We start from the raw sequence: 267,261 nt of genomic DNA, 5'->3' as shown, positions 1-267,261 counted from the left end.
CCACCTGGGGGGCGGCCCGTCAGGAAATCCAGGACCCAGTTGCACAGGGCGGGGAGGGTACTATGGTATTGAATGCTAAGCTATAGTCAATAAACAGCATTCTTACATAGGTATTCCTCTTGTCCAGATGGGATATGGCAGTGTGCAGAGTGATAGCAATTGCATCGTCTGTGGATCTATTGAGGTGGTAAGCAAATTGAGTCTAGGGTGGCAGGTAAGGTAGAGGTGATATGATCCTTGACTAGTCTCTCAAAGCACTTCATGATGACAGAGGTGAGTGCTACGAGGCGATAGTCATTAAGTTCAGTTACCGTTGCCTTCTTGGGTACAGGAACAATGGTGGCCATCTTGAAGCATGTGGGGACAGTAGACTGGGATAGGGAGAGATTTAATATGCCCCTAAACACACCAGCCAGCTGGTCTGCGCATGCTCTGAGGACGCGGCTAGGGATGTGTTTTGGGGAAGGGGGGATTGGGGGGCAAGTGTTTAAATTTAGCAGTATAATAAGAGTCTGGTAGCAGCAGTTGTGATGTGTGTGTGTAGCATGAATGTATGTCAGAGGAGGCGGGTGGGATGAGCTATAGGAGGACGGGTTCATTGTAACATAAAAAATCAAAACACTAAGATTAACAAGGAATTATTTGGGGCTTGAATCTATCCTGCAATCTGTTGTACTGGAACTATTTTATTACAAGCAAGTACTGTATATTCATGACGTCATGCAAAGATGATTGAGCAAGTCGGTCCGGGTGCATCCGTCGTAAACAAGTCCAGTGAAGACAGTCTCCTGTCTTATGTTACTTAATGTTTCACCATCTGCAGCTCTGCATACTGTTGTGTCTGCTTCTTGATGACATCAAGCTTGGTTGATGAACTGCATCCTCATGGGCCTCGGTTTCATTGGTCAGCTCTGTGATCTCTCGTGTAACAGCTGCCTGGGAGTGTTTGGAAAGGGTGTTTTCTAAAACAAGCTGTTTCCACGGCACATACTTGGCTGTAGGGTTAAAATGCATTATGCGCATCAACAGTCTCTGACACCTCAAAGGCACTAAGTCAAGGTCATTACAGTTTATCAGTGGAATAAGATGTTTGTGATCACTCTGCAGTGTGAATGTATCTAGGCCATACAGATATCTGGTAAACTTCTCACATGCCCAGACTGCTGCGAGACACTCCTTTTCCATCTGTGCATAGTGCTTCTCTGCATCTGTGAGAGTCCCGGGGCAATACTATTCTGGCTTTAACTGTATCTGGAGTAGGACCTAGCCTAAGCCATAACTACTGGCATCTGCACTGACTATGGTAGGCTTTGTCATATCATAGAATGCCAGTACAGGTGACTCTGTGATGAGTTGCTTTACCTTCCTAAAGGCGTCCTCCTGCACTGCACTCCACGTCCTTGTAGCATCACTCTCGAGCAGGTTGTTGAATGGTTTGTTGACATCGGCTAGACCCGGTAGGTACATGCCTATGTAGTGAATCATACCCAGGATCCTTCTCAGATTAGACACATTAATTGGCGGCAACAGCTGGGTGATGGCCTGGATCTTGGCCTCATCAGGTAAAATGCCATTCTTATCGATGCAGTGTCCTAGGTTGTTAAGCCGTTTCTGACGCAGTAGACATTTGTCTGGGTTGAGCTTCGAACCTCATATCTCCAGTGTGTATAGGGTTTTCTGGAGTCTCACCTCATGATCCTCTGGAGTGTCTGAGAAAAGAAGTATATCATCCATGTACATATCCACACCTTCTTGGTCCTTCAGGACCTCGGTCATCTCACGCTAGAAGATTTCTGGGGCACTAGAGAGTCCAAATGGAAGTCTGTTGAAATAGTACCTTCCAAAAGGCATTATGAACGTGGTAAGCTTGGCACTCTCTCTGCATAGTGGAATCTGCCAAAAGCCACTTGCTGCATCTGAAAGAGACAACACCTTGGCACCAGCAAGCTTTGGCAGGATATTGTCTATGATGGGTAGAATGTATTTCTCCATTTTCATTGATTTGTTTAACCTTCTCAGGTACAGCGCCTAACCCTCAGCTGGTCTTTGTTCTTCTTGGTTACCAGGACCATAGGAGGACACCGCTCTGTAGCCTCCCTGAACGCTGTGATCACACCACTCGCTACCATGCGGTCAAGCTCCCTATTTCACTTTGGGGAGGATGGGCACTGACACACATCTGGCTGTGTTTACACTGTAGGTCACCGCATCATCTTTCAGGCTTATTTTGATTGGTCATCTTGTTGGGTGCAATAACCTTGTTGGGTGCAATAACCTTGTTGACCACACGGGAGCGACAAACAACCAGGAAATGCCACAGATTCCTACAGTTGCGGCATTCAGCATTCTTAGCAGCACACCTGTCCTCTTTAGCATGTGCCTTACCACATCTGAAGCATTTGCGTCCTATCATGTTCACATTGTGTCTTTTGCTTTGGCCCCTTTGTTTTGTCCATGCCCGTTTCTGTGTCTCTGTTTTCCATTGTGCTACTTGCGTTTGTATGCTACTACATACTCTTCACTGAGCTGTGCACCGTTAGCATCAGCCACTCGTTCGCTAATATCCTCCTTTACTTTCTCTGACTGCCTCACAAGCTCTACCGCTTTGTCGAGCATCAAGTCAGGCATTAATTGAAGCTCCTCTGACAACTCCTTCTCTAATATCCCTATGACCAACCTGTCATGGACATTTTTGTTCTTGACAGTGGCTAAAGCACAGGTATCAGCTAGCTTGTGTAGGCTTCTGATGTATTCCTCGGTGGGCTTTGCGGGATTTTGGGTGCACCGATGAGAACGGGCTCTTTCATGAATAGTGTTCACTTTGGGCACAAAATAATTGTCCAGTTTACCCATGACAATCTCAGAATTGTTCTGATCCTCAGAATACGTGAATGTCTTGTTCAGCTTCTTTCCCCAGCGAATAAAGCAGAGTGCAAACCTGTTACTCTCCATCCTCTTTGTTTAGCTTAGTTGCTATCCTGTAACAATGAAATCATTGGCGCCATTCTGGCAGGTGTTCTTTTTAATTTTTAAAAATTTATTTTACCTTTATTTAACTAGGCAAGTCAGTTAAGAACAAATTCTTATTTTCAATGACGGCCTAGGAACAGTGGGTTAACTGCCTGTTCAAGGGCAGAACGACAGATTTGAACTTGCAACCTTTCGGTTACTAGTCCAATGCTCTAACCACTAGGCTAAGTTTTCTGAAGATGGAAACTTCATTGATCATCTCCTGACAACATGTAGTGTTATGCGTTATATGAAGAATCCGAATGCGAATATCACTTTGGTTGACTTTAATGAAACAATAAATAACAACTCAGGAGACTGAGCGGCAGAGCTGCAGATGGTGGAACACTATGTGACAGTATGCAACCAAAGGGCCAGAAAAGGTAAACGCCTACTAGACCTCCCGACAGAACCTCCCAACCTCACAAGGACTAGTGTTGTATGGTAATAGAATAGTGGTGTCTCAAGACATGAGAACTGAGATGTTAAAGACACAATGGCCAGTGCCAGGAGCGAGCTAGAGGTAGTGTGTGGTGGCCTGGATTAACTAGTCAGTACATGCAAAGAGTGCCATGAGTCCAAACTTATTCAGAGGGTGGAACCTCTGATCACCACTCCACTCCCCAGTCGCTCATGGGAAAGCAGCTGACATACAGTACCAGTCAAAAGTTTGGACACTCGTACTCATTCAATGGTTTTTCTTAATTTTTTTACTATTTACTACATAATAGAATAATAGTGAAGACATCAAAACTATGAAATAACACATATGGAATTATGTAGTAACCAAAAAAGTGTTAAACAAATCAAAATATATTTTATATTTGAGATTCTTCAAAGTACTCACCATTTGCCTTGATGACAGCTTTGCACATGCTTGTCATTCTTTCAACCAGCTCCATTAGGTAATCACCTGGAATGCATTTCAATTAATAGGTGTGCGGTGTTAAAAGTTAATTTGTGGAATTTATTTTCTTCTTAATGCGTTTGATCAGTTGTGTTGTGACAAGGTAGGGGTGGTATACAGAAGATATCCCTATTTGGTAAAAGACCAAGTACATATTATGGCAAAAACAGCTCAGATAAGCAAAGGAAAATTTGCTTTAAGACATGAAGGTCAGTCAATCCGGAAAAGTTTCAAATATAGAAAAACCCTTGAATGAGTAGGTGTGTCCAAACTTTTGACTGTATGTGAACTCAACAAGCAATACTACTTGGTAGTTGGGGACTGTTTCTCTATATATATAGAAATAGTTTACCTCAAAGACATGTCAGGAGAAACTACAAGAGCTAAACTGAAGAACATCTTTGCCAGGTGGGGATGCCCAAATATTCTAATTACAGACAATGGTCCTCAGTTCTCAGGTAGAGACTCAGGACTATGATTTCAAACACATTACCACCAGCCTCCACTACTCCCAAGCAGATGGTGAAGCAGAGAGAACAGTGCAGACAGCCAAAGGGATCCTGAAACAGGCTGACCCATTCCTAGTTCTCATGACCTACAGAGCAATGACACCGCCAGCCACAGGTGTGAGCCCAGCACAGTTCATGCTTGGCAGACAGCTCTGCACCACAGTCGGAATCCACGCCACCTGAAACCCCACCCAGTGCTTCAGAGGGTGGAGAGAAACACCCAGAGTGTGACACGGAGTTGTACCTACCTGTTCCAGATGCCGACCCAACTTCTGTCACAGCACCACAGACTCCAGTGCACTTGACTTCTCGTGGCAGAGTTGTCAAATCACTTGACAGAGAGTATGTGCAGTAATTAACACACAGCCTGCATTATAAAGCAGACTAACCTCACTGCAGCTGTGAAGGTGACTTGCAGTCCACCCAGCTCACCTTAGGGTAGAATCTAGTTAGTGTTGAAGAAACAAGAGACTGACTGTTTTAAGGAAAGTTAAAAACAGAAAATTAGTTGATGTTTCACGAGTTGTTGAACTTTAAAGTCCAAAAAGTTTGTTTATGAAGTCATATGTTAAGGAGACAAAAGTTTATTACAGAGCGAAACAGTGTAAACATTTTAGAAACACGTCTTAAAAGACTAAAAGAAAGGGTGATGTGTTAGACTGGAGCAATTTTATTAAAGCACATGGCGCAAGGATATTCATGAGGTCATCTAAAAGGTGATTGGGCAAGTCGGTCCTGGTGCAGCCGTCGTAACAAGTCCAGTGAAGACAGTCTCCTGTGTTATGTTAATGATTGTTTCATTAAAGTCAACCAAAGTGATATTCGCCTCTGGATTCATCATATAGTGCATAACAGTACCTGCCTGGTTTGCAATTTCAACAAAAGGCCTACATTTGTCTGTGTTCTGTCTGGATTTTATCACAGGTATGTCCTTTAATTTCTGTCTTGGACTATTTATCCAGTCCCTCAAGGGGACTAGGAACTTAGTGCCCTTAAATGTAGCTGCACACCCTGAGGTGCTAGTCTCTCTATACAGACGGGTTGGCTCCCACTATGTACCATTGATCCTAGGTCTGGGTTTCTGAGACTATAGAAGTGCCTATATTAAAGTAAGTGAATTGAAACGGTGAACTTATTGGTCCGTTTGAATTCATTGTTTTGTGTGCTCTGATTGGTTGCAGGTGTGACTTGGCGAATGCACCTCCACCTGTTTCCTACAAAAAGGTGGTGCAGTTTGTTCTCTGTAATGAAACTATCTAGTGGTGTTTTATTTACTTCTTAAATTATTTTAAATTATTGGGTTGTTTGCCGCTCTAGGTAAACCAAAATACTTTAAAGTACTACTTAAGGATTTTTTTTTTTGGGGGGGGGTATATGTAGGCTACTTTTCTTTACTATTTATATATTTTTAAACTTTTACTTTTACTCCACTACATTCCTAAGGAAAATAAATACTTTTTACTCAAATACATTTTCCCTGAAATCCAAATGTACCAACCTGCATCCAGGGGTAGTTAATGTAAATCCGGGAGACTGTAAGGACAGACGGTGGGAGACGAGAAGCAAGTACAGGGAGTGAATATTTAATAAATAACCGACATGAAACAAAACAAGAACATCATCTGGACAGGGGGAACAAAATGAAAATAATGCTGACACGGGGATGAAACTGAGGAATAGACAGATATAGGGGAGGCAATCAATAAGTGATGGAGTCCAGGTGAATCCAATGAAGTGCTGATGCACGTAACAATGGTGACAAGCGCCCTTCGAGAACCAGAGAGGGGGAGCGGGAGCAGGCGTGACAGAGACTCCAATTAGTATGATATGTTATGTTTCATATGGTATGTATTCATTTGTAGATTTCCATCATCCATTTTGTATGATATGTTCTGAATTACAATTTGTACAATATGTTAATAATTTGCAAAACGTATGATATATTACAAATTCCAATTTGTTGTGGCTAACGTTAGCTAGGTGGCTAACACTAATGTTAGTGAAGTGCCAAACATTAACTAGGCAAGGGGTTAAGGTTAGGGTTATGAGTTAGGTTTTTTTTTTTTTTTTTTTTTTCACCTTTATTTAACCAGGTAGGCCATTTGAGAACAAGTTCTTATTTACGACTGCGACCTGGCCAAGATAAAGCAAAGCAGTGCGACGAAAACAACAACACTGAGTTACACATAAACAAACGTACAGTCAATAACACAATAGAAAAATCTGTATACAGTGTGTGTAAATGAAGTAAGGAGGTAAAGCAATAAATAGGCCATAGAGGCGTAATTAGTAGTAAGTGATTGCAATTTAGTGATATATGTGCAGATGAGGATGTGCAAGTATAAATACTGGTGTGCAAAAGAGCAGAAAAACAAAAACAAATATGGGGATGAGGTAGGTAGTTGGTTGGATGGGCTATTTACAGATGGGCTGTGTACAGCTGCAGCGATCGGTAAGCTGCTCTGACAGCTGACGCTTAAAGTTAGTGAGGGAGATATAAGTCTCCAACTTCAGTGATTTTTGCAATTCGTTCTAGTCATTGGCAGCCGAGATCTGGAAGGAAAGGCAGCGGAAAAAGGATGGTGTTGGCTTTGGGGATGACCAGTGAAATATACCTGCTGGAGCGTGTGCTACGAGTGGGTGTTGCTATGGTGACCAGTGAAATATACCTGCTGGAGCGTGTGCTACGAGTGGGTGTTGCTATGGTGACCAGTGAAATATACCTGCTGGAGCGCGTGCTACGAGTGGGTGTTGCTATGGTGACCAGTGAAATATACCTGCTGGAGCACGTGCTACGAGTGGGTGTTGCTATGGTGACCAGTGAAATATACCTGCTGGAGCGCGTGCTACGAGTGGGTGTTGCTATGGTGACAAGTGAAATATACCTGCTGGAGCGCGTGCTACGAGTGGGTGTTGCTATGGTGACCAGTGAAATATACCTGCTGGAGCGCGTGCTACGAGTGGGTGTTGCTATGGTGACCAGTGAAATATACCTGCTGGAGCGCGTGCTACGAGTGGGTGTTGCTATGGTGACCAGTGAGCTGAGATAAGGCGGAACTTTACCTAGCAAAGACTTATAGACGACCTGGAGCCAGTGGGTTTGGCGACGAATATGTAGCGAGGACCAGCCAACGAGAGCATACAGGTCGCAGTGGTGGGTAGTATATGGGGCTTTGGTGACAAAATGGTTGGCACTGTGATAGACTGCATCCAATTTGCTGAGTAGAGTGTTGAAGGCCATTTTGTAAATGACATTGCCAAAGTCAAGGATTGGTAGGATAGTCAGTTTTACGAGGGTATGTTTGGCAGCATGAGTGAAGGAGGCTTTGTTGCGATATAGGAAGCCGATTCTAGATTTAATTTTGGATTGGAGATGCTTAGTCTGGAGTCTGGAAGGAGAGTTTACAGTCTAGCCAGACACCTAGGTATTTATAGTTGTCCACATATTCTAAGTCAGAACCGTCCAGAGTAGTTATGCTAGTTGGGCGGGCGGGTATAGGCAGTGATCGGTTGAAGAGCATGCATTTTGTTTTATTAGCATTTAAGAGCAATTGAAGGCCACGGAAGGAGTGTTGTATGGCGTTGAAGCTCGTTTGGAGGTTTGTTAACACAGTGTCCAAAGAAGGGCCAGAAGTATACAAAATGGTGTTGTCTGCGTAGAGGTGGATCAAAGAATCACCCGCAGCAACAGGGACATCATTGATATATACAGAGGAAAGAGTCCGCCCGAGAATTGAACCCTGTGACACCCCCATAGAGACTGCCAGAGGTCCGGACAACAGGACCTCCGATTTGACACACTGGCAGTCATTACAAACCAAGTCTGTTGAGTCTGCCGATAAGAATATGGTGATTGACAGAGTCGAAAGCCTTGGCCAGGTCGATGAAGACGGCTGCACAGTACTGTCTTTTATCAATGGCGGTTATGATATCGTTTAGGACCTTGAGCATGGCTGAGGTGCACTCGTGACCTGCTCAGAAACCGGAATGCATAGCGGAGAAGGAACGTGGGATTCGAAATGGTCGGTGATCTGTTTGTTCACTTGGCTTTAAAATACGTTAGAAAGGCAGGGCAGGATGGATATAGGATGGATATAGGTCTATAACAGTTTAGGTCTAGAGGCAGGGCAGGGCAGGGCAGGATGGATATAGGTCTGTAACAGTTTGGGTCTAGAGGCAGGGCAGGGCAGGATGGATATAGGTCTGTAACAGTTTGGGTCTAGAGGCAGGGCAGGGCAGGGCAGGATGGATATAGGTCTGTAACAGTTTGGGTCTAGAGGCAGGACAGGGCAGGGCAGGGCAGGGCAGGGCAGGATGGATATAGGTCTGTAACAGTTTGGGTCTAGAGGCAGGGCAGGGCAGGATGGATATAGGTCTGTAACAGTTTAGGTCTAGAGGCAGGGCAGGGCAGGGCAGGATGGATATAGGTCTGTAACAGTTTAGGTCTAGAGGCAGGGCAGGGCAGGGCAGGATGGAGGTCTGTAACAGGGTCAGGGCAGGGCAGGGCAGGATGGATATAGGTCTGTAACAGTTTGGGTCTAGAGGCAGGGCAGGGCAGGATGGATATAGGTCTGTAACAGTTTGGGTCTAGAGGCAGGGCAGGGCAGGATGGATATAGGTCTGTAACAGTTTGGGTCTAGAGGCAGGGCAGGGCAGGGCAGGATGGATATATGTCTGTAACAGTTTGGGTCTAGAGGCAGGGCAGGGCAGGATGGATATAGGTCTGTAACAGTCTGGGTCTAGAGGCAGGGCAGGATGGATATAGGTCTGTAACAGTTTGGGTCTAGAGGCAGGGCAGGGCAGGATGGATATAGGTCTGTAACAGTTTAGGTCTAGAGGCAGGGCAGGGCAGGATGGATATAGGTCTGTAACAGTTTGGGTCTAGAGGCAGGGCAGGGCAGGGCAGGATGGATATAGGTCTGTAACAGTTTGGGTCTAGAGGCAGGGCAGGGCAGGGCAGGATGGATATAGGTCTGTAACAGTTTGGGACTAGAGGCAGGGCAGGGCAGGATGGATATAGGTCTGTAACAGTTTGGGTCTAGAGGCAGGTCAGGGCAGGGCAGGGCAGGGCAGGGCAGGGCAGGGCAGGGCAGGGCAGGATGGATATAGGTCTGTAACAGTTTGGGTCTAGAGTGTCACCACCTTTGAAGAGGGGGATGACCGCGGCAGCTTTCCAATCTTTAGGGATCTCGGACAATACGAAGAGAGGTTGAACAGACTGGTAATAGGGGTTGCAACAATTGCGGGAGATACATTTAGAAAGAGAGGGTCCAGATCTGCTAGCCCAGCTGATTTGTACGGGTCCAGGTTTTGCAGCTATTTCAGAACATCTGCTATCTGGATTTGGGTGAAGGAGGAGCTGGGGAGGCTTGGGCAAGTAGCTGTGGGGGTGCGGAGCTGTTGGTTGGAGTTGGTGTAGTCAGGAGGAAAGCATGGCCAGCGGTAGAGAAATGCTTATTGAAATTATTTATCAAGTTGATTAATAATGACTTCCATGTGATATAGGCTAAGTATCTCTGTTTTGCAGATGGCTCGCCAGCCTCTTAGGACCAGGGTAGCAGTGATGCTGACTCGTAGGCCTACTGTAATGTAAACTTGTCAGTGCAATTTACAACAGGCTGTTCTTACTCTTTACCAGCAGAGGGGGTAATGAACTCAGGTTTGGAATACATTTCAATGCGTTGATTCACTAGGGCTGCGTTTAGACAGTCAGCCCAATTCTGATCTTTTTTTCCTCACTAATTGGTCTTTTAACCAATCACATTTGATCTTTTCACTTAAGATATTTTTCAAAGCTGATCTGATTGGTCAAAAGACCAATTAGTGAAGCAAAATATCAGAATTGGGATGCCTGTATAAACGCAGGCCACAAGGCATCGACACACATAGCAGGGCTCTCCAACCCCGTTCCCAGGGAGCTACCCTCCTCTACGTTTTATCTCCAACCCCAGTTGTAACTAACCTGATTAATCTTATCAACCAGATAATTAGTAGAATCAGGTGCGCTAGATTGGGGTTGGAGTGAAAACCTATAGGATGGTAGCTCTCCAGGAACAGGGTTGGAGAGCCCTGCATTATAGGCTACCCACAGGGGTGGTCGAATTTATAGAATATTATATTATTGACTCATGTTGTTCTAACCATTAAGGATCAACTATAGCACTACGTTAAATCAACCCAGGATTAAAAAACATTTTTTGTTCCCATGAAAACGTCATAATCCTGATTGGCCTCATAATCCGCGAGTCTAGTTTTTCAAAACAACATTGGACCTAATGTTAACTTCCTGAAAAAAGGTCAAGCTAGCCAATTATATCGGGAATTCCACAAGTCACTATACAGTCTCCATCAAGATGAGGCAAACACTCACTAATAGTTGAGTTAATAATAATATTCAAGATCAATCAAATGGCATAACCCTTTAATCCTATAGGGCTAGGCCTATATTTCAACTGTCGGCTATTTAAAAGCGCAATGTGCTTTTTGTGACACGTCTAAAGCTAGGAGGATTACAGACTCATCATAAGGAGTCTTTAATAAAACTGTTTCATTATCCAGACTTTCTTGCTCATCCTCATTCCGTCTCTACATTATTTAAACTTAGTAACCTATTATTGCATGCTCCGCTATAACTTTATTAGCCTTGTGCCCTCCTGAAGAACACAGCCGATGATGTGATGTACTGTCCGCACAGCACAGACAAATTGGAGTAGGCGTTACCTCTGAACGTCTGACTTCCTCACTTCGCGGCTCAAGGGCAATCAAAGGGTCCGGACTCGTTTTCCGAGACAGGTTACAGAATCTCACCGACGCTTCTTGCGGTAAACCGTCGCGCGTAAAGTTGTTATAGACTACTTGGACTAAATCAACAGCTTTGTGGACAACGACTTTCTGCACGGAGCATATTAAATCATTTATTTGGAGTCTATTTATTGGAAAGTGCAATAAAATATAAATGGTCAACTCAGAACCGTTAAAAATATGCCCAATAATGAGTTGGGTTAACAACTGGTAGAATACGCGCGTTTTTTTCGAATCATTGGGTGCACCTTGCATTAACAAAACAAATGATATATTCGAAATAATTATAACACTTTTCAAATAAGGTATTCGGATTGTTTGGAATTGTGTAAAGAGTGTTCGACATGGCCTTATCTCTTCCAGTGGATGGAAATGCCAAAATGTGTTGAAGTAGACTGGGGGACGCAATGCTGCAAATGAAGGAGTTTCACATGTAAGTCGCCTATTTTCATCTACTTTTGCTGTCCAGTGCCAGTTCCTAACCTCAACAAAATATGTCATTAGATTCCTACTGGCCCTACGCTTTTTCTTTAACTAAACATAGCCCATTTAACCTGTACAATTCAGCTAAATGGTAGGCTATGGTTCACAAAATAGGCGTCTATTGATTTACGTTGACTGTTAGACTAATTTGAACCTTTCGAGGGGCCAATAGGGTATTTCATATTTTCAAATAGACTAATGAATATCATATATGGGATATAATTCATGGAAATTATACTTAGGGTACGATAATTTAGCTTTTTCATTACAGTTTAAGAGTTAAATACATATGTTGCGTTGTTAAATTATTATTTTTTTTACACAGTTGACTTGGCATATGAAGTGGTGAAACAACTTGTGCTTTCATTTACGATTTAAAGATTATAGGCTTGGCTACTAATTGTTTAAGTTGTAATAATGTTAATTTGGGAAAGGGTTTTCGAAAATGCGCAACCCTTAATGCTTTGAATATGTTGTTAGGAAATCACCGTGGCGCGCGCACGGGGGATTAGTTTCCCCACTTGGTAATCATGTTTAGAAGCACTCTTTGGTTGATTACATGGGTTGAAATGATAAGGGCACGGCAGTAGAACAAAAGGTTCAAGTCTTCAAAGCGATGACGGTGTCGTGGTTTTTCTGTTCAAATTTGGCACAAAAAAATTGGTTGGGATTTGTGTTGGTTAGTGTTACACTTGTCCTTTGTCTTTATGTGATCCAAAGAGTGATTCCAATTTATGTATAGCTTACAGTATTAAAAAACGTTTTAACATCAGATAACATCAACTAAGAGCGGCATTGGATACACCGCCAAGACAACTTATAATAAAGGACAACAGGTGTCTGCAGGCTATGCCTCGCATGCCAGGGTAGCCTAGATCTGAGAGTGCCATCGCAGTTCAAAAGCCGTGAAACTGAGATGTTTGTTCAATGTACCAGCGAGCTGTTCTCCCGAATAACTGACCTTTCGAGGTGTATGTAGTTGGCTATGTAGACGCGGAAGCTGTCGCGCGGTGGTTTTCCTGGCGACGCGAACCGCTGTGCTCTTGTCCAAGGTCCTGAAAGTCAAGACAATTAACGGGGGATTCGGTTAAAGTCTAATCTCGTGCTAGGTTAAAACCCTTTAAAGCTTAAATGTTGTTTTACCTACTGTACTAAATCATTTGCTTCAACAGCTGCAAAATAACAGAGTTTAATCAGGACAAAAATAATAGAAATACAATAACTGATTAATGTTAAAAACATAATTATATATAGATATGAATATATATTTAAAAACATGAATAAGATATAGGCTAGTATATATATATATATATCTTATTCATGTTTTTAAATATATATTATATATATATATATATATATATATATATATATATATAAATACACAAAAGTATGTGGACACCCCTTCAAATGAGTGTATTCCTCATAGACAAATATTGGCAGTAGAATTGCCTTACTGAAGAGCTCAGTGACTTTCAAAGTGGCACCCTCATAGGATGCCAGTTTTCCAACAAGTCAAATATCTGCCCTGCTAGAACTGTCCCTGTCAACTGTAAGTGCTGTTATTGTAAAGTGGAAATGTCTAGGAGCAACAACGGCTCAGCCACGAAATGCTAGGCCACACAAGCTCACAGAATGGGACCGCTGAAGTGCGTAGCGCATAAAAATTGTGTGTCCTCGGTTGCAACATTCACTACTGAGTTCCAAACTGCCTCTGGAAGCAACATCAGCACAAGAACTGTTCGTCAGGAGCTTCTTGAAATGGGTTTCCATGGATGACCAGCCGCACATAAGCCTAAAATCACCATGCACAATGCCAAGCATTGGCTGGAGTGGTGTGAAGCTCACCACCATTGGACTCTGGAGCAGTGGAAACGCATTCTCTGAAGAGATGAATCACGCTTCACCATATGGCAGTTCGAAGGATGAATCTGGGTTTGGCGGATGCCAGGAGAACGCTACCTGCCCCAAAGCATCGTGCCAACTGAAGTTTGGTAGGGGAGGAATAATGATCTGGGGCTGTTTTTCATGGTTCGGGCCCTTTAGTTCCAGTGAAGGGAAATCTTAACGCTACAGCATACAATGACATTCTAGACAATTCTGTGCTTCCAACTTTGTGGCAACAGTTTGGGGAAGGCCCTTTCATATTTCAGCATGACAATGCCCTCGTGCACAAAGCAAGGTCCATACAGAAATTGTTTGTCAAGATCAGTGTGGAAGAACTTGTTTGGCTTGCACAGAGCCCTGACTTTAACCACATCGAACACCTTTGGGATGAATTGGAACACCGACTGTGAGCCAGGGAAAATCGCCCAACATCAGTGCCCGACCTCACTAAGGTTATTGTAGCTGAATGGAAGAAAGTCCCCGCAGCAATTTTCCAACATCTAGTGGAAAGCCTTCCCAGAAGAGTGGAGGCTATTAAAGCAGCAAAGGGGCGACCATATTCACCATATTTATTTGGTGAAAATAGCACATAATGACACAGCACTTAATGACACAGAAATGTGCAACATGTTTGGATTTGCTATGTCCAGAGAATTCTCCACTAAGGTGACATCATACCACACATCAGATCGATGTTATGGCTGAAGCTTTTGCTTGTATTCCTCCAAACCCACACCATGTTCCCCTATGTCAGGTATCCAGAAGTGGAGCCTCTGACTGTGCTATGAGGAGGTTTGTTGGTTATATAAAATACCAGGCTCATGCATGCTTGCTATGGGGTTGCGCATGATTAACAGCCTTTGTATTTGCATAAAACTGTCAAAACATCATCAACGCCTTTGGCAAGACATCCACAACTCACGCTGCCTCACTTGCCTGTTTGTGTGTATATATAGAGAGATAGTTATGAATTCATAGTTATGAGTCTAAGCAAAAGCTTTTCTCAGTTGAAGTCTTGTTATTATCAGCAATAGGCGCATCTGGAATGTTCTCTCAACTTGTGTGTTCTTATCGACCCCCAGCATTGTAAGAGGGAAATAAATGAGGGCAAATGCATTCTCATACTCCAATTTCATTGTTATTTAACACTACAAATGGAAAGGATGTCACTTATAAGTTTTGCCTCTTGTTTGTCTAAAGCCTACACAAGGGCTATAGCCTATGGGGAGGATTCATCGGAGGTTTCATCAGGGTCCCTATTGTTGTTTTTCCAAGTGTGCCATGCTATAAATGTGGCGACGCAAAGGAGTCCAGTCAATCACAGAATGAGCATATCCACGTTACATCTCCCAGTCATAGCATCTCTGAAAATGTATGTAAATATAACCTGCACAGAGGTCTTTTACCAAGCTTGATACCTTGAGGTATCCCCAATTTCCCTTTTTTGGGGTAATGTAATTTTTGAAGAGAGTGTCATTACAATTATAATCAAATATTGTATAATTACAGAAAATGAAAAGGACTGTGTTGGTACAGTAGGCCTACATTCCAAGATTTGTGTCTGTATCAAATCCAACCACATGTCAAGCTCAGATGAACTGATTTCTGGGTAAAATATCAAGACTTCTGGATGGAGCAGACCAGGCCTGGTTGAAACATTGTATCCCACATGTATTTGTTTGTTTGTTTCAATGGTAGAAACACATAATTCTGACATGACCAGCATCTGTTTTGCTAAAGCAAAGCAAGCCATGACTCTCCACTAGCAGATACCACCATGACTACTAGCAGACACCACTGAGGACCATGGGTTCATTATTTGTTTTGCAGCTCATGGTATTCTCTGTGTGAATACAGACATTTCTGTGATTTATCGGACTGCTTGTTTTTTATTATCCCTTTCTTGTATTTCCTCTAAACAGGAAGAAAGGAATCTTTCCTCTTGTTAGGAATATTTTTTATTCTGGGGAAGTGCATAAATATTTTTCTTGGTATTTCACAGATGCCCAGATGTATGCCTCAAACTATAGGTCTGACTTTACTTTAGGTACACTGTGCCCTTCGTTGGCTGCTATCGCCATACAGATGTAGGATCTTAATTTGAGCCAGTCTCCTACAGCAGGAAAAAAATCTTGCAGTGACAGGAAATGTGAATTATAATTAATGGACAGTTTTGTTGCGGTTGATATTGTCACGGCAGATTTCCTCCTCTTCCTCTGAAGAGGTGAAACAAGGATCGGATCAATACGCAGCGTGGTAGGTGTCCATGGTTTTTAATAAGAAAAACTCAACCTGAACACAAATAAACAATAACCATGAACTAACCGAAACAGTCCCGTGTGACACAAACACTGACACAGGAAACAATCACCCACAAAATACCCAAAGAATATGGCTGCCAAAATATGGTCCCCAATCAGAGACAACGATAGACAGCTGCCTCTAATTGAGAACCAATCTAGGCAACCATAGACATACAATTACCTAGAACCATAAACTTACAAAACCCCTAGAAAGGAAACAGCCCCATAAACATACAAAACTACCTAGAAAGGAAAGAGCCCCCATAAATATACAAAACTACCTAGAAAGGAAACAGCCCCATAAACATACAAAACCCCTAGATTAGATAAAACACATAAATCCCCCATGTCACACCCTGACCTAACCAAAATAAAGAAAACAAAGATAAAATAGTCTGACATTTCAAAGTGGAAATTACAAACTTTAGAAAAGCTATTTCAAACCTCAAATACACTTCAGGTTTTACATTTTACTGCATTGCAGGAAAATTCTCCTTCAACAAGGCTATCAAATTAAGATCCTACATCTGTATGATGTACTGACTTCAGCTGCTCTGGGTCATGTAGGTTAAACAAGCTGTCAGCAGATCTTTCTTCACAACTCTCATTGCTAGAATTAGCAGTGTGCCATACCAAGAACTACATTTGCATTTATAGATTTATTTGAAATGGATTTGAGCATTTTCCCCTCTGTTGCAACTTTGCCTTCAGGCTACACAATCGCGTTGGTGTGTGGTGTAACCCACACCAATCGTGGTGGTGCCGTTGCACTGTTGACCTGTCACTAATCACCAGGGAAACAATTGTAAAAAACACCTTGTCTTTCAACCCCCTCTATCTTTGTTGCTCTGCTGTAATAACCCCTTTGGGCAGCCAATAAACTAGCTCTTAAAGAGACCCATTTAAAGCCCAAAGAGTGTGTCAGTGTTTTGACATGTGCCTTCTGGAGGAGCCTCAGGGGGTTGATATGAGGAATGGTTTGATACCCATCTCGTTTGTCTGAAATGACCCCTATGTCAAGGGATTTGTCTGCAGCCTAAGTTTAGTTATGGGTCCCGTTTGATCCAAGCTCTCTCAGTGGCTAAGAACACTGATTAGCCAATGGCCACGCAGTAATCTCTACCTTTAATGGTTCCCCCTGGGAACATGGCAGACCGCTCAATTTGGATGAATATGTAACGATGACGCTGGGAGTCAGATGCAGGTGGTGAGTTTAATAATAATGAACACAGAGCGATACAAAACAAGAGAAGCGTCTGGAAATGAACACAGAACCAACACTGCCTGAAGAATGATGCTAGATAAATGGGAGTAATCAGGATAGTGATAGAGTCCAGGTGTGCCTCACGATGGGGAGCAGGTGTGCATAATATGGATTGCCAGGTGTATGTGTGATGATGGGTTGGCAGGACCGGTGGTTAGTAAACAGGCGATGTTGAGCACCGGGGCGGGAGTAGACGTGACAGTACCCCCCCGTTGTAGGGGACGGCCATGGGACCAGGAACCACTGGCCTGAGGGAAACATGAAAAGAGGGAGAGATTCGGTAATTAGTGGGGAGCTATAATCTATACGTTACCTCATTGACCCGCCGGAAGACCTTGAACGGCCCTACAAACCGGGGGCTCAGCTTCTTACAGGACAGGCGGAGTGGGAGGTTTCTGGTGTAGAGCCAGACGCAATCACCAGGATGGAACATGAGAGCCTCACTACAGTGGTGATCTGCCTGCTCTTTCTGGTGGCAGAGCATCATGTGGGCGTCGTTCCAAACCTCGTCTGCACGCCTGAACCACTCGTCCACCGCAGAGGTTGCGGTCTGGCTCGGGGTTGAGAGGCTGCGGTCTGGCTCGGGGTTCAGAGCCAGGGCCGACTGATAAGGGAGTCAGCCCGGTGGAGGAGTGACACAATGAAGTCTGAGCGTACTCCGCCCAGGGAAGGAATCAGGCCCACTCCCCCTGCCGGTCCTGGCAGTGACTCCTCAAAAACCTCCCCAGCTTCTGCTTTATGCGCTCCACCTACCGGTTAGACTGAGGTTGGTACCCAAAAGTGAGGCTGACCGTGACCCCCAGCTTCTCCATGAAGGCTTTCCATCCCCGTGACGGAAATTGGGGGCCACGTTCAGAGACGATGTCCTCTGGAAAGCCATTGTGCCGGATGGCCTGGTGGAACAGTCCCACCAAAATAGTGGTGAAACCATCAGAGGGGAGATCAGTGACAGAATCAATGGACAGATGAGACCAGGGAAGCTAGGCACGGGAAGGAGTTTCTCAGCTGGAACATGCAGGGGAGATTTAGTTTGGGCACAAACGGAACAGGAGTTGACGTAGCAAGTGGCGTCCTGCGAACCACCACTACTTTTTGGAGAAGGATTGATAGTGCGGGTGATACCTGAATGTCCAATGACGACAGCTGTGTGCACCCAGGTCAGCAGCCAATCCCTTATCCCGTGGGAATGTAGATGCACCCAGGTCAGCAGCCAATCTCTTATCCCCGTGGGAATGTAGATGCACCCAGGTCAGCAGCCAATCCCTTATCCCCGTGGGAATGTAGATGCACCCAGGTCAGCAGCCAATCTCTTATCCCCGTGGGAATGTAGATGCGCCCAGGTCAGCAGCCAATCCCTTGTCCCCGTGGGAATGTAGATGCACCCAGGTCAGCAGCAGATCCCTTATCCCCGTGGGAATGTAGATGCACCCAGGTCAGCAGCCGATCCCTTATCCCCGTGGGAATGTAGATGCACCCAGGTCAGCAGCCGATCCCTTATCCCCGTGGGAATGTAGATGCACCCAGGTCAGCAGCCGATCCCTTATCCCCGTGGGAATGTAGATGCACCCAGGTCAGCAGCCGATCCCTTATCCCCGTGGGAATGTAGATGCACCCAGGTCAGCAGCCGATCCCTTATCCCCGTGGGAATGTAGATGCACCCAGGTCAGCAGCCGATCCCTTATCCCCGTGGGAATGTAGATGCACCCAGGTCAGCAGCTGATCCCTTATCCCCGTGGGAATGTAGATGCACCCAGGTCAGCAGCCGATCCCTTATCCCCGTGGGAATGTAGATGCACCCAGGTCAGCAGCCGATCCCTTATCCCCGTGGGAATGTAGATGCACCCAGGTCAACAGCCGATCCTTTATCCCCGTGGGAATGTAGATGCACCCAGGTCAGCAGCCGATCCCTTATCCCCGTGGGAATGTAGATGCACCCAGGTCAACAGCCAATCCCTTATCCCCGTGGGAATGTAGATGCACCCAGGTCAGCAGCCAATCCCTTATCCCCGTGGGAATGTAGATGCACCCAGGTCAGCAGCCGATCCCTTATCCCCGTGGGAATGTAGATGCGCCCAGGTCAGCAGCTGATCCCTTATCCCCGTGGGAATGTAGATGCACCCAGGTCAACAGCCGATCCCTTATCCCCGTGGGAATGTAGATGCACCCAGGTCAGCAGCCGATCCCTTATCCCCGTGGGAATGTAGATGCACCCAGGTCAACAGCCGATCCCTTATCCCCGTGGGAATGTAGATGCGCTCAGTTGGACAGGTAGTGGGTGCAGGTTCCCTCGTCAAGGCCTGGAGAATGTCCACATGTACATCTCAGACCACGGTGGCTACGACTCGAGGGTGAGATTATGGGTGCACTCAGGGAAGGAACCTCTCCCGAATCATAGAGACGGGACATCGGCTTTGGTGTTCTTTGAATCTGGGCGATATGTCAGATTGAAGTCAAATCTAGTGAAAAAAAGGGAGCACCTTGCATGGAGTGGGCTCAGCAGTATGTACTCCAGGTTCCGATGGTCGGTGAGGATGAGAAATGGGTCCTAGGCACCCTCCAGCCAGTGTCTCCACACCTCTAATGCCAACTTCACCGCCAGGAGCTCCTGATCGCCGAAGTCATAGTTCCTCTCTGCAGGAGACAGTTTCTCTGAGTCATATGCACATGGATAACATTTGTGGATTACCTTGTCGTTGGACACCGTGCTGAAAGATGTCAACCATTCTTACCCTTCCCGGATAGGATTGTAGGCACTACACACGTACAATTGGGTAAAAGAAAAAGAAGTGGGCCCATGGAGCTGTTTGATCGCTGCCGGGACCCAACGGGAGAGGGTAACGGTATTTAGTGGTGATGGCATTCAAACATCTGTAATCAATGCATGGGTGTAACCCTCCATCCTTCTTTGCCACAAAGAAAAAGCCTGCCGACACAGGGGAGGTGAACATGTGGATGAAACCTTGTTGGAGTGCCTCACGGATGTACTCCTTCGTAGCCTTCGTTTCAGTCATTAACAGAGGGTAGATGCGGCTGCACGGGGGTGCAGAGCCTGCAAGTAGGTCGATGACACAGTCCCAGGGGAGATGAGGAGGGAGACAGTTGCCACTGGTTTTGGAAAGAACCTTCCGCATGTGTTGGTATACCTCCGGGATGTTGGGCTGATGGGCAACTACAGGACTCTCAGCCGATGTGGAACCACAGGGGAAGGGAAAGCAGGTCCTCTGGCATTTGGGTGTCCAGTCCATGATTGTCATCCTCAACCATGAGATGGTGGGGTTATGGCGTTGCAGGCATGGGAGGTCTATCTTTTGTATGGGTGCACTGATGATGGATATATGGACTCCACAGTGAGGGTGCATGGTGTTGTGATGTGTGTGATAATCCCAGATCACTGTGGTTGATTATCTAGCGCTTGAACCGTAGAGGAGAGCAGGTATAAGATGATGTTCAGGCAGGCGACAAGGGCCTGGTCAATAACATTCCCGTGGCACCAGAATCCACTAGAGCTGTAGAAATAGTAGATGAGGGACAGCCAGCTAGTGAAATCGATACTAAAAAGGGTTTGGTGGAAAGTGATGATGGAATACTCACGCTCTCGTGGAACCCGGGTTGGAACGTACCGGACACCATTGAAGCTGGTGCCCCTCTTGACCACAATAAATCAAATCAAATCAAATCAAATCAAATTTTATTTGTCACATACACATGGTTAGCAGATGTTAATGCGAGTGTAGCGAAATGCTTGTGCTTCTAGTTCCGACAATGCAGTGATAACCAACAAGTAATCTAACTAACAATTCCAAAACTACGGTCTTATACACAGTGTAAGGGGATAAGGAATATGTACATAAGGATATATGAATGAGTGATGGTACAGAGCAGCATACAGTAGATGGTATCGAGTACAGTATATACATATGAGATGAGTATGTAGACAAAGTAAATAAAGTGGCATAGTTAAAGTGGCTAGTGACATAAGGATGCAGTCGATGATCTAGAGTACAGTATATACGTATGCATATGAGATGAATAATGTAGGGTAAGTAATATAATATTATATAAGGTAGCATTGTTTAAAGTGGCTAGTGATATATTTACATAATTTCCCATCAATTCCCATTATTAAAGTGGCTGGAGTTGGGTCAGTGTCAATGACAGTGTGTTGGCAGCAGCCAGTCAATGTTAGTGGTGGCTGTTTAACAGTCTGATGGCCTTGAGATAGAAGCTGTTTTTCAGTCTCTCGGTCCCAGCTTTGATGCACCTGTACTGACCTCGCCTTCTGGATGATAGCGGGGTGAACAGGCAGTGGTTCGGGTGGTTGATGTCCTTGATGATCTTTATGGCCTTCCTGTAACATCGGGTGGTGTAGGTGTCCTGGAGGGCAGGTAGTTTGCCCCCGGTGATGCGTTGTGCAGACCTCACTACCCTCTGGAGAGCCTTACGGTTGAGGGCGGAGCAGTTGCCGTACCAGGCGGTGATACAGCCCGCCAGGATGCTCTCGATTGTGCATCTGTAGAAGTTTGTGAGTGCTTTTGGTGACAAGCCAAATTTCTTCAGCCTCCTGAGGTTGAAGAGGCGCTGCTGCGCCTTCTTCACGACGCTGTCAGTGTGAGTGGACCAATTCAGTTTGTCTGTGATGTGTATGCCGAGGAACTTAAAACTTGCTACCCTCTCCACTACTGATCCATCGATGTGGATAGGGGGTGTTCCCTCTGCTGTTTCCTGAAGTCCACAATCATCTCCTTAGTTTTGTTGACGTTGAGTGTGAGGTTATTTTCCTGACACCACACTCCGAGGGCCCTCACCTCCTCCCTGTAGGCCGTCTCGTCGTTGTTGGTAATCAAGCCTACCACTGTTGTGTCGTCCGCAAACTTGATGATTGAGTTGGAGGCGTGCGTGGCCACGCAGTCGTGGGTGAACAGGGAGTACAGGAGAGGGCTCAGAACGCACCCTTGTGGGGCCCCAGTGTTGAGGATCAGCGGGGAGGAGATGTTGTTGCCTACCCTCACCACCTGGGGGCGGCCCGTCAGGAAGTCCAGTACCCAGTTGCACAGGGCGGGGTCGAGACCCAGGGTCTCGAGCTTGATGACGAGCTTGGAGGGTACTATGGTGTTGAATGCCGAGCTGTAGTCGATGAACAGCATTCTCACATAGGTATTCCTCTTGTCCAGGTGGGTTAGGGCAGTGTGCAGTGTGGTTGAGATTGCATCGTCTGTGGACCTATTTGGGCGGTAAGCAAATTGGAGTGGGTCTAGGGTGTCAGGTAGGGTGGAGGTGATATGGTCCTTGACTAGTCTCTCAAAGCACTTCATGATGACGGAAGTGAGTGCTACGGGGCGGTAGTCCCTTTCCTGTAGGTTCATGCTCTACAACATCCGCAGAGTACGACCCTGCCTCACACAGGAAGCGGCGCAGGTCCTAATCCAGGCACTCGTCATCTCCCGTCTGGATTACTGCAACTCGCTGTTGGCTGGGCTCCCTGCCTGTGCCATTAAACCCCTACAACTCATCCAGAACGCCGCAGCCCGTCTGGTGTTCAACCTTCCCAAGTTCTCTCACGTCACCCCGCTCCTCCGCTCTCTCCACTGGCTTCCAGTTGAAGCTCGCATCCGCTACAAGACCATGGTGCTTGCCTACGGAGCTGTGAGGGGAACGGCACCTCAGTACCTCCAGGCTCTGATCAGGCCCTACACCCAAACAAGGGCACTGCGTTCATCCACCTCTGGCCTGCTCGCCTCCCTACCACTGAGGAAGTACAGTTCCCGCTCAGCCCAGTCAAAACTGTTCGCTGCTCTGGCCCCCCCAATGGTGGAACAAACTCCCTCACGACGCCAGGACAGCGGAGTCAATCACCACCTTCCGGAGACACCTGAAATCCCACCTCTTTAAGGAATACCTAGGATAGGATAAAGTAATCCCTCTCACCCCCCCCCCCCCCCCCCCCTTAAAAGACTTAGATGCACTACTGTTCCACTGGATGTCATAAGGTGAATGCACCAATTTGTAAGTCGCTCTGGATAAGAGCGTCTGCTAAATGACTTAAATGTAAATGTAAATGTAGTCGTTTAGCTCAGTTACCTTAGCTTTCTTGGGAACAGGAACAATGGTGGCCCTCTTGAAGCATGTGGGAACAGCAGACTGGTATAGGGATTGATTGAATATGTCCGTAAACACACCGGCCAGCTGGTCTGCGCATGCTCTGAGGGCGCGGCTGGGGATGCCGTCTGGGCCTGCAGCCTTGCGAGGGTTAACACGTTTAAATGTCTTACTCACCTCGGCTGCAGTGAAGGAGAGACCGCATGTTTTCGTTGCAGGCCGTGTCAGTGGCACTGTATTGTCCTCAAAGCGGGCAAAAAAGTTATTTAGTCTGCCTGGGAGCAAGACATCCTGGTCCGTGACTGGGCTGGGTTTCTTCTTGTAGTCCGTGATTGACTGTAGACCCTGCCACATGCCTCTTGTGTCTGAGCCATTGAATTGAGATTCCACTTTGTCTCTGTACTGACGCTTAGCTTGTTTAATAGCCTTGCGGAGGGAATAGCTGCATTGTTTATATTCGGACATGTTACCAGACACCTTGCCCTGATTAAAAGCAGTGCTTCGCGCTTTCAGTTTCACCGAATGCTGCCATCAATCCACGGTTTCTGGTTTGGGAATGTTTTTATCGTTGCTATGGGAACGACATCTTCGACGCACGTTCTAATGAACTCGCACACCGAATCAGCGTATTCGTCAATATTTCCATCTGACGCAATACGAAACATGTCCCAGTCCACGTGATGGAAGCAGTCTTGGAGTGTGGAGTCAGCTTGGTCTGACCAGCGTTGGACAGACCTCAGCGTGGGAGCCTCTTGTTTTAGTTTCTGCCTGTAGGCAGGGATCAGCAAAATGGAGTCGTGGTCAGCTTTTCCGAAAGGGGGGCGGGGCAGGGCCTTATATGCGTCGCGGAAGTTAGAGTAACAATGATCCAAGGTTTTACCACCCCTGGTTGCGCAATCGATATGCTGATAAAATTTAGGGAGTCTTGTTTTCAGATTAGCTTTGTTAAAATCCCCAGCTACAATGAATGCAGCCTCCGGATAAATGGTTTCCAGTTTGCAAAGAGTTAAATAAAGTTTGTTCAGAGCCATCGATGTGTCTGCTTGGGGGGGATATATACGGCTGTGATTATAATCGAGGAGAATTCTCTTGGAAGATAATGCGGTCTACATTTGATTGTGAGGAATTCTAAATCAGGTGAACAGAAGGATTTGAGTTCCTGTTTCCTTCATCACACCATGTCTCGTTAGTCATGAGGCATACGCCCCCGCCACTCTTCTTACCAGAAAGATGTTTGTTTCTGTCGGCGCGATGCGTGGAGAAACCCGTTGGCTGCACCGCATCGGATAGCGTCTTCCCAGTAAGCCATGTTTCCGTGAAGCAGAGAACGTTGCAGTCTCTGATGTCCCTCTGGAATGCTACCCTTGCTCGGATTTCTTCAACCTTGTTGTCAAGAGACTGGACATTGGCAAGAAGAATGCTGGGGAGTGGTGCGCGATGTGCCCTTTTTCGGAGTCTGACCAGAACACCGCCTCGTTTCCCTCTTTTTCGGAGTCGTTTCCTTGGGTCGCTGCATGCGATCCATTCCGTTGTCCTGTTTGTAAGGCAGAACACCGGATCCGCGTCGCGGAAAACATATTCTTGGTCGTACTGATGGTGAGTTGACGCTGATCTTATATTCAGTAGTTCTTCTCGACTGTATGTAATGAAACCTAAGATGACCTGGGGTACTAATGTAAGAAATAACACGTAAAAAAACTAAAAACTGCATAGTTTCTTAGGAACGCGAAGCGAGGCGGCCATCTCAGTCGGCGCCGGAAGTAATAGGGACAGAGCCCCAGCTGTCTCCTATGGCATCGCTCAGCCACGGGGAGGCATGTGGCCCCTACCTCCATGGAGTCAGGCTCTGATACAGAATGGTCAATGAAGGAGGGAGAGAGGCGATGGGGGTGCCGACGCTCCTGAAATAGGTTATCCAGAAGGATGGCCATGGCGATGAGAGCGTTAAAGGAGATGATGTAGTATCGACATGCCAATTCGGTCTGGACCTCTTTGCGCAATCCTCTTCCGAATAGGGTGTTGAGTGCCGGTTCATTCCATCAGCTGGAGAGTGCCACGGTCCGGAAGGTGAGGACATACTCCGTATCGGTCTGGCCATCCTACCGTAGTTGGAGAAGGAGCTCACCTCCCCTCTCTGCCCTCCGGTGGATGATCGAAGACTCCTCTGAATAGAACCATGAATCCTGCATAGGAAGCCAGCTCCTCCTCTCCCAGACAGCCGTAGCTCACTCCTACGCCTGTCCGGTCAGCAGAGAAATAACCGTGGCAACGTTGGACCTCTCAGTGGTGGGGGTTCCAGTCTGATGAGCGAAATAGAGGGAGTACTGGAATAGAAAGCCACGTCATATTTGTCCGGGAGGGACAAATGGGCATCGCTGACCTGGGCAGACTGCTGGATAGGCTGGGGTGCTGGTTCGACTTGTGGTAGAAAATCCTTCGCTAGTTGGAAGTGACGCCCCTCGGGTAATGTTGAGACATTGAAGAACGCAGAAAACCTCCTCCATAGCCATCCCCAGTTGCTCCAGCTGGTAGTGGTGTTGGTGAAATAGGTGTCCCTGTTCACCGATCATCTGGGAATGTCCTAATTCCCTGCTGCTTTCATTTGTAAAGGCAGAATTCTGTAACGATGACACAGGGAGTCAGGAAGCAGGTGGCAAGTTTAATAACAATAAACATAGAGCGATACAAAACAAGAGCAGCGTCTTGACATGAACACAGAACTAATACTGCCAGAATAGTGATGCTAGGGAGTGCTAGATAAAGGGGGAGAAATCAGGGTATTGATGAAGTCCAGGTGTGCCCTAATGATGGGGCGCAGGTGTGTGTATCTGCCAACAGCTCTGGTGGACATTCCTGCAGTCAGCATGCCAATTGCATGCTCCCTCAAAACTTGAAACATCTGTGGCATTGTGTTGTGTGACAAAATTGCACATTTTAGAGTGGCCTTTTATTGTCCCCAGCACAAGGTACACCTGTGTAATGATGACGCGGTTTAATCAGCTTCTTGGTATGCCACACCTGGCAGGTGGATGGATTTACTTGGCAAAGGAGAAATGCTCACTAACATGGATGTAAACAAATGTGTGCCCAACATTTGAGAGAAATACTGTTTTGTGCATATGGAACATTTCTAAGATCTATTATTTCAGATCATGAAACATGGGACCAACACTTTACATGTTGCGTATATATTTGTGTTTAGTGCATATTGATCACGCAGCTTCCCAAGTCCTTTTGAGGAGACAAGCCTTTGTCAAGGGACAAAGAAAAGTGATTCATACCTTGTTATGGAATGACCCCTTTTGACCAGAGTAGCAGTGTTTAAATGCTGTATTCAGAGTAAGGTTAGACATATAGCACAAGATTACATTTCGCTTCGTCCCATGAGACAATATGAGTCTAATACGGTCTCATGAGATGATATCAGTAGGCCTTTATGATTGTGTGTACAAGTGGAATTAATATTTGAGAGTTTTGATTAACTCGGTCATGACATAAGAGCCCAGGACTGAATAAATACTGGTTGTCAGACAGAGATATGTGCTACCACTGTTCTAACCGGTTTAGGAATGTAAAGGTTTTGGGAGATGACCAAATCTCACCTGCAGTAACAGCAATCTAAGTCCCCTGCCTTTTCCTTTGAGATTTGCAGGCCGAACGGCATTCAGTCAGAAGGGTTCAAGCGCGGTATGAACTTACAAGAATCAGTTGGAGATTTGCGGCATTGATAACGCTCAAAGGCACTATAATTAAGCAATAAGGCCCGAGGGGGTGTGGTATGTGACCAATATACCACGGCTAAGGGCTGTTCTTATGTACGACGCGACGCGGAGTGCATGGATGCAGCCCTTAGCAGTGGTATATTGGCCATATACCACAAACCCCAGAGGTGCCTTATTGCTATTATAAACTGGTTATCAACATAATTAGAGCACTAAAAATAAATGTTTTGTCTTACCTGTTGTATACGGTCTGATATACCACGGCTGTCAGCCAATCAGCATTCAAGGCTCGAACCACCCAGTCTATAAAAGAATGTTGATGACACATAAACATAAGACGCAGGAATAAATTCAATTCCACAGAGGAAGTCCATTGTCTGAAACCCTGTGTGGTTTTACCTTACAGAATGCCAACTAAACAAGAAGAAGAAAAGTGGAGGTTTTTATTCGCCACTGACAAATATCTTGTTGGAGTGAATCAAAAAGCTGTCATTGAGGTTTCAACAGTTTCTCTTGTCAGTAGATCATTCCTAGGTACCCATCTTGATGTTTAAACCAAGTTAAAGTGCGGAGTAGAGGTGACACTTAGCTTTGAGGCTATACATCAGTGGTTTACAGACAGGATGCCATTGTGACTTTAGTGTTCTGCTATCTGATATCCTCAGCTCCATTACTAGTTGTGGTTCAGTTGAGCTAGTTTCGCAGAGTTTCCCTTCAGATAGGTCCTTTTCAAAAGGATATTTATTTTGGAATGGAGTATTTAATTCATTGGATATTTCCCCACACGTATCTCTATCGGTTTATCTTTTCAGAAATGAAAGGAGATTTGAGGGTTAAGAAGAGCAAAGGAGGGATGTTTTGTCCGTGTTAGCCATCAAACATACGTGTACATATGAGTCACTTTACCCCTACCTACATATTACCTCAATTACCTTGGCTAACCTGTACCCGGTACCTGTACTCGGTACTGGTACCCCCTGTATATAGCTTTGTTATTGTTATTTTATTATTACTTTTTATTTTTTTAACTTTAGTTTATCTAGTAAATATTTTCATAACTCTTTTCTTAAAACTGCATTGTTGGTTACGAGCTTTTAAATAAGCATTTCACTGTAAGGTTGTATTCGGCGCACCTGTTGTATTCGGCGCACCTGTTGTATTCGGCGCACCTGTTGTATTCGGCGCACCTGTTGTATTCGGCGCATGTGACAAATACAAATTGATTTGATCATTCAGTACATACTTTGAACAAAGTCAAATGTGTCAGACACGGAAGGGGGAAACACTGTACATATCTCTCCATAGATTGTGACATTGCCTCCATTGTACAGGAGAGGAGACCCAGCTATTTTTGGAAGCCAGTTTGGATACATTATGAATTATACACACACTGATTCTGGCATCCACCCTGGTCTATGTCGGCAGTAGCCTCAGGGGAAATATGGCCATCACACTCGTAGTAGCTAGATGCACTGCGCTCCAACAGTGTTTTGTCAAGCTCTTTCCCATGTCTGACAAGCACAGGCCGTGCTGAGGTTGGCAGACTTCAATGCTAGAATAGACAGATCCTGTAGAAAAGCGCAACAGTTATTTTTTAAATATTTTTTTTAAAACTCTATTTGTCTAGGTAAGTCAGTTAAGAACAAATTCTTATTGACAGTTTTTGCCCAGTTGGGTATGATGTCCTGAGTGTATGTGAGATTTAGTGGGTATGTGTGTTTGTTTGTTTGTTTGTGTGTGTGTGCACAGGCGCGCGCGTGTGTGTGTAACAACAAAGTGTATGTTTGACCATAAAGTATTTTTAACACAAGGCGGATCCGGTACAAATGTATTGAAAGTACAGATGAAAACGATAAGTCAAGACAAATCAAATCAAATCCAATTTTATTTGTCACATACACATGGTTAGCAGATGCGAAATGCTTGTGCTTCTAGTTCCGACAATGCAGTAATAACCAACAAGTAATCTAGCTAACAATTCCAAAACTACTACCTTATAGACACAAGTGTAAGGGGATAAGAATATGTACATAAAGATATATGAGTGAGTGATGGTACAGAGCGGCATAGGCAAGATACAGTAGATGGTATTGAGTACAGTATATACATATGAGATGAGTATGTAAACAAAGTGGCATAGTTAAAGTGGCTAGTGATACATGTATTACATAAAGATGCAGTAGTAGATGATATAGAGTACAGTATATACATATACATATGAGATGAATAATGTAGGGTATGTAAACATTATATTAGGTAGCATTGTTTAAAGTGGCTAGTGATATATTTTACATCATTTCCCATCAATTCCCATTATTAAAGTGGCTGGAGTTGAGTCAGTGTGTTGGCAGCAGCCACTCAATGTTAGTGGTGGCTGTTTAACAGTCTGATGGCCTTGAGATAGAAGCTGTTTTTCAGTCTCTCGGTCCCAGCTTTGATGCACCTATACTGACCTCGCCTTCTGGATGATAGTGGGGTGAACAGGCAGTGGCTCGGGTGGTTGTTGTCCTTGATGATCTTTATGGCCTTCCTGTGACATCGGGTGGTGTAGGTGTCCTGGAGGGCAGGTAGTTTGCCCCCGGTGATGCGTTGTGCAGACCTCACTACCCTCTGGAGAGCCTTACGGTTGTGGGCGGAGCAGTTGCCGTACCAGGCGGTGATACAGCCCGACAGGATGCTCTCGATTGTGCATCTGTAGAAGTTTGTGAGTGCTTTTGGTGACAAGCCGAATTTCTTCAGCCTCCTGAGGTTGAAGAGGCGCTGCCGCGCCTTCTTCACGATGCTGTCTGTGTGGGTGGACCAATTCAGTTTGTCTGTGATGTGTATGCCGAGGAACTTAAAACTTACTACCCTCTCCACTACTGTCCCATCAATGTGGATAGGGGGGTGTTCCCTCTGCTGTTTCCTGAAGACATACATAAAACCAGATTGGAGTAGATTGAACAACCCAAAAAAGACAGTAATGCGGAGAAAAACAGAAAGAAAAGCATGAGACCGAGCCTCATGACAGTGCATGAGCTTTATCAAGCCCTGAGTTCTATTAAAGAGGCTACACTGCTCTTTTAGCAGGAAACTACTGTGACAAGGTGGGGAGGAGAGGATTCAAACAAGATGAATCTAAGTGGGTCGCGAGAGCGTGAGGCAATTCTGCATCCATAAAACAGACGGAAAGGGAGCGAATCAATGTAAAGGCTATTAAGATGATCAAGATCATGTCATTTTAGGACCAGAACAGGGCCAAAACAGAGTTTGTTGAATTTAGGTAAAGGCAAAGCTTCCTGTGCTGTTGCTTTGTCTCAAATATGCACATATTAGGTCAAATTTAGTGTTTGGGTTTGAAATTCCTGTATTTTTCGGCTATTACCAACTCTAAATATGTCAGTAGTAGTAGTTTTTGTATTTTATCTGTATGTAGTGGCTATGTGTTTGACTATGTGTAACGATGTTATGCATAGGAAATGAACAGAACTAACTAGCATTGAGCTTTCTTTTGATTCGACATTGACTCAGTAGGCCTCAATTTAGCCTCGGGAATTATTACTAAAACATTATTACTAAGATGGACAATTTAATCATTTCTAATGAAGGGGATTATGAATTTCCTTAAAAGTGGAAGTGGGTGGTTTGTTATGACATACACATTATATCAAGAGAATGCCTTAAGGATATCCAAGGGGACAACATCAAAGGGGGGGGGGATGCTGTGCCGCTTCACTTACAATACATAGTGCTCTGTCAAAGTGTATGGGGTCGAGAGTTTCAAGTTCCTTGGTGTCCACATCACCAACAAACTATCATGGTCCAAACACACCAAGACAGTTGTGAAGAGGGCAGGACAACACCTTTTCCCCCTCAGGAGACTGAAAAGATTTGGCATGGGTCCCTGGATTCTCAAAAAGTTCTACAGCTGCACCATCGAGAGCCTCCTGACCGGTTGCATCACCACCTGGTATGGCAACTGCTCAGCATCTGACCGTAAGGCACTACAGAGAGTAGTGCGTACGGCCCAGTACATCACTGGGGCCAAGGTTCCTGACATCCAGGACCAATATACTAGGCGGTGACAGAGGAAGGCCCAAAGAATTGTCAAAGACTCCATCCACCCAAGTCATAGACTGTTCTCTCTGATACACTACTGCACGGCAAGTGGTACCGGATCACCAAAAGGCTCCTTAACAGCTTCTACCCCCAAGCCATAAGCCATTTTCCCCCTCCCCATCTGTCTACTGTAGAGTCTGAACTTTGCTCACGTTGGCAGAGAATTTGATCTCAATGTGTCCCCCCCGTAGCTCAGTAAACACTGTGATGGGGAGTGGAGACTCACCCTGAACTAGAGCAGAGGGGTGACAGGGTTTCTGCCCATTACACTATCACTCTGCTGCCTATTTGACGTTCAAGGCTGCACAAGTAATTGGCAAAGACAGGGAGCGCTGAACAATGATTCATATAGCTCTAATGGTATCCATATCTGTGGAATTAGAACTGATTGACTGTGGAGTATGGACGCCACACACTGACAATTAAGACAAACTATCAAAAACCACCAATCCTTTCTGACCTCTTTTCAAGCTAATTTAAAATCAACCTGAACATTGATGTCTAATTAAGCAATAAGGCCCGAGGGAGTGTGGTATACTGCCAATATACCACGGCTAAAGGCTGTTCTTATGCACGACACAACACGGAGTGGCTGGACACAGTCTTTAGTTGTGGTATATGGGGGCGGCAGGGTAGCCTAGTGGTTAGAGCGTTGGACTAGTAACCAGAAGGTTGCAAGTTCAAACCCCCGAGCTGACAAGGTACAAATCTGTCGTTCTACCCCTGAACAGGCAGTTAACCCACTGTTCCTAGGCCGTCATTGAAAATAAGAATTTGTTCTTAACTGACTTGCCAAGGTAAAATAAAATAAATATATCACAAACCCCTGAGGTACCTTATTGCTATTATAAAATGGTTAACAACATAATTAGAGCAGTATAATTAAATGTTTTGTCATACCTGTGGTATACGGTCTGATATATCATGGCTGTCAGCCAATCAGCATTCAAGGCTCAAATCAGCCAGTTTATTATGAAGAACACATACTGTGCAGTGAAGGCTTAAGCGGAGCACTCTGCTAAATGACTGAGCTACAGGTAGTCTATGTGTGCGATTCTGTGAGCCATTTCTCCTCATTAATTAGTACAGCATTCTGCGATGCAGGGAAGGCCTCATAAAAACACAATATGTGACCAATTGTTTTAAAAAGGACTCAATATCTAATTTGTTGATTTTCTGTTGCTTTTTTGCAGTTCATTAAGAGCTTCGGAATTGTGTATTATACACTATATTGTCACAAACGTAAAGCTGTTTTTGGGATGTTTTGGTGCAGGTATTGCAAACTGCAACCTAGGCCTAAGTCTGAAGCAGCACCATAGACATAGATTTTTTCTAACCAAATGTGGCATGCCAAGGGAAAACATTTAAACTGCTGTAAACTACCATCTGTGGACAAGAAGGAGATTATGGATTTGAAATAATTCTATCAGCGTTTCCTAACTGACAGTCTGATTAGATGTATCACTGTAGCTGCCTGGACGATGAGAGAGAAAGAGAGAGAGAGAGAGATGCCAAGAAGAGTGAAGAAAATGGAGGGAATATATACACTAAACTACCAAAAGTATGTGGACACCTGCTCGTCGAACATCTCATTCAAAAGTCATGGGCATTGATATGGAGTTGGTCCCCCCTTTGATGCTATAACAGCCTCCACTCTTCTGTGAAGGCTTTCAACTAGATTTTGGAACATTGCTGTGGGGACTTGTGAGGTAGGACATTAGGAGGTTGGGTGATTAGGCCTGGCTCGCAGTCAGCGTTCCATTTTCATCTCAAAGGTGTTCGATGGGTTTGAGGTCAGGGCCCTGTGCAGTCCAGTCAAGTTTTTCCACACCGATCTCGACAAACCATTTCTGTACGGACCTCGCTTTGTGCACGGGGGCATTGTCATGCTGAAACAGGAAAGGACCTTCCCCAAACTGTTGCCATAAAGTTGGAAGCACAGAATCGTCTAGAATGTCATTGTATGCTGTAGCGTTAATATTTCCCTTCACTGGAACTAACGGGCCTAGGCCGAACCATGAAAAACAGCCCCAGACCATTATTCCTCCTCCACCAAACTTTACAGTTGCCACTATGCATTGGAACAGGTAGTGTTCTCCAAACCCAGATTCGTCCGTCGGACTGCCAGATGGTGAAGCGTGATTCATCACTCCAACGTGTTTCCACTGCTCCAGAGTCCAATGGCTGAGAGCTTTACACCACTTCAGCCAACACTTGTAATTGTGCATGGTGATCTTAGGCTTGTGTGCGGCTGCTCGTCCATGGAAACCCATTTCATGAAGCTTCCGACGAACAGTTCTTGTGCTGATGTTGCTTCCAGAGGCAGTTTGGAAATCGGTAGTGACTGTTGCAACAGAGGCAGGTGATTTTTACGCGCCAAGTGCTTCAGCACTCGGCGGTCACATTCTTTGAGCTTGTGTGGCCTAGAATTTTGCGGCTGAGCCGTTGTTACTTCTAGACGTTTCCACTTCATAATAACATAACTTACAGTTGACTGGCGCAGCTCTAGCAGGGCAGAAATTTGAGGAACTGAATTGTTGGAAAGGTGGCATTCCTATGCCGGTGCCACGTTGAAAGTCACTGAGCTCTTCAGTACGGGACATTCTACTGACAATGTTTTTGTATGGAGATTGCATGGCTGTGTGCTCGATTTTATACACCTGTCAGCAACGGGTGTGGCTGAAATAGTTGAATCCACTAATTTGGCTTTTGTGTATATAGTGTATATAGTGTATATAGTGTATATAGTGTATATAGCCAAACTGAAATTTGGACCAAGACAGTTAAATCTCTCACTTTTACAGTCTTAACTGGACAGTTTTGTTGGAGCCCATCATTTTATTCTTATTTTTAACCAATGGGTAGGCTTTTACCTCACTGCCAAATAGTGTAGAATTTAAAAGAGACTCCCAAGGCATGTGGATAAGAACCAATGAGACAATGGCCATTGTCCATACTAACATACCATGTACACTTGGAATAAGCAATGTATTGAGTATGCATTTCTAAATACTATGCTAGTGCTGCTATTGGAACAGACCACGTTGTGTTCCATTGCGAAAAGTCTGCTGTTGTATTGGAACAGAGCCTATGACACTGGACAATGAGAGTATGCACAATGCATGACTCCTCCAACCTGAATGACACCTGTCACCGTACTCCAACTGACACCAGCAACTGTGTGTGTATGTGTGTGTGTGTGTGTTATTTAGCTAGCAGGGGCGTCTAACAGGGAGTCTAATAATATCAGAGTTGACTCGTCCACCACGGGGGCCCTGGGATAACTCATGGTTGGCTTTGGCCCGGCATGGTGCGAGAGTGGCTGAAACAACACCGTCCTGAAAGGCACAGGACACAAGTGGTGACGAGCTGCTGGTTTATAATCTTTAGGCGGGGGAATCAAAGAAAAGTGATTGCTGAGCAGCAAAGCAGCGAAGCAGCGAAGCACTTCCACAGGCGAGGTGGAAGTCCAGGTTATAAGGCTGAGGATATAAGGCTGGAGCTAGGGCCAAACCCAGGAAAGACTGACCCAATGACTTTCAAAAAACAGGCATGCAGGCAGGCAGGCAACAAGGTACACACACATACTACATGTTAATGTTTTTAGATTTTAAAGTATTTTGTCTGTAAAGTCTTTTTCGTTGTGTCGGACCCCAGTAAGACTAGCTGTTGCCATTGGTGTTGGCTAATGGGGATCTTAAGTAATCACATCAAAATCAAGGCAGCCAGGCAGCCAAGCATTTAGGCATTTAGGCAGGCATCTAGATAGACAGGCAGGCAGGCAGGCATCTAGATAGGCAGGCAGAACTTTCAAATCAGGCACCACTACAGACAGAACATCCATATGGACAGGCCCACCTGCTGACACCTCACAACCTGCTGACACGAGAGATATTCTCTCTCTCTCTCTCTCTCTCTCTCTCTTTGTCTCTGTCTCTCTCTCTTCCCCCCTCTCTCTCTCTTTGTCTCTCTCTCTCTCTTTGTCTCTCTCTCTCTCTCTTCTCTCTCTCTCTCTCTCTCTCTCTCTCTGTCTTTGTCTCTTCACCTCCACACACTGACTGGGGATTGACTGAGACGATGTGTTTTCTAATGTTGCGATTCACCTCATTTTTCATTCTAGTGTTTTCACCTCTTAGCACAGTCACCCTCTCGAAATTTGTCAATAACCGTCAAATTAACCAGAGCACAATTATGTGGCAGCATTCATATCACCATAAAATGGTGTGAAACAGCATTTTATAGGACCCCCAGAGTGGAATGTAATCTGAACAACACCACACAAGGGACTGGTTTCCCAGACAGAGAATAAACTTAGTCTCGCACTAAAAGTTATGTCAATGGATTTTCCATTGGATTCTTTTGTCAAGGACTAGGCTTAATCTAGTCAACACTTAGTGTAATTTTAATTATTCTCTCTTGGTTATCGAGACCTCCCATTCTATTGTTTCCAGTCCTGACATGTGGAGTCATCCTTGATGAGTGTTGCTTTGATGTTCTTTTAAATGTTGCCTCCATGTTGCCACCCGAGTAGATCTGGCCATACAGAGTATAGATTTCAGATGGAAATCAACCCAACCAGGTGTTCTTCATTATTTACTGTACTTGTTTCCCACTCTGACAGCGGTCATTACTTTAGAGCGAGATGGATGTCTCACATGTTTAACCAAACTAAGCTGCAGCGAAGCCCAAGCCGCCCCCCTGAGCTGTGAATGTCCCTGTCAGTCAGAAGGCAGGCGACCTTAATGACTCAGTTAACACACACACGGACACACTCACACATTTCCATGAACGAACACACACACACACACACACACACACACACACACACACACACACACACACACACACACACACACACACACACACACACACACAGCTAATACACCTATTAATCCTCCCATTCCATGATCACTGGCCAACTCCCAGGCCACTGCCTCTGGATGAGATATTAATAACAGGATTGCTGGAGTATTCCACTGCTTGCTCATCCCAACGTCTAGCATTTGGCATTTGGTCATTTTTGGGTTGTTTAAACGGTTTGTTTGTATGGTTGTATAGATGTCGGATAACAACCATATTACAACCTGTGGTTTTTTTTTCATGACGGCAATCAAGTCAGGGAATTTTTGGTGTGTTTTTTTTTTTACAATGAAATATTTTAGAGGGTGTCGTCATCTGATAGTTGTGCAGAAAATAATATTAATATTAAATAGGGAAATTTGATTTCCAATTTGATTAATTTGCAACAAAATACAACAAAATACAAAAATACATGACAAGACAAAGGCAAGACTGTAAGTAGGTGGCAGTACCTACAGTATACAGTCCTTGTTTGTGTACCAAATGACACCCTCCCCAATGTGCTGTTAGACAATGAGTTGACCTACTCCTGTGTGTGAAATGGTGAAACAGAGGCTTTACTTCTGATTAGGAGGGAAGAATTTCTGAACCTACCTGGGAGGTGTGTCTTTCACCTCTGCTAGGCAATTAGTGCTAGTACTTCAGTAGCTCCTGTTTTTTTCATAAGCATCTGTAAGCGGCAGAGTTGTCAAGTGGCACTGCCGAGTTGCTTGGAGGAAGGAAAGTAGGAAGGCTCCACTCTCTCACTTGTGTATCTTACCTAGTTACTTTCAGATGATCTCATTTTGCTCTTCTGTAGCTTTGGCAAGTATGTGTGTTTTTTTATCCTAGTTCGCTCCTCTGCCTGAAGGTTTTACAGACGCTCTCCACCTCGTGGCTGCAACCCTTCTAATTTAGTGTACCCTGCGTGCACTACGTGGAATTCCTATTCTCCGGCAACATTTGGAACTGACGAATTGCGGTCATTAAAACTGAGTTAATCTCAGCCTACAGTATATTGTCCTTCAGTCTCTACACTTTTTTGTCCCTGACAGAGACATGGATTTCCCCAGAGAACACTGCTACTCCAGCTGCTCTCTCATCATTTGACTGTGTTCTCTCATAGTCCGAGAGCATCTGGTCGTTGCAGTGGTGGCACAGGTCTACTCATTTCTGGAGATTTTCCATGCAGCCACTGTCACATGTCCACTCAAGCTTAACATTGTTGTCATTTATCGTCCACTAGGTGCCCTTGAACAATTCCCCAATGAGCTTGACATCTCGATAAGCTCATTTCCCGACACTGGCTGACCACTCATCGTACTGGGCGACTTTGACCTCCCGACACCTGACTTCAATTAATTTCTTTCCACCTTTTTCTACTCCTTTTCCACTTTTGACCTCACCCTTTCTGTCACCTCACAAGACAGGCAATACGCTTGACTTCATCTTCACTAGAGGCTGTTCACTTACTAATCTCACTGCAACCCATCTCCATGTCTCTAATCAGTACGTGGTTTACTTTTCTCTCCATCTCTCCTCCAACCCTACCCACTCAGCTCCTACCCAGATGGTCATGCGTCACAGCAATATTCACTCTCCATCTCCCACGACTCTCTCCTCTTCTATCCTATCCCCTTTCCTTTCTGCTAAATCCTTTTTTCTCCTTTTTTTGGCTTTTGACTCCTTTTCGACCCTACTCTCCTCCCTTTCCGCATCAATTGACTCTCACTGTCCCCTTTCCTTCTAGCTGGCTCAACCTTCCCCTCCCACTCCGTGTCTGACTGTGTGCTAACAGAATGGGGCTGTGGGCAGCTGAATGGAAACGGAGGAAAACTAAACTTCCAGAGGACATATCATCCTTCCACTCCCTTCTCTCTGCCTTCTCTTCCTCTGTATCTGCTGCTACAGCCGCTTTCTATCACTCTAAATTTCAAGCTTCCCCCTCCAAACTCTATTCCACTTTCTCCTCCAGCCTTAAAAACTTCTTATGGCTAGGGGTTCCACTAGCGGCTCCCCTCGACAACATTCCACTGAAAAGGCAGCACGCGAAATTTCACACGTTAACAAGTGCAATACAGCAAATGAAAGATAAACTTCTTGTTATTCTACCCATCGTGTCCGATTTCAAAAAGGCTTTACAGCGAAAGCACAACATATGATTATGTTAGGTCAGAGCCAAGTCACGAAAACACACACGGCCATTTTTCCAGCCAAAGAGAGGAGTCACAAAATTAAGAAATAAAATAGATCAAATTAACTTCTTATGGCTGGGGGCAGTATTGAGTAGCTTGGATGAATAAGGTGCCCAGAGTAAACTGCCTGCTCCTCAGTCCCAGTTGCTAATATATGCATATTATTAGTATATTTGGATAGAAAACACAGTTTCTAAAACTGTTTGAATGATGTCATTTTGCACTTCCTGAGGCTTCCACTAGATGTCAACCGTCTGTAGAAACTTGTTTGAGGCTTCTACTGTAAAAGGGGTGCTGAATGAGAGGGGAATGAGTTAGAGGTCTGCCAGCAGTCACGAGCTCAGTCACGCGCATTCACATGAGAGGTAGCTCCCGTTCCTTTGCTTTTCTGAAGACAAAGGAATTCTCCGGTTGGAATATTATTGAAGTTTTATGTTAAAAACATCCTAAAGATTGATTCTATACATCGTTTGACATGTTTCTATGGACTGTAACGGAATTTTTTGACATTTTGAACTATCCCTTTAAGTATTAGAGTGCGAGCTCATTTTGTAAAAAATAAATAAAAATAAACAATCAACAATGAAGCAACATGTTGGCAAGAACACCAAGGACACATTTGAATAATCAAACAGTGCCACTGATTATAAACGCACACACAAGCTGCGTCTGAGGCCAATTCTGAGAGACTATGACTTATCAAATCAATGACCCCTACGTGACCCCGTACCCCCCCTCCTTTCAAGCCTCTTTATTTCTTAATTTACTCTCATTTCTCATCTTTTTCACTCTTCCCCTCTTGTCTCCTCTTACCCTGTGGTCGGAGCGAGGGAGTTGATTACACAGAGGGTTCAGTTCGGGTACAGTTGTCTTGCCCAGATGAATAATCTGTCACGAGGTGGAAATAGGGGGGTCACCAGTCATCGATGATAGCTTTTTCTCCTCAGCCCCTTGTTATTAAGCATGTAACCGTTTCAGCGAGGCTCAGGGTGTGTGTGAACGCGCGCGCGCGCGCGTGTGTGTGTGTGTGTGTGTGGGTGTGTGTGTGTGCACATTTTAAGTGAAGGGAGCTAGATTAAAGACATGCTGTAACCCTATAAAATCAAATACAATTTGATCTGTCACATGCTTCATAAACAACAGGTGTAGACTAACAGTGAAATGCTTACGGGTCCTTCCCAACAACGCAGAGAGAGAGAAAACCCCATTAATAATAGAAAAATAATAACACAAGGAATAAATACACAATGAGTAAAGATAACTTGGCAATATACACATGGAACAATTGCAGAGTTATGAGGCAATTGAGGTAGATATGTATAGTTCGGAAGTTTAGATCACTTAGGTTGGAGTCATTAAAACTTGTTTTTAAAACACTCCACACATTTCTTGTTAACAAACTATAGTTTTGGCAAGTTGGTTAGGACATCTACTTTGTGCATGACACAAGTAGCTTTTCCAACAATTGTTTACAGACAGATTATTTCACTTATAATTCACTGGATCACAATTCCAATGGGTCAGACGTTTACATACACTAAGTTGACTGTGCCTTTAAACAGCTTGGAAAATTCCAGAAAATGATGTCATGGCTTTAGAAGCTTCTGATAGGCTTATTGACATCATTTGAGTCAGTGGGAGGTGTATCTCAGGATGCATTTCAAGGCCTACCTTCAAACCCAGTGCCTCTTTGCTTGACATCATGGCAAAAGCAAACAAAATCAGACAAAACCTCAGAAAACAAATTGTTGGGAGCAATTTCCAAATGCCTGAAGGTACCACGTTTATCTGTACAAACAATAGTACACAAGTATAAACACCATGGGACCACGCAGCCGTCATACCACTCAGGAAGGACTAGTTTTGTCTCCTAGAGAGGAACGTACTTTGGTGTGAGAAGTGCAAATCAATCCTAGAACAACAGCAAAGGACCTTGTGAAGATGCTGGAGGAAACAGGTACAAAAGTATCTATATCCACAGTAAAACGAGTCCTATGTCGACATAACCTGAAAGGCCACTCAGCAAGGAAGAAGCCACTGCTCCAAAACCGCCATAAAAAATAGCCAGACTACAGTTTGCAACTGCACATGGGGACAAAGATCGTCCTCTTTGGAGAAATGTCCTCTGGTCTGATGAAACAAAAATATAACTGTTTGGCCATAATGACCATTGTTATGTTTGGAGGAAAAAGGGGGAGGCTTGCAAGCCGAAGAACACCATCCCAACCGTGAAGCACGGGGGTGGCAGCATCATGTTGTGGGGGTGCTTTGCTGCAGGAGGAACTGGTGCACTTCACAAAATAGATGGCATCATGAGGCAGGCAAATTATGTGGATATATTGAAGCAACATCTCAAGACATCAGTCAGGATGTTAAAGCTTGGTGGCAAATGGATCTTCCAAATGGACAATGACCTCAAGCATACTTCCAAAGTTGTGGCAAAATGGCTTAAGGACATCAAAGTCAAGGTATTTGAGTGGCCATCACAAAGCCCTGACCTCAACCCTGTAGAACAAATGTGTCTGAACAAGGAGGCCTACAAACCTGACTCAGTTACACCAGCTCTGTCAGGAGGAATGGGTCAAAATTCACCCGACTTATTGTGGGAAGCTTGTGGAAGGCTACCCGAAACGTTTAACCCAAGTTAAACAATTTATAGGCAATGCTACCAAATACTAATTGAGTGTATGTAAACTTCTGACCCACTGAGAATGTGATGAAAGAAATAAAAGCTGAAATAAATAATTCTCTCTACTATTATTCTGACATTTCACATTCTTAAAATAAAGTGGTGATCCTAACACCTAAGGCAGGTGATTTTTACTTGGATTAAATGTCAGGAAATGTAAAATACTGAGTTTAAATGTATTTGGCTAAGGTGTATGTAAACTTCCGACTTCAACTGTACGTATAGGTAGGGGTAAAGTGACTTGGCAACAGAATAGATAATAAACAGTAACTGCTGCGTATGTGATGATTCAAAATAATTTGTGCAAAAAGGGTCAATGCTGATAGTCCTGGTAGCTATTGGTTAACTGAACAAAAATATGAATGAACATGTGAAGTGTTGGTCCCATGTTTCATGAGCTGAAATTAAATATCCCAAAAATGTTCCATACTCACAAAAATATTATTTGTCTGAAATTCTGTCCACATATTGGTTTACGTTCCTGTTAGTGAGCCAAGATCATTACACAGGTGCACCTTGTACTGGGGACAATAAAAGGCCACTCTAAAATGTGCAGTTCTGTCATAAAACACAATGCCACAGATGTTTTGAGGGATTGTGCAATTGGCATGCTGACTGCAGGAATATCCACCAGAAATGTTCCCAGAGAATTTAGTGTTAATTTCTCTACCATAAGCAGCCTCCAGAGAAGTTGGCAGTATGTCCAACCGACCTCACAACCACAGACCACGTGTAACCATGCCAGCCAAGAACCTCCACATCCGGCTTCTTCGCGTGTGGGATCGTCTGTGATCAGCCACCCGGACAACTGATGAAAATTAGGAATATTTATGTTGGCAATAAAGCCCTTTTGTGGGGAAACACTCATTCTATGCCCTTCTAGTCCCACCCATGTCTGCGCCCCTGCCCACTCTTGAAATCCATAGATTAGGAACTAATGAATTTATTTCAATTGACTGATTTCTTTATATGAACTGTAACTCAGTAAAACCATTTAAATTGTTGCATGTTGGATGAATTCTTTTGTTCAGTATATTTAACTAACTATTTAGCATTCTTATGGATTGGGGGTAGAAGCTGTTCAGGGTCCTATTGGTTCAAGCCTTGGTGCATCGGGACTGTTTGCCGTACCGTAGCAAAGATAACAGTGTATTACTTGGTTGGCTGTAGTCTTTGACCATTTTCAAGGCCTTCCTCTGACACCGCCTGGTATAGAGGTCCTGGTTGGCAGGGAGCTCGGCCCCAGTGATGTACCGGACCATACGCACTACCTTCTGTAGTTCCTTGCGGTCAGATGTCAAGCAGTTGCCATATCAAGTGGTCATGCAGCCAGTCAAGATGCTCTCAATGGTGCAGCTGTATAACAATTTGAGGATCTGGGGGCCCATGCTGAATCCTTTCAGTCTCCTGAGGGGGAAGAGGCATTGTCGTGCCTTCTTCACGACTGTGTTGATGTGTGTGGACTGTGATAATTCCTTAGTGATATGGACAGTGAGGAACTTTTGATAGGGAGTCAAAGGGATATGTGACTGCGTGCAGTATGAAGGAACTTAGCTGTAGTTTCGCGAGCCAATACTATCTAGCATTAGCACAATGACTGGAAGTCTACAGGTACGGTAGCATTGCGGTAGCATTGACCTTTAAAGTCTCAATAATAACTAACTGATGATAAAGAAGCCGTCAGCTATTACGCCGGCACAATTGATTAAGTATGATCCCCTTTCCCCCTTATCACGGTGACTATGGAATCAATTGAACAAAGCCTGTATTTTGTAGGATGACTTACAGCCACGAAAGGCTCAGTGCTTCTTACAGTGACTGGCTCCTTTGCGAACTGAGCATCAAGGTTAGAGGTGCACGACACACAATCACGATGAAGAATAACTCCGCTGTCAGCCTCGGTTGACCGTGGTACGTGAGTGTGAGAATGTCATGCTTGACACGTACATGCACCCGAAGTCTCTGTCCATTTATGTGACTCTGTTTAAATCCTAGAATGAATCGTCAATTGCATAGTAACACTTCAGAAAAACAAATAATGTTTCTTATCTACCAACATTCTTTCCTCACATCTCCCGATTAACTGTTTATATCTATTTATACAACGGGTGGGTCTAATCCTGAATGCTGATTGGTTAAAACCGCATTCCAGCCAGTGTCTATTTCACAAGTTACCACCGGCTAAATCTATGACGTTAAAATGCCACCCCCCCCAGGCTACCATACGATGGTGAGACACGGACGTGTGGGTATGAAGACGAGTCATCCCACAGCATCCAGTCGGTCCCTTCAGGGTTATGGCTTTTCTTACATCCTAGTACATGTTGGGATTTTTTTAATAGGAAACATAAACAAATCATGTTGACAGCCTGTAAAGTGAGAGATTCTTCTCCCTGCTTCGGTTGAATAGGCTGGACAGAAGCTCTGACTGAGCCCTTAGCCTCTGGCACCGCTGGTACACTGCTCCTCCATGTGTTGCTCTTTATTTCTGATTTCCCAAAGCAATACCAGGTCAATCCCCAGTCCCAGGATAGACGGGTTTAGGGTGGAATTGGGGGGCAGAGAGTGGTGGGCTTGACCCCAACACTGAAGTAAGGTGCCAGGTCTCCCTTGAAAAAGCAATATTTTAACCTCAATGAGATAGGTAAAATAATGATTAGGTTAAGTTATGATTTGTTGGGGTTTTCCTGGGTTATGGCACAATAGCTGTGGTGTGTTCAATGAGGTGAAATGTTCATAACATTTCAGACAGAAATATCGCTGACATGATTCCTAATTCTACTCAGCAGACAATTACATTTGTTCTTTACAATATATTTCTATCTGCATGTTGTGCATTACTGAATAACCTACTGTTTTCATCCCATTAGTTTCAATGCCAGGGAACCTGACCAGGACTTAGGTCTTTAGCTCACTTTTGTCAATCCTACCAGAAAAAGAAAACATCAGTGACAGTGACGTCGTTTTGATTATGATCAGAAGTATAGAAATATAAAAAATGAGAGGGTTGTAATTTCAGAGCAAAGAAATAGGCACTGGGGATCTTTACTTGAAATTATTTCTTGATAGGCTCTCTGCTTTCCCTCTTTATTTCCCTCCTGTCTCTTTATCTGCCCATCATATATAAATCATAATGCCTCATGTCTCTTTATCTGCCCCATAACGAAATCATAGTGCTGAAAGTGGCAAAGTCCTATTTTGCAATGTGTTTTACAATGCAAAGAAGCATCCTAGTGATATTCTCTGCTCTTGCCCAGTTGTTTTTTTGTGTGTGTGTGTGTGTGTGTGTGTTTGTGTGTGGTGAGCAAGCTGTTCTAAATCATCGACATCTGGCCCAGAAGTTTCGCGCTCCTATCCTCAGGTAAACCCTGTATTTCCCCCATATCCCTTTTGTTCGGACTTCACTTTAGACGCCTGCGCTCATGTGCTGCAGCTGAAGGACCCGAGCGGGGCAGGCAGCGAGCCTTTGAAATGAATCCAAGGCCCATTTAACTTGTTCAATGCCCCTGGTGACTTATATAGTGCACTCCAGTGGATCAACCCTATTTTGGGAAGGAATTGTATTTGCCTAAATGGACTCTCAGTCAAGCTGGCCGAGCTGGCCTTTACATTCAATGTACTCCAGCTATACTGACTACAGGGTGCTAGACTACAGGGTGTTAGAGTACAGTTCATTAAACTACAGGTCACTAGACTACAGGGTGTTAGACTACAGGGTGTTAGAGTACAGGGTGCTAGACTACAGGGTGTTAGACTACAGGGTGTTAGACTACAAGGTGCTAGACTACAGGGTGTTAGAGTACAGTTCATTAAACTACAGGTCACTAGACTACAGGGTGCTAGACTACAGGGTGCTAGACTACATGGTGTTAGACTACAGGGTGCTAGACTACAGGGTGCTAGACTACAGGGTGTTAGAGTACAGTTCATTAAACTACAGGTCACTAGACTACAGGGTGCTAGACTACAGGGTGCTGGACTACAGGGTGTTAGACTACAGGGTGTTAGACTACAGGGTGTTAGAGTACAGTTCATTAAACTACAGGTCACTAGACCACAGGGTGCTAGACTACAGGGTGTTAGACTACAGGGTGCTGGACTACAGGGTGTTAGACTACAGGGTGCTAGACTACAGGGTGTTAGAGTACAGGGTGTTAGAGTACAGTTCATTCAACTACAGGTCACTAGACTACAGGGTGCTAGACTACAGGGTGATAGACTACAGGGTGCTGGACTACAGGGTGCTAGACTACAGGGTGCTGGACTACAGGGTGTTAGAGTACAGGGTGTTAGAGTACAGTTCATTAAACTACAGGTCACTAGACTACAGGGTGCTAGACTACAGGGTGTTAGACTACAGGGTGTTAGACTACAGGGTGCTAGACTACAGGGTGCTAGACTACAGGGTGTTAGAGTACAGGGTGCTGGACTACAGGGTGTTAGAGTACAGTTCATTAAACTACAGGTCACTAGACTACAGGGTGCTAGACTACAGGTTGATGGACTATAGGTCACTAGACTAGTGTGTTGGACTACAGTGCGCTAGACAACAGGTCACTAGACTACAGTGTGTGACTACTGGTCACTACACTACAAGTTGGTAGACTACAGGTCACTAGACTACAGGGTGCTAGACTACAGGGTGTTAGAGTACAGTTCATTAAACTACAGGTCACTAGACTACAGGGTGCTAGACTACAGGGTGTTAGAGTACAGGGTGTTAGAGTACAGTTCATTAAACTACAGGTCACTAGACTACAGGGTGCTGGACTACAGGTTGATGGACTATAGGTCACTAGACTAGTTTGTTGGACTACAGTGCGCTAGACAACAGGTCACTAGACTACAGTGTGTGACTACTGGTCACTACACTACAAGTTGGTAGACTACAGGTCACTAGACTACAGGGTGCTAGACTACAGGGTGCTAGACTAAATAGTGTTAGACTACATGGTGTTAGACTACATGGTGCTAGACTACAGGGTGTTAGACTACAGGGTGTTACACTACAGAGTGCTAGACTACAGGTCACTACACTACAAGTTGGTAGACTACAGGTCACTAGACTACAGTGAGTTACACTACAGGGAGTTAGACTACATTGTGGTAGACTACAGAGAGTTAGACTACAGGGTGTTAGACTACATAGTGACAGACTACATTGTGCTAGACTACAGGGTGTTAGACTACATATTGGTAGACTACAGGGTGTTAGACTACATAGTGGTAGACAACAGGGTGGTAGACTACAAGGTGTTAGACTATAGGGTGTTGGAGTACAGGTCATTAGACGGCAGGGTGTTAAACTACAGGTTGTTAGACTACAGTGTGCTAAATTACAGTGTGCTAAACTACAGTTTGTTAGACTACAGGGTGTTAGACTACATATTGGTAGACTACAGGGTGATAGACTACAAGGTGTTAGACTACAGGGTGTTAGACTATAGGGTGTTAGACTATAGGGTGTTAGACTACAGGGTGTTAATCTACAGGTTGTTAGACTACAGGGTGCTGGACTACAAGGTGGTAGACTACAGGGTGTTAGACTATGGGTGCTAGACTACAGGGTGTTAGACTCTAGTTTGCTGCACTACTAAGTGTTAGACTACATTGTGTTAGACTACATTGTGCTAGACTACATTGTGCTAAATGACAGTGTGCTAAACTACAGTTTGTTAGACTACAAGGTGTTAGACTACAGGGTATTCGACTACAAGGTGTTAGACTACAGGGTGGTAGACTACAGTGTGTTATACTACATGGTGTTAGACTATAGGGTGTTAGACCACAGTGTGTTAGACTAAAAGGTGTTAGACTACAGGGAATTAGACTACAGGGTGCTAGACTACATTGTGCTAGACTACAGTCTGCTAAACTACAGTTTGTTAGACTACAGGGTGCTGGACTACAGGGAGTTAGACTACAGGGAGTTAGACTACAGGGTGGTCGACTACAGGGTGTTAGACTACAGGGAGTTAGACTACAGGGTGGTCGACTACAGGGTGGTCGACTACAGGGTGTTAGAACACATTGTGCTAAACTACAGGGTGTTAGACTACAGGGTGCTAGACTACAGGGTGTTAGACTATGGGTGCTAGACTACAGGGTGTTAGACTCTAGTTTGCTGCACTACTAAGTGTTAGACTACATTGTGCTAGACTACATTGTGCTAAATGACAGTGTGCTAAACTACAGTTTGTTAGACTACAAGGTATTAGACTACAGGGTATTTGACTACAGTCTGTTATACTACATGGTGTTAGACTATAGGATGTTAGACTACAGTGTGTTAGACTACAAGGTGTTAGACTACAGGGAATTAGACTACAGGGTGCTAGATTACATTGTGCTAGACTACAGTTTGTTAGACTACAGGGTGCTGGACTACAGGGTGCTGGACTACAGGGAGTTAGACTAGAGGGTGTTAGACTACAGGGTGGTCGACTACAGGGTGTTAGACTACAGGGTGCTGGACTACAGGGTGTTAGACTACAGGGTGTTAGACTACAGGGAGTTAGACTACAAGGTGGTCGACTACAGGGTGGTCGACTACAGGGTGTTAGAACACATTGTGCTAAACTACAGGGTGTTAGACTACAGGGTGCTAGACTACAGGGTGTAGACTACAGGGTGTTAGAACACATTGTGCTAAACTACAGGGTGTTAGACTACAGGGTGCTAGACTACAGGGTGCTAGACTAGAGGGTGATAGACTACAGGGTGGTCGACTACAGGGTGTTAAACTATAGGGTGTTAGACTACAGGGTGTTAAACTACAGGGTGGTCGACTACAGGGTGTTAGACTACAGGGTGTTAGACTACAGGGTGTTAGACTACAGGGTGGTCGACTACAGGGTGGTCGACTACAGGGTGTTAGACTACAGGGTGTTAGACTACAGGGTGCTAGACTACAGGGTGCTAGACTACAGGTCACTTGACTACAGGGTGTTAGCAGATGTTATTGGTCACATACACATATTTAGCAGATGTTATTGCGTGTATAGCGAAAAGAAAAAAAAATAGGAGCTAGAAGCAGAGCTGCCATGTCTGTCGGCACCATCTTACCTATTACTGTTCTCTGACCGTGTAGCGGTGCAGGGGGGTTAACAGGTCACTGATGTGTTGAGAACAGGGGACAGCTCTGACCACCAGGCCCTAGCGACAGTCAATGTAATTAATACATTATGTTATTTGGACACACAGCACCATACTATCTGGGTTGTGTTCATTAGGGGACGTTTAAAAAAAAAAATGGTCAACGGATAAAAGAAAAATCAGCGTTCGTAATTGGACGAGTCCAAGTTGTCTGTTTTCTTCCGTTTTGGTGCCCTGTTCTCCTGTCTGCTTGGCCACACGTTGTGTGTGATGTTAGAGTCAGTGATGACCGCATGCACACAATCCCACATCGCCTATACCATAGTAGGCCTATTACATAAAGACCTATAGACAAAAGACATGAGAAAATAAATAAGCTCTGCATTTGCTGCTTGTGATGCATGTACAGTGCAGCACAGTGCAGTACATTACAATGCAGTACAGTACAGTCATTCTGTTTCAGTGGGGATGTGTTACCAGGATATCCAGGTCTGCGATGTTTATTCTCTTAGCCCCATTAGGTGTCTTTTCAGACAGCATCTCTGGGCTCCATAACAACAACGCCTTATAAGCAGAGGTGTCCATTGAATTAACCACCATGCTTTCCCATGGATGTACACAGCAAATGCAAACACAACAACACGTTATTAACTCAAGCGCTCATTGAATTATCTTTATATTTCCCCAAATATCTATAATACAAGCACGGAACATGTTGATGATATTCATGTTACACATGTATCCTGGACTGGTGGTTACTACGATAATTATACAGACTATACATAAGGGGTCATGTGAGCTTGATGTGAAAACATGGACAGATGAGAGAGGCAGGATTCTGCGTTGGTTAAGATTCTGCTGTAAGGGGGTGAAAAGCAACCCAAGCGTACTGCCGTTCTGTTCCTGCACAATGTCCGTTGCGTCAGGGGTCTGTACCGGTTGCGGTGAACAACTAAAACTGTGTGGAAATAAAAGACAAGGTTTCAGATGCATGGTATACTGGCACAGGGGGCCACACAAAGGCCAAGGAGTCAAACACAGATGAATTGAACCCGTTTTATAAAGCTGCAAAACAGGACGGGAATCTTTTACCATAAGCTTTAATGCGGGTCAGGCCTGAGATGTTGTTTAACATCTTTAATATCTTATTGTGTGGTGGACTCTCATTGAAATGCTGCATTTGAGGACTATTTTGATGGGTGTATTGATTTAAGCATTTATTTAAGCACCCTGTAGCATTTATTTAAGTGATAATGCCAGAGAAGGTGGTGTTTGGAGGATACAGTTGAAGCCGGAAGTTTACACACACCGTAGCCAAATACATTTAAACTCAGTTTTTCACGATTCCTGACATTTAATCCTAGTAAAAATTCCCTGTTTTAGGTCAGTTAGGATCACCACTTTATTTTAAGAATATGAAATGTCAGAATAATAGTAGAGAGAATGATTTATTTCAGCTTTTATTTATTTCATCACATTCCCAGTGGGTCAGAAGTTTACATGCAGTATTTGGTAGCATTGCCTATAAATTGTTTAACTTGGGTCAAACGTTTCGGGTAGCCTTTCACAAGCTTCCCACAATAAATTGGGTGAATTTTGACCCATTCCTCCTGACAGAGCTGGCGCCACCATCTTTTTTGAGGACAGAGAGGCATTGCCCGTGCTGAAGAGATAATGGGGGTGAATGCGAGGCTATATCAATGACAACCCCCCCCAAGCTTTTCTTATACAGTACTATAGCAACCAAATATGACCTTAGGCTAACTCAGGTCTGATTTCAGGGTTGATAACCCTCCCATGTGTGACTGCCATGTTGATGAACCTTTTACGTCTCCCGATCTCCCCCTCCATACTCTCTCTCTTTCCCTCCCCTCCTGGTAGCTGGTGAAGTCATCCCTAGGACAGGAGACTCAGGATGAGAAGATGGCCACTGTGCTGCTACCACCGGGTCCTGACAGCTTGCACCGGTTTACCTGGGAGTCCCTGGCTGCCGTGGAGCAGCGGATCGCCGAGGAAGAGGCCCGGCGCACCAAGCACTACCAGGAGGACCTGGGAGATGTGGAGCTGCCCAGGCCCCGGGCCGACCTGGAGGCCGGCAAACAGCTGCCGCGCATCTTCGGCGACATCCCCAACGGCCTGGTGGGCGTCCCACTGGAGGACTTCGACCCGTTCTATTTCATGAACCAGAGAGTGAGAAGGGGGTGGGAGGGGTTCTCGATGGGGGGCTGTGGGTGGGTGTGTGGGTGTGTGTGTCTTGAGTGTCCTTACACTTATGTGCTTGGATGCCTGAGAATATCAAACTTGTATCCAAGTGTGTGTCACTTCTTACATCACCACTGCCATCTCTTTCCTTTGTGTTTTCGACCTCCTTGAAGGATGTCCTTTTTAGTGCGACTCCAATTACTGGAATCTTCCCGTGTTCTTTTATACATCTGAACCAATTTCCTCCTCTGATGTATTCACAATGACCATCCTTATGAATGCTCTGAAATGGTATGTGTGTGTCTGTGTTTGTGTGTATGTGTCAGTATCAGTCCTAATGGAAACTGGCTGTGGCCAGAGCCTTTGAGGAGGGGTTGAAAGGATTCCCCATGCCCATGTTTGGGCCCTGTGACTGATCCTTTGATTCAGGAAGTGTGCGTGTGTGTGCGCGTGTTTGTGTGTGCCTTTGCAGGATGTAAAGGAAAGGACAGACTGATGGATAGCAGGACACACAGACTGACAGACACAGACAGACACAGACAGACAGACAGACAGACAGACAGACAGACAGACAGACAGACAGACAGACAGACAGACAGACAAGACAGACAGACAACTCTGTCTGTTTCCCTCACACTCCTTCTTCTTCTACCACTAGCTCTGTCTGTTTCCCTCACACTCCTTCTTCTTCTTCTACCGCTAGCCCCTTTGTTTCCCTCACACTCCTTCTACCGTTAGCTCTACCTGTTTCTCTCACACTCCTTCTTCTTCTACCGCTAGCCCCTTTGTTTCCCTCACACTCCTTCTTCTACCGTTAGCTCTGCCTGTTTCCCTCACACTCCTTCTTCTTCTACCACTAGCTCTGTCTGTTTCCCTCACACTCCTTCTTCTTCTTCTTCATCTACCACTAGCCCCTTTGTTTCCCTCACACTACTTCTTCTTCTACTGCTACCTCTGTCTGTTTCCCTCACACTCCTTCATCATCTACCACTTGCTCTGTCTGTTTCCCTCACACTCCTTCTTCTTCTACCGCTAGCACTGTCTGTTTCCGTCACACTCCTTCTTCTTCTACCGCTAGCTCTGTCTGTTTCCGTCACACTCCTTCTTCTTCTTCTACCGCTAGCTCTGTCTGTTTCCGTCACACTCCTTCTTCTTCTTCTACCACTAGCACTGTCTGTTTCCCTCACACTCCTTCTTCTTCTACCGCTAGCTCTGTCTGTTTCCGTCACACTCCTTCTTCTACCGCTAGCTCTGTCTGTTTCCGTCACACTCCTTCTTCTTCTTCTACCGCTAGCACTGTCTGTTTCCCTCACACTCTTTCTTCTTCTTCTACCGCTAGCTCTGTCTGTTTCCGTCACACTCCTTCTTCTTCTTCTACCGCTAGCTCTGTCTGTTTCCGTCACACTCCTTCTTCTTCTTCTACCGCTAGCTCTGTCTGTTTCCGTCACACTCCTTCTTCTTCTTCTACCACTAGCACTGTCTGTTTCCCTCACACTCCTTCTTCTTCTGCCGCTAGCTCTGTCTGTTTCCGTCACACTCCTTCTTCTTCTTCTACCACTAGCACTGTCTGTTTCCCTCACACTCCTTCTTCTTCTGCCGCTAGCTCTGTCTGTTTCCGTCACACTCCTTCTTCTTCTTCTACCACTCCTTCTTCTTCTTCTACCACTACCACTGTCTGTTTCCCTCACACTCCTTCTTCTTCTACCGCTAGCTCTGTCTGTTTCCGTCACACTCCTTCTTCTTCTACCGCTAGCTCTGTCTGTTTCCGTCACACTCCTTCTTCTTCTTCTACCTCTAGCTCTGTCTGTTTCCGTCACACTCCTTCTTCTTCTTCTACCACTAGCACTGTCTGTTTCCCTCACACTCTTTCGTCTTCTTCTACCACTAGCTCTGTCTGTTTCCCTCATACTCCTTCTTCTACTGCTAGCTCTGTCTGTTTCCCTCACATTCCTTCTTCTTCTACTGCTAGCTCTGTCTGTTTCCCTCACACTCCTTCTTCTTCTTCTACCACTAGCCCCTTTGTTTCCCTCACACTACTTCTTCTTCTACTGCTACCTCTGTCTGTTTCCCTCACACTCCTTCATCCTCTACCACTTGCTCTGTCTGTTTCCCTCACACTCCTTCTTCCTCTTCTACTGCTACCTCTGTCTGTTTCCCTCACACTCCATCTTCTTCTCCTCCCAATAGCTCGGTCTGTTTCCTTCACACTCCTTATTCTTCTACCGCTAGTTCTGTCTGTTTCCCTCACACTAATTATTCTTCTACTGCTAGCTCTGTCTGTTTCCCTCACACTCCTTCTTCTTATTCTACCACTATTCCCTTTGCTTCCCTCACACTCCTTATTCTTCTACTACCACTAGCCCCTTTGTTTCCCTCACACTCCTTCTTCTTCTACTGCTACCTCTGTCTGTTTCCCTCACACTCCTTCATCCTCTACCACTTGCTCTGTCTGTTTCCCTCACAATCTTTTGTTTTCTTCTACCACTAGTTCTGTTGGTTTCCCTCACACTCCTTCTTCTACCGCTAGCTCTGTCTGTTTCCCTCACACTCCTTCTTCTTCTACCACTAGCCCCTTTGTTTCCCTCACACTCCTTCTTCTTCTACTGCTACCTCTGTCTGTTTCCCTCACACTCCTTCATCCTCTACCACTTGCTCTGTCTGTTTCCCTCACACTCTTTCATCTTCTTCTACCACCAGCTCTGTCTGTTTCCCTCATACTCTTTCGTCTTCTTCTACCGGTAGCTCTGTCTGTTTCCCTCACACTCCTTCTTCTTCTTCTTCTTCTGCTAGCTCTGTCTGTTTCCCTCACACTCCTTATTCTTCTACCGCTAGGTCTGTCTATTTCCCTCACACTCCTTCTTCTTCTACCACTAGCTCCCTCTGTTTCCCTCACACTCCATCTTCCTCTTCTACTGCTAGCTCTGTCTGTTTCCCTCACACTCTTTTGTCTTCTTCTCCCACTAGCCCCTATGTTTCCCTCACACCCCTTCTTCTTCTACTGCTAGTTCTGTCTGTTTCCCTCACACTCCTTCTTTTTCTACCGGTAGCTCTGTCTGTTTCCCTCACACTCCATCTTCTTCTTCTACCGCCAGCTCTGTCTGTTTCCCTCACACTCTTTCGTCTTCTTCTACCACCATCTCTGTCTGTTTCCCTCACAATCTTTTGTTTTCTTCTACCACTAGTTCTGTTGGTTTCCCTCACACTCCTTCTTCTTCTGCTAGCTCTGTCTGTTTCCTTCACACTCCTTCTTCTTCTACCCACTAGCTCTGTCTGTTTCCTTCACACTTTTTCATCTTCTTCTACCACTAGCTCTGTCTGTTTCCCTCATACTCCTTCTTCTACCGCTAGCTCTGTCTGTTTCCCTCACACTCCTTATTCTTCTTCTTATTCTACTGCTAGCTCTGTCTGTTTCCCTTACACTCCTTCTTCCTCTCCAACTAGCACTGTCTGTTTCCCTCACACTCTCTAGTCTTCTTCTACCACTAGCTCTGTCTGTTTCCCTCATACTCCTTATTCTACCGCTAGCTCTATCTGTTTCCCTCACACTCCTTCTTCTTCTTCTTCTTCTTCTTCTTCTTCTACTGCTAGCTCTGTCTGTTTCCCTCACATCCCTTCTTCTACTGCTAGTTCTGTCTGTTTCCCTCACATCCCTTCTTCTACTGCTAGTTCTGTCTGTTTCCCTCACACTCCTTCTTCTTCTACTGTTAGCTCTGTCTGTTTCCCTCACACTCCTTCTTCTTCTTCTACCACTAGCCCCTTTGTTTCCCTCACACTCCTTCTTCTTCTACTGCTACCTCTGTCTGTTTCCCTCACACTCCTTCATCCTCTACCACTTGCTCTGTCTGTTTCCCTCACACTCCTTCTTCTTCTTCTTCTGCTAGCCCTGTCTGTTTCCCTCACACCCCTTCTTCTTCTACTGCTAGTTCTGTCTGTTTCCCTCCACTCCTTCTTCTTCTTCTACCGCCAGCCCCTTTGTTTCCCTCACACTCCTTCTTCTTCTACTGCTACCTCTGTCTGTTTCCCTCACACTCCATCTTCTTCTCCTCCCAATAGCTCGGTCTGTTTCCGTCACACTCCTTATTCTTCTACCGCTAGTTCTGTCTGTTTCCCTCACACTAATTATTCTTCTACTGCTAGCTCTGTCTGTTTCACTCACACTCGTTCTTTTTCTACCGCTAGCTCTGTCTGTTTCCCTCACACTCCTTCTTCTTCTTCAACCGCTAGCTCTTTCTGTTTCCCTCACACTCTTCTTCTTCTTCTACTACTAGCTCTGTCTGTTTCCCTCACACTCCTTCTTCTTCTTCTCCCACTGCTCTGTCTGTTTCCCTCACACTCCTTCTTCTTCTACTGCTAGTTCTGTCTGTTTCTTTTTCTTCCTCAGTTCTGTTGGTTTCCTTCTTTTCTACCGCTAGCTCTGTCTGTTTCCCTCACACTCCATCTTCTTCTTCTGCTAGCTCTGTCTGTTTCCCTCACACTCTTTTCGTCTTCTTGTTTCCTACCACCATCTCTGTCTGTTTCCCTGACAATCTTTTTGTTTTCTTCTGTTTCACCACTTCTTCTGTCTGGTTTCCCTCACACTCCTCCTTCTTCTTACTTCTAGCTCTGTCTGTTTCCCTCACACTCCTTATTCTTCTTCTACCACTAGCCCCTTTGTTTCCCTCACACTCCTTCTTCTTCTACTGCTACCTCTGTCTGTTTCCCTCACACTCCTTCATCCTCTACCACTTTCTCTGTCTGTTTCCTCACACTCTTTTCGTCTTCTTCTATCACTAGCACTGTCTGTTTCTTCCTCACACTCTTTCATCTTCTTCTACCACCAGCTCTGTCTGTTTCCCTCATACTCTTCGTCTTCTTCTACCGGTAGCTCTGTCTGTTTCCCTCACACTCCTTCTTCTTCTTCAACCGCTAGCTCTTTCTGTTTCTGTTTCCTCACACTCCTTCTTCTTATTCTACCACTATCCTCTTTGCTTCCCTCCCACTCCTTATTCTTCTACCGCTATGTCTGTCTATTTCCTCACACTCCTTCTTCTTCTACCACTAGCTCTTCTGTTTCCTCACACTCCATCTTCTTCTTCTACTGCTAGCTCTGTCTGTTTCCTTCACACTCTTTGTCTTCTTCTCCCACTAGCCCCTATGTTTCCCTCACACTCCTTCTTCTACTGCTAGTTCTGTCTGTTTCCCTCACACTCCTTCTTTTTCTACCGGTAGCTCTGTCTGTTTCCCTCACACTCCATCTTCTTCTTCTACCGCTAGCTCTGTCTGTTTCCCTCACACTCTTTCGTCTTCTTCTACCACCATCTCTGTCTGTTTCCCTGACAATCTTTTGTTTTCTTCTACCACTAGTTCTGTTGGTTTCCTCACACTCTTCTTCTTCTACTTCTAGCTCTGTCTGTTTCACTTCCTTCTTCTTCTTCTACCACTAGCTCTTCTGTTTCCCTCACACTTCTTCTTCTTCTACTGCTACCTCTGTCTGTTTCCCTCACACTCCTTCATCCTCTACCACCTTCTCTGTCTGTTTCCTCACACTCTTTCTTCTTCTTCTATCACTAGCACTGTCTGTTTCCCTCACACTTCCTTCTTCTTCCAACTTCTGTCTTCTTCTATCCTCTACCAGCTCTGTCTGTTTCCCTCACACTCCTTCTTCTTCTTCTTCTGTTTCCCTAGCTCTGTCTGTTTCCCTCACAATCCTTATTCTTCTACTGCTAGGTCTGTCTGTTTCCCTCACACTCCTTCTTCTTCTACCACTAGCTCTGCTCTGTTTTCACACTCCATCTTCTTCTTATACTGCTAGCTCTGTCTGTTTCCCTCACACTCTTTTTCTTCTTCTCCCACTAGCTCCCTCTGTTTCCCTCACACTCCTTCTTCTTCTACTGCTAGTTCTGTCTGTTTCCCTCACACTCCTTCTTTTTCTACCGGTAGCTCTGTCTGTTTCCCTCACACTCCATATTCTTCTTCTACCGCTAGCTCTGTCTGTTTCCCTCACACTCTTTCGTCTTCTTCTACCGCTAGCTCTGTCTGTTTCCCTCACACTCTTTCGTCTTCTTCTACCACCATCTCTGTCTGTTTCCCTCACAATCATTTTGTTTTCTTCTACCACTAGTTCTGTTGGTTTCCCTCACACTCCTTCTTCTTCTTCTTCTGCTAGCTCTGTCTGTTTCCTTCACACTCCTTCTTCTTATACCCGCTAGCTCTGTCTGGTTCCTTCACACTCTTTCATCTTCTTCTACCACTAGCTCTGTCTGTTTCTCACACTCTTATTCTTCTTCTTCTTCTACCACTAGCACTGTCTGTTTCCCTCACACTCTTTTGTCTTCTTCTACCACTAGCTCTGTCTGTTTCCCTCATACTCCTTATTCTTCTTCTTCTTCTACCACTAGCACTGTCTGTTTCCCTCACACTCCTTCTTCTTCTTCTTCTACTGCTAGCTCTGTTTGTTTCCCTCACATCCCTTCTTCTACTGCTAGTTCTGTCTGTTTCCCTCACACTCCTTCTTCTTCTACTGCTAGCTCTGTTTGTTTCCCTCACATCCCTTCTTCTACTGCTAGTTCTGTCTGTTTCCCTTACACTCCTTCTTCTTCTACCACTAGCACTGTCTGTTTCCCTCACACTCTCTAGTCTTCTTCTACCACTAGCTCTGTCTGTTTCCCTCATACTCCTTATTCTACCGCTAGCTCTATCTGTTTCCCTCACACTCCTTCTTCTTCTTCTACCACTTCTTCTTCTACTTCTAGCTCTGTCTGTTTCCCTCACATCCCTTCTTCTACTGCTAGTTCTGTCTGTTTCCCTCACACTCCTTCTTCCTCTACCGGTAGCTCTGTCTGTTTCCCTCACACAAATTCTTCTTCTTCTGCTAGCTCTGTCTGTTTCCTTCACACTCCTTCTTCTTCTACCGCTAGCTCTGTCTGTTTCCCTCACAATCTTTCTCTTTTCTACCACTAGCTCTGTCTGTTTCCTCCACTCCTTCTTCTTCTTCTACCGCTAGCCCCTTTGTTTCCCTCACACTCCTTCTTCTTCTTCCTGCTAGTTCTGACTGTTTCCTCACACTCCTTCTTCTTCTACCGGTAGTTCTGTCTGTTTCCCTCACACTCATTATTTTTCTTCTACCTTCTAGCTCTGTCTGTTTCCCTCACACTCTTTCGTCTTCTTCTACCAGCACTGTCTGTTTCCCTCACACTCTTTTCGTCTTCTTCTACCACTAGCTATCTCTGCTTCCCTCATACTCCTTCTTCTACCACTAGCTCTGTCTGTTTCCCTCACACTCCTTCTCCTCTCTTCTTCTGTTTCCCTCACTCTTCTGTTTCTTCTTCACACTCTGTTTTAGTCTTCTTCTACCACTAGCATCTGTCTGTTTCCTCACACTCTTTAGTCTTCTTCTACCACTAGCTCTGTCTGTTTCCCTCATACTCCTTATTCTACCACTAGCTCTGTCTGTTTCCCTCACACTCTTCTTCTTCTTCTACTGCTAGCTCTGTCTGTTTGCCTCACTCCCTTCTTCTTCTTCTCCTAATTCTGTCTGTTTCCCTCACACTCCTTCTTCTTCTACTGCTAGTTCTGTCTGTTTCCCTCTTCTCACACTCCTTCTTTTTTCTACCGCTTCTTAGCTCTGTCTGTTTCCTTCACACTCCTTCTTCTTCTACCGCTAGTTCTGTCTGTTTCCCTCACACTAATTATTCTTCTACTGCTAGTTCTGTCTGTTTCCCTCACACAAATTCTTCTTCTTCTGCTAGCTCTGTCTGTTTCCTTCACACTTTTTCTTCTTCTACCACTAGTTCTGTCTGTTTCCCTCACAATCTTTCTTCTTCTTCTACCACTAGCTCTGTCTGTTTCCCTCACACTCCTTCTTCTTCTTCTACCGCTAGCTCTGTCTGTTTCCTCACACCTTCTTCTTCTCCTGCTAGTTCTGTCTGTTTCACACTCCATTCTTCTTCTTCTTCTACCACTAGCACTGTCTGTTTCCCTCACACTCTTTAGTCTTCTTCTACCACTAGCTCTGTCTGTTTCCCTCTTACTCCTTATTCTACCTCTAGCTCTATCTGTTTCTTATTCACACTCCTTCTTCTTCTTCTTCTACTGCTAGCTCTGTTTGTTTCCCTCACATCCCTTCTTCTACTGCTAGTTCTGTCTGTTTCCCTCACACTCCTTCTTCTTCTACTGCTAGCTCTGTTTGTTTCCCTCACATCCCTTCTTCTACTGCTAGTTCTGTCTGTTTCCCTTACACTCCTTCTTCTTCTACCACTAGCACTGTCTGTTTCCCTCACACTCTCTAGTCTTCTTCTACCACTAGCTCTGTCTGTTTCCCTCATACTCCTTATTCTACCGCTAGCTCTATCTGTTTCCCTCACACTCCTTCTTCTTCTTCTTCTTCTTCTTCTACTGCTAGCTCTGTCTGTTTCCCTCACATCCCTTCTTCTACTGCTAGTTCTGTCTGTTTCCCTCACACTCCTTCTTCCTCTACCGGTAGCTCTGTCTGTTTCCCTCACACAAATTCTTCTTCTTCTGCTAGCTCTGTCTGTTTCCTTCACACTCCTTCTTCTTCTACCGCTAGCTCTGTCTGTTTCCCTCACAATCTTTCGTCTTCATCTACCACTAGCTCTGTCTGTTTCCCTCCACTCCTTCTTCTTCTTCTACCGCTAGCCCCTTTGTTTCCCTCACACGCCTTCTTCTTCTCCTGCTAGTTCTGACTGTTTCCCTCACACTCCTTCTTCTTCTACCGGTAGTTCTGTCTGTTTCCCTCACACTCATTATTTTTCTTCTACCGCTAGCTCTGTCTGTTTCCCTCACACTCTTTCGTCTTCTTCTACCGCTAGCACTGTCTGTTTCCCTCACACTCTTTCGTCTTCTTATACCACTAGCTATCTCTGCTTCCCTCATACTCCTTCTTCTACCACTAGCTCTGTCTGTTTCCCTCACACTCCTTCTCCTTCTTCTTCTGTTAGCTCTCTCTGTTTCCTTCACACTCTTTAGTCTTCTTCTACCGCTAGCATTGTCTGTTTCCTCACACTCTTTAGTCTTCTTCTACCACTAGCTCTGTCTGTTTCCCTCATACTCCTTATTCTACCGCTAGCTCTGTCTGTTTCCCTCACACTCCTTCTTCTTCTTCTACTGCTAGCTCTGTCTGTTTGCCTCACATCCCTTCTTCTTCTACTGCTAATTCTGTCTGTTTCCCTCACACTCCTTCTTCTTCTACCGGTAGCGCTGTCTGTTTCCCTCACACTCCTTCTTCTTCTTCTACCGCTAGCTCTGTCTGTTTCCTTCACACTCCTTCTTCTTCTACCGCTAGTTCTGTCTGTTTCCCTCACACTAATTATTCTTCTACTGCTAGTTCTGTCTGTTTCCCTCACACAAATTCTTCTTCTTCTGCTAGCTCTGTCTGTTTCCTTCACACTCCTTCTTCTTCTACCGCTAGCTCTGTCTGTTTCCCTCACAATCTTTCGTCTTCATCTACCACTAGCTCTGTCTGTTTCCCTCCACTCCTTCTTCTTCTTCTACCGCTAGCCCCTTTGTTTCCCTCACACCCCTTCTTCTTCTCCTGCTAGTTCTGACTGTTTCCTCACACTCTTCTTCTTCTTCTACCTGGTAGCTCTGTCTGTTTCCCTCACACTCTTTTCGTCTTCTTATACCACTAGCTATGTCTGTTTCCCTCATACTCCTTCTTCTACCGCTAGCTCTGTCTGTTTCCCTCACACTCCTTCTCCTTCTTCTTCTGTTAGCTCTCTCTGTTTCCTTCACACTCTTTAGTCTTCTTCTACCGCTAGCATTGTCTGTTTCCTCACACTCTTTAGTCTTCTTCTACCACTAGCTCTGTCTGTTTCCCTCATACTCCTTATTCTACCGCTAGCTCTGTCTGTTTCCCTCACACTCCTTATTCTTCTTCTTCTTCTACTGCTAGCTCTGTCTGTTTGCCTCACACCCCTTCTTCTTCTGCTGCTAGTTCTGTCTGTTTCCCTCACACTCCTTCTTCTTCTACCGGTAGCTCTGTCTGTTTCCCTCACACTCCTTCTTCTTCTTCTACAGCTAGCTCTGTCTGTTTCCTTCACACTCCTTCTTCTTCTACCGCTAGTTCTGTCTGTTTCCCTCACACTAATTATTCTTCTACCGCTAGCTCTGTCTGTTTCCCTCACACTTTTTCTTCTTCTTCTTCTACCGCTAGTTCTGTCTGTTTCCCTCACACTAATTATTCTTCTACTGCTAGCTCTGTCTGTTTCCCTCACACTTCTTCTTCTTCTTCTACCGCTAGCACTGTCTGTTTCCTCACACTCTTTCGTCTTCTTCTACCACTAGCTCTGTCTGTTTCCCTCATACTCCTTCTTCTACTGCTAGCTCTGTCTGTTTCCCTCACACCCCTTCTTTTTTACTGCTAGTTCTGTCTGTTTCCCTCCACTCCTTCTTCTTCTTCTACCGCTAGCCCCTTTGTTTCCCTCACACTCCTTCTTCTTCTACTGCTACCTCTGTCTGTTTCCCTCACACTCCATCTTCTTCTCCTCCCAATAGCTCGGTCTGTTTCCTTCACACTCTTTATTCTTCTACCGCTAGTTCTATTTGTTTCCCTCACACTAATTATTATTCTACTGCTATCTCTGTCTGTTTCCTTCACACTCCTTCTTCTTCTACCGCTAGCTCTGTCTGTTTCCCTCACACTCTTTCATCTTCTTCTACCACTAGTTCTGTCTGTTTCCATCATACTCCTTCTTCTACTGCTAGCTCTGTCTGTTTCCCTCACACTCCTTCTTCTTCTTCTGCTAGCTCTATGTGTTTCCCTCACACTCCTTCTTCTTCTTTTACCGCTATCTCTGTCTGTTTCCCTCACACTCCTTCTTCTTTTACCGCTAGCTCTCTGTCTGTTTCCCTCACACTCTTTCATCTTCTTCAAACACTAGTTCTGTCTGTTTCCCTCACACTCCTTCTTCTTCTTTTACCGCTAGCTCTGTCTGTTTCCCTCACACTCCTTCTTCTTTTACCGCTAGCTCTGTCTGTTTCCCTCACACTCCTTCTTCTTCTTCTTCTTCTTCTACTGCTAGCTCTGTCTGTTTGCCTCACACCCTTCTTCTTCTACTGCTAGTTCTGTCTGTTTCCCTCACACTCCTTCTTCTTCTACCGGTAGCTCTGTCTGTTTCCCTCACACTCCTTCTTCTTCTTCTACAGCTAGCTCTGTCTGTTTCCTTCACACTCCTTCTTCTTCTACCGCTAGCTCTGTCTGTTTGCCTCACACTTTGTCTTCTTCTTCTTCTACCGCTAGTTCTGTCTGTTTCCCTCACACTAATTATTCTTCTACTGCTAGCTCTGTCTGTTTCCCTCACACTTCTTCTTCTACCGCTAGCACTGTCTGTTTCCCTCACACTCTTTCGTCTTCTTCTTCTACCACTAGCTCTGTCTGTTTCCCTCATACTCCTTCTTCTACTGCTAGCTCTGTCTGTTTCACTCACACTCGTTCTTTTTCTACCGCTAGCTCTGTCTGTTTCCCTCACACTCCTTCTTCTTCTTCAACCGCTAGCTCTTTCTGTTTCCCTCACACTCCTTCTTCTTCTTCTACTGCTAGCTCTGTCTGTTTCCCTCACACTCTTTTGTCTTCTTCTCCCACTAGCCCCTATGTTTCCCTCACACCCCTTCTTCTTCTACTGCTAGTTCTGTCTGTTTCCCTCACACTCCTTCTTTTTCTACCGGTAGCTCTGTCTGTTTCCCTCACACTCCATCTTCTTCTTCTACCGCTAGCTCTGTCTGTTTCCCTCACACTCTTTCGTCTTCTTCTACCACCATCTCTGTCTGTTTCCCTGACAATCTTTTGTTTTCTTCTACCACTAGTTCTGTTGGTTTCCCTCACACTCCTTCTTCTACTTCTAGCTCTGTCTGTTTCCCTCACACTCCTTCTTCTTCTTCTACCACTAGCCCCTTTGTTTCCCTCACACTCCTTCTTCTTCTACTGCTACCTCTGTCTGTTTCCCTCACACTCCTTCATCCTCTACCACTTTCTCTGTCTGTTTCCCTCACACTCTTTCGTCTTCTTCTATCACTAGCACTGTCTGTTTCCCTCACACTCTTTCATCTTCTTCTACCACCAGCTCTGTCTGTTTCCCTCATACTCTTTCGTCTTCTTCTACCGGTAGCTCTGTCTGTTTCCCTCACACTCCTTCTTCTTCTTCAACCGCTAGCTCTTTCTGTTTCCCTCACACTCCTTCTTCTTATTCTACCACTATCCCCTTTGCTTCCCTCCCACTCCTTATTCTTCTACCGCTATGTCTGTCTATTTCCCTTACACTCCTTCTTCTTCTACCACTAGCTCGCTCTGTTTCCCTCACACTCCATCTTCTTCTTCTACTGCTAGCTCTGTCTGTTTCCCTCACACTCTTTTGTCTTCTTCTCCCACTAGCCCCTATGTTTCCCTCACACCCCTTCTTCTTCTACTGCTAGTTCTGTCTGTTTCCCTCACACTCCTTCTTTTTCTACCGGTAGCTCTGTCTGTTTCCCTCACACTCCATCTTCTTCTTCTACCGCTAGCTCTGTCTGTTTCCCTCACACTCTTTCGTCTTCTTCTACCACCATCTCTGTCTGTTTCCCTGACAATCTTTTGTTTTCTTCTACCACTAGTTCTGTTGGTTTCCCTCACACTCCTTCTTCTACTTCTAGCTCTGTCTGTTTCCCTCACATTCCTTCTTCTTCTTCTACCACTAGCCCCTTTGTTTCTCCTTCACACTCTCTTCTTCTTCTTCTGTCTTCTTCTACCTCTGTCTGTTTCCGTCACACTCCTTCTTCTTCTTCTTCTACCGCTAGCTCTGTCTGTTTCCTCACACTCTTCTTCTTCTTCTACCACTAGCACTGTCTGTTTCCCCTCACACTCTTCTTCTTCTTCTACCGCTAGCTCTGTCTGTTTCCTTCACACTCCTTCTTCTTCTACCCTAGTTCTGTCTGCTCACTGCTAGTTCTGTCTGTTTCTTCTTCTTCTGCTAGCTCTGTCTGTTTCTTCTTCTTCTTCTTCTGTTTCTACCGCTATCTCTGTCTGTTTCCCTGTCTCTTCTTCTTCTCTAGCTCTTCTGTCTTTTTCTCTACTCACTTCTTCTTCTTCTACCGCTAGCTCTGTCTGTTTCCTCACTCTTCTTCTTCTTCCTTCTTCTGTTTCTTCTTTAGTCTTCTTCACTAGCTCTGTCTGTTTTCACACTCTTTAGTCTTCTTCTACCACTAGCTCTGTCTGTTTCCCTCACTCTTCTTATTCTACCGCTAGCTCTGTCTGTTTCCTCATTCTTCTTCTTCTTCTTCTACTGCTAGCTCTGTCTGTTTGCCTCACACCCCTTCTTCTTCTGCTGCTAGTTCTGTCTGTTTCCTCACACTCCTTCTTCTTCTACCGGTAGCTCTGTCTGTTTCCCTCACACTCCTTCTTCTTCTTCTACAGCTAGCTCTGTCTGTTTCCTTCACACTCCTTCTTCTTCTACCGCTAGTTCTGTCTGTTTCCCTCACACTAATTATTCTTCTACCGCTAGCTCTGTCTGTTTCCCTCACACTTTCTTCTTCTTCTTCTTCTACCGCTAGTTCTGTCTGTTTCCTCACACTAATTATTCTTCTACTGCTAGCTCTGTCTGTTTCCCTCACACTTCTTCTTCTTCTTCTACCGCTAGCACTGTCTGTTTCCCTCACACTCTTTCGTCTTCTTCTACCACTAGCTCTGTCTGTTTCCCTCATACTCCTTCTTCTACTGCTAGCTCTGTCTGTTTCCCTCACACCCCTTCTTTTTTACTGCTAGTTCTGTCTGTTTCCTCCACTCCTTCTTCTTCTTCTGCTAGCCCCTTTGTTTCCCTCACACTCCTTCTTCTTCTACTGCTACCTCTGTCTGTTTCCCTCACACTCCATCTTCTTCTCCTCCCAATAGCTCGGTCTGTTTCCTTCACACTCTTTATTCTTCTACCGCTAGTTCTATTTGTTTCCCTCACACTAATTATTATTCTACTGCTATCTCTGTCTGTTTCCTTCACACTCCTTCTTCTTCTACCGCTAGCTCTGTCTGTTTCCCTCACACTCTTTCATCTTCTTCTACCACTAGTTCTGTCTGTTTCCATCATACTCCTTCTTCTACTGCTAGCTCTGTCTGTTTCCCTCACACTCCTTCTTCTTCTTCTGCTAGCTCTATGTGTTTCCCTCACACTCCTTCTTCTTCTTTTACCGCTATCTCTGTCTGTTTCCCTCACACTCCTTCTTCTTTTACCGCTAGCTCTGTCTGTTTCCCTCACACTCTTTCATCTTCTTCAAACACTAGTTCTGTCTGTTTCCCTCACACTCCTTCTTCTTCTTTTACCGCTAGCTCTGTCTGTTTCCCTCACACTCCTTCTTCTTTTACCGCTAGCTCTGTCTGTTTCCCTCACACTCCTTCTTCTTCTTCTTCTTCTTCTACTGCTAGCTCTGTCTGTTTGCCTCACACCCCTTCTTCTTCTACTGCTAGTTCTGTCTGTTTCCCTCACACTCCTTCTTCTTCTACCGGTAGCTCTGTCTGTTTCCCTCACACTCCTTCTTCTTCTTCTACAGCTAGCTCTGTCTGTTTCCTTCACACTCCTTCTTCTTCTACCGCTAGCTCTGTCTGTTTGCCTCACACTTTGTCTTCTTCTTCTTCTACCGCTAGTTCTGTCTGTTTCCCTCACACTAATTATTCTTCTACTGCTAGCTCTGTCTGTTTCCCTCACACTTCTTCTTCTACCGCTAGCACTGTCTGTTTCCCTCACACTCTTTCGTCTTCTTCTACCACTAGCTCTGTCTGTTTCCCTCATACTCCTTCTTCTACTGCTAGCTCTGTCTGTTTCACTCACACTCGTTCTTTTTCTACCGCTAGCTCTGTCTGTTTCCCTCACACTCCTTCTTCTTCTTCAACCGCTAGCTCTTTCTGTTTCCCTCACACTCCTTCTTCTTCTTCTACTGCTAGCTCTGTCTGTTTCCCTCACACTCTTTTGTCTTCTTCTCCCACTAGCCCCTATGTTTCCCTCACACCCCTTCTTCTTCTACTGCTAGTTCTGTCTGTTTCCCTCACACTCCTTCTTTTTCTACCGGTAGCTCTGTCTGTTTCCCTCACACTCCATCTTCTTCTTCTACCGCTAGCTCTGTCTGTTTCCCTCACACTCTTTCGTCTTCTTCTACCACCATCTCTGTCTGTTTCCCTGACAATCTTTTGTTTTCTTCTACCACTAGTTCTGTTGGTTTCCCTCACACTCCTTCTTCTACTTCTAGCTCTGTCTGTTTCCCTCACACTCCTTCTTCTTCTTCTACCACTAGCCCCTTTGTTTCCCTCACACTCCTTCTTCTTCTACTGCTACCTCTGTCTGTTTCCCTCACACTCCTTCATCCTCTACCACTTTCTCTGTCTGTTTCCCTCACACTCTTTCGTCTTCTTCTATCACTAGCACTGTCTGTTTCCCTCACACTCTTTCATCTTCTTCTACCACCAGCTCTGTCTGTTTCCCTCATACTCTTTCGTCTTCTTCTACCGGTAGCTCTGTCTGTTTCCCTCACACTCCTTCTTCTTCTTCAACCGCTAGCTCTTTCTGTTTCCCTCACACTCCTTCTTCTTATTCTACCACTATCCCCTTTGCTTCCCTCCCACTCCTTATTCTTCTACCGCTATGTCTGTCTATTTCCCTTACACTCCTTCTTCTTCTACCACTAGCTCGCTCTGTTTCCCTCACACTCCATCTTCTTCTTCTACTGCTAGCTCTGTCTGTTTCCCTCACACTCTTTTGTCTTCTTCTCCCACTAGCCCCTATGTTTCCCTCACACCCCTTCTTCTTCTACTGCTAGTTCTGTCTGTTTCCCTCACACTCCTTCTTTTTCTACCGGTAGCTCTGTCTGTTTCCCTCACACTCCATCTTCTTCTTCTACCGCTAGCTCTGTCTGTTTCCCTCACACTCTTTCGTCTTCTTCTACCACCATCTCTGTCTGTTTCCCTGACAATCTTTTGTTTTCTTCTACCACTAGTTCTGTTGGTTTCCCTCACACTCCTTCTTCTACTTCTAGCTCTGTCTGTTTCCCTCACATTCCTTCTTCTTCTTCTACCACTAGCCCCTTTGTTTCCCTCACACTCCTTCTTCTTCTACTGCTACCTCTGTCTGTTTCCCTCACACTCTTCTTCATCCTCTACCACCTTCTCTGTCTGTTTCCCTCACACTCTTTCTTCTTCTTCTATCACTAGCACTGTCTGTTTCCCTCACACTCTTTCATCTTCTTCTACCACCAGCCCTGTCTGTTTCCCTCATACTCTTTTCGTCTTCTTCTACCGCTAGCTCTGTCTGTTTCCCTCACACTCCTTCTTCTTCTTCTTCTGCTAGCTCTGTCTGTTTCCCTTCTTATTCTTCTACCGCTAGGTCTGTCTATTTCCCTCACACTCCTTCTTCTTCTACCACTAGCTCGCTCTGTTTCCCTCACACTCCATCTTCTTCTTATACTGCTAGCTCTGTCTGTTTCCCTCACACTCTTTCATCTTCTTCTACCACTAGTTCTGTCTGTTTCCATCATACTCCTTCTTCTACTGCTAGCTCTGTCTGTTTCCCTCACACTCCTTCTTCTTCTTCTGCTAGCTCTATGTGTTTCCCTCACACTCCTTCTTCTTCTTTTACCTCTATCTCTGTCTGTTTCCCTCACACTCCTTCTTCTTTTACCGCTAGCTCTGTCTGTTTCCCTCACACTCTTTCATCTTTCTTCAAACACTAGTTCTGTCTGTTTCCCACACACTCCTTCTTCTTCTTTTACCGCTAGCTCTGTCTGTTTCCCTCACACTCCTTCTTCTTTTTACCGCTAGCTCTGTCTGTTTCCCTCACACTTCTTCTTCTTCTTCTTCTTCTACTGCTAGCTCTGTCTGTTTGCCTCACACCCCTTCTTCTTCTACTGCTAGTTCTGTCTGTTTCCCTCACACTCCTTCTTCTTCTACCTTCTAGCTCTGTCTGTTTCCCTCACACTCCTTCTTCTTCTTCTACAGCTAGCTCTGTCTGTTTCCTTCACACTCCTTCTTCTTCTACCGCTAGCTCTGTCTGTTTGCCTCACACTTTGTCTTCTTCTTCTTCTACCGCTAGTTCTGTCTGTTTCCCTCACACTAATTCTTCTTCTACTGCTAGCTCTGTCTGTTTCCCTCACACTTCTTCTTCTTCTACCGCTAGCACTGTCTGTTTCCCTCACACTCTTTCTTCTTCTTCTACCACTAGCTCTGTCTGTTTCCCTCATACTCCTTCTTCTACTGCTAGCTCTGTCTGTTTCACTCACACTGTTTTTTTCTACCGCTAGCTCTGTCTGTTTCCCTCACACTCCTTCTTCTTCTTCAACCGCTAGCTCTTTCTGTTTCCCTCACACTCCTTCTTCTTCTTCTACTGCTAGCTCTGTCTGTTTCCCTCACACTCTTTTGTCTTCTTCTCCCACTAGCCCCTATGTTTCCCTCACACCCCTTCTTCTTCTACTGCTAGTTCTGTCTGTTTCCCTCACACTCCTTCTTTTTCTACCGGTAGCTCTGTCTGTTTCCCTCACACTCCATCTTCTTCTTCTACCGCTAGCTCTGTCTGTTTCCCTCACACTCTTTCGTCTTCTTCTACCACCATCTCTGTCTGTTTCCCTGACAATCTTTTGTTTTCTTCTACCACTAGTTCTGTTGGTTTCCCTCACACTCCTTCTTCTACTTCTAGCTCTGTCTGTTTCCCTCACACTCCTTCTTCTTCTTCTACCACTAGCCCCTTTGTTTCCCTCACACTCCTTCTTCTTCTACTGCTACCTCTGTCTGTTTCCCCTCACACTCCTTCATCCTCTACCACTAGCTCTGTCTGTTTCCCTCACACTCTTTCGTCTTCTTCTATCACTAGCACTGTCTGTTTCCCTCACACTCTTTCATCTTCTTCTACCACCAGCTCTGTCTGTTTCCCTCATACTCTTTCGTCTTCTTCTACCGGTAGCTCTGTCTGTTTCCCTCACACTCCTTCTTCTTCTTCAACCGCTAGCTCTTTCTGTTTCCCTCACACTCCTTCTTCTTATTCTACCACTATCCCCTTTGCTTCCCTCCCACTCCTTATTCTTCTACCGCTATGTCTGTCTATTTCCCTTACACTCCTTCTTCTTCTACCACTAGCTCGCTCTGTTTCCCTCACACTCCATCTTCTTCTTCTACTGCTAGCTCTGTCTGTTTCCCTCACACTCTTTTGTCTTCTTCTCCCACTAGCCCCTATGTTTCCCTCACACCCTTCTTCTTCTACTGCTAGTTCTGTCTGTTTCCCTCACACTCCTTCTTTTTCTACCGGTAGCTCTGTCTGTTTCCCTCACACTCCATCTTCTTCTTCTACCGCTAGCTCTGTCTGTTTCCCTCACACTCTTTCGTCTTCTTCTACCACCATCTCTGTCTGTTTCCCTGACAATCTTTTGTTTTCTTCTACCACTAGTTCTGTTGGTTTCCCTCACACTCCTTCTTCTACTTCTAGCTCTGTCTGTTTCCCTCACATTCCTTCTTCTTCTTCTACCACTAGCCCCTTTGTTTCCCTCACACTCCTTCTTCTTCTACTGCTACCTCTGTCTGTTTCCCTCACACTCCTTCATCCTCTACCACCTTCTCTGTCTGTTTCCCTCACACTCTTTCGTCTTCTTCTATCACTAGCACTGTCTGTTTCCCTCACACTCTTTCATCTTCTTCTACCACCAGCCCTGTCTGTTTCCCTCATACTCTTTCGTCTTCTTCTACCGGTAGCTCTGTCTGTTTCCCTCACACTCCTTCTTCTTCTTCTTCTGCTAGCTCTGTCTGTTTCCCTCACAATCCTTATTCTTCTACCGCTAGGTCTGTCTATTTCCCTCACACTCCTTCTTCTTCTACCACTAGCTCGCTCTGTTTCCCTCACACTCCATCTTCTTCTTATACTGCTAGCTCTGTCTGTTTCCCTCACACTCTTTTGTCTTCTTCTCCCACTAGCCCCTATGTTTCCCTCACACCCCTTCTTCTTCTACTGCTAGTTCTGTCTGTTTCCCTCACACTCCTTCTTTTTCTACCGCTAGCTCTGTCTGTTTCCCTCACACTCTTTCGTCTTCTTCTACCACCATCTCTGTCTGTTTCCCTCACAATCTTTTGTTTTCTTCTACCACTAGTTCTGTTGGTTTCCCTCACACTCCTTCTTCTTCTTCTTCTGCTAGCTCTGTCTGTTTCCTTCACACTCCTTCTTCTTATACCCGCTAGCTCTGTCTGGTTCCTTCACACTCTTTCATCTTCTTCTACCACTAGCTCTGTCTGTTTCCCTCACACTCCTTATTCTTCTTCTTCTTCTACCACTAGCACTGTCTGTTTCCCTCACACTCTTTAGTCTTCTTCTACCACTAGCTCTGTCTGTTTCCCTCATACTCCTTATTCTACCTCTAGCTCTATCTGTTTCCCTCACACTCCTTCTTCTTCTTCTTCTACTGCTAGCTCTGTTTGTTTCCCTCACATCCCTTCTTCTACTGCTAGTTCTGTCTGTTTCCCTCACACTCCTTCTTCTTCTACTGCTAGCTCTGTTTGTTTCCCTCACATCCCTTCTTCTACTGCTAGTTCTGTCTGTTTCCCTCACACTCCTTCTTCTTCTACCGCTAGCTCTGTCTGTTTCCCTCACACTCCTTCTTCTTCTTCTACCACTAGCCCCTTTGTTTCCCTCACACTCCTTCTTCTTCTACTGCTACCTCTGTCTGTTTCCCTCACACTCCTTCATCCTCTACCACTTGCTCTGTCTGTTTCCCTCACACTCTTTCGTCTTCTTCTATCACTAGCACTGTCTGTTTCCCTCACACTCCTTCTTCTTCTTCTTCTTCTGCTAGCTCTGTCTGTTTCCTTCACACTCATTCTTCTTCTACCGCTAGCTCTGTCTGTTTCCCTCACACCCCTTCTTCTTCTACTGCTAGTTCTGTCTGTTTCCCTCCACTCCTTCTTCTTCTTCTACCGCTAGCCCCTTTGTTTCCCTCACACTCCTTCTTCTTCTACTGCTACCTCTGTCTGTTTCCCTCACACTCCATCTTCTTCTCCTCCCAATAGCTCGGTCTGTTTCCTTCACACTCCTTATTCTTCTACCGCTAGTTCTGTCTGTTTCCCTCACACTAATTATTCTTCTACTGCTAGCTCTGTCTGTTTCACTCACACTCCTTCTTTTTCTACCGCTAGCTCTGTCTGTTTCCCTCACACTCCTTCTTCTTCTTCAACCGCTAGCTCTTTCTGTTTCCCTCGCACTCCTTCTTCTTCTTCTTCTGCTAGCTCTGTCTGTTTCCTTCACACTCCTTCTTCTTCTACCCACTAGCTCTGTCTGTTTCCTTCACACTCTTTCATCTTCTTCTACCACTAGCTCTGTCTGTTTCCCTCATACTCCTTCTTCTACCGCTAGCTCTGTCTGTTTCCCTCACACTCCTTATTCTTCTTCTTATTCTACTGCTAGCTCTGTCTGTTTCCCTTACACTCCTTCTTCTTCTACCACTAGCACTGTCTGTTTCCCTCACACTCTCTAGTCTTCTTCTACCACTAGCTCTGTCTGTTTCCCTCATACTCCTTATTCTACCGCTAGCTCTATCTGTTTCCCTCACACTCCTTCTTCTTCTTCTTCTTCTTCTTCTACTGCTAGCTCTGTCTGTTTCCCTCACATCCCTTCTTCTACTGCTAGTTCTGTCTGTTTCCCTCACACTCCTTCTTCCTCTACCGGTAGCTCTGTCTGTTTCCCTCACACAAATTCTTCTTCTTCTGCTAGCTCTGTCTGTTTCCTTCACACTCCTTCTTCTTCTACCGCTAGCTCTGTCTGTTTCCCTCACAATCTTTCGTCTTCATCTACCACTAGCTCTGTCTGTTTCCCTCCACTCCTTCTTCTTCTTCTACCGCTAGCCCCTTTGTTTCCCTCGCCTTCTTCTTCTTCTCCTGCTAGTTCTGACTGTTTCCCTCACACTCTTCTTCTTCTACCGGTAGCTCTGTCTGTTTCCCTCACACTCATTATTATTCTTCTACTGCTAGCTCTGTCTGTTTCACTCACACTCCTTCTTTTTCTACCGCTAGCTCTGTCTGTTTCCCTCACACTCCTTCTTCTTCTTTCTAGCTCTTTCTGTTTCCCTCACACTCCTTCTTCTTCTTCTTCTGCTAGCTCTGTCTGTTTCCTTCACACTCTTCTTCTTCTTCCACTAGCTCTGTCTGTTTCCTTCACACTCTTTCATCTTCTTCTACCACTAGCTCTGTCTGTTTCCCTCATACTCCTTCTTCTACCGCTAGCTCTGTCTGTTTCCCTCACACTCCTTATTCTTCTTCTTATTCTACTGCTAGCTCTGTCTGTTTCCCTTACACTCCTTCTTCTTCTACCACTAGCACTGTCTGTTTCCCTCACACTCTCTAGTCTTCTTCTACCACTAGCTCTGTCTGTTTCCCTCATACTCCTTATTCTACCGCTAGCTCTATCTGTTTCCCTCACACTCCTTCTTCTTCTTCTTCTTCTTCTTCTACTGCTAGCTCTGTCTGTTTCCCTCACATCCCTTCTTCTACTGCTAGTTCTGTCTGTTTCCCTCACACTCCTTCTTCCTCTACCGGTAGCTCTGTCTGTTTCCCTCACACAAATTCTTCTTCTTCTGCTAGCTCTGTCTGTTTCCTTCACACTCCTTCTTCTTCTACCGCTAGCTCTGTCTGTTTCCCTCACAATCTTTCGTCTTCATCTACCACTAGCTCTGTCTGTTTCCCTCCACTCCTTCTTCTTCTTCTACCGCTAGCCCCTTTGTTTCCCTCACACGCCTTCTTCTTCTCCTGCTAGTTCTGACTGTTTCCCTCACACTCCTTCTTCTTCTACCGGTAGCTCTGTCTGTTTCCCTCACACTCATTATTTTTCTTCTACCGCTAGCTCTGTCTGTTTCCCTCACACTCTTTCGTCTTCTTCTACCGCTAGCACTGTCTGTTTCCCTCACACTCTTTCGTCTTCTTATACCACTAGCTATCTCTGCTTCCCTCATACTCCTTCTTCTACCACTAGCTCTGTCTGTTTCCCTCACACTCCTTCTCCTTCTTCTTCTGTTAGCTTTTCTCTGTTTCCTTCACACTCTTTAGTCTTCTTCTACCGCTAGCATTGTCTGTTTCCTCACACTCTTTAGTCTTCTTCTACCACTAGCTCTGTCTGTTTCCCTCATACTCCTTATTCTACCGCTAGCTCTGTCTGTTTCCCTCACACTCCTTCTTCTTCTTCTACTGCTAGCTCTGTCTGTTTGCCTCACACCCCTTCTTCTTCTACTGCTAATTCTGTCTGTTTCCCTCACACTCCTTCTTCTTCTACCGGTAGCGCTGTCTGTTTCCCTCACACTCCTTCTTCTTCTTCTACCGCTAGCTCTGTCTGTTTCCTTCACACTCCTTCTTCTTCTACCGCTAGTTCTGTCTGTTTCCCTCACACTAATTATTCTTCTACTGCTAGTTCTGTCTGTTTCCCTCACACAAATTCTTCTTCTTCTGCTAGCTCTGTCTGTTTCCTTCACACTCCTTCTTCTTCTACCGCTAGCTCTGTCTGTTTCCCTCACAATCTTTCGTCTTCATCTACCACTAGCTCTGTCTGTTTCCCTCCACTCCTTCTTCTTCTTCTACCGCTAGCCCCTTTGTTTCCCTCACACCCCTTCTTCTTCTCCTGCTAGTTCTGACTGTTTCCCTCACACTCCTTCTTCTTCTACCGGTAGCTCTGTCTGTTTCCCTCACACTCTTTCGTCTTCTTATACCACTAGCTATGTCTGTTTCCCTCATACTCCTTCTTCTACCGCTAGCTCTGTCTGTTTCCCTCACACTCCTTCTCCTACTTCTTCTGTTAGCTCTCTCTGTTTCCTTCACACTCTTTAGTCTTCTTCTACCGCTAGCATTGTCTGTTTCCTCACACTCTTTAGTCTTCTTCTACCACTAGCTCTGTCTGTTTCCCTCATACTCCTTATTCTACCGCTAGCTCTGTCTGTTTCCCTCACACTCCTTATTCTTCTTCTTCTTCTACTGCTAGCTCTGTCTGTTTGCCTCACACCCCTTCTTCTTCTGCTGCTAGTTCTGTCTGTTTCCCTCACACTCCTTCTTCTTCTACCGGTAGCTCTGTCTGTTTCCCTCACACTCCTTCTTCTTCTTCTACAGCTAGCTCTGTCTGTTTCCTTCACACTCCTTCTTCTTCTACCGCTAGTTCTGTCTGTTTTCCTCACACTAATTATTCTTCTACCGCTAGCTCTGTCTGTTTCCCTCACACTTTTTCTTCTTCTTCTTCTACCGCTAGTTCTGTCTGTTTCCCTCACACTAATTATTCTTCTACTGCTAGCTCTGTCTGTTTCCCTCACACTTCTTCTTCTTCTTCTACCGCTAGCACTGTCTGTTTCCCTCACACTCTTTCGTCTTCTTCTACCACTAGCTCTGTCTGTTTCCCTCATACTCCTTCTTCTACTGCTAGCTCTGTCTGTTTCCCTCACACCCCTTCTTTTTTACTGCTAGTTCTGTCTGTTTCCCTCCACTCCTTCTTCTTCTTCTACCGCTAGCCCCTTTGTTTCCCTCACACTCCTTCTTCTTCTACTGCTACCTCTGTCTGTTTCCCTCACACTCCATCTTCTTCTCCTCCCAATAGCTCGGTCTGTTTCCTTCACACTCTTTATTCTTCTACCGCTAGTTCTATTTGTTTCCCTCACACTAATTATTATTCTACTGCTATCTCTGTCTGTTTCCTTCACACTCCTTCTTCTTCTACCGCTAGCTCTGTCTGTTTCCCTCACACTCTTTCATCTTCTTCTACCACTAGTTCTGTCTGTTTCCATCATACTCCTTCTTCTACTGCTAGCTCTGTCTGTTTCCCTCACACTCCTTCTTCTTCTTCTGCTAGCTCTATGTGTTTCCCTCACACTCCTTCTTCTTCTTTTACCGCTATCTCTGTCTGTTTCCCTCACACTCCTTCTTCTTTTACCGCTAGCTCTGTCTGTTTCCCTCACACTCTTTCATCTTCTTCAAACACTAGTTCTGTCTGTTTCCCTCACACTCCTTCTTCTTCTTTTACCGCTAGCTCTGTCTGTTTCCCTCACACTCCTTCTTCTTTTACCGCTAGCTCTGTCTGTTTCCCTCACACTCCTTCTTCTTCTTCTTCTTCTTCTACTGCTAGCTCTGTCTGTTTGCCTCACACCCCTTCTTCTTCTACTGCTAGTTCTGTCTGTTTCCCTCACACTCCTTCTTCTTCTACCGGTAGCTCTGTCTGTTTCCCTCACACTCCTTCTTCTTCTTCTACAGCTAGCTCTGTCTGTTTCCTTCACACTCCTTCTTCTTCTACCGCTAGCTCTGTCTGTTTGCCTCACACTTTGTCTTCTTCTTCTTCTACCGCTTGTTCTGTCTGTTTCCCTCACACTAATTATTCTTCTACTGCTAGCTCTGTCTGTTTCCCTCACACTTCTTCTTCTACCGCTAGCACTGTCTGTTTCCCTCACACTCTTTCGTCTTCTTCTACCACTAGCTCTGTCTGTTTCCCTCATACTCCTTCTTCTACCGCTAGCTCTGTCTGTTTCCCTCACACCCCTTCTTTTTTACTGCTAGTTCTGTCTGTTTCCCTCCACTCCTTCTTCTTCTTCTACCTCTAGCCCCTTTGTTTCCCTCACACTCCTTCTTCTTCTACTGCTACCTCTGTCTGTTTCGCTCACACTCCATCTTCTTCTCCTCCCAATGGCTCGGTCTGTTTCCTTCACACTCTTTATTCTTCTACCGCTAGTTATATCTGTTTCCCTCACACTAATTATTATTCTACTGCTATCTCTGTCTGTTTCCTTCACACTCCCTCTTCTTCTACCCCTAGCTCTGTCTGTTTCCCTCACACTCTTTCATCTTCTTCTACCGCTAGCTCTGTCTGTTTCCCTCACACTCCTTCTTCTTCTTCTGCTAGCTCTATGTGTTTCCCTCACACTCCTTCTTCTTCTTTTACCGCTATCTCTGTCTGTTTCCCTCACACTCCTTCTTCTTTTACCGCTAGCTCTGTCTGTTTCCCTCACACTCCTTCTTCTTCTTTTACCGCTAGCTCTGTCTGTTTCCCTCACACTCTTTCATCTTCTTCTACCACTAGATCTGTCTGTTTCCCTCACACTCCTTCTTCTTTTACCGCTAGCTCTGTCTGTTTCCCTCACACTCCTTCTTATTTTACCGCTAGCTCTATCTGTTTCCCTCACACTCCTTCTTCCCTAATAAGTGTTTAAAGTTCTGCTTTGAAATGGGATCATGCCCCTCTCACCGTGTTGAGTAGGGCTGTTGAATGTCGGTACTGGTGGGCCGAAACACTTTTGTTTTTCATCCTCTCCTTCTAATCAGGGACTAATTCAGACCTGAGACACCAGGTGAGTGCAATTTACTACCAGGTAGAAACAATAATCTGAAGTGTTTCGGCACTCCAAGTGCTGCGTTGAGCAGACCTGGTGTAGAGGGTGATTCTTTAAAGGAAGTGGTGTCAAACCTGTTCCATGGAGGGCCTAGTGTTGGCTGGTTTTTGTTTTTTAATTTCAATTAAACCCTAGACAACCAGGCGAAGCAGTTCCTTACTTATTAGTGACCTTAATTCATCAATGAAGTACAAGGGAGGAGCAAAAACCCTTAGAAACTCCTCTGACACATGTGCTATTTAGTACGTATTAAAGTAAACCCCCCAGAGTGGCACATTTGTGAACTTTACTCGACTTATCGTCAAGCACCTTGATCAGTTGCATCAGGTGTGATAGTGTTGGGCTGGAACAAAAATGTGCAACCCTGGGGTTACTGTAAGACTAAACATGCATTCCAGGATGTGAATTTGAGGCTTTTAAGCTGGTGGATAAATCTAATTGAACTGACAGCTATGGCTGTAGTTGCTGTGGCATGAGTTGTGATTTCAGTGTGTAGCAGTTGAGAAAAATACTTTATGATTTGATTGAATCAGCTGCCCAGGGAGTGGAAATGATACCGTTACAGTATGTGAAAAGGACAGGGACTAGAGTAAGCTACGGTTTTCATGATGCTCAGTTTCAAATGTACTCTTTCAAAATTCATCAGTCAGTAGCTTTGGCTGGTTTGGCCAGGACCCAGAAAGAGGCTGAGGGGTGTGGTGTGAAAAGCTATTTCTCCTGAGGATAGGTTGTTGTCCTGGGGACAGTGGACTGGTCAGCTGGATACAGTTGTGGGTCCTCAATATCTCCATTTCTCTATAACGCTCTCACTTCCTCATTGTCTATGCCTCTCTCTCTCTCTCTCTCTCTCTCTCTCTCTCTCCCCCCATCTCTCATTCCCTCTCTTTTTCTCTCTTTCACTCTCTCACTCTCTCTCCCCTCCCTCCTCAAGTCCCCAAATCTGCCCAGGTGCACATCTCCAGTGTAAACAAAACCAACCTGTCATCATTTATCTTAAACGGTGTAGGGCTCCCTATCTGATGATCCAATAGGTTTACACGAGTTCAAAGTGAGAGAGTAGATAGACATTCAGACTTCTTTGTTGTGCAACCATGTGGTATAGGGTGGGTTAGCTTTATTGGTCGGTATCTCTGGATAATAGAGGAACGTTAACACTGCTTCACAGTATGTTCCACTCCAGTGATGTGACTACAGCCACTGTAATGTTCTCACACTTTCTCAACTACCCTGAACAGACATGTGAACAGACCTGCTTGAATTTGAAATGGACATTATACTTCAAAATCAGCATCTGTCAAATATGTTCATACCGAAGTGGTCTTCTGTTGAGATTAGTCCACGTTCCAGGCCTTCTGTTTCGTAGATTCAACTAGCTACATTCCAAAATGCATTGAAAAGATAAGCACCATATCATTTCAAAAGTTTGGTATTTACGTTTTACATCCATTTGTGGTTGAGGCGTATTGCTGGATCGACACAACGTATGGCTTGGGATGTGGACTCATCTTCACATTAGACTACATTTGAGGTCTGAAAACATCTGACACACTTTGAGTGTAATGTCCCTTTAAACAGAGAGCAGCGTTTGATAGAGGACATGGGAGTTCCAGCACATTCTAGTTTGGCTGTTATCATTCCCCCTCATCTCTGTGTTGTGTTGTATCTCCTATGAGGAGACTCCCTTAAGAGTTCTATAGGCCTGCTTTTTTTTAGCAGCGTCTTGGTCGTTATGCCACGTAATCAATGTTTTTGTTTGTGCCTGTGTGTGTGTGTGTGTGTGTGTGTGTGTGTGTGTGTGTGTGTGTGTGTGTGTGTGTGTGTGTGTGTGTGTGTGTGTGTGTGTGTGTGTGTGTATGCGTGAGTGTGTGTGTGTGTGTAGATGTGAGTGTGTGGTTGGTGTCACTGCAAGTTTATTGCCATGCCATGTTGTCCTTAACCATGACGCATCTCTCTGTCCCTTGTCCCTTTCTATCACCCCCCCCTCCCACTCTCTGCCTATCTCACTTTCTGTTTCTCCACAGACTTTTATAGTACTGAACAAAGGGAAGGCCATCTTCCGATTTAGTGCCACATCTGCACTCTATATTTTTAGCCCCTTTCATCCTGTTAGAAGAGCATCAATAAAGGTTTTAGTACACTCATATCCTTTCTGGTGGAACACTCAAAATTCCACCAACTCTTGTCTGTTTTAGGAGGTGGGTTTCAAAATGAAAATCAATGAGCAGAGATTTAACATTTGGGAGGGAAGAAAAAGCCTTGGGATAGCCTGTATAAGAGCCTACTCTAGTTCAGTTTGTCTAGATAGATTGTCATGTCATTCTCGTTGTAATTATGTTGACCTTGTGTACTGATCGGGGAAATAGGGACTGGGAAGGGTGTTGAGCTGCACAGATTTGAGCCATTGGTGTTGCCTGCTGTCTCACCGTCAGTAAACAGAGGGAGCATCAGTCCCACTATTAGTTTGTAGTGTACTGTTTTATTACGCAATCAATGATTGAGAGGATTCTAAACAGGACTAGACTTATACTCTGAAATCAGAATATTTGAGTATCTCTTGAAAATGTCTCAACACAGAATTGTCCCTTACCTTATGTGCAATGAACTCATTGCACGTAAGTCTGACATGTTAAAATGGAAATTACAAACTTTAGAAGCCTTTTTAAACTTCAAATACACTACAAGTTAGCATTTTCTGCAGTGCAGGAAAATTCTCAGCAACAAAAGAGTGATCAGACTCAATGGCTACTGGTAGGTTATGTAATAGACTGGATGGCTACTGGTAGGTTATGTAATAGACTGGATGGTTACTGGTAGGTTATGTAATAGACTGGATGGTTAATGGTAGGTTATGTAATAGACTGGATGGTTAATGGTAGGTTATGTAATAGACTGGATGGTTACTGGTAGGTTATGTAATAGACTGGATGGTTAATGGTAGGTTATGTAATAGACTGGATGGTTAATGGTAGGTTATGTAATAGACTGGATGGTTACTGGTAGGTTATGTAATAGACTGGATGGTTAATGGTAGGTTATGTAATAGACTGGATGGTTAATGGTAGGTTATGTAATAGACTGGATGGCTACTGGTAGGTTATGTAATAGACTGGATGGTTAATGGTAGGTTATGTAATAGACTGGATGGTTACTGGTAGGTTATGTAATAGGCTGGGTGGTTAATGGTAGGTTATGTAATAGACTGGATGGTTAATGGTAGGTTATGTAATAGACTGGATGGCTACTGGTAGGTTATGTAATAGACTGGATGGTTAATGGTAGGTTATGTAATAGACTGGATGGTTACTGGTAGGTTATGTAATAGACTGGATGGTTAATGTAAGCTAAGTCAAGTGATGCTGTTTATGACAAGCTAACAACACCAGCTTCTTTGCTCAGAGGATTGGGAAAGCCCATATGGAATTTTACTGTAGTGACAATGCTTGACATGGGCAGGAGCTCACACTGGAATTGAGTACCAGCACTTCAAATGTTCAACTGCTTGTTCCTCTTATAGAATATTAAAATTATTGTGGCGCTCCTGCACCGAAATATAAGCAGTCACGGCACCCAGAATGAGTACCGGCACCCAGTTCAGTTGAAGTCAAGCACTGTGCAGTGACAAAGGTCATAAGGTATCAGGGTACATGTTTGATTATTAACAAGAGATCAATGAAGTCGTAGCCAGAACTACTTTAAAGGGAGCACAGCACTACAAAGCTGTGAGTGAAGTCATCAAAGAGAGACGATAGAATATAGTCTGTAGATTAAGCCGTATGAGACCTTAAAGCGGGGAAAAACCTAAGTAAGCATTTCATAAAGGGATGATAATTGAGGCAAAAGCTGCCGCCAAGATATACTTTGACGACTGGCAGTTTGACAGGCCTGTTAGCGCGTAAGAAAACGCCTGTGTACATTACTCTAGCGGTTTATAAACAAACCCTGGGATTCCAGGCCTTAGCAGCTTTTTGGCAGCAGTCTGATTTGTACATAATGCTGAAATTGACTTTCTCATTAATAGTGTGGGAGCTCTGGAATCCTCTGTAGAGCCAGGGTGCTTATCGTTATGGTGACTCATTTGAGTAAAGTGCTGTCTGTGAGTGTGGGAATTGAAACGAGCCGTCGGGATGAGAGAGGTACTTCATAGTAATGCACTGCTTCCCCAGGCAAAAGGACTTATGACACGGCAGCCATTATTTTGACACTTCTGTTTTGTCAGTAGGTCATTTGATTGTGTAACTAACCAGGGGTTCTAAACCTGGGTCGCCTGTGGCTAGCCCTCTGAGCTGAAGCCTTAGCATGAGGAATCTTCAGGTCTCGGTCAAAGTTATTCATCACCTGAGGGTGTTTCTGAACCACCTGCACTCATAGAAAAAAGGTTCTATCTAGAACCTAAAGTGGTTCTTCGGCTGTCCCCATAGGATAACCCTTTGAAGAACCCTTTTTGGTTCCAGATATAACCCTTTCACATACCAAGTAGGACCCTTTCCATAGAGGGCTCTACATGGAACCCAAAAGGGTTCTCCCTGACACCAAAAAGGGTTCTCCTATGGGGACAGCCGAAGAACCCTTTTGGAACCCTTTTTTCTAAGAGTGTATGAATACAAGAAACAATAAGTTTGCAGAAAGTTCTCCCATACGAATAGCCCATTGCTTTTGGCGTAGCCTAGAACAAGCCAATTCCAACTATTAATGCAAATGAGGGACAATTTATTCTATCAAGAAAAGTTTGATAGACATATCAACCAATCAGCATCCAAAAATATAGGCTAAATAGAACATTTGGGACAGGAAATCAACTTTCAAGCCACATAGTTTCCATAAACACCTTCTCAATTCCACCTCACTGGGTGAGTTTAAGTTGCATATTTAATATGTTTTTAAATAAGCGGTTTGGGTTCCTCTTACCACTCTCCACACAGCACAGCAGATGATCTAATCGTGCCTATGAAATGAGAAGGGAGGTGGGAGTGGGATGATAATTCTATTAGCACCATGGGGGCCAGGGCTAACCAACAGCTGAGGTATAATCGTTGGCGTCAATTAGCTTTCCCCCCCCGGCAAACAGTTAGAATATTTGTTCTGCGCTTGCTCTTTGCCCAACCTGCAATTCGTAGGATTCGGTACTTAAATCTGTTCCATTGATGTACATCCATTGATGTACAGTATTACGTTACTTTAGGTTACATTATAAATGGAATAGCGGCTAAACAATATCATACGAATTAGAGGACGTATAGTATCATTCATCTTACCCAGTCTTACAATAGTATACACATTGGATGTTATAACTTAACATACATCTTGTAGAACGCATCCAGTGCATTCGGAAAGTATTCAGACCCCTTGACTTTTTCCACATTTTGTTACATTACAGCCATATTCTAAAATTGATAAAATGATCTATTTTCCTCATCACTCTACACACAATCCCCCATAACGACAAAGTGAAAACACATTTTTAGACATTTTTGCAAATGTATTCAAACATAAAAATATCTTATTTACGTAAGCTTCATCTAACCCTTTGCCATGAGACTCGAAATTGAGTTCAGGTGCATCCTGATTCCATTGATCATCCTTGAGATGTTTCTACAACTTGATTGGAGTCCACCTGTGGTAAATTCAATGAGACATGATTTGGAAAGGCACACACCTGTCTATATAATGTCCCACAATTGACAGTGCATGTCAGAGCAGAAACCAAGCCATGAGGTTGAAGGAATTGTTCGTAGAGCTCCAAGACATGAATGTGTTGAGGCACAGATCATTTTATTTATTTTGTTTATTTAACCTTTATTTAGCTAGGCAAGTCAGTTAATAACAAATTCTTATGTGCAATGACGGCCTACCCCGGCCATACCTGGTTCTAGATCTGGGGAAGGGTACCAAATATCTGCAGCATTGAAGGTCCCCAAGAACACAGTGGCCTCCATCATTATTAAATGGAAGAAGTTTGGAACCACCAAGACTCTTCCTAGAGCTGGCCACTGCCAAACTGAGCAATCGGAGGAGAAAGGCCTTGGTCAGGGAGGTGACCAAGAACCCGATAGTCACTCTGACAGAGCTCCAGAGTTCCTCTGAGGAGATGGGAGGACTTTCCAATCAGGCTTTTATGGTAGAGTGGCCAGAAGCCACTCCTCAGGAAAAGGAACATGACAGCCCGTTTGGAGTTTGCCAAAAAGCACCTAAAGGACTCTTAGACCATGAGAAACAAAATTCTCTGGTCTGATGAAACCAGGATTTAACACTTTGGCCTGAATGCCAAGTGTCACTTCTGGAGGAATACTGGCATCATTCCTACGGTGAAGCATGGTGGTGGCAGCATCATCCTGTTGGGATGTTTTTCAGTGGGAGAGACTGGGAGACTAGCCAGTATCAAGGGAAAGATGAATAGATTAAAGTACAGAGAGATCCTTGATGAAAACCTGCCCCATAGCGCTCAGGACCTCAGACTGGGGGACTGGACAAACATCTGGCAAAGCGTTACATCAGGACAACAACCCTAAGCACATTAACAAGACAATGCACGAGTGGCTTCGGGACAAGTCTCTGAATGTCCTTGAGTGGCCCAGCCAGAGCCTGGACTTGAACCCAGTTGAACATCTCTGGAGAGACCTGAAAATAGCTGTGCAACAACGCTCCCCATCCGACCTGACAGATCTTGAGAGGATCTGCAGAGAAGAATGGGAGAAACTCCCCAAATACAGGCGTGCCAAGCTTGTAGCGTCATACCCAAGGAGACTCGAGGCTGTAATCGCTGCCAAAGGTGCTTCAACAAAGTACTGAGTAAACGGTCTGAATACTTCTGTAAATGTGATATTTATTTATTTATTTTTAAATAAAAAATTCAACTACAACACTGAAATTGTATTTAACAACAATGTTGTTACTGGGGTTATTACAGCTTTAAAACACATGGTGGGTAGCAGGGTAGGCGGGTAGGAGCGTTGGGCCAGTAACCGAATGGTTGCTTTATTGAATCCCCAAACTGACAAGTTAAAAATCTGTCGCTCTGCCCCTGAGCAAGTCAGTTAACCCAACGTTCCCCAGGCACTGAAGACGTGGATGTCGATTAAGGCAGCCCTCCGCCCCTCTCTGATTCAGAGGGGTTGGGTTAAATGCAGAAGACATTTCAGTTGAAGGCATTTAGTTGTACAACTGACTAGTTACCCCCCTTTCCCTTTCCCATAACGTGTTAGCAATTTTATTTTGTTCTCTTTACTCTGCTCAATGACGGTGATAATGACAGCAGTCAAACCAAACCTAAATGGGGCACATGGGCATAATCATTAGCTCTTTATATTCAGAATAGTAGTGTTGTGATGTATGTATATGTTGTTATTGAATCACCATTTTCCTTAACCACGTGCACGTTATTCAGTCTGTTCATAATGTGCACTATTTTGACCAACTGTTGCTTCATGGCCATGTCGGAACCAGAGTATTGGGCCAAGTATGTAGAGTAAGTATGCCTTGTCCTCCCATCTTCTCTGACTCTCAGCATTGACGCTAGCTTCTTCTGTGAATTCTCTCTTGTGTTCTTTCTTTTCTGTTCCCTCAAACCTCTTTGACTGTATTGACCCTCTGTGCCCTATGTGTCCTGATGTAACGCTTTGCCAGGTGTTTGTTGCCTTGCCAACCACAATTAGCAAGTAAGTTCATGATTTTAGTGTACCCAGCTAATTTGCTAATTGCACTCTTGCTATGCTGCATCGGAATGAACAACCATGGGTGATACATACCGTTTATGCCTTCTTAAATTTTCATTAAAGGGATTCATATTCCAACCACTACGATAAACAAAGAACTGAAAGCAAAATCAATGATGAAATGGTAATTATCATTCAGATGTAGTTTTATAGAAATGGGATCAGTAGAGTTGGACTTGGGTAAAATCTATCTATCTATCTATCTATCTATCTATCTATCTATCTATCTATCTATCTATCTATCTATCTATCTATCTATCTATCTATCTATCTAGCTAGCAATATGTATGGCTGGCTGGCTGGAAGGCTGTCTGTCTATCTATTTGTAATGTCTCTCTCTCTCTTCTCTATTCTCAATCATTCAGAGTATAAGTCCATCCCACACTATGGATTTGCTGTTAGGCAGAAGCATCTGTCATATGGACAGAGTGTATTTGACCCACAGACATGTAACCAGTGTAGTGTAGTCCTGTTATGAAAAGCAACCACCCTGTTTTAAGTCAGAGTCAGCCTGCCAAGTTTACCTTTAATGAAGGCAGCCTTTCAGAAAATGGAATCTACACTGTCAACAACACACTACAAATCAGGCTGTTTATATTCTCACTCAAAAAGGGGCTCATTGGAAAAATCTGTAGCATGAAATGACTCCGAGCCAGTCACAGTCTCCCTTGTTAATCATTAACCTTACAGGAAGAACTGAGTCAGTAGCTATGACAAAAACTAAAAGGAATATGGCTGTGCACTTCCGCCGAATGCTGCATCCTTCATCCCAGTGTCCTTTGACTCTGAAGAGTGTCTCTCTCTCACGCTCTTTAATTTATTCGATGTTACAATTAAGTGACTAATGTATTGACTTGGACTGATATATACTGTCAATGTAAAGTACAGTTCAATGATTCCCGTCAGTCTGAGCCAAACCAATACATTACAGTGACATCCTGGATTTTAATGCATATTCTTGTCTTGATGACCTGCTTAACTCATCAAGGAGCACTGCTATCAAAGAGCTTGCTGTCTGTCTCATTCCCTCTGGGCTGACAAGTGCTGTACTGTCCATGCGCTTCTCATTCTTTCTGTCCTGTGTCTCTGTCTCCCTAAATCTGCTACATGTTTACCTCTCTGTCCCTTTCCTTCTTGGTTTCTTTCGTCTTTTTACATTTTATTTTATTAGAACTGCACTTGGAGTTGGGGCAACCATGTGAAGGAAGACGGGGGGAGGGTTGTCCCTCACCCTAGCTTATGCCATTGCTTGCTAATGTTTTGACCTTTTGTTCTCCCCTTCCCTTACCCCATACACCCACCCAGGTACACTTTCACTGGCATTTACACGTTTGAATCGTTGATAAAGATTCTGGCAAGGGGATTCTGTGTGGGGCCATTTACCTTCCTGCGGGACCCTTGGAACTGGCTGGATTTCAGTGTGATTGTCATGGCGTAAGTATCTCTCTTGTTACAGTAGACCTCCCTGTATGTATCCTGTTACTGTGTGACCCTAAACCTTCCTTCTAACCTGCCCTCTCTTTCCTTTTAACCTGTCCCCTCCTTCCCTTTCACCTGTCCTCTCCTTCCTTCTAACCTGTCCTCTCCTTCCCTCTAACCTGTCCCCTCCTTCCTTCTAACCTGTCCTCTCCTTCCCTCTAACCTGTCCTCTCCTTCCCTCTAACCTGTCCTCTCCTTCCTTCTAACCTGTCCTCTCCTTCCCTCTAACCTGTCCTCTCTTTCCCTCTAACCTGTCCTCTCATTCCTTCTAACCTGTCCTCTCCTTCCCTCTAACCTGTCCTCTCCTTCCCTCTAACCTGTCCTCTCATTCCTTCTAACCTGTCCTCTCCTTCCCTCTAACCTGTCCTCTCCTTCCCTCTAACCTGTCCTCTCCTTCCTTCTAACCTGTCCTCTCCTTCCCTCTAACCTGTCCTCTCCTTCCCTCTAACCTGTCCTCTCCTTCCTTCTAACCTGTCCTCTCCTTCCCTCTAACCTGTCCTCTCTTTCCCTCTAACCTGTCCTCTCATTCCTTCTAACCTGTCCTCTCCTTCCCTCTAACCTGTCCTCTCCTTCCCTCTAACCTGTCCTCTCATTCCTTCTAACCTGTCCTCTCCTTCCCTCTAACCTGTCCTCTCCTTCCCTCTAACCTGTCCTCTCATTCCTTCTAACCTGTCCTCTCCTTCCCTCTAACCTGTCCTCTCCTTCCCTCTAACCTGTCCTCTCATTCCTTCTAACCTGAACTCTCAAAGCAATAGAAGCCCTTTTATTCCTTCTCTAATACTGTTTTCACACTATTGAGCTGAGTCGAACTGAGCCGAGCCAAGCTGTACTGTGCTGGCCTGGTTATGCATCCACAATGTTGTAACAGTTGTTGGAACCGTTGTTGTAACAGTTGACGTAACCGTGCTGGAATGAAAAACGTGAAAGGAAAACATCTGAGCCAGCAGAGTACGGTTTGGGTTTGCACAATAGTGTGAAGAGTGTATTAGAGTATTGTATGATATTTATTGTCTGACATGTTATATTCTGACCTCCGTCTATCTCTCCTCTATACTCCTGTGTCAAATCCCTTTACATTCGACCGGAAAATGTCACTGGAAGTAAAAGTTTGTGGATGCTGTTCTTACTTCCTCTTGTTCTTCAATATTGGAGGAAACTACAGTTCTATGAAAACAACTTGGTTGTTTTAAGTTGATACATCTTTTTGATGCATCCATGTTACTTAATGATTAACTGAAAATCACTAACATCGGGATTAGTTACTGATCCAATTGGAGATTAATTTGAGTTGACAAAGTGCTATACGACTCAGATAAGAGGAATGATCCTCAACTCTGAAGCTTCAATTAATATTTGACCTCAATATTGAGGGCTTCTCTTTATGATTATAAAACAATTATATTTTCCTCAAAATTTTACTGTGACATTTGCATTACTGTAATAGAGGTATATTATACTTCAATCCTCTTCAATCCTTTTTTTTTGCCAACCGTAGCAGTACAAACTTTTACTTCCAAAATTGTACAATGCAATCTAAATTAAATGACCAAAATGTTATATTTTGCTTTGGTTGTGTGGGTGTAGAAAGCACCTTAAGTTGCTTTTGAATAATGTATTTTGCTCCTGACCTTCTACTGTGGATGGTCTAAACACAGCACCTTTTTCTAAGGCAACAATTTTGACCCCCATACGGTGATGAAGTGCTGATTTCTCTTTTGGCTTCTACAGTTTTATTTACCTCTCCTTCCAGAGGGCCAGTTGTCCTTGAACTGGAAACCTCTGTGGGGTCAGATGGATCTTTAGCAGGACAGGAACACATAAGTCACCGACCCTCGCAGCCCTCCTGCTAGTTTCTACGACAGGCTACCTTCCTTCCCGCTGCTGGCTTTATTAAATTCAGACTGATGGCCGGAGAAGCGGTTAACCACCCCACCACGCTGATAAATGTCCACACCCCCAACCCCGTGGGTTCCCATGGAAACGGAGGGATGTCATCCCCCTGTGGGTTGGCAGGTAGCCTTGCGGTTAAGAGCGTTGGGCCAGTAACCGTAAGGTCGCTGGTTTGAATCCCAGAGCCGGTAAGGTGGAAAGAATTTCGGTTCTGCCGTTAAGCAAGGCAGTTAACCCCCAATAACTACTGCTCCCAGGGTGCCATGGACGTAGATTAAGGCAACCTCTCTAATTCAGAGCAGTTGTGTTAAATGGGGAAGATACATTTTGCTGTTCTACAAGTAGGCTGGGCCTGGGTCCCAGAGAGAAATAACGTGCCATGTTAGCTATGAAGCTTTTGGGAAACTCACATAAGAAATGCAATAGGGAAAGGAACCACTTTGGCACAGAAGACTTGATATACTGTAACTCACATAAGCAGCACATGGACTGGCACCATACTGGTTTTTCCCAACATTTTCTGTGCTCTCAGCTGTCTCTTGGTTTGGAGATACACTAACAGCAGTCTTAAAGGTCAAAAGGGTCTAAATATCTGTTTCTGTCCTGTTCTCCAGGGAAACAACACACTAAGACACAGTGAGCAGTGCTGAGCCTACAGTCATCTTTCCTTTTTTGTGTTTGACCAAATAACTGTAATTTGATCCTGCAGGTTGCTAACCGAGTCTGTTAAAGTAGGCAATCTCCAAGCACTTCGAACATTCAGGGTCCTCAGAGCATTGAAAACTATTTCGGTAATCCCAGGTAAGAGGGAGTCTCCCCTGCTGCTGCAGTGTTACCCAAAAAATGGGTTGCATTTTCTATTGTCCAGTCCACGTACTGTTACTATTCTGTACAAGCCCCTCCCCCCTCTTCCTCCTCTCTCCAATCCAAAGCCACTCTCTATGACCCTTGACCTCTAGCCACATTCCCCCCTCTTTTCTCTCCTCCAATCCTGGCCCTTCACCTGTTGTGTTTTGCCTGTCGTTGGTGCTTTGTCATTGTGTCTGCTTGACTTTCGCTTATTGCAGATATGTTACTGAATTTGTGGACCTGGGCAATGTCTCAGCATTACGGACATTCAGAGTCCTACGAGCACTGAAAACTATCTCAGTCATCCCAGGTGAGAAGGGAGTTTCAAACACTAAGACACCACCCACCGCTGGAAGAACTAAACCCCCCGGCTACGTTCCAATACGTCCTTATTAGCACACTACTTAGGATGAAGCAATGCATTCAAAGTGGCCTGCTAGTGTGGGTATTGGAACAGAGTCCCTTGTCATTTCATTTTTGTTTCTGTTGATTAAAAAACCAGTGAGTGGAAATGCCAGAGGTGTAGGAAATGAGACCTTTGGGTTGGGCAACCTCTGATTCAAAATGGAGGATTCTCACATTTTTAGGTACTCTATAGAATATGTTTGCCTATAGTTTGTTTTCTATTAAGATGTTAAGTTTGTATGTCAGTCATTTATTAAAAATTAAAAATAAAATACATTTAAAAAATCTAGTGGCCATGCACCCACGCTTGCGTTCACCTGCTATATGCAAACACTATGCTATAGACATCAACAAAGTGAATGTAGTCCATGGATAAAGTTTCAGCATGACATCTGGCCTGAAGCCCAAAGATCATGTTACCTTTGGGGTGGCAGGTAACCTAGTGGTTAGAGCGTTGGGCTAGTAACCAAAAGGTTGCTGGATCAAATCCCCGAGCTGTAAAAATCTGTCGTTCTGCCCCTGAACAAGGCAGGTCCACACACTCACTCTTCCCTGGTAGGCTGTCATTGTAAATACTATTTTGTTCTTAATTAACTGACTTTCCTAGTTAAATAAAGGTTAAACTCAACAGGTCTCATTCACCCTTAGTGTTTAACATCAAACATGCATGGGTATAGGCAAATACCACTTCATATGGTAATAATATCTCAATTCACAACAGACGCTCCCCATTCAGAACGGATCTCTAATCAAGTAGGACTAAATCTTGTTTGGATGAAATAGCTGTACAGTACCCTTAGGAACATATAGTGCAGTATATTTCTGAGCAGGATCCTATATGATTTAGGATCTTAATTTGATCACCTTGTTGTTGGAGGAAATGTCATGCACAGCACGAAACGCAAACTTGTAGTGTATTCATGGTCTATAAATACTTCTAAAGTTTGTAATTTCCACTTTAAAATGTCTGAATTGATTTGATCTAATATAAAATATATCTACCCCTACAAAAAATGTAATTCATTATAATCCAAACAATAATTCACATTTTCTGTTGCTGCAGGATTATTTTCCTGCTGTGATAAACTGGCCAAATTAAGATCCTACATCTGTAATCCTAAAGTACATAACATGTCCACTTGACCTGACCAGGGAAAAACCCTCAACCCTACTTTTTACTTTAGCCTAACTAGGGCCTGGAGTTTTTCCTGGTTAGGTCACATAGGGATTGCCAGTACCATAGGTACCCAGTATCTACTCTGAAAGGGCTAACTTACATCAGTCATGGCCCAGGTATTCCACCACTACTTCCTGTTGTCTGGTGCTCTTCAGAGACATGGTGCGTCAGGCTCTTCACGGCTGACCTCCTTTGGCCCACGCCGTCTGCTGTAAATGCCAGAGTGGAAGTGATGGCTTAGAGTCTGTCAATTCTTCTTTGTGTTCATACTGTACTGTGCAGCATTCTGACCCTGCTCCAGCTAATCCAGTAGGAATCAGGATAGTGAGATAATAGCATAGGCTCCGATGATATATAGTTAGCTAGCAAACAAAATGCTAGGAAAGCTTGAAAATGCTTTGGGCACACTCTGAGACAGGGTTAAAGTCTAAATATGTCAGTCAGCCAGCCAGCCAGTCAGTAAATTAGTCAGCCGACCAACCAGCCAGCCAGCTAGTCAGTTAGTTTGTCAGCCAACCAGCCAGCCAGCTAGCCAGTTAGTTTGTCAGCCAGTCAGCCGCCATAGTCAGCCAGTCAGTTAGTTTGTCAGCCAACCAACCAGCCAGCCAGCCAGCCAGCCAGCTAGCCAGTTAGTTTGTCAGCCAGTCAGCCGCCATAGTCAGCCAGCCAGTTAGTTTGTCAGCTAGTCAACCAGTCAGTTAGTTTGTCAGCCAACCAGCCAGCCAGCCAGCCAGCTAGTCAGTTAGTTTGTCAGCCAACCAGCCAGCCAGCCAGCCAGCTAGTCAGTTAGTTTGTCAGCCAACCAGCCAACCAGCCAGCCAGCCAGCCAGCCAGCTAGCCAGTTAGTTTGTCAGCCAGTCAGCCGCCATAGTCAGCCAGTCAGTTAGTTTGTCAGCCAGCCAGCCAGTCAGATAGTTTGTCAGCCAGTCAGCCGCCATAGTCAGCCAGTCAGTTAGTTTGTCAGCTAGTCAGCCAGTCAGATAGTTTGTCAGCCAGCCAGCCAGTTAGTTTTTCAGTCAGTCAGTTGGTTTGTCAGTCAGTCAGTCAGTTATTTAGTTTGTTAGCCAGTCAGCCAGCCAGCCAGCCAAAACTAGTTCAATTAGATGGTTTCACTCATTATTTTGGGAAGTGTCTGTTGTCAATGAGCATACATTGTGAATTTGCGGTGCATTTTTGAAATCTCGAAAAGAAACGCAAGACAATTTTTCTTCCTGCTGTGGTTAGTTTGTTTGCGTTAGATTTCTTTTTGTCTTCACTGTGGTGTTGGTGTCTTAAAGTTGTGTTTGGCTTTGTTGCTTTGATGTTCTGAATTTGTTACTGTACAGTATATTTAATCCATGTCATGTTTATGGATAGTGAGTCGTTGTATTGTTTCTAATACAATAGTTGTAATTTGTATAATGTATTATACATAGTAATACACTGTACTTAAGTTACTGTTACTACTATACTGTATGTGATTGTAAAAAGTAACCAGACAAGTAGCTTCCAGAATTTTAAATATTTTTTTCAAAATGTTTTGTTAATAAATGACATATTCACAATAAATATAACTTCAGATTCGAGATCTAAACCAACTCCTTATGATTACACGGAGCTAGCTAGCCAAAGATAATTACCGTGTCCATTTCCATGTCCATGTGTGTGTATGCTGACCTATTGACCTCTGCCCCTGTTTTCCTGGGAAGGCCTGAAGACCATCGTGGGTGCGCTGATCCAGTCAGTGAAGAAGCTGGCGGACGTGATGATCCTAACCGTTTTCTGCCTCAGTGTGTTCGCCCTCATCGGCCTTCAGCTCTTCATGGGTAACCTACGACAGAAGTGCGTACGCAGCACGGCGCACTGCGTCAACAACACCCTCAACACCAACACAACCTTTTTCTGCAACAACCGGACGTGGTCCTCACTCAAAGACTTTATTGCAGACGAAGGTGAGCACTGTGTGTCAGTTAAATGCCTTTTTTATTGATTCATGAATGTATCACTTATTTAAAATGTTGACCCTATTGAGAGCAGATATTTGTTATGTTTGAGGAGACTGAAAATAGTCAGCCAGTCAGTTAGTTTGTCAGCCAGTCAGCCAGCCAGCCATTGTTAATTTTCCAGCCAGCCAGTCAGTTAGTTTGTCAGCCAGCCAGCCATTGTTAATTTGCCAGCCAGCCAGTCAGTTACTTTGTCAGCCAGTCAGTTCATTTGTCTGTCAGTCAGCCAGCCAGTCAGTTAGTTTGTCAGCAAGCCAGTCAGCCAGTCAGTCTGTTTGTCAGCCAGTCAGTTCCTTTGTCACTATTAGAAGACCTCTCTTCTATTGGAGTTTTCCTGTACTGCATAGTTGAGCTTTGTGCCAAAATGAGAACCCCAACGAATACTCTGCAGTGGGCAGTTATATTTGATATTTGAATATACAGTATATTATATATACAGTTGAAGTCAGAAGTTTACATACACTTTAGCCAAATATATTTAAACTCAGTTTTTCACAATTCCTGACATTTAATCCTAGTAAAAATTCCCTGTCTTAGGTCAGTTAGGATCACCACTTTATTTTAAGAATGTGAAATGTCAGAATAATAGTGTAGGAGTAGACCAAGGCACAGCATGAGTAGAGTTCCACATATTTTTAATAAACCGAAACTCAGCAAAACAAAACAAAATAAAACAAACAAGCACAAACGAACCGTGCCGCTACTGGTGCACACTGGCAACTATCCGTAGACAAGATCCCACGAATACCAATGGGGAAATGGCTACCTAAATATGATCCCCAATCAGAGACAACGATAAACAGCTGCCTCTGATTGGGAAACATAGCAGGCCACCATAGGAATACAAAAAATCCTAGATGACCCACCCTAGTCACTATCACGCCCCAACCAACATAGAGAATAAACAGCTTTCTATGGTCAAGGCGTGACAAGAGAATGATTTCTTTCAGCTTTTATTCTTTCCTCACATTCCCAGTGGGTCAGAAGTTTACATACACTCAATTAGTATTTGTTAGCATTGCCTTCAAATTGTTTAACTTGGGTCAAACATTTGTGTAGCCTTCCACAAGCTTCCCACAATAAGTTGGGTGAATTTTGGCCCATTCCTCCTGACAGAGCTGGTGTAACTGAGTCAGGTTGTCGGCCTCCTTGCTTGCACACACTTTTTCTGTTCTGCCCACACATTTTCTATAGGATTGAGGTCATGGCTTTGTGATGACCACTCCAATACCTTGACTTTGTTGTCCTTAAGTCATTTTGCCACAACTTTGGAAGTATGCTTGGGGTCATTGTCCATTTGGAAGACCCATTTGCGACCAAGCTTAACTTCCTGACTGATGTCTTGAGATGTTGCTTCAATATATCAACATAATTTTCCATCTCATGCCATCTATTTTGTGAAGTGCACCAGTCCCTCCTGCAGCAAAGCACCCCCACAACATGATGCTGCCACCCCCATGCTTCACGGTTGGGATGGTGTTCTTCAGCTTGCAAGCCTCCCCCTTTTTCCTCCAAACATAGCAATGGTCATTATGGCCAAACAGTTCTATTTTTGTTTCATCAGACCAGAGGACATTTCTCCAAAAAGTACGATCTTTGTCCCCATGTGCAGTTGCAAACCGTAGTCTGGCTATTTTTATGGTGGTTTTTGAGCAGTGGCTTCATCCTTGCTGAGCGGCCTTTCAAGTTATGTCGACATAGGACTCGTGTCACTGTGGATATACTGTAGATACTTTTCTACCTGTTTTCTCCAGCGTCTTCACAAGGTCCTTTTCTGTTATTGTGGGATTGATTTTCACTTTTCACACCAAAGTACGTTCATCTCTAGGAGACAGAACGTGTCTCCTTCCTGAGTGGTATGACGGCTGCGTGGTCCCATGGTGTTTATACTTGTGTACTATTGTTTGTACAGATGAATGTGGTACCTTCAGGTGTTTGGAAATTGCTCCCAAGGATGAACCAGACTTTTGGAGGTCTACAATTGTTTTTCTGAGGTCTTGGTTGATTTCTTTTGATTTTCCAAGCAAAGAGGCATTGAGTTTGAAGGTAGGCCTTGAAATACATCCACAGGTACACCTCCAATTGACTCAAATGATGAAGAAGCTTATATAATATATCTGTATATATCTGTAAACAATTGTTGGAAATATTCCTTGTGTCATGCACAAAGTAGATGTCCTAACCAACTTGCCAAAACTGTAGTTTGTTTATGAGAAATTTGTGGAGTGGTTGAAAAACGAGTTTTAATGACTCCATCCTAAGTGATGTTAACTTCCGACTTCAACTGTACATCACATGCAACTCGTAATAAGACTAAGCAATTAGCCTATTCAAATGTTTATCTGACTACATAAAGATAATAAGCAACATGTCAGACACTATGGCTGAGTTACAGTAATAGAACACTATAGTTGAGTTACAGTAATATAACACTATAGTTCCAGTAATATAACACTATAGTTGAGTTACAGTAATATAACACTATAGTTACAGTAATAGAACACTATAGTTACAGTAATATAACACTATAGTTACCGTAATAGAACACTATAGTTGAGTTACAGTAATAGAACACTATAGTTGAGTTACAGTAATAGAACACTGTATCTGAGTTACAGTAATAGAACACTATAGTTGAGTTACACTAATAGAACACTATAGTAATAGAACACTATAGTTACAGTAATAGAACACTATAGTTACAGTAATAGAACACTATAGTTGAGTTACAGTAATAGAACACTATAGTTGAGTTACAGTAATAGAACACTGTAGCTGAGTTACAGTAATAGAACACTATAGTTGAGTTACAGTAATAGAACACTATAGTTACAGTAATAGAACACTATAGTTACAGTAATAGGACACTATTTTTTCATTTTTTTTTCATTTCACCTTTATTTAACCAGGTAGGCTAGTTGAGAACAAGTTCTCATTTGCAACTGCGACCTGGCCAAGATAAAGCATAGCAGTGTGAACAGACAACACAGAGTTACACATGGAATAAACAATTAACAAGTCAATAACACAGTAGAAAAAAATGGGCAGTCTATATACAATGTGTGCAAAAGGCATGAGGAGGTAGGCGAATAATACAATTTTGCAGATTAACACTGGGGTGATAAATGATCAGATGGTCATGTACAGGTAGAGATATTGGTGTGCAAAAGAGCAGAAAAGTAAATAAATAAATAAAAAAAACAGTATAAAAACAGTATGGGAATGAGGTAGGTGAAAATGGGTGGACTATTTACCAATAGACTATGTACAGCTGCAGCGATCGGTTAGCTGCTCGGATAGCTGATGTTTGAAGTTGGTGAGGGAGATAAAAGTCTCCAACTTCAGCGATTTTTGCAGTTCGTTCCAGTCACAGGCAGCAGAGTACTGGAACGAAAGGCGGCCAAATGAGGTGTTGGCTTTAGGGATGACCAGTGAGATACACCTGCTGGAGCGTGTGCTACGGATGGGTGTTGCCATCGTGACCAGTGAACTGAGATAAGGCGGAGCTTTACCTAGCATGGACTTGTAGATGACCTGAGCCAATGGGTCTGGCGACGAATATGTAGCGAGGGCCAGCCGACTAGAGCATACAAGTCGCAGTGGTGGGTGGTATAAGGTGCTTTGGTGACAAAACGGATGGCACTATGATAGACTGCATCCAGTTTGCTGAGTAGAGTGTTGGAAGCCATTTTGTAGATGACATCGCTGAAATCGAGGATCGGTAGGATAGTCAGTTTTACTAGGGTAAGCTTGGCGGCGTGAGTGAAGGAGGCTTTGTTGCGGAATAGAAAGCCGACTCTTGATTTGATTTTCGATTGGAGATGTTTGATGAGTCTGGAAGGAGAGTTTGCAGTCTAGCCAGACACCTAGGTACTTATAGATGTCCACATATTCAAGGTCGGAACCATCCAGGGTGGTGATGCTAGTCGGGCATGCGGGTGCAGGCAGCGATCGGTTGAAAAGCATGCATTTGGTTTTACTCGCGTTTAAGAGCAGTTGGAGGCCACGGAAGGAGTGCTGTATGGCATTGAAGCTCGTTTGGAGGTTAGATAGCACAGTGTCCAATGACGGGCCGAAAGTATATAGAATGGTGTCGTCTGCGTAGAGAGGTGGATCAGGGAATCGCCCGCAGCAAGAGCAACATCATTGATATATACAGAGAAAAGAGTCGGCCCGAGAATTGAACCCTGTGGCACCCCCACAGAGACTGCCAGAGGACCGGACAGCATGCCCTCCGATTTGACACACTGAACTCTGTCTGCAAAGTAATTGGTGAACCAGGCAAGGCAGTCATCCGAGAAACCGAGGCTATTGAGTCTGCCGATAAGAATATGGTGATTGACAGAGTCGAAAGCCTTGGCGAGGTCGATGAAGACGGCTGCACAGTACTGTTTTTTATCGATGGCGGTAATGATGTCGTTTAGTACCTTGAGCGTGGCTGACGTGCACCCGTGACCGGCTCGGAAACCAGATTGCACAGCGGAGAAGGTACGGTGGGATTCGAGATGTTTGTTGACTTGGCTTTCGAAGACCTTAGATAGGCAGGGCAGGATGGATATAGGTCTATAGCAGTTTGGGTCCAGGGTGTCTCCCCCTTTGAAGAGGGGGATGACTGCGGCAGCTTTCCAATCCTTGGGGATCTCAGACGATATGAAAGAGAGGTTGAACAGGCTGGTAATAGGGGTTGCGACAATGGCGGCAGATAGTTTCAGAAATAGAGGGTCCAGATTGTCAAGCCCAGCTGATTTGTACGGGTCTAGGTTTTGCAGCTCTTTCAGAACATCTGCTATCTGGATTTGGGTAAAGGAGAACCTGGAGAGGCTTGGGCGAGGAGCTGCGGGGGGGGGCGGAGCTGTTGGCCGAGGTTGGAGTAGCCAGGCGGAAGGCATGGCCAGCCGTTGAGAAGTGCTTATTGAAGCTTTCGATAATCGTGGATTTATCGGTGGAGACCGTGTTACCTAGCCTCAGTGCAGTGGGCAGCTGGGAGGAGGTGCTCTTGTTCTCCATGGACTTCACAGTGTCCCAGAACTTTTTGGAGTTGGAGCTACAGGATGCAAACTTCTGCCTGAAGAAGCTGGCCTTAGCTTTCCTGACTGACTGCGTGTATTGGTTCCTGACTTCCCTGAACAGTTGCATATCACGGGGGCTATTTGATGCTATTGCAGTCCGCCACAGGATGTTTTTGTGCTGGTCGAGGGCAGTCAGGTCTGGAGTGAACCAAGGGCTGTATCTGTTCTTGGTTCTGCATTTTTTGAACGGAGCATGCTTATCTAAAATGGTGAGGAAGTTACTTTTAAAGAATGACCAGGCATCCTCAACTGACGGGATGAGGTCAATGTCCTTCCAGGATACCCGGGCCAGGTCGATTAGAAAGGCCTGCTCACAGAAGTGTTTTAGGGAGCGTTTGACAGTGATGAGGGTGGTCGTTTGACTGCGGCTCCGTGGCGGATACAGGCAATGAGGCAGTGATCGCTGAGATCCTGGTTGAAGACAGCGGAGGTGTATTTGGAGGGCCAGTTGGTCAGGATGACGTCTATGAGGGTGCCCTTGTTTACAGAGTTAGGGTTGTACCTGGTGGGTTCCTTGATGATTTGAGTGAGATTGAGGGCATCTAGCTTACATTGTAGGACTGCCGGGGTGTTAAGCATATCCCAGTTTAGGTCACCTAACAGAACAAACTCTGAAGCTAGATGGGGGCGATCAATTCACAAATGGTGTCCAGGGCACAGCTGGGAGCTGAGGGTGGCCGGTAGCAGGCGGCAACAGTGAGAGACTTATTTCTGGAGAGGGTAATTTTCAAAATTAGTAGTTCGAACTGTTTGGGTATGGACCTGGAAAGTATGACATTACTTTGCAGGCTATCTCTGCAGTAGACTGCAACTCCGCCCCTTTGGTAGTTCTATCTTGACGGAAGATGTTATAGTTGGGTATGGAAATCTCTGAATTTTGGTGGCCTTCCCGAGCCAGGATTCAGACACGGCAAGGACATCAGGGTTAGCAGAGTGTGTTAAAGCAGTGAGTAAAACAAACTTAGGGAGGAGGCTTCTGATGTTGACATGCATAAAACCAAGGCTTTTTCGATCACAGAAGTCAACAAATGAGGGTACCTGGGGACATGCAGGGCCTGGGTTTACCTCCACATCACCCGCGGAACAGAGAAGGAGTAGTATGAGGGTGCGGCTAAAGGCTATCAAAACTGGTCGCCTAGAGCGTTGGGGGCAGAGGGTAAGAGGAGCAGGTTTCTGGGCATGGTAGAATATATTCAGGGCATAATGCGCAGACAGGGGTATGGTGGGGTGCGGGTACAGCGGAGGTAAGCCCAGGCACTGGGTGATGATGAGACAGGTTGCATCTCTGGACATGCTGGTTGTAATGGGTGAGGTCACCGCATGTGTGGGAGGTGGAAACAAAGGAGGTAACAGGGGTATGCAGAGTGGGTCTAGGGGCTCCATTGTGAACTAAAACAATTATAACTAACCTGAACAACAGTATACAAGGCATATTGACATCTGAGAGAGACATACAGCGAGGCATACAGTAATCACAGGTGTTGAATTTGGAAAGCTAGCTAAAAACAGTAGGCGGGGCTAATCCGCTAGCACAACAAACAGCAGGTAAAATGGCGTTGACTAGGCAACGGGGCCGACAGGTAAGACAAACAAGCAGAAAGGAGTACCGTGAATAATGGACAGTCCAGCGTGCGTCAGCTATGTAGCCAAGAGATCAGTGTCCAGGGGGCAGCGGTGGATGGGCAGGGGGGCTGGGCTGGCGAGTGTTATCCAGGTTTTTTTTATTTTTTTTTTATTTTTTTTTAAACTAACAATGACTAACTAGCTTGTAGCTAGTTAGCTGGTTAGCGTCTGGAGGTTCTTGAGTGTGTCATAAAAATAAAAGTATAGTTGAGTTAACTATAGTTGAGTTACAGTAATAGAACACTATAGTTACAGTAATAGAACACTATAGTTGAGTTACAGTAATAGAACACTATAGTTGAGTTACAGTAATAGAACACTAGAGTTGAGTTACAGTAATAGAACACTATAGTTGAGTTACAGTAATAGAACACTATAGTTACAGTAATAGAACACTATAGTTACAGTAATAGAACACTATAGTTGAGTTACAGTAATAGAACAATATAGTTACAGTAATAGAACACTATAGTTGAGTTACAGTAATAGAACACTATAGTTGAGTTACAGTAATAGAACACTATAGTTGAGTTACAGTAATAGAACACTATAGTTGAGTTAATTGCTTTGTAAAAATGAGTGGATTCACATAGAAGACATAAAGCTTATGTTACAAGGCTTTAACAACATTACAAGGCAATATTCTAAGCATGGTCAGAGAGAGAGAGAGAGAGAGAGAGAGAGAGAGAGAGAGAAACAATATCTTGTGCCTTGGCTCATAGGAGAGGGAGAGAAAGAGAGAGTGTAGGCCAGCGCAGGTCAGGAACAAACTTGTTGACCAATAGCTTTACTGTTGAGTTAACTTCCAATCAGATATCAGACCTACATGATGCAAAGACTGGCACAATCTAATTAGACTCATGAAATGGCGTGGGCGTGCCTCAAGTTTCTGTGAAGTTGAGTTTTCACTCAAGGCTATGTGTGTTGTTGACTTGTGATACGATATCCTCGGAATATGAGACAGTGAACAACACTGCAGCAGTAGTTTAATGGTATTACTGCCCTCAAAGTGACTCTTCTTATCAGCTGTATGCAACGATGCGTGTGTGTTGTCTTCGGAACACCTCAGTGTCTCTCCCACCCACATTTAGTCTCACCTCTTTGAAGCAGAGGGTCTGTTGTCTTTACATCATGTGGCTCTGATATCTGATTGGAAGTTATCTCAACAGTAAAGCTATTGGTCAACAAGTCAGATTTTGAATCCTAACAACAGATTCTTAAAAAAGGGTCTTAGATTCATTGTTATCTCTCTTCTTTGTTCCTGACCTGTGCTGGCCTACACTCTCTCTTTCTCTCCCTCTCCTATGAGCTATGGGCCAAGGCACAAGCCATGGTTTCTTTGTCTCTGTTAGTGTATAAGATGAATGTGCTGTAATATAGACCTGGTTTCAAACAGTATTTTAAATCTTTCAAATACTCTCAATGCTTGCTTTAGCCTGCCTGTAGGGCCAGATGGGCAGAGTTTGTATGTTTGGGACTATAAAATTGGCTACATCAAGCTCAATCCAGCACAGTGAAAGTATTTTACTGATTTCATCTAGTTAAACTCAGGTCTGGCTCTCATACTGTCGTAGCGATTGACGTTTCTTAACTGCACTAATATGGTCACGATGTTGGTCGTGGGTCTCTTAGCTTTAGCTTGCAGTTGTTGTGTGACAGTGGTGTCAACAAAACGCTACTTGCAGCTATAACATGACATGTTTTGTAAGGGATAATTTGTAGCCTAGAAAAAAGTCCCACACAGCAGTTCAGAAGCTTGTCATGGGCACGCATGACATGGCAAAGTTCCATTCCAGTGTCCTCTTTACTGCACTATCCAAACAGGCAGTAACAGAGACAGCCCTGCAGCGATTGCACAACTAGAGTGGGTCCTCCCTCACTGACACAGATTATGGCATGCTTACTTTTGCTGCACAACACTGATGTGGGGCAGATGTTTAAATGAACAGTCGTTCCTCTAATCATGAATGGTCACGTGGCCGGACTTCGTATTTCATATTTCAAGTTATTACATATTTCAAGTTATTACATATTTCAAGTTATTACATATTTCATGATTGACATTTTCAGATTACTTCATGCAGTTACATATGTGTAGATGAGTTAGAGGGTCACGGACATTTTTTTACATTGTTCAAAGGCTGTGCTTCTCAATCCTGGTCCCGGGGACCCAAAGAGGTACACATTGTACGACGCTTAAAGATGACTGTACCTGAGACAACCAAACCAACAAGGCATTTCCTGAGATTGCATCTACTGTTTTTTTCTTTAAAACAGCAATAATGTAAAATTAATTTTAAAAAATACACAAAACACCCTTATCAAAATGTAAGACTCATCTTTCAAAAACACATCTAGTCAATCTGCATAGTACGGTGGTGAAATGTGAAAGCTGTCGCTGAAGAGTGGCTCTGGGCTGTCACTGAAAAGTGGCTCTGGGGTCCGGCTTTTGTGTGTGTGTGTGTGTGTGTGTGTGTGTGTGCGTGTGCGTGTGTGTGCGTGTGTGTGTGCGTGCGTACATGCGTGCGTGTGTGTTGGAGAGGTCCATGGTCCATAAAGGAGGAACATTTAAGGCCATGCTGAAACCAGGAATGCCGACAACTGACGGAGGGTTCGGGCCGCCTGCCAAAGTGCCAGTCAGGCGAGCCCTTCTCCAGCCCCTCTCCTCCTGCGGCTCCTCTCCCAGCCCCATAGTGGTCTAACGGCACTCAAACCCTCTAGAGTGGGACAGTGAAGCTGAAACGCTGTGAAAAGGAGGCAAGATAAAATGGAGGAACGCTTAGCATGAAGGAGCGTTGGAGTGGACATGGAACCTTCTGGACTTGTAATCTCTTAGTGTGCTCTAGTTGGAGTCGGCAGCAACACAGTCAACGGGTTATGCTATTGCTATTTATTCTTTCATTTCCATCCCCTTCAACTTCAAGCAGTCTCTGCTATCCATCACCTTACACAAATGTAAAATGTCCAAGGCAGGCCTCGGTATTGATCCCTAAAAGCTCGGGTGAAACACGAAACAAAACAATTTTCTTAATTTGATAAATGGCTAAAATCGTACGTCCAGTGGGTTATTTAAGGGTGGACTGATGTAAGATCAATGTTGATGCCTTATGATTAATATAGTCAATAAACTTCTTTCCCCAACCAGGGCAGGAGTTCTGGTCATAAGGTCTGAGTGCCACTGACAGACCTTTGACCTTGAGATGAAAATGTTTGTAGGATCAGCAATACTAGTGCCATGTAATCAAGTTAATCCCTTTAATCAAACGAATCACTGTAATCACATTAATCAAATCCAGGTCTCATCCATTATATTCTATTTTTATTTTTGAAAACTACTACAAAGTGTATTCAAATTAATCCTTGTAATCAAATGAATCAAATCCAGGCCTCTTCTGTTATTTTCTTTGATTTCAGATAACTACTACAAAGTGGAGGGAGCGAAGGATGCCTTAATATGTGGGGACGGGAGTGATGCTGGGTAAGTGACTACTAGTTCTCGTCCTTCCTTTGCTCTTCTTGCTATCAGTGAAGAAAAGCCAGTGATTATGAATGTGGGTTAGAGTGATGATAGCTTGGTCCCATTCTGTACGTGCTGTTGCCAGCTCTCCTCTTATTAATCTTGTTTTGCATGGCTGAAGCCCAAACAGACTGGACCACCAGGCTAGTATATCGGTGGCTTGTAGATGGTACAACCATAGCCTCGTGAACCATAGCCTTGTGAACCATAGCCTCGTGAACCATAGACTCATGAACCATAGACTCATGCGGTATAGTCTAATCTAGTACATGCCGTTGAGCATTACCAAAGGACGTCACGAAGGGGCCCTGAGGTTAAGGTTTAGGTGGCTGAGGTGATGCCTGTCGCTGTGTGGCTAAGTCAACAGAGATAGCCTGGCTCTGAGGGTGTGAGTCAGCAAAACGGACTGATGGCGACCGATGGTGACTCAGCTGCCCTCAGGCTGTAGAGAGACGAGACCATGGGTTTATCATCCACCACCCAGTCTGTGAGAGCCAATAGGCTTTAACAAGAGAGTGGGCCTTGACAGTGATGTTAATTATGGTTGTGTTTATTATGTGCCTGAGGTGGTTTCTCCAAACTCTGCTTAATGAGTAACCTTGTCTTGGACGGGAACACTTGTGTTAGCTCCCAGAGCTAATGCCTTGTTTAGGCTTTATCTCAGAGGGATAATGTCTTTTTGAGTCGTGTGGATGGCACTGGTGTTCTAGGCAGTAGTCTTACAGGTCCAAGAAGGACTGAATCCCATAGTTAAAAAAACAATTTTTTGCTGTCAAAATGCGTAACCTTTAGTTATTGTAGGACAGTTGGAGGAATGTGGATAGAAGTAAACCCAGCTTATAAATTCAGTGTCATTTTGTGTAACTCATAACTTTGGTGTGTGTAACTTTGTTTTAAAGATTGGGGACAACTCCATTTTACAGTTGATAATACTTTAAAAAATTAGCACAATTGTAATAATTTTTTCTACAATTAATATTTATCTCCCACATTGACTGTACTGTAATGAAATTGACCTAAACCCAACTCTGATATATTTTGGACCGAGATTTGGAATGGCAAGGGGATGTACTCTATTTTGGACTGAGATGGGAGTGGTGATTTGGAGAACATACCTGTTGCTGCTTGACTGTGACCTCTAAAATCCCACAGAGTTTACAGTGTTTTTTATTTTACCTTTATTTTACTAGGCAAGTGAGTTAAGAACAAATTCTTAACAGTGGGTTAACTGCCTGTTCTGGGGCAGAAAGACAGATTTGTACCTTGTCAGCTCGGGGATTTGAACTTGCAACCTTCGGTTACTAGTCCAACGCTCTAACCACTAGGCTACCCTGCCGCCCTATTTTAGGAGACAAAGCGGCAGTTTTGTTGTCAACAGTAAAGAAGGAAATGAGCCTGGACATAACTACACTGAGTACGCAACGGTGAAAAACATTTGTCCTTGAAAATGTGGCATCTTTCTTAATCAAGAAATAACATCTAAGTCACTTTCACATACAGACAGCCTTGGGGACGAAGGGGCTGTTCATTGCACATGATATCTGTGTTGTCCCAAACCCTCTGATGTAGGTCTGAGACACTCTCAGTCTCAATCTCAACCCGGCTACTCATCAAATTGTCCATAGACATAGAAGTAATGAATACCCTTAACTTTAGCGCGGCCCGTTCCACCGACACTCTAATCCTGTAATGCCAAGTGCTTTTGGAGCGGCGGGCAGGAGTGGCAGGAGAGGAGTTTTTGATGTCAACGCTGCCAGGGCAAAGATCTAGGAATTTACAAATGTAAATAATACCCATCTGTGTTCTGTTGGGTGCCAAGCACGAGTGTTCCCCACTGTTTCCACGTTGATTAGAAATAAGTCTCTGTTTCTGGTCTGATATTGATATTTGAACAACTGTAATGGGTTCAAATACATGGTTTGTGTTGGTGCAGGACATTATTGGAAGGTATCAGTGGTGGAAAAAGTACTCAATTGTCATACTTGAGTAAAAGTAAAGATACCTTAATAGAAAATGACAAGTAAAAGTGCAAGTAACCCAGTAAAATACTACTTGAGGAAAAGTCTAAAAGTATTTAGTTTTAAATATACTTAAGTATCAAAAGTATAACTCATTTCACATTCCTTACCAGACGGAACAATTTTCTTGTTTTGTTTCATTTACGGATAGCCAGGGGCACACTCCAACACTCAGATATAATTCCCTACTGCCTCTGCCAGATCAGAGGCAGTAGGGATGACCAGGGATATTCTCTTGAGTGTGTAAATTGGGCCATTTTACTATCCTGCTAAGTATTCAAAATGGAATGAGTACTTTTGGTTGTTGGGGAAAATGTTTACATTATTTTCTTTAGGAATGTAGTGAAGTAAAAGTAAAAGTTGTCAAAAATATAAATAGTTAAGTACAGATACCGAAAAAAGTAAGTAGTATTTTAAAGTATTTTTTACTTAAGTACTTTACACCACTGGAAGGTATCCATTATTGGAATGCACTTGTTATCCGTATGAATACATGGATAAATGTATTAGAAACAGATCAATCAATAAGTAAGTAACTATACTGAATATAAATTTAAACGCAACATGCAACAATTTCAACAATTTTACTGAGTTATAGTTCATATAAGGAAATCCGTCAATTGAAATAAATTTGTTAGGCTCTAGTCTATGGATTTCACATGACTCGGCATGGGCGCAGGCATGAGTGGGCCTATCCATTTGTGGGCCTGGGAGGGCATAGGCAACATGGGAGTCAGGCCCACCCACTGGGGAGCCAGGCCCAGCAAATCAGAAGGAGTTTTTCCCCACAAAAGGGCTTTATTGCAGACAGAAATGCTCATCAGTTTCATCAGCAGTCCGGTGGCTGGTCTCGGACGATACCACGGGTGAAGAAGCCGGAAGTGGACGTCCTGGGCTGGCGTGGTTACACGTGGTCTGTGGTTGTGAGGCCGGTTGGACATGCTGCCAAATTCTCTCAAATGATGTTGGAGGCGGCTTATCGTAGAGAAATTAACATTAACATTATCTGGCAACAGCTCTGGTGGACATCCATGCAATCAGCCAGCCAATTGCATGCTCCCTCAAAACTTGACATCTGTGGCATTGTGTTGCGTGACAAAACTGCACATTTTAGAATGGCCTTTTGTTGTCCCCAGCACAAGGTGCACCTGTGTAATGATCATGCTGTTTAATCAGCTTCTTGACATGCCACACCTGTCAGGTGGTTGGATTATGTTGGCAAAGGAGAAATGCTCACTAACAGGGATGTAAACAAATTTCTGCACAAAATTTGAAAGAAATAAGCTTTTAGTGCATATTGGAACATTTCAGGGATCTTTTATTTCAGCTCATGAAACACTGGACCAACACTGCATTTATATATTTGTTCTGTATAGATTCAATTATTCAATAAATATTAGATGTCATTGTCTTATTATTTTGTGCGTGCCTAAAGTCACTGTTTTGCCAGATTTGAAGAGTATCATTTAAGTGGTTTTATGAGCTCTTTGAACCAGTGATCTGACATTGTTGCATCATATCAGGGTAATAGTCAGGTCGGGTCATGCTCACAGACAAAATAGTCCCCAATTTCAATTTCATCTCCTACTTTTATAGTTACAAGAGAAATAAGGAAAATGAATACCAACAACATTGCGCCCATGTCTTTTCCAGGAACTCACACAAGCAATCACACAGGCAATCTCCATCTTTTATGAGCAAAGGATGTGCTGACACATGATGCAAACCACCTCCAATGCCCTCAATGCCTGTGATGCTAGCTCTTTCAACTTTCCCCTTCCACAAATGTTTGAAACATTATCTTTAAAGCAGCTGTAATTGACAACGTGATATCATCAACATTCAAATCTATTTTTGATTATTCCTGTAAGACTGGGAATATATTGAACATATAAAGGACATTGGGGTTGTGAGTTATTGGGAGGCTGCCTAACGGGAGAGCAGTGTAACGGTCCATTGGGGTGAGTTATGATGGGCGGGGGACTCGGTGAATGTAACATCTGCCTTCAGCTACAAACAGACAAACAACAGATCTGTCTGTCTCTGAGAGATAACGGCCAATCCAAACGCACGATACAGCTTGTGTCCACGAATGATAAAACAGACAGATTCTAAGCTTTGTCTGTCTGGTGCATGGTGATTGGTCACCAAAGCTCTGATTTAGTCACCTTATTTCAGCCATTAATTAAAATGTAAATGGTACAATAAAGGATTTAAATCCGGTGGCCTTGCATGCCCTTACATTATGTCTCACCTTTATTTTTTCAATGTGTTTTTTTTTCTCCGAAATCCAAACACCCATCTAAGTGGTCAGAGGCTTGAACTTCCCCCCCAAATATTGACTAGAAAATACAGTGCATTTGGAACTTATTTAGATCTCTTGACTTTTTCCACATTTGGTTACATTACAGCCTTATTCCAAAATGGGTAAAATAAATAAAAATCTTTGTCAATCTACGTACAATACCCTATACTGATCAAGTGGATACAGTTTTTTAGACATTTTTGCAAATTATTTAAAAGAAAAAACTGATATCTTATTTACATAAGTATTCAGAACCTTTGCTTTAAGAATTGAAATTGAACTCAGGTGCATCCTGTTTCCATTCATCATCCTTCAGATGTTCTACAACTTGATTGGAGTCCACCTGTGGTAAATTCAATTGATTGGACATGATTTGGAAAGGTACACACCTGGCTTTATAATGTCCCACAGTTGACAGTGCATGTCAGAGCAAAAACTAAGACATGAGGTCGAAGGAATTGTCTGTAGAGCTCCGAGACAGGATTGTGTCGAGGCACAGATCTGGGGAAGATGTCTGCAGCACTGTGTCCCCAAGAACACAGTGGCCTCTATCATTCTTAAATGGAAGAAGTTTGGAACCACCAAGACTCTTTCTAGAGCTGGCTGCCCGGCCAAACTGAGCATCGGGGGAGAAGGGCCTTGGTCAGGGAGGTGACCAAGAATTCGAAGGTCACTCTGTCAGAGCTCCAGAGTTCCTCTGTTGAGATGGGAGAACCTCCCAGAATGACAACCATCTCTCAAGCCTTTATGGTAGAGAGGGCAGATGGAAGCCACTCCTGAGTAAAAGGCACATGACAGCCCGTTTGGAGTTAGCCAAAAGGCACCTAAAGACTCTCAGAAACAAGATTCTCTGGTCTGATGAAACCAATATTTAACTCTATGGCTTGAATGCCAAGCATTACTTCAGGAGGAAACCTGGCACCATCCCTACTCTGAAGCATGGTGGTGGCAGCATCATACTGGGGGGATGTTTTTCAGCGGCAGGGACTGGGAGACTAGTCAGGATCGAGGGGAAGATGAACAGAGCAAAACACAGAGAGATCCTTGATGAAAACCTGCTCCAGAGCACTCAGGACGTCAGACTGGGGACAAGGTTCCCCTTCCATCCTGACAATGACTCTAAGCACACACTCAAGACAGTGCAAGAGTGGCTTCGTGCCAAGTCTCTGAATGTCCTTGAGTGGCCGAGCCAGAGCCCGGACTTGAACCCGATCGAACATCTCTGGAGAGACCTGGAAATAGCGGTGCAGCGATGCTCCCCATCCAACCTGACAGAACTTCAGAGGATCTGCAGAGAAGAATGGGAGAAACTCCCCAAATACAGGTGTGCCAAGCTTATAGCGTCATACCCAAGATGACTCGAGGCTGTAATCGCTGCCAAAGGTGCTTCAACAAAGTACTGAGAAAAGGGTCTGAATACTTATGTAAATGTCATATTTCATTTTTTCGTTTTTAATCAATTTGCAAAAATGTATAACAACCAGTTTTTGCTTTGTCTTTATGGGGTATTGTGTTTAGATTGATGAAGGAAAAAAACTATTTAATCAATTGTATTATAAGGCTGTAACATAACAAAATGTGGGAAAAATACCCAACTGTCATACTTCAGCAAATGTAAAGATACCTTAATAGAAAATGACTCAGGTAAAAGTAAAAGTCACCCAGTAAAATTCTACTTCAGTAAAAGTCTAAATGTATTTGGTTTAAAATATACTTAACTGTCAAAATTAAAAGTATAAATCCTTTCAAATTCCTTATATTAAGCAAACAAGATGGCACCATTTTCTTGTTTTTTGAATTTACGGAAAGCCCCGGGCACCTTCCAACATTCAGACATCATTTACAAACGAAGCATGTGTATTTAGTGAGTCCGCCAAATCAGAGGTAGTAGATGACCAGGGATGTTCTCTGTTTAGTGAGTCCGCCATATCAGAGGCAGTAGGGATGACCAGGGATGTTCGGTTGATAAGTGCGTGAATTTGACTATTTACCTGTCCTGCTAAGCATTCAAAATGTAACAAGTACTTTTTGCTGTCAAGGAAAATGTGTGGAGTAAAAAGCTATATTGTCACGACTTCCGCCGAAGTCGATTCTTCTCCTTGTTCGGGTAGCACTCGGCAGTCTGCGTCGCCGGTCTTCTAGCCATCATCGATCCACTTTTCATTTGTCATTTGTTTTCTCTTGTCTTCCCACACACCTGGTCTCAATTCCCTCATTACATGTTGTGTATTTAACCCTCTGTTCCCCCCATGTCTTTGTGCGGAATTGTTTATTGTAAGTGCATGTGCACGTTTTCTCTGGTGCGCGACGGGTTTTGTACCCATCTGTTTATTGTTCTGGTTTCCGGTGGTTTTTTGAATAAAACTGCTCTGTTGAATACCCAGTTTTGCTCTCCTGCGCCTGACTTCCCTGCCGCCAGTTACAAACTCCCTTACATATATTTTCTTAAGGAATGTAGTGAAGTGAAAGTAAAAGTAGTCAAAAATATAAATAGTAAAGTAAAGTACAGATACCACAAATAAATAAAAAAACTACTTAAGTAGTACTTTACACCACTGGAAAAAGTAAAGGGGTCTGAATACTTTCTGAGTGCACTGTATAATATATATTGTATTTTTTGTGGAGATAAACCGAGTTGAACTGTCAAATGCCTTTTAGGAGTTTGTATTGACACAGCACCCTTTATATTAAATACATGACAGACAATGATATTTGTTTGTTTACTGGTCTGGCTGCCACTCTCTCATAGTGTAAATAAAGGTCTGAAGAAATCAATTCTACCATAGGCTAGTCCCACATTCAACTGCTCACTGGCTGTCACTCACCGGAACTTTTGGCTGTCAATCAAAATGCACATGGCTCTGGGCCCATATTTATCAAACTTTTGAGAAAAAATATCGTAAGAATCCTGTGAAATGCAGTCTAAATACAATCGACATGGGCAGTTCTATGGAGCATTCCAAATGGGGGTGTAGGGGCCCGTGGATGGAGGGGGAATTTTTTTCCCTCCATTTAAGTCACATTTAATCCATTTGAAGCTTTCTGGCTTCACTCTAATGGGGTTGTTAATGGCTACCCTGACTGCAAAGTGAAGATTATTGCCTCTCACTTACGATCCTCCCCCCCCCCCCCCCCCACTAAGCTCTCTGTATGTGTCATGTTCTATAGAACCGTTGAAGTGTTCTTAACTCCTGGTATTTCTCCTACTCCAGTTCTATCCAGTTCTACTCGAATGAGTCATCAAATTGAATGTAACAGCTCGTTAATTGCATTTATATCGAGTGCATGTTGAAGGGCCTTTATTTTTCTGGTTATTTATGCTGGCTAGCTTTGCTGTTAGAATTTTTTGGGGGATGGCATTATCACTGGTTTAGGCTATAGGCCTTTGTCGTTAGGGGTGGCCATTCAGGGGGCTACTTCACAGAATACTTTAAGATAGGCCAAGGGTATGCTAACAACTACGCCACATTTTCCCAGTTATGATACCAGCTGAAGGACTCTAAGGATCTGGTAATTTTCTTAGAACTGTAAATGTTCATAAAGACCCATCAGCAAGCTTGTATTACACTGACAATTACAGAGTGTAAATGTATTTCATTAAGGTACTTTTTTATACTAATAAACTGTAATTAGGATGTATTTTAGATGCTCGTAAGATTACATGAGTATGTCCGCCTCCTATAATTTGACCAAAAGGACGGTTCTAGATTTTGGTCAAAAGCCAGACAGGTTCACCTCAAAGTATTTGATTGGAAACAGCATAGTCGTAGTTGTATTATTGTTTGTGTGTTTCTCCAGACGTTTTACTTCATAGCTTATTTACCTAAGATAAACGTTGATCAGAGGTTTCCCTTGATCAAGTTATTATGGATTCTGGTTATGAGCAGACTGAATATACTTATATAAATTAAATTGGCATAAACTCATTCTATCAACTTATAAACAATATATTAATTAATTTTAAAGGAAACTAAACTATTTTGTGAATGAATGAATAACATATGAAATATCTAATAAATGCCAATTTTGTGAAAGTAAATCTTATGGCATTCTTACCTAATCAGTCAATCCGTCCTAATCTTCACGAGCTACACTGGAAATAAGAAAAGTCATAAAATCAAGCATAAATCATGACAAAACAATCATATTACCTGCCTCCACTGAATTCCTCCAATCCCTGAGAGGCCGATCCACATCCTCCGGAGAGGTGTCACAAAACAATCTCCATGGGCAACAACCTCCTGGATACCGTTGCTATAGAAATGTTAAGTACTTTCATTATCATAGACCTCAGTCCTAGACCTCTCTAGTAGTAGGTTGTACTGATGAGATTGTTTCTATGTGAGATGAGAGGACCTAACATTATGGGTGCCTACAGTAGCTAGACATACTGTATCTACAGTTTAATTTCCAGTGAATGTTGTAATTCTGCTAAAACACGTATTATGTAGTGACATAAATACACCCAAACTATTCATTTTCCTCTTTGACGTAACATTTTGAACATCATTATTACCCATGTAGGAATCTTAGTTCATTTCTGTATTATTTTTCTGATTTGTTCACTCTGTCTGTATCAGTACCTTGGGAGGAAGTGTGGTTTCGTGAGAACTGAGGCCTAATGCAGAGTTATTCATCGGGATCATGTTCATTAGATACCAAATGGAAAAAGCAGACTGAATCAGGGAGGGATAAACTGGACTTAAGAACACTCATTTTCAATTTCCACTGCAACATTTTTTGAAGAGTTTTCCATTGCAAGCTCTAATGAAAGACTCTAGCTATTCCCTGCCTGTGGTTGGTCAGAATCCTGGCTCATGTTCATTAGGGCACACAATGGGGGGGGGGGGGGGGGAGCATTTATTATCTTGGTAGTCCCTCTGGATATTCAGATGTTTTCTTCCATTTGGTGCCTAATGCCTAAATCTGAGCTGTGAGAACACCAGGTCAAGGCAGCCTCCTCCACCCACCAGTCTTTGAAGGCTTCCCCACTGGGCTTTGTTGTTTCACAGGGTGGAAGGGTTGGATCTGAAAGGGGTGACTCAACTCTCAGCCAAGCCAATGTTCCCTCCACCCTGCGACCCTAGGGAACCCTCAGATGCTCTCTCACTCCCCCTGCTCCCGCTTCTATTCTCTTCTATGATCGGCCAACTACAGGGGGGGTGTAATGGCCCAATCTGATGAACACACACCTGTCTGCTACATGGGCCATGTGCTCAGATATGGCGATCTGATGTTACAATAAATCCTCCACAGCTGCATTGATACTTTTAAAAGCCTACTAGTTTGTAATGCATGTAGACCACTAATACTGTTTTGCTGCTGCCAATCTGTTTGGTCTCCATCCGTGTTGTGGTCTGTATGGTTGTCAGAGGTGTACTGTTGTCAGTGGTGTACTGTTGTCAGAGGTGTACTGTTGTCAGTGGTGTACTGTTGTCAGTGGGGTACTGTTGTCAGTGGTGTACTGTTGTCAGTGGTGTACTGTTGTCAGTGGTTTACTGTTGTCAGTGGTGTACTGTTGTCAGTGGGGTACTGTTGTCAGTGGTTTACTGTTGTCAGTGGTTTACTGTTGTCAGTGGTGTACTGTTGTCAGTGGTGTACTGTTGTCAGTGGGGTACTGTTGTCAGTGGTTTACTGTTGTCAGTGGTTTACTGTTGTCAGTGGGGTACTGTTGTCAGTAGTGTACTGTTGTCAGTGGTTTACTGTTGTCAGTGGTTTACTGTTGTCAGTGGGGTACTGTTGTCAGTAGTGTACTGTTGTCAGTGGTTTACTGTTGTCAGTGGTTTACTGTTGTCAGTGGGGTACTGTTGTCAGTAGTGTACTGTTGTCAGTGGTGTACTGTTGTCAGTAGTGTACTGTTGTCAGTAGTGTACTGTTGTCAGTGGTGTACTGCTGTCAGTAGTGTACTGTTGTCAGTGGGGTACTGTTGTCAGTAGTGTACTGTTGTCAGTGGTTTACTGTTGTCAGTGGTTTACTGTTGTCAGTGGGGTACTGTTGTCAGTAGTGTACTGTTGTCAGTGGTGTACTGTTGTCAGTGGTTTACTGTTGTCAGTGGTTTACTGTTGTCAGTGGGGTACTGTTGTCAGTAGTGTACTGTTGTCAGTGGTGTACTGTTGTCAGTAGTGTACTGTTGTCAGTAGTGTACTGTTGTCAGTGGTGTACTGCTGTCAGTAGTGTACTGTTGTCAGTGGGGTACTGTTGTCAGTAGTGTACTGTTGTCAGTGGTTTACTGTTGTCAGTGGTTTACTGTTGTCAGTGGGGTACTGTTGTCAGTAGTGTACTGTTGTCAGTGGTGTACTGTTGTCAGTAGTGTACTGTTGTCAGTAGTGTACTGTTGTCAGTGGGGTACTGCTGTCAGTGCTGGAAAAATGGCCTAATTGTCATGCTTGAGTAAAAGTAAAGATACCTTAATGAAAAATTACTCAAGTAAAAGTGAAAGTCAGCCAGTAAAATACTACTTTAGTGAAAGCCTAAAAGTATTTGGTTTTAAATATACTTAAGCATCAAAGTAAGTGTAGTATATATACTTAAGTATCAAAAGTAAAAGTATAAATCATTTCAAATTCCTTATATTAATCAAACCAGAAAGCATATACGCAAATAATTTACAAACAAAGCATTTGTGTTTAGTGAGCCCACCAGCTCAGAGGCAGTAGGGATGACCAGGGATGTTCTCTTGATAAGAGTGTGAATTGGATGATTTTCTGTCCTGCTAAGCATTCAAAATGTAATGAGTACTTTTGGGTGTCAGGGAAAATGTATGGAGTAAAAGGTACATAATTTTGTTTAGGAATGTAGTGAAGTAAAAGTAAAAAATATAAATAGTAAAGTACAGATACCCCCCAAAATTACTTAAGTAGTCTTTTAAAGTATTTTTACTTCAGTACTTTACAACACTGTGTACTGTTGTCAGTGGTGTACTGTTCCTTCCTTGACAAATAGTTTCCCTGGTATTACACTCTTCAAAAAAGAAGATGCTATCAAGAACCTAAAAGGATGCTTTGGCTATCACCATAGGAGAACACTTTGAAGAACCTTTTTTGGTTACAGGTACAACCCTTTCCACAGAGGGTTCTACATGAAACCCAAAAAGTTCTACTTGGAACCACAAAGGGGTTCTACCTGGAACCAAAAAGGGTTCTACCTGGAACCAAAAGGGGTTCTCCTATGGGGACTACTGAAGAACCATTTTGCAACCCTTTTTTCTAAGAGTGAGGGTCTATAGTATATACCAGATATTCCAAAACTGGGGTATGGCATTGCGCTTACACCACGGAATGCCATCGGGGGTATGCCAAATACTTCACATTTTCAACCAGAACATTTAGATTTTCCAACTGGGCTATACATATGGGTGAGGTTTTTTTCTCGCCTGAGTAGCCTCATTTCACTACCAAAAATAAAATTAAACCATCTACTGTTCAGCAAAAATAAAAACACAATGTCAAATACAGGTAGCCTAGTCAAATAATGAACATCCAATCACATTAACCGTTACTCTCTCGCGGGAAACCTTCACTCTTGCACAGACATTTGGAAACGAAACATGACAATTTGAAAAATAAGCCACCAGAGTCTTTTGAGCGAAAATAAAGACAACTTTCGAGTAGTAAGACATGTATAAAAGCAAGAGATACCATTAATAAGAAGGGGCTAGAAGCGTTTTATATGGTGAGCTACCGAGTGGCTAGGACAGGCAAACCCCATACTATTGTGAAGGACTTAATTCTTCCTGCTGCCGCGGATATGGTTGGGACAATGCTGGGGGAAAAGGCCAATGTCTTCATCAAACAACACTGTTTTACGATGCATCAGTGACATGGCAGGAGATGTTTTGAAACAATTACTGCTTTGCATACAAGCCAGTGAATTAAATAAGTTACAGCTGGATGAGTCAACAGACCAGACGGACCTGGCACAGCTCCTGGTATTTGAGAGAGGCATGCGTAGCCAAGTGAACATATGGGTCCAGTGAGTGGTTGGGCTGACTGGGGGACACGGCGATTCAGACAGTTAGCAGGCCGATGCTAACAGGCTAACGGTTAGTAGGCCGGGGCTAAACAAGCTAGCAGTTAGCAGACCGGGTTAGCAAGCAAGCAGTTAGCAGGGGCTAGCAGTTAGCAGACTGGGGCAGGCAAGCTAGCAGTTAGTAGACCGGGGCTAGCAAGTTAGCCTTTGGGGGACATCGCTATGGGGGTAAGTCTGTTTTTGCCTCTTCGTGCGGTGAGGTTGATAGACCAGTCATCGATTAGTAGGGTTCCAAGTAGTTCTAGGTAGCTAGCAGGTTAGCAGAATGGGCCTTCAGCGGATGTCGCGTCTGAGGGGCCTGTTGGAATCCTCGGGCAGATGATGTCGGTATTCCAGTCGTAGAGGATCGGTGGGGTTCAGTGCCCCGCACCGGCAGTAGAAGGGGTCCGGATATTGTAGCCCAGGAGTGAGCCGGGAGACTTGTCTAGCATGGGCTAGCCCCGGGCTAGTTGGTGCTAGCCCCGGGACGGAAACGTTAGCCAGGAGTAGTCAACCCGGGTTGCGGTTAGCTAGCTGTGATGATCCAGATGAAAAGGTTCAGAGTTTGCGGTAGGAATTCGGGGATATGGAGAGAAAAATAGGTCTGGTATGCTCTGGTTTGAAGCACGTTGTACGAACTGGCGAGAGCTTTCCGAGCTAAAGGTTAGCTGATGACCGCTCGCAGTGGTTAGCTGATTGATAGCTGGTAGCTAGTTAGCTAGCTAGATTTGGTATTCTAGTTCAGATGAAAATATAAATACTTTAGGAAAAAAAAACAGATCCACAGCACATTGGGTGAGGCGTGTTGCAGGAGAGTATTTTGAAGTTGAGGTTTAGGAAAAATATTAAAAAGAACGTGAAGAAAAAATTATATACACATGGGACGAGACAAAGACGTCTGACTGCTACTCCATCTTGGATACACCTTATGCAGGTACTTTCCCGAAACAACTGGATTCGTTATCCTTTTCATGCCCTGCCTCCAGTTCACTTACCGATATCTGATCAAGAAAGCCTCATCGAAATTGCAACAAGCGGTTCTGTGAAAATTTTACTTAATCAGAAGCCACTGCCAAATTTCTGGAAATGGCTGCAGTCAAAGTTTCTTGCCCTTGGCAATTCACACTGTTAAGACACTAATGCCCTTTGTAACCACGTACCTATGTGAGAGTGGATTCTCGGCCCTCGCTAGCATGAAAACGAAATACAGGCACAAACTGTGTATGGAAAATGATTTAAGACTGAGACTCTCCCCAATACAACCCAACATTGCAGAGTTATGTTCATCCTTTCAAGCACACCCTTCTTATTAACCTGTGGTGAGTTATTCACAATTTTCAATGAACAAATAAGGTTTTATAAGCATGATGGCTAAATAAAGAGCAAAATTATTGAGTATTATTATGTTATTATTTGTGCCCTGATCCTATAAGAGCTCAAATAAAAGACCAAGTTGATTTGTCACGTGCGCTGAATACAACAGGCAGTACAGGAAGGGAATGAGCATGCACCCCTGAGGGACTCCAGTGTTGAGGATCAGCGTGGCAGATGTGTTGCTCCTTACCCTCACCACCTGGGGCAGCCGTCAGGAAGTCCAGGATCCAGTTGCAGAGGGAGGTGTTTAGTCCCAGGATCCGTAGCTTAGTGATGAGCTTTGAGGGTACTATGGTGTGGAATGCTGAGCTGTAGACAATGAATATCATTCTCACATAAGTGTTCCTTTTGTCCAAGTGGGAAAGGGCAGTGTGGAGTGCAATAGAGATTACATAGTCCGTGGATCTGTTTGGGCGGTATGCAAATTGGAGTGGGTCTAGGGTTTCTGGGATAATGGTGTTAATGTGAGCCATTACCAACCTTTCAAAGCACTTCATGGCTACAGACGTGAGTGCTATGGGTCTGTAGTAATTTAGGCAGGTTGCCTTTGTGTTCTTAGGCACAGGGACTATGGTGGTCTGCTTGAAACATGTTGGGATTACAGACTCAATCAGGGATATGTTGAAAATGTCAGTGAAGACACCTGCCAGTTGGTCAGCACATGCCCGGAGCACACGTCCTGGTAATCCGTCTGGCCCCGCAGCCTTGTGTATGTTGACCTGTTTAAAGGTCTTACTCACGTCGGCTACGGAGAGCGTGATCAGACAGTCGTCCGGAACAGCTGATGCTCTCATGCATGCCTCAGTGTTGCTTGCCTCGAAGCGAGCATAGAAGTGATTTAGCTCGTCTGGTAGGCTCGTGTCACTGGGCGTCTTGTACAAAATGAGTTTCAAATAATGCGAAAAAACACATAATAGCATAATTGGTTGGGCGCCTGTAAAACTGCTGCCATTTCTTCCGGTGACATTTTGACAGAGCATCTTTGTCACTTCCCACGAGCTGGGTTCTGCCAAAAACTCACACTCATTCTTATGTTTAAGAAATAGTGCGTGTGTGTGGCAGGCTTGCAATGATGGCAAAAAACACTGGCCTCTGGTGCTAGACGGGCTGAAGGTTGAATGTCTGAAGGGGTACGGGACAATGAAAAGTTTAGGAACCACTGGCATATACTATATATAGTGTACATTACTGCTCCCTTTTCAACAGCGTATTGTGATGAACTGTTAGGTAGTTACTATCTTCCCTGGGATATAGTCACCCCCCCCGATCCTCCTAACGGGACAGTGGCCAGGGCTCACTGCTGGTGCCCAAAATAACCCCATATCAGAATGCCCAGTTCCCTGGCCAGAGATAGGATAGCAGCCAATCACACCCCCAGCTGCCGGAGTGCTGAGAGACTCCTCCCTGCTCAGTGACTCCTCCCTGCTCAGTGACTCCCCCCTGCTGAGTGACTTCTCCCTGGTGAGTTATTCCTCCCTGCTCATTGACTCCTCCCTGCTCATTGACTCCTCCCTGCTCAGTGTCTCCTCCCTGCTCATTGACTCCTCCCTGCTCATTGACTCCTCCCTGCTCAGTGACTCCTCCCTGCTCATTGACTCCTCCCTGCTCAGTGTCTCCTCCCTGCTCATTGACTCCTCCCTGCTCAGTGACTCCTCCCTGCTCATTGACTCCTCCCTGCTCAGTGACTCCTCCCTGCTCATTGACTCCTCCCTGCTCAGTGACTTCTCCCTGATGAGTGACTCCTCCCTGCTGAGTGACTCCTCCCTGCTCATTGACTTCATCCCTGCTCAGTGACTCCTCCCTGCTGAGTGACTTCATCCCTGCTCAGTGACTCCTCTCTATCTATCGCTGACAAGAACACAACACGTTACACATAACAACAGGTTTGCTGAGAGACTCCTCCCTGCTCAGTGACTTCTCCCTGATGAGTGACTCCTCCCTGCTCAGTGTCTCCTCCCTGCTCAGTGTCTCCTCCCTGCTCAGTGTCTCCTCCCTGCTGAGTGACTCCTCCCTACTCAGTGTCTCCTCCCTGCTCAGTGTCTCCTCCCTGCTCAGTGTCTCCTCCCTGCTCAGTGACTCCTCCCTGCTCAGTGACTCCTCCCTGCTCATTGACTCCTCCCTGCTCAGTGTCTCCTCCCTGCTCATTGACTCCTCCCTGCTCAGTGACTCCTCCCTGCTCATTGACTCCTCCCTGCTCAGTGACTCCTCCCTGCTCATTGACTCCTCCCTGCTGAGTGACATCTCCCTGGTGAGTTATTCCTCCCTGCTCATTGACTCCTCCCTGCTCAGTGACTCCTCCCTGCTCATTGACTCCTCCCTGCTCAGTGACTCCTCCCTGCTCATTGACTCCTCCCTGCTCATTGACTCCTCCCTGCTCAGTGACTTCTCCCTGATGAGTGACTCCTCCCTGCTGAGTGACTCCTCTCTATCTATCGCTGACAAGAACACAACACGTTACACATAACAACAGGTTGCTGAGAGACTCCTCCCTGCTCAGTGACTTCTCCCTGATGAGTGACTCCTCCCTGCTCAGTGTCTCCTCCCTGCTCAGTGTCTCCTCCCTGCTCAGTGTCTCCTCCCTGCTCAGTGTCTCCTCCCTGCTGATTGACTCCTCCCTACTCAGTGTCTCCTCCCTGCTCAGTGTCTCCTCCCTGCTCAGTGTCTCCTCCCTGCTCAGTGACTCCTCCCTGCTCAGTGACTCCTCCCTGCTCATTGACTCCTCCCTGCTCAGTGTCTCCTCCCTGCTCATTGACTCCTCCCTGCTCAGTGACTCCTCCCTGCTCATTGACTCCTCCCTGCTCAGTGACTCCTCCCTGCTCATTGACTCCTCCCTGCTGAGTGACTTCTCCCTGGTGAGTTATTCCTCCCTGCTCATTGACTCCTCCCTGCTCAGTGACTCCTCCCTGCTCATTGACTCCTCCCTGCTCAGTGACTCCTCCCTGCTCATTGACTCCTCCCTGCTCAGTGACTCCTCCCTGCTCAGTGTCTCCTCCCTGCTGAGTGACTCCTCCCTGCTCATTGACTCCTCCCTGCTCAGTGTCTCCTCCCTGCTCAGTGTCTCCTCCCTGCTCAGTGTCTCCTCTCTGCTCAGTGTCTCCTCCCTGCTGAGTGACTCCTCCCTACTCAGTGTCTCCTCCCTGCTCAGTGTCTCCTCCCTGCTGAGTGACTCCTCCCTACTCAGTGTCTCCTCCCTACTCAGTGTCTCCTCCCTGCTCAGTGTCTCCTCCCTACTCAGTGTCTCCTCCCTACTCAGTGTCTCCTCCCTGCTGAGTGACTCCTCCCTACTCAGTGTCTCCTCCCTGCTCAGTGTCTGCTCCCTGCTCAGTGTCTCCTCCCTGCTGAGTGACTCCTCCCTGCTCATTGACTTCACCCTGCTCAGTGACTCCTCCCTGCTCAGTGACTCCTCCCTTCTCAGTGACTCCTCCCTGCTGAGTGTCTCCTCCCTGCTGAGTGACTCCTCCCTGCTCAATGACTCCTCCCTATCTCTCGCTAACAAGAACACAACAGGTTACACATAACAACAAGAACGGCGGGCAGGGTTTTGATTGCAGGGTAGGACCTGTATCCTATAAAAGTGATCTGATTCTGTAGCTGTTGCATGTTTGTTGGTCATCAACTGCCAAGTTTGTAGTGACACTTTCTGTGCCGTCAAATTAGAGATGAAGGGTGAAAACATTTATTTAACCAAACCGTGGTCCTTTTAATTACAGTGTGAGGCATTGTTATGTTTGAAAAGGTTTTTCCTGTTCCTCTTCATGTTGTAGTCCAGCATTTATGGCTCAAATTAGATCCATTGTATTGATGCCTCTGAGTGCCCCACTGTTAGAGATTGCAAACACAGGTGAGATTATAATCTGGGTCTCAGATTGACAGATCTAGGACAGGAACCATCACAAAATGACAGAGTTCAGAACGTTTAGAACGTTCCGTCTACATCGATGCGTGGCATTACCAATGGCAGGGAGGAGTATATCCACCCATGTAAAGATGCTCATCTTCCTCGGTGGAATCCCTGCCACTCTTTCCTGGTTTTCCTGAAAGGCCATAAGGATTTATGCCACTAGAAAATAACAAAACATTGTTCAGCTCGCGTGTTTTTGTGGCTAACTATGGACTTGCGTACATGCAGCCATGATAACAATTACAGAAAACAGGAAAAGGGTGTACTTACATGTAGATTCTGAAATTGAAAAAGTAGTAAATACATCTTAAAAACGATGATAGATTAAATTCTTCAGACGTGTTTATGTCGAGCCACTGTATGGGAATTGTGTTGGGATATGTGTGTGTGTGTGTGTGTGTTTGTGTGTGTGTGTGATATGAGGCGAAGGACAGGCAGAGCAGGGTTTAGGGCCTCCCATTAAGGGCGTCCCAGAGGCTGAAGTGGGGCCTGTCCATTAACACGTCCTCAGAGACACAAAGACGTGTCTGGTGGGTGATAGGGCCCATTGCCCCACACCCTCACACTCTCCCTCCACATGCCACAGCCGCGGCCAAAGCCGCTGAGAGATGGATGTTGCCTGCAGGGTTTGGGTTAATTCCACAAATCCAATTCTAATTCAATTCTCTCTCCCTGTAAATTCCATTTAATTCAATTCAAATTCCAGGTCAGTATTTGAATTCTGAGATGGTTCAATTTCTCTCAATTCCAGTGTTAGATCAATTATAATAATTCAATTCCCGATTCAATATTAACCCCAACACGTCCACAAATTAAAATTCCCTCATGCTTTGAGGCTGATCATGTAACTGTTCAGACAGCCTAGCTATACTGGAATTGTAGATGTACAAGTATAAATAATTTAAAACATATCCTGAAGTACATTTTTTATACTACAGTATGTGAATTAAGTCCATCAACTGGCAAATGTAAAAATATTTAATTCCAATATAATTAAAAGTTTCCAAAGATTTTGTTTTTACAAATCCAATTCAATTCCAATTCAAAAAGTCCAAACAGTCTATTTCCAATTCAATTCCAATTCCATAACTTGAACTGTTGAAATTGAAATTGAATTCAACATAAATTCTCCACTTCATGAGTGAATTCAAGAATTAACTTAGAATTTCAAATGAAATTGAAATCAATCCTATCCCTGGTTGACACGTGTTGCCTGGTAGACTTTTCAGGGATGGGTGAAGGGCTGAGGTGGTGTGAGGGGACGAGTGACTGGCGTGATGGCAGGTTGGTGGCGCCACGTCCTTTCAACTCCCCCGCCTCACTCTTCAAGACACCCACCCATTTCACATGCCCCCCTAGCTCCTCTAGCCACTCTAGCATGGTCCGTGTCTCAGAGGAAGCCGGGTGTCGGAGTCACTCACCTTTTCTGTCATGGGGGTTCGAGGGGGTGGGGGGCATATCTAACGTGGGGTGGCATGCAGTGGCATTGCTCTGGGCTGACATCACCCTCTTAGGCCCGATAAGTGTTGTCTACACGAGGGTTTAGTCATGGAAAAGCATCTAAACCTGTCCCATTATGTCAGCTACATATTTTGAACAACAATCCCATACTACTCCGATAAGCTGATGTACTATATGTGTGAAATTTCCCCTTGCTGAATTAATATTGTCTGTAATAAGTGACTGCCATGTATGGGACCTTGTCGCTTGGATAAAGCCTGTGGTAATGGCCCCCCTTCTCTAAGATAACAGGCATAGGATGAGCTCACTGTGCGGCAATGACAAGCCAATGAATGTGCATGAACTGTACACACTTAAAGCCTGTCGCATGCTTCCCAGTTGAAACAGTTTGCGTATATGTTGCGCAGAAATGTTGTGAAGTTTTTGATTGTTTTGGTGTTCGGTAGGTTTTTATGATGGCGTTTAGTTGAGGTTTTTTTTTTACTTGAGAAATACTGCACCAAAAATCTTAGTTAAATCTAAAATTGTGAGACTAAGACATCCTCGGCATAAATGTCCGAATTTATTACAGATTTATCTAAGATTATTCAGACTATTTTGAGGAAGCGTATACTGGCTATGGTGTCTCAAAAGGGACAAACAGTCAAATTACTTTTCCCCCCAGATTTTTCAAGCAAAGGTCTTTTAAGGGAGTATTTGTACTTGCATTTATTATGGATCCCCATTAGATGTTGCCAAGGCAGCAACTACTCTTCATGGAGTCCAACAACATTAAAACAGTTCAGCCAGTTGACATTACAGTACATTTCACAACAAATTTCACAACACATTAAGTGCAAAGCACAGGTCACCTAGCCTAGTTCTGCTAGGAGCAAACCGACCTTCGTATGGGGTCACCTTAAAGAGGCAGCATATTGGTACGAGATCCAATCATTTTCTACATTTCCTTTAGTATGTGTTTTTTTTTAGGATCTTAGGCCCCATCCAGAAACCCTGGCTCCTAACCCCTAAGCACAGGTAGATTTGAAAGAATCATCTAGGTACGAGCAATATGGTTGCAGCTCCATCTTGCCCTCCATCTTCATAAGCTAAGTGGATTTTTTTGCCATATTGCCTAAACATATCCAATTCCTTCAGCTTTACACAAGCGCCTAGGTGTTAAGGAGCTAGGTGTTGTTTCTGGACGAGAGCCTTACGGCGTTATCTTGATGTGTTGTTTCTGGACCAGAGCCTTACGGCGTTATCTTGATGTTTTGTTTCTGGACGAGAGCCTTACGGCGTTATCTTGATGTTTTGTTTCTGGACGAGAGCCTTACGGCGTTATCTTGATGTGTTGTTTCTGGACGAGAGCCTTACGGCGTTATCTTGATGTTTTGTTTCTGTTTTCTCCCCAGGCATTGCCCAGATGGGTTTGAATGTAGGAAGGCAGGAAGGAACCCTAACTATGGTTACACCAGCTTTGACAGCTTTGGTTGGGCGTTTCTCTCCCTCTTCCGGCTGATGACACAAGATTACTGGGAGAACCTCTATCACCAGGTCAGTAAGGACACCTGGAAATGGTCATCTTTATTTCAAACAATCTCCTAATTCAGGTCATAGTCTGAAAGATCATGTGTCCATCCATCCCTCTTCAGACTCTGCGGTCAGCAGGAAAGACCTACATGGTGTTTTTCGTGGTGGTCATCTTCCTGGGGTCATTCTACCTGGTTAACCTGATCCTGGCTGTGGTGGCTATGGCCTACGAGGAACAGAACCAGGCCACTATCCAGGAGGCCTGGCAGAAAGAGAGGGAGTTCCAGCTGGCCATGGAGTGCCTCAAGAAGGAAGCGCAGGTAAGACAGAGTTTCATGTCGTCATTGTATGGCTAATGCTTTGGGAACTTGGACTGTAGACATACAATTGCAGATTTCTTTAAATTGGTTATCAGGTACTGGTATGGGACTTCTGTTAATTTGGAATGAGACAATATCCTGAAAAAGGACTATCTATAGCTGTTGGCCCTAGGATTCTGTTCAACAGGCTAACATAGCCTTGATAGACCTAAAAGACTCAGGTTCGAAACCCAGTCAGTCATACATGAAAATGTTTTTCAATGCAAATCTAGGTAAAAATAAATGAACTGACGCTTTGCCTTCCAACGCTACTCAGAAAGCTCAAGACACAGATTCATTGATTTTCCTGGACCTGTCCCCTGGCCTGGCTCTGCCTGACAACAAGGAGTTGCAGAGCAGGAGGAGAAGTCTAGAGGGGCTGGTGGAGGAGATGGAGAACGAGGGAGACGTGGAGAAGGGAGACGTGAAAACATTAAAGGTGGATACAGTGGATGGGGGCAGGGTAAATATCATAATTATGTATTCGTAATGGATTGTTATTTAATCATGATGTTTCATCATGGATTAAACATTATGGATAAATACAAACATTCTGAATCTGAAGTAGAATTTCAGGTTTTGTAGAGAAGTATGTATTTTGGTATATAGATCTTTCACCTTTCTGAATCTATAGTGATTAAAGGCAATCCTAATTTGTGAAAGAATTATCTGATTTCCAGGGTTTGAGTCAAGTATCTTACTCTTTTCTAACAGAAGACGTCCCTACCATATAGCCCACTCAAAACTATTTCTCCACTCCCCCACCAGCCGACACACCCCCTCCTCATCCGCACCATCTCCACGCGCACTAGACGAGGAAGCAACGTCAGTATATTTAACTTCAATCGCCGGAACAAAGACTCAGAGGGTGACTTTGCCGACGATGAGCTCAGTGTCCATGGGGACAATGAGGGGACACACAGTCGTGCTGGGTCCCTGGTGGTCCCGTGGAGCACCAGACGCAGGCCCAGTACCTACAGCACGGGCAGCCGGGGTTCCCAGGTCTTCCTCAACATCAATGGGAAGCTGTTTGTGGCCATGGACCAGAACGGGGTCACCCCGCAGGGCCTCCCAGCATGCACCATTGAGAGGGTCAGGGAGGAGAGTGTGAGTACTGAGTTTGATGTTTCAAGTTTTAATGTCACGTGCACAAGTATAGTGAAATGCCTTTCTTACAAGCTCCAAACCCAACAATGCAGTATTCAATATCAATATAGCATTAAAAATAACACAAGGTAGAACAAACACACGCAAGAAATAAAAATAAGAAAAAGAACACGAGAAAGTAAGAAGCTATATACAGGGTCAGCTCCAATATTACCATATGTACAATGTGCAGGGATACTGGAGTGATAGAGGTATATATGTATAGGGGTAAGGTGACTAGGCACCAGGATATACACTGATTGTACAAAACATTATGAACACCTTCCCAATATTAAGTTGCACCCCCTTTTGCCCTCAGAACAGCCTCAATTCGTCAGAGCATAGACTCTACAAGGTGGCGAAAGCGTTCCACATGGATGCTGGCCCATGTCTACTTCAGTGCTTCCCACAGTTGTGTCAAGTTCCCTGGATGTCCTTTGGGTGGTAGACCGTTCTTGATACACACGGGAAACTGTTGAGCATGAAAAACCCAGCAGCGTTGCAGTTCTCGACACACGCGCCTGGCAGCTACTACCATACCCCGTTCAAAGGCACTTAAAAGTGTTGTCTTGCCCATTCACCCTCTGAATAGCACAATCCATGTATCAATTGTCTCAAGGCTTAGGGAAGCTGCAAATTTTCGCAGCTTTTTGTTAAAAATCGCGCAACATTTCAGCGCCCTGCTATTCATGCCAGGAATATAGTATAAGCATATGATTAGTATGTGTGGATAGAAAACACTCAGACGTTTCTAAAACTGGTTAAATCACGGCTGTGACTATAACAGAACGTGCGTTTCATCGAAAAGTGCAGGAAAATCTGATCACTGAAAATGGAAAAAAATATCCATGCGCCCCTTCCAGGAATTGTTAAAGGTGAACCGGATTAAATGAGGTCGAGCTTGCAGTACCTACAGCTTCCACACGATGTCTAGAGTCTTGTCATTTGCTTCGGCTTTGTTTCTTGGTCAAACCGAAACAAGGGAGCCGATTTCCTCCGGTCTCCGACAGGATGTTTTGGTTGAGCAATATCCGGCCATGATTTCAAGACGTGAAGTTAAAGAATTTACATCGCCTAGTGATCAATTTTATCGCTTATTAACGTGTACTAATACCTAAAGTTGCATTACAAAAGTATTTCGAAGTGTTTTGTGAAAGTTTATCGTCGACTTTTTTAATTAAAAAAAATGACGTTACGTTAGAAAACGCTATTTTTTTCCGTTGTTCACACAGTATTCATAGATCGATATCTAGGCTATATATGGACCGATTTAATCGAAAAAAAAGACCCAAAATGATGTTTATGGGACATCTAGGAGTGCCAAGAAAGAAGCTCGTCAAAGGTAATGAATGTTTTATATTTTATTTCTGCGTTTTGAGTAGCCCCCGGCTATCGCAAAATCTGTCGTTAGGTGACGTTTCTGTATTTTGGGGGATACATGCTATCAGATAATAGCTTCTCATGCTTTTGCCGAAGAGCATTTTACAAATCTGACTTGGTGGATAGATTCACAACGAGTGTAGCTTTAATTCAGTACATTATATGTGCATTTTAATGAAAGTTTGAGTTTTATCAACAACTATAGGTGGCGCACTTGAACATTTTCCGCTGATTGATGTTCCCACCACGGAACCACGGCCCTAACAAGTTAAAAATAATTATTTACCCTGTCTCCTCCCCTTAATCAACACTGATTTAAGTGGATTTAACAAGTGCCATTAATAAGGGAACATAACTTTCTCCTGGATTCACCAGGTCCGTCTATGTCATGGAAAGAGCATGTTTTGTACACTCAGTGTATGATAAACAGATTAGCAGCAGTGTAAATGATGATTGTATGTGAGTGTGTGTGCATGTGTAGAGTCAGTATACTGTACATATGTGTTTATGTTACAGTATATGTGTGTTGGAGTGTCAGTGTGTGTGTGAGTGTGTAGAGTCCTTAGAGTGTGCATAGAAACAGTGCAAACATACAAATGAAATACAAGGGTCAACTCAGATAGTCTGTGTAGCCATTCTGTTAGCTATGTCTTCTGTCTTATGGCTTCAGGATATAATCTGTTCAGGAGCCTTTTGGTGTCAGACGATGCATGAATACCACTTACCATGCAGAAGTAGTGAGAACAGTCTATGGCTTGGGTGGCTGGAGTCTTTAATGATTTTCCGGGCCTTCCTTTCAGACCGCCTGATATAGAGGTCCTGGATGGCACGGAGTTCGGCCCCATTGATATATTGGGCTGTCCGCATCACCGTCTGGTATGGCTGCTGCCTGTATAACTTGAGGATTTGATGCCAAACCGTTCCAACTTCCTGTTGCTCCTTCTTCATGACTGTGCGCGTTGACCATTTTAGTCCTTAGAGATTTGGACACCGAGGAATTTGAAGCTCTTGACCTGCTCCACTGCAGCCCTGTCAATGTACAACCATCCGGACCCGCGGCCTTGCGAGTGTTGACCTGATTAAAGACCTTACACACAATGGCCCCAGAGAGCGAGATCACCCAGTCCTCTAGGTTGGGGGGGACCTCACGCACAGTGTTGTTCATGTCGAAGTGTGCATAAAATGCATTGAGTTCATCTGGAAAATAAGCATTGTTGGGCAGATCACGGCTGGATCTTCCTTTGTAATCCTTAATGGACTCCGATGCCCTGCCACATCGGAGACTGTGTAATATGATTCCACCTTATTCCTATATTGTCCTTTTGCTCGTTTGATGATTCTGTGCAGGTCGTAGCGGGACTTCTTGTACTTGTTCATGTCCTTACCAGTAGGCTCAGAGTCGTCTGTGATAGCCCTGTGTGCGGTAGCCCTGTCCTTTATTTTAGCGCCAACCTCGGTGTTAATCCAGGGCTCTTGGTTGAGGAAGCATTGAACCTTCTGTGGGGTCAACATTGCCTATGCATTTCCATAGGAAGCCGGTGACGGAGGTGGTTAACTCATCGATGGATATCGCCGGGGTGTCGGAATAGATTCCAATCAGCGCTAGCAAAGCAGTCCTGTAGCATAATCTCTGATTCTGACTACCATTTCTTAACAAAGTGAGTCACAGGTACTTCCTGTTTAAGCTTCTGCTTGTAAACAGTACGGAGTCATGATCTGATTTGCTGAATGGCGGACAAAGGAGGGCCTTGTATGCTTGTTGTGGGTAGAGTAACAATGGTCTAGGACTTTATTGTATCTTGAGGCGAAGGAGACGTGTTAATGGAAATAGGGAATCATGTGTCTTAATGCCACTGAGTTAAAATAGCTAGCGACAAGAAAGGCAGCCTCTGGGTGTAAGTTTTCCTGCTTGTTTATAGCCTTGTACAGTTCGTTAAGTGCCAGATTGTTATATTTCTTGTCCTGAGGTGAAATGTATACAACAGTCACAATAACAGCTGAAGACTCCCTAGGGAGGTAGAAGGGTCGGCATTTGACCATCGGTTATTCCAAGACAGGTGAACAATGGGTTGAGACTACCACTGCGCTCAAGTCAGCACACCATTTGTTGTTTATGAAGAGACAAAAACCTCCCCTCATTCATTTCCCTGACTCTACTGTCCTGTCCACTCTGTGAATGGAGAATCCATTGACCTTCTCGAGTTGTCCGAAAGCCATGTTTAAAAAAAGCAGAGAATATTGCAGTTACGAGAGTCACGTTGGTAGCCAATCCGCGATCGGAGATCATGCATTTTATTATCATGTGACTGTACAGTGGCTTGTGAAAGGATTCACCCCCCTTGGCATTTTTTCTATTTTGTTGCCTTACAACCTGGAATTAAAATAGATTTTGGTTATGTATCATTTGATTTAGACAACATGCCTACCACTTTGAAGATACAAAATATTTTCTATTGTGAATTAAACAAGAAATAAGACAAGAAAAACAGAAAACTTGAGCGTGCAAAACCATTCACCCCCCCCCAAAATCAATACTTTGTAGAGCCACCATTCTCAGCAATTACAGCTGCAAGTCTCTTGGGCCATGTCTCTATAAGCTTGGCACATCAAGCCACTGGGGGTTTTTGCCCATTCTTCAAGGCAAAACTGCTCCAGCTCCTTCAAGTTGGATGGGTTCCGCTGGTGTACAGCAATCTTTAAGTCATACCACAGATTCTCAATTGGATTGAGGTCTGGGCTTTGACTAGGCCGTTCCAAGACATTTAAATGTTTCCCCTTAAACCACTCCAGTGTTGCTTTAGCAGTATGCTTAGGGTCATTGTCCTACTGGAAAGTGAAACACCATCCCAGTCTCAAATCTTTGGAAGACTGAAACAGGTTTCCCTCAAGAATTTCCCTGTATTTAGCGCCATCCATCATTCCTTCAATTCTGACCAGTTTCCCAGTCCCTGCCGATGAAAACATCCCCACAGCATGATGTTGCCACGACTATGCTTCTCTGTGGGGATGGGGTTGGGTTTGCGCCGGACATAACGTTTTCCTTGATGGACAAAAAGCTGCCGATTAAAAACATCCCACAGCATGATGCTGCAACCACCATGCTTCACTGTGGAGATGGTATTCTCAGGGCGATGAGACGTTTTGGGTTTGCGCCAGACATAGTGTTTTCCTTGATGGCCAAAAAGCTCAATTTTTGTTTCATCTGATCAGAGTACCTTCTTCCATATGTTTGGGGAATCTCCCAAATGCCTTTTGGTGAACACCAAACGTGTTTGCTTATTTTTTCTTTAAGCAATGCCTTTTTTCTAGCCACTCTTCCATAAAGCCCAGCTCCTTGGAGTGTACGGCTTAAAGTGGTGCTATAGACAGATATTCCAATCTCCGCTGTGGAGCTTTGCAGCTCCTTCCAAGTTATCTTTGGCCTCTTTGTTGCCTTTCTGATTAATGCCCTCCTTGCCTGGTCCGTGAGTTTTGTTGGGCGGCCTTCTCTTGGCAGGTTTGTTGTGGTCTCATATTCTTTCCATTTTTTAATAATGTATTTAATGGTGCTCCGTGGGATGTTCAAAGTTTTGGATATTTTTTTTATAACCCAACAATGATCTGTACTTCTCCACAACTTTGTCCCTGACCTGTTTGGAGTGCTCCTTGGTCTTCATGGTGCCGCTTGCTTGGTGGTGCCCCTTGTTTAATGGTGTTAAGACTCTGGGGCCTTTAAGAACAGGTATATATATACTGAGATCATGTGACACTTAAATAAAGTCCACCTGTATTTAATCTAACTAATTATGTGACTTCTGGAGGTAATTGGTTGCACCAGATCTTATTTAGGTTCTTCATAGCAAAGGGGGTGAATTTTTTTAATTTCACTTCACCCATTTGGACTATTTTGTGTATGTCCATGACATGAAATCCAAATAAAATCCATTTAAATTACAGGTTGTAATGCAACAAAATAGGAAAAACGCCAAGGGGGATGAATACTTTTGTAAGCCACTGTACATTGGCCAATAGAATGTCGGGAAGGGGTGGCTGGTTTTCCCTTCACCTTAATCTCGCCAGGACTCCCCCTCTCCTGCCTCTGTAATGCTGACGCTCCTCTTGCATACCCCGAAAATTGGGTCGGAATTATAAGAAAGAGCCCAGCGCAGATAAGTCGAAGTTGCAGCAGGAATTGGGGAAGTAACTGCCAATCTGATGTTCAAAGTTATTGTCGGTTATAAAAAATGTTAGCAGACATTTCATGAAAATAAAGTAAAGATAAACGTCAAAAGAATCACAACATAGCAAAGTACATGCGGAGCTCTCAATACGACGACTATCCAGCACGGCGTCATGTTCTGAGTGGAGTTACTGAGTTGCTTCGTGTGTCTGTGTGTGTTGTTGTGTATCTGCGTGCATCATGGGAATTCACCCTGTGGATAACTGGATAACTATTATATAAGCCTGTATCAAAGGAATGGCCAGGCTCGTATCCTGCAGAGTAGACTCAGGGCTTAGTAGCCTCTGGCTGTCTGGAGTCATTGACCAAGACCTCTGTGACACTGGTACAGCTAACAGCTCCCTCTTCCCCACTGGGCTCCTCAACATTAACACAACACACGGTTTGATTTGCTGTTTCAATACAGATGATTCACACTACCCCGCGGAGGTGTTAGCAACTGTGTAGGAACGGAAGAGGAAAGAGCCTTAATGCAATTGCATTTTCTCTAATACTCAATGAATCACTTTCCATGCTGTCGCTGCCTTGTGTGTGTGTGTCTGTGTGGCTGTTTGTGTGTGAGTGTCTGTGTGTGTTTGTGTTGACAGGGTTTATTACAGAGCATGTGCTTATTTTTGGTCTGGATAGCTACTGTACATATCTTACATATCCCATGATATTATGCTGCTCTGCATGACCTCAAGAAAAATATCTAGGCCTCCCGGGTAGCGCAGTGGTCTAAGGCACTGCACCGCAGTGCTAGCTGTGCCACCAGAGATTCTGGGTTTGAGCTCAGGCTCTGTTGCAGCCGGCCGCGACCGGCGCACAATTGGCCAAGTGTTGTCTGGGTTGGGGAGGGTTTGGCTGGCAGGGATATCCTAGTCTCATCGTGCACTAGCGAATCCTGTGTTAGGCTGGGTGCAGTGCACGCTGACCAGGTCGCCAGGTGTACGATGTTTCCTCCGACACATTGGTGCGGCTGGCTTCCGGGTTGGATGTGCATTGTGTCAAGTAGCGGTGCGGCTTGGTTGGGTTGTGTTTCGGAGGACACATGGCTCTCGACCTTCGCCTCTCCCGAGTCCCTACGGGAGTTGCAGCGATGAGACAAGACTGTTATTACTACCAATTGGGGAGAAAAAAGGGGTAAAATAATTAAAGAAATTAAAAAACATCTAAACTAGGGCCCTATTTGGATACTTTCAAAGGCATCCTTCCTTTTACCACAAACCTAAATCAAATGAAATACCTGAATGAAGGTGGAGGGAAATATGCATTTAGACATTTAGATGCATTACAACTTGATCGTTAATGAAAGTCTTCAACACCAACTGATGTCCAACCCCCACGGAAATGTATTTAGCATAAAGAAAAAACCAACATAATAATCCGTCAGTTTAAGCTAGAGAATCCGTTTTTTTGCATTGGATGCATCTCAATACACCTCATCCGTCGATGTAAAACTGCGGTGAAAGGTAAGAGAGCTAGAGCCATGTTTGTCAGACCATGAGACATCCAGAAAATTATCTTCTCACAAAATCTTCTGTAGCGTCTGAACGGTTTGGCCTAAAAACATGTATGACCCCTCTATGGAAAGATGATCTCAGGAACAAATATGATACTCTCAGGTTTAGCTCTACGACCTCCACAAGGATCAAGGGACTCGTCTGATGTCGATACAGCAGATCTGCCAACTTCTGTTTAGCATCCGTACAGTTTTGGCTACACACTAATATGACCCCTCTGTGTAAAGGTGAGACACTCAGGAAGGAAGCCCACAGGCCTCACAAGACCCGCCCGAAGGTCCCCCAGCACCAGTTTAAAAAATGTATGGAAGGATATAGTACCAGTCAAAAGTTTGGACACACCTACTGATTTCTTTATTTAACTATTTTCTACATTGTAAAGACATCAAAACTATGGAATAACACATATGGAATCATGTAGTAACCAAAAAAGTGTTAAACAAATCAAAATATGTTTTATATTTGAGGTTTTTCATAGTAGTCACCCTTTCCCTAGATGACTTTCCCTCTGCGTCTCACAAAGACACGGCGGTTGGAACCAAAAATCTCAGATTTGGACTCATCAGACCAAGATTTCCACCGGTCTAATGTTCATTGCTCGTGTTTCTTAGCCCAAGCAAGTCTCTTCTTATTGGTGTGTTTTATAGTGGTTTCTTTGCAGTAATTCGACCATGAAGGCCTGATTCCCGCAGTCTTCTCTGAACAGTTGATGTTGAGGTGTGTCTGTTACTTGAACTCTGTTTGGGCTTCAATTTCTGAGTCTGGTAACTCTAATGAACTTATCCTCTGCAGCAGTCCATCATTTATGTCCAAATACCTCCTTTTTGTTCACGTGTTTAGTTCACAAATCCAAATTCACGAGGGCGCAGACACTTAGTCCAGACAAAAAGTCAAAAAGTTCCATTACAGTTCGTAGAAACATGTCAAACGATGTGTAGAATTCATCTTTGGGATGTTTTTATCATAAATCTTCAATAATATTCCAACTGAACAATTCCTTTATCTTTGGAAATGAAAAGGAACGTAGCTCACTCTCACGGCCGCGTGCATAACTTGGCATTCTGCTAGACCTCTTAGTCAAACAGCTCTTATTCACTCTCCCTCCACAGTAGAAGCCTGAAACAAGGTTTTAAAGACTGTTGACATCTAGTGGAAGCCATAGGAAGTGCAATCGGACCAAATTTACACTGTTTCTTGGATAGCCAAAGACTTGAAAAACTACAAACCTCAGATTTCCCACTTCCGGGTTGGATTTTATCTCAGGTTTTTGCCTGCCATATGAGTTCTGTTATACTCACAGACATAATTCAAACAGTTTTAGAAACTTCAGAGTGTTTTCTATCCAAATCTAATGATATGCATATCTTCGCTTCTGGGCCTGAGTGGCAGGCAGTTTACTCTGGGCACACTTTTCATCCGAACATGAAAATAGCGCCCCCCAGCCATAAGAAGTTAAAGTACTGACGGGCTGTCTTTTCTCTTTGCTTATTTGAGCTGTTCTTGCCATAATATGGACTTGGTCTTTTACTAAATAGGGCTATCTTCTGTATACCACCCCTACCTTGTGACAACACAACTGATTGGCTCGAATGCATTAAGAAGGAAAGAAATTCCACAAATGAACTTTTACCAATGCACACCTGTTAGTTTAAATGCATTCCAGGTGACTACCTTGTGAAGCTGGTTGAGAGAATGCCAAGAGTGTACAAAGCTGTCATCAAGGCAAAGGGTGGCTACTTTGAAGAATCTCAATTCTATCTCAATTCTCACATATATTTCTCACATATATTTTGATTTGTTTAACACTTTTTTGTTAAACAAAACTACGTGTTATTTCATAGTCTTGATGTCTTCACTATTTTTCTTCAGTGTAGAAAATAGCAAAAATGAAGAAAAACCCTTGAATGAGTATATGTGTCCAATCTTTTGACTGGCACTGCATATCAAGACTGTATATTGACAAAAATAACAGGTTAAATACATGTAAAAAATACAAAAAATACAAAGATAAAACTATCCTTATCTTTCTCATATCTCTCAGATATAAGATAGACACTTCAGAACAAACTTCCTTTAGATTTTTTGGGGGGGACTATCTGTTCCATGTAGTGAATATGTTATTCAATTCGTTTTTATGGGCAAATAGCAGTAAGGCGGAAATACATTTTTTGATCAAGTTATTTTTGTATATATTTCAAGGGTCTTAAAATTCAAAATCAAATAGCAAAATGACCCCCGGCTTAAACATGGCTTAGACTCAAATGGTTAAGAGTTATTCATCCACAGTTATTATTCAGAGTAATCCATAACATCACACCTTCTAACTCCAGTGCACAACAATTTGTCACAATTCAACATTTTATTGATTGACGTCCTGCAATTTCTTACAATGAGGCATGTTTTTTTTAAAGGAAATAACAGTAAGTGATACAAGAAATTACAGGTTCAAATCTATTTTTCCCCTCATCTGTAGTCATTTGTGTGGTCTGGCAGTAGACTGTCAGATAGGTAGGTTACCTAACAGGGGGACCCAGGCTGGGAACAGCAAGATCACACACAGGACAGCCAGCCACAGCCAGGGGATTTGGCCAGTAAATCTCATTGACGCAGGGGACCCTCTTGTTTTATCTGGCTCTTCAGAGAGTGCGAGTGTGTGTGTGGGCACAAATAAAGAACATTATGCTCCTCTCTCCCGGGGAACAGACTGCTCTCAGGACAGACTTCTCTCAGAACAGACTGATATCAGAACAGACTGCTCTCAGAACAGACTGGTGTCAGACCAGCATGGGTGTCGATGCACTCCACTAACCCTATCACCATTACTGATCCTTTTTGATATCTCTTTTTCATTCTCTTTCTCTCACACACACACACACACACACACACACACACACACACACACACACACACACACACACACACACACACACACACACACACACACACTGCAGAGCCAGATAAAACAGGGTCTCCTGGGTCAATGAGATTTACTGGCCAAATCCCCTGGCTATGGCTGGCTGTGTTTCTTCCCTGCCTAGGTCCCCCTTAGGTGACCTACCTATCTGCCTGTCTATTGCCAGACCAGGTATCATGTACAGTGCCTTTGGAAAGTATTCTGACCCCTTGACTTTTTCTACATTTTGTTATGTTACAGCCTTATTCAATCATGTATTAAATTGTTTTTTTCCCTCATCAATCTGCACACAATACTCCATAACGACAAAGCAAAAACAAGTTTTTAGAAAATGTTTGCAAATGTATTAAAAATATAAACTGTCTGTTTACTCAGTACTTTGTTGAAACACCTTTGGCAGTGATTATAGCATAGACTCTTCTTGGGTATGAAACACAAGCTTGGCACACCTGTATTTGTGGAGTTTCTCCCATTCTTCTCTGCAGATGCTCTCAAGCTCTGTCAAGGTGGATGGGGAGCGTTGCTGCACAGCTTTTTTCAGGTCTCTCCAGAGATTTTGAACCGTGTTCAAGTCCGGGCTCTGGCTGGGCCACTCAAGAACATTCAGAGACTTGTCACCCAAACCACTCTTGCGTTGTCTAGGCTGTGTACTCAGGGTCGTTGTCCTGTTGGAAGGTAAACTGTCGCTCAAGTCTGAGGTCCTGAGTGCTCTGGAGCAGATTTTCATCAAGGATCTCTCTGTACTTTGCTCCGTTTATCTTTCCCTCGATCCTGACTCGACTCCCAGTCCCTGCTGCTGAAAAACATCCCCACAGTATGATGCTGCCACCACGTGATTCACTGTAGGGATGGTGCCAGGATTCCTCCAGACGTGACGCTTGGTATTCAGGTCAAAGAGTTCAATCTTGGTTTCATCAGACCAGAGAATCTTGTTTCTCATGGTCTGACAGACTTAAGGTGCCTTTTGGCAAACTCCAAGCGGGTTGTCATGTGCCCATTTCTGTGTAGTTGCTTCTGGCAGGCCACTCTACCATAAAGGCCTAATTGGTAGAGTGCTGCAGAGATGGTTGTCCTTCTGTAAGGTTCTACCATCTCCACAGAGGAACTCTAGAGCTCTGTCAGAGTGACCATCGGGTTCTTGGTCACCTCCCAGACCAAGGCCTTTCTCCCCCGCTTGCTCAGTTTGGCCGGGTAGCCAGCTCTTGGACGAGTCTCAGTGATTCCAAACTTCGACAAAATCCTGTTTCGGAGCTTTACGGACAATTCCTTCGACCTCATGGCTTGGTTTTTACTCTGATATTCACTGTAGACTGTGGGACATTATATAGACAGGTGTGTTTCTTTCCAAATCATGTCCAATCAATTGAATTTACCACTGGTGGACTCCAATCCCATTGTAGAAACATCTCAAGTATGATCAATGGAAACAGGATCAAACTGAGCTCATTTTCGAAAACTTGTGTACATAAGGATGTTTTCTATTTGTAATAAATCTGCAAAAATGTCTAAAAACCTGTTTTTGCTTTGTCACGATGGGGTATTGTATGTAGATTTCTGAGGACATTTAAAAACGTAACAAAATGTGGAAAATGTCAAGGGGTCTGAATACTTTCCGAATGCACTATAAACAAATGATGAAAAGAAAGATACAAATCAAATCAAAGATTCTATTTCAAAGGACTACCAATAATTTCTATTTACCCCAAACAAAAGAACAAGCACAGTGTATTGATCATTTTGAGATTGACCACCCTTTTTTTTAGCATAATCAACATTTCCCGCTTATCATGTTTGCAAACTTGCAACTCACTATTACCACATAAAACAGTCAAATCATCACAATATTATCTCATAAAACTGACCGATCACCGCACTAGAAAAGAGGGCTTGCAATTTCAACCAATCACAACACCTTTACCACATAATAGAGTTCAATCAAGCCACATGTTAACAAACTCTTTCCCTCGTCAGCAATTATTTTGGGAGAAATTGGACAAAATCATTGCATATTGCCATGCAAAATGTCAGATTTACCACAGCGAAACCATTTTTTGTTGTTGCGAATACCACAAAAAATTACACCAAAATCCTGGAGGAACTAATAACCAGAGTTATTGTCCTCTGGAGGACAATACAGTAATAATAAACCTCTTGTGTTACTTTTACACCAGGATGCTCTTAAGTCTGCTAATACAGATTTCTGTGTGTGTGTGTGTGTGTGTGTGTGTGTGTGTGTCTGTGTGTGTGTCAAATAAAGTCAAATTGTATTGATTGCGTACACATATATTTTAAAGAATGTTATCGCAGGTGAAGTGAAATGCTTATGTTTCTAGCTCAAGCAGTGCAGTAATACCTGACAATAAAAAACAAAAGACACAAATCCCCAAAAATACAAATAAAGAAATTAAGAAATAACAGAACGAGGAATGTCAGAGTCCTGAATATAAATATACTGTATATAATGGTGTGTATAGACATTATGAACAGCATATGAATGGAAGGATGTGTACGGCAGTAGTTATATAGCACGAGCCTTGAATAGAATACAGTATATCAAATCAAATCAAATCAAATTTTATTTGTCACATACACATGGTTAGCAGATGTTAATGCGAGTGTAGCGAAATGCTTGTGCTTCTAGTTCCGACAATGCAGTGATAACTGTATTGTGCGTGCTTGTGTGCTGCACAGACGCCCAGTAGTCTTGAAAATGCAACCATGGCAACCCACAGTAGAGACAAATGCTAAACGAACATTTGTGGCAGTTTTGGTGGAGGGGCCTGCTGCTCTCCTTTCACCAGGGAGAGATGGTGAATGGTCCGGTGGTGGATTCCCTACTTGCCAAACAGTGAGTGGGTGGTTTTATGTGAGCCCTGAGACTGGGGATGTGCGTCACACATGCCTGCCAGCCTGACTACCTGGGACAGCAATGAGATGCTATGTAATCATAGAGGGAGTCTGATTTGTGTCGGGAAGGCTTTGATTGGACTCAATATAACCCCTGTCATTCACACATTCAGCTGGAAGGAAATGTGTATCTTGTTATATTTGCGGTAAGAGGTGGACTGCTGTTATTCTGCAGAATAAGAAAGATGTAGGATGTTTGGAGGAAAATTACAATAGATCCTCCCTTAATCCTCCCTCAGCAAAATAAACAACTACATTTGAATCTCATTTACAATGTTTGACATTCATATTTGTTATCCCGTTGTAATAATGTATCAATCTGAAGTGTAGACTACTAATACTAGGTATAGGGATATCACATGGCACTAGGGATGATATGTGTGTGTTGTGTGTTTGTATGTTGTGACGGATGAATCTGAATTAGTTGGGTAACATAGATAAATAAGATGTTTTATTTACATAATATGCTTATGTGAGATACATGTCATTAGAATGTATCCCTTTGGACTATAGTGTTGGCAGTTGCACTTTTCCCTTTTCAGCTGGGGCTCAGTCATTTGGGGCCCAGAGTGGGGAGAGGTCAGACTTGTCTTTTACATGTCTCTGGTGCTATGCAGAATATCAGAAAGGGAAGAGGACAGGATGGAACATTGTCTTCATATGTGAATGTATCTGTTAAACCATGTGAAGGGATGCCGTGATTATGAGGGAACCAATTAATTGACTCCACAATGTCTGTGCGCAAGTCCCTCCCCTCAGTGAGCTTGCCCAGGAGTGGGGAGAAGAGGGGTTTTACTTGAGATGGGAGTAGATATAGTTGACAATTGAGTTATACCTTGGATGAGGTAATGTTTTTGGTACTATGAAGTACCAGGAACGAGATTAGAACCTCGTTTTAGAGACCAAACTGAGCGATAATTTATAGCGAATGCAATCTGGGGATACTCCTTTCTCAAGAAAAAGGCCCTTTGTGAAGAGTTCCTAAGATCTGTGGTTCGTCATGTAAGTTGAGAGGGGTGTATCTTTGCTATAAAAGATCTCAGTTGCCATTATGTTGGGACTCTCAAAAATGCATTATAGATAGTGAATTGTTGAAAGTTACAGGGCTATGGTAAAGCTCATATTATTAAAGATGAAGTTTAAGTATAACTCTGACTGGTGTGTGGTTTGTAACTCTTCTCATTTGGTAATACAGGAAATTGCCACGACAATGTGTATGTATGTTTCTGTGTGTGTGTGTGTGTCTTAGATAAATGTCACCAACCTGCCTCTGTCCTGAATCATGCCTCTGCCATTGACCCGACATAAATTGACAGTCCTGTCTATGGAATCAATGTGAGATAAAGTACATATTGAAGCTGTAACCCTGACTTATGGCCCAGTCATTTCCTAATCACTAGCAGATAATTAAATTAAATTTGACTGCATTGAATAATCCAAATATGCCTCTCCTCACCAAAATGGCCAACTTTCCTGACCAATATGGCTGCTTATATTGTCCAATATGGATTCCTCACCTCACCAATATGGCTGTCTCTCCTCACCAATATGGCCGCCTCTCCTCACCAATATATATATCAACTGTTCTTTCTCCTCCAGAGGCCTAACTCCAGCACAGAGCTGAGCAACATGCTGCTCCCTCGCCAGGTATCCAGACAAGAGCACGCACGCAGGGACCGAGCTCTGAGCGCCGCCAGCTACCTCACCGACGCCTTGGAGGGTAAGGTCCTCTGCTGTTCACCCCACTGCCTCATTGAGGGGCAAATTGTGTGAGCCCAGGAGCTCCTCTTATCTGCTGTTTACCCCTCTATGAGGATTGAGGCTGACTGTGTCCTCAAATGTGCACGGGCCGTGCCTATGGACTAGATAGAGGGTGACTGTGCGGCAGAAGCCACATTGCAAAGTTACACCGACAGATAAAAACATTAGCAGAGTCATGATCACACATTAGGCCCTACCACCTCATCCTCAGTGACTTGCTATCAATCTTCATCAAACTCCCTCATTACACATGCATGCACCCAAGCTAGGCCCCACCCACATCTGGCAAAGGCATACTGTGATAACCTCCCTGAAGAAAATGTACTCTTTTGCCCCCCCCCCCCCCCTCCTAGAACTGGAGGAGTCGCATCAGAAGTGCCACCCCTGCTGGTATGAGTTTGCCCACAAGTACCTGATCTGGGAAAGCAGTCCACGTTGGCTTCGGTTGAAGGTACTGGTCAAGGTGATGGTGATGGATCCCTTCCTGGACCTAGCCATTACCATCTGCATCGTGCTCAACACCCTGTTCATGGCCATGGAGCACTACCCCATGACTGACGAATTCAACGGCATGCTGTCCATAGGCAACCTGGTAAGTGGAGAGGAGAGGGCACAAAGGAAACTCTTGGAGAAACATTTTCGTGTACATTTTTACCCACCATTTTTGTTGGAGGACCACGGAAGTTTAGGGCCTAGAGGTTTAACTTATTCAGGTCAGTTACTCAGAGGAAAAAAAACTTTTTGCTCCACTATTGTCCGAACCAACTGTACTATTTTGTTAGTTTTTTCTCATTATTTGTAACTCATTTTGTACATAGTATTGTTGCTACCGTCTCTTATGACCAAAAAGAGCTTCTGGACATTAGAACAACGATTACTCACCTTGAACTGGACAAAGATTTTTTCTTTAATGAGTCCGACGCAATGGATATACTGCTTTGTCAAGACAAGGCCCAAATCCCCGTCATCCGAATGAAGAAAAGATGGAGAAAAAGGGGAAGGAGGGCAGGGTTCCTTGTAAGAATTTGCCGACGAGTAGGTAAACCACCACTACCCTCTGTATTACTGGTCAACGTGCAATCATTGGGGAACAAACTGGACGATCTATGATTAAGACTATCCTACCAACGGGACATTAAAAACGGTAATATCATATGTTTCACCTACATGTGGCTAAACGACAACACTGATAATATAGAGCTGGCTGGCTTCTCCGTGCATCGGCAGGACAGAGCAGCTACGTCTGGTAAAACAAGGGCGGGGGTGTCTGTCTATTGTCAAGAACTGCTGGTGCGCGATGTCTAATATTAAAGAAGTCTTGAGGTATTGCTCGCCTGAGATAGAATACCTCATGATAAGCTGTAGACCACATTATATACCAAGAGAGTTCTTATCTTTATTATTTGTAGCCGTCTGTTTACCACGACAAACAGATACTGGCACCAAGATCGCACTCAACGAGCTGTGTAAGGCCATAAGCAACCAAGAAAATGCTCATCCAAAGCAGCGCTCCTAGTGGCCGGGGACTTTAATGCAGGCAAACTTAAATTTGACCTAATTTCTACCAGCATGTCACATGTGCAACCAGAGGAAGAAAACTCTAGACCACCTTTACTCCACACACAGAGATGCATACAAGGCTCTCCCTCGTCCTCCAATTGGCAAATCTGTCCATAATTATATCCTCCTGATTCCTGCTTACAAGCAAAAAGTACCAGTGACTAACACTTAATAAAGAAGTGGTCCAATTTTTACTTTATTTAACTAGGCAAGTCAGTTAAGAACAAATTCTTATTTTCAATGACAGCCTAGGAACAGTGGGTTAACTGCCTGTTCAGGGGGAGAATGACAGATTTGTACTTTGTCAGCTCAGGGATTCGAACTTGCAACCTTTCGGTAACTAGTCCAACGCTCTAACCACTAGGCTACCCTGCCACCCCGAAAGTGGTCCGATGATGCGGATGCTAAGCTACAGGGCTGTTTTGCTAGCACAGAATGGAATATGTTCTGGGATTCATCCAATCCCATTGAGGAGTATACCACCTCAGTGACTGGCTTCAACAATAAGTGATTCGACAACGTCGTCCCCACAGTGACCATACGTACATATCCCAACCAGAAACCATGGATTACAAACAACATCCGCACTGAGAGAAAGCCCAAAGCTGCAATTTTCAAGGAGCAGGACACTAATCCCTACGCTTATAAGAAATCCCTCTATACCCTCAGACGAACCATCAAACAGGCAAAGCGCCAAAACAGAACTAAGATTTAATCCTACTATATCGGCTCTGATGCTCGTCACATGTGGCAGGGCTTGAAACTATTAAGATCTACAAATGGAGACCCAGCCGCGAGCTGCCCAGTGACACGAGCCTACCAGACAAACAAAATGCCTTTTATGCTTGCTTTGAGGCAAGCAACACTGAAGCATGCATGAGAGCACAAGCTGTTCAGGACAACTGTGTGATCACGCTCTCCATAGCTGATGTGTGCAAGACCTTTAAACAGGTCAACATTCACAAAGCCACGGCGTCAGACAGATTACCAGGACGTGCACTCAAAGCATGCGCGGACCAACTGACAAGTGTCTTCACTGACATTTTCAACCTCTCCCTGACCAAGTCTGTAATACCTACATGTTTCAAGCAGACCACCATAGTTCCCAAGAATGCCTTGGTAACCTGCCTAAATGACTACCACCCGTAGCACTCACATCTGTAGCCATGAAGTGCTTCAAAAGGCTAGTCATGACTCACATCAACACCGTCATGCCGGAAACACTAGACCCACTATAATTCGCATACCGCCCCAACAGATCCACAGATGACGCAATCTCAATCGCACTCCACGCTGCCCTTCCCCACCTGGACAAAAGGAACACCTATGAGAGAATGCTGTTCATTGATGACAGCTCAGCATTCAACACCATAGTACCCACAAAGCTCATCACAAAGATAAGGACCCTGGGACTAAACACTCCCTCTGCAACTGGATCCTGGATTTCCTGACGGACCGCCCCAAGGTGGTAAGGGTAGGCAACAACACATCTGTCAACAACACATCTGGGATAAGTGCTTATTCCCCCAGTATATCACTGGGGCCGAGCTTCCTGACATCCAGGACCTATATTAGTCGGTGTCAGAGGAAGGCCCAAAGACTCCAGTCACCCAAGTCATAGACTGTTCTCTCTGTTCTTCCGCACGGCAAGTGGTAGTGGAGCGCCAAGTCTAGAACCAAAAGGCTCCTTAACAGAGACTACTGAACAATTCATCAAATGGCCGTCCGGACTATTTGCATTGCTGCTACTCGCTGTTTATTATCTATGCATAGTCACTTTTAAAAAATGACCTTGACTAACCTGTACCCAGTACCGGTACCCCCTGTACATAGCCTCGTTATTGTTATGTAATTTTCATGTGTTACTTTTATATTAAAAAATATATATATATTTTGGAAATATTTTCTTAACTCTATATCTTATACTGCATTGTTGGTTAAGGACTTGGAAGTAAGCATTTTACGGTAAGGTCTACATCTTCAGCGCATGTGACAAATAAAATGTGATTTGACTTGATTTGATATTGTCACTGAGATTCACACCCAAACCTAAATGAACCCCAAGCCTCTACCCCTTATGCACTTGTGGAGACCTGAGAGGAATAGTTAGGTACAAGTAGTATGTTAGTAGCATCTGATTGGCTGACTAAATGGCTCACTGAATTTTCACAGTATCAAACCTCCATAGGGCGTAGGGGATAATAACCGTGAAATGACCTGTTAATCACACATCAACAGACATCATTCACAACAATGAGTTTACAATCACATTATGAAGTCAATATGGTGTTTCAATTCATTACAATTCACTGGAACCAGTTATGTGTGTTTGTATGATATATGCTGGTTCTCTATAGTGCTGGGTATGGGCCCTGGTCTGAAGTCCAGCACTATATAGGGAATAGGGTGCCATTTGGGACACAGCCATGGTATTGTTGGTGTTATGTAATTGGTTGTGTGGTACCAGGAGTAGTCCAATAAGGAAGTCATTTCAGGCCAACGGTGTCAAAATCAATAGAGTTTTCTTCCACTTGGCTGGCCACTGTGTGCTACAGTGGACAATCTGGCTGGTGTGTGTGTGTGTGTGTGTATGTATGTGCATGTGTGTCCACAGCAGATACAGTTGAAGTCGGAAGTTTACATATACCATGGCCAAATACATTTCAACTCAGTTTTTCACAATTCCTGACATTTAATCTTAGTAAAAATTCCCTGTTTTAGGTCAGTTAGGATCACCACTTTATTTTAAGAATGAGAAATGTCAGAAAAATAGTAGAGATAATTATTTATTTCAGTTTTATTTCTTTCATCACATTCCCAGTGGGTCAATTAGTATTTGGTAGCATTGCCTTAAATTGTATAGGGGTGGGTCAAACGTTTCGGGTAGCCTCCTACAATAAGTTTGGTGAATTTTGACCCATTCCTCCTTATAGAGCTGGTGTAACTGAGTCAGGTTTGTAGGCCTCTTTGGCCTCCTTGCTCTTGTTCTGCCCACAAATTTAATATGGGATTGAGGTCAGGGCTTTGTGATGGCCACTTTTTCCTCCAAACATAACGATGGTCATTATGGCCAAACAGTTATATTTTTGTTTCATCAGACCAGAGGAGATTTCTCCAAAAAGTACGATCTTTGTCCCCATATGCAGTTGCAAACCATAGTCTGGCTTTTTATGGAGGTTTTGGAGCAGTGGCTTCTTCCTTGCTGAGCGACCTTTCAGTTTATGTCGATATAGGACTTGTTTTACTGTGAATATAGATACTTTTGTATCTGTTTCCTCCAGCATCTTCAGAAGGTCCTTTGCTGTTGTTCTGGGATTGATTTGCACTTTTCACAAGTACGTTCATCTCTAGGAAACGGAACGTGTCTCCTTCCTGAGCGGCATTATGGCTGCGTGATCCCATGGGGTTTATTCTTGCGTACTATTGTTTGTACAGATAAACATGGTACCTTCAGGTGTTTGGAAATTGCTCCCAAGGATGAACCAGACTTGTGGACGTCTACAATTTTGGAGGTCTACAAATCAGGCTTGGCTGATTTCTTTTGATTTTCCCATGATGTCAAGCAAAGAGGCACTGAGTTTGAAGGTAGGCCTTGAAATACATCCACAAGTACACCTTCAATTGACTCAAATGATGTAAATTAGCCTATCAGAAGCTTCTAAAGCCATGACATCATTTACTGGAATTTTCCAAGCTGTTAAAATGCACAGTCAACTTAGTGTATGTAAACTTCTGACCCACTGGAATTGTAATACAGTGGAAATAAGTTAAATAATCTGTCTGTAAACAACTGTTGGAAAATTTACTTGTGTCATGCACAAAGTCGATGTCCTAACCGACTTGCCAAAACTATAGTTTGTTAACAAGAAATTTGTGAAGTGGTTTAACGAGTTTTAATGACTCCAACCTAAGTGTACGTAAAATTCCGACTTCACCTATATTTGTTATGACATCCCTCTCTGGTCTTTCCCATCTTTCAGCAAGTCATTATCGCCTTGGTGTCAAACGTCTGAACTTTCGTGGGGTGGTGACTGCGTTGGATACATAGAGAGTCTGAACTGTGGTGGGGTGGTGACTGTGTTGGATACATAGAGAGTCTGAACTGTGGTGGGGTGGTGACTGTGTTGGATACATAGAGAGTCTGAACTGTGGTGGGGTGGTGACTGTGTTGGATACATAGAGAGTCTGAACTGTGGTGGGGTGGTGACTGTGTTGAATACATAGAGAGTCTGAACTGTGGTGGGGTGGTGACTGTGTTGGATACATAGAGAGTCTGAACTGTCGTGGGGTGGTGACTGTGTTGGATACATAGAGAGTCTGAACTGTGGTGGGGTGGTGACTGTGTTGGATACATAGAGAGTCTGAACTGTCGTGGGGTGGTGACTGTATTGGATAACTGCCGGTTTGCTAGATGCAGCATCACACATTAAAAACTTTTTTGTCTCTGTACGTGGAGATTTGTTTGAAGAGGAATTTTTCTCTCATCCCTATTATAGTGGAGAGATATTGGCTCTCTCTCTAAGTGTTATGTGCATGCTTGTGTCGTGTTTTTGGCTATCATTAATGTGATGACAATTGCTTTATCAAATCGATTAACTACAGTATGTTTAATTATTACGATGATTAAATTACTCATGTAACAATTAACTCATCGGCAATCTTGGGACACCATGGAAAAAGTTTGTTTAATGAGTTACCGTTTCCGAATGAACTCTAAAGATATAAATATCTCTGACATTTCAGTCAACAATCAGTCATTCATTCATTTTATCTTCTATCAGTCTCATTCTGAATGTCGCAATATCCTTGCATATCTGCACGAACTCTAGCATAAATTATGAATATGCAATACACAAATTGGCCTTATTATTTATTTACTAACTAAATAATCACAGAGCATGACATAAACACACAAACAGAATAGCTTACACATTGAGTACTACATAATGAAATGAAAAGTGTACTAAACCCGATATGACGACTTGTTACACCAAATGAAAAGGGAGGGGCATGTAAGAAAGAGCAGGACAAAAGACAAAGGACTCCACTATCGTACACACTGCTGATAACTATGCTCATGGAAATGCTAATACTTTTCATTCGAAAGTATAATTTGCAAAGCACAGTGCCTTGCAAAAGTATTCACACCCCTTGGCGTTTTTCCTATTTTGTTGCATTACAACCTGTTATTTGGATTTCATGTAATGGACATACACAAAATGGTCCAAATTGGTGAAGTGAAATGAAAAAAATAACTTGTTTAAAAATTAAAAATTAAAATAAAAATGTATTCACCCCCTTTGCTATGAAGCCCCTAAATAAGATCTGGTGCAACCAATTACCTTCAGAAGTCACATAATTAGTTAAATAAAGTCCACCTGTGTGCAATCTAAGTGTCACATGATCTCAGTATATATATACCTGTTCTGAAAGGCCCCAGAGTCTGCAACACCATTAAACAAGAGGCACCACCAAGCCAGTGGCACCATGAAGACCAAGGAGCTCTCCAAACAAGTCAGGGACAAAGTTGTGGATAAGTACAAATCAGGGTTGAGTTATAAAAAAATATCCAAAACTTTGAACATCCCACGGAGCACCATTAAATCCATGATAAAAAATGGAAAGAATATGGCACCACAACAAACCTGCCAAGACAGGACCGCTCACCAAAACTCATGGACGAGGCAAAGAGAGCATTAATCAGAGAGGCAACAAAGAAGCCAAAGATAACCCGGAAGGAGATGCAAAGCTCCACAGCGGAGATTGGAATATCTATCCATAGGACCACTTTAAGCCATACACTCCACAGAGCTGGGCTTTATTGAAGAGTGGGCAGAAAAAGCTATTGCTTAAAGAAAAAATAAGCAAACAAGTTTGGTGTTCATATTGAAGAAGGTACTCTGGTCAGATGAAACAAAAATTGAGCTTTTTGGCCATCAAGGAAAACACTATGTCTGGCGCAAACCCAAAACCTCTCATCACCCCGAGAATATACCATCCCCACATGTGAAGCATGGTGGCATTATCATGCTGTGGAGATGTTTATAATCGGCAGGGACTGGGAAACTGGTCAGAATTGAAGAAATTATGGATGGCGCTAAATACAGGGAAATTCTTGAGGGAAACCTGTTTCAGTCTTCCAGAGATTTGAGACTGGGACGGAGGTTCACCTTCCAGCAGGACAATGACCCTAAGCACACTGCTAAAGCAACTTTCCAGTGGTTTAAGGCAAACCATTTAAATGTCTTGGAATGGCCTAGTCAAAGCCCAGACCTCAATCCAATTAAGAATATGTGGTATGACTTAAAGATTGCTGTACACCAGCAGAACCCATCCAACTTGAAGAAGCTGGAGCAGTTTTGCCTTGAGGAATGGGCAAAAATCCCAGTGGCTAGATGTGCCAAGCTTATAGAGACATACCCCAAGAGACTTGCGGCTGTAATTGCTGAGTAAGGTGGCTCTACAAAGTATTGATTTTGGGTGAGTTAACAGTTATGCAATCTCAAGTTTTCAGTTTTTTTTTGTCTTTTGATTTTTTGTTGTCTTGTTTCACAAGAGAAAATATTTTGCATCTTCAAAGTGGTAGGCTTGTTGTGTAAAACACATGATACAAACCCTCAAAAAATATATTTTAATTCCAGGTTGTAAGGCAACAAAATAGGAACAATGCCAAGGGGGGTGAATACTTTCACAAGCCACTCTATATTTTTATGATTGCATGCCTTTGTTGTCTCTGTTGGAATCGGTCCGTCTGGGGTGTACATTTGACAGAAAGTCTCTGGTTGTGTCTGTTAGAACGGGTCTTCCGGACGTGCCAATGGTGGTTGGATATGGGAATGTTATTTTAGAATGGATATTTTCAAAGTACCAGCCGGTTGTTCTCGTGCTCGGTTTGTTAAAATAGATCATTTAGAGGTATCTATAGTGGTGAGAGGAAATTGTTCTTCTTTCTCTTCTTCGGTCGAGTTTCCTAGACTATTTTGCCTATACAGCTGCAGACTGTGAAAGTGTAGTTTTCTTAACCATTTCAACGTGTACAGCTGGCACTGCATGTAGCTGGTCTGGTGGAGTCTAACCATTCGTGATGTATGGTTCAACACCGTCCGCCTGCTTGGTCTAATGTACATTTTTGTCAGAAGTGAGTTTTATGCACTCTGGAAAAAGGGATGTTCCATGACGCCAACATAATGTCTGTACTCACGTGGATGTAGCCACTGACTTGTTTAAGACTTCACATGAAAAACAATTCTCTCATTTAGAAGGCTAACATCACTTTATATCTTCTCACAAATAGTTTCATATTTAATCATGTCAGTTCACCAACATTTGGATGTGAATATGATCACTGGGAAAAATACACGTTCAGATATACAGTTATGTTATTATACTGTCCTTCATGGGATCACAAAACACAACTGATCTGACATAATTGTTCTATAAGTGCCCAAGGACCACTCCAACCACTTGGACTACAGAAATATTGTTTCATTATTTAACCTTTTGATGTTACCATTATGGCGGTAATTCTGCCAAACCCAAATGTGTATGTGTGTGTGTTTGTGTGTGCATACGTCTGTGTGTGTGTTCGTGCATGGTTGTGCATGCGTGTGAATGTGCGCATGGAAATGTTTCCATCTGCACACGTATGTGTGTGTTTGTATACGTTATGTGTGGACTGTTCACCCGAGGCCAGTTGGGCGTGCGTAGTCACGTGGATTGTGTTAACCGTGGGAGCGAAACCTTGTTGACGTGCTTCACAGAGAGTGCTTGTCACATGACATCTCCTCTCTGCCCCCTTCCCCGTTGAGCCCACGCCCACCGCCCTTCCGCTCGCATGAGCCTCATTCTGCTGTGTGTGGGTGTGTGTGTGTGTGTATACGAGTGTGTATACACGTGTGTGTGTGTGTCTCTGTATACACACGTGTGTGTGTGGGGGGGTGTGTACGTGTGTGTGTGGGGGGGTGTGTGTGTGTGTGTGTGTGTATACGAGTGTGTATACACGTGTGTGTGTGTCTCTGTATACGTGTGTGTGTGTGTGTGTGTGTGTGTATATGAGTGTGTATACACGTGTGTGTGTGTGTCTGTATACACGTGTGTGTGTTTATGTATGCATGCGTGTATATCTTCATATATGCTGAGCCAGGACTCTTTGCTGTTACTACCACAGCCACAGCCAGCACAGCACAGGCCCTAGTTTACACAGCAATACCCATCCAGCTGTCCTCCTGTGCCCTTCAGCTACCCCTCAGTCACACAGACACAGCTGGACAGACGTATGGACAACACCTCCGGGCTGTTAGATAGACACATGAGTGTGTTGGTCGCTGGCATGATGTTCTGTTCAGAACCGTACATCTGTATCTCTGTGAGAGGACAGTGAGTTGTTTGGGGTGGGAGAGTGACAGACAGGTTGTCTGAGGCAGCGGTTAGATGAGTAAGTACGTCTGTGTGTGATTTGTGTGTGATTTGTTTGATCGTAGCTAGCTACATAGCTAGCTACATAGCCGTCTTTGTATCAAAGATAATTGTGTAGTCTAGAGCGATTTTCTAGGTTAGCTAGCCAGCTATTGTCGTTCTTTTAACGCAACGTAACGTAATCAACACTGCTAGCTAGCCAGCTAGCCCCCGAATAGCAGCACTGTTGAAACTATCACACTCAACGGAACGACTTGATTAGTGTAGTGCCAACAACGCAGCCACTGCCAGCTAGCCTACAAAGTCAACAACGCAGCCACTGCCAGCTAGCCTACTTCAGCAGTACTGTATCATTTTAATCATTTTAGTCAATAAGATTCTTGCTACGTAAGCTTAACTTTCTGAACATTCGAGACGTGTAGTCCACTTGTCATTCCAATCTCCTTTGCATTAGCGTAGCCTCTTCTGTAGCCTGTCAACTATGTGTCTGTCTATCCCTGTTCTCTCCTCTCTGCACAGACCATACAAACGCTCCACACCGCGTGGCCGCGGCCACCCTAATCTGGTGGTCCCAGCGCACGACCCACGTGGAGTTCCAGGTCTCCGGTACCCTCTGGAACTGCCGATCTGCGGCCAACAAGGCAGAGTTCATCTCAGCCTATGCCTCCCTCCAGTCCCTCGACTTCTTGGCACTGACGGAAACATGGATCACCACAGATAACACTGCTACTCCTACTGCTCTCTCTTCGTCCGCCCACGTGTTCTCGCACACCCCGAGAGCTTCTGGTCAGCGGGGTGGTGGCACCGGGATCCTCATCTCTCCCAAGTGGTCATTCTCTCTTTCTCCCCTTACCCATCTGTCTATCGCCTCCTTTGAATTCCATGCTGTCACAGTTACCAGCCCTTTCAAGCTTAACATCCTTATCATTTATCGCCCACAGGGTCCCTCAGGGAGTTCATCAATGAGCTTGATGCCTTGATAAGCTCCTTTCCTGAGGACGGCTCACCTCTCACAGTTCTGGGCGACTTTAACCTCCCCACGTCTACCTTTGACTCATTCCTCTCTGCCTCCTTCTTTCCACTCCTCTCCTCTTTTGACCTCACCCTCTCACCTTCCCCCCCTACTCACAAGGCAGGCAATACGCTCAACCTCATCTTTACTAGATGCTGTTCTTCCACTAACCTCACTGCAACTCCCCTCCAAGTCTCCGACCACTACCTTGTATCCTTTTCCCTCTCGCTCTCATCCAACACTTCCCACACTGCCCCTACTCGGATGGTATCGCGCCGTCCCAACCTTCGCTCTCTCTCCCCCGCTACTCTCTCCTCTTCCATCCTATCATCTCTTCCCTCTGCTCAAACCTTCTCCAACCTATCTCCTGATTCTGCCTCCTCAACCCTCCTCTCCTCCCTTTCTGCATCCTTTGACTCTCTATGTCCCCTATCCTCCAGGCCGGCTCGGTCCTCCCCTCCCGCTCCGTGGCTCGACGACTCATTGCGAGCTCACAGAACAGGGCTCCGGGCAGCCGAGCGGAAATGGAGGAAAACTCGCCTCCCTGCGGACCTGGCATCCTTTCACTCCCTCCTCTCTACATTTTCCTCTTCTGTCTCTGCTGCTAAAGCCACTTTCTACCACTCTAAATTCCAAGCATCTGCCTCTAACCCTAGGAAGCTCTTTGCCACCTTCTCCTCCCTCCTGAATCCTCCTCCCCCCCCCCCCCCTCCCCTCTCTGCAGATGACTTCGTCAACCATTTTGAAAAGGTCGACGACATCCGATCCTCGTTTGCTAAGTCAAACGACACCGCTGGTTCTGCTCACACTGCCCTACCCTGTGCTCTGACCTCTTTCTCCCTCTCTCTCCAGATGAAATCTCGCGTCTTGTGACGGCCGGCCGCCCAACAACCTGCCCGCTTGACCCTATCCCCTCCTCTCTTCTCCAGACCATTTTCGGAGACCTTCTCCCTTACCTCACCTCGCTCATCAACTCATCCCTGACCGCTGGCTACGTCCCTTCCGTCTTCAAGAGAGCGAGAGTTGCACCCTTCTGAAAAAACCTACACTCGATCCCTCCGATGTCAACAACTACAGACCAGTATCCCTTCTTTCTTTTCTCTCCAAAACTCTTGAACGTGCCGTCCTTGGCCAGCTCTCCCGCTATCTCTCTCAGAATGACCTTCTTGATCCAAATCAGTCAGGTTTCAAGACTAGTCATTCAACTGAGACTGCTCTTCTCTGTATCACGGAGGCCCTCCGCACTGCTAAAGCTAACTCTCTCTCCTCTGCTCTCATCCTTCTAGACCTATCGGCTGCCTTCGATACTGTGAACCATCAGATCCTCCTCTCCACCCTCTCCGAGTTGGGCATCTCCGGCGCGGCCCACGCTTGATTGCGTCCTACCTGACAGGTCGCTCCTACCAGGTGGCGTGGCGAGAATCTGTCTCCTCACCACGCGCTCTCACCACTGGCGTCCCCCAGGGCTCTGTTCTAGGCCCTCTCCTATTCTCGCTATACACCAAGTCACTTGGCTCTGTCATAACCTCACATGGTCTCTCCTATCATTGATATGCAGACGACACACAATTAATCTTCTCCTTTCCCCCTTCTGATGACCAGGTGGCGAATCGCATCTCTGCATGTCTGGCAGACATATCAGTGTGGATGACGGATCACCACCTCAAGCTGAACCTCGGCAAGACAGAGCTGCTCTTCCTCCCGGGAAGGACTGCCCGTTCCATGATCTCGCCATCACGGTTGACAACTCCATTGTGTCCTCCTCCCAGAGCGCTAAGAACCTTGGCGTGATCCTGGACAACACCCTGTCGTTCTCAACTAACATCAAGGCGGTGGCCCGTTCCTGTAGGTTCATGCTCTACAACATCCGCAGCGTACGACCCTGCCTCACACAGGAAGCAGCGCAGGTCCTAATCCAGGCACTTGTCATCTCCCGTCTGGATTACTGCAACTCGCTGTTGGCTGGGCTCCCTGCCTGTGCCATTAAACCCCTACAACTCATCCAGAACGCCGCAGCCCGTCTGGTGTTCAACCTTCCCAAGTTCTCTCACGTCACCCCGCTCCTCCGCTCTCCACTGGCTTCCAGTTGAAGCTCGCATCCGCTACAAGACCATGGTGCTTGCCTACGGAGCTGTGAGGGGAACGGCACCTCAGTACCTCCAGGCTCTGATCAGGCCCTACACCCAAACAAGGGCACTGCGTTCATCCACCTCTGGCCTGCTCGCCTCCCTACCACTGAGGAAGTACAGTTCCCGCGCAGCCCAGTCAAAACTGTTCGCTGCTCTGGCCCCCCAATGGTGGAACAAACTCCCTCACGACGCCAGGACAGCGGAGTCAATCACCACCTTCCGTAGACACCTGAAACCCCACCTCTTTCAGGAATACCTAGGATAGGATAAAGTAATCCTTCCCCCCTTAAAAGATTTAGATGCACTATTGTAAAGTGGCTGTTCCACTGGATGTCTTAAGGTGAACGCACCAATTTGTAAGTCGCTCTGGATAAGAGCGTCTGCTAAATGACTTAAATGTAAATGTAATGTAATCTCTTACAGAAAAAACACATGATTAAAAACATGTTTTTGGAACACTTCACATGTGATCATGTGACATTAATGTGTTTTTTTTCCAGTAAGGATTCAGCAGATAGGCGTTTTCAGATAGGCAACACACAGGTGTGTCCTTTCAGTCTTTTAGTAGATTCATCTGATTGAATAATTTGGTTCAACGTTGTGGGATATTCAACACGCCCACGCGCACAACACAAAAACACTAAACATATTTTTGTATTAGGTTTTCCGCACAAAACAGAATGGTTGCATCTGAAATGGTATCCTATTCTTTCAGCTTGTATCCAGAGTGAATTGCAGGTGCATTTGGGATGAAGTGCCTTGCTCAAGGGCAAATCAACAGATTTTTCACTTCGTCAGCTTGGGGATTTGAATCAGCAACCTTTCGGTTACTGGCCCAACTCTTAGCCACTAAGCTACCTGCCGCCTCAAAGCACCCTATTCCCTATATAGTGTATGTTTCTTTTGCCAGAGTTGGTCTACAGTAGAGCACTTCTGCTCTAGGGAATAGGGTGCCATTTCAGTGCTTCACTTGACCTATTCAGTATAACGTTGCTTGTCTCAGTGTCCTTAAGAGGGTAGACTTCACACACAACCTGCACACTTTCCTAAAGATCCAATCCACATTGGAGAAAACAGTGCCTTGCTGTTTTTGTTATTGTTTTGTTGATGTTATGGAGGACAGTAATGCGTGCAAAACAAAGTGCAGTAAATGTACATCAAGGTACTGCAATATTTTTTTTTAGATGCATGCCAGCAAAGCCACTACACAACACAACACAACAAAACACTAAACAATACATTAATTGCACTTTAACGGTGCCCACAAACAGCAGTCCCAACACCTTACCACTGCTACACCTGGCTATCAGCAGAGCCTTGTCTTGCAGCAAAACAGTTCATTTAGCTTTATTTTCTGCCTTTGATAAAAACATAGCCTATATGTCTGACTAGCTTAAACAAATGTGGTTTCTACTGACAATTGAGATGTACAAACTATGGCATAAGGGGACGACGAGCGGATAAGAGGCAATCCGTCATTTTGATTAAGACAATGAGCTAGGACGTGCGTAGTCAATATAACTATTTGTTCAGCACATTTGAAATGCACAGCGACAGAATTCAGAACATGGGCCGTTCTTACAGTATTCTCCCTGTACACCAAGTCAGAACCGTAGGATAAATAAAGGGGGAATATAAGCAGACAATGAATGCTCTTACTGTATTTGATGATGACATTTCTCTAAAACAGGCCATAGGCTACATGTGTACCACCAAGTCAGAACAGTAGGTGAAATTAAGAGGGGACCAAATTATTAGGGTGAGGCATATGGGCTACTATACTAACAGCTTACTACACAACATACACTTAGTATTAGTCTTAGCTACAGTATAAATATTATCTCATTTATGCAGCAGCCTACAAGACATTTTTGGACTCACCTTGTTGTGCTCACTTGAACAGGAAGGTGGTGCGACGGTCCTTCGTGGGCAAATTGTGTCATTAAACTCTATCATCAAAGTCTGGCATTATCTGGATTTATGGTGCTTTCAAGGCAACTGGGGCCCGAGTTCCAGACTTGCAATTCTGAGTTGGATGACCAATCAAAATGTATTTTCCCAGTCAGAGTTATTTTTTTCTGAGTTCCCAGTTGTCACTGAAGTCAGATTTCCCAGTCCTGAGTTTCCAGTTGTTTTGAGCATGGCAGAAGTCATACTAGAATGACAGCAGGGCCAATGTTGATTGTTTATCTTTTTAAGCTTGGAAAAGAGACCCTCAAATCCAGACTTGGGACCACACAGACACTCCACTGAATAGCAAGCTAGTGATTGCTTTGCGATGCTTGCAGTTAGCCACTGATTCCTTCAAAACCACTGATTGTTGAATTTGCAATTTCCAACTTGTTGTGTATAGTTTATGTCCAATGGCCGATGAGCACCGATACGTTTTGTCTATAATTTCTATTCATTATTTCTATTCATATGACAAGGATTAAAAAGGATTTGCCAGTTGATTGTCGACATGGGTCATGATGATGACTGCTAGCTAAGATTTTGAAAGTATCAGTCCAATCAAAGCTACTGTAGATATAACATCATTTGACATCATTTTATTTGTGGCCAATGACCTTGAGCCTTCTTGGATGGGCACTTCTAATGTAACTCTATGGCAGCACCTAATGAGCTTACATTTTTTAGCTCTACCCTTAGATTTGGCAGTGATGTAGTGTCCCCTAGAGTGACAAAACACTGAGCCAATCACGACGCAACTAGAGAACATTACCAACCCCTCTGCCCTGAATGACGGATCACCACTGGCAATGATGTCCCAAAAAAACTGTGTTAGTTTATTTGCAGTAATTTCTTTGTTTTTGTAATGTCCCAAACGGACGTGGCAGTTCCACCAATTAACGATTCCAGCTGTACTCTTATCACAGGAGATATGAATTGTGTGGTGACGATGCCGTGACATGCTCAGACCAACACGTCAGTATTATTCAATTACCATGTCTGCCTGGGCATCCTAAACACTTACTCATTACTGCTGCTTTGGCCTGACAGAAATAATTAACCTTCATGCCTTTGGGATGTGTCCCAAATTACACTCTACTCCCAATATAGTGCACTACTTTTGACCAGAGTCCTATTGTCCCTGGTCAAAAGTAGTGCACTATGTAGGGAATAGAGTACCATTTGTAACACAACATTCACTATAAAAACATTGTAGTTGTTTAAACTAATTATTATTAAGTAACTGGTTCCACTGCTTTTTTTTTTCTTTTTTTTACTCAACTTTTCAATTAAAGCTTTTCCCAAACTTGCAAAATTTCAGTCAACTTAAAATTATGTTTTTGTTCCACTTGTCTCATATGTTCATTCAACTATAAATTATTATGTGGGCATTTTCACTAAATAAGGCTGTGTAACTAGTGACATGCAATAGTTGCAATTATTGTGATTAAGGAGTAATTTAAACAGGTTAACATTTAAACAGGTTAAACAGGTTAATATGCCCCACCAACATTAGACAACTATACAGAAAACCCCAACATTTCTGAAATAAATAAATGAAATTAATAATGAGAGAATAGTGAGATGAACTGATAATTGACACAGACATGGTGGCATACAGTAGCAGGAAGATCAGAATGCCATCAACCAAAAGGTTGTGAGTTCAAATCCCAGATGAGGACATGTTGAATAATAATTACTGTATAAATTAATATGTATAATGTAGTCATATGTATCAAATACCTGAGTTGAAAACATTGTTGTGCAGACTATTTTTGTTAATATGCCCAAATAATATTTGAATTAACATATGAGATTAGTTGAACAAACAGTGTCGTGTGCCGTGGCCTACTCTGTATACCCGTCGCAAGACCCACTGGTTGATGCTTATTTATAAAACCCTGTTAGGCCTCACTCCCCCCTATCTGAGATATCTACTGCAGCCCTCATCCTCCACGTACAACACCCGTTCTGCCAGTCACATTCTGTTAAACGTCCCCAAAGCACACACATCCCTGGGTCGCTCGTCTTTTCAGTTCACTGCAGCTTGCAACTGGAACGAGCTGCAACAAACACTCAAACTGGACAGTTTTATCTCAATCTCTTAATTCAAAGACTCAATCATGGACACTCTTATTGACAGTTGTGGCTGCTTTGCGTGATATATTGTTGTCTCTACCTTCTTGCCCTTTGTGCTGTTGTCTGTGCCCAATAATGTTTGTACCATGTTTTGTGCTGCTACCATGCTGTGCTGCTGCCATATCGTGTTGCTACCATGTTGTTGTCATGTTGTGTTGCTACCATGCTGTGTTATGTGTTGCTGCCATGCTATGTTGTTGTCTTAGGTCTCTCTTTATGCAGTGTTGTGATGTCTCTTTATATAGTGTTGTGATGTCTCTTTATATAGTGTTGTGATGTCTCTTTATATAGTGTTGTGATGTCTCTTTATATAGTGTTGTGATGTCTCTTTATATAGTGTTGTGATGTCTCTTTATATAGTGTTGTGATGTCTCTTTATGCAGTGTTGTGATGTCTCTTTATATAGTGTTGTGATGTCTCTTTATATAGTGTTGTGATGTCTCTTTATGCAGTGTTGTGATGTGTTGCTGCCATGCTATGTTGTTGTCTTAGGTCTCTCTTTATGCAGTGTTGTGATGTCTCTTTATATAGTGTTGTGATGTCTCTTTATATAGTGTTGTGATGTCTCTTTATATAGTGTTGTGATGTCTCTTTATGCAGTGTTGTGATGTGTTGCTGCCATGCTATGTTGTTGTCTTAGGTCTCTCTTTATGCAGTGTTGTGATGTCTCTTTATGCAGTGTTGTGATGTCTCTTTATATAGTGTTGTGATGTCTCTTTATATAGTGTTGTGATGTCTCTTTATGCAGTGTTGTGATGTGTTGCTGCCATGCTATGTTGTTGTCTTAGGTCTCTCTTTATGCAGTGTTGTGATGTCTCTTTATATAGTGTTGTGATGTCTCTTTATATAGTGTTGTGATGTCTCTTTATATAGTGTTGTGATGTCTCTTTATGCAGTGTTGTGATGTGTTGCTGCCATGCTATGTTGTTGTCTTAGGTCTCTCTTTATGCAGTGTTGTGATGTCTCTTTATGCAGTGTTGTGATGTCTCTTTATATAGTGTTGTGATGTCTCTTTATATAGTGTTGTGATGTCTCTTTATATAGTGTTGTGATGTCTCTTTATATAGTGTTGTGATGTCTCTTTATATAGTGTTGTGATGTCTCTTTATATAGTGTTGTGATGTCTCTTTATATAGTGTTGTGATGTCTCTTTATGCAGTGTTGTGATGTCTCTTTATATAGTGTTGTGATGTCTCTTTATATAGTGTTGTGATGTCTCTTTATGCAGTGTTGTGATGTCTCTTTATGCAGTGTTGTGATGTCTCTTTATATAGTGTTGTGATGTCTCTTTATATAGTGTTGTGATGTCTCTTTATATAGTGTTGTGATGTCTCTTTATATAGTGTTGTGATGTCTCTTTATATAGTGTTGTGATGTCTCTTTATATAGTGTTGTGATGTCTCTTTATGCAGTGTTGTGATGTGTTGCTGCCATGCTATGTTGTTGTCTTAGGTCTCTCTTTATGCAGTGTTGTGATGTCTCTTTATATAGTGTTGTGATGTCTCTTTATATAGTGTTGTGATGTCTCTTTATATAGTGTTGTGATGTCTCTTTATGCAGTGTTGTGATGTGTTGCTGCCATGCTATGTTGTTGTCTTAGGTCTCTCTTTATGCAGTGTTGTGATGTCTCTTTATGCAGTGTTGTGATGTCTCTTTATATAGTGTTGTGATGTCTCTTTATATAGTGTTGTGATGTCTCTTTATATAGTGTTGTGATGTCTCTTTATATAGTGTTGTGATGTCTCTTTATATAGTGTTGTGATGTCTCTTTATATAGTGTTGTGATGTCTCTTTATATAGTGTTGTGATGTCTCTTTATGCAGTGTTGTGATGTGTTGCTGCCATGCTATGTTGTTGTCTTAGGTCTCTCTTTATGCAGTGTTGTGATGTCTCTTTATATAGTGTTTTGTTGTCTCTCCTGTCATAATGTGTGTTGTGTTGTCTCTCCTGTCATAATGTGTGTTGTGTTGTCTCTCCTGTCATAATGTGTGTTGTGTTGTCTCTCCTGTCATAATGTGTGTTGTGATGTCTCTTTATATAGTGTTGTGTTGTCTCTCCTGTCATAATGTGTGTTGTGTTGTCTCTCCTGTCATAATGTGTGTTGTGTTGTCTCTCCTGTCATAATGTGTGTTTTGTTGTCTCTCCTGTCATAATGTGTGTTGTGATGTCTCTTTATATAGTGTTGTGTTGTCTCTCCTGTCATAATGTGTGTTTTGTTGTCTCTCCTGTCATAATGTGTGTTTTGTTGTCTCTCCTGTCATAATGTGTGTTTTGTTGTCTCTCCTGTCATAATGTGTGTTGTGTTGTCTCTCCTGTCATAATGTGTGTTTTGTTGTCTCTCCTGTCATAATGTGTGTTTTGTTGTCTCTCCTGTCATAATGTGTGTTGTGTTGTCTCTCCTGTCATAATGTGTGTTTTGTTGTCTCTCCTGTCATAATGTGTGTTGTGTTGTCTCTCCTGTCATAATGTGTGTTGTGTTGTCTCTCCTGTCATAATGTGTGTTGTGTTGTCTCTCCTGTCATAATGTGTGTTGTGTTGTCTCTCCTGTCATAATGTGTGTTGTGTTGTCTCTCCTGTCATAATGTGTGTTGTGTTGTCTCTCCTGTCATAATGTGTGTTGTGTTGTCTCTCCTGTCATAATGTGTGTTGTGTTGTCTCTCCTGTCATAATGTGTGTTTTGTTGTCTCTCCTGTCATAATGTGTGTTGTGTTGTCTCTCCTGTCATAATGTGTGTTGTGTTGTCTCTCCTGTCATAATGTGTGTTGTGTTGTCTCTCCTGTCATAATGTGTGTTGTGTTGTCTCTCCTGTCATAATGTGTGTTGTGTTGTCTCTCCTGTCATAATGTGTGTTGTGTTGTCTCTCCTGTCATAATGTGTGTTTTGTTGTCTCTCCTGTCATAATGTGTGTTGTGTTGTCTCTCCTGTCATAATGTGTGTTGTGTTGTCTCTCCTGTCATAATGTGTGTTGTGTTGTCTCTCCTGTCATAATGTGTGTTGTGTTGTCTCTCCTGTCATAATGTGTGTTGTGTTGTCTCTCCTGTCATAATGTGTGTTGTGTTGTCTCTCCTGTCATAATGTGTGTTGTGATGTCTCTTTATATAGTGTTTTGTTGTCTCTCCTGTCATAATGTGTGTTGTGATGTCTCTTTATATAGTGTTTTGTTGTCTCTCCTGTCATAATGTGTGTTGTGTTGTCTCTCCTGTCATAATGTGTGTTGTGTTGTCTCTCCTGTCATAATGTGTGTTTTGTTGTCTCTCCTGTCATAATGTGTGTTGTGTTGTCTCTCCTGTCATAATGTGTGTTTTGTTGTCTCTCCTGTCATAATGTGTGTTGTGATGTCTCTTTATATAGTGTTTTGTTGTCTCTCCTGTCATAATGTGTGTTGTGTTGTCTCTCCTGTCATAATGTGTGTTGTGTTGTCTCTCCTGTCATAATGTGTGTTTTGTTGTCTCTCCTGTCATAATGTGTGTTGTGTTGTCTCTCCTGTCATAATGTGTGTTTTGTTGTCTCTCCTGTCATAATGTGTGTTGTGATGTCTCTTTATATAGTGTTTTGTTGTCTCTCCTGTCATAATGTGTGTTGTGTTGTCTCTCCTGTCATAATGTGTGTTGTGTTGTCTCTCCTGTCATAATGTGTGTTTTGTTGTCTCTCCTGTCATAATGTGTGTTGTGATGTCTCTTTATATAGTGTTTTGTTGTCTCTCCTGTCATAATGTGTGTTGTGATGTCTCTTTATATAGTGTTTTGTTGTCTCTCCTGTCATAATGTGTGTTTTGTCCTATATCTTTATTTCATTTATTTGTATTTTAAATCCCAGCCCCTGTTCCCGCAGGAGGCCTTTTGCATTTTGGTAGACTGTTATTGCAAATAAGTTAACTCACTTGCCTAGTTAAATAAAGGTTAAATTTAAAAAATGTAAATACTCATTATCTGTTTTCGAATTACAGAGATGCTAATTTGAAGTACAGACTTGATGAAAATGCGTTTTAATAACATTGCAACAAAGTAAATTAATTTTTCAACACATTTCTGGTGTGCGCATTTCCAGTAGTGGAAAGTCATTCACCCAAGCAAACCGTTGTTATTAACTCACAGTAATTTGAGCATCACACTAGGAGACATCAACTTCATCCTAAAGACATTAAGTTATTGTCTCCTGCACCATATCTGCCCCAAACCAATACAGTACAGCACACAAACTGATAACACTTTCTTTATATGGTTTGTACATGTTCAGTAGATGTTCAATAAGTGTCAACAAAATTTCAATGAACTATCAACTAAACTTAACCCTAACCCTTCCCCTAACCATAATCCAAACCTAAACCTAACATTTATTCTAACCCTAATCCTAACCGTAACCTTAGCAAGCAGTTGTTTATCAACATATTCAGTCATTTGTTAATTATATGGCCATCTGTAGATCATCTATATGGGACTATCAGAATAAAGTGTGAGCCACAAACTCAATCAATTCATATAGTAGGCTACATGTCCATGTGTTGTCCTTTTCTGGGGCGATGCCATGTCGTGTTGGACGTCTTCCTGGCTTCATGTTGGCACTGATCTCTGTGAGATGCAGCGGCAGCATCATCGCTCGCAGGATACTCCTCCGCCCAATCATAATAAACGCCCTGTCTCATCCTCGGGTCCTGACAGCGTAATAACAGTATGATTGTGAAGTACCTTGTCATTGATAACGAGCTGTGTACCGAGCTTAATGAGCCCCATGTAAATGAGAATGGATACACACACACACACACACACACACACACACACCAAAGCAGGTAGGCAGGCGCGTGCACACACACACACACACACCCACACACACACACACACACACACAGACACATTGGGCCCCTCCAGGCGACTGAAAGTGAAAGCGACTGAAAGTGGGGTCTTCAGTGCCGGTCAATATCCCAGCTGTAATCACACCAAACTGCTCACTAAGCCACTTGTGTTTGTGTGTGGACATAACCAGCTAGTCTAAACAGACTCCAGATCAGATCCTTTCAAGGCTACCCAGACGTGCCCTATGACGATTTCCCCTTGTCCACCCCCTCCACCCTCGCCTTCCGCCCGTGTGTCACGTACTCAGTGTCACATCGAGGAGCACGTCTGCAGGGAACAACTAGCAGAGAGCTGCAAGACGAAAACACACAGAGATCACAGAAGAAATGCACAAATACACGTACACACACACACACCTATACTGCAGACCTGTCAGCTGCGTTAGCTTTTACAACACAAACACAGAGCAAGAGGCAATACCTATCTCCATAGCGGTCCAGCCAAAGGAAGAAAACACAACGATGGTGGCTAACATGAAAGAGATGAGGATGCTCCTAAAACAGCATCTGAAAACTGATATCATAAGCAGATTTCCCCTTAAGGAGATTAGGTGGACACAGGAGCCAGCTCACTGTGTGCAGTAAAGGCTGTGAGTCTTAATTCAATATACAGGAAAGCTCCCAGTCTGAGGTCTCAGTTTTATTATTGACGTTGCATTAACTGTGCAGTTTGATGTCGCAGTTCCAGATGCTCCAATGAAGAAAACAGCAAGACAGGGATTTAATCAAAGGATTAAACTACTGGTAATTTCCCTGACGTTCGCTGAGATCACATTCACACTAAACGCTGCGGATGTCGGATCAAGCGTAAATGACCTTTTGTGGAGTGCAGTGCACTTGTCAACGATGCAGGTAGAGCTGCTGTGCTTGTATGGGTAGGCATTGGCAAAAAAAACAAAAAAAAATCTAGGAGGATTGTTTTGGGCAATACTTTAGATCTTATTTAAAAACATTTCTCATCAGCTCCCATTAGTCTTCCATGTACAGCCCTGACTTCCAGATGGTTCCAGATGGATAAGATCAGTAGATTGGGAGACAATCAGGCAAAGCGACAGCCACCAGTGTTCTACTGCAGTGCTTCATGTTCAAGGGAGGCCTGATTCTGACTCTAACCTGCTCTGAAGTTTCCTACCCCCAGGCTAAGCTCTCCCTCTCTGTTTGTGTCTCTGTGTGTCTGTGTTTCCTAGGTATTCTCCGGGATCTTCACCGCTGAGATGGTTTTAAAGATCATCGCTCTGGATCCATACTACTATTTCCAACAAGGTTGGAACATATTTGACAGCATCATCGTGTGCCTCAGCCTCATGGAGCTGGGCCTGTCCGACGTGGAAGGACTGTCCGTTCTCCGGTCCTTCAGACTGGTATTTAACCATTCAACATGTCACCCCTCTGGCCTATCTGTGTCTCTGTGTGTTTGTAGGTGATGGTTGTCTGGAATGGGTGTGTTAAAGCCTGCACGGTTTGACAGTGTGACTGGTTAGGTCTCTCACCCAATGGTAATGTACATGTATGTGAACTGTAAGTCCCCCTAACTGTGAGACCATTGGCAAGTCCTTCTCAACAGTTACTAAACCAGCCTGAGTTATGTAACCCCATTTTACTACCATATCCCATTGACAGAATGATTTGAGTTGTAGTCAGTAGCCACTTCTTTATTTAGAAATGTGAAATGTGGGCCTCCCGAATGGTGCAGCGGTCTAAGGCACTGCATCACAGTGTTGTGGTGTCGCTACAGCCTGGGGTTTGGTCATTACTGGCAGTGACCGGGAGTCCCATAGGGCAGCGCATTCGGGAGGCCCACATTGGCCCAGCGTTGTCCGGGTTGGGGGAGGGTTTGGCCAGGGGGGCTTTACTTAGCTCATCGTGCTCTAGTGACTCCTTGTGGCGGGCCGGGTGCCTGCAGGCTGACTTCGGTCATCAGTTGAATTGTGTTTCCTCCGACACATTGGTGCAGCTGTCATAGGGGTTATACAAGCATGTGTTAAAAAGCGCGGTTTAGCTGGTCATGATTTGCAGCACTTGACCTTTGCCTCCAGAGCCCGTTGGGGAGTTGCAGCGAGCGATGAGACGATTGTAATCACGAAAGGGGGGGGGTTAAAATTACACAAAAAAGTGAAATGTGACTAATAAACATTTTACTGAAAGTTTAAACTCGAACATGAGAATAGGATAAAGAAAATATAATTTGTCTCTAAATCTCTTGATTCAACTTCTAGTTAACATTAATTTCTAAATTCATTTCTCAGACAACTAACAAACAGCTGGTCTCACTATCTCCCCTCCCACAGCTGAGGGTGTTCAAGTTGGCCAAGTCGTGGCCCACCCTCAACACACTCATCAAGATCATCGGCAACTCGGTGGGCGCCCTGGGAAACCTGACCCTGGTCCTAGCCATCATAGTCTTCATCTTTGCCGTAGTGGGCATGCAGCTGTTCGGCAAGAACTACCAGGACTGTGTGTGTAAGATCTCCAAGGACTGTACGCTGCCGCGCTGGCACATGAAGGACTTCTTCCACTCGTTCCTCATCGTATTCAGGGTGCTGTGCGGCGAGTGGATCGAGACCATGTGGGATTGTATGGAGGTGGCCGGGCAACCTCTCTGCATCCTGGTCTTCATGCTCGTCATGGTGATCGGGAACCTAGTGGTGAGTCAAACTAAGTCACTCAGTCTCTTTGGCTAGGGTGGGTTATAAAGTCTGTCTAAGTCAAACTAAGTCACTCCGTCTCTTTGGCTAGGGTGGGTTATAAAGTCTGTCTAAGTCAAACTAAGTCACTCAGTCTCTTTGGCTAGGGTGGGTTATAAAGTCTGTCTAAGTCAAACTAAGTCACTCAGTCTCTTTGGCTAGGTGGGTTATAAAGTCTGTCTAAGTCAACTAAGTCACTCAGTCTCTTTGGCTAGGGTGGGTATAATAAAGTCTGTCTCTTTGGCTAGGGTGGGTTATAAAGTCTGTCTAAGTCAAACTAAGTCACTCAGTCTCTTTGGCTAGGGTGGGTTATAAAGTCTGTCTAAGTCAAACTAAGTCACTCAGTCTCTTTGGCTAGGGTGGGTTATAAAGTCTGTCTAAGTCAAACTAAGTCAACTAGGGTGGGTTATAAAAGTCAAACTAACTCAGTCTCTTTGGCTAGGGTGGGTCTGTCTAAGTCAAACTAAGTCACTCAGTCTCTTTGGCTAAAGTCTGTCTAAGTCAAACTAAGTCACTCAGTCTTTGGCTTTGGCTAGTCTCTTTGGTAGGGTGGGTTATAAAGTCTGTCTAAGTCAAACTAAGTCACTCAGTCTCTTTGGCTAGGGTGGGTTATAAAGTCTGTCTAAGTCAAACTAAGTCACTCAGTCTCTTTGGTTAGGGTGGGTTATAAAGTCTGTCTAAGTCAAACTAAGTCACTCAGTCTCTTTGGCTAGGGTGGGTTATAAAGTCTGTCTAAGTCAAACTAAGTCACTCAGTCTCTTTGGCTAGGGTGGGTTATAAAGTCTGTCTAAGTCAAACTAAGTCACTCAGTCTCTTTGGCTAGGGTGGGTTATAAAGTCTGTCTAAGTCAAACTAAGTCACTCAGTCTCTTTGGCTAGGTGGGTTATAAAGTCTGTCTAAGTCAAACTAAGTCACTCGGTCTCTTTGGCTAGGTGGGTTATAAAGTCTCTTTGGCTAGTCTCTTTGGTTAGGGTGGGTTATAAAGTCTGTCTAAGTCAAACTAAGTCACTAGGGTGGGTTATAAAGTCTGTCTAAGTCAAACTAAGTCACTCGGTCTCTTTGGTTAGGGTGGGTTATAAAGTCTGTCTAAGTCAAACTAAGTCACTCAGTCTCTTTGGCTAGGGTGGGTTATAAAGTCTGTCTAAGTCAAACTAAGTCACTCAGTCTCTTTGGCTAGAGTGGGTTATAAAGTCTGTCTAAGTCAAACTAAGTCACTCAGTCTCTTTGGCTAGGGTGGGTTATAAAGTCTGTCTAAGTCAAACTAAGTCACTCAGTCTCTTTGCTAGGGTGGGTTATAAAGTCTGTCTAAGTCAAACTAAGTCACTCGGTCTCTTTGGTTAGGGTGGGTTATAAAGTCTGTCTAAGTCAAACTAAGTCACTCGGTCTCTTTGGTTAGGGTGGGTTATAAAGTCTGTCTAAGTCAAACTAAGTCACTCAATCTCTTTGTCTAGGGTGGGTTATAAAGTCTGTCTAAGTCAAACTAAGTCACTCAGTCTCTTTGGTTAGGGTGGGTTATAAAGTCTGTCTAAGTCAAACTAAGTCACTCAGTCTCTTTGGTTAGGGTGGGTTATAAAGTCTGTCTAAGTTATCTAGGGTGGGTTATAAAAAGTCTGTCTCTTTGGTTAGGGTGGGTTATAAAGTCTGTCTAAGTCAAACTAAGTCACTCAGTCTCTTTGGCTAGGGTGGGTTATAAAGTCTGTCTAAGTCAAACTTAGTCACTCAGTCTCTTTGGCTAGGGTGGGTTATAAAGTCTGTCTAAGTCAAACTAAGTCACTCAGTCTCTTTGGCTAGGGTGGGTTATAAAGTCTGTCTAAGTCAAACTAAGTCACTCAGTCTCTTTGGCTAGGGTGGGTTATAAAGTCTGTCTAAGTCAAACTAAGTCACTCAGTCTCAAACTAAGTCAAACTAAGTCACTCAGTCTCTTTGGCTAGGGTGGGTTATAAAGTCTGTCTAAGTCAAACTAAGTCACTCAATCTCTTTGTCTAGGGTGGGTTATAAAGTCTGTCTAAGTCAAACTAAGTCACTCAGTCTCTTCTAGGGTGGGTTTGTCTGTTAGTCACTCAGTCTCTTTGGGTGGGTTATAAAGTCTGTCTAAGTCAAACTAAGTCACTCAATCTCTTTGGCTAGGGTGGGTTATAAAGTCTGTCTAAGTCAAACTAAGTCACTCAATCTCTTTGTCTAGGGTGGGTTATAAAGTCTGTCTAAGTCAAACTAAGTCACTCAGTCTCTTTGGTTAGGGTGGGTTATAAAGTCTGTCTAAGTCAAACTAAGTCACTCAGTCTCTTTGGCTAGGGTGGGTTATAAAGTCTGTCTAAGTCAAACTAAGTCACTCAGTCTCTTTGGCTAGGGTGGGTTATAAAGTCTGTCTAAGTCAAACTAAGTCACTCAATCTCTTTGGCTAGGGTGGGTTATAAAGTCTGTCTAAGTCAAACTAAGTCACTCAATCTCTTTGTCTAGGGTGGGTTATAAAGTCTGTCTAAGTCAAACTAAGTCACTCAGTCTCTTTGGTTAGGGTGGGTTATAAAGTCTGTCTAAGTCAAACTAAGTCACTCAGTCTCTTTGGCTAGGGTGGGTTATAAAGTCTGTCTAAGTCAAACTAAGTCACTCAGTCTCTTTGGCTAGGGTGGGTTATAAAGACTGTCTAAGTCAAACTAAGTCACTCAGTGTCTTTGGCTAGGGTGGGTTATAACGTCTATCTAAGTCAAACTAAGTCACTCAGTCTCTTTGGCTAGGGTGGGTTATAAAGTATGTCTAAGTCAAACTAAGTCACTCAGTCTCTTTGGCTAGGGTGGGTTATAAAGTCTGTCTAAGTCAAACTAAGTCACTCAGTCTCTTTGGCTAGGGTGGGTTATAAAGTCTGTCTAAGTCAAACTAAGTCACTCAGTCCCTTTGGCTAGGGTGGGTTATAAAGTCTGTCTAAGTCAAACTAAGTCACTCAGTCTCTTTGGCTAGGGTGGGTTATAAAGTCTGTCTAAGTCAAACTAAGTCACTCAGTCTCTTTGGCTAGGGTGGGTTATAAAGACTGTCTAAGTCAAACTAAGTCACTCAGTGTCTTTGGCTAGGGTGGGTTATAAAGTCTATCTAAGTCAAACTAAGTCACTCAGTCTCTTTGGCTAGGGTGGGTTATAAAGTATGTCTAAGTCAAACTAAGTCACTCAGTCTCTTTGGCTAGGGTGGGTTATAAAGTCTGTCTAAGTCAAACTAAGTCACTCAGTCTCTTTGGCTAGGGTGGGTTATAAAGTCTGTCTAAGTCAAACTAAGTCACTCAGTCCCTTTGGCTAGGGTGGGTTATAAAGTCTGTCTAAGTCAAACTAAGTCACTCAGTCTCTTTGGCTAGGGTGGATTATAAATAGTATGTAATTTAGTAGCATGTTCAAGTTTAAAGGAAAACATTGGACACATTGTTTTTACTGATTTAGTTTTGCTGTGTTGTTTATGAAACGTCTAGAGTATGTGTAATTTCAGGGCTTATACCCAAGTTTGACATTACTCATTGACCTCAAAAAACATGGGGTGTTTGTTTGTGTGCTTGTGTGAGTGAGGGGGTGAGTGCCTCAACTAGCTTTCTGCCTATCCACTTTATCCCCCTCCTACCAATGTCTCTCTACCTGCCATGTTTGTGTGCTTGTGTGAGTGAGGGGGTGAGTGCCTCAACTAGCTTTCTGCCTATCCCCTTTATCCCCCTCCTACCAATGTCTCTCTACCTGCCATGTTTGGAGCTTTTGGCAGGGTGGGAGGGGTGTACAGGGGGTTGTGGGAAAGGAGAGAGGGTGGGGGTGAGCTAATCTCCATGAACTGTTTTGGTAGTGGTATGACAACACGACCCTGATGGTGGCCCTCGTCGAACTCCCCACCGCCCACTACTGTGTCCAGAGCTACAGGGGTCGGTGGAAGGGAGTGTTGCAATAAAATGATCCCCCTCCCTCCCCCTTCCCCACAAAGCTCACATGTTCCCGATATGGGGCCTGATTCAGTTTCACAAAGACGCATGCCTGGCAGTGGCTAGCCTTGTTAGTCTTGTTAGCCTTGTTAGCCTTGGCAAAGGAACACAGAGGGATGAAATGTTGAGATGTCACAGGGTTCTGTTTTGTGACTGCTTCGTTTTACAGTCCTGCTCCACATGTATAGTAATTAAAAGACACCCCTTTAAAGGTCAGGGGGTTCAGCTGGGGAAACTAACAGTGATAAAGGAAGTAACAGGGTCCTGGGCCTCAGTAGGTCTAGATACCATTTGTCACAGAAGCCTATGCAGTGTTACTGACTGTAGTGCTGACTTCAGCAGGTTTGTTAGTTCCTGGGGATATGTGCACACTTACAAGGCTGACTTCAGCAGGTTTGTTAGTTCCTGGGGATATCTGCACACTTACAAGGCTGACTTCAGCAGGTTTGTTAGTTCCTGGGGATATCTGCACACTTACAAGGCTGACTTCAGCAGGTTTGTTAGATCCTGGGGATATGTGCACACTTACAAGGCTGACCTCCTTGACTGTATTTCTGCTGTCTGTATCTCTCTCTCTCTGTCACTCACAAACACACACACACTTTGTCCTGGCAGACCTAATTCCATGTCCTTAAGGCTGTCATCGGTGAGGGGTTTTCCTCACTAACTGACATGTAGACAGGTGCTGAAGTTTACACTGGCATCGTTGGGCAGCCCAATGCCACACTGAGGGTTAGTGTATAAGTCTCCTACTGTATGTGTTGGGGTTGTTTAAATACAAAATGTCTCATGATTACCATGCAGGAAGTGAACCTACATCCTTGCCACTGCCCTACCCTACCCCAACCCATTGAGCCACTTAATTAGGGACTAAATGAGTCAAGGCTCTCTATTGTATGGAGTGGTACTCAGTCTTCCCAGTACCACTCTCTATTTACAGTGTCCTCTCTGTCCTCAGTGGTCGCCTCTTTCACTACATACTCCACTACTGTTTCCATCCGCGGGGCAGCCGAGCAACGAAGCCACAATTACCCAGCCAAATGTATCTGCTAATATTATCTTTCTCTGCGGGGTCGCCCCCAGTCCCTTAGTCAAGTCAGCGCCTGTCATTTGCTTACGCACTTGTGTTAGAGGACCCCTCCTCTCCTCCTCGCTTCTGCCCCCCTCCTCCGCCACCCTCATCCTCTTCTCTCTCCCCTTCTGCCCCCCTCCGCCACCCTCATCCTCTTCTCTCCCCCTCTGCCCCCCTCCTCCGCCACCCTCATCCTCTTCTCTCTCCCCTTCTGCCCCCCTCCTCTGCCACCCTCATCCTCTTCTCTCTCCCCTTCTGTCCCCCCCTCCTCCACTACCCTCATCCTCTTCTCTCTCCCCTTCTGCCCCCTCCTCCGCCACCCTCATCCTCTTCTCGGCCTCTTCCATCTCTCCTCCCCCTTCCCTCCTCCTTCCCCACCTCCTCTTCTCTTTCTCCCTCCTCCTTCTCTACCTCCTCTTTTCTCTCTTTCCTTCTCCCTCCCCTCTTCTTTCTTTCCCTCCTCCTTCCTTATCCACCTCCTCATCTCTCTCCCTCCTCCCTCCTCCTCCCCCACCTCCTCTTCTCTCTCTCCTTCCTCCTCCCTCCTTCTCTACCTCCTTTCTCTCTCTCTCTTCTCCTCCCTCCTTCTCTACCTCCTTTTCTCTCTCTCCCTCCTCCTCCCTCCCCCTGTCATATTTATTTTAGCTGAGCAGTCAAAGGAGGTCGGTGAGACTTAGTACTGCCTGGCCTGCGAGACCTTGTGTTGTGTAACATAACATGGCTGCCAGTGTCTTGTCGGGAGGCTGACAAAATGTCTGATGTGGGACGGCGTGTTAACAGATCCAGATCAACCAACGTCAACGTCAAAAGACTCGAGTCATACTGAGGTTCATTAGAAAATGAGCACTCGTCTAGGTAACCAGACCTGACCTCAAGTGATCTTCTACCTCAGGTCCCTATTGTCTCAAGTGTTGTCAAATCAAATCAAATGTTATTTGTCACATACACGTGTTTAGCAGATGTTATTGTGGGTGTAGTGAAATGCTTATGTTTCTAGCTCCAACAGTGCAGTAATATCTAACAAGTAATATCTAACCATTTCATAACAATACACACAATACACACAAATCCAATATAAAGGAATGGAATTAAGAATCTATAAATATTTGAACGAGTAATGTCAGAGCGCCATAGACTAAGATACAGTAGAATAGAATATAGTATACACTACCATTCAAAAGTTTGGGGTCACTTAGAAATGTCCTTCTTTTTTAAATAAAAGCAATTTTTTTGTTCATTAAAATAACATCCAATTGATAAGAAAAAGAGAGTATACATTGTTAATGTTGTAAATGACTACTGTAGCTGGAAACGGCAGATTTTTAATGAAATATCTACATAGGCCTTCAGAGGACCATTATCAGAAACCATTACTTCTGTGTTCCAATGGCACGTTGTGTTAGCTAATCCAAGTTTATCATTTTAAAAGGCTAATTGATTATTAGTTTATGTTAGCACAGCTGAAAACGTGCCATTGGAACACAGGCGTGATGGTTGCTGATAAAGGGCCTCTGAATGCCTATAAAAATCATCTGTTTCCAGCAACAATAGTTAATTACAACATTAACAATGTCTACACTGTATTTCTGATCAATTTGATGTTATTTTAAAGCTATCTTGTTACCTAGAATTACGTTTACATAGGTCATTCAATGGACGGAATTCATATAGAATTCAACAGTTTTGGTAATGATGAATGTCTCGCCTCTCTGATGCTAAGAGAAAACCAACCTGCATGTACAACTGGCATGGTGTTACTCAGCCAGGCTGAAAGATTGAGCGCAACCTGACCCAGTCTTGTCCCTGGTCCGGCACATATACATACACAGCCCAGGATATAATCTAGGCTTGCCCATCAGATAACGGGCCTACTTTCACCTCTCCAGTTACCAGGCTGTCCGTGCTGCTTTGAATAATGCTGATTAGCACCAGACCCCCGCAGGTGCAGGGACCCAGAGCATATCCGCTCGTATCATCTGCTCCGCTGATTGAAGCTCCAAGCCCAGCAGACACACAGACACTCATGCACAGACACACAGACAGATCACATTTTATTTGTCACATGCTTCGTAAACAACAGGTGTAGACTAACAGTGAAATGCTTAAATGCCCCAAAATGCAGAGTGAAAAATATTGAGAAAATTGTTTTTATGTAAGGAATAAATACACAATGAGTAATGATAATGGCTATATACAGTACCGGTACCTAGTCGATGGGATAGATTATAAATAGTAGCAGCAGTGTATGTGATGAGTCAATGGAGTTGGTGCAAAAAGGGTCACACACACATCTCTCTCTGTTTAGTGACCCCGCTTCCCACACACACATCTCTCTCTGTTTAGTGACCCTGCTTCCCACACACACATCTCTCTCTGTTTAGTGACCCCACTTCCCACACACACACACACATCTCTCTCTGTTTAGTGACCCCACTTCCCACACACACACACATCTCTCTCTGTTTAGTGACCCCACTTCCCACACACACACACATCTCTCTCTGTTTAGTGACCCCACTTCCCACACACACACACATCTCTCTCTGTTTAGTGACCCCGCTTCCCACACACACACACATCTCTCTCTGTTTAGTGACCCCACTTCCCACACACACACACATCTCTCTCTGTTTAGTGACCCCGCTTCCCACACACACACACACCTCTCTCTGTTTAGTGACCCCGCTTCACACACACACACAGCTCTCTCTCTGTTTAGTGACCCCGCTTCCCACACACACACACATCTTTCTGTTTAGTGACCCCGCTTCCCCCACACACATCTCTCTCTGTTTAGTGACCCCGCTTCACACACACATATCTCTCTCTGTTTAGTGACCCCGCTTCACACACACACACACACATCTCTCTCTGTTTAGTGACCCCGCTTCCCACACACACACACATCTCTCTGTTTAGTGACCCCTCTTCCCACACATCTCTCTCTGTTTAGTGACCCTGCTTCCCACACACACACATCTCTCTGTTTAATGACCCCGCTTCCCACACACACACACATCTCTCTGTTTAGTGACCCCTCTTCCCACACATCTCTCTCTGTTTAGTGACCCCGCTTCACACACACACATCTCTCTCTGTTTAGTGACCCCGCTTCACACACACACACACATCTCTCTGTTTAGTGACCCCGCTTCCCACACACACATCTCTCTCTGTTTAGTGACCCCGCTTCACACACACACATCTCTCTCTGTTTAGTGACCCCGCTTCACACACACACACACATCTCTCTGTTTAGTGACCCCGCTTCCCACACACACATCTCTCTCTGTTTAGTGACCCCGCTTCACACACACACATCTCTCTCTGTTTAGTGACCCCGCTTCCCACACACACACATCTCTCTGTTTAGTGACCCCGCTTCCCACACACACACACATCTCTCTCTGTTTAGTGACCCCGCTTCACACACACACATCTCTCTCTGTTTAGTGACCCTGCTTCCCACACATACACACATCTCTCTCTGTTTAGTGACCCCGCTTCACACACACACATCTCTCTCTGTTTAGTGACCCCGCTTCCCACACACACACATCTCTCTGTTTAGTGACCCCGCTTCCCACACACACACATCTCTCTCTGCTTAGTGACCCCGCTTCCCACACACACATCTCTCTCTGTTTAGTGACCCCGCTTCCCACACACACACACACCTCTCTCTGTTTAGTGACCCCACTTCACACACACACACATCTCTCTCTCTGTTTAGTGACCCCACTTCACACACACACACACACACACACACACACACACACACACACACACACACACGTGCACAACACCCCCTCGCTCGCTCTCTCTGTCTCTTTCTCTCTTTCTTTCTTTCTTTCTTGCCTGACGACACATTTGTTTCCACCGTGTGTGTGGTCCAAACAACCTTTCAAAGTTAGAGGCGGAGGGGAGGAGAGGTACAAGGCTGGTAAGGTAACATGACACCGAGATGAAAAGGGATAATTAAAGGAGATAACCATCCACTATCCCTGTAAAAAATGTAGGATGTTAATTTGATTACTCTTTTGTTGCAGAGAAAGGCTAACTTGTACTAGTGTATTCAATGTTTAAAAAGGCTTCTAAAGTTTGAAATTTCCACTTTAAAATGTCAGACTTGATTTGTATCTACCCCTACAAAAAAATATACATGAAATATAATCCACATAGTACTTCTAATTTACTGTTGCTGCAGGATTCTATTCCTGTTGTAGCAAACTGGCTCAAATTAAGATCCTACATCTGTATATTCACCCCCCCAAGCCAAGACCACACCGTATACTGTAACTGAACCTTACTGGCCATGGCCCACATACAGTATGTTTGAGAGCAGGGGTGTAGGGTTAGGCTGGCAAGCTGCCTGGATAGAGGACCGACTCTCTAGTCTAGACTCTCCAGTCAGATTGCTTCTGAACATTGTTCATTGGGGATGAGAGTGGCAGGCGGTGGCGGAATGACCTGTGTTTGTGCTGCACTCACCGCGTTCACAGGATTCCCAGAACAAGGGATTAGAGAATGCTGTTGCAATGGATCTCCACGATACTCACCCCCCTTCTCCCTTTTACTCTCTCTCTGTCTCTGTCTGTCTATTCCTCTCTCTCCCTCTGTCTCTCTCTCTCTCTGTTCCTCTCTCTCCCCCTTCCTCTCTCTCTCACTCTCCCTTTCCCTGAGTGAAAACAAGACATTCATGCCATGAGGATATTGTGCAGACATTTACAAGCACATTCAGGGCAGCTATTGGATTGTTCACATTGGTCCACTCGTGTCCACAGAGAGGGGAGTGTTCACAGAGTACCATGCAGGAGAAGTGTTTCACAAGACCAAGATGGCGCCGACAGATAGGGCAGCCGTGCTTCTAACTCCTAGGCAACTTTGCAGTAGTTTGTTTTTATGTGTTATTTCTTAAATTATTAGCCCAGAATTTCTTTGGTGTTATTACATCCAGCCGGGAAGAACTTCTGGATATCAGAGCGCCGGGAACTCCCCAGCATTACCAGCATTACGAACAGGAATACGACTTTCCCGAATCGGTTACTTTGTTCGTACCCCCCAGGGGAATTGGATTCCAGAGGCTGATCCAAAACGCCACCGGCAGAGAAGTGTTATTCGGAGTGGACTTCTAGTCCGACTCAGGAGGCGCACACCCCACCCACCGCTTCCGATTATACATTTTCAGTCTCTGGATAATAAAGTTAACAAGCTCAGGCCAAGGATTTCCTTCCAGAGAGACATCAGGGATTGTAACATACCCTGTTATATGGAAACATGGGGATATACTGTCTGAGTCCATACAGCCAGTTGAGTTCTCAGCACCACCCTATCCACATCGAAGGGACCGCAGTGGAGAAGGTGGAAAGCTTAAAGTTCCTCGGCGTACACATCACTGACAAATTGAAATGGTCAACCCACACAGACAGTGTAGTGAAGAAGGCACTTCAGCACCTCTTCAACCTCAGGAGGCTGAAGAAATTTAGCTTGACACCCAAAAACCTCACAAACTTTTACAGATGCACAATTGGGAACATCCTGTCGGGCTGTATCACCACCTAGTACGGCAACTGCACCGCCTGCAATCGCAGGGCTCTCCAGAGGGTGGTGCGGTCTGCACAACGCATCACCGGGGACAAACTACTTGCCCTCCAGGACACCTACAGCATCCGATGTCACAGGAAGACCAAATAGATCATCAAGGTCAACAAACACCTGAGCCACTGCTTGTTCACACCGCTATCATCCAGAAGGCGAGGTCAGTACAGGTGCATCAAAGCTGGGACAGAGAGACTGAAAAACAGCTTCTATCTCAAGGCCATCAGACTGTTAAACAGCCATCAGTAGCACCTTAGAGGCTGCTGCCCTATATAGACAGACTTAAAATCACTGGCAACTTTAATAAGGGAACACCTTAATAATGTTTACACATTTTGCATCTCATATGTATACACTACCGTTCAAAAGTTTGGGGTCACTTGTCCTTGTTTTTGAAAGAAAAGCACATTGTTTTGTAGCGACTCCCCATCTCGCATGAGGGTGCGTAATCATCGACTGACACGAATTAGCATAATGCAACGGACATAAATATTCCTAGAAAATATTCCTATTCATGAAAATCACACGTGAAATATAGCGAAACACAGCTTAGCCATTTGTTAATCCCCCTGTCGTCTCATATTTTGAAATTATGCTTTACAGCGATAGCAAGACAAGCGTTTGTGTAAGTTTATCGATAGCCTAGCATAGCATTATGTCCAGCTAGCAGCAGGAAGCTTGGTCACGAAAATCAGAAAAGCAATCAAATTAACCGTTTACCTTTGTTGATCTTTGGATGTTTTCACTGACGAGACTCCCAGTTAGACAGCAAATGTTCCTTTTGTTCCATAAAGATTATTTTTATACCCAAAATACCTCAGTTTGTTTGTCACTTTATGTTCAGAAATCCACCGGAAATAGCGGTCACGACATTGCCGAAAAAAAAATGATATCCAATTCTATCCATAAAATTATATCCATAATATCGACAGAAACATGGCAAACGTTTTTTATAATCAATCCTCGAGGTGTTTTTCAAATATCTATTCGATAATATATCAACCGGACAGTTGGCTTTTCAGTAGGACTGGGAGGAAAAATGGCTACCTCTCTCTTTTACGCAAGAATCACTCTGAGAGCCATCAGCTGGCCACTTACGCAATGCGATAGACAGCTGTCCCTGATTGAGAACCATACCCGGCCAAAACATAGAAATAAAGAAAACAAAACATAGAATGCCCACCCAAATCACACCCTGACCAAACCAAAATAGAGACGAAAAAAGGCTCTCTCAGGTCAGGGCGGGACAGTACCCCTCCCCCAAAGGTGCGGACTCTTAGCCACCTATAGGGGAGGGCATCTATCCGCGGTGGCGGCTCTGATGCGGGACGTTGACCCCGCTCCACCTCTGACTCACCCCAGTTTGCTAGGGCCTCGGGTGTGGGGACCCTCACTGCGGGCCCCGGACCTTCGCTGCGGGCCCCGGACCGGGCACTCTCGCTGTGGGCCCCGGACTAGGAACCCTCGCTGCGGGCCCCGGACCTTCGCTGCGGGCCCCGGACCGGGCACTCTCGCTGCGGGCCCCGGACTAGGGACCCTCGCTGCGGGCCCCGGACCTTCGCTGCGGGCCCCGAACCGGGCACTCTCGCTACGGGCCCCGGACCGGGAAAACAAAACATAGAATGCCCACCCAAATCACACCCTGACCAAACCAAAATAGAGACATAAAAGGCTTTCTCAGGTCAGGGTGTGACAGTATCACTGTTATTCATAGCCTAGTGGTTAGAGCGTTGGACTAGTAACCAAAAGGTTGCAAGATTGAATCCTTGAGCTGACAAGGTGAAAATCTGTCATTCTGCCCCTGGACAAGACAGTTAACCCACTGTTCCTAGGCCGTTATTGAAAAGAAGAATTTGTTCATAACTGACTTGCCTAGTTAAATAAAGGTAAAATAAAACATTCATCACCAGATCAGCTAAACTAAGGCAGAGATTGGGTCTCATGGTCTCTCATCAGTGAGTGTTAAATGCCACACACCCAATGCCCAGTGACAGTCCTACTAAATGTGTGTTTATGTGTGTGTGCCCACCTCTACTTTAAGTGTGTATGGGACTCCTAAGGTGTCTCTTTGGAAGGATCCATGTTAGGTGGTGTCCTTCCATTGGACCCTGGCCCTGTGGGACTCCTAACTATGCTAGGTGTTAATACCCAGACACAACTGGCAGCAGTTAGCACCTCACTAACTGTATGGCAACCAGGAGCCTGCTACACCTTGCTCTTTCCAAATTCCTCTTATGTTTACACACAGTCTCTGATGGCAACAGTTTCTAGGGATTTGTTGTTGTGTTTTCCTCAAAGCACATTACTACAGATTAGAAAAAGCCATCACCAAGTAATTCTAATATTACCAAATAATCACTACATTTTTAATTAAATTTAATTAATGTGAGAATTTACTGCCAGGGTAGTCTCACTATAGTCTAATCAAATAACACAGTGGTTTTGTACTTACTAATATTAAAGCATTGAAATTCATTGACGCAAGGCATTTTAATTACTTTGATCCTGAATCATGTGTCTCAAATCATACCATAGGCTAGCCATAGGCGGAGCCTGATCCTCACTGTAACAGTAGGATTCATAGTGAAAAGAGCCCTCTTTTGATGAGGTTTTTGGGAGACAATGATGCAGACCCTCAAAGGCTTTAGCAGTGAGAATATGAGCCACACTGCTCTAAGGATAATGCCTTACAGCATTCATGTGACTTATCGGCACAGAAGTGCTATAATTTTGCATGGATGGGTAAAGTAACCACGCAATGTGTGTGTGTGTGTGTGTGTGTGTGTGTTCATGCATGTGCGTGCGTGTTTGGTTGCAGTTTAATATTCAGTTGTCACAACATTCGTTGCTTGGATACAGACGACAGGGTTTCGGTCAATTTTTTACTCGAGAACAGCTTCAAATGCCAAGTCAAATGTCAAATGTCAATCGTTATCAAACACAATATTGAGATTCAGTTTGTCAAGATATCCTAAAATGTCTGCGGTTGAAGTTATTGGTTGGCTGTACTTGGTCTTGTATGACTCATGGTTATTGGCTAGACTGTGTGAGTTGGTAAAATACCAATCAACAGTGCATTAACGTCTACCTTTTTGGTATTTAGCCCTGGACATTTTGCTGTTTCTCCTCTCTGTTAAGATGTCACTGATCCTCAAGGGAGTAGAAGGCATGAAAACAATATTTGCTCCAATTCTGTTGGTGCTACTGATGCAATTCTGTTGGTGCTACTGATGAAATTCTGTTGATGCTACTGATGAAATTATGTTGGTGCTACTGAAGAAAATCTGTTGGTGCTACTGAAGAAAATCTGTTGATGCTACTGATGAAATTCTGTTGGTGCTACTGAAGAAAATCTGTTGATGCTACTGAATAAATTCTGTTGATGCTACTGATGAAATTCTGTTGGTGCTACTGAAGACAATCTGTTGATGTTAATGATGAAATTCTGTTGATGTTACTGATGAAATTCTGTTGATGTTACTGATGAAATTCTGTTGATGTTACTGATGAAATTCTGTTGATGATACTGATGAAATTCTGTTGGTGCTACTGAAGAAAATCTGTTGATGCTACTGATGAAATTCTGTTGGTTCTACTGAAGAAAATCTGTTGGTGCTACTGATGGAATTCTAAAATCTGTTCTCCAGTTGTATCCTCGTTGTACATTTGCAGTAAAACCAATCCAGACTGATCTGATGAGGTATTATACTGCTTTTTTCTAAATTGATAATGGGTAAGACCATTTGATGAATGTCATACCTGGGCTGTGTAAATCTACGTGCTTGTGTGCGTGTGTGCTAGGCCTGTAGAGACAATGGTCTATTTATGGCTCCTGTCGCTCCCCAGCTAAAGCCAGGGGAGGTATGCAGCTATTAGGCTATACAGAACAGGTGACACTATGGCACCAGAGCTACCTGCTCAGTGACCTCGTACTAATCTGACCTCATCCAAGATGGCCGACCAGGCCCACTTTTTGGTTTCCACTAGATAACACAGCCACAAAGTCCATATTGGCTATATTGTTTTAGAAAAGTCATGAAAACAAAAATGTAATTTAAGATTAGCAGTGTGGTTAAGGTGTGAGTAGGTACTAGTTGCCCTTTTATTTTATTTTTTATTTAACTAGGCAAGTCAGTTAAGAACAAATTCTTATTTACAATGACAGCTTACAACTGGCAGCAGTTAGCCACCACCATGTCTTGTATTAGTGAGGTGCTAAGACATGGTGGCGGCTAGGACATGGTGGCGGCTAGGACATGATGATGGCTAAGACATGGTGGTGGCTAGGACATGGTGGTGGCTAGGACATGGTGGTGGCTAGGACATGGTGGTGGCTAAGACATGGTGGCGGCTAGGACATGGTGAGGACATGGTGATGGCTAGGACATGGTGGTGGCTAGGACATGGTGATGGCTAAGACATGGTGGTGGCTAGGACATGGTGGTGGCTAGGACATGGTGGTGGCTAAGACATGGTGGTGGCTAGGACATGGTGGTGACTAGGACATGGTGGTGGCTAAGACATGGTGGTGGCTAGGACATGGTGGTGGCTAGGACATGGTGGTGGCTAAGACATGGTGGTGACTAGGACATGGTGGTGGCTAGGACATGGTGATGGCTAAGACATGGTGGTGGCTAGGACATGGTGGTGGCTAGGACATGGTGATGGCTAAGACATGGTGGTGGCTAGGACATGGTGGTGGCTAGGACATGGTGGTGGCTAGGACATGGTGATGGCTAGGACATGGTGGTGGCTAGGACATGGTGGTGGCTAGGACATGGTGGTGGCTAAAACATGGTGGTGGCTAAAACATGGTGGTGGCTAGGACATGGTGGTGGCTAGGACATGGTGGTGGCTAGGACATGGTGATGGCTAGGACATGGTGGTGGCTAGGACATGGTGGTGGCTAAAACATGGTGGTGGCTAGGACATGGTGGTGGCTAGGAGATGGTGGTAGCTAGGACATGGTGGTGGCTAGGACATGGTGGTGGCTAGGACATGGTGGTGGCTAAGACATGGTGGTGGCTAGGACATGGTGGTGGCTAGGACATGGTGGTGGCTAGGACATGGTGGTGGCTAAGACATGGTGGTGGCTAAGACATGGTGGTGGCTAAGACATGGTGGTGGCTTAGACATGGTGGTGGCTAGGACATGGTGGTGGCTAGGACATGGTGGTGGCTAGGACATGGTGGTGGCTAGGACATGGTGGTGGCTTAGACATGGTGGTGGCTAGGACATGGTGGTGGCTAGGACATGGTGGTGGCTAGGACATGGTGGTGGCTAAGACATGGTGGTGGCTAGGACTGGCTGGTGGGCTGGGAGAGAGAATACTGGTTTAGTTTGGTCACCCAGATGGCTCTTAATACTAATACGATATTATAATACCCATTGGGTTCTGCAGACGGAACACTAATGAGCACGGGTCAAGACACGTGTGTGTGTGTATTGGTAGGTGGTGGCAGTGGTGGGGGATTGTGTATGTGTGTAACCATTATAATCTCTTGAGATTGAATACCTATTTTCAAGAGAAAGTTTGCATTTCAGTCATATTAATGTCAAATCATCAGAATTGTATTTGGTGTAATTCATTACAAAGAACTGAAAGAAAATGTTGAGAATCACAAAAGCATTAGTTTAAAAAAAGCTTTGAAGAACGCTTTAATGAACGCTTTCAACAACGCTTTAAACAACGCTTTAAACAACGCTTTAAACAACGCTTTAAACAACGCTTTAAACAACGCTTTCAACAACGCTTTAAACAACGCTTTAAACAACGCTTTAAACAACGCTTTAAACAACGCTTTAAACAACGCTTTAAACAACGCTTTAAACAACGCTTTAAACAACGCTTTAAACAACGCTTTCAACAACGCTTTAAACAACGCTTTCAACAACGCTTTAAACAACGCTTTAAACAACGCTTTAAACAACGCTTTAAACAACGCTTTCAACAACGCTTTAAACAACGCTTTCAACAACGCTTTCAACAACGCTTTAAACAACGCTTTAAACAACGCTTTAAACAACGCTTTAAACAACGCTTTCAACAACGCTTTAAACAACGCTTTAATGAACGCTTTCAACAACGCTTTAAACAACGCTTTAAACAACGCTTTCAACAACGCTTTAAACAACGCTTTCAACAACGCTTTAAACAACGCTTTAAACAACGCTTTAAACAACGCTTTCAACAACGCTTTAAACAACACTTTAAACAACGCTTTAAGGCAAAAATGCCTTGGTTGTAATTACAATATCTAATACTGCGCCTCTCCTCTCTGTCATTAGGGCTATGTTATTAGCCGTACACATTTCTATCAATCAGAGGCGTGTGAATCAAGTTAGATGGCATCGTTAACTATCATGGGCACTTAATGTTTTCTGAAGTGCATTATTTCATTATAAAGGGACTCAAGTGGACTGGAAGAGTGGTCTTTATGCTTCATTGGGCACGTTCATTGCCCGCTGTGTGTTGGGGTGGCAGGCTAAGGCACTAGACTCTCCTCCACTGGGAGATTGTGACCTAATAAACATCATTTGCTCTCCTCAATAAACTAAGACACAGACACAAATATACCCATTTCACACTACTGAGCCTAGCTGAGCTGGTTACGCATCCAGAACAGTTCCAGCAGACAACATCAGAGGTAGTATTGTATGGTTCGGGATGGTACATTAGTGTGAAAGGCTATTAGACAACGATGAAGGAAGAAGGATATTTTCCTCAGGCCTGAAGACTTGCATTAGCTCCCCATGCCAATCCCAGGTCTTTAGCTCAGCGTGCTAACAGTCTTGTGGTATGCCTACGACCCAGGTTCGTGAGACATACAGACATACAGACAGACAGACAGACAGACAGACAGACAGACAGACAGACAGACAGAGATCCCATATCTATTGGGTAAAATACCATTGTGCCATAACAGCAGCAAGATTTGTGACCTGTTGCCACAAGAGAAGGGCAACCAGTGAATAAAAAAAAAAAAGTATTTTATTTAACCTGGCAAGTCAGTTAAGAACAAATTCTTATTTACAATGACGGCCTACACCAGGCAAACCTGGACGACGCTGGGGCAATTGTGAACCGTCCTATGGGACTCCCAATCACAGCCAGATGTTATACAGCCTGGATTTGAACCAGGGTGTCTGTAGTCACTGAGATGCAGTGCCTTAGACCGCTGTGCAACTTGGGAGCCAAAGAACAAATATCATTGTAAAAACAACCTATATTTATGTTTATTTATTTTCCCTTTTGTACTTTAACGATGTGCACATCGTTACAACACAGTATATAGACACAATATGACATTTTGAATGTCTCTATTATTTTGGAAGTGTAATATTTACTGTTGTAAACATATGTTTCCCATGCCAAAAAGCCCCTTGAATTGAATTGAGAGAGAGAGAGCTAGTGAGATTTAGCTTGGTAGCTTTTTACTCAACTGATGGCTAATTCTGGGCAACATCGATACAACTGAAAGACACAGAGTCATAACTCTTTCAACCTTAAATATTCTGCCTTCGTATCTCAGGGTTTATCTCTCTAACACAAGTCGGTGTCTGGTGTTTTGTTGTGGGAAGCATGACTGCATGCTGTGATGAGCGATTTGGTTCAGGTGACATTTGCGCTGCCCTGGGTCTCAGAGAGGGACGCAGACACGGAGTATTAGAGAGCTATGGGGCTAGACTGCTGCCTTGTCGTTCAGGCCTCAGCACCTTCAAGGCCCTTGAGGCTATCACAACATATCTCTGTATTCTCCCCTAGTCTTGAGCTAACCTCTTTCGATGCAGAAGCCTTACTTGGTTCGTTCTGTTGCTGTGCCCCAATACACTAAGTACGTGGTTTGGTTTGAGCTCCAGTTTCCTTTTAGCCAGGTTGTTATATTGTTTTTTAACATATTTATATGAGAGTATACCAGTTATCTGGAGTAAAGGCCTGACCCAATCTAAACTAATTGGTATGCTCCTGCTAAATGAGTCGGGCTCAGGTGGGATGGGACTCCTAACATTCTGTAATCCTTCACGGGGGAAATTGATGAATGCATCACGGTTTGCCGCCCCTTCCCCCAGTGAGATGTGAGGCTGCCACAGCCGGTGTGTGCATGTGCACGTTTGTGTGTATGTTGCGATTATAGCGCCTTTGTGGGTTGAGGTCTTCACTTGGCGATATTGCCTCTGGTCTCGGACAGATTCAGAGGTCCAGAGCTGCAGGCTGTGGAGGGGGAAGCAGGCTGTGGAGGGGGAAGCAGGCTGTGGAGGGGGAAGCAGGCTGTGGAGGGGGAAGAAGGCTGTGGAGGGGGAAGCAGGCTGTGGCTGTTAAATGTGATTTGTTTCGAACTCAGGGTTTAATACTTCACACAGGGCAACTGGTTTGTTGTTGTTGATGTTGTTATTGTTATGAAGAGTAAAGTACTTTGACATGATGGGTGCAGTTTCAGGTGGGATGTTGGTTCAGTGTGTGTGTTTGTGTGTGCACATACAGTATATACACCAGTGGAGGCTGCTGAGGTGAGGACGGCTCATAATAATGGCTGGAGCAGAATGAGTGGAATGGAATGAAACACCATGTATTTGATACCATTCCACTCATTCCGCTCCAGCCATTACCACAAGCCCGTCTTCCCCAATTAAGGTACCACTAACAAACACACACACGCACAAATATACACAACACCTCCCCCAACCCCGACACACACATAGAGCTTTATTTTTGTGAAATGTCAGGACTTTTTGAGGAGTAAAAATGCTTGACCATTAAAAATCATATATTCCCTATATTCCCTACCCCATAACCCTAAACCTAACACTAACCTTAACCTGAATCCTACAGTAATTGGAGTAAACTAATGGACAACAACACTAAGGCTTCTAATTCCAGCTTAAACATATTATATACATTTTACGGACACAGTATATTTTACATTAGTTATCTATTGTTTGTTTTTAGTCCCATCCTTCAGCTACCCTCAACCCCACCCATCTATCTCTGAACACCATCCAGTGTTGATTTCTATTTGCCATATATTTTTCAACTGTGCTGTGATGTTTCACAAAAGTTCTGAACCGTTCTATTCTCATAGTTTGTACAGATTTTAAATGAAAGATAAACATTTTAGATGAGTATTATTATATTATTGATAGATTGGACCAAAAACAAGCCACATATGGACATTACCAAAACATATGATGTAATGATTCTGTCTCTTTGCAGCAAAATCTGTAGAGCTGGGAAGGTTGTATCCCCCATATATATACAGTGGGGCAAAAAAGTATTTAGTCAGCCACCAATTGTGCAAGTTCTCCCACTTAAAAAGATGAGAGAGGTCTGTAATTTTCATCATAGGTACACTTCAACTATGACAGACAAAATGAGAAGAAAACAAATCCAGAAAATCACGTTGTAGGATTTTTAATGAATTTATTTGCAAATTATGGTGGTTATTTGCTGCTTATAATCAAGTCAAGGTGACCGGGGACAATAGTTTGGTTAAACAGTACAAGTAGGATTTATGTAGATTTAGGAAGATGGTGAAACACAAGCATAGAGACAAATATAAAGTGGAGGAGCAATTCAGTGGGTCGGACACAAGGCAAATGTGGCAGGGGCTCCTAATGATCAACGATTACAAAAAGAAAGGCAGGCACATCATGGTCACCAACGCCACCCTACCAGACGTGATAAACACCTTTTTTTCAAGATTCGAGTACAATGACCCTGAGCTGCCGAGGAGAGCCCCCGATGACAACATGGGCTACACACTCAGTCTCCACTGAGGACATATGTAATGTAATTCAAATCTCTCCCTAGTTTAGGCCTCTATACCCACTATAATCCCTGTGGCCAAGAAAGGGAAAGTAACTGAACTGAATGACTACCGAGCAGTAGCACTCACTTCCGTCATCATGAACTGCTTCGAGAGGGCTAGTCAAAGACCATATCACCTCCTCCCTCCCCGACACTCTTGACCCTCTCCAAATCGCTTACCGCCCTGACAGATCCACGGACGACGCAATCGCCATTGTACTGCACACTGCACTTACCCACCTGGACAAAAGGAATACATACATTCATCGACTACAGTTCAATATCATAGTGCCCTATAAGCTCCTAACAAAGCTCACAGCCCTGGGTCTGAACTTCTCCATATTAAACTTGGTCCTGGACTTCCTGATAGGCCGTTCACAGGTGTTGAAGATAGGCAACATTACCTCCTTTACACTGATCCTCAACACGGAGCCCCACAAGGGTGCATCCTCAGTCCCCTCCTTTATTCTCTGTATATCCATGACTGCGTGGCCTTCCATCATCAAGTTCGCTGACGACACGAAAGTAGTAGGCCTGACCACCAAAAACGACAAGACAGCCTATAGGGAGTCGGTAGGCACTCTGATGGCGTGGTGCCAGGTAAACAACCTCTCCCTCAACTTTACGAAAACAAAGAAGATTATTGTGGACTTAAGGAGGAACCAGGCTGGACACGCCCCCATTCTCATCAACATGGCCGCCGTGTAACGGTCAATAACTTCAAATTCCTCTGCGTTTACATCTCAGAGAAGCTGAAATGGTTTAACCACATGGACACCGTAGTGAAGAAGGCACGACAGTGACTCTTCAATCTCAGGATGCTGAAGAAATGTGGGCTGTCCCCGAGGGCCCTCACAGTGTACAACAGCAGCACCATCGAGAGCGTACTGTTGGGATGCATCACAGCCTGGTATGGCAACTCCACCTCCTTGGACCGCACGGCTCTTCGGAGGGTGATACATGCAGCCGAACGCACCATTGGGTGCACACTGCTTGCCCTACAGAACACCTACAATACCAGGTGTCGCAGGAAGGCCAAGAAGATCATCAGGGACCCCAGCCACCCAAGCCATGCCATGTTCTCCCGCTTCAATCACTCACACATGGACAGTACATGGCAAAAACTGAAAGACTGTCCAATAGTTTCTACCCTCACTTGGTAGTGAGAGGAAGCTCAGTGGCTGGCAGTGGGAGAAGATGGAACGAGATGGATTTTGGCTGACATTCTGCAATGTTCTCGTCAATGAAATATTTGATCTCAATACAGTTTTCTGTTCCCAAAACTAAAATCTGTTACGAACAGAGTGGACTAAGTTTTGTAGACGTTACCCTTTGCCAAATAACAAAAAAAACTGGGTTGTTTAGATAAATGCAACGACGAATTGAGAAATTGCACACGCACGCTTCAGAGGAGGCATTCCCTAACAGAAATATGCATGCTAGAGCGCACAAATAGAATCTCGCTAGCTCATGCTTGACTCCTCCTTGCTTGTTCTGCCCACTCTGACTAATGTGTTCCCTTTGATTTAATACTTGTTGAGAAGTAACCATTATTTACTATTTTACATCTAGGGTTACTATACATAACTTTAACCCATTGTTTAAGAGATTCTCCAAAATGTTTAAATATTCCTGGTATTTATATATAAATTCCAGTCGTAGTTTATCAAAAGCCTTCTCAAAGTCAGCTATGAATGCCAGGCCTGATTTCCCAGATTGTTCATAGTTTTTGTAACGGTTTTCCTTATGTGAAGGAGAGTCGGACCAAAATGCGGCGTGTTGATTGCGATCCATGTTTATTGAAACAAAGTAAACACGAATCAAATACAAAACACGAAAACCGAACCAGCCTAATACTGGTGCAAAGTAACACAGAGACAGTAACAAGAACAATCACCCACAAAACCCAACACCAAACAGGCTACCTAAATATGGTTCCCAATCAGAGACAATGACGAACACCTGCCTCTGATTGAGAACCATATCAGGCCAAACATAGAACTAGACAAACTAGACATGTAACATAGAATGCCCACTCAGCTTACACCCTGACCAACCAAAACATAGAAACATACAAAGCAAACTATGGTCAGGGTGTGACAGTTTTCTATTGTTTCCAGTACTGGTCTTATATTATCCCCAATGTATCACCAATGTAAAAAATCTGAATAGGATGAATAATATCCGACAATAGCTTTTTAATTTTATGAGCTATACATTTTGCTTGAATTTTTGCATCACAACACTGGTTGTGTAAGTGTGTAAGTGTAAGGGGCCTCCAATTTTTTTTATGGACTGGATCTTTATTTTTGGGTCCTGTTTCAGTAATATTGAAATCAGACCTTGTTGTGTATCTAATAATATACCATTTTTATAGGAGTGGTTAAAATATGCTAATAACGGTCCTCTGAGTACATAAAAAAGGTTTGGTATTCCTCAACTGGTATGCCATCCAGCCCTGGAGGTTTTCGGGACTTAAAGGCTTTAATTGCATCAGGAAGTTCCTCCTCTGTAATTTAGCCTTTTACATTTACATTTAAGTCATTTAGCAGACGCTCTTACTTGAGTCTTTCTGTACAGCTGTTCGTTTTACATTATTAATAGGAAAATCCTTACAATTAACTTTGGTTAGTGAAGATCGAATGCTGAATGTACTTTGCTTCCTCTTTCTAAATATTGTTTTGTGAATCATGGGTGACTCCGTCATTTAAAAAAAGTTTCAGTAAATTATTTTTGGTAGCATTTCTATAATTTGGTGCGTTTTCCCCCATATTCCATCCAGTTTGCTTTATTTTTATAATATACAATATTACACTTGATCTTTCTTGAATAAGTTACTTCATTTCCTTCCTCTAACGTATTCTGTACCTCTATGGTACAGTTTGTATTGCTATCTAACTGTACTGTTAGTCCCTCCATTTATTTTGTTAATATGAATTATTTTGACCTAAATGGCTTTTGTTTTAAAGATCAGTATTGAATTGCATAAAAGTATCCTATACAATAAGGCGATATGCTGTACCTATATTACGTTGGAAAAAGTCAGTTATTAATTATTCTGTAATTATTCTGTCCTGTGTAAAAACAAGTTGTCAGCTTTGAATACATTTCCAATATCCTCGCCCACGTTGAAATTATAACGTAATTATAGGATGGTCCGGCCGCATTCTGTCCCCTATCAACTCTTTTTAAACGTTTGGTGCCAGCGAGAATGACATAAGAAAGTAGTCAATATTTGTAAGTCGCTCTGGATAAGAGCGTCTGCTAAATGACTTAAATGTAAATGTAATACGAAGTTCTTGTTTTGCTACCCTGTCAGGACATTGAGGTGAATTGGATAGAATTATTAGGACATTGGGGTCCTGATAAGGTAGGAAAACAAGTACAACAACAGACACACACACACACATATTTCTCTGTCATTCACTGTGGCCCTGAATTACTGCAGCTGACATTACTGCACCCTCCCCTTCCACTTCAGCGTTTATCATCAAAATCGTGCTGCTCTTCCCTGGCAGACACATACCCCTCACGTCAAAACATCTTCTCTGCCTCGGATAGATCCACCAAATTGACTTGAAACGTTGACATTTAGCAAATGTTTTATTCATTTTTTCATCCTATCGCAGGATGTGGGTGGGAGGGTCCGTGTCCCCCTATTGGACAGCTGTTCCTTTGTGTTAAGATCAATCCCAGGTTGAACCAGGGGTTCAAATTCCAAGATAAATTAAGTGCCTAGTATTTGTATATACTATATATCTGACAAAGATGGAGGATATATTATATATTAATTATTATATATAAATGATTATATATGATATATTATGATATTCCTGTACAGTAGGTATAGAGCATGGTTGACTGTAAAAAAATATGTAATTTATATTTATAGATTTATATAATTTATATAAATCTAGAAATCTATGAGTGTAGTCGTCCACCCAGCACTGTCAGCTCATGCCATGACTAGTTGATCCGTTACTGGTTGAACATGTGCGACAGCCAATCAGATCCCAGGATAGTGGGAACAGGAAGGGGTCATGTGGATGGTGACTGACACCCATCCCAGATCTTTACCGCTGATCACACACTATAATCAATTTATAGATGCACACGCACGCTCGCACACACACACACACACACACACACACACACACACACACACACACACACACCGTTTGTATTGCTATCCTTGTGGGGAACAAATAATTGATTCCCATCCAAAATCCTATTTTCCCTAACCCCTAACCCTAACCTTAACCCTTAACCTACCCATAACCCTCAACTTAACCCTAAGCCTTAGCCCTAACCACCCAACCATAAAACTATAACGTTACCTAACTCCTAACTCCTAACCTAACCGTAGCCCCTAATCCTAACTCCAACCTTAATTCTAATCCTAATTGTAACCCTAACCCTAAACCCAACCCCTAAGCCCAACATAATTTTTCCTCATGGGGACCTGCAAAAATGTTCCCACTTGTCCAACTGTTCCTTGTTTTACTATCCTTGTGAGGACTTCTGGTACCGGGAGCACAATTTATTTTGTTCCCTCTATTATTATTACGTAATGAGGTGATGTACATACACCATCAGTGGGTGCAGTTAATGGCACACAAATGCATGTGATGTGTTGGCATTGTCCTGTCATTGTCCTGAGTTAAGAAAAGCAACCTGGTCTCACAGTATTTCATATTATTTTGTACATAAATCCGAGACACTGCACTTAGTTGTTAGGTTTCGTATGGTATGTATTAATTTGTAGATGTCCAGCATCCATTTTGTATCATATGTTACAAATTGCAATTCTGACAATTTTTTTTAAATTTGCGAAAGGAACAATGTTACGATTTTGAAAAAATGTACGATATGTTATGAATTCTAATTTGTTGTTGCTAACGTTAGCCAGGTGGTTAACGCTAACGTTAGCTAGGCTAAGGGTTAGGGTTAGGGGAAGGGTTATCTAAAAGGATTAAGGATAGGGTTAAAGTTAGGGGACAGGTTAGCTAACATGCTAAGTAGTTGCAAAGTAGCTAATTAGCTAAAATTGTATGTGATGAGATTCGAACACGCAACATTTGAGTTACTAGACATTTGCGTTATAAGCCTACACATCCACCGCGACCAACCAACCTCCTTTCATATTTGCCTTAAGTAACCTTCTGTCTTATGTAACCATGCCAAATTTAACATATCATACTAATTTGAGTGCCGAATTTACATTTACTATGTTACCTCTAGTCTATGAGACGAGGCTGTGAGTTCACATGTCAAAGGACTCTAGAATACTGTTCAGATGGGTTGAATGGAAACTGAAATCTGGACACTGACTGTACGTCTATAACCTCCCACATATGCTTAATATTAACTCCTGTAGAATTAAGGATTTCTTGCAGTAAAATCATACATCAAATGTAGACATAAAAAATTATCAGGAACAGGAGAAATCCAATTTCTTTCAGCATCTTTAGAAAATGTGAATGCTCATTTAGATACAATCTGTAGAGATGCTATCTTTATCAGCATAATAAAAGCTTTTAGTATTTCAACCACATAAAATATACATCCAAGCCAAATTTAAATCTTGCGATAAACATGTTGGGTCGTTTTTGCAACTTTCTATTTAGCTTACAACTGGACAAGTAATCTAGTTAACACCGGTAAAGTTTTCTCTGTCATCTCTACCTCTTTCATGGAGCAAAGAAAATACTTTACTGCAAGAAATGCTTAATTCTGTAGGAGTTAATATTAAGGCTCTGTCAGAGATTATAGACCTCAGTATCCAGATTTGAGTTTCCATTTAACCCAGATGAACAGTATTCTAGAGTCCCTTGATGTGCCATAGGCCTTTGACTGTCTAATTTGTATACAGTTGAAATTGGAAGTTTACATACACTTAGGTTTTAGTCATTAAAACTCATTTTTCAACCATTCCACAAATTTCTTGTTAACAAACTATAGTTTTGGCAAGTCGGGTAGGACATCTACTTTGTGCATGACACAAGTCATTTTCCCAACAATTGTTTACAGACAGATTATTTCACTTATAATTCACTGTATCATAATTCCAGTGGGTCAGATGTTTACATACTGTGCCTTTAAACAGTTTAGAAATTCCAGAAAATTATGTCATGGCTTTAGAAGCTTCTGATAGGCTAATTGACATCATATGAGTCAGTTGGAGGTGTACCTGTGGATGTATTTCAAGGCCAACCTTCAAACTCAGTGCCTCTTTGCTTGACATCATGGGAAAATCAAAAGGAATCAGCCAAGACCTCAGAAAACCAATTGTAGACCTCCACAAGTTTGGAGGATAAAAGGGGGAGGCTTGCAAGCCGAAGAACATTATTCCAACCGTGAAGCACGGGGGTGGCAGCATCATGTTGTGGGGGTGCTTTGCTGCAGGAGGGACTGGTGCACTTCACAAAATAGATGGAATCATGTGGAAGGAAAATTACGTGGATATACTGAAGCAACATCTCAAGACATCAGTCAGGAAGTTAAAGCTTGATCGCAAATAGGTCTTCCAAATGGACAATTACCCCAATAATACTTCCAAAGTTGTGGCAAAATGGCTTAAGGACAACAAAGTCAAGGTATTGGAGTGGCCATCACAAAGCCCTGATCTCAATCCCATAGAAAATTTGTGGGTAGAACTGAAAAAGCGTGTGCGAGCAAGTAGGCCAAACCGGACCCAGTTACACCAGCTCTGTCAGGAGGAATGGGCCAAAATTTACCCAACTTATTGAGGGAAGCTTGTGGAAAGCAACCCAAAACATTTGAACCAAGTTAAACAATTTAAAGGCAATGCTACCAAATACTAATTGAGTGTATGTAAACTTCTGACCCATTGAGAATGTGATGAAAGAAATAAAAGCTGAAATAAACATTCTTCCTACTTTTATTCTGACATTTCACATTCTTAAAATGAAGTGGTGATCCTAACTGACCTAAAACAGGGAATTTTTACTAGGATTAAACGTCAGGAATTGTGAAAAACTGTGTTTAAATGTATTTGGCTAAGGTGTATGTAAACTTCGGACTTCAACTGTAGCGCCTCACCATAATCACAAATAGGCATTGCTATCGTTATCTTTTACCACTAATCTCTCCAAAAACATTACTTTTCTGGCCCTGCCTTCTATTGATTTTCAACTCTCCACAGCTTTTCTCTTATTGAATTAAACTCAGACTTTGTCCTTTTTGCCTCGATGGACTGACATTCACTTTTTATGCCTGTTCCCAATAGCATTTGGCTATTGGTATGTAGGCTATTTGGCGCCTGTAGAGTTCATCCCTAACGCTTAGGCTAACGCACTAATGCCAGATTAAATAATCAAAGAAAAACCTGAATGTAACCTATAAATTGACATTTTTTAAGCTATTGTTTTCTCTTTATTCAACCCACACAATATTTCATGACCCTAAACCCGCCCTGTGTCTTTGTGTGTGCCAATGCTCAAATCTGTGTGTTTGACTGACTGGCTGAATGACTGACTTCACCACTATTAATCCCATTGGGAATTGAGAATTCCCCTTTACATTATATCTGCTAATCAAGTTGGATGTACAGTCGTTCTTTTCCCCTATAGGCTATAGGCTACTTTTCACCTGCAGCCGACTACGCCATATATATTTATAATCATGGTAAAGCAGCCGACTACGCCATATATATTTATAGTCATGGTAAAGCAGCCGACTACGCCATATATATTTATAATCATGGTAAAGCAGCCGACTACGCCATATATATTTATAGTCATGGTAAAGCAGCCGACTACGCCATATATATTTATAGTCATGGTAAAGCAGCCGACTACGCCATATATATTTATAATCATGGTAAAGCAGCCGACTACGCCATATATATTTATAGTCATGGTAAAGCAGACGACTGCGCCATATATATGTATAATCACGGTAAAGCAACAGACTACGCCATATATATGTATAATCACGGTAAAGCAACAGACTACGTCATATATACATCAGTCATGATAAAGCAGCTTATTGCTGATTCTATCCTGGCTAGGTGTGTCAGGGATCCCCTGGCGACAAACATAACATATCAGCACGCGAGACGAGTGTGGCGATTTGACACGCACTCATCTGCCCAGCGCAGCACAGTGGGTTCCTTGGGCTATATGGGATGAGATATGAGGTGTTCATGGAGGAGCTGCTATGATGTGTCTCCTGTGGATTCTCAATGGGGGAGTGTTGGTGGTAGATCTGAATGTCCATCATTTCTAAGGTCGACCACATCCTGTCAACCTAAAAAGCCCCGTCCCAAAATCAGCCTACATCCTAGGACTCCTTTTCTTGATCTGAAAAATGGAATGGTTGGAAGCAAGATGAGGTGGCGATTCAGTGGACAACATGGTGTTTTGCTGTATCACTCTCTGAGATGGCAGGATGTCATGGACGGTGTGTTTTAAAGGACAAGTGTAGCAGGGCAGAAAATGGAAAAACCAGACACCCAATTACACCTGTCACAGTGGGCACCAGGCGTGGCGAGATGGGTATGGGGCACAGGGGGTGGGAGGGGCCGGCACAGGGGGTCCAGGGCTATGTTGCTTCCAACTCCCATCCTCTAACACACACACACATACACACATACACATATGGATAAATATATGCACAACGCACGCACTGTGATAGTTCGCTCCCTTTGGTAATTTGGGGACACGCTAGACACTCACGGGCAATTTTGGTTTTCACTTGACCAAATTTCAGAATTTCAGAACCAATGAACATTGTCAACTTTGATTGATGCTGGCTGCAGAGATATAATAAATGGATGTTTATCAAGAAACAGATGAATGACATGACAATTAATTGATTTGGATTGATTTGATCGATGTGTTGCTACAACAGCTATGAGTCTTTGGAGAAACCGAGAGAGAACCGTCTCAGGTAAACGTAAACAATGCATTTTAGGTCTTAGGACAGGGGTGTCAAACAGAAGACGTAGAGGAACTAGAACGAACTTTCAGTGCGGTCCTCCAGACCTCTTTGAAGACCAAATGCGGCCCCCGGGAAAAAAATTGTAATGTTACTTTGATAGGCTCTATCAAATCACAGACAGGATTTCATTAGTGAAGCTCATGTTAGGACATGGAGAAAAATCTAAATTTGACTACAAAATGGTGTTTGTAATCATTACACGATGGTAATGAAACTCCATCATAAAACTGCATGCACGGTTGACATTTACTAAACCGAGGAAAAGTGGCCCTGTGTCTAAGGGACCATGGTTGCCTCGTGCACTTTAATCAAACAAGCACACACACATGCACACACACACACGCGCATCCGCAAATGCAGGCAGGCACACACACAAGCACGGATGACACACACTAAAACCACACAGCCCTACAACCCAGAGGAGTAGGTTCTCTTGTTTAACATGGACAAGGAGATCTCCGGTTCCAGTTGGAGGCTGACATTTATACCGGGCTCAAATCACATTTCTAGTGTTACACATCTGGGCCCTCTCCATCCACACCGACTCAGGAATCAAACCCGCAGGCTAGCTTTATCTAGTCTTTTTATCCAGCTGTATGGTTAACTATAAGATGTTGTTTGTGACTAACTTTTCAATCAACGTGAAAGTAATAACATCTTAAGGACTCCAGTTGGGCATATATTCATCATTGACTTTCCCTAGTTATACTAAACAGAAGGACAAGGCTTTATTCAAACTCATCTCCCTCTCTACTCCTCCCAGGTACTCAACCTCTTCCTAGCCTTGCTGCTCAGCTCATTCAGCTCAGACAACCTCTCGGCACCTGATGACGACGGCGAGATGAACAACCTGCAAATCGCTCTTGGTCGCATCAAAAGCGGCATGGGCTGGCTCCGAAGCCAGGTCGGACACTTTTTTCATATGTTTTTATTTCATAATTATGATATACTTTTTTTACTATATAGTGTGGACAATTACATAGATTCTAGGTAAGATATGACACAAAATGTATGACGGGGCAAAATAAAACAACCAATAACTACCAAACAAACAAATGAATCACCGGAAAAAAAATTAAGTACATACAAAAATACAAGTTCATCACATCTTGTAAACATAGTTCATTACTTCATTGTAGATCTGCGACTTCTTCAACGGCAACTTCAAGAGGCGACGGCAGAAGAGAAAAGAAACAAAGGCCATGGTGAAGCTCAAGAGGCTGAGCCACGGTGCTCCGCTTGGCGAGGTGGGCAACGGGACAGTGGTGACGGTGGGGGGAGGGATCGGGGTGATCGGGCGCCACGGAGAGAAGATAATGGTCCCGGAGGTCGATGACAGCTACATGACAAACCCCAATCTGACCATCAGCGTGCCCATCGCTCCTGGCGAATCAGACGTGGAGTTCCCTGAGGAGGATGATGATGATGAGGATGAGAGCGAGAGCTCTGAGGAGGAGGAGGAGGAAGTGGAGGAGAGCAAGCAGGTAGGATGGGTTGGTGGTAGTGTTGGGTACAGGTAGGATGGGTTGGTGGTAGTGTTGGGTACAGGTAGGATGGGTTGGTTGGTGGTAGTGTTGGGTACAGGTAGGATGGGTTGGTGGTAGTGTTGGGTACAGGTAGGATGGGTTGGTGGTAGTGTTGGGTACAGGTAGGATGGGTTGGTGGTAGTGTTAGGTACAGGTAGGATGGGTTGGTGGTAGTGTTGGGTACAGGTAGGATGGGTTGGTGGTAGTGTTGGGTACAGGTAGGATGGGTACAGGTAGGATGGGTTGGTGGTAGTGTTGGGTACAGGTAGGATGGGTTGGTGGTAGTGTTGGGTACAGGTAGGATGGGTTGGTGGTAGTGTTGGGTACAGGTAGGATGGGTTGGTGGTAGTGTTAGGTACCGATATTGGAAAGTCTATAACAATATCAGCTGCATCTTTGCGATACGAGCTATTCAGATATTGTTATCTCCTCATAGACTAGGTTTCCATCGAATTGGCGAAAGATTTTTATGCAAATATTTTAAAATCTGCATTAAAACAATTGACTTGCTGCGGATAAGAGGCTGTGCGTGATGACGTAGTAACTTTTGGGGTTAAATTCCCGTGTACTGAATACAAAATACACGTTAAATATGTTTCCATGTGTTTTCAACTCTACTGATGGTTTTGTCACCCCAAAAAGTTGCGTTTTATAGCAAATGTACCCCCCCTCGAACCCTACACAGCTGACTCAAATAACCAACTCATCATCAAACTTTGGTTATTTGAATCAGGTGTGTAGTGCAATTTATTGGACAGGAGCATCAAGCTCATCACCTTGCACTTTCACCACCCTGTGATGTTCATCATAACTGATTTGATCAGTAGCCTAATAAACTGCATGTCCTCCCCAGTTGTTGTAGGAGGACCACACAACATGGCTCCAAGTTTACTTTGATATGATGGTTATCATATCACTATTTGTGAATAAAATGCTTCCATCGCCATTTCTTGCATAATTAATTTTACAGACACAAAAAGATCCCACCTTGTCTAGCGGATTTTGTTTTGTTGACATTTGCAAAGTTTACTAACCAAATTTGCTGTTTCAATCAGGCCCGTCGTATCCAACATGTACTTTACGCGCATAAAAAGGTTGGATGGATACCTGGTTAGTTAAGCTAATATTTTCTACTTTTCAAGTGATGCTTCAGAGCTTTTGTATAATTTCAGCCAATAGTTTTGAAAGTATTGCTCACGAGCCAAAATGGGTCCCCGAAAATTGTTCTACGTCATCCATTTCGTATGATATGTTACGTCCTGCAAAGAAAAAGTGTAATTCGTATGATATGTTACGAATTCTAATTGGTACAATATGTTCTGAATTTGTAAGTACTTAAGATCCTGGACTGCATCTTTAATTAGTAATTGACTCCAGAGTGCAGACTACTGGTAGGAATGGAATCGTGACAGAGTTGGTCTTGTTTCACTCTACAGCATGGATGGGCAACTTTGATGGGGTGGGGGCCACACAAAATCCGCAGTTGCTCACAGGTCTGCGTACCCAAATGTGCATAGCCACTACCACATTGCGAGCAAAACATTTTAGCATTTTTAACATTTTAACCCTTCTTGACAGCAGAGAGACATTTTGAGTTATTTTTACTCATTTTACCATTGCGCGTAGTGAAAACATTGCAGTATTAAAGCTAGTTTTCTGCAATTCTACACATTTTGCTATGGGGCGGAGACAATATTTTGCAATTGTATAATTAATTTCATGCAATTCTACACATTTTGCTATGGGGCGGAGACAATATTTTGCAATTGTATAATTAATTTCATGCAATTCTACACATTTCTACAAATGTTTGTAGTTTTTAATATGATATCTGATTGAGACTGACTAACAAAATCTATTCCCCCCCTGACAGTAACATGGCTAATTGAATGACTATCACTGACATAACAAGATAAAAACTTCTGATGCAAAACCATATTTTGAAATGGCATCTTGCGGATTCTACTGTTCTAACTTGTAACAGTAAGTTTTTCCCCGACTAAGATGTAAAAAATATAGCATTTAAAAAAATATATTAAAAAAATCTGAGGGCCTGTTGCCCGCTGGCCACCATTTGCCCCTCCCTGTTGTACAGGTATTATCATGTGTGCTTCTCTGACATCGGCTCGCTCATGAAATGGTAGAGCTGTGTTGTTTGTTTGTGTCTACTAATTGAGGATCAGATAGATTAATTAATTATTGTAGCTCTCTCTCTCTCTCTCTCTCACTCGCTCTCTCACTCGCTCTCTCTCACTCGCTCTCTGGCCCGAGAGGTTGCTTAGCTAGGCTAATAACTGGAGAGAGAGCCTTAGAGGGAGAGAGAAAGCCTTCTCTTTTTCTTGCTTGCTCTATCTCTCATGCTCTCCCTCCCCCCTTTCTCTCGCTCCATCCCTATCCCTCTCTCTCCCTCTCTCCAAGTGAGCCACTCCAAGCCCACGCACAAAGGCTATTTTCATGCCTTGTTTTGTTTTCTCGTTTCCTCCAGAGCAATTTGGCCCCAAGCGGACTCTTCCCAAAATGGATGCCCTGTCCAATTTTACCCCTTTCTAAAGATTTATACTACTATTTTGGCAATTGGGTCCTTCTTCCATTTGGTAACAATGGCCCTCTATATTTCCGCCCAATCAGGAATATGGAATTAGATCCTTAAGGGCAAAGTGCATTTGTTTGCCTGCATTTGTCTTTAACGTTACTGTCTCTGTGTCTGTATCCACTATAAGAAGCTAGATCGTGTGCCGTTACTTTGTTGTCTGGGGGTTATGGTCAATTTCAAAGATGAATTTATGTTGATAAGGAGGCATGTGAAATGAGCAAGGCTCCATGAATAAATGTAAAACTGTAATTGAACTTGTTAAAATAGTTGAGGCAAGGAGAGAGGGAGAGAGGGAGAGAGGGCTCGGCATACCACCGGTGTGTACTACAAGGTTGAAGTATATAGAGCAATGACTGTTTATGGGAACATGATGCAGAATTACCAACATGTAGAACAGGTTGTTGAGGGAGAGAGAGTGAGAGACAAAAAGCATCTGTGTTCTCTTTCTTTCTCTCTCTCACTCTAAACCGAGATGACTGGTTTGTTTCTTTGCACACCTGTGCTCCAATCAGTTTTAAGAGAGCGGTTACGTCTTGCCCACCTGCTTTAATCACACGACGCACCTGTCTTCTCACCTTCCCTTGTTCTCTTTTTCCCTCTTTTATCTCTTCACTCACTCCATCTCGGTACACCTGCCCGTCCACCCACTCACTCTGTTTTATCTTTCTCTACACCTGTCCTCTCTCAACAACCTGTTCTGTACATGTCTCCCATGGAGGCTTTATCAGGTTTCCCACGTTTGTGAAATGTTCCCTAAACGTTTGCTGTGGCTCAACGTGTAGATGATCATGGTGGTGTGCCGTTCCCTCTGTTTCCCTAGCCAGTTTCCCATGCAGACAGGGATGTGGCCCACAAGGGAAAACATGGCATGAAAATCAACTGTCTGCATCTATTCATGTAACCGTGGCCTCGGATGCGTGCCTGTCGCTATCCCTTGTCAGGAAAAGGGCAGCGAGAGAGAATATTGCCCTGAAACATTAGTTAGCACCTACAAGTGAATTAGACACATTCAAACCAGGGCAGGGGTGATGTTGTGGATATTTCTGTATGTTGTCGTTTGTATGTGTATGTGTTCTATTGTAAAAAATAAATAAAAATAGAAACATCCAAAACATTGGAAATGAAGAGTTTCATATAGGTTAGCAGCAGGAAACAAAGTGTCTCTGCTTTAGTTTTTGCTGTGAAGAGTGTGCAGCGGAGGCAGACGCGGCTCGTCCCTTTCACATCTCCTTAACGTCAAAGTGTGGCTGGGGGGAGCAGTGCTAGCACACATGCAGACAAACCTCCCATATGAGCTGTTATGTCACTGCCGGCTGAAAGACTGGGAAAATGTAGATGGCATGTTTTAACCTCTGACCCCCACCTTACCTCTTCCTCAGTCAACAGCCTGTCTGTCTGATTCATCACTACAGGGGGCCAAGGCCAGGACCACTTTTTACACCTCGGAGTGTGTGTGTGTGTGTGTGTGTGTGTGTGTGTGTGTGTGTGTGTGTGTGTGTGTGTGTGTGTGTGTGTGTGTGTGTGTGTGTGTGTGTGTGTGTGTGTGTGTGTGTGTGTGTGTGTGTGTGTGTGTGTGTGTTTGTAGAGGCTGGAGCTGTTACTGACCATTTCCTCACACCATTGAGCCATTGTATATCATAACCATAGCTTGTAAATTCAACTCTGTCTCTAGTGGCTTGATAATGTTTTAGCGGGAAGCCTATGTTGATTATCCCACTAACAAGGTTATTGTGCAAGGCTAATCCTGTTAAACATAGAAAGACCATGCTCACGTTACAGTGCTACACTTCCTGCCAGTGTGCTTAACTTTTACTTCTGCTAACCCCAAGGGTAAATACCTCAACGTGCTCCAGATAGAACATGGGATTTGTTTGGGTTGAACTAGTAAACTAGTTGAAACTTTCAATCATGTTCCTTTCAGTGCTAGTAAATTATGCAATTTGCACATTATTAGCAATTCACAGTTGAGTCATTTAAAACGTTCTGATTACCAAAGAAATAGCATGGAATGAAACTACTGTATGTGTTGGCCATCTATTCTAAGTGGCGTAGTGTTACCTATAAGGGGTACGTCTCTGGCAACAACGTGTCATTGTCAGTCTTGGAGAAGAGCAGGAAGTGTGAGGTATGAGCGTCGGCTCTGATGGCTCGGGTCCTCCAGGGACCAACGGTTGTGTAACGCCGCACAGCTGTGTCCGAACGCAACCACGGCAACAACCGGGGCCGCCCCAGATCCCAGAGGATCTGACTGATGAGGAAATGGGATACATGATGAGATGAGACCTTTTTTCTGGTATAATTCATTGACTGAAAACATCCTTGAAATTGTTTTGGCGGGGAATTTCTCCTAGCATGTCAGTGGCTCTTAATGTCTAAATAAGGGTTGGGGCCAAGCCTCCTCTGGGAGAAATGGGTATACAGGTTTTTGCTCCAACCCTGTTGTAACACACCTGATTCAGCTTATCAGCCAGTCAAGGTCCTTGTAAGCATTAGCATCAGGTGGGGTAGATTAGGGTTTGGGGGGGGTAGCTCCCCAGGGTGAGCCTCCATAAGATTTTGCACTTCAATGCAAGTGATTTTTCATAGCAGGTTAGGAAAGCATTTTCACCAACACCTAACCGTAACCTAATTCTCCTAACCTGCTACGTTACTTCTCCTAACCTGCTGTGTGAGTTCTCCTAACCTGCAGGAGGGTTTTTGCTGCACCCTAGAGTGTTATGGGTAGTGATGATAGAAACAGTTGTCGTTCATATTGACATTTACGGATACCTCCTTATTCATACATATATTACACTGCCAACTATAGCCACTTTACAGACTTCTCCCTGATGCGTTCTATAAAACATACCTCTCCAATTTTGGCTAGCCAGTCCAAGAAGAGTGTCACTCAAGCAAGGCATTTACTTTGGCAATTTCTCTTCTATCTTATTGTGTCGCTCTTTGGGACCCCTTAAATACCTCATGGCCACCCTTAATGCCTGACACTACACCATGTGTACATGACCCCTGACCCTTAACCCCCTTTAACCCCGTAGAGGAAAAGAGACTACCCGCAGGTGGCTTCTGACAACAACACATGGCTAAACATGCATTCAGGGGAGTCCTGTTTCATAGAGTTGGGATGTGTGTGTGTGTGTGTGTGCGTGTGTGTGTGTGTTGCACACGCTCGTGTCTAACTCTTGTTAGTTATCCATTCTCTGTCCAAAGGGGCTATTTATAGGTCTGTCATATGTGGGGGGGCAATGCCCCCGGTATGTGTATCAGGACCGTGGGGGTTTGTGAGACCATCATCGGTGCTTTTACCAGACATAGCTGACCTTGTCACAGTAGGGCCCCCCTTAGCTGAGCCTGACGATTCTGTAAAACCCAAAGGCTCATGGGATGCCCGCATGACAGGTACTGTCCATCTGATGATATGTTGTCACAAGTCTGACATAGGTATGGCATGACCAGTAAAACTCAAGAGATGAGATGACATAAAAGGTTTATCTGTTTATTTAGGAGGAAAAAGAAAAGAAAGCTTCATAAAGTTGAGCAGGACAATGACTGTACAGTATTGGTTTTAGATTGATGTTGTAGTTATTGTCGGGCATTCGTGGGTTATTGGCAGCGGTAATATAATACTGATCCTCTAATGCCCAGAGAATGTGAGAGCGAAATTGGAGTAAAGATTGTTTGTTGAAGGGCCGCCTCATTTTATTGTCTGTACAGAATGGCTGTATTGGACAGTTGAGAACATCTACTGAACTGTTAAGTCATCCCTCCCTCCCTCTCAGCAGTGCTCTCCAAGGCTAGCATCCTTGAGGGTGGAGGAAATGCATAGGGAATTCCACAATGAAAAAGTATTCCACAGAACAGATGAATTAAGGTATGGATTGTGCTCCACTTTAGCCCACTTTACAAATATAAAAACATTGGCCATACTTCAGTTTTGGGGTGCACCATCCTTTTAAATGACACATGGCCATGAAGGATATGAATTAAAGAATGATTAAAGATGGAGAGCGTTGAGGGTTCTATTATGCCGAAGGCTGACATTCGTCACCCTGGAACTTCCTCTACCCAGACTTTACTCTGTGTTTATGCATGACTGTCTCATTGACTCTGGTGTTGTCACAGACACTACGATACACCGCGAGCAGTCCACAGAGTCCCGGTGCAAATAGGTAGTTCAAAAGTAGATCCATTATTTTTCCAGGTGCATAGAATGGAATGGAAAACCACTGGCTGGAATGTGGTTTTAACCAATCAGCATTCAGGATTAGACCCACCCATTGTATAAAATGGAATGGACACTAGCTGGAATGTGGTTTTAACCAATCAGTATTCAGGATTAGACCCATATAGAAAGTAAATAGATCCTGTATATAAATCACACACTGTTGAAGACTGAAAACCTGTTGGAAAAGTTTACATGTGTGTTCAATAGTAAAATACAGGTTTTACATTTTTTTATTGTCCAACTATTCATAATTTTCCCTACATTTGGGACTGTTTTATCATGTGAGTTACCCTTACAACAATGTATTGCACTGAGACATATTGAAAAGAAGTGCAATCCGGCATTATATATATGTAAATACAACCCATCATCATTATCCTTATGGAGGTAAAATGGTCTCTACATTCAGGAGAAGATCCGTGTCAGGGACTCACGTCTTTGTTGTTGGCCTCGTACAGTAAATTGAGATGTTCCAGCTCGGTAAAACACGAGCCTTTGAAGTAAAGAAGGGCTTTTTTTCCTGCTCCTTGCATCCTGTGCCTTTGCATCCGGTCAGATGTGGTTTGTGAAGGTTGATTACGGATGATTCCTTCTCCTCAGTAGAGAGGTGTCGTCAGACAGGACGCATTTCAACAGTTAGTCTCTAAGAGAGTAAGGCACAGCGGCCACTTGTCAAGAGAGATCTGCTTTGTCTTAAAGTTCCTCTCTCTCTCAATCCATCGCCCTCTCTTCTCTGTCTCTCTCTCTCCCTCTTCCCCCCTTTCTTGCTCTTTCTGTTGCTCCTTAGTGCGTCATGTGTTGTGCGTACATTGGATTTATTGAACATATGCATCAAATTGTATGTGTAAACGGCTTGACAAAAATGGTAGCAGAAGGTGAATGTTGAAGTTGTGTTGCGTACAGTACATATCCAGATGATGCTGTGATCCATTTTGCCCAATGCCACTGTGGGTGTGTTCGAGGCTTTAGGCTTCACTCATCATCTCCATCAACATTCCCACTCTGATATGCACTCAAACACATGCTCACACACACACACACACACACACACACACACACACACACACACACACACAGTTAGGGTTACTGGAAGTGTGTCTTCAAGTAGATTGGTCTCGTATTGCCTCAGTGTTTACTAACAGGTGAACATGGCAACCTCTAGCTTTTTATAGTGTATGTGTGAGGAAACAAATATCCAATTGAATCCCAATCTAGAGAGTCAAATCAAATGTTATTTGTCACATGCTTCATAAACAACAGTGAAATGCTGAATTTTTTTTCAAAATATCCATCATACTACACCTCTATTAAAGGCTGATGCTATAAATCTCACTCCAGATCACTGATTGCTTGACTTGAAATTTACCAGATCAGATTGAAACAAATGCTGCAGATTAAGATGTGCTGTAAAATACAATACGATAAAAGCCACAAAGGAAATGCCAGGTTAGATGTCATATTAGACATACCCAGACTTTATAGGCACCAGAATGTGAAAATCAAATATGTCCAGAGACAATCGTCATCATGACAGTAGTAGTTATTCATTATTTCCTTCTGAATGGTTTTCATAGATGGAGAAAAAGACGGAACAATTCTCTCTCCATACCTACCAGATCACCAATATATCAATGGTAATATATAATATCTATTTTCATCTAACATGGCTCTGATTGGTTGTTTTCCTCAGGTAAAGGATGACATCAGCCTTTCAGAGGGCAGCACAGTGGATCTGAGGAAGCCAGGGGAGGAAGAGGATGAGTATTCGGAGATGGCCGAAGAGACCATGGATCCTGACAACTGCTTCCCTGATGGTAAGCTTATCCGTCCTTTATTTAATCGGGTGAGTCCCCCTTGAGATTCTATTGGTAAGGGGGCGTGGTTTCGTAATCCACTTATGACACCATGTGTCAATAAGGAGAGAGGACACCATTATGTTTTCGTTAGAACATCTTTGCTAAAATGAAACTGGTAGAGAGCATTATGGGTACTGTAGTAATTCATGCTAAAGTACACCATGCCATTATGTACAGTAGCAGAGACACTAATCTCTTTTTCAAGGGAGCTCTGGCGCAAGAGGTATAAGCATAAACAGTCATGCAGCTTAATATACTGTGTACATGCACTAATAATACAGTATACTGCAATGGTACATAAGTAAAAGACAGGTAAAGACAGGTAAAAGACAGGTAAAAGACAGGTAAAAGACAGGTAAAAGACAGGTAAAAGACGGGTAAAAGACGGGTAAAAGACGGGTAAAAGACGGGTAAAAGACAGGCAAAAGACCGGCAAAAGACCGGCAAAAGACCGGCAAAAGACAGGTAAAAGACAGGTAAAAGACAGGTAAAAGACAGGTAAAAGACTACCTGTCTTTACTAGTCTTTTACCTGTCTTTACCTGTCTTTACCTGTCTTTTACCTGTGTTTACCTGTCTTTACTAGTCTTTTACTAAAGACAGGTAAAAGACAGGTAAAAGACAGGTAAGCACATTTAAGGAATATTATTTAATGTAATATTATCAGCAGCATTATTTTCTACTGTTTGGGAAAAAATCAGATTTAGACCTGAGGTTCATCCGTATACTGTATGTGGAAATGGAAACAGAACAGAAACATGTCAAACACGTCAATGAATGTGTTTCCATCATACTTCAAATGTGTATATTAATATGTCATGATAACTTTGCAGTCCAAACTAAACATTTGTATATTTTTAACAGTTTATGTTAGTATAGGGTTTGACTCACTCTCTCTGTGAGCCCGAATCTAAACATTTATTTGGGACTATCCAAAATGGTTGGCTTTTGCTTCAAGTGGAGGCCATTTGATATAAAACATTAAACAACCAAGTGACATTTCAAAGGGTAATGGCGCATTAAATTGAATGTCCTGTGTCAGCAGAGATTTGAAAAGGCGTGTCAGGCACAAAATGGACTCTAGTTCATTTGATGATGACTGACTCCCTGAATTCAATTTGGTCCCAACTAATCAACCCCCTCAGACCGTCTGAGGTAACCTAGTAGGCTGGACCAATCACGTGATGCCTCCGAGACAATCGTGGTAATTCTCTGTACACTGAAACAGTCGGCATTGGCTGAGTGTACATTGAAATGGTCAGCATCGTTGGAGGTTGTTCTAAAAAGCTTTCGACATGTTTATTTTATAGCGGTAACATCATTACTAAAGGTCTGGTAATTGTTGAAAAGTACAGTATTTTTAATCTAGATTTGATTAGGGGATCACGCTCTTTGATTACACGTACACTGTGGTTGTGAAGTACTTTAATTCTAAGTGTTTCTGGGTTCAATGAGCAAGAGATGTTTCCTGAATGCTGACACTGATAGTTATTCATTGAATAGAGTGTGACTTGTGTATGAGGTATCATATTACTATGTGTACGTGTTCCTTCGATTACACAGGAAGTCTAAGTATCCGTAGAAAAACAACCAGAGCACCATCACTACTTTAATAACGTGGACTACAGTAGAGGCTGAAACCCTCTATTCCTTTCAGAGTACTACCTCAGAATGCTAGTAAACTCAAAGGTGTGGGTGGTGGATAGTTCTAATCAGAGGACTCTATTAAGGTTACGTCATAATATCCTAAATGCAAACCTAATGGTTTGATTACCTCACCATGGAAACCCATTTGTGTTGCTTGGACGTGACCGGGACTCTGATCCCACCAGTACCGCAGGCTCTTAGTGACACTGATTTATTATCAATCATATGATACCCACGGTAGACTTAGCCACGGCCTGTTTGTTAGGTGTGGTGCCAACACAAAAGCATGTGCATCCTGGAAAGCCCAAAAGGGCATTTATAAACCGGGTGGTTCCAGCCCTGAATGCTGATTGGCTGAAAGCCGTGGTATATCAGACCACCCGTATACCACAGGTATGACCCAACATTTATTTGTACTGCTCTATTTACATTGGTAACCAGTTTATAATAGCAATAAGGAACCTCTGGGATTTGTGGTATATTGGCCATATACCACACATCCTCAAGCCTTATTGCTTAAATATAGTATAGTTAAGCCCAACACAAGCATGTAGTAAGTTGTGATTGTGTATCTACACCTTCAACACTAAGAACACTACATGTTCCTGTGCTTCCCCAAAATGGGAATGGGATGAAGCAGAAGTACTGTCACTGGAGAGTAGATGAAGAGGTGTTACATGGCCACATTTCACACATTTCTGGGTTGCGTAAGAAAGACAAAATGATGGTGTTCCGCCATAAAATAAATGAAAACAGATCAATCCCGGAGCTATGTACTGGGACGTTACAGCTGCCTATCAATTCCTCTGTCTCTAGCGTGGGGCTTTTCACCGGACAGGAATAGCACAGCAGAATAAAGTCAAATGGTGATAATTGTTGTTGCTGTTGTTACTGGATTTAACCATTCAACAAACGTTGGTTAAAGCGAAAAGAGACTGACACCTAGGCTACATGGCTGTAGCCTCTCTGTTGAAAGAAACATGGAGTAGTTTAGGTTCAGGTTCAGCAGGGTCGTTTCACAGCTAGAGGAGGTAGCGCTAGCATTGTAGTTTGGCTGGGGGCAGGCACTTTATATACATGAGGACCATTGTTTACATTTGAGGCATGCGCTTGGGGCAAGCTCATGTCACATTGGTTTTGTCTCCATGTCTCCGTGCCATGACTAATGATTTTTCATACAAAATGGCCGCCAACCTAACAAACCACAACTCTCTGGACTTTTCTAACGATAGCTCGAGGGACTAAATCATTAGAGGGACGTTACTAGGGCTGGAAATTTCCAGGGGGCTCACAATGAAATATCACAATACTTAGGTGCCGATACAATATGTATTGCGATTCTCAAAATTAAAATGATTCTTTATGTATTGCAAGCCGATACTGCGATATTGCTCATTATATGTCTGCTGCAGAGAGACGAGAGAGCATGAGAAAATGTATTTGATCAATCATGGAAATGAAAGTGCTGAAAACATGTTGGCTCACTATTTAAAAAGAAGAAGGAGAACAAGCTATAGGATGGAAAATACCAGCATTTTGGCGCAGGTAAACCTGACTAGTGCTAGCTAATGCTGCCTAGCAAAATAAAACAAACCTATATAATATCTTCCAAAATAAGTAACTGTATCTATTTCCAGACCATCAATAGACTTTACAGTAACTGAGTTAAACGGACAAACTGTAAGAAGAAGGCCTGTCTTCACCCTGCGTTAAGTTTCTATCCAGCTCCCTCAAGCTGACGTGTACTCAAACATGCGCAAGGTTATGCGGGCAATTCATGGCGTTTTACACTCAGAGAAGAGGTAGCAGCATTTCAACACAGGATATTTGCATTATTTGTACTCTCAAAGAACAAAAAAAAAACATCCCTTAGGAAATGCCTCTACTCCGAGGTCTGACCGTATATCGACCGGATGATAACTGTAAATGCCTTGTCAAAGTCAATAAAACCTCTTGATTTCTTGTTGATGGCCATTAATTGCTTGGCAGATGTCAGTGCCAGGGCGCTAAAACGTCCGCGGTTTCCAAGAAAGAGCCTGGGATCATCGTTAGAAATTGAGTTGCAAGTGGTCCGTTACCATAATCCCATCATTATTAAGTTTAGAGGCAATAAATTCATTTGGACGGGGGGCTCAGATGACGGTTATGGAGGAGCTGGGTCGACTCTGCGGCCATTATGGGTTGACGGCTCAAATGAGATTTCATAGCAGCCTTTAAAGCTTTTAAAGAGTAATTGATACCAGGGAATATGTTGCTCCAAAACCATAGTCGAGATTAGCAAAGACACTCGGTCCTTATCCTCCTGGCTAGGCTGGAGAGCTAGTATAAAGTCCTTTTTAAATTTAATTAGGCAAGTCAGTTAAGAACAAATTCTTATTTTCAATGCCAGCCTAGGAACAGTGGGTTAACTGCCTTGTTCAGGGTCAGAACGATAGATCTTTACCTTGTCAGCTCAGGGATTCAATCTTGCAACATTTCGGTTACTAGTCCAACGCTCTAACCACTAGGCTAAGGTGTGCTAGCTAGCTAGCACTCACATGGGCTATGATCTCTGTAAGTTCACTACTTCCTGTCATTACTTCCTGTTTCATGTGTATTAAGATGAGTTCGCAGAAATACTAATTGAATCATTAAATTAAATGGTAAAATGTTGGCCTTGGATACATATTGGAAAAAAGAGACATTGACATTACAGTACACTTGTCAAATACTTCCATTCTCTCTCTCTCTCTTTAAAACATTGATGAGTCAATAGATTAGCCATTTGCACACATACAATGTAGTAGTCATTCTCTTTTTCTGTCTCTCTTTATCCCTCTATCTCTCTCTTTCTTTTTCCCTCTCTCTCCCCCAGTATGCGTGCGCCACTTCCAGTGCTGTGACATCCAAACCACGGCGGGCCTGGGCCAGGCATGGTGGCGGTTGAGGAAGACCTGCTTTCAGATCGTGGAGCACAGCTGGTTCGAGTCCTTCATCATTTTTATGATCCTGCTGAGCAGCGGCGCTCTGGTAAGCAGCGTGCATGCTGGGTAGGGGTGGCATGGGTCGGGTCGAGCAGTCGGCCCTGCCTGCTGAATGGTCAATATGCCAGGTCAGGCCACCCAGTGTGGGGTGAGACTGGGGGGGAAACAGGGGATGACAGAGAAATCCAACAAGGACAGTTCCAAAGGGGTTCTTCCGCTGTCAACATAGGAGAACCCTTTTGGTTCTAGGTAGAACCATTTTTAGTTCCATATAGAACCCTCTGTAGAAAGGAACCAGGAACCAAAAGGGTTCTACCTGGAACCAAAAGGGTCCTTCAAAGGGTTCGCCAATGGGGACTGCCAAAGAACCCTTTTTGGTTCTAGATTGCACCTTTTTCTTCTTCTAAGAGTGTAATATGCTGTAAGCTTCAGGCTGTGTGTGATGCTTAGGAGTAATCTCTCTGATCATACAAGTTGTTTGTTACCGCATCTCTTTTTTTATTGCTCTTTGTCTCCACAGTTAATGATTTACTCTAAGATCCAGGCTATTTAATAAGATAATAATACGATAATCTCATCAAATAGGTTAGCCAATAGACTGCTCAAAATCCCATATTTGATGTCGGGAGGATGCTAACATGGATGGCTGACTCCTGATCAGCTTTTGTGATGTGCTAACCTTGGCCTTAGGTTGTAATAACACTAACACTATGATGGGCGTTATTTCCATGAGCCCTTGTACAGTATTTCCTAGACAGCACCCTACAAGCCCCCAAGGACTAACTCTAAGACCATGTGTTCCAGGATGCAGCTCACAAACAAGGTCAATCACTCTTTCACCTGCTATTACAATCTAACACCAAGGTTGGCAGGCATGAAGTGCCCAACATAGTAGAGCTAGCTGAGAATGTCAAGCAGGCGAAATTGAGATAAGACAAATTGTGATATATATATATAGTATAAAAACATTGAAAACAAAGTGTCTATTGCAATAAATTGGCCACACAGAAACAAGGAATGATTGGTTGAGGTGCAGCTTTTCATTGCATCTGCCTGGGCCCTCTCACTCCTCATCGTCCTCAATTTCCTCCTCCACAGTGATGTAGTGCATGAACAGATATGCAGCTGAGAGGAGTCAGATCAATGATTAGTCAAGCCTTCTCCGCTCTCCCCTAATTAGCAGTGGATTGGTCGGAGCGTGCCCAAACCTCAGCTGTGCTACCAGTGCCTGCCCCCCCTTCTCCCTCCACCCCTCCCCGACCCCTAACCCATTTTCCATCCACCCCCTTCTCCTCAATCTCTGTCCAAGCAGATTGTTGTTTCTCCTGGGCCTTTCCCTGTCAGTGTGGGCCTTCTCCTGGGTATTGCCCAGTGATGGGTATGCAGGCTAAGCCTGCGTGGCGTTAATTTAGGGTGCATGGCGGCATACCTCATGAGAGTAGAGCAAAAGGTTTCCGATGGCGACGACGCGTCTAGCTAGAGTGTGCTCTTGTTGCTCAGCAAAAGCACTCCATTTTGTTTGTTTTCCTCTGATAGCACTTTCCTTCTTTTGCAGAAAAGCATGCAGAGGCATATTCCATGTGTGCGGCATGTTAGTCATTATGATAAAGAATAGATACTGACACAGTTATGAATATTCCTGTTGCTTTACTGCGCAATGTGTGTGTATATGACGAAGGTATAGTTAATGACACAGCCTGTATCGCCTGCTTATTATGTTGAATCTATAAATATCCTCACGTTTTTTTATGTGGGTTAAGCCTGACGAGGACATTTGGGTTGAAACGTTAAACAACGGGATCATTCATCAGTGTGTGAGTATCTATTATTTCCTGAGTTTATTTTTGTACCCAGCAGCTACAAGTCATTGGATGTGCGTACGGTACATTATACAATACTGGACATTTTACAACTCAATGTTCCTCATTCTAGAAATGTTATCATCTCTAAAGACCCTTTGTTGTTCTCATTCAACTTTATTATCTGAGTAATAACTGTGATGCAAAAGGCCTCAATCAATTATTATACACTGTTACATACTGTATAAATATATCATTTTTCCAGTTGTGAAATAAAATCACTGAAAGGGTTTCATGTAAAAAATAGCATGTGGACTTCCATCATGGGTACATACTGTAACGAAACCAGAAACTAGCCTACTGGGTTTGCTGCACTCATTATGTCTAGGGGTCTTAGGACCAGCTACATGGTCTGTAACCTGACTCTTTATGTCTAGGGGTCTTAGGCCCAGCTACATGGTCTGTAACCTGACTCTTTATGTCTAGGGGTCTTAGGCCCAGCTACATGGTCTGTAACCTGACTCATTATGTCTAGGGGTCTTAGGCCCAGCTACATGGTCTGTAACCTGACTCATTATGTCTAGGGGTCTTAGGCCCAGCTACATGGTCTGTAACCTGACTCATTATGTCTAGGGGTCTTAGGCCAGCTACATGGAACCTGAGTCATTATGTCTAGGGGTCTTAGGCCCAGCTACATGGTCTGTAACCTGACTCATTATGTCTAGGGGTCTTAGGCCCAGCTACATGGTCTGTAACCTGACTCATTATGTCTAGGGGTCTTAGGCCCAGCTACATGGTCTGTAACCTGACTCATTATGTCTAGGGGTCTTAGGCCCAGCTACATGGTCTGTAACCTGACTCGTTATGTCTAGGGGTCTTAGGCCCAGCTACATGGTCTGTAACCTGACTCATTATGTCTAGGGGTCTTAGGCCCAGCTACATGGTCTGTAACCTGACTCGTTATGTCTAGGGGTCTTCGGTCCAGCTACATGGTCTGTAACCTGACTCGTTATGTCTACGGGTCTTAGGCCTAGCTACATGGTCTGTAACCTGACTCATTATGTCTAGGGGTCTTAGGCCTAGCTACATGGTCTGTAACCTGACTCGTTATGTCTAGGGGTCTTAGGCCCAGCTACATGGTCTGTAACCTGACTCGTTATGTCTAGGGATCTTAGGCCCAGCTACATGGTCTGTAACCTGACTCATTATGTCTAGGGGGGTCTTGGCCGTTAGCTAGGGACATGGTCTGTAACCTGACTCATTATGTCTAGGGGTCTTAGGCCTAGCTACATGGTCTGTAATCTGACTCGTTATGTCTAGGGGTCTTAGGCCCAGCTACATGGTCTGTAACCTGACTCGTTATGTCTAGGGGTCTTAGGCCCAGCTACATGGTCTGTAACCTGACTCATTATGTCTAGGGGTCTTAGGCCCAGCTACATGGTCTGTAACCTGACTCGTTATGTCTAGGGGTCTTAGGCCCAGCTACATGGTCTGTAACCTGACTCATTATGTCTAGGGGTCTTAGGCCCAGCTACATGGTCTGTAATCTGACTCGTTATGTCTAGGGGTCTTAGGCCCAGCTACATGGTCTGTAACCTGACTCGTTATGTCTAGGGGTCTTAGGCCCAGCTACATGGTCTGTAACCTGACTCATTATGTCTAGGGTTCTTAGGCCCAGCTACATGGTCTGTAACCTGACTCATTATGTCTAGGGGTCTTAGGCCTAGCTACATGGTCTGTAACCTGACTCATTATGTCTCGGGGTCTTAGGCCCAGCTACATGGTCTGTAACCTGACTCGTTATGTCTAGGGGTCTTAGGCCCAGCTACATGGTCTGTAACCTGATTTGATGTGTGCATAAATGTGAGACATAAGCATATGCGACCAGGTGTTCAGTGCTTGTGCCCAGAAGACCTTATACCTCAGGTCCAGGGCCAGCTCAGTCTGGACTCCCATTGTCGGCCAATCCAAGCAGATTATTCTTTGTTCAGATGGTGACGTAAGTAAACATACAAAAAGAAAACTACAAGGAGGCATGCCTAAACTAAAGACTCAATTGCCACCTAAACTAAGTCAGCAGCCTCACAGCCATGCCAGCTGGGACACTGACTGACAATCACCTTAATTGGCAGCACGTCTGTGCAAATAAAGGCTTGGCTCAGCATCTAAACCAGTTGCTGCTGCCACCTGGGGATGGAGTGTGGAAGTGTATCCTGGTAGTGTGTTTGTCCTAACACTAACCTTCCCCCACATCATAACAATACATACTGCCAGTTTCTAGTGATTAGAATAAGACACTGATACACACAGTCAGTATGTATGTCATTAAGATACTGCATTAATATTGCTATGGTAAGATTGATTGCCGAGTGATTACGAGACTAGGGATGTTCCATAGAATTACAGCATGAGACTAATTGCCTATTGACTATTTTAAAAGCCCTAATCATGGCTCATTTCCCCATGTGTCTTTTCAAAGGCCTTTGAGGACATCTACATCGAACAGAGAAAAGTGGTCAAAGTGGTGCTGGAGTATGCCGACAAGATCTTCACCTACATTTTCATTCTGGAGATGCTCCTCAAGTGGATTGCATACGGATTCAAGAAGTACTTCACTAACTACTGGTGCTGGCTGGATTTCCTGATTGTGGATGTAAGTGCCATGTTTATTTCCAAACCCTCAGACATGATGTTGAGACGATGAGGTCATTTGCTAAAACGGCAGCCCACTTCACTTGATTGTGTTTTATAATCTGGTCAGACGCGATCAATCGATCTGTTTGTCGCATGCATTCTGAAAGCTCTGTGACTTGGACAATGTGGAATCCTGATTTGTCTTGTCTTACCATGTCAATAATAGTTTTCCAACACATTGAACATTATTGAGGCACTTCACTTTCTGGATGGCTTGGCTGTCATGCCAGACAGTCATAGGGCCGGATTCAGAAAAGCCTAATCTCGAATTAATAAGGATGCTGAATGGAGAATATTGTTAGGGAATCTTAATCTGTATGTGGGCAAACTGCTCATAATGTACAGTATGTACAGGATTAGGCACATTTCTGGAATGCTCACCGACCTACTACTGTTCTCAAAAACGCTTTGTCCAATCAGTGCAGCCCTGTAGCGAGTCTAGCAACCCCACAATCCCCTGGGTTCATACGTCACTTATTTGTTACCACTTTATCCTCGGGGAGAAACATGAGAGCTGAGTTCACGTCAGTAGTTTGGACATATTGGTCTGTGGCAGAGAGTCTTTAGGCAGAGAGAGAGCCTTGAGAAATTAGTGTTTGCTCTCTGCACACATACACACCGCACAAAGGGAGGGAGAGAGATGGCAGGGGGGAAGGAAGAGAAAGAGTGGTGGAGTGGGAGAGGGAGGAGGAGAGAAGAGAGAGAAAGAAAGAAAAAGAGGCCAGAGCTGACTAGATAGATGTAAACAGCATTTTTCCCCCAGGGAAATTTCTCCGGCATGGCTTCATGTTTTACCATTGCCATGAAAACTGCCAAGTCAATACATATTCCCCTTACACAGCTTGTTGGGACTATTTCTAATGATAGATGATACCTTTATGCATCTTTTTTTAGGATGTGCAGCAGATGTTGTTCTATGTAATCTGCCATATTGCCTGTGTTTCTTCAGCGCTTATCATTGCCTTTTGTTCCTGTAAATTGTGAGACGAAGTGAATTGAAAAGATAACCAAACATGGAATTCAAAATGATCATGCCTTCCTATTGTACACGGAAGTAATGGAAATGTGGCGGTGGATTCATACCACTGGTGGTGATGTACAGTTTCCTCCTGAGTGATTGAATATTCTAAATTCCTGATATAGATTTGGAGGGGAAATCACAATGTGTACTTGTGCTTGCTGAATCTTTTTTAAACCCCCTCACCGAAGTGTTATAATTCATACCGAAACAGTATGCGTAATGCCAAAAGGTCTCCAAGTGCTGAAGTACCAAACCCTTTTGGCAAGAAGATTACCAGTGGGTTTACTCCCTCGGTCCATCTCTGTGTGCTGTGCTGATCGTGTTCAACAAAAGTGTCGTGATGTATTAATTTTCTTACACCCCAAGGCATAAGAGCACAAAAAGCCCCTGCTCTTGAATCAGTGATTCATTTAAACAACATGATGAAGCACAGATGTCTGTGAACCTTGGAGAATCATTTCAGTCATTTATCTGATTGTGGTATAAGTCTCAGACAGTGCATGGAGGGCAGTTGAATATTAATTTGTGAGGGGCAAAAGGGAATTCAAAACCACCCACTTTACTACATGCAAGTTTGCTTGTGTAAAAACCTGTATGTATTGGATCAGTCTGTACTACATATTTAAAAGTAAGTAAGTAATTGAATTCACTGTTGGCAAGATATCAGTGATTGGCCTGTTGACCAGTGCCGTCAATGTAGAGCAAATTGGCATCCACGAGTCCTCAGGACCCTGCGAGCATTGTGGTGGCCCTGTTTGCCGGCATAAGGGCGAGGCCCAATCTGACCGCTAAACACCACCACTGACCGTACACAGTAGACACCTAGAACTGTAGTTTCTGTTTGGCTTTGAGGTTGGCTTTTGATTGACCTCTCTTCCTCTCTCTCTTACACAGATCAAAGCAGAAGTTTTGTGACCATTCTATGTTCTGCTATGAAATAACCAAATTTTAACATTATATCCCCTTGAATATTAAAAGGACGACCTCGATGCTCCCACTCTGGGTTGACTTATAAACCCTTAACATAGTTGCTAACCGGAGGGACTTGCCAGAGTGGTCCAGTGTTCCTTTTCAGGTACTGTGTTGACATTTCTTTGAACAGGTTGTGGCAGCCCCCCTAACCATGTGGGTACTTGCCCTTTCTTCATCCTCCTAGGTGTCTTTGGTGAGCCTAGTGGCTAACACGCTTGGCTACTCGGACTTCGCTGCCATCAAATCACTTAGAACCCTCAGAGCTCTGAGGCCGCTAAGAGCACTGTCCCGATTTGAAGGCATGCGGGTAAGAGTCATCTCGCCGCTCTCTTTTCTAACTCATCAACTCCCTCACTCCTGATGTCTTCGAACCTTTTCGTCTGTCACACTCTACCTCTGTTGCCACCCTTTCTTTTCCTTACCAGAATTTTTACAGTTTCTATTTAGAATACTCATATCTCTTCTTATGGTGTTATAATGTCATCAAATCCATGATTTGCTCATCTCTTAATTCTCCAGCTAATGCCACTAATCCCTAGCCAATCTTTCCCTTGGAGCCAAAAGTGGCAATATTAGCACAAAGTGGCAATATTAGCATGAAGAGCTAATTATGTTTTCATAATTACCCTCAACTCTCCCCTTAGCATGACATGACTACATCGTTATCCAGATGATCAATTTGATCCATTTGGATAAGCTTTATTTCATATTAAGCTTTATTTTGTGGTCTTTTTTTTTTTTTTTTTTACCTCAACCTTTCATAGTGAAATCATTATTAGGCCCCACATCACCATTTAGGAATCATCAAAACAGGTAACTTATACCAAATGTTTACACCATATTTAAGTTAGGACAGAAAATTGCCTATTGTCATCACATCATTTCCAAGTAAATCCTTGACAGATACGGTAGGGTCTGAAATTATTGACACCCTTGAGCAATAATGACTGTAAAAAATAAATACTTCAAATACTGAGTATGCTCCAAAAAATAGGGAAATTATATTATTTTATACTAATTCAATTGCTCAGAGAATGTGATTTTGTTTAATAAAAATATATATAAAAAAATCTCAAAAGGTAGGGGTCAAAATTGACACCCGTAACGATTCTTATGAATAAAGTCATCAAAAGTTGAACATTTGGTCCCGTATTCTTACCACGCAATGGCTACATGAAGTTTGTGACTCTACAAACGTGTGGGATTTATTTGCAGTTTGTTTTGTTTGTGTGTCAGATTTGGTACCCAATAGAAATCAAATCAAATTTGATTGGTCACATACATATGGTTAGCAGAGTGTAGCGAAATGTTTGTGCTTCTAAACTTAGGACCCTGTCTTTCAAAGATAATTCGTAAAAATCCAAATAACTTCACATATCTTCATTGTAAAGGGTTTAATCACTGTTTCCAATGCTCAATTAACCATAAACAATGAATGAACATGCACCTGTGGAATGGTCGTTAAGACACTAACAGCTCACAGACGGTAGGCAATTAAGGTCACAGTTATGAAAACTTAGGACACTAAAGAGGCCTTTCTACTGACTCTGGGGGGGAAAAAAAGAAAGATGCCTAAGGGTCCCTGCTCATCTGCGTGAACATGCCTTAGGCATGCTGCAAGGAGGCATGAGGACTGCAGATGTGGCCAGGGCAATAAATTGCAATGTCCATACTGTGAGACACCTAAGATAGCACTGCAGGGAGACAGGAAGGGCAGCTGATCGTCCTCACAGTGGCAGACCACGTGTAACAGGATCGGTACATCCGAACACCACACCTGCGGGACAGGTACAGGATGGCAACAACTCCCCGAGTTACACAAGGAACGCACAATCTCTCCATCAGTGCTCAAACTGTCCGCAATAGGCTGAGAGAGGCTGGACTGAGGACTTGTAGGCCTGTTGTAAGGCAGGTCCTCACCAGACATCACTGGCAACAGCGTTGCCTATGGGCACAAACCCACAGTCGCTGGACCAGACACAACTGGCAAAAGGTGCTCTCACTGACAAGTCGTGGTTTTGTCTCACCAGGGGTGACGGTCGGATTCGCGTTTATAATAAGAATATATACATATAAATATATGGATGGGCAATGACAGAGTGGCATAGGCAAGATGCAATAGATGGTATGAAATACAGTATATACCAGTGGGGGTCAGTGCCGTTTAAGATGAGGGAGGACAATTTTCTTTCATGTTTCTGTTACAGCACATTGGATGACTCTCATTCATATTCCATTCACCTAGTTCAATGTAACAGCAATAGGTTTAAGCTACTACATGATACTCGAATTGTCCCTATACCCATCATGAGGTTGCTACAACATAGTCTATGAATGAAAGTTTACAACATAGGCACACACAGATCGAGAAACAAATTTGAGGTGACACACAGTGACATTCAATACCGCCTTGCACACTCTTCAAATCAAATCAAATCAAATGTTATTTGTCACATACACATGGTTAGCAGATGTTAATGCGAGTGTAGCGAAATGCTTGTGCTTCTAGTTCCGACAATGCAGTAATAACCAACAAGTAATCTAACTAACAATTCCTAAACTACTGTCTTATACACAGTGTAAGGGGATAAGAATATGTACATAAGGACATATGAATGAGTGATGGTACAGAGCAGCATAGGCAAGATACAGTAGATGGTATCGAGTACAGTATATACATATGAGATGAGTATGTAAACAAAGTGGCATAGTTAAAGTGGCTAGTGATACATGTATTACATAAGGATGCAGTCGATGATATAGAGTACAGTATATACGTATGCATATGAGATGAATAATGTAGGGTAAGTAACATTATATAAGGTAGCATTGTTTAAAGTGGCTAGTGATATATTTACATCATTTCCCATCAATTCCCATTATTAAAGTGGCTGGAGTTGAGTCAGTGTCAGTGTGTTGGCAGCAGCCAATCAATGTTAGTGGTGGCTGTTTAACAGTCTGATGGCCTTGAGATAGAAGCTGTTTTTCAGTCTCTCGGTCCCAGCTTTGATGCACCTGTACTGACCTCGCCTTCTGGATGATAGCGGGGTGAACAGGCAGTGGCTCGGGTGGTTGATGTCCTTGATGATCTTTATGGCCTTCCTGTAACATCGGGTGGTGTAGGTGTCCTGGAGGGCAGGTAGTTTGCCCCCGGTGATGCGTTGTGCAGACCTCACTACCCTCTGGAGAGCCTTACGGTTGAGGGCGGAGCAGTTGCCGTACCAGGCGGTGATACAGCCCACCAGGATGCTCTCGATTGTGCATCTGTAGAAGTTTGTGAGTGCTTTTGGTGACAAGCCAAATTTCTTCAGCCTCCTGAGGTTGAAGAGGCGCTGCTGCACCTTCTTCACGATGCTGTCTGTGTGAGTGGACCAATTCAGTTTGTCTGTGATGTGTATGCCGAGGAACTTAAAACTTGCTACCCTCTCCACTACTGTTCCATTGATGTGGATAGGGGGGTGTTCCCTCTGCTGTTTCCTGAAGTCCACAATCATCTCCATAGTTTTGTTGACGTTGAGTGTGAGGTTATTTTCCTGACACCACACTCCGAGGGCCCTCACCTCCTCCCTGTAGGCCGTCTCGTCGTTTTGGTAATCAAGCCTACCACTGTTGTGTCGTCCGCAAACTTGATGATTGAGTTGGAGGCGTGCGTGGCCACGCAGTCGTGGGTGAACAGGGAGTACAGGAGAGGGCTCAGAACGCACCATTGTGGGGCCCCAGTGTTGAGGATCAGCGGGGAGGAGATGTTGTTGCCTACCCTCACCACCTGGGGGCGGCCCGTCAGGAAGTCCAGTACCCAGTTGCACAGGGCGGGGTCGAGACCCAGGGTCTCGAGCTTGATGACGAGCTTGGAGGGTACTATGGTGTTGAATGCCGAGCTGTAGTCGATGAACATCATTCTCACATAGGTATTCCTCTTGTCCAGATGGGTTAGGGCAGTGTGCAGTGTGGTTGAGATTGCATCGTCTGTGGACCTATTTGGGCGGTAAGCAAATTGGAGTGGGTCTAGGGTGTCAGGTAGGGTGGAGGTGATATGGTCCTTGACTAGTCTCTCAAAGCACTTCATGATGACGGAAGTGAGTGCTACGGGCGGTAGTCGTTTAGCTCAGTTACCTTAGCTTTCTTGGGAACAGGAACAATGGTGGCCCTCTTGAAGCATGTGGGAACAGCAGACTGGTATAGGGATTGATTGAATATGTCCGTAAACACACCGGCCAGCTGGTCTGCGCATGCTCTGAGGGCGCGGCTGGGGATGCCGTCTGGGCCTGCAGCCTTGCGAGGGTTAACACGTTTAAATGTCTTACTCACCTCGGCTGCAGTGAAGGAGAGACCGCATGTTTTCGTTGCAGGCCGTGTCAGTGGCACTGTATTGTCCTCAAAGCGGGCAAAAAAGTAATTTAGTCTGCCTGGGAGCAAGACATCCTGGTCCGTGACTGGGCTGGATTTCTTCCTGTAGTCCGTGATTGACTGTAGACCCTGCCACATGCCTCTTGTGTCTGAGCCGTTGAATTGAGATTCTACTTTGTCTCTGTACTGAGGCTTAGCTTGTTTGATAGCCTTGCGGAGGGAATAGCTGCACTGTTTGTATTCGGTCATGTTACCAGACACCTTGCCCTGATTAAAAGCAGTGGTTCGCGCTTTCAGTTTCACGCGAATGCTGCCATCAATCCACGGTTTCTGGTTAGGGAATGTTTTAATCGTTGCTATGGGAACGACATCTTCAACACACGTTCAAATGAACTCGCACACCGAATCAGCGTATTCGTCAATGTTGTTATCTGATGCAATACGAAACATATCCCAGTCCACGTGATGGAAGCAGTCTTGGAGTGTGGAGTCAGCTTGGTCGGACCAGCGTTGGACAGACCTCAGCGTGGGAGCCTCTTGTTTTAGTTTCTGTCTGTAGGCAGGGATCAACAAAATGGAGTCGTGGTCAGCTTTTCCAAAAGGGGGGCGGGGCAGGGCCTTATATGCGTCGCGGAAGTTAGAGTAACAATGATCCAAGGTTTTTCCACCCCTGGTTGCGCAATCGATATGCTGATAAAATTTAGGAAGTCTTGTTTTCAGATTAGCCTTGTTAAAATGCCCAGCTACAATAAATGGTTTCCAGTTTGCAAAGAGTTAAATAAAGTTCGTTCAGAGCCATCGATGTGTCTGCTTGGGGGGGGATATATACGGCTATGATTATAATCGAAGAGAATTCTCTTGGTAGATAATGCGGTCTACATTTGATTGTGAGGAATTCTAAATCAGGTGAACAGAAGGATTTGAGTTCCTGTATGTTTCTTTCATCACACCATGTCTCGTTAGCCATAAGGCATACGCCCCCGCCCCTCTTCTTACCAGAAAGGTGTTTGTTTCTGTCGGCGCGATGCGTGGAGAAACCCGTCTCGGATAGTGTCTCTCCAGTGAGCCATGTTTCCGTGAAGCACAGAACGTTACAGTCTCTGATGTCCCTCTGGAATGCTACCCTTGCTCGGATTTCATCAACCTTGTTGTCAAGAGACTGGACATTGGCAAGAAGAATGCTAGGGAGTGGTGCACGGTGTGCCCGTCTCCGGAGTCTGACCAGAAGACCGCCTCGTTTCCCTCTTTTTCGGAGTCGTTTTTTTGGGTCGCTGCATGTGATCCATTCTATTGTCCTGTTTGTAAGGCAGAACACAGGATCCGCGTCGCGAAAAACATATTCTTGGTCGTACTGATGGTGAGTTGACGCTGATCTTATATTCAGTAGTTCTTCTCGACTGTATGTAATGAAACCTAAGATGACCTGGGGTACTAATGTAAGAAATAACACGTAAAAAAAACAAAAAACTGCATAGTTTCCTAGGAACGCGAAGCGAGGCGGCCATCTCTGTCGGCGCCGGAAGTAGTACACTCTTGACTGCATCTATCTGATCTAGGGTGTAATCATTAGTCCAACAGTTGCAAACAAGAGTTTCTAGTGGACAAATTCAGGTATGTTTATCTCTGTTTTGTTCCATTTGCTTCTGTTTAAGAAACTTTTTTTTCAACAGCATTGGCAGAATGAATACACCCCTGATCACGCGTAAGCAGAGTTCACTCTCATAACAGCCACTTTGTATTCCTTCTCTTCTCTTCGCTTGTGGACTTCAATGCACAACACATAAGCTGTGTTTGACCAGCCGGAAAAAAAACTTGCCATACCATGTCATAACCTGTACACACAGCCTACATCATTGTCCCCATATTAGCTAAAGTATCGTCCTAGTCAACATAGCTAATAGAACTAATGCATTAGTAAACCTGCTACAATCATGCAGTAATGTTACAATGCATAACGTTAACAAACTCACTTGTGTACATCGTGCTGGTCCGTACAATTGGCCTTATTTTAGCGCCCAAAAACGTAATACCATATAATACCATAATATCAATACCATTGTAAAGCACAATTTCTCCCGTTTCCGAAAAAATCAATGACGAGACCTTCATGATTCCCATCTCTGCATGATTCAAGAAGGCAATGAGCTCCGTCGGGTCTTTTTTTTTAGTAGATAGTAAAAAGGAGAGATATGTTGTGTGGGGAAGCTGCGTTTTTCATTCGATCTGTCCAACTTATCACCTTAAAACCTCTAAAATGTAAATGTGTCATTACATACCTATTTGAAGAGTTGTGTCAAATTTGAAACAAGTTTTTAAGGCGGCGCTAAAGTTATCTTCAGAAGTGAACAGCGGCTTTTGAGAGTCACGATGGCTTGCAGTGATGAACCAAGAAATGACGAGGTATCCCCATTACCCTGTCCCTGTCCCTTTCTTGTTTTTAAATGGTGAGAGAAGTGCTACACCTGGTGGAGAGAGGCTGTAAGACAGATAATTAGTTGCTTTATGCATGCTGTACCTTACGTCATGACACGTCACAATTTAACGTAGAGCGTCGGAGGGGTCCGTTTAAAAAAAACTTTTCTCCAGTACTATTGAGCCATTACCATGTCAATCAATGCTTGAATAGAAACATAGTTCACACCCAAGATTTTGACGTCAACACAGTTGCTATAGTCCCATTCGTTTTCAGTGCAGCCTCATTTGAATGTCGCGGTTGCGCAAATTTGTACAGAATGAGGTTAGTCACCGTTAGTCAGTTAGCAGTTACACCGGTGGGCCCCGGTGGCAATAAATTAATAAAACCAAGAGCTTACCTTGACTTGGAAGAGTTCCAGTGTTGTGTTGGATAGTCATTGCCAGCTAGATAAAATAGCTTCCCTTTGTTTGAGCCAGGTGTTTGAGTAACCAAACTAGCCAGCTGCATTTGCTAGCTAAGTAAATTAAACTGAAAGTGAAAAATAAATAAATTACAATCTCTCTCTCTCTTGCTTCTTCTAGCTATGCACTGCAATGCTAGCTAGCTGTAGCTTATGCTTTCAGTACTAGATTCATTCTCTGATCCTTTGATTGGGTGGACGACATGTCAGTTCATGCTGCAAGAGCTCTGATAGGTTGGAGGTCATCCTCCGGAAGTTGTCATAATTACCGTGTAAGCCTATGGAAGGGGGTGAGAACCAAGAACTTCCTAGGTTTTGTTTTTAAGTCAATATACGAAGAGGAGGACGGAAGCTAGCTGTCCTCCGGCTACACCATGGTGCTACCCTACAGAGTGCTGTTGAGGCTACTGTAGATCTTCATTGCAAAACAGTATGTTTTAATCAATTATTTGGTGACGTGAGTATATTTAGTATAGTTTTATCTAAAAAGGATATCTGAATGTTTAACCATTTGTATGAAATTCACTGAAGAGGATGGTCCTCCCCTTTCTCCTCTGAGGAGCCTCCACTGGTATATACATATGAGATGAGTAATGCAATATATGTAGACATTATTAAAGTGGCATTATTAAAGTGACTAGTGATCCATTTATTAAAGTGTCTGATGGCCTTGAGATAGAAGCTGTTTTTCAGTCTCTCTGTCCTAGCTTTGATGCACCTGTACTGACCTCGCCTACTAGATGGTAGCTGGGTGAACAGGCAGTGACTCGGGTGGTTGTTGATCTTTTTGGCCTTCCTGTCACATTGGGTGCTGTAGGTCTCCTGGAGTGCAGGTAGTTTGCCCCCGGGTATGCATTGTGCAGACCGCACCACCCTCTGGAGAGCCTTGCGGTTGTGTGTGGGGAGGTTTCCTTACCAGGCGGTAATGCAGCCCGACAGGGTGCTCTCAATTATGTATCTGTAAAAGTTTGTGAGGGTTTTAGGTGACAAGATTTCTTCAGCCTTCTGAGGTTGAACAAGGGCTGTTGTTTTGTGTCATTTTGGAGTCACTTTTATTATAGATAAGAATAAAATATGTTTCTATACACTTCTACATTAATGACGATGCTGCCATGATTAAGGATAATCATGAATGAATCATGAGTGAGAAAGTTACAGAGGGTTAAAGATGTGCTAACCTCTCACCATTACCAATAACAGAGGAGGCTAGCTGTCGTGGGCACAAAACAATCTGAAACAACGAAAATTAACTGCAAATGCATCCAACATGTCACAAGATTTATGTAGTCATTAAGTGCTAGGATTGTGGGAGCAAATACTAAACTTTTGATTATGTTTTTAATAAGAATCTTTAGGGGTGTCAATCATTTTGACCCCTTCTTTTTCTGAGAGAAATTAGCAATTTTTTGGAGCATACAATATATCTCAGTGTTTGAATGATTTATTTTATACAGTCATTATTGGCTGTCTTTATCAAGGGGTTCCCGTTAAAAAGCCCAGTTCTCACTAAATCAATGTTGTTACAGCATTATTACACAGGAATATGGACACATAATTGTAAAGTGTTACCAGAAAATCTAATAAATATGGCAGTGTCATGCATGCACATACTTCATGTACAGTTGAAGTTGGAAGTTTACATACACTTAGGTTGGAGTCATTCAAATCAGTTTTTCAACCACTCCACAAATTAGGACATCTACTTTGTGCATGACACAAGTCATTTTTCCAACAATTGTTTACAGACAGATTATTTCACTTATAATTCACTGTATCACAATTCCATTAGGTCAGAAGTTTATATACACTATGTTGACTGTGCCTTTAAACAGCTTGGAAAATTCCAGAAAATGATGTCATGGCTTTAGAAGCTTCTGATAGGATCATTTACATCATTGGAGTCAATTGGAGGTGTACCTGTGGATGTATTTCAAGGCCTAACTTCAAACTCAGTGCCTCTTTGCTTGACATCATGGGAAAATCAAAAGAAATCAGCCAAGACCTCAGAAAACCAATTGTAGATCTCCCCGAGTCTGGTTCATCCTTGGGAGCAATTTCCAAACACCTGAAGGTACCACATTCATCTGTACAAACAATAGTACACAAGTATAAACACCATGGGACCACACAGCCATCATACCTCTCAGGAAGGAGACAAGTTCTGTCTCCTAGAGATGAACGTACTTTGGTGTGAAAAGTGCAAATCAATCCCACAACAACAAAGGACCTTGTTAAGATGCTGGAGGAAACCGGTAGAAATGTATATATATCCACAGTAAAACGAGTCCTATATTTACATAACCTGAAAGGCCGCTCAGCAAGGAAGAAGCCATTGCTCCAAAACCGCCATCAAAAAAGCCAGACTACGGTTTGCAACTGCACATGGGGACAAAGATCGTACTTTTTGGAGAAATGTTCTCTGGACTGATGAATCAAAAATGTTTGGCCATAATGACCATCATTATGTTTGGAGAAAAAAAGAGGGAGGCTTGCAAGCAGAAGAACACCAAGCACGGGGATGGCAGCATCATGTTGTGGGGGGGCTTTGCTGCAGGAGGGACTGGTGCACTTCACAAAATAGATAGCATATTGAGGAAGGAAAATTATGTGGATATATTGAAGCAACATCTCAAGACATCAGTCAGGTAGTTAAAGTTTGGTCACAAATAGGTCTTCCAAATGGACAATGACTCCAAGCATACTTCCATAGTTGTGGCAAAATATCTTAAGGACAACAAAGTCAAGGTATTGGAGTGGCCATCACAAAGCCCTGACCTCAATCCTATAGATATTTGTGGGCAGAACTGAAAAGTGTGTGCGAGCAAGGAGGCCTACAAACCTGACTCAGTTACACCAGCTCTGTCAAGAGGAATGGGCCAAAATTCACCCAACTTATTGTGGGAAGCTTGTGGAAGGCTACCCGAAACATTTTCCATGTTAAACAATTTAAAGGCAATGCTACCAAATACTAATTGAGTGTATGTAAACGTCTGACCCACTGGGAATGTGATAAATAAAAATTAATGATGAAATAATTCATTTTCTCTACTATTATTCTGACATTTCACATTCTTAAAATAAAGTGATGATCCTATCTGACCTAAAACAGGATTAAATGTCAGGAATTGTGAAAAACTGAGTTTAAATGTATTTGGCTAAGGTGTATGTAAACTTCAGACTTCAACTGTACATAATACGTATACTTAGTATGTAGCATTTCCATTATCTCATTCCAATCTTTCTATCCTTTCTCACATCTTTACCTGCCTGTGATATTACTTTACAAGTTGTTTCTCACTTCTGGCAGTATTAATATAAATCTCATTGCTATTCCACTGTTTGTTTAAGTGGTTGCTTTTCTTATCACGTTCTCTTACATGCATTTCTGTGTACAGATATTCAGATGAATGTTTAGCCTGTAACATTTCCATAATCATTATTCACATCCTTAAACCCCCTCGAACAGTTCATGCACACTGAAGTTAAGATTTTGGGCTATTGTTCCCTCCTGTTGCACAGTGTTAGTTTAAGTCAACAGCTGTCAGCCAAGCTTGTAGCCCTTTAATATGTATATCATTTCCCCTGACATCCACTGGAATGAATTTGAATTCCTGCCCATGAAATTTGCATGCTGTCGGAAATGGGAGGGCTGATGTCCGCCGAGCTCGCTGCTCTCCTCCACTGTAAATTTGGCAAATGGGATAAGGCGTCACGCTGCTTGAAAACGTCTGGGTCTACTCCTCAGTGGGAAAGGCGAAGTGGAAGTGCAGCCCGGCTACAGTATACAGAGGAGTGAGTGAGCAGCAGATTTCTTTGTGACACCTTAAGGGATGTGCAGGGCTAAACCCCAATATCCACTCGTTCTATTAGAGCAGTGACACTCAGGAACTCCTAGCTCTGCACCCTCCTGTTCCTCTAGTCTAGCACTTTAAGGTTCGTCTCAACCAGGAAAAATCTTACCAGGGTAGTTTTAAAAAGTTGCTGCTGCTTGTGATTGAATATGAGACAAACAAACATTCTCATTTTAATCTCATTTGCCAGTTTCACTAGTTTGCATGAATTTTGGAAATGTGATATTTTTAAGGTGGTGGGATTATTCTACAAAGTGTGTTTGAATAGTTTGATATGTATATATACTTCGTGTTTTGGGGGGGTGAACCACAAGCATGTGCACACTGGTATGAGTTTCTCTGATTAAGTTACTGGCATCATGTATGGAGTGTGTCATGTGAAAGCAGAATGGGGCAGATGGACGCTTGACGTGTGTGTTTCCATGGCGACAGGTTGTGGTAAACGCCCTGATCGGCGCCATCCCATCCATCATGAACGTACTGCTGGTGTGCCTGATCTTCTGGCTCATCTTCAGCATCATGGGGGTCAATCTGTTCGCCGGAAAGTACGGACGCTGCATCAACCAGACGGGCTACATCCACAATGTGTCCATGGTCAACAACAAGACCGACTGCCGGGCCATGAACGACACGCAGTTCTACTGGACCAGAGTCAAGGTCAACTTCGACAACGTGGGCGCTGGTTACCTTGCCCTCTTACAAGTTGTGAGTTGGACTTTTTTTCCCCTTTCCTTTTAGTCACAGTTTGAGACGTTCTTTCCTCGCTCATACTTTTTTACGCTGCCCACCATGTCTGTCCAGAGATCCCCGAATCGATCAACAAGTCGCAAGCTTTTATTTGTAGCAGCGATGGAGGCCATTACAGAGAATGTTGTGCATTTAGCAGCGATGGAGGCCATTACAGAGAATGTTGTGCATTTAGCAGCGATGGAGGCAGAGAATGTTATGCATTTAGCAGCGATGGAGGCAGAGAATGTTATGCATTTAGCAGCGATGGAGGCAGAGAATGTTATGCATTTAGCAGCGATGGAGTCAGAGAATGTTATGCTTTTAGCAGCGATGGAGGCAGAGAATGTTGTGCATTTAGCAGCAATGGAGGCCATTACAGAGAATGTTATGCTTTTAGCAGCGATGGAGGCAGAGAATGTTATGCATTTAGCAGCGATGGAGGCCATTACAGAGAATGTTGTGCATTTAGCAGCGATGGAGGCCATTACAGAGTATGTTATGCATTTAGCAGCGATGGAGGCCATTACAGAGAATGTTATGCTTTTAGCAGCGATGGAGGCCATTACAGAGAATGTTATGCTTTTAGCAGTGATGGAGACAGAGAATGTTATGCTTTTAGCAGCGATGGAGGCAGAGAATGTTATGCATTTAGCAGTGATGGAGGCCATTACAGAGAATGTTGTGCTTTTAGCAGCGATGGAGGCAGAGAATGTTATGCATTTAGCAGCGATGGAGGCAGAGAATGTTATGCTTTTAACAGCGATGGAGGCAGAGAATGTTATGCTTTTAGCAGCGATGGAGGCAGAGAATGTTATGCTTTTAGCAGCGATGGAGGCAGAGAATGTTGTGCTTTTAACAGTGATGGAGGCCATTACAGAGAATGTTGTGCTTTTAGCAGCGATGGAGGCAGAGAATGTTATGCTTTTAGCAGCGATGGAGGCAGAGAATGTTGTGCTTTTAACAGTGATGGAGGCCATTACAGAGAATGTTGTGCTTTTAGCAGCGATGGAGGCCATTACAGAGAATGTTGTGCATTTAGCAGCGATGGAGGCCATTACAGAGAAGTGATGATGGAGGCAGAGAATGTTGTGCTTTAGCAGCGATGGAGGCCATTACAGAGAATGTTGTGCTTTTAGCAGCGATGGAGGCAGAGAATGTTATGCTTTTAGCAGCGATGGAGGCAGAGAATGTTGTGCTTTTAACAGTGATGGAGGCCATTACAGAGAATGTTGTGCTTTTAGCAGCGATGGAGGCCATTACAGAGAATGTTGTGCATTTAGCAGCGATGGAGGCCATTACAGAGAATGTTGTGCTTTTAGCAGCGATGGAGGCCATTACAGAGAATGTTGTGCTTTTAGCAGCGATGGAGGCCATTACAGAGAATGTTGTGCTTTTAGCAGCGATGGAGGCCATTACAGAGAATGTTATGCTTTTAGCAGCGATGGAGGCAGAGAATGTTGTGCGTTTAGCAGCGATGGAGGCAGAGAATGTTGTGCTTTTAGCAGCGATGGAGGCCATTTACGATGGAGGCAGAGAATGTTGTGCATTTAGCAGCGATGGAGGCAGAGAATGTTGTGCATTTAGCAGCAATGGAGGCCATTACAGAGAATGTTATGCTTTTTGGAGGCAGAGAATGGAGGCCATTACAGAGAATGTTGTGCATTTAGCAGCGATGGAGGCCATTACAGAGAATGTTGTGCTTTTAGCAGCGATGGAGGCCATTGCAGAGAATGTTATGCTTTTAGCAGTGATGGAGGCAGAGAATGTTATGCATTTAGCAGCGATGGAGGCAGAGAATGTTATGCATTTAGCAGCGATGGAGGCAGAGAATGTTATGCATTTAGCAGCGATGGAGGCAGAGAATGTTATGCTTTTAGCAGCGATGGAGGCAGAGAATGTTGTGCATTTAGCAGCAATGGAGGCCATTACAGAGAATGTTATGCTTTTAGCAGCGATGGAGGCAGAGAATGTTATGCATTTAGCAGCGATGGAGGCAGAGAATGTTATGCTTTTAGCAGCGATGGAGGCAGAGAATGTTATGCATTTAACAGCGATGGAGGCCATTACAGAGAATGTTATGCATTTAGCAGCGATGGAGGCAGAGAATGTTATGCTTTTAGCAGTGATGGAGGCCATTACAGAGAATGTTATGCTTTTAGCAGCGATGGAGGCAGAGAATGTTGTGCTTTTAGCAGCGATGGAGGCCATTACAGAGAATGTTGTGCTTTTAACAGCGATGGAGGCCATTACAGAGAATGTTGTGCTTTTAGCAGCGATGGAGGCCATTACAGAGAATGTTGTGCATTTAGCAGCGATGTAGGCCATTGCAGAGAATGTTATGCTTTTAGCAGCGATGGAGGCAGAGAATGTTATGCTTTTAGCAGCGATGGAGGCCATTACAGAGAATGTTATGCTTTTAGCAGCGATGGAGGCAGAGAATGTTGTGCTTTTAGCAGCGATGGAGGCAGAGAATGTTATGCTTTTAACAGCGATGGAGGCAGAGAATGTTGTGTTTTTAACAGCGATGGAGGCCATTATAGAGAATGTTATGCTTTTAGCAGCGATGGAGGCCATTACAGAGAATGTTATGCTTTTAGCAGCGATGGAGGCCATTACAGAGAATGTTGTGCATTTAGCAGCGATGGAGGCCATTACAGAGAATGTTATGCTTTTAGCAGCGATGGAGGCCATTACAGAGAATGTTGTGCATTTAGCAGCGATGGAGGCCATTACAGAGAATGTTATGCATTTAGTAGCGATGGAGGCAGAGAATGTTATGCTTTTAGCAACGATGGAGGCCATTACAGAGAATGTTATGCTTTTAGCAGCGATGGAGGCAGAGAATGTTGTGCTTTTAATAGCGATGGATGCAGAGAATGTTATGCTTTTAGCAGCGATGGAGGCAGAGAATGTTGTGCTTTTAACAGTGATGGAGGCCATTACAGAGAATGTTGTGCTTTTAGCAGCGATGGAGGCAGAGAATGTTATGCTTTTAGCAGCGATGGAGGCAGAGAATGTTGTGCTTTTAACAGTGATGGAGGCCATTACAGAGAATGTTGTGCTTTTAGCAGTGATGGAGGCCATTACAGAGAATGTTGTGCTTTTAGCAGCGATGGAGGCCATTACAGAGAATGTTGTGCATTTGGCAGCGATGGAGGCCATTACAGAGAATGTTGTGCTTTTAGCAGTGATGGAGGCCATTACAGAGAATGTTGTGCATTTAGCAGCGATGGAGGCCATTACAGAGAATGTTATGCATTTAGCGATGGAGGCAGAGAAGGCAGAGAATGTTGTGCTTTTAGCAGCGATGGAGGCCATTACAATGTTGTGAATGATGGAGGCCATTACAGAGAATGTTATGCATTTAGTTGCGATGGAGGCAGAGAATGTTGTGCTTTTAGCAGTGATGGAGGCCATTACAGAGAATGTTGTGCTTTTAGCAGCGATGGAGGCCATTACAGAGAATGTTGTGCATTTAGCAGCGATGGAGGCCATTACAGAGAATGTTATGCATTTAGCAGCGATGAAGGCAGAGAATGTTGTGCTTTTAGCAGCGATGGAGGCCATTACAGAGAATGTTATGCATTTAGTTGTGATGGAGGCAGAGAATGTTGTGCTTTTAGCAGTGATGGAGGCCATTACAGAGAATGTTGTGCTTTTAGCACGATGGAGCAGAGAATGTTGTGCTTTTAGCAGCGATGGAGGCAGAGAATGTTGTGCTTTTAGCAGCGATGGAGGCCATTACAGAGAATGTTGTGCATTTAGCAGCGATGGAGGCCATTACAGAGAATGTTGTGCTTTTAGCAGCGATGGAGGCCATTACAGAGAATGTTGTGCATTTAGCAGCGATGGAGGCAGAGAATGTTGTGCTTTTAGCAGCGATGGAGGCCATTACAGAGAATGTTGTGCATTTAGCAGCGATGGAGGCCTTTTACGATGGAGGCAGAGAATGTTGTGCTTTTAACAGCGATGGAGGCAGAGAATGGTGGCCATGGACAGAGAATGTTATGCTTTTAGCAGTGATGGAGGCCATTACAGAGAATGTTATGCTTTTAGCACCGATGGAGGCAGAGAATGTTGTGCTTTTAGCAGCGATGGAGGCAGAGAATGTTATGCTTTTAGCAGCGATGGAGGCAGAGAACATTGTGCTTTTAGCAGCGATGGAGGCAGAGAATGTTATGCTTTTAGCAGCGATGGAGGCCATTACAGAGAATGTTGTGCATTTAGCAGCGATGGAGGCCATTACAGAGAATGTTATGCATTTAGTAGCGATGAAGGCAGAGAATGTTGTGCTTTTAGCAGCGATGGAGGCCATTACAGAGAATGTTATGCATTTAGCAGCGATGGAGGCAGAGAATGTTGTGCTTTTAGCAGTGATGGAGGCCATTACAGAGAATGTTATGCTTTTAGCAGTGATGAAGGCCATTACAGAGAATGTTATGCTTTTAGCAGCGATGGAGGCCATTACAGAGAATGTTGTGCTTTTAGCAGCGATGGAGGCCATTACAGAGAATGTGTTTAGCAGTGATGGACTTCATTCTTCACTTTAGCAGTGATGGAGGTTACAGAGAATGTTATGCATTTAGCAGCGATGTGGCCATTACAGAGAATGTTGGTGCCTAGCAACAATTCACTTAGCTCCTTTCCATCACCTTCTTGTGATTTCCCTTCATTCTAACTTCCCCCATTTGCATCTGGAAACAGTCTGGCCCTCAGTCATTCACAGAGAATGTTGTGCCAATGGAGGCAATAACCCGTGGAGGCCATTACAGAGAATGTTGTGCATTTAAAGACCGACCACAGAGAATTTCTTTTAGCAGCTGATAAGAACTCACTTGTGATGAAGTAGGGCACCCCGCTCACTCTCCTTCTTCCTCCGTCTAGAAAGACACTCCATGCGGTCAGGAGGAAGCACATATAAATCCTTTCCACTGCCATTCATAACATCTCAGCTCTAACATGGCACATGGACAGTATTTCTTTTGTAGAGACTGTATGTTTTAGTTTTTTGAAGGGGGTTCTTCTGTTTAATGGTTGATGACAAAACCATATCATAGGAAGGACAGATACCCACACTGTCATATAGAAATACAAGCATATATTGTTTGCATTTTAGAATAATGCTCCTATGTATGCCTTTATATAGTGATGATAGTCAGAGCGCATATAAATGCTTTCCATTGCCATTGATAGTTGCTCACATGGCACATTGGAAGTTGATAGTGGACATGCTCATTGAAGGGGGTTCTTTGTTTAATAGTGGCACATGCTCATTGAAGTTGATAGTGGCACATGCTCATTGAAGTTGATAGTGGCACATGCTCTATGTTGAAGTTGATAGTGTGCACATGCTCATTGAAGTTGATAGTGGCACATGCTCATTGAAGTTGATAGTGGCACATGCTCATTGAAGTTGATAGTGGCACATGCTCATTGAAGTTGATAGTGGCACATGCTCATTGAAGTTGATAGTGGCACATGCTCATTGAAGTTGATAGTGGCACATGCTCATTGAAGTTGATAGTGGCACATGCTCATTGAAGTTGATAGTGGCACATGCTCATTGAAGTTGATAGGGCACATGCTCATTGAAGTTGATAGTGGCACATGCTCATTGAAGTTGATAGTGGCACATGCTCATTGAAGTTGATAGTGGCACATGCTCATTGAAGTTGATAGTGGCACATGCTCATTGAAGTTGATAGTGGCACATGCTCATTGAAGTTGATAGTGGCACATGCTCATTGAAGTTGATAGTGGCACATGCTCATTGAAGTTGAGTGGCACATGCTCATTGAAGTTGATAGTGGCACATGCTCATTGAAGTTGATAGTGGCACATGCTCATTGAAGTTGATGGTGGCACATGCTCATTGAAGTTGATAGTGGCACATGCTCATTGAAGTTGATAGTGGCACATGCTCATTGAAGTGATGATGCTCATTGAAGTTGATGGCACATGCTCATTGAAGTTGATGGTGGCACATGCTCATTGAAGTTGATGGTGGCACATGCTCATTGAAGTTGATAGTGGCACATGCTCATTGAAGTTGATAGTGGCACATGCTCATTGAAGTTGATGGTGGCACATGCTCATTGAAGTTGATAGTGGCACATGCTCATTGAAGTTGATAGTGGCACATGCTCCTTGAAGTTGATAGTGGCACATGCTCATTGAAGTTGATGGTGGCACATGCTCATTGAAGTTGATAGTGGCACATGCTCATTGAAGTTGATAGTGGCACATGCTCATTGAAGTTGATAGTGGCACATGCTCATTGAAGTTGATAGTGGCACATGCTCATTGAAGTTGGTGGCACATGCTCATTGAAGTTGATAGTGGCACATGCTCATTGAAGTTGGTGGCACATGCTCATTGAAGTTGATAGTGGCACATGCTCATTGAAGTTGATGGTGGCACATGCTCATTGAAGTTGATAGTGGCACATGCTCATTGAAGTTGATAGTGGCACATGCTCATTGAAGTTGATGGTGGCACATGCTCATTGAAGTTGATAGTGGCACATGCTCATTGACGTTCATGTCCTTTGTTCCAAGGCTACATTCAAAGGCTGGATGGAGATCATGTATGCAGCAGTGGATTCTCGTGCTGTAAGTATTTCACGTCAATGTACTTGTTTTGTATAACATGATTTTAACATTTGAATATTCCATCATAAAGCCTATATAAGACTGTCTTAAAAATGACTTGAAATGTGAAAATATTTGTTGTTGTCATAATCATGCCTTGATGTAATACCACCATAACATTTACCAGAATAACACAGTTTTCAACTGATAAAATGTAGCTGAACGGTGTATTGTCCAAACATATTTTTTCTCTGGCTGCACTAGGTGGACGAACAGCCTATCAGAGAGGTCAACATGTACATGTACCTATACTTCGTCATTTTCATCATCTTTGGCTCCTTCTTCACCCTTAACCTCTTCATTGGTGTCATTATTGACAACTTCAACCAGCAGAAACGAAAGATAAGTATCAAAACCATCATGGCCAACAAATGCCATGAGCTTTTACAAAATTGGGTTATTTTCACAGTGAAAATAACAGAAAAGGGATGTCTCTTTACTTAGGTGGGCAAGACATCTTCATGACAGAGGAACAGAAAAAGTACTACAATGCCATGAAGAAGCTAGGGTCTAAAAAGCCTCAGAAACCAATTCCAAGGCCATTGGTGAGCTGGAGCTAATTGAACCCTATTTTCTTGATATAATTAAAGGGATAGTTCACTTTTTTGGAACTTTTAGCTTATTTTTGATAACATGCCAGATAAGTAGAAAATAAGTTAAAACCCCCCCAAAAAGAGAACTATTCCTTTTATTTTCTTTGCCCTATAATGCATAAGCCTCTTGTGTTCCAATGACTGGTATTTCTGGATCTTATAGGGATAGTTGTAAATAAGAACTTGTTCTCAAGTAGCTTACCTGGTTAAATAAAGGTGAAATAAAAATATGTAAAAAAGTATTGGGTGAAGTATTGGGCAGGATAGTTAAAAAAAAATATATATATAACAAAAGTTCAAACCTTAAAAAAGTTTCCTATTCATTCAATTTTCTTCACCTTAGTGCATAAGCCTCTTGCGTTTCAAAATAACACCTATTACTCACTACCTCTCTTCTCCCAGAACCAAGTGCAGGGCTTCTTCTTCGACCTGGTGGGAAAGCAGGCATTCGACATCATCATCATGGTCCTCATCCTGCTCAACATGATTACCATGATGGTGGAGACGGACGAGCAGCCGGCCCGCATGGAGTACATCCTCAACAAAATCAACCTGGCCTTCATCATCATCTTCTCCTGCGAGTGCCTCATCAAGATCATGGCTCTACGTTGCTACTTCTTCACCATTGGCTGGAACATCTTCGACTTTGTAGTGGTCATCCTCTCCATCGTTGGTGAGTTTGTTGCTTGGGCTTAATTAATCAGGGGTCTGCCTCCCAAGTGGCGTAGCGGTCTAAGGCACTGCATCGCAGTGCTAGAGGCGTCACTACAGACCCGGGTTTGATCCCAGGCTGTGTCGCAGCTGGCTGTGAGATAAATGAGGCGGTGCCCAATTGGCCCAGCGTTGTCCGGGTTAGGCTGGCCGGGATGTCCTTGTCCCATCGCGCTCTAGCGAGTCCTTATGGCGAGCCGGGCGCATGCAATTTGAATTGGGTCGCCAGCTGTACGGTGTTTCCGCCGACACATTGGTGCGGCTGGCTTCCTGGTTAAGCGAGCAGTGTGTCAAGAAGCAGTGCGGCTTGGCAGGGTAATGTGTTTTGGAGGGCACATGGCTCTCGACAGCCGCCTCTCCCTAGTCCATATGGGAGTTGCAGCGATGGGACAAAACTGTAACTACCAATTGGGGAGAAAAAGAGGTAAAAAGTACCAAAAAATGTCATAAATAATCAGGGGTTTTCAATGATGCTCATTGCGATGTAATTGCATGGGTCTGTTAACTGGCAGTTATACTGAAATATGGTTGCTATATGTAGCTGATGAATGGCTATCGGTATGTACAGTGCATTCGGAAAGTATTCAGACCCCTTCATTTTTTCCATATTTTGATATGTTACAGCCTTATTCTAAAGTTGATTAAATAGTTTTCTTTCCTCATCAATCTACACACAATACCCCATAAAGCAAAAACATTTTAGAAATGTTTAAAAAATGTAAATATCACATTTACATAAGTATTTAGATCCTTTATTCAGTACTTTGTTGAAGCACCTATGGCAGAGATTACAGCCTCGAGTCGTCTTGGGTATGATGCTACAAGCTCGGCACACATCTGTACTTTGCTCCGTACATCTTTGCCTCCCTCCTGACTAGTCTCCCAGTCCCTGCCGCTGAAAAACATCCCCACAGCATGATGCTGCCACCACCATGCCTCACGGTAGGGGTTTCCTACAGACGTGATGCTTGGCATTCAGGCTAAAGAGTTCAATCTTAGTTTCATCTGACCAGAGAATCTTGTTTCTCATGGTTTGAGTGTCTTTTAGGTGCCTTTTTGCAAATTCCAAGTGGGCTGACATTTTACTGAGGAGTGGCTTCCGCCTGGCCACTCTACCATAGGCATGATTGGTGGAGTGATGCAGAGATGGTCGTCCTTCTAGAAGGTTTTTCCATCTCCACAGAACTCTAGAGCTCTGTCAGAGTGACCATCAGGTACTCTGTCACCTGCCTGACCAAGGCCCTTCTCCCCTGATTGCTCAGTTTGGCCACTCTAGGAAGAGTCTTGGTGATTCCAAACTTCTTCCATTTAAGAATGATGCAGGCCACTGTGTTCTTGCGGACCTTCAATGCTGCAGAAATGTTTTGGTACCCTTTCCCAGATCTGTGCCTCGACACAATCCTGTCTCTGAGCTCTACGAACTATTCCTTCGACCATATGGCTTGGTTTTTGCTCTGATGTGCACTGTCAACTGTGGGACCTTATATAGACAGGTATGTGCCTTTCCAAATCATGTCCAGTCAATTGAATTTACCACAGGTGGACTCCAATCAAGTTGTAGAAACATCTCAAGGATGATCAGTGGAAACAGGATGCACCTTCAGACAAGGAGGTGACTGAAAATGTTGTTGTGTTGCTTAATGCAATAAATCACTTTACAAAATAAAATGCATACATTTTACCATACCATTATTACAGAGAATCAGACAAATTATGCTTCCCTCTGGCTATTGGCTACTTAGCTTATTCAAAATACAACACTGCCCCTTTAAGACAAAAAATAACCCTTTACCTGACTCTCTTTTCAAAGAGAAATGTACACATTTTCTGCTGTTGTAGGAAGCAATCACTCTCCTATTGCTGACTATAAATTATCTATAACTGAGCTAATAACTCACTAAGTAGCAAAGGATATGAACAAAATGTGCTCAAGTGGCTACATGCAGGTCTCGCTTTTATCTCAAAACAAGCGTATCTACTCACAACCGTTCATGCTGTGAACACAGTCCAGTTCAAAGTAAATTGCTCAGATCCATGTATGGCAATTGTCTATTTGCATATAGGCCTACTGTAGCTCTGATTGTTTATGTCGCACTGGTCTCGGTAGAGTACGGGCTGAGTAGTACATGTCAATGCAATAAAATCCTACTCCGATGCTTTCTGCCTACAACAAAATCTCTTGCATAGTTTGTTTTGTTTTGTTGCATTGATTCGATCACTTTGAGTCAAAATGCATGCCAAGATCTACCGCTCTGATTTTTTATTAACATGACTTAAAAAATGTAAGCATATGCAACATTAACCAATTAAAAACAGTACTGTAGCAATGATGTTTGTGCAGTAAGCTATAGGCCCAATACATTATCACAGCATATTGGGTTTGCTTGAATTGCCCTGCCAATGCAACATGTTGTTCAGGCCATTTTTAAAGTTATATTTCAACATTTGAGGTAGGCTATATGATCACGCCAGTAATAGATCCATTGATTTATTACTTGTGAATCACAGCTGAGTGAGCATACCTTTAAATAATTTTATTTTTCTTTTACTGAGCTGATGGTGCCTGCATCTGATGGTCAGTCTCAGCGTAGGGAGAGAGCAGCAGACTGAGGGTCCACCTCTTAACATCCCTGCTCTCCCTTTCCTCCACTGACACTGACCAAAAAGTGACACCGTCTTCCAGCTGATGGCAAAACTCGAGTCGCACCGCATTATTTCTGCCTCATGCACAAATTCATGTTATTACTCCGATGAACAGAGAAAGTGAAATGTTCCTCGATATTAAAAAAGACCCAAACGGTAATAATAACAACAGTGCAAGTCTATAGAGACACTTTCCGACTTATTCATTAATGCTGCAGTGCTTGTTGTTGCGCTGAGTGGAAATAGGAAGAACGTGCATTTTATGGTTTATAAAAGTGTTGGATACAAAGTGTTGACAATGCTGAGTAAGAACTTAAACATGAACTCACTCATAAAAACAGCATCTCATTGCTTTATTCGTTGACAGTCTCTCTCTAGTCATGGTTTTGAACGTTTTGAAATCTCACAGGGTAGCTGAATCGGGTGCACCTACTGCCAACAGTTTTACAGAAATGTTTAGTGATCGACTAGGAATGCGTTGGAGATCGACCAGTCGATCGCAATTGACCAGTTGGTGAACACGGCTCTAGAAAGTTGAGTGAAATTCAATTTCGTGCTTCTCTCGGGGGGCTGATATTACTGCGAGGCAGTCCCAGGGAGCTACTCGGTAGTCTCAGGGCTACTACCCGCACACGCGTGCAGCTTAGAGGGAACTACTGTAAGTCGCTCTGGATAAGATTGCTGTTTAGTTCTAAACAATAAGTCATACCTGAAGAACACATTTCAGAACCGTAATTGTGTTTTGCAATATACCTTGGCCATCACCTCTGGCATCCAAGATTTTGTATCCATTTGGCAAGGTTATCTATCATGTCAATCAAGTCATTGATAGTAAGTTGGGCTTTTATCTGATGAATCAGAGGCACATGTATGTTCTGCATGGCCCTAATGAGGAACTAAAACAAACCAAAGGGCTAACATATAGGTTGAATCTAAGTATCCGTCCCCATGCTAAATTACATGCGTGGGCAAGGATGCCTCTGTTGAGGTGAAGGTAATTGTAGCAATCAGGGTTGTCAGCGGGGGTGATTTGGGCATGATTGAAGTGCTGCATCGGAGGGTTGTGGTTGGTGGGGGGCTGGGGGCTTAATGTATGGCTCCAAAGGGTGACTCCCAACCCCTCTCCACAATCAATAACTCAGGTGTGACCTTCCTGGTCCATGGGAGAGGAGGGTCACAAATCAGGGACAGATGGTAAAGTGGTCGTGGAGGTGAGAGGGATTGGAGGCAACTTGAATGTCATTTGAAGGCAGGCAGACCCAGTAATAGTGGAAGCCTTTATCATGAGCTCATTGGTGAATGGGTTTGGGGAAGCTAGAATTGACATGAAGGAGAAGGAAGCTTATTGGTGATAGCAGGGAGACTCTGTCCTTCAGCCTAATTTACTTCTGGTTACCAATAGTCAATCTAATTCCATAAGATCTTGCGTGCGTAGTGTGGGAAAGAGCTAGCCTTACTGTTAATGATGGTCTAATTAGAAGTACAGAGATCTCATGTTTTTCCCCCTATCTTCCAGGTATCGTTCTGGCTGACATCATAGAGAAGTACTTTGTGTCGCCGACACTGTTCCGAGTCATTCGATTGGCCAGGATCGGACGAGTACTTCGACTCATCCGTGGAGCCAAAGGAATAAGGACCTTACTCTTTGCCTTAATGATGTCCCTTCCCGCCCTATTCAACATCGGCCTCCTGCTCTTTCTGGTCATGTTCATATACGCCATCTTTGGCATGGCCAACTTTGCCTATGTCAAGAAGCAGGCGGGCATCGACGACATGTTCAACTTCGAGACGTTCGGCAACAGTATGATCTGCCTATTTCAGATCACCACGTCAGCGGGCTGGGACGGCCTGCTCAGCCCCATCCTCAACAACTCTCCGGAAGAGTGCAACCCCAACCTCGTCCACACAGGCACAAACGCCCGGGGCAATTGTGGCAACCCCTCAGTGGGCATCACCTTCTTTGTCACCTATATCATCATCTCCTTCCTCATCGTGGTCAACATGTACATCGCCATCATCCTGGAGAACTTCAGCGTGGCCACCGAGGAGAGCACCGAGCCGCTGAGTGAGGACGACTTCGAGATGTTCTATGAGGTGTGGGAGAAGTTCGACCCAGAGGCCACGCAGTTCATCGAGTACGCCAAGCTGTCAGACTTTGCCGACACACTGTCGGAGCCACTGCGCATTGGCAAGCCTAACAAGATTAAGCTGATCTCCATGGACCTGCCCATGGTCAGTGGAGACAAGATCCACTGCCTGGACATTCTGTTTGCCTTCACCAAGCGTGTGTTGGGCGAGTCGGGCGAGATGGACGCTCTTAAGCAGCAAATGGAGGAGAAGTTCATGATGGCCAACCCATCCAAGATCTCCTACGAGCCCATCACCACCACGCTGAGGCGCAAACAGGAGGACATGTCTGCCGCAGTCATCCAGAGGTGCTACCGCCGGCACCTGTTGCGGAGGCAGATGAAGCAAGCCTCCTTCATGTACAGATCAATGCAGATCAATCTGACGCAAAGCTCCACGGACAAGAGGGTCACCGCCCCGGAGAAAGAGGGCCTCATAGCCTCCATGATCAAAGAGAACTACGGGGGGCCTGAGATGGAGCTGATGGAGACCCTGTCCTCCACCTCCTCTCCGCCGTCTTATGACAGCGTCACACGGGCGACTAGTGAACTTTTCCAAGTTTTAATTCTCGAACAGTCCAGGAACAGTGACCTAAGCGAACATTGCCTTGCCCCCGACAGAGACCGTGAGACATTTCTGTAACAGCGACTAGGAAATGCTTTTTTTCTCTTTTACATTTTTTTTGTTGTTGTTGTTGTTGTTGTTTACCGAATGTAAAATAGCTCAAATGACTCTGGTTTAGTACATGTGGTTGTGCAGAGAATCTGCTAGGGGTTTTCATAGAGAAAAGGCAAATGATTTGTTTATTTTTGGTGAACATGCTTTGTGGGAGTACACAAAGGGGGCGTGTGTAAATCCTAGATGACCATTGACCCTGCTCATGTCAAGTTTGCTTCACAGTTAATATGCATGAATAACCTCTGCAGGGTCACAACAATTATATCACTGATGTAATAATCATTTATTAGACTAAAAGACATACAGTTGATCAGTATTTACAAAGAATGCCTGACCGTATGAGTTCATTAAAGGTCTTACTATTATTGGTGTGATTCCTTATGATCAACAGTTTTATAACTGTGAGATGTGGGAGAAAAAACAAAGGGATACAATTTTTCGTAGTAAAGTATAACTTTGTTGATGTTGCCAGTCTTTCATAGCAGTACAATTATTACTATTTTTGATATTTTTAGAGTAAGAAAAAAAACATGGCCTCTTCTGAATTGGAGTCGCTTACCATGAAAGGGAATACTTCCACACTGTAACAAGACGAACGGGCAGGTAATAACTTTTCACATTAAAAGAACGCTGTATTTGAACTGTTTTAGCATTTTTTTCTCTTGCGTTTACATGTAGAAAATATCCCGGGCTCCCTGCATATTAGTTCATTTTTCATTCATAACGATCTGGTCTTAGTTACACAAAGCTAAGAAGCAATTCAGTAACCAAGATCAGTATGTGACAATCAAACCTACATCTCATGGTTAAGATTGACAGATGTTTTTTCTTCATAACTTCTTTAGGACTTAAACTGCCCAAATGGCTGCATATTTTATGAGCATCAGAGATCCTATTCACTATTAGACGGGTGGATAATCGTCCTATTTATTTATTATTTTAAGTATTTGTTTTGCATGTTTTGAATGCATCATATAGACAAGTCACGCCCAAGGCTATAATTTCTCTACAGTATTTTGCAGAAACTGTGTTTAGCAGTAATTTGCTACTTTTAAGTTAATTATTTTTCAGATAAAAGTGTAAAAGTTTGTACAGCATTTTTTTTGTTTGCTCTACAGGCCATTCAGCTTCTCTTGGTTACCCATAGACTACTCTCCACTGTAGGACTGATACCGGCACATATAGTTTCTATTCGACTAGAATAATAATAAAAAAGACACCGCTCAACTTTAATATGATATACTGTATATTTTCATGTTATGGTTGCAGGTGTGTTGAAGGGCTGTTTTCTGTAGCAATAGATCCAGTGTGTGCCTGGTATATACAGTACCCCTGTCCTGTTTCTAAATGGATCTCTACCCACATCGTTGCCCCATTAGATGCCATGGATGAGTGACTGGGATCACACTGCTATTTATCAGTGTCTACGGGGGACTTTTCTAAAGAGATTTCTGATTGCATGCTTTGTATCGGGAACATTGGGGAAAATGTTTAGAACTTGGGAGCGGTCCTATTTGTTGTTAGGGGGGGGGGACATTTTTACACAAAAACATCATGGTGAAAAGTCAACTCGACACATCTCTGTCATAAATGTACTGTTTTCATCGTAACAAGAGCTGCTTCATCATAATAACATTCAAGACATGAACAGAAAATGTTTTTTTTCTCTCCATTCTTATAAACTGTCATAAATGCAGTAGCCTACAACAGGAATCTTCTCAGCAGTCAGTAGATACTGGCTTTACATGTCTCACTGCTCAACCACAATGCAGTGCCTCAGTAATGCCCACATTGCAGTAAATATTATTTATAAATACATTTTAGTACTTTAAGTTTAAATATTTTTTTTACTTTGCAAACACATGCCTCTGTATATAAGATAACGACCTCCTGTGAAATAAAAGAGAGCCTACAATATCACTGATTATTCTTTTGATTTCAGAGTCATTTATGTGGCAGACCCAGGTTCAAATATTATTTTCTTTCAAATACTTGAACTGTGATAATATAATAACTGTGCGCGATTGAGCTTTTCTGGTGCAATGGAAGTAATGAGATAGTCCCAAAAGGGTAAACTCACCCCCAATCCAGGCACAATCAAACGCTCTAAAGGATTTGAAAGAAAACAGATACTATTTGAATGCAGGTCTGGCATGTGGTACAGTATTATGCAAGCAGTCTTTATTTTGCCAAATGAGAGTGACATTATATTGAGAAGAATGCGATAGATTGTAGTGTGATGCCGCAGCATGAAGAAGACGTTGGGACTTGGCATGAAGAAGGAATGCAGCATCAGGCTACAGTAGCTCAGAACATGAACTCAAGTGGTATTTGGTATTTTATTTAGGTCCCCAATAGATATTGCAAAAGCAGCAGCTACTCTTCCTGGGGTCCACACAGAACATGACATAATACAGAACATTAATAGACAAGAACAGCTCAAGGACAGAACTTTTTTTTAAAGGTACACGTAGCCTACATATCAATACATACACATAAACTATCTAGGTCAAATAGGGGAGAGAAGTATTGTGCTGTGAGATGTTGAATTCAATGTGAATTCAACAACAACAAAAAATCACAATTTCGTTGGATTTAGGTTAAAAGTTGGGTAAAAAAATGAAATGTGCTTACGTTTTGATGACTTTTTGAAAATTAGTTTTCCACATTGATTCAGCGGGGTTCAAATGACGTGGAAACAACGTTGATTCAACCTGTTTTTGCCCAGTGGATGGTCACACAAGTAAGATTGGCTACTGAAACAGAAACCACACCAGGGTTAGAATGCAGATGGTCCCAACAACCCTGAAAAGAGATAATGTAATTTGGATTCAGTTGGGTTCATTCTGGCAACAGTAAATTGGTAATTAATTTATTTTCAAACACAGATTGAAGGGGACATAATTAGGCAAGCTAAAATAATAAAATCATGAGGTAGGGCCAACAATACAGAAACTGCTGAAAAAAACCTCACATTAAAGGTATAGATGTTAAATACAGTAGAGGAAATTACTTTAAGCCTATTTGCATTGTACTGTGCATATTGCTATGTGCAAGAAGAAGGAGACATTCACAATGGACCCTAAACCTGTTTTAGGGCTCAATCCAATCGAATTTGAAAGCAGTATTTATGCTGTAGCTTATAAATATACTGAACAAAAACATAAAACGCAACATGCAACCATTTAAATTATTTTACTGAGCTACAGTTCACATAACAAAATCAGTCAATTGAAATAAATTCACTAGGCCTTAATCTATGGATTTCATGAGTGGACAGGGGCGCAGACATGGGTAGGCCTGGGAGGGCATAGGCCAACCCACTTGGGGAGCCAGGCCCAGCCAATTAGAATGAGTTTTTCCCCACAATAGGTCTTTATTACAGACAAAAATGCTCATCAGTTTCCTAAGCTGTCCGGGTGGCTGGGCTTAGACAATCCCACAGGTGAAGGAGCCGGATCTGGAGGTCCCGGGCTGCCGTGGTTACACATGGTCTGCGATTGTGAGGCAGGTTGGACGTACTGCCAAATTCTCTAAAACAATGTTGGAGGTGGCTTATGTTAGAGAAAATAACATAAGATTCTCTGGCAACAGCTCTGGTGGACATTCCTGCAGTCAGCATGGCAATTGCACGCTCCCTACACATTTTAGACATCTGTGGCATTGTGTTGTGTGACAAAACTGCACATTTTAGAGTGGCATTTTATTGTCCCCAGCACAAGATGCATCTGTGTAATGATCATGCTGTTTAATCAGCTTCTTGACATGCCACACCTGTCAGGTGGATGGATTCTCTTGGCAAAGGAGAAATGCTCACTAACAGCGATGGAAACAAATTTGAGAGAAATAAGCTTTTTGTGCTTGTGGAACATTTCTGAGACAAGATCAGCTCATGAAACATGGGACCACCACTTTACTTTACTGTGTTTATATTTTTGTTCAGTGTACAGTATATATGTTTTTCCTGTTGTCAGAAAAATCCTAAAACGGTTATCATCTAATGTCATGCCAGAGGATGAAGCTGAGGTTCTCTGAGGATAAGAATGCACATCTGTCGTTACTGTAAAAAGAAGAAAAAAGCTTATGGTTTTCCGAGTACATGTGGAAGAGCAGTGATTTTATACTGCAAGACATGGCAGAAACATTTCCATGGTATTTTATGGCACACAGCCTGAGCTTTAATTGTGTGATTGTGTGTGTCCAAATATGTATGTGAGCTTATGTGCATGCTCTCGTGTGTGCTCCAAGAGTATATCTACTGTATACATTGTGTATTGTGTAATGGGTAGTGTGTATGTGTGCATATTTTTTGCTTGTATCAATCAATCAAATTTATTTATAAAGCCCTTTTTACATCTGCCAATGTCACAAAGTGCTATACAGAAAACCAGCCTAAAACCCCAAACAGCAAGCAATGCAGATGTAGAAGCACAGTGACTAGGAAAGACTCCCTAGAGAGGCAGGAACCTAGGAAGAAACCTAGAGAGGAACCAGGCTCTGAGGGGTGGCCAGTCCTCTTCTGGCTGTGCCGGGTGGAGTTTATAACAGAACATGGCCAAGATGTTCAAACGTTCATAGATGACCAACAGGGTCAAATAATAATTATCACAGTGGTTGTAAAGGGTGCAACAGGTCAGCACCTCAGGAGTAAATGTCAATTGGCTTTTCATAGCCAATCATTCAGAGTTAGAGACAGCAGGTGTGGTAGAGAGAGAGAGAGAGTCGAAAACAGTAGGTCCAGGACAAGGTAGCACGTCCGGTGAACAGGTCAGGGTTCCATAGCCTCAGGCAAAACAGTTGAAACTGGAGCAGCAGCACGACCAGGTGGACTGGTGACAGCAAGGAGTCATCAGGCCAGGTAGTCCTGAGGCATGGTCCTAGGGCTCATGTCCATAGAGAGAAGAGAAAGCGAGAGAAAGCGAGAGAAAGGGAGAGAAAGGGAGAGAGAGAGAGAGAGAGAGAGGTAGCATACTTAAATTCACACAGGACACCGGATAAGACAGGAGAGATACTCCAGATATAACAGACTGACCCCCAACACAAACTATTGCAGCATAATTACTGGAGGCTGAGACAGGAGGGGTCAGGAGACACTGTGGCCCCGTCCGACTATACCCCGGACTATACCCCCACTTTGCCAAAGCACAGCCCCCACACCACTAGAGGGATATCTTCAACTACCCTGAGACATGGCCGAGAATAGCCTACAAAGATCTCCCCCACGGTACGAACCCGAAGGGGGCACCAACCCGGACAGGAAGATCATGTCAGAGACTCAATCCACTCAAGTGACATACCCCTCCTAGGGACGGCATGGAAGAGCACTAGTAAGCCAGTGACTCCGCACTAGTAAGCCAGCCCCCGTAACAGGGTTAGAGGCAGAGAATCCCAGTGGAGAGAGGGGAACCGGCCAGGCAGAGACGGCAAGGGTGGTTCGTCGTTCCAGTGCCTTTCCGTTCACCTTCACACCCCTGGGCCAGACTACACTCAATCATAAGACCTACTGAAGAGATGAGTCTTCAATAAAGACTTAAAGGTCGAGACTGTCTGCGTCTCTCACATGGATAGGCAGACCATTCCATAAAAATTGAGTTCTATAGGAGAAAGCCCTTCCTCCAGCTGTTTGATTAGAAATTCTAGGGACAATTAGGAGGCCTACATCTTGTGACCGTAGCATACATGTAGGTATGTATGGCAGGGCAAAATCGGAAAGATAGGTAGGAGCAAGCCCATGTAATATTTGTAGGTTAGCAGTAAATCCTTAAAATCACCCCTTTCCTTAACAGGAAGAGGCTAACCCTGAAGTAATATGATCAATTTTTGGGGTTCAGCCATGTTTAGCACTAACTAAAGTTTATTTTGTGCTTTATCTGGGTAGCCGGAAAGTAGAGCACTGCAGTAGTCTAATCTAGAAGTGACAAAAGCACGAATACATTTTTCTGCATGATTTTTGGACAGGAAGTTTATGATTTTTGCAATGTGACGTAGATGGAAAAAAGCTGTCCTTGAAGCAGTCTTGATATGTTCGTCACAAGAGAGATCAGGGTCCAGAGTAACACAGAGGTCATTCACAGTTTTATTTGAGATGACCCTACAACCATCAAGATTAATTGTCAGATCCAACAGAAGATCTCTTAGTTTATTAGGACCTAGAACTAGCATCTCTGTTTTGTCCAAGTTTAAAAGTAAAACATTCGCCGCCATCCACTACCTTATGTTTTGAAACACAGGCTTCCAAGGAGGGCAATTTTGGAGCTTCACCGTGTTTCATCTAAATGTACAGCTGTGTATTGTCTGCATAGCATAGCAGTGAAAGTTAACATTATGTTTCCCGAATAACATCAGCAAGAGGTAAAATATATAGTGAAAACAATAGAGGTCCTAAAACGGAACCTTGAGGAACATCGAAGTTTACAGTTGATTTGTCAGAGGACAAACCATCCACAGAGACAAACTGATATTTTTCTGGACAGATAAGATCTAAACCAGGTCAGAACTTCTCCGTGTAGACCAATTTGAGTTTCCAATCTCTCCAAAAGAATGTGGTGATTGATGGTATCAAAAGCAGCACTAAGGTCTAGGAGCACGAGGACAGAGGGAGAGCCTTGGTCTGACGCCATTAAAATGTACCACCTTCACGAGTGCAGTCTCAGTGCTATGATGGGGTCTAAAACCAGACTGAAGCGTTTCGTATTCATTGTTAGTCTTCAGGGATGCAGTGAGTTGCTGCGCAACAGCTTTTCACATTTTTTTGAGAGGAATGGGAGATTTGATATAGGCTGATAGTTTTTTAAAAACATTTTCTGGGTCAATGTTTAGCTGTTTCAAGAGAGGCTTTATTACTGCCACTTTTAGTGAGTTTGGTACACATTGGGTGGATAGGGAGCTGTCTATTATGGTCAACATAGGAGGGCAAAGCACAGGAAGCAGCTCTTTCAGTAGTTTAGTTGGAATAGGGTCCAGTATGCAGCTTATAGGTTTAGAGGCCATGACTATTTTCATCAATGTGTCAGGAGATATAATATTAAAAAACGTGAGCGTCTCTCTTGATTCCAGGTCCTGACAGTGTTGTGTAGACTCAGGACAACTGAGCTTTGGAGAAATACGCAGATTTAAAGAGAAGTCCGTAATTTTCTTTGTAATGATCATGATCTTTTTATTAAAGAAGCTCATGAATTTATCACTGCTGAAGTGAAAGCCTTCCTCTCTTGGGGAATGCTGCTTTTTAGTTAGCGTTGCGACAGTATCAAAACGAATTTTAGGATTGTTCTTATTCTCCTCAATTAACCCTCCTGCTGTGTTCCGGTCGAATTGTTCCGTTTTTCTTTCTGAAAAATTTACTTAATTTAATCTGATTGTCATAAGGTTCCATGACTTTGTCCACACAGGGCGTCTGAACACACAAAATACATTTTGAGTGTTTTATTTAACTTTTGTACACCTGTGGTGTTCCCGGTCAAAAATGACCGGTCATTAGAAATGAATGGGTGAGACTGCAATTAGTGTATGAAATTGAGTTAAGGCACATGCCCATTCATCAGATGGACACACTTCCTCTCCCAGACCCCCACATACATATGTGTTTGCGCGCACACACACACACACACACACACACACACACACACACACACACACACACACACACACACACACACACACACACACACACCTTCTTGGCTACCCCCACATGAACCTTTCCCCAATAGAATCTCTCTCCCCCCCCCCCCCCCCCCCCACGGGAACCATGCCTTTTGGCATTCTCACAAACAATCGCAACATTGTTTCAATCATATATAGAACTTTTTTTCGCAGCTCTGGTATATTAAGCTTTTTTGAGGCCTGGCTCACAATTCATTCTGTGGCAGCACAATGACCAAACGATATGCTGTATATGAGGCTCTTGATCATATCTTTGATCATGACACTGGTGAGAAGGAGAGAGGCCAGGAAAGATGCATTAGAGGAGGAAGTGTCAGAAGTTGAAGACAACACAGACCAAGGGACAACCGATGTGGAACAATCCAGTGATGAGGAAGAGGGCCCTGCTGAGGTTGTTGTTACATTCCGGTCAAAGAATGGGAATTTGTCCTGGTCTTCATCCCCACCTGAGAGGAGAGGTCGGCTGTCGGCTGAAAATGTTATCAGGATGAACCCAGCACCAATGAGATACGCCATATCCCGAGTTGATGACATAAAATCATGCCACTATTTAAAAATGTGAAATGGTTTCAAAACAAAAACAAAACACATGATGCTTTTTTTTAAACTCAAAAACAAGTTTAATGAGCTCAGGTCAATGAGGCCTACAGGCCATAAATAGCAAATAGAAGTTCAAAACTTGTAATGTCAACAAGAACTTAAGTTGATAAAAAGGATTTAACACAACATTAGGTGATAATATATGTATTATTATGGATTTATAGTCAGCTATAATGGGGAGGTCATTTTGGACCAGGAACACAGAATTAATTAACATGAAACGAACACAGGAGGGTTAAGTTAGAAAATAAGGATGAACGAGCAGCAGTGAGGGCTCTTCGATACTGCATGGTACTGTCTTTCCAAGCTAGTCGGAAGACTTCCAGTTTGGTGTAGCGCCATTTCTATTCTAATTTTCTGGAAGCTTGCTTCAGAGCTCATGTATTTTCTATATACCAGGGAGCTAGTTTCTTATGACAAATGTTTTTTGTTTTTAGGGGTACGACTGCATCTAGAGTGTTACGCAAGGTTAAATTAAGTTCCTCAGTTAGGTGGTTAACCGATTGTTGTACTCTGACGTCCTTGGGTAGGTGGAGGGAGTCTGGAAGGGCATCTAGGAATCTTTGCGTTGTCCCAAGAATTTATAGCACGACTTTGATGATCCTTGGTCGGGGTCTGAGCAGATTATTTGTTGCGATTGCAAATGTAATAAAATGGCGGTCTCATAGTCCAGGATTATGAGGAAAAACATTGAGATGCACAATATTTATTCCACTGAACAAAACTAGGTCCAGAGGATGACTGTGGCAGTGAGTAGGTCTGGAGACATGTTGGACAAAACCCACTGAGTCGATGATGGCTCCGAAAGTCTTTTGGAGTGGATCTGTGGATTTTTCCATGTGAATATTATCTGCAATGACTACTAGATCCGATAGGAATTCAGGGAACTTAGAGAGGAACGCGGTATACGGCCTGTAGGCCTCCTGGATTTGTAGGCTGCATAGATTTCATGATAAGCTTCATGATAAGAAGCTCAAGAGACAAAAACAAAAATGGTAGTAAATTGAAATTTGGTATCGGAAATGTTTTCAACACCTGTGCCTTCGAAGGATGCGCAGGGGATATGGTCGCTAGTGTAACCAGTAGGAGAGGCCTCATTTAACACAATAAATTCATCAGGCTGAAGCCATGTTTCATTCAGGCCAATCACATCAAGATTATGATCAGTGATTAGTTCATTGACTTTAACTGCCTTGGAAGTGAGGGATCTAACGTTAAGTAGCCCTATTTTGAGATGTGACATATCACAATCATGACAGGAATGAAGGTGGTCTTTATTCCAGTGAGATTGCTAAGACGAACACCGCCATGTTTAGTTTTGCCCAACCTAGATTGAGGCACAGACACGGTCTGTCAACTGAGCTGTGCTAGTGGCATTCATTATTGGCAGTAAAAAAAAAATTAAAACACTTTTTTGGAGAATTTAAAATTGGGATACTTTGCTCCAGACAAGTGCATTTCCAAGCATAAAGCCGACATGGAAATTAACAATATTGAAAGTATTTAGAAAATTCCTAAAACAAATATTTTTCCTTATAAAATTGCCCATAATGTACATTTTAAGCTAAAAAACTAAGTCTCCCTGTCAGACAAGTATAGTCCTAACCAGTGGCAATTTGAGCATTTCAATATTTTTAATGCATGCCAGCAAAGCCACTATACAACACAACGCTGAACAACATACTAATTGCACTATGACAGAGACAAAAGGTGCTTGATTGACCTGCGTGCCTACATAGGGATGCTAATCTTAGCGGGTGTGTATATAGTTGAAGTCGGAAGTTTACATACACTAGGGTTGGAGTCATTAAAACTAGTTTTTCAACCACTCCACAAATTTCTTGTTAACAAACCATAGTTTTGGCAAGTCGGTTAGGACATCTACATCAAAAGAAATCAGCCAAGACCTCAGAAAACAATATTGTAGACTTCCACAAGTCTGGTTCATCCTTGGGAGCAATTTCCAAATGCCTGAAGGTACAATGTTCATCTGTACAAACAACAGTACACAAGTATAAACACCATGGGACCACGCAGCTGTCATACATCTTAGGAAGGAGACGCGTGCTGTCTCCTAGCGATGAACGTACTTTGGTGTGAAAAGTGCAAATCAATCCCAGAACAACAACAAAGGACCTTGTGAAGATGCTGGAGGAAACAGGTACAAAAGTATCTATATCCACAGTAAAACTAGCCTCGATATCGACATAACCTGAAAGGCCGCTCAGCAAGGAAGAAGCCACAGCACCATTACCGCCATCAAAAAGCCAGACTACGGTTTGCAACTGCACATGGGGACAAAGATCGTACTTTTTGGAGAAATGTCCTCTGATCGGATGAATCAAAAATAGAACTGTTTGGCCATAATGACCATTGTTATGTTTGGAGGATAAAGGGGGATGCTTGCAATCTGAAGAACACTATCCCAACCGTGAAGCATGGGGGTGGCAGCATCATGTTGTGGGGGTGCTTTGCTACAGGAGGGACTGGTTCACTTAACAAAGTAGATGGCACCATGAGGAAGGAAAATTACGTGGATATATTGAAGCAACATCTCAAGACATCAGTCAGGAAGTAAAAGCTTGGTCGCAAATGTTTCTTCCAAATGGACAATGACCCCAAGCATACTTCCAAAGTTGTGGCAAAATGACTTAAGGAACAACAAAGTCAAGGTATTTGAGTGGCCATCACACAGCCCTGACCTCAATCACATAGAAAATGTATGGGCAGAACTGCAAAAGCGTGTACGAGCAAGGAGGCCTACAAACCTGACTCAGTTACACCAGCTCTGTCAGGAGGAATGGGTCAAATTCACCCAACTTATTGTGGGAAGCTTGTGGAAGGCTGCACAAAACGTTTGACCCAAGTTAAACAATTTAAAGGCAATGCTAACAAATACTAATTGAGTGTATGTAACCTTCTAACCCACTGGGAATGTGATGAAAGAAATAAAAGCTCAAATAAACATTCTCTCTACTATTATTCTGACATTTCACTTCTTAAAATAAAGTGGTGATCCCAACTGACCTAAGACAGGGAATTTTCACCAGGATTAAATGTCAGGAATTGTGAAAAACTGAGTTTAAATGTATTTGGCTAAGGTGTATGTAAACTTCCGACTTCAACTGTAGGTCCCAAGGTGATGCTACATGTAGTCTCTGCGATGTAGAGAGTGGAAGGGCAATTTTCCGTGCCATGATGCCATTGAAAGTCTTTCACACTTTCTCAAGAATGCTCCGATTTTATAACCGTGAGTCAAGACCTGCAAGACGTGTGAGAGAACTGGCGGCCTGGCGGCCAAACTGGCGGTAAGAGAGGTCTGGGAGAAGTGGCGTCTTCTTCAACCCTGGGCCTGAAGTAACAGTGGAGGTACATTCCATTCAGAGGTACATTTTTAGTTTCAATTCTGTAATGTGATTTTCATTGTTAATTTTATTATGTATTGCTGTAATATCATTGATTTATGTAATTGTTTTCTGTGACACTGATACTAATGACTGATAGTAGTCTCTTTCATAAAAAGGTTGTCCTTTCCTAAAGTATATGCCCAGCAAGTCAGCAAAGTATGGCATCAAGATATGGGTGGTCTGTGATGCACAATCCAGCTACGCTTGGAAGAAGCAAGTCTACACAGGGAAGCTGACCAGTGGAGGCCAGGAGAAGAACCAATGAGAAGAACCAGGTAGGCAAGTTGAGAACAAGTTCTCATTTACAATTGCGACCTGGCCAAGCTAAAGCAAAGCAGTTCGACACGTACAACAACACAGAGTTACTCATGGGGTAAAACAAACATACAGTCAATAATACAGTAGAACAATAAGTCTAAATACAATGTGAGCACATGAGGTGAGATAAGGGAGGTAAAGGCAAAAAAGGCCATGGTGGCGAAGTAAATACAATATAGCAAGTTAAAACACTGGAATGGTAGATTTGCAGTGGAAGAATGTGCAAAGTAGAGATAGAAATAATGGGGCGCAATTGAGCATAATAAATACAGTAGGGGACGAGGTAGTTGTTTGGGCTAAATTATAGATGGGCTATGTACAGGTGCAGTAATCTGTGAGCTGCTCTGACAGCTGGTGCTTAAAGCTAGTGAGGGAGCTAAGTGTTTCCAGTTTCAGAGATTTTTGTAGTTCGTTGCAGTCATTGTTAGCAGAGAACTGGAAGGAGAGGTGGCCAAAGGAAGAATTGGTTTTGGGTGGGTTTTGGTTTTGGGTATAAATGCTGGAGCGCATGCTACAGGTGGGTGCTGCTATGGTGACCAGCAAGCTGAGAAATGGGGGGACTTTACCTAGCAGACTCTTGTAGATGACCTGGAGCCAGTGGGTTCGGCGACGAGTATGAAGCGAGGGCCAGCCAACGAGAGCGTACAGGTCGCAGTGGTGGGTATTATATGGGCTTTGGTGACAAAACGGATGGCACTGTGATAGATTGCATCCATTTTATTGAGTAGGGTATTGGAGGCTATTTTGTAAATGACATCGCCGAAGTCGAGGATCGGTAGGATGGTCAGTTTTACGAGGGTATGTTTGGCAGCATGAGTAAAGGATGCTTTGTTGCGAAATAGAATGTGGTCCTCCTGAGCACACTACACAAAACGGCTGAGATCAGTGATCATGAGGACAGTTTGCCAGCCATCATCCTGGACTACAACCACAACAAAGTAGGTGTGGACAACCTGGACAAGGTGATTGGAACTTACAGCTGCAGGAGGAAGACTGCCCGCTGGCCCCTGGTCATCTTCCATAACATCATTGATGTGTCCTCATACAATGCCTTCGTGATATGGAACAAGATCAACCCTACCTGGATGCCTGATAAGCAGAACAAGAGGAGGGTGTTCCTGGAGCAGCTGGGAAAGGCACTTGTAACCCCACACATTCAAAGAAGGGAACGCCTCCCCAGTACAGCAGCCTCTGCAGCTCTTGTGAAAGCTGTTCAGGGGGCTGAATCTTGTCATGATCCACCTTATGACCCCTTTACTTGGTGTACAGTATTCTTCCTGTTCACCAAGTAAAGGGGTCATATAAGCAGACAATGAAAGCTCTTACAATATTCGATGATGACATTTCTCTAAAACAGGCTATAGGCTAGGCTACATGTGCACCACCAAGTCAGAACAGTACGCTAAGTTATGAGGGGGAAAGGGACCAAATTATTAGGGTTACTAAAAGCATACACTTAGTATTACTTTCTAAGCTACAGTATACATATCTCCCTGGCATATTGCATCATTTATGCAGCGGCATACAATACATTTTTGGACTCACCTTACTGTGCTGTGCTCACTTGAACAGGAAGGTGGCGTGGCATGGCGGTCCTTCTTGTGGGCAAAATTTGTCATCAAAGTCTGACATTCTCTGGATTTATGGTGCTGTCAAGACAACTGGAAACAACTGAAAAAAAACGAGGTTGAATCATAACGTCAGTAATCTTCAGATCGGATGTGCAACTAGAGAACATTATCAACCCCAATGCTCTTTATTTTCCGCTGGCTGCCCTACCACCACAGAAAGCACTGAGCTAGGCTGAAACACCTGCATTTTTGAGCTGCACTACTCAAGAAAGCCAAAAAGAGACCATTTTAAAAAATGTACTTCACCAGGCAAGTCAGTTAAGAACAAATTCTTATTTTCAATGACAGCCTAGGAACAGCAGGTTAACTGTCTTGTTCAGGAGCAGAACAACAGATATTTACCTTGTCAGCTCGGGGATTTGATCTTGCAACCTTGCAGTTACTAGTCCAATACCCTACCTGCCACCCAGGGGTTTGTTAACTTTTTATTATTTTTAATTTTTACATTGTTTTCAAACTGATATGTGACATATAAAAATAAAAAAAACGTACATGTGGGGCTCTGCATCCTGAATGACAGGTCGCCACTGGTCCTAACTTTCAAGAATCCCTGCGATAATTTCCTGCTATTCTTCACATTTTGCTATGAGGCTGAGATATATCTGAGATATATTTTTTGCAACTTTAAAGCTAATTTCCTGTCATTCCCCCCAACAAAATCATGGTTTATTTGGCCAATTCAGATTTTTCAAGGGGTGCTGCACCCCTACTTCCCGTGGCTATGGGCTTATGAGGTGTTCATTTGCTATCTGGGGGGCCTGAAATCAAGGGGATTGGGGTCACCCAAAGACACTGTAGACTATGGAAACGTACCCTAGTAGTAAAGATGTGAAGGAGGGGCTGTGTCCTAATCTGACCCTGGTCTGACCCTGGTCTGAAATGTCTAAATGCCCGGACAACATCGACATATGTCTCTGTGGGAACTGAGTGAATGTACATGACACACTCAACCACTGGCAGGACACACACCCGTGGTATGGGAGAAACGTAGAATAGCCATGCCAAGTGACAGACAGTGGCGGAAATGTCGACATTAGCCAGGCAGTCAACTCGCTGTATGTCCTCATCAATGTCATTGGGAAGGAAGTTGCCTTGATGTCTTCTATTAGATTACTGTTTGTACATGAGAGAGATGAGCTCTTCCTCCACTGGAGCAGGTCTCATCAGAGGACAACGACCTATAGAAAGCCACAGTCCTTCAGTTTACTCAATTTTATTTGACTATAGGTGACTCGTTTCAGGAAACTAGGTGTATGTCGCATGTCATTACTTCACAGGAGAGCCATTTGAACATATTTTATTCCCATCAAAATGCGTTTTTTTGGCAGAAACACCTTCTGGAAAGTGAACTTCCATGTGTCTTATAGCAAACTTGTATGCCATCTGTTAATACAAATAAAATTGTTAAATTACGAGCCTAGTTGGTTTAGCCACAGAAAAAGGAGGCAACCTTCCCGCTAGCCATGATTGCTCGAGATAATGAGTGGGCTGGACATGCTGAGAGACGAGTTCGGATTGGTCTGCAACACTTCTGTCTATTTGAGCTGGTCAGTATGTGTAGGTAATCCTGTCTAACACAGCTTTTTTTAATATATCGCGTAGTACAGTGGTTCGCAAACTTTTTTATAGTCCCGTACCCCTTCAAACATTCAACCTCCAGCAGTGTACCCCCTCTAGCACCAGGGTCAGCACACTCTCAAATGTTGTTTTTGCCATCATTGTAAGCCTGCCAACACACACACTATACAATGCATTTATTAAACATAAGAATGAGTGTGAGTTTTTGTCACAACCCGGCTCATGGGAAGTAACAAAGTGCTCTTATAGGACCAGGGCGCAAATAATAATAATCAATACATTCTTTATTTAACCATCTTAGATATAAGTATGTGGTTGCAAAGGGCATTAGTGTCTTAATGGCGCAATTTGCCAAGGCAGGATACTCTGGGAGCTGCCCAATCCAGAAATCTGGCAGTGGCTTCTGATTAAATAACATTTTCACAGAACCGTTTGTTGCAATTTCGATGAGGCTCTCTTGTGCAGCTATCGGTAAGTGGACTGGCGGCAGGGCATGAAAGGGATAATGAATCCAGTTGTTTGAGTCATCCATTTCGGGAAAGTACCTGCGTAATTGAGCACCCAACTAACTCAGGTGCTTCGTTATATCACGTGACATTGTCCGTAAGCTTGAGTTCATTTGCACACAACAATCATACAATGATTGAAAGACATATATGTTGTCCAGACAGAGAGGAGCTCCAACTTCTTAATCATTTTTAAAAATGTAACCTTTATTTTTAACTATGAGTAGCAGCTATGTTTGGCTACATATGGACCGTTAGTGGAATTCCCGCGAGAGAGTAACAGTTAATGTGATTGGATGTTAATTGTTTGACTAGGCTACCTGTATTTGACATTGTGCTGTTATTTCGCTGAACACTAGATGGTTTAATTCGATTTTTGGCAGTGAAACGGGCTACTCAGGCGAGAAAAAACCTCAGCCAAATGTATAGCCCCATTGGAAAATATAAATGGACTGTTTGAAAATGTGAAGAACAAAAAAAAGATCTATATATTTTTAAATGTGAATCGCATTGCACGTACCCCAGTTTATGAAATATCTGGTGTAGTAGAACTGCATAATTGTTGTTCTCCACTTTCTGGAGGACAGAGTTTTTAAATCAGTGGAATTAGAGTACGGTAGCTAAGGAGATGGAGAAAACACCTGTCTCTGGATTACATCTTCAAACTAAGGGCAAACATGGCATCTATGACAGAGAGGGAGAAGCATCCAGCCATGATAGTCTAGTTAACTACATTTTGAAATATTAAACGTTTCTAATTTTGTCAGTCATTTTAATTTCAAATTAAAATGTGGATGGGTCGACAACACATCCAATGCTAGCATCAGAATAACTGACGAATTTACGAATGCTCAACACCCGTTGAATATGGATGATGTCACAAACGTTGGCAAAAATGTGTGATTAAATTGTTGCCAGCAGCACAGTTGCAGTCACCAACACTCTGAATAACATAAAATCAGCCTAACCAGCTCTGCTAAGGCGAGTAAATTGGTCAGTGAGCTGTTCTCTCATTTGTGTCTGGAAGTAGCTAGCAAGCTAGTCAACGTTGGCCAGTTAGCTTGGGTGCTTGACTGCCGTTGTTAGGTCAACTAGCTAACATTACGTGTATGATTTGTGTAGTAATAATATTCATATCTCAGAGGCATTTGCTTTGCTAGGTATAGCCTAATGTTAGCTAGCTAACATTGAACCTGGTTGGTTAGCTACCTGCAGCTTCATGCAGGGTAGCAACGTCATGAGTTGGGATTATGGTTAATTGTTTAGCTATTAACCATAATGCAAGTATTCATTTCAATAGAATGTTAATGATGTCACTGCGATACGACAGCTGTTGATAGATGTAGCTGGTAATTCGCTCTAGCTATCTACTCCGATTTCAGAGCACTCTCATCTGAGTGTGCCAGAGTGCAGAATAACTGACGAATATACGAACACTCAACGTTGATTATGGTCGGTGTCAGTAAACGTTGGCAAAAAAAAGACATTGTTGCCAGCAGCACAGTTACAGTCATCAACTCTGGATAACATAATACAGCCTAACCAGCTCTGCTAAGGCAGGACCAAATGGTCAGTGAGCTGTTCTCTCATTTGCGTCTGGAAGTAGCTAGCCAACGTTAGCCAGTTAGCTTGGGTGCTTGACTGCTGTTGTCAAGACAGAATAAATTGAAGAAGGTGTGAATGATACTGAATGGGTGTAGACAAAGAAGAACTCTCCAGTTGGTACAAAAATATTCAAAAGCCATTTTCTAAAAAGTGAAGTTACAAGTTTATCAACTTTGAAAGCAGAATTACTTTCCCATTGTTCCTCAACTGTATGATCTACCATTTTCTAGCTCAGAGTCTCTACTTTTATCCAATGTAAAAAAAAACACCATTTCAAATGTTTCTACATAAGACCGAATCAAGCCGGTCGGTCACATATTAGGTGAAATAAAATAATAAAATAATTCACCTGTTTTAATATCGCTCCCCCTGTTTTATATCTATCTGAAAGTAAAAACTGACCCTAGATCATCCAAACATGTTCAACATTTCCAACATTATCAAATTCTAAGCACATGTAGGACACAGCTGAGTCCTTGTAAACATGTCAAGTTATGAGACACTGTGCCCTGGACTAAAATATATTTTACGAATGGTTTTTAATCCAGGACTAAGCTTTATTAGGGGCCAGGAATGGGCACTATAAATTATGCATGACGTATATCTGTGTGTTGTGTAAACATTGCCCATGTAGTTGTCTCACCTGACTGTTCAGTGGTCCCCTCGGGTCGTGTCTGTCATTAAAACACAGTGACAGTTGTCACTTTGGCTCAGTGTGTACCTTGTGTGTCTTATGGTTAAGGCACGGTGCTTATTTCCATACCTTCACCCGGCTCATTCCTATCAATCACATGGTGCTGTCGCACACACTCTGGACACAGTCCTGACTCGTGCTGTGGCAACAACATGTATCCTCGTCATGTTAGGTGTTTGAACATCCCCCCGCCACCTCCCACTCTTCTCACGCACAACACACACATGGATATGTAACCGGCTTCCAGGTATAGAATAGCTATAGTGTAACAGCATTGCTTCCTCCCTCACCAGCTCTCACTGGGACTAGATATTGGGTCGTGTGTCATGCAAAAACACGTGACTCTTAACCAGCTGCGCCACTGAAAAGCTAGCAATTCGATGGCATTGGTCGGTGGGGGTATTTCAACCTGAGGTGTGAGTTTAACCAATCAGCAATGGGGGAAGGAATAGGCTCAGCGGACATAGCGGAACATCACAAGGCTGGAATATATCCCCACGTGACACCAACAAGTCTGCTGTATGACTGTGATCTTTAATATGCTCTCAATAAGTCAATGAGGCCCCATTGTAAGTCAACCTCTCAGTTCTAAGCTCTGATTAGTCATTAAATCGAAAGACCTTCTATATGTTTCATATCACTGTATCACTCTATAATCCTTAACATGAAGCTTAGACAACAGAGAGCATGAAGGCCTCTGACTAAAATATGTAGATCTGTAATGTTGTGTGTTTGTTGCATAAGAGCTGGAAAAACTTGCTGTGAATAAGAGCCTATAGCGTGACGTTTCTACGTAGCAAGGTCTTCCCCACAAGGGCGCACATGGGGAGTTGTTACCCATATCCACATAACATAATTCAATTAAATAATAATGTTTTAGGTGGAAAAGTATACATTTTTTGACTCAAAACCAATACTACTTTTGACAAAAAAATAGCTAATTCGGCCGTACACTTTCAATAAAAAACTAATTGTCCACACTTTCTAAATCCCAAATTCACTGGCGGAGCAGAGCGAGGCCTGCATCCAACGTCACGAGTCAGGTGACACATTTTTGCAGCTGTTTCAGTACAGCACTACAGGGAGAGAGAGGAGGAGAGGGACACAGGTGTGACATATCAAGAAGCTGATTAAACAGCATGATCATTACACAGGTGTATCTTGTGCTGGGGACAATAAAAGGCCACTTTAAAATGTGCAGTTTTGTCCCACAACCCGATGCCACAGATTTCTCAAGTTTTGAGTGAGCGTGCAATTGGCATGCTGACTGCAGGAATGTCCACCAGAGCTGTTACCAGAGAATGTAATGCTCATTTCTTTACCATAAGCTGCCTTCATAAGTTACAATGTTCTGACAAATCTGCATGATAAACAATAACATGGAGGAATCTATTTCTATCTAACATGGTGATGTTGCACATTCCTAAATAATATCCTGGGATATGGTGATTATCCTGGTGGCCGGGAGGTTCACAACAAGTTGTTACATCACATCTGTAGGGTGTCCTTCAACCTGGAACACAGAGACAAGGGGGGAGAAATGAACCTCACTGCTCAAATGTCAGTCCTGTTTTTTTATTTTTTTTATATATATTTGATTTATTTCACCTTTATTTAACCAGGTAGGCTAGTTGAGAACAAGTTCTCATTTACAACTGTGACCTGGCCAAGATAAAGCAAAGCAGTGCGACACAAGCAACAACACAGAGTTACACATGGAATAAACAAGCATACAGTCAATAACACAATAGAAAAAAACAGAAAAAAAGAAAGTCTATATACAGTGTGTGCAAATGGCGTGAGGAGGTAAGGCAATAAATAGGCCATAGTAGCAGGTAATTACAATTTAGCAAATTAACACTGGAGTGATAGATGTGCAGATGATGATGTGCAAGTAGAAACACTGGTGTGCAAAAGAGCAGAAAAGTAAATAAAAACAATATGGGGATGAGGTAGGTAGATTGAATGGGCTGTTTACAGATGGGCTATGTACAGCTACAGCGATCAGTTAGCTACTCGGATAGCTGATGTTTAAAGTTAGTGAGGGAAATATAAGTCTCCAGCTTCAGCGATCTTTGCAATTCGTTCCAGTCATTGACAGTAGAGAACTGGAAGGAAAGGCGGACAAAGGAGGTGTTGGCTTTGGGGATGACCAGTGAGATATACCTGCTGGAGCCCGTGCTACGGGTGGGTGTTGTTATCATGACCAGTGAGCTGAGATGAGGTGCAGCTTTACCTAGCAAAGACTTATAGATGACCTGGAGCCAGTGGGTCTGGTGATGAATATGTAGCGAGGACCAGCTGATTAGAGCATACAGGTCGCAGTGGTGGGTGGTTTTGGCTTTGGTGACCAGGGTTGGGGTAGCCAGGAGGAAAACATGGCCAGCCGTAGAGAAATGCTTCTTGAAATTCTCGATTATCGTGGATTTATCGGTTGTGACAGTGTTACCTAGCCTCAGTGCAGTGGGCAGCTGGGAGGAGGTGTTCTTGTTCTCTATGGACTTTACAGTGTCCCAAAACTTTTTGGAGTTAGTGCTACAGGATGCAAATTTCTGTTTAAAAAAAGCTAGCCTTTGCTTTCCTGACTGACTGCGTGTATTGGTTCCTGACTTCTACAGTGCCTTGCGAAAGTATTCGGCCCCCTTGAACTTTGTGACCTTTTGCCACATTTCAGGCGTCAAACATAAAGATATAAAACTGTATTTTTTGTGAAGAATCAACAACAAGTGGGACACAATCATGAAGTGGAACGACATTTATTGGATATTTCAAACTTGTTTAACAAATCAAAAACTGAAAAATTGGGCGTGCAAAATTATTCAGCCCCCTTAAGTTAATACTTTGTAGCACCAACTTTTGCTGCGATTACAGCTGTAAGTCGCTTGGGGTATGTCTCTATCAGTTTTGCACATCGAGAGACTGAATTTTTTTTCCCATTCCTCCTTGCAAAACAGCTCGAGCTCAGTGAGGTTGGATGGAGAGCATTTGTGAACAGCAGTTTTCAGTTCTTTCCACAGATTCTCGATTGGATTCAGGTCTGGACTTTGGCTTGGCCATTCTAACACCAGGATATGTTTATTTTTTAACCATTCCATTGTAGATTTTGCTTTATGTTTTGGATCATTGTCTTGTTGGAAGACAAATCTCCGTCCCAGTCTCAGGTCTTTTGCAGACTCCATCAGGTTTTCTTCCAGAATGGTCCTGTATTTGGCTCCATCCATCTTCCCATCAATTTTAACCATCTTCCCTGTCCCTGCTGAAGAAAAGCAGGCCCAAACCATGATGCTGCCACCACCATGTTTGACAGTGGGGATGGTGTGTTCAGGGTGATGAGCTGTGTTGCTTTTACGCCAAACATAACGTTTTGCATTGTTGCCAAAAAGTTCCATTTTGGTTTCATCTGACCAGAGCACCTTCTTCCACATGTTTGGTGTGTCTCCCAGGTGGCTTGTGGCAAACTTTAAACAACACTTTTTATGGATATCTTTAAGAAATGGCTTTCTTCTTGCCACTCTTCCATAAAGGCCAGATTTGTGCAATATACGACTGATTGTTGTCCTATGGACAGAGTCTCCCACCTCAGCTGTAGATCTCTGCAATTCATCCAGAGTGATCATGGGCCTCTTGGCTGCCTGCATCTCTGATCAGTCTTCTCCTTGTATGAGCTGAAAGTTTAAAGGGACGGCCAGGTCTTGGTAGATTTGCAGTGGTCTGATACTCCTTCCATTTCAATATTATCGCTTGCACAGTGCTCCTTGGGATGTTTAAAGCTTGGGAAATCTTTTTGTATCCAAATCCGGCTTTAAACTTCTTCACAACAGTATCTCGGACCTGCCTGGTGTGTTCCTTGTTCTTCATGATGCTCTCTACGCTTTTAACGGACCTCTGAGACTATCACAGTGCAGGTGCATTTATACGGAGACTTGATTACACACAGGTGGATTGTATTTATCATCATTAGTCATTTAGGTCAACATTGGATCATTCAGAGATCCTCACTGAACTTCTGGAGAGAATTTGCTGCACTGAAAGTAAAGGGGCTGAATAATTTTGCACGCCCAATTTTTCCGTTTTTGATTTGTTAAAAAAGTTTGAAATATCCAATAAATGTCGTTCCACTTCATGATTGTGTCCCACTTGTTGTTGATTCTTCACAACAAAATACAGTTTTATATCTTTATGTTTGAAGCCTGAAATGTGGCAAAAGGTCGCAAAGTTCAAGGGGGCCGAATACTTTCGCAAGGCACTGTATGAACAGATACATATCGCAGGGACTATTCAATGCTATTGCAGTCGGCGACAGGATTTTTTTGTGCTAGTCGAGGGCAGTCAGGTCTGGAGTGAACCAAGGGCTATATCTGTTCTTAGTTCTGCATTTTCTGAAAGGGGCATGCTTATTTAAGATGGTGAGGAAATTACATTTAAAGAACGACCAGGCATCCTCGACTGACGGGATGAGTTCAATATCCTTCCAGGATACCCGGGCCAGGTCGATTAGAAAGGTCTGCTCGCGGAAGTGTTTTAGGGAGCATTTGACAGTGATGAGTGGTGGTCGTTTGACCGCAGACCCATAGCGGATGCAGGCAATGAGGCAGTGATCACTGAGATCCTGATTGAAAACAGCAGAGGTATATTTGGAGGGCAAGTTGGTCAGGATGATATCTATGAGGGTGCTCATGTTTACGGATTTAGGGTTGTACCTGTACCAATCAATTGAATTGTGCAGAGAGTGTCAGTTAACTACACACAGGGCCTGAGTTCGAGGCTGGGGCCGAGAGATAAACAGAAAATAAACTAAATGGAGTACCGTGATTAATGAACAGTCCATCAGGCATCAGCTATGTAGCCAAGTGGTCATAGGGTCCAGTGAACAGCAATAGATGAAACAGGGAAGCCACTGGGAAGTCGTTACGACCTAGCAAGCGGGAGACACAGCGTTTAAAGTTAGCAGGCCGGGGCTAGTAGAAGCGCCTGCTCCGATGTCCGGCAAAGGCCGGTTGGAGGCACAGCTGCTGAAGCCACAATTACCTTTATTAATGTACAATAGTTTTGTAACAGCTAGGAAGGCTACAGTAAGAGTAGAATAACTTAGAAACACCAACCCCAATGGTGCAACACAATAGGGGAAGGTAACATGGCAAGTGAAATATAGCTAACGTTAGCTAGGTAAACAGACACTGCATGCTGCTAGGTAGAAAAACAGACTAATAAATACCTTGGCTGGCTAGCAAGCCTAGACTGAACAGAACACAGCTGGCTATATATCCTACGTTTTTCATGAAATGTTGAAATGTACATCAGCAAGAGCAGTCCAGGGCTCATAAATGGAAACTTACTATCCAGTGCAGTGTGTAATGCAGTGTAGGCTAGTTTTAAATACAGTTCCAGTCAAAAGTTTGGACACACCTACTCATTCAGGGGTTTTTCTTTATTTTTACTAAGTTCTACATTGTAGAATAACAGTGAAGACATCAAAACTATGAAATAACATTTTGAATCATGTAATAACCAAAAAAGTGTTAAACAAATAAAAATATATTTTATATTTGAGATTCATCAAAGTAGCCTTTGCCTTGATGACAGATTTGCACAGTCTTGGCATTCTCTCAACCAGCTTCACCTGCAATGTTTTTCCTAACGGTCTTGAAGGAGTTCCTACATGTGACCCATTTCAGGAAATTAGGCATAGGTCGCAATTCACAACTTCACAGGAGAGCCGTTTGAGAGTAAAATTTTTTTTTTTTTATCAAAATGCGTTTTTCGGCAGAAATGCCTTCTCGAACATGTGAACTTTCATGTGCATTAATAACAAACTCTTATGCCATCTATAAATACTAATACAATTGTTAAATTAGGGGCCTAGTTGGTTAAGCCACAGAAAAAGGCAGCAACCTTGAGTGGACGAACATGCCAAGATATGAGTTTGGATTAGTCTGCCATATGGCACGCATCTGTCTATTTGAGCTGGTCAGTATGTGTTGGGTAAACCTGTCTAACTGAGCACCTGTTGGCTGCTTTTCCTTCACTCTGCGGCCCAAGTCATCCCAAACATCTCAATTGGGTTGAGGTTGGGTGATTATGGAGGCCAGGTCATCTAATACAGCACTCCATCACTGTCTTTGGTCAGATAGCCCTTACACAGCCTGGAGGTGTGTTGGGTCATTGTCCTGTTGACAAACAAATGATAGTCCCACTAAGTGCAAACCAGACGGGTTGGAGCATCGTTGCAGAATGCTGTGGTAGCCATGCTGGTTACGTGTGCCTTGAATTCTAAATAAATCACAGACAGCTCACCCGCAAAGCACACCCATAGGATCACACCTGCTCCTCCATGCTTCACGGTGGGAACTAGAGGTCGACCGATTATGGCCGATTAACTAATCGGCATGGCCGATTAACAATCGGTGATCGGCATTTTTGGACACCGATTATGGCTGATTACATTGCATTCCACGAGGAAACTGCGTGGCAGGCTGACCACCTGTTACGCGAGTGCAGCAAGGAGCAAAGGAAGTCGCTAGCTAGCATTAAACTTCTTATAAAAAACAATCAGTCTTCACATAATCACTAGTTAACTACACATGGTTGATGATATTACTAGTTTATCTAGCTTGTCCTGCATTGTATATAATCAATGCCGTGCCTGATAATTTATCATCGAATCACAGCCTACTTCGCCAAACGGGTGCTAATTTAACAAAATCTCAGTCGCGAAAAAAGCACAATCATTGCACGAATGTACCTAAACATAAACATCAATGCCTTTCTCAAAATCAATACACAGAAGTATATATTTTTAAACCTGCATAATTAGTTAAAAGAAATTCACGTTAGCAGGCAATTTTAACTAGGGAAATTGTGTCACTTCTCTTGTGTTCATTGCAAGCAGAGTCAGGGTATATGCAACAGTTTGGGCCGCCTGGCTCGTTGCAAACTAATTTGCCAGAATTTTACATAATTATGTCATAACATTGAAGGTTGTCCAATGTAACAGCAATATTTAGACTTATGGTTGCCACCCGTTCGATAACATACGGAACGGTTCTGTATTTCACTGAAAGAATAAACATTTTGTTTTCGAAATGATAGTTTCCAGATTTTACCATATTAATGACTAAAGGCTCGTATTTCTGTGTTTATTATATTATAATTAAGTCTATGATTTGATATTTGATAGAGCAGTCTGACTGAGCGGTGGTAAGGCAGCAGCAGGCTCATAACCATTCATTCAAACTTTACTGCGTTTGCCAGCAGCTCTTTTAGCAATGATTGAATCACAGCGATTTTTATGACTTCAAGCCTATCAACTCCTGAGGTTAGGCTGGCAATACTAAAGTGCCTATTAGAGCATCCAGTAGTCAAAGGTACAGTGGGGCAAAAAAGTATTTAGTCAGCCACTAATTGTGCAAGTTCTCCCACTTAAAAAGATGAGAGAGGCCTGTAATTTTCATCATAGGTACACTTCAACTATGACAGACAAAATGAGGGGGAAAAAATCCAGAAAATCACATTGTAGGATTTTTAATGAATTTATTTGCAAGGATTGAGGAGACGGGGGATAGCAGACAGGGATGAGGGGGTGTGGGATACAGAGAGAGACAGTGGGGTGAGGAGTGGGATAGGGTAGTGGGTGGGTATGTGGGGATGGTAGGAGAGAGACAGATGAGATTTGGACTGGTAAACCACCAGTTTTGCCTCTAACAGCTGTGTTAGAAAGACAAACAGACAGTGAACCCTGGAAAAGGGGCTATTTGGTGGGAGTATTTGTCTCTCGACCAGGGCACTAAAATACTAGCATCTAACAGCAGACCGACCATGACAGGGTGAGGACATTAGCACTGCACATTTAGCTGACACTTGCACCATGAGTGTCTCGGTCTACCATTCTTATTGGAGCCAGCAGTGCCTTGAGGTCGGCATCCTGATACGGTGTGTGTTTGTGTGTGTGTCCCTCCCACCACCCAGGGATTTATGGGTAGGAGGACCATTGGGGAGAAGGGGTAGTTGTGGGTTGGGTGAACATTGGGCAAATGTTGTCCTGTGCCCTAGCCAGAAGTTGGGGTGCAGTTGGCTAGTCCTGGTAGGCACTTAGTCTGGAGCTTATTTGCAGAGTCAATGATGAAACCAACATAGGTTGGTTAGAGGTTAGAGTTGGTTGAGAGGGGAGGTTAGAGTTGGTTAAGAGGGGAGGTTAGTGTTGGTTAAGAGGGAAGGTTAGAGATGGTTAAGAGGGGAGGTTAGAGATGGTTAAGAGGGGAGGTTAGAGATGGTTAAGAGGGGAGGTTAGTGTTGGTTAAGAGGGAAGGTTAGAGCTGGTTAAGAGGGGAGGTTAGTGTTGGTTAAGAGGGGAGGTTAGAGTTGGTTAAGAGGGGAGGTTAGAGTTGGTTAAGAGGGGAGATTAGTGTTGGTTAAGAGGAGAGGTTAGAGTTGGTTAAGAGGGGAGGTTAGATTTGGTTAAGAGGGGAGGTTAGAGTTGGTTAAGAGGGTAGGTTTGAGAGAGAACACCGCATGGGATGCTCAGAAGACAACAGCTAGCAACACAGTTGGCCACAAGTTTACAGAACCTACCGTACATAAAGTGATTATCAATCTATGATATCCGATTGTATTCTATTCTATTCCAGACTGTTTTGCTCCCGCAGTGATTAGGTTTGGATAATATTTACTCCTATTGAAAAGCACTGTATTTAAGTTGAGGGTTTAAATCCATTATTATATCAACATATCAACACATAAAAAATCAAGTCAACAAAAGGCATTGTGGATTAAGAAGTAACTACAACATACACATGACCATTAACTTGAACTAAAACAGACTGTGTCAATGGAAAACCCTTAGTAAACTGAAAAAAATCTGACTAGCACTGCCACCCACCACAGGTCCCTTCTGTGATGAGGCAGAACAGAGCAGTAGTCAGACAGCACTGGGGTCTCTCTCTATTCTTCTCTGTAATTTAATTTATTTCTCCTTCTCACTTCCTCTCCTCTCTTCTCCCCTGACTCTATGTGTTCAGAGATAAGCTTGTGTCTACGGTGGGTCCCGGGGGAGCGGTGTGTTGTTGTATGGCGTTGCCATGGAAGCCCTGGTCCTGATGAGGACTCAGGATGGCCCGGGAAGATGAGAATGTCCCGGTGGGAGGATCTGACCTCACTCTCCTGGGGTTAATCCTCCTGTTTGTCTCCCGTCTCACACGGAGATGACTACGAACCGCACCACTCACATACATGCATGTGTGCACACACACACACACACACACACATGCAGGTCATGCCAACACATACCCACAGCCATACAGAGAGGTACTCTATAGTGACAGAGAAGAGCATCCCTCACTTACAGTAAGACCCTGTTGAATCGAGGTTAGGAAAAGTTGCATTTCAAACTTCTGCAAATTGACTCACTGGTCAATTTAGCTATTGGATCTTGGATCTTTTAGCTATTTGATTTAGAATTTTAGGACCCCTTTATGTATAAAAACATACATATAAAAAATTGATTTGAGAACATTTTGAATTTGGCCTTTACTATTATAGCCCGTAAAAACGCATTGAAAAACATGTTCATAAATTACCCCCCAAAAAGACAGTAAAAAAATAAAATCATAAGAAAGAAGGTTTCAAAGTGTCTGTCCTATATCTATGAGATATAAGAACGTTTTGGAAATATTTTTGTTTTATGTTTTTTATGAAATTGAACATGTGCTCTTTATGACAGAATGTAAAAATATGGTGAAATCAAATGTTTTTTTTCACCAAGTTACACATCCCAGAAGGCAACAAAATGGTGGAACGACCCTGATACATTCTATTGAGAAGCTACCACTTCTTATTTAGATGCTACCACTTCTTTTTGGGATGCTACCACTTCTTATTTAGATGCTACCACTTCTTATTCAGATGCTACCACTTCTTATTTAGATGCTACCACTTCTTATTTAGATACTACCACTTCTTATTGAGATGCTACCACTTCTTATTTAGATGCTACCACTTCTAATTCAGATGCTACCACTTCTTATTTAGATGCTACCACTTCTTATTGGGATGCTACCACTTCTTATTCAGATGCTACCACTTCTTATTTAGATGCTACCACTTCTTATTTAGATACTACCACTTCTTATTCAGATGCTACCACTTCTTATTTAGATGCTACCACTTCTTATTTAGATACTACCACTTCTTTTTGGGATGTTACCATTGCTTATTTCGATGTTACCACTTCTTATTTAGATCCTACCACTTCTTATTGAGATGCTACCACTTCTTATTTAGATGCTACCACTTCTTATTTAGATGCTACCACTTCTTATTGAGATGCTACCACTTCTTATTTAGATCCTACCACTTCTTATTTAGATCCTACCACTTCTTATTTAGATCCTACCACTTCTTATTTAGATCCTACCACTTCTTATTTAGATCCTACCACTGCTTATTTAGATGCTACCACAGCTTCTTATGGCACTGTATTTATATTGATGCTAACACTACTTACTTCGATTGTCAAAATGGGACCCTGGGTGATTGTTTCTCAAGGACCCCCTAAAGATGCAAAAACAAGGGACGTTTTGAAGGGTTTTGAATGATCATACACTCTTCTCGGTGTTGGATAGTGTTCAAGCATCAAAAAATTGTTCAAGTGCTGAATAATCGCCTTTCTCAAAGACCATCCCACATACCCCCTGGAGTTTAAGATCTAGAGTAAACAATTCAAGCCACTGCCGAATTGTGTGGCAAGTGCCTCTCCTTGACGAGCTTCCAGGAAAG

The 267,261-nt window shown here is 43.6% G+C and overlaps 2 protein-coding genes and 1 long non-coding RNA gene across 4 annotated transcripts; 2 read left to right on the top strand and 1 right to left on the bottom strand.

Annotated features, from left to right (window-relative positions):
• The first annotated feature begins 11,227 nt into the window (after nucleotides 1–11,227).
• LOC135563693 (sodium channel protein type 2 subunit alpha-like) lies at nucleotides 11,228–77,605 on the top strand. The gene is made up of 3 exons (XM_065006789.1): nucleotides 11,228–11,659; nucleotides 49,776–50,084; nucleotides 77,435–77,605. Exons 2-3 carry the CDS (start codon nucleotides 49,818–49,820, stop codon nucleotides 77,603–77,605), a joined length of 438 nt encoding a protein of 145 aa, XP_064862861.1. The 5' UTR covers nucleotides 11,228–11,659; nucleotides 49,776–49,817.
• Nucleotides 77,606–87,571: 9,966 nt separating this feature from the next.
• LOC115104883 (sodium channel protein type 2 subunit alpha-like) lies at nucleotides 87,572–240,404 on the top strand. The gene is made up of 23 exons (XM_029626256.2): nucleotides 87,572–87,650; nucleotides 90,611–90,853; nucleotides 101,011–101,074; nucleotides 121,574–121,715; nucleotides 121,814–122,011; nucleotides 122,328–122,513; nucleotides 122,819–123,157; nucleotides 137,718–137,838; nucleotides 138,233–138,471; nucleotides 161,121–161,294; nucleotides 162,222–162,578; nucleotides 192,760–192,900; nucleotides 193,136–193,480; nucleotides 202,028–202,151; nucleotides 206,694–206,848; nucleotides 211,081–211,254; nucleotides 213,473–213,595; nucleotides 224,795–225,067; nucleotides 231,649–231,702; nucleotides 231,946–232,083; nucleotides 232,182–232,286; nucleotides 232,737–233,007; nucleotides 237,205–240,404. The coding sequence occupies exons 2-23, from the start codon at nucleotides 90,667–90,669 to the stop codon at nucleotides 238,455–238,457; spliced, it is 5,163 nt and encodes a 1,720-aa protein (XP_029482116.2). The 5' UTR covers nucleotides 87,572–87,650; nucleotides 90,611–90,666; the 3' UTR covers nucleotides 238,458–240,404.
• On the bottom strand, nucleotides 118,382–119,156 carry LOC115104884 (uncharacterized). Of its 2 annotated transcripts, none has more exons than XR_003859819.2 (3): nucleotides 118,989–119,156; nucleotides 118,770–118,877; nucleotides 118,382–118,636 (listed from the first exon to the last, which is right to left on the bottom strand). It is a non-coding gene; the product is annotated as an uncharacterized LOC115104884 (long non-coding RNA). The 2 variants fall into 2 exon arrangements; XR_003859820.2 differs by having other exon boundaries at nucleotides 118,387–118,636; nucleotides 118,770–118,851; nucleotides 118,989–119,153.
• Nucleotides 240,405–267,261: the final 26,857 nt, after the last annotated feature.

This window comes from Oncorhynchus nerka, linkage group LG22, assembly GCF_034236695.1.
Source record: "Oncorhynchus nerka isolate Pitt River linkage group LG22, Oner_Uvic_2.0, whole genome shotgun sequence".
NCBI classification, from domain to species: domain Eukaryota; kingdom Metazoa; phylum Chordata; class Actinopteri; order Salmoniformes; family Salmonidae; genus Oncorhynchus; species Oncorhynchus nerka.
The sequence above is the reverse complement of the archived record's forward strand: the minus strand, read 5'-3'. Positions and strand labels throughout refer to the sequence as shown.

What these genes read in the sequence shown, in the direction of transcription:
- LOC135563693 (XM_065006789.1), top strand. Translation starts at nt 49,818, where the DNA reads ATGGCCACTGTGCTGCTACCACCGGGTCCTGACAGCTTGCACCGGTTT. An exon ending in TCTATTTCATGAACCAGAGA is followed by an intron (nt 50,085 to 77,434) that starts GTGAGAAGGGGG and finishes GTTTCTCCACAG; the next exon opens with ACTTTTATAGTACTGAACAA.
- LOC115104883 (XM_029626256.2), top strand. Translation starts at nt 90,667, where the DNA reads ATGATCCTAACCGTTTTCTGCCTCAGTGTGTTCGCCCTCATCGGCCTT. An exon ending in AGAGGGTCAGGGAGGAGAGT is followed by an intron (nt 123,158 to 137,717) that starts GTGAGTACTGAG and finishes TTTCTCCTCCAG; the next exon opens with AGGCCTAACTCCAGCACAGA. An exon ending in ACCTTGCCCTCTTACAAGTT is followed by an intron (nt 225,068 to 231,648) that starts GTGAGTTGGACT and finishes CTTTGTTCCAAG; the next exon opens with GCTACATTCAAAGGCTGGAT.